The 288358-nt window shown below is 38.8% G+C and overlaps 4 protein-coding genes across 9 annotated transcripts; 1 reads left to right on the forward strand and 3 right to left on the reverse strand.

The window, feature by feature from the left end:
- Positions 1-11511: 11511 nt before the first annotated feature.
- Positions 11512-34162, reverse strand: ZNF131 (zinc finger protein 131). Of its 3 annotated transcripts, XM_058827776.1 has the most exons (8): positions 33919-34161; positions 30217-30355; positions 27342-27443; positions 26209-26353; positions 18789-19152; positions 18464-18686; positions 15535-15665; positions 11512-13190 (listed from the first exon to the last, which is right to left on the reverse strand). In XM_058827776.1, exons 2-8 carry the CDS (start codon positions 30338-30340, stop codon positions 12528-12530), a joined length of 1752 nt encoding a protein of 583 aa, XP_058683759.1. In that variant the 5' UTR covers positions 30341-30355; positions 33919-34161; the 3' UTR covers positions 11512-12527. The 3 variants fall into 3 exon arrangements, with proteins under 3 accessions (XP_058683759.1, XP_058683758.1, XP_058683760.1); XM_058827775.1 differs by having other exon boundaries at positions 18464-19152; positions 33919-34162; XM_058827777.1 differs by lacking the exons at positions 26209-26353; positions 27342-27443; positions 30217-30355; positions 33919-34161 and having other exon boundaries at positions 18782-18875.
- Positions 34163-44920: 10758 nt separating this feature from the next.
- SELENOP (selenoprotein P) lies at positions 44921-52498 on the forward strand. The gene is made up of 5 exons (XM_058827782.1): positions 44921-45072; positions 46568-46771; positions 47954-48166; positions 49733-49850; positions 50721-52498. The coding sequence occupies exons 2-5, from the start codon at positions 46581-46583 to the stop codon at positions 51381-51383; spliced, it is 1185 nt and encodes a 394-aa protein (XP_058683765.1). The 5' UTR covers positions 44921-45072; positions 46568-46580; the 3' UTR covers positions 51384-52498.
- Positions 52023-65158, reverse strand: CCDC152 (coiled-coil domain containing 152). Its single transcript, XM_058827783.1, has 8 exons — positions 65072-65158; positions 63913-64018; positions 57705-57773; positions 56633-56697; positions 55070-55172; positions 54249-54376; positions 53242-53328; positions 52023-52681 (listed from the first exon to the last, which is right to left on the reverse strand). Exons 1-8 carry the CDS (start codon positions 65156-65158, stop codon positions 52559-52561), a joined length of 768 nt encoding a protein of 255 aa, XP_058683766.1. The 3' UTR covers positions 52023-52558.
- Positions 65159-77362: 12204 nt separating this feature from the next.
- GHR (growth hormone receptor) lies at positions 77363-229234 on the reverse strand. Of its 4 annotated transcripts, none has more exons than XM_058827780.1 (10): positions 229113-229234; positions 155075-155159; positions 141951-142030; positions 91838-91967; positions 90635-90795; positions 89471-89649; positions 85795-85966; positions 83245-83335; positions 80430-80499; positions 77363-80171 (listed from the first exon to the last, which is right to left on the reverse strand). In XM_058827780.1, the coding sequence occupies exons 3-10, from the start codon at positions 142018-142020 to the stop codon at positions 79209-79211; spliced, it is 1836 nt and encodes a 611-aa protein (XP_058683763.1). In that variant the 5' UTR covers positions 142021-142030; positions 155075-155159; positions 229113-229234; the 3' UTR covers positions 77363-79208. The 4 variants fall into 4 exon arrangements, with proteins under 4 accessions (XP_058683763.1, XP_058683764.1, XP_058683761.1 ...); XM_058827781.1 differs by lacking the exon at positions 229113-229234 and adding an exon at positions 196902-197107 and having other exon boundaries at positions 89573-89649; XM_058827778.1 differs by lacking the exon at positions 229113-229234 and adding an exon at positions 196902-197106.
- Positions 229235-288358: the final 59124 nt, after the last annotated feature.

Genomic DNA, 288358 nt, shown 5'->3' on the forward strand with positions numbered 1-288358 from the left:
AGAAATGGAAATGAAGACTAAGTCCATGGTATTACATGTAACTCTAATATTACATATAACTCTATGGTATTACACAGATGCTAATTACATTCCATGATTTCAGGGAGCACAGGTTCACTAAGGAAGCAGAAAGCAAATATATGCAGAAGTACAGCATATACAAATTCTAGAACATGTTTAAGCTGTAATCTTTCCTGCAAGCATCCACTCCCATGATACAGTTCTGTGGACAGCCACCACACACGTAACACAATCCAAAATCCCAAGTTTATTTAAAAGTCTATAGATAAGAGACTTCAGTTCCTCACCTTGCCTCTATCTTTTCCTTAAAGAAATCTGCAGGAAAACTTCAGATTAGAATCCAGAAATACATCTGAGACTAGAGGTATGCAGACAACCTTACAAGCTCTTCCTATTAGACTGAAGTTCTGAAATAGCAATCTATTTTTAAACAGACAACAATTTAATGCTGCTAGAATTTCATTCACTTACTAATCTATCCTGGATTTGCTTAATGCTGCACCCCTTTCCAGCAGCCTTCTTTCAGCTCCAGGAAAAGCAGCTGCCTGAGTGCAGCAGAACTCAATGAAAAGGGAAAACCTCTAGTTTCATTTTACTTTGTAAACGGGGGATGGGGAGGAGGGAAGACAATGGGAAAACAATCAGTGGAATTAGTTCATAACTTGTGTTTAAGACAAAAAAGAAAGAAAAGAGAAAGAAAATGGATAGAGTCAAAATATTAGAAGAGTCTATACTACCTTAATGGTGCGAGTTGCTTGAGCATAACTTTTTTTTCCATTTATCACTGTAATTAAGCTATAAAACCTATTGAGTGGGAGATTGTTTAGACACTTAAGAATGAAACTGCTGTTTAAGTAGAATGTACATGAAATTATTTGCCAGTAGGAAAACATACTGAGAAAAGAAAAAGGCTTTAAAACCATAATGCTTTTGTTTACTACAAAAGACAGCACACAGTGTCACTAGTGGTTCATGTGATTGTGCATCTAAAAACATAAAGTTATAAGACCTGCTAAGGTTTCTAGGACAGTTTTTGTGAATAGAGGAAAATGGGAACAAGAGACAGAGAGGAACAGTCTGTTCAGTTTTCCCAAACCCAGCGGGTTAACGCCAGGAGGCCAGCAAGATAAAACAAGAAATGCTTATGTAGCTCTGAAATCTGAACAAAGCAATCCAGACAGTCACATTCTCTCAGGACCAACTCTGACTTGTCAGGTGCTGGCCAGGTTAACAGCCTGGACAGGATGTCACCTGCTGTCAGGCAGACAGTCAAAGCCTCTGGCAGTAAAAGGCCAAGCTCTCATGTGCTGGGTGCATCACCCCAAGCTCAAAGGCATGATAGCAATACTTCTTGAGAAAGTGCACTCTTCCATCTTCCTGAAAACTAAAAAAATGCATCACAAGGAACTGCAACATCAAGACCAGAATCTTTTTACTCTTCACAGTACTTTACAAATGACATTATATCATTTTAGCACTATAGTGTAACAACAGGAAACGGGTCAGGAAATGATATGCAGAGTTGCATGTTGTAACGGCTGTATTTTCAGGTAAAAGGTGATTGATTTGTTTGATCTCCTATATCCTCAATCTAGTAAATCAGTTCCATTAAGAGTCTGCTCAGGAAGCAGACTCATGATAACTCTGAAGAGGTGTATTTGAAGAAATTCTCCAGCAAACAGAGTAGACACAACACTCTCCTAGTATATTACCTGGTGATGTACCAGAGCTAGAATTGCTTTGCTGGCATGAAGATTTTAAGCCTGCAGCTTAAAGATTATCTGATTTTTCTGGTTCCTCCAAAGTCTCTGAGTGAACCTTCACTGACAATATTTACTCTGATGTCTCTCCACAGGAGCAGCATTTCTCAGTGCCACAGCACTAGCTGTGTGAGAAAAATAAAGAAAATGCACATCTCTTGGATCCTCTTCATATAATTAGTACTTAACCCAGTTAATCACACCATTTAATCTGATGACTTCATGCAGAGCTCAACAGGACTGGAAAGAGATTATTCTCATAGCCTCTAAAGCACAGGGCTGGCATAATTTGGTTAACAGGGCTAAAGTACTTCATACATTCCTCTCATTTTTAAACCTAGGGACACCCCTAACCACTCTAAAGGCAAAGATACAGTTATTTACCATTTTACTATTTAACACTGTGGAGTTATTTATTTAACATAAAAAACCAGAAAACCATTAATTTGAAAGCTCCCAAGTCAGAGCCAGCATCAAGCCTATGTCCTGCACCTCTTGCACTCTCAATATAGAATTCCACAATTTTTCATACGTGATACAGAACTGAATATACACACCATTTGTGTACATTGCTGGATTCAAAGCCAAGCAAAAAGACAGCCACTCTTTGCCTTGCTCTGTTCTTCTTCATGAAGAGTAAATTAGATGTGAATATAGATTTATTGTTCACTCTAGACAGTGTGACAGTTCCTGCTTTTAACTCCTGATAATGAAACTCCTAATATTCCTTTAAGATGTTTCATGTATTTTTCCTTTGTAACAAAAAAAAACAAAAAATGCACAAAAATAACTTTTTTTGTACATTGCTTTTATGTACAATTCACTGTACAGAAGTAAAGGACTTAAGCCAACAGCTTTAGTGAATTCTTACTGTATACCCAAGACAATCACACACAGATGATCACAAAGTTGAAACTGAGCCTTAAAGATTGCTAGAACACAACTGCTAGCCTGAAGGATGCAATGGAAACAATGGAGTATCATTTCTGATGAGGAAGGGATCTGTTCACCTTTTCTATCTGAGTATCAACAATGGAATTTCTCATCATGCAAAGGAGTCTTAACAATATATTTACTAATTTTGGAAGTTCTTATTACAGCACTGTCCTGGGGTGACTTTATGATACTGGTATCCCCAATCGTCTGGTTTATGTTATATATTAAGTTCTGCACCTTTAAGACTGGCTCTGAGAGCAAGAGAGGGGGAAGAAGAAGCCGCAGTTTGTGTTAAAGAAAAACATCACTCCCACACATTTCACTCCTGCACTGTGTTGTCTGCAGCACAGACAGACAGCGGGACAGAGCTTCTCTCCGGCTTTTAGTTAGTTTTAGCTAGCTGAGGCAGAGGAGTTCCCTGAACCTTTATTTTTTTCCTTTTTTTCCTGGATCTGTGCAAGCCTGCTCTGGACTGAACACCCAGCCAAACCCCGGGAGCTCACGCCTGTGGCCCACCGGGGCCTGGGCCTCGGCACTTTCCAGCGCCAGAGGGACTGATAAGAACCTGAGTGAGCTGAGCTACACCACATGAAAAGGACTTTTCTTCCTAGACTTGCCATCCCATCGAACAGCGAGAGGTTTTATTATTTAATATTATTCAATTTCTCTTAAATAAACAGCTTTTTCCACTTCTCTCCAAAGAATTTTTTTTTTTTCCTGGACCAGTTGTTGGGGAGGGGGCATTTCCCTGGGGAAATCCCCATTTGGAGTTTTCCTCCCTAATTTGCCCTAAACTAGGACAAGCACTAAATGTAAGACAGAGTTCTGAGCTTTAAAAAGTTTTGCAATACTACTGAATCAGACAAAAAAGAATTTATACAGGGACTTCTCATATGTCTTGATGAAGCTGAGTTGCCTTCCTTCAGCCCAGATGGGAATTCCAATGCTTAACAGAGTTTTCATGCAATTATTATTTCAAAGTAATTTAGACTGTCTTTTAATTCTGGTTTCTAACTTAGTAATTAAAAAAAATACTGCTAATAGAAGCATTTTTCATCCTTCCTCAGTGGTTTTACTAGGTGACCTAATGTTTGCACTCCAAGAATCAGCCAAAACACAGACATCGTTTGAGCATGTCTGCATCACTTCTGTACTGAAATGCATTTGTCAATCCTTCTATTGGCAGAATGTCTTACAAAGATGAAAAGTATAACAGCAGATGCAGACCTTGACTGTACAAATTGTAGAAACAGAACATGAGTGCAAATAATCTTTAAAACTCCAAAGGCCTTGGCAGACATGTCCTGTTCAAAGCCCTGAAATCCTTTATTAAAAATGCTGTATTTTCTGTTGGGAGGATTAGTGGAGACCAAAATTAAAAGTGAACCCTTCATGCTAAAGCTGCCAAACTTCACAAAGCACTTCTGAACAATAAAATTTCTGGGGAACTGTATTGCAACTAATTGTCATTTCAGTGTCTGAAGCAGGTACATCTGGATAAAAACAAGTTCTGTATGCTTTTAAGCAAAACAAAAGCAACAGAACCCAGGTCAAAAGAGCTTCTGAAAAACAGCCTCATGACTGGAGCACTTATGCAGACCTTAACAGTGTAACTGAATCCCCGTCCTGAACCCAGAAGGAATTCAGATGCAGTCTTTCAATGTAATGTCATTGCTCAACTATCCTATAAGCACTGAAAACCATTGAAGCAGATTTATAGAACACTGAGGAGAGGGCAATTCTGTGATGCAGATCCATGTAGCAATTTACATATAAAAGTACCACACCCTCATGTGAAGGAAAGTTAAGAAGTAATTTCTCAACATCAGGCTTATAGGCACAGATCTATGTAAGACACTTGAATACAGTAATGTGATACTTAGCAAGAATTAAGCCTCAGTTTCAATGTGTTTGTTAAGTACACAAGTTTCAGCAACTCCAATATATATTCCCATAAATATACATAAATATACATTGCTTAATGTCTATATTTTCATTATGCTTAGGGATACAGGTATTTCTTAATGTCAGTCTTTCATTTTTCTACCAAACACGCTCTCGTGTTTGTCATGTAGGTCATTGGATCCTGGGTCACCAAAGATCAGCAAAGAGGATGATACAATCCACATCTGTAAAAAAGGCCAAACGCAGCTCTTACTGATGCTCCTGCTTTTTTATTCTTAAGGGAAACCTGCATTTTATTTTTTTCTACTTAACAATCAGTTATCTTAGATAATTAGTTATCAGCTGTTTCAAGTGATATCAAGCAGCCCAAAAGGGGGTTGTGAGAGAAAAGCATGAGGGATTAAAAAAAAAAAAAGCCAAAACCCCAAAGAAGAACAAGAACAATGACACTGAAATAAAATACTTCTGAAAATCATTACTTCTGCAAAAAGTTGTCAGTCTTAATTACAAATGAACTGCTGTCAAGAGAAATCGCCAAACGGAGCTGATTACACTTCAAATTAAGATAAAAACTAGCCATTCATATTCTACAGAAGAGCTGACACTTTGCACTTGCACTACTTCTGAACTACTTTCCTCTGATGTTTTTTCAAAATCTGATCCCTGCAGAATGTGAGCATTTTCAAGCTGTCATGGATGTTCCCAATCTCCAGGTGCAGCCCCAGCCTCTGGGTAACACCTGCAGAAATGCAGTTCCAGTTACAAACACAAGCCCTTAATGATGAGAGTTCAGCTGCCCTCTGCCCTTGCTGCAGCAGCACAGGTAAAGGAAGCCCAGGCTGAAGATGCTCCCTTCCAAGCAGAGGGATACAACACGTACAGCCACAGAGGTCTGCAGTGTCTGCACTCAGCATGGTGCTGCAGCTGTGCAATGCTGAACATCCCTGGAAAACTGAAATCCCTGTGCTCCTTGTATGCCTTTTGGAATCTTAAACAACCCTGCACACTGCTGAGAGTAAGTAAAGCAAGACTTTCCTATTACATGCTTATGGAAATGTGCCACTGGGAATTAAACACTGACTACTCAGTGATCAGCTCTCCTTCAGTGCCGTTATGCCATTCTTGGGCACAGAAGTGGAACTTTTAGGCGCAGAGCCTCAGGCTCAGTCCTACACTATTATTTTTGGACTTGGGCACAAGCTGAAACAACTCTTCAACCTGAGTTCTGGAAAACAAAGCCCCTAAATGAGGATTCTGTGGAACCTGTAACCAATGAGAAAACCCCAAACTTACATTACTCTGTTGTGTGTAAAAATTAATCTGAATATGAGAAGCACTGTTACATTCTCCTTCTGTAATTATGAGCCTAGTTTCATGCTGTTCCTTTCAGCCCACAATTAGCTCAATGGCCTGGCAGGGCAAAGAAGACAACTGGCAGTACAACCAATCCCTGTGGGACAAAGAAAAATGGATTTTTTCAACTGTGCTATCCAAAAAAAAATGCCCTATCTGCAGGCCTGGTTTAGAGGACAGTCCTTTCATTTTACACAAACATAGCCTCTCAAAAGAGGCCACCTTGCACATATTGAACTGAGACTTCTCACCTTGACTTTGTGAGACCTTTCTCAAACACTGACGTTCATAAGCACATTTCAGCAAGCTACAGGAAATGCAGTGGAAGTAATAATATAATAATAGCAAAATAATAAAATGTAGTAATTGCAAAATAACAAAAGAGGGATCAAGTCACATCAGCAGCAGTTGTCCTAATTGTTCAAAGACAGATGAGTTTTCAAGCACACTGTAATTGCCTTGCAGATAATATGTTTTCTAAGTTGCTTCCAGATGAAACACATCGTTATTTTGCAATTAGAGCTTTAAAAGTCATGATAGTAATCAGCATGCATTGCTGTACAGTGTAATAACCAGATTATCTTAATGAAGAACTAAAGAGTCCTTATACTTCTGATACAATCTCTAAAACATAAATGACATAATAATTCAGACTGAGAGTGATTATTTATTATAAGCACCTGAAAAACATGGGGCTGGGACACTGAGGCAAGTCATACACTGCCCCTACAACATGAAATTGCTCCATGGTATAACACTATGTTTTTTTGAGAAGATCAGAGGTGTATTGGCTGGACTCCAGGCATTATTTCCAGTGAAGTGAATGGGGATCATTTAATCCAGCTGTTATCAATCTGCTCAGAATTGACGACCTAATTTGGAAACTGGATTACACTGCACGCACAGATTAATGCACTGCTGTACAGCTGCATGGATTTATGATTTCCATGACAACCAGCAGAAAATGTATCCCAGTAATCCTCCCTGCATGAAGCAGACCTATCTCCATGCTGCATTAACAAGATTTATCCTAGAACACACTTTCAATGATTTCATTGCAGATATCTAGATGGATATAATCTCTATCTCTCTCTACATCTTAAAATACCAATTCACAACCAGAAGAGATGCTCATATGATGCACTATTGCTGAAAGCAATGGAAAATCCTTGGACACTATCTGAAATAAGTAATTTCTTAGAAAATATTAGTGGTTTCTAAATAATTTTCCAGGGTACTGAGTAAGTTTGTGTTTATTTTACTAACACAAGAAAGTGAGTATTACCCTATACTTTCCACACTAGGCATCGTCATATTTCAAGTGATACACTGATTTCTAATTTGGAGATACTGTCCTTGGTAACTTCTTTTCCTTGCAATGAGAAGAGTCTTTGGTTTCATGCTTCCGGAGAGAAAGTCAGAAAATTGGACTGTATTTTCAGTTCCATTTCTACTTGCTTGCAGAATTATTTAGTCTGTGTAACCACAGAAAACACTGGGAAAAAAAATTTAAAAGCGGGAAAATATAAGCCATTTAGGTACTTCGCGGGAAAAGCTAGAGGTTGAGCTAAATAAGATTTGCCAAGTGTTGTAAGAGAGAGCTGTCTATGCATGAAGGACTACTTTTTTCCAAACACACAGAAGAGCCATGCTGGAGATTTTCTCAGTGTTAGCCAAGAATTTCAAAGGTTGAAAGTTTATTTCCCAACTCAATGTAAACCTCAGGAAGAGAAGCAAACATGCCCAGTTTCTAAGGCTGTGGAACAACAGTGGAAGCTAAAAGTGGCCATGAACAAACTGTGTGATGTTCCAGCTCTAAGGAGCTAATCCCATTACTTGGTTCAAAATCATGTGCTGTCTTTTATTGTGTTCTTCCACCCCAGCATAACTTGGCCTCTAAAAAAGAACAACTCCAAATTCTCCCAAAAGGAGCAACTTCTGAATGTATGTCTTACAAGCATCTCTGCCACATGTACAGATAAAGTACTACAGCTGCCACAATGCTGCATTTCCTTGGGTCAGTACCTTGTGGAATGAGAACTTGCAGTGGTCCCACTCCAGAACATTTTCTCCGTGAAGTCCAGAAAATCTTGCCATGAAGTTCTCTCCAGGAACCAAAGAAAAATCCTTTTTAGCAAAGGGCCAACAGATCAGTTTATTGCAATGTGGCTGCAGTATTGTCCTGGGGTGACTTTATGATACTGGTATCCCCAATCGTCTGGTTTATGTTATATATTAAGTTCTGCACCTTTAAGACTGGCTCTGAGAGCAAGAGAGGGGGAAAGAAGAAGCCGCAGTTTGTGTTAAAGAAAAACATCACTCCCACACATCTCGCTCCTGGACTGTGGTGTCTGCAGCACGGACAGACAGCGGGACAGAGCTTCTCTCTGGTTTTTAGTTAGTTTTAGCTAGCTGAGGCAGAGGAGTTCCCTGGACCTTTGTTTTTTTCCTTTTTTCTTGGATCTGTGCAAGCCTGCTCTGGACTGAACACCCAGCCAAACCCCGGGAGCTCACGCCTGTGGCCCACCGGGGCCTGGGCCTCGGCACTTTCCAGCGCCAGAGGGACTGATAAGAACCTGAGCGAGCCGAGCTACACCACATGAAAAGGACTTTTCTTCCTAGACTTGCCATCCCATCAAACAGCAAGAGGTTTTATTATTTAATATTATTCAATTTCTGTTAAATAAACAGCTTTTTCCACTTCTCTCCAAGGAATTTTTTTTTCCATTTCCCGGACCAGTTGGTGGGGAGGGGGCATTTCCCTGGGGAAATCCCCATTTAGAGTTTTCCTTCCTAATTTGCCCTAAACTAGGACAAGTATGAAAAACCCAATTATCTTCCAGTGCAATTCAAAACAAAATGCCTTCAAACATAATCAGTATATTTGAATGTGTTATAATGAATTATTTGTATTTGCAATAATGTAGATCCTGTGTTAGTTCACAAAACAGCTGTTTTTCCATCTGGCAAAGCTAAGGACTCCACAACTGGTCATTTTTTTAAACACCCCAGAGCCGCAATTTTTAAAACAACACTCTGAAAAGATGCCTTATAGGCAACTGCAAGAACAGGTGAACTGGCATGTTCAGGTATTTTACTTCCTAATTCCCAAATAGACTGACTATCTAAGAGCAACTGAAATCCTCAAGTTCTCACCTCTATTTGTTGGATAAGGTACTATTTAGAAAACAACCATCACTTAATGAAAGGCACTAGATTATAAAATTTAAATGTTCAGGAAAAATAAATAAACTCAACGAAATTATTTGCTCTTTCCATTCATGAGATTCCTCAGGCCCTGTGACTGCTGTAGATCTGACAAAATATTTCAAAATTAATTACTTAGTGCAAGAAAAAACATATGTAATTTTAGGACCCTTTTTGATAGAATTATATTTCTTAAATTCAGGTGGGGTTTTTTTATATACACATGAGCAAATACTCTTCTGTCTCTTGATAACAAGCACCAGTTTTTAATTTTCCTGAACTGGGACCACCTAAACAGGCTGTAACACCTGTGCACCCATGATGTCAACAAATCTTGGTGTACATGAACTGAGCAGCCAGACTACATCCTTAAAGGAGCAGGCCCCGAAAAGACAGGTTTGCTGTGGCGGGGCCTGTTCCTCTTGCTATGAACTTCAAACACCGACTGCACTGTCCAAGAAATTAACAACCCAACACAGAAAACACTGCATCATGTTCCTGTTCCTCCCACGGAGTTTGCCGTGTATTTTTTTAAGTCAAACACGGGATGAGATTTCTTGGTATCAAAACGTTTTTTGCCTTAGGCTCCAGTTAGCCCCAGGTTTGAGAGGGTCTCAGAGAAAACACGCGTATGCCTGAAGCAATCGGCATTTAAGTAACAACTGGAACCCGGGGGGCTCAAACCGAAGTACTGCCTCATGTTGCTCCGAGGGGTTTGAAGACGTCTGGGCATTATGAGGATGAGGGATGCTGCATCAGTCATCTCTTCGGGAAAAACCGCAGCTTCTCCAGGGTTGGAGGGGACCTCTGGAGATCATCCAGCCCAAGCCCCTGCCAAGGCAAGATCACCTGGAGCAGGTGACACAGCAAGGCGTCCAGGTGGGTTTGGAGTGCCTCCGCCATTCCCCTTCGCCAGACTTCGTCTCTAGGCAACAAAGGGTAGAACAGCATCTACGGGCTATTACTGAAACTACCAAAACACATCCGGCGGCATTTCGGCAGACGCCGGCGGGGAGGCTCATCGGTCGGCCCGCAGCCCCCAGCCCTTGGCTGAGCTCCCTACCCGGCCCCGGCGGGCCGGCCCTCCCTGGGATCCAGCGGCTCCGCGGGTCCTGCCCAGCGCCGCCATTTGCTGCTAGCGGCGGCCGCGCCATTTCCCCGCCTGCCGGCCGGGAGCTCCCAGTGCCCCGCAACCTTCCCTCTGCCTGCAGGGTCCGCTGCTGCGGGAACGGGTACGAAGGACGCAACTGGCAAGAATTTGGACTGCAGTAATTTGGATCGGAAGTTACAAGGGACGGGGAACGGCCCACTGTAGCAGAATGATTTCTTGAGGCGAGCATTCCTCCTTGTCCCTCAGGGTGAGGAGGGGACACCATGCTCCGTCCCAGCCTCACTGGGAATTAGCATAGACTCCGCTGGGCACGACTGCAGAGCATCGTTCCATTCCTACAAATCCATATGAACTACAGTTGAAAAGGGGAGATCAAACACAGACCCAAGAAACAGCCCAGCACTGCTAACCAACCACAGCCTTCCTGCCGATACCATGGAATTACTCAATTTACATTCGACTTAAAATCTACACAAAAGCTAGTTTTGTTGGTCGGATGCACAGTCAGATTGTTCGTTTAATTCTACCGAGACAAACGTGGTCCATATGCGTTTATACATAAAAAAATTTAGAGCTTGGCAGCTAAAAAAACAGGCCTGTCCTCTACACATTATCAGAAGACAAGCTGCTTATCAAAAATCAGATATAAATAGCTAAAATTTACTCTCATGATTAACATTGGGCCACATCCTTTCCCTTGCACAGAGTCTCGTCCGATTACTTGCATCTCAGAAAACACAAAACATAATTAAAAAGAATGCAAGTTACATTAATCAAATTCAATTTTAATTGAGATCCATATTTCTTTTGCAACAGTATCTCATAGGCTATGGTGAAATAATTTTGAATATTTTAAAAAAGCACATATCCCAAGAAACAGTTCTGCATTTGAATATTGAATAGAAAAGTCTGATTTTAACAAAGATCTATAGTATTACCAAGAGCAGTAGGGACTGTCCTTGTAAAAATTCTTCCCTTCATTTAAGGCTTGGAAAATAGTTTCTTCAGGAGTTTGGAGCACCTCTAACCTCCAGCAGTAATTAAGACATCCTTAACATCCTTGACCGTAGACAAGCATTTTCAAGACTAATCTAACTTTACAGTAAAAAGCTATTACTCATATTAAGAGTGAGATTGATCCTTAACACTGGAACTTGGCACTTAATTGCCAGTCACTCAGTTGTTCCTAATATATTGGATGAAACAAATAATGCAACATTTAATGGTTGGTATAGTTTTATTTTCTAATATTGATTAAAGTATTTACACTTCTACTTTTCAATCCACAGTTTAGCACTCATACCTATGGCTTTTACTTTTATGTTTAGCACAGCTTTTTGCCAAGTGTCAGAATTTCATTAAAAAAACCCCCAAGAACCTGATATCATATAGACAAGTCTCTATGTTTATGTTTAAACATATTCATTTTCAGAAATGATTATTTATAAAAGAAAAGCCTGTTTGTAGCTTTCTTCCAAATCATGTTTATCACAGACTCTACCAAGCTTTTCCTATTTTTAAGTGTCCCTTTTAGGGTGTCCTGCTGCCTCCAAGTGAAGTCTTTTCCCTCCCTCAGCCCCCCACCTCTAACTTTAATGCAAAAAGAAAATCAGTAACCGGCAATTTCAAGCGAAAATATAAAGCACTATAACATTACCTACATTGCCTTTTACAGAACTAAGCTCTCAAAAACTCTATAAACTTTGTGGAAATTTAACCACTCAGTGTTGAAAAGGCACAGGACTTTTGTGCTCAGAGACCTCCAGCAACAGTGCTTTTAGCCCAGCCTGAAAGTTAAGATCTGGAAATTCACAGGTATGCAATTGCCACTTACAGCAGAACCCCTCAGGTTTTACTGATTCTCCTGCCACAGACATCCTGCAAATTTATACAAGACTTTGCTTCTACTGCAAGAGGAAAAGAGGTGAAATTAATTTTACATACGCCCAGGAATGCTTTAACAATGATACAAGCTATTCATTGCTAAAAATCTCACAAAGTTGTCCATGTCTGTGGTAGTTTGTAGTTTCCATGGCACTACATGAATGGGGAAGTATTTTTCACATATGAGAGAAGTTTAATTGTACATGAAGAAAGCTAATTTTGGTCCACTTGTCCAGCTTCCTATGAACAGCATATTGGAAATGTGACCAGTGACAGTTCAAAAACCAATGTAAAAGTTAACAAAAATAATTTGGTATTTCATTCTTAAAACTGCAGTGTCATTATTTGTCCTAGTCATCTACTTTTGCATTTTGTGTGTCCATTAATTGTTGTGTTTTTAAGTCTTCAGCTTGCTCATGATGTTCCTTATCTGCATCATCTGCTTGATTAGGATCCTTTTCTTCTGTTTCTCCTTGATCAACACTTTGGTATTCTACTTGTTCAAGAGCTGTTCCATCTATAAGTTCTGCCTGTACTTCTTCCATCTGTATTTGATTTACATGCTCAACATGTAACTGCTCCACATGAACTTCAGCACCTTGTTCAGTCTGAATGTGTTCAACTTCCAAGTAACTAATCTGCACCTGTTCCTGTAGTTCCTCCATCTGTGTGCCTTTCACTTGATTGTCCTGTATGAGATCCTGGTGCATCTGTTCCACAGTTACCTGTGCAGGATCCACTTGTACCTGAATTACCGGTAGGACATGCACTTGCTCAACTTGTTCTATTATTGTCATTGATGTTACTGGTTCAGCTTCCATAGCTTCCACTGGAAGAACCTCTTCTGTCACTAACAGTTCTGAAATATTGTGCATTTCTTTGAGATGCCTTCTCAGCTCACTGCCTTGCATAAACCACAAATCACATAAGGTACAGTGGTTGGGTTTGTCACCAGTGTGTATTACCAAGTGGTCTTTGAACTGATCCCAGCTGTTAAACACGCTGTTACAAACCTGAAACAAAAGATACAGCATGTTAAACAGTGCCAACAGAAATGTGACAAAATACACTGCCTATCTGAGATTATGGCTTCACACTGCAAAGCTTCTTGCTACTTGGATTCAAAAAACATACATGTTAGAGATAAAAGCTGAGATGAAAGCTTCAAATGAACAGCAGACTTGATATTTATTTATTCTTTTTTTAAGAATGATGAGCTATTTTGAGTTGTGCGTACATAAGATACCTACAAAAACCGCAAGTCAGTAGAGCATTGAAAGTTTTCTTATCTGAAATTCATGTACAGTATCGTACCCCAATCAATACATGTCTGGCACTAGTGTTTTGGGTGGAAAGGTATTTACGCATTAATAAGGTGCAATGAAAGTGTAATACAAACTGTTGTTTTACTGACATTCTAGATGCAGTACTACTGCATCTAGAAAAAGTACAACTTTTTCTTATCAGCTTTCACTTGCTCATGACATTGTGAGGCTTAACAGGCTAGGTTGAACACTTCCATTTTGTGATTTTAAAAATACCCACTTGAGTGATTTCAGGACATAAAACTTTAAAAACTCCATCCCTCTCATTCTTTTCCAGCCAAAAGTACTGCCTCAACAGCAGACATGCTGTTTTCACAAAGCACAGAGCTCACTTCAGTTGGCAGTGTAGGTAAATAGCTGGGAAACAACACACAGAGACTGCAGAAATATATGAGGTGCAGGCAGAAGAGACATAAGCGTGGGGCAGAATCAGGCTTGGAGTAAAAAAACACACAGGCTCAGGAGTCTTTTGTCCATGCAAATGTGTTTGGCTGTAGAAAGCAACAAGAACACACATTTCAACACCCCTTCATTGTTGGCCAACAGTTTTGAAACAGGACGTTCTGTCTCTTCATTATTTTAAGCAACAGCACAGAAAGATGATGCAGGGAGTATCTGACAGAATTAACTCAAGAGCAGGTCTGTCTAATTGAGACAAACATATCCATTTTGCTGCTGAAGTCTGCTAAAATGGATTGTAATACTATTGCCACATTCCTCCCCCCCCCCGAGACTCACACTTCAGAAAGAGATTGCACACACAGTTTTAAAAATACTAATATTTTAAGTAAGTACTCAAAATTACTTAGTCATACATAAAGATAATGACTATCAGCAATGGCCAGGCACGTAATTACTTCTTGCCACACAGAATGTAATTCAGTAATCAAGGCATACACTTTAGAGCACCAAAAGGACTAATCAAAAAAGGACATTTTTTTCTCCTCTTTGTTCAGTGAACAAAGATTTATTTGTTCAAATTCAATTCCAAAGAGAAAACCTAAAAATTTATCAAACAATAACTGCATTTTCTGCAGGCTGAAGGGACACAAATCCACATTCAAAACATCTCTGACAGTATAAGGAAGTTTAGAAAACGAGTTATGACTTGAATCAGCTCTTTAAAATTGAAGTGAGATTTATCTCAATAGCTTTTCAAATGTCAGTTACATATATTGACCAAGTACCTTAGCAATCTCTACAGCATTTATTTGGCTTAAAAAAATACTACAGATTGCCACCATAAATTTGAATTACTCTGCTGACAAAACCCATATGCTTGGTATCAAATAGAAAAGAATAAAACAAGAAATTAAATAGTAATTTTTATTTTGGATTTTAATTTGGGCTTCACTTTTAATGAAGCGTGCTTAGGAGTGGGAAAGACCTAGGTGAGTATATCAAGAACCTCGAAAGGAAGCAGAAAGACCAGTAAAATGCAGCCTACCCAGAAGAATCTCTATGACTGTAAGTAAGCATAAGGCTCCACATCAGTAATTCCATATTTTAAATTGAGATACTTAAATGTAAAAATTTATCTGCACATTGTGGTTGAATGTGATCCAAAGACCTCACTACCGTCTACAACTTCCTTATTAGAAGAGGAAGAGCAGGCATTGACCTCTTCTTTGTGGTGAAGATGACAGGACCAGTGATAGGATGCGAGGGAATGGCCTGAAGTTGTGTCAGGGGAGATTTAGGCTGGATATCAAAAAAGGTATTTTTCACCCATAGGGTGTTTGGGCACTGGAACAGCTCCCCAGGGCTGTGGTCACAGCAGCAGCCTGAGAGAGCTCAAGAAGCGTTTGGACAATGCTCTCAGGGATATGGCGTGACTCTTGGGGTGTCCTGGAGTTGGACTCAATCCTTGTGGGTCCCTTCCAACTCTGTATATTCTGTGATTCAGTATTATTTTACTGAAATAGCTCTCAGAGACGTAAGCCCACTCTCATTGCCTCTCCTATTCAGTACTCCCATGCTCCTTGAAGGAGGGAGGTACCTAAACTCAGACTCACCTACTTCCATTACCCACCTGACATTCATAAAGCTTCTTTCTTCCCTTTTTAGCGCCAGCTCCTGACTGACAGGCTGTCAGATGACATTTGAGCGTGCTATTCCGAGCAAAACGTTCATGGCAGTTGGGACATTCAAAGGGTTTTTCACCTGTTAAAACAGATACAAAGATTTAAGTGTACAAAACCACCCAGTCTTCTTTCAGGTCTCTCTTCTTCCCCTCTTTCTCTTATCTAGGTTGATAAACTGGCTGTAAAGATGTGGCCAACTGGATTATTCTGCAGAAAAAGAAAAGAGAATTCAGCATAAAAGGGCAGAAAACTGATGCAGTCATAACTCTCATTCAGAAGAAAACCAATGTAACAATTACCAGGAGCTTTTAAGGCATTTGTGGAAATTATATTACTATTCTGGGAAAATATTTTAAAGAAATAGAAGCTATTTCACACTTTTTTCACACTTAATTAGCTTTTCAAAAGAAATTCACAAGTAGCTTAAGTGTCACACACTCAAAAGCCATAGAAAGATGTTAAATGGTGCGAACTTTCCCCCAGTGGTTACAAAATACATTTTCAGAGTGTTGTCCAGGAAAGGCAGAGGATGCTAAACTGCCTTCAGTCTTGCAGGTCAGAAATACATGGACTTCACCCAAGCAACCAGTGGGTTTGGAACTAGATGATCTTCAATGTCCCTACCAATGCAAACCATTCTGTGATTCTACAGAGTGTGCATGGATGATGAAAGAGGTCCTGGACAAACTCAAACACAAAAAGGAAGTCCATGGGATCTGATGAGATTTATCTGCTGGTCCTGAGAGAGCTGGTGAAGGAAATTGTTAAGCAACTGTACATAAAATTTGAGGTGAGGCAGTCTGGTGAAGTTCAAGATGACTTGAAAAGGAGAAGCATAACCCTTTCAAAACAAGAACATAAGGAAGACCTTGGGAACCACAGGCAAGTCAGTCTCATCTCAATGCCCTAAAAATCACAGAGCAGATCCTCCTGGTAGCTATGCTTTGAAGACAGGCTGAGACCATTGGGGTTTTTCAGCCTGGAGAAGAAAAGGCTTCGGGAAGGTCTAAGAGCACCCTCCAGTGCTTAAAGGTGGTCTACAGGAAGGCCGGAGAGGGACTTTTTACAAGGGAATGTAGTGATAATGACAATGAATGGCCTTAAGTTGAAACTGAGTATGTTTAGGTTAGATATTAGGAAGAAAATATTTTCTCAAAGGGTAATGATGCACTAGAACAAGTTTCTCAGAGAAGCTGTGGTTGTCCCATCTTTGACAAGTGTACACGCCCAGGCTGGATGTGGCTTGCAGCAACCTGGTCTAGTGGAAGGTACCCTGCCCATGGTCCCAGAAGGTCAAACTAAATTATGTTTAAGGTCTCTTCCAACCCAAGCCATTTTATCATCCTATTACTGCACTACTGCTATTTGAATGTACTTGCTGGTATAGAGATTGAACAACAGGATCAAATATTTTAGCACATTTTCTCACATGGCTTTCAAGTTCAGTTTAGCATTCAATCAGCGGTATACAGAGCTCAGAATTTAGAAAGCCTATAAGAGAACGGGAGCTTTTTCATTCTTTTAGGAGACCACAGTTAAATGATTATGTCTGTTCTAACTTTAAGCTTATATCAGAATTGTAATTTTAACATTGAAAATGCTAAACTGAAAGTAATTAGATTTCATATGTTATACTCACTAGATCAATATATATTTAGTATTTTGTACCTCTTGTGGCATGCTAGCTTTCTTTTAATTGAAAATCCTATTTTGCAAGATTTTGGATTACTCTGGTTATCTCCCACAATTTTTTTCTGAATAGATTTTTGTTAACTAGCATTTATTTGAATTGCTTATAATGGAGAAACACTCCTTGCTTTACAAGGGATAAGGACTTCCCAAAGCTTGTTTATAAAAGGAGCTTTTAAGTGGCTATTGGGAATAGACTGGACACTGCCATATATCAATACTCAGCAGTCCCATACACAGATACATTCTAATTAAATTAAGAAATTCTAATTAAAATCTTTAACAATGATAAGCTGCAAAAGAAATAGAGCTGCTACCCTCCATTAAACTTTTACTTGTGACTCATGACTGGCATATTAATCAAAAACATCTGGAAGATCAAGACCACATATATTTTACATTCAGTTATCTGTGGCATTCTCAGTGTCTGTTCAGTCAGCAGACTTTTCAGCAAGATGAAGAAGTAATCTCCCATACTAAAAAGAAGGAGAAGCACAAATCACTTTGTACTCAAAAGATGTTACCCACATTTCAAAGAGGCAGATTTCACAGTTAAAAAAGTGTACTATAATGACTAGAGATGTTTTGCCAGTTTTAGTAGTTTTGCTTAATTAACCAAGAAAATTCAAATCATAGATGAGATGAGACAAGAGCAAGGGTAAAACCTTCCAAACAAGATGGTACAAGACATAAATCTTTGAGGGTATTTTATGTCTAATAGGCACTTGCTCAGAAGTTCTCTTACATAAAGAAACTCTCTAGACTGTATTCCACGAAGAAGATTGTGATTCAAATAATATTTCAACAGAAATATTTACTAGAAAACTTTGAAAATAGAAGTAGTTCCTCAGTTATTTCTGAAGAAGGGGACATGCCTTAAGGAAACAGTTTGAAAAAAAAATCTCTAAGATTTAATAGACTTGACAGAGAAGTTTCCTTACTACTTTCTGGTTTTAGGTGACTATTTTTAATTGACTCAATCCCCCAAAGGTTTATATCAATGGAAAAGAAAAAAACATGAACAAACAAAAAGACATACCACCATTTTAGTTATAACTAGAAGCCAAGTATTTATAGCACTCAGGACTCATTTATTTTCTTCAGCATATGATCTACTTCCCCAAAACATGCAAAAGCCCAAAATACTAGAATGAAGGCCACGAGCACAGGATGGTAGCGTGTTCTTACCTGTGTGCTTCCGAAGGTGCTCTTTAAAATGCCCAAAGTGATCAAACTGCTTGTCACAGTACTGGCATACATGTATTTTCTTGCCAGGTCTTTGCTTCTTGCTGGCACCACCTTCATCAAGGTGGTAACAGGTGAGGTGCTGTTTCAAAGCACTCTCTCGTAGGTATCTTTTATTGCATATGTCACATTTGTAATTCTCAGTAGAGTGTGTTTTCATGTGTTCCTTAAAATGGTAAAACAATTTAAATGAACGGTTACATTTCTCACAGTGGAATAAATTGTTCATGTGTGACAGCTGAAGTTCCACAATTTCAATACCTTCTACCTGTTTGCATGAGGAGTCAGTTGCACTATCAACTTCTTCTTGGATCTGGCATTTTCTCTCTCCCTGACGATACTTGCTGGTGATATCTGCCAAAAGAGCCAAAGCAGATTCATCTGATGTACCTGTTGTCTGTATGTACTTTATGGATTGCTCTGCAGAAGCTACTTCTTCAAGAGTTTCAATGCTGTCATCTTCCACTTTCATCGTCCCTTCAGCAATCTCGACCTCAATTTCAACAGGCTCTGATTCTACAGATGGCAATGTTTCTGTGATAACATTAGAGGTTTCAGCAATCTTCCTCTTTTTTGGTTTATTTTTACCTTGTGCTTCATTTGATTCTAAGGGTGAGGAATTTTCTTTGTTCCTGAAAAGCATTTGCATAAATATGGTTAAGATCAATTAACAATGACATAACAGCTCCTGCCTAGTAATGAGGTTCTGCATCCAACACTCCCCTAGCTGTTTCTCAAAGCTGAATGACGACCACATTATCTGTGTGCACATCAGAAGCTAATTTGTCCTTAACCTACACTCCTTAGTGCAGTAAAATAACACTGTTAAAGCTGATAAAATATTTTTAAATATTTACAATAAAGAGCTCTGCTTGAATAATACAAAGCATCTATCAAGAAGAAAAGCAAGTTAACTTACTGACTTATCTAAAAATTTGAAAAATTCTTTACTTGGAAGGAAAACTCTTCTAAAATAATTAATTCTTTGGCCTGCCTACTCAGAAATAAGGTTCAAGTCCCTCCTATGCCATTTACCTCTTAAGCTCTGGAGTGTGTGCAACTGCAAGCAGGACTTTGAGCTTGTCAGAAAACACTTTAGCTGTGACTTCACATGATGGTTATACACACAAGGGTTACCATATCCCATAATTCAGGCAGGCACATTGCTAACAGCTGACATAAAAAAGCCACCAGGATATTGTTGTAGTCTAGGGCATTGCGCTGCGGAAGAATTCGGGATGTAACGAGAAGCTGCTAGACCCCCTCTCTGTTAGGATAGCAAAACCTGCAATTAGCCAATAGCACTTAGGTGTGACGTATGTAGATGGGAGTAACACAATGACCCTAGGTTATAAATTGTCAAATTCCCCTGCAATAAATGCCATTGCTTCGCCATCCATCATATTGATGTCTTGTGGGTAGATTGGCCAGGGTGGCCCGGGAGAGAGGCCACGGGCTGGCTCCTGGAATAAGGGTGTTAGCCTTGCTTGGAAAACCCACAATTGGTGCCCAAAACCCGGGAGGAAAAGTGGGAAAAAATCCAGAAAGCGAGGAATCCCTGAAAAAACAGGAGCAGCGGTCAGGACAGGCTGGACCTTTCCCTGGACGAGGGAGACGTCCCTGTATCTTGAACGACGATGGACCCAAGGATAAAGGTCGTATCTGAACTATATAAACAGTGGGGTGTAGACTGTAAATCTAAGGATTTTATGCTTGCTGTTACACAGCTTTTACAAATCGGTATTATAGAACAGCCAGTGGACATTCTTCACCCTGAGGTGTGGGAGAAATGTACCAGAGCTCTGGCTAATGAAACTGTAGATTCTGTTAATATGAAACATTTTAAGTTGTGGGGGAAGGTCGTTAAGGCCTTGAAAAAAGCTAGACTGAAACAGGAAACCTGGACAGCAGCAAAAAGCTGTCTGTTGGTCACCCCAAAACTAGGGGTGAGTGCTACAACACAAACTTTAGAATCCCCAGATGAGAGTAGCTCAGCTGAGAAGAAAGGGACACAGGAGGATGATATGCCCCCTAAAACCCCAAACCCTGAGCTTCTCTCAGAAGGGCAACAGAAAACAAGAGATTTTGGGGAAAATTTAACAGAAGAAGCCAGCAATGTAGCAAAGAAAGTAAGGGGAGACACATCCCCCCCTTGGACTTAAAGATGGCGCTGAGAAAAATGTTATAGAGCGGGAAAAGTATGTCTTTAACAAAGAACAAAAGCTGGCCTTGGAAGATGGGCACAGTTGGGGAGTTGAGAGAGATAAGAAATGTAGAGAAGAAAGTGGATGTGTGCAGAATTCTTGGAATGTGAAGGCGGTGGAAACGAGGGGTGGCAAAGGGCGGGTTAGAGCCTGGAGTGAGGGGCGAAGGGAAAGGTGGGATGGAGGCGGAGTGGAGCCAGGGGGGAGAGAACGGCCTGCCCACAGGGGTGGTAGTCGGGGCCCAAGGAAAAGGCACGGCAAGCAGGAAGTAGCTGACCGGTTGAGTTCTAACTGTAACCGAGACACGAGCGGTTCAGCATCCCCCCTCCCGCCCGGGAAGAAGCGCTGGGATAATAGCGAGTTTGCTACAAAGTCATGATTTCTTGAGTTTTTAAAAGGTGTTTATGTACCCTCTTGGAGTTAATTTTGTGTTTTAAGTAATTATGAGTTTATGCAGTTGGAGTTTTCAGAGTTTTTCTTAGATTTAAAAAGTAGCCCGGCACGGCTGAGTTCAGGAAAACACACGGCAGAATGCTGTTGCCATGGCAACCGCCGGTGAAACAAGTAACAGCGACTTCAATGGAACCGCGGAAAGTAAAGCAATAAAACAACAAAAAACAACAGAAACCTGGACATTTTTGAGAGGGATAAAAAAAGAGAGAGTTTTAATGAGACAATTTAAAAAATTAGAAGTTTTGTAAATTGTACTGTTTATAAATTAGCAAATTGTTATAATTAAAATTGGGTTTAAAAATAATTTTTTATTAAATGAAGTGCCTTTAAAAATAGATTAAAAATTTTAAATGTTGTATTTTTGTATCCCAAAAAACTTAAAAGATTTTTGTTTTGTTTCAGTAATTTTAAAGTTATGTTAATTATATATTACCCATTTGCTGAGTTTTTGACCATTTTAATAAGGAAATTTTAATGTGAATTTTTTTGTTATATAAAACACATATAACAGCATATATATCAATTCGGATTTTAGATTTTAATTTAAAAATTAGACTTGATGTTCCTGAAAAGTGCTACAAAAGCTAAATGACAACTTGCCCAATCCTGTGTTGTGGCTTTTTTTTAGAGAGGCTGCACTTTGGAATCTTAGCTAATTTGAGCATATACTAGGCAAATTTTTGTTGTGAATGAGTGTTTTTAGTAACATTTGTAGTTATTGTGGGTTATTTTCAAAGCTAGATAACATAGAATTGTGATGTATTTGTTAAATTTTTATAATTTTATAGTGAATCCATGTTATTGTTGACTTTAATGTTTTTAAGTTAAGCTGTATAACTTGGATATTTTTTTAAAGTTAGGTTTTGTTATTTCCTTTTGTTATAAATAATTATTGTTAAGTTTAAATTTTGTTTAATTTGAATTGTTTTATGTTTTATTAGAAACACTTGTTTAAATTGCAAAGTATAGTTATTTTCCTAGAAATATGAAAACAGCTACAACTGAAGCAACTGTGATAAACCACTGATGAACACCTGCTTGTGGACAGAAATGAATGCAGACTGTGACACCCTAGACTTCATTGGGAGTTCTATTTAGTTGTTGCAATTTTTGCAGTTTCGTTTGCTGTAACTTTTTTATTTTTCAGTGTTTTCAGAATTTTAAGATGTACCATTGCTGAAGATCAGCTGCCATTGAATAAGCCTCAGATTAAACCAACTGCTGAATGATTTAATTAGTCTGGTACCTAAAGTTTTTAATCATTTGCTTTGTATAAATGCATTTTAACAGTTTGCAGTGCTGTAAGTGTCTCATAGCTGTTGTTATTGAAAACCTTGTTTTAAAAATATGTTAAGAGGCATCTTTCCAGTTTAAAGTCTAAGGCCCTGGCCAAGCCTTAACTTTACCTGGACAGAATGTTTGCCAGCAGATCCAGATGTTTTCTGTCCCAAATCAGTATTTGAGTCACTTTTTGACTTTGCAATTTGACCCTATTAATATGACAGCTGGATCAATTTTGAAGTGGGCTTGGAGAATCATTTCCAGAGGTGATGATCCAATCCTTCACTGATGATTTTTGTCTCTATTTGTTTGTTAACTATGAGATGCTGGTGCAGTGTTTTAATAATTAACAGTACTTTTATATTAATTGATTTTCAACTGCTATAGGTTTTTATTAATTGTGTATAAGGTTTGTGTTAATGTTGAACAGAAATACATCTCATTTTTATTTTTTAGAAAATGGGGGAAATTGATACCCTAAAAGCAATTTAATTAGTGTAATTCATTAACTTTAAGGAGAGAAGTGCCTGTGTTTTGTTGGCAGGTTGAGAAAAGTCACCTGTCCATTTGACCAGACTGTGTGCCTATGAACACACGAGATCCAGTGAACAGAGAAGTCATCACACAGCCGTGGTACTCCAGACTTGGATCAGAAGTGGACCTGTCAGGACACAGTTGTGTCTGAACACTATACAGACAGCTGCCAACAGAAATTTTATACTGTTATTATGATGTGGTGTTTCTATTAATTTTTCAGTTATCCTTTGTTTTAAGATTTAGAAGGGTTTGAAGAACAACTTGAACATCAAAGCCCTCAGTCACCGATCAGCTGCCAGCTGACATCACGGGAGCAGTGAACATTCCAGGACTGTGTTAGAGAAATTCTGTAGAAGATCTAAGAAGTGTAGAGACTCCATCTAACTATATATAAAGCAAATTGTAATTGTGTGTTTATCCTTTTAGCAAATTGCTTTCACGCTTAGACTACATATATATAGAGCACGTGTGTTAAAAGTAGTTAGATAATAGTTTAAGATAAAGTGTTTAGCCTGTGTAATAATTGTTATGTTAGTATAAAATATAAGTATTTTCCTTTAAGAGGTAGTGTAAGCATCTTTAAAGGTTCATTTACGTTAAAGTTTTAGCTGTAAGTTTGTAAGCATGGTGTCATTTACATGGTAAACTGCTTATAGTAATTGCGCTGTTTATAGTTACAACACCTGAAGCAGTGAGCCCCAATTTTGTGGTACAAACTGAAAACCCATGATCTAATAGTCAAGCCCTTGCATTTATACCCAAAGTTTAACTCCTCTGCTGACTTTTGTGTATTAGCTGTTATCATCCCCAGGGTCCTATACCACTCCAAAGAAGAAGTGAACCAGTACCTTGAGCGAGCAGGCCGCCTTCAGAAAAGAGAGCTGTTGACAGGATTGTCAATAGCAATGCTGCTCGGCTTGGGAGCAACTGGAGCAGCCACGGGAGTCTCCGCTCTGATAACCCAGAGTCAGAGTCTCTCTCAGCTACAAATGACTGTAGATGAAGATCTACAGAGAATTGAGAAATCCATATCCTTTCTAGAAAAATCAGTCTCCTCACTCTCTGAAGTTGTTTTACAGAACAGGCGAGGTCTCGACCTTCTATTCATGCAGCAAGGAGGCCTCTGCATTGCCCTGAATGAAGAATGCTGCTTCTACGCTGACCACACCGGAGTAGTGAGAGACACCATGGCAGAGCTACGAGACAGGCTGTCTCAACGAAAAGCAAAGAGAGAAGCCCAGCAAAACTAGTTCCAGTCCTGGTTTGACCAATCTCCGTGGCTAACCACCCTGGTGTCTACCCTGATCGGACCAGTTGTGATGATTTTACTCGTGCTAATCTTTCGACCGTGTGTTTTAAATAAGCTTGTATCCTTTGTTAAAAGCCGACTAGAAAAAGTTAACATTTTGTTTATAGAAAGGCAACAGATGCTTTAAAAATATACTTAGTCACCGCTTGTGCCTCATATTTACTAATGAAAACTGTAGTATCCATTTTATAAGCTTTTAGCCTTTTAGTTAACTATTTTATATTTTATTCAATTTTATATTATCCATTTTTAAAACTTTATAATATAGGTAAGTTAGACAAAGTGTTTAGAAATACGTATAAAAAATAACATTAGAATTTTTAAGACTAATATACCTTATATTTTAGCAAATTAATTATTCATAGTGAGGGGGGAATATGTTGTAGTCTAGGGCATTGCGCTGCGGAAGAATTCGGGATGTAACGAGAAGCTGCTAGACCCCCTCTCTGTTAGGATAGCAAAACCTGCAATTAGCCAATAGCACTTAGGTGTGACGTATGTAGATGGGAGTAACACAATGACCCTAGGTTATAAATTGTCAAATTCCCCTGCAATAAACGCCATTGCTTCGCCATCCATCATATTGATGTCTTGTGGGTAGATTGGCCAGGGTGGCCCTGGAGAGAGGCCACGGGCTGGCTCCTGGACTAGGGTGTTAGCCTTGCTTGGAAAACCCACAGGATATGAAAGGAGTATTCTAGTTTAATTTTCTAGGCTTAAACACTAGCCTCAGCTCTGTGCTGTTCTCCTTGAATAACACACACACAACCCCACCTCCTCCAAAATGTCAGGGCTCGCACATCATCTCAAACACAGATACAGCTGAGTGGTTCAATGCTTTCAAGTCATCCACATCACTACTGTGCTGCAGGTTTTACTACTCATCACCAGTTTCAAAAATAAGTGGGTATCTTCCCATCAAAAAGACTGACTGGAGTAAGCTGTGCTTTTAACCCTCCTCTGCACCATGATGCATCCTTTCATGTAATGCACTCCCTATCACTTCCAGGCCTTCTAGTAACAAGAGAGAAGACCTCCAGTGTCTCTAAGGCATATTGCCAGATGCGTTACTAATGATGTAATGCAGGCCACAGCTTATAAATGGCACCTTGGTCTGTTCACACACAGGAAAACAGTGTATCTAAACCCAGTTTCATATAGCTGGGATTTCTGATGTCTACAAGATGACAGGTACATTGCAAGGAGCTCCTGGATCATGTACCAAATGCAACCAGTGTAGCATGCAGAAGGAATGAAAACATGAGAGCATTTTATGGAAGTGAAATGGAAGAAAGGGGATAAAAAACAGCATGATGGGACTGACACCCATTTTTTTCAAGTTAGACTTTGGCAATGGATTACAGATCCTGGTAGTGGATGACAGCTGCTGCAGCAACATTTGATTGAGTATTGAACCCATATAAAACTGACTTTAATAGCTACATTCATTCAAGAAGTTTGAGAGGTTAATTTTGCAGTAAGAGGTTTTAAGATCACTGATTATTCTCTCAGAAACAGCAGAAAGCTGTACGAAATCAAAACACCAGCACAAACTTGCTAATGTTGTGTGATTACCAGAGACACTGTCACTGTACAGCCAGCTGTCAGTCAGGTGTGGGCCATCAGACAGCACAGAGACTAACTATCAGTTAACACACAGTACTACAACATCAGCAACATTTACAAGCCATGTCACTTGTCATTGAGTTGAATGTGACATTCTTGTTTTACCCTGTGTAATTCTAACATGTATGTTATAGTAGAAGAATATATGGTTCTATACAAGTTAAGGAGGTTTCGGCATAAGGAACAGCACTGAAGAATACTGGCAGCCACCTCTTGCAAAAGCCTTATTCAGACTCTCACCTTCAGTGTTGTGAAGAAAAAGAGGCTTATGTGCTTACCTGATTTCAAGGGCTTTGATTGCTTCTAGCATCTGTAGATACTCTGCAGCTTTCCAAACATCATTTGCTTCTTCCTCACCTTGTACCATTAGCTTTGCTGTATAGGTGAACTCAATTAGGTGACGAAATGCCATGTTACTTACACCTGCATACAGGCAAGAGAAACAAGTCACCTCCAACAGTTCCACAGCCTCATCTTCCCAGTGAATCTTGCATGCTTGCACACACTTCATTTTGATCACAGTACTGTAGCCGCCAGTTTCATACAATCACACCCTTAAATGGCTCCACTGAATGGTTTGGGTTGGAAGAGACCTTTATAATCACCTAGTTCCAACCTCACTCATGTTGGAATAAAAAAAATCTGCTGGAGAAACATGTGAGTCTGGAACAACTGTGGAGTTTTGCCATGACAAAGATAAAAGGAATTATAAGACGGACAAAAAGCTGTTCCAAAAATATATACATTTGAACAAAAAAATGCTATTCCTGGAGGCTGAAATGCTGCTCCAAGAATTTAATTTCCTCCCTTCCTATCACATAAGTATTGCTCCATGTCTGCCTTGCTTTTACATCTCAGCCAAGGCATCTGCCATTGGCCATCACTGACAGCCTTTTTAGCTGACCAGAATGGTCAGCTTTTCTCTGGGAAAGCTTTTGTCCAGTACTGCTAGTCCTAAAAACATATACAGGGTCTGCCTGACCTTCACTAGCCATATATTAGGGGAAAGAAGGGGAAAAAAAATAATGAAAAAGCACCGCATAATCTCACATTTTCCCTTCCAATATATTTAATACTGTTCTAATTTTGATTTTTCTTCAGGGAGGTTTTCTTTCCCGTGATGGTAGCCATCTCAGAACAACTCATAAATAAAGATCTACCAAGTTAACTGCAATGACCAAGCATGTTCAAGTGTTCAAGGCCAGGCCGGATATGGTCTTGACCAACCTGATCTAGTGGGAGGCGTCATTTCCCATGGCAGGTGAGATTTGGCCTAGATGATCTTAATATTCTATTACTCCAACCCTAAACAGTCTATGATTCTATGCACTGGCCTGTACTAAGGATGCTACAATAATATCCAGCTTGACAACACAACTCTGAATGCTTTTATTTGCACAAGTCAGATTACCTTCAATCTCCACCAAAGGCTCCTGAGTGAAATCTTGGAAGAATTTGTGGAAGAACTGGCTACAGGCAGCAAGAACTGCCTTATGAGCTTTGAAATGGTGACCTGCAAAGGAAGACAAAAAGGTTGGTTTAGGGTGGTACCTTCCCCCCTCCATAGTGCAGAATAAATGCAGATGCGAAAAAAAAGACCACCCAGCGCAAACACAAACATCTATTCCAGCAGCATATACTCACTGCTGCTTCTTGTAACACAGGACTCTACTGCAGCTGGCTCGTCCCTTCCCACACAGAACCTTGCTGACAGTGCTGACTTTGCTAAAGCCTCATTCACATGTTTCTCTTTTCAGATGATTAAGCAATGAATTATGGGAAATTTCTATGCTAACATTTTTCTGTATGTCTTGGGCTTAGCTCTGTATGTTTCAAGTTTTTGTTGCTCCTACAGACTGATGTATATTACCACCACTGCCAGCATAAACACCAAGTATTTCTGCTCTATTCTTTCTTCTATTGTTATAGAACATCTATGTGGAATTAAGCTTGGCCAGGGACCTGAGCTAGCCGACTTTTGCCTCTGAAGAGCCACCTATCTACCTGAAGTCATGGGAATCTTTCATTTACGTTAACAGCAATCTAAAAGTCTTTCCCAAGATATCCCTCTGTTGTTATGTTAAGTAAGTTATGTGTCAGTTACAGACTGGGTAATGTTGCTCCCTATGTGGCTAGGCTACTAGAATGTTCGTCCCCTAAGGTTATATATTGTTGTGCCTTCCTCTGTTCTTTTCTTTGGTTGATCACCCCCATGGAGCTCTCTCTCCCTGGTTATTTTTGTTCGGCCTTTTGGGCAAACACTATTTTCTTTTATTCCTCATTAAAGTGTTCCTGGTGCCAACCATCGCTCCTGCTCCTATTTATTTTCTCTCCACCCTCTGCTCTGAAATCAGGGGACCTAAAGGTTTGTCGCAGCCACCCTCACAGCTACATATCTATATTCTATTTTTTTCCAGAGTGTTTTAGGTTGCAATGCAAGATGTAACTGAAAGTACCATCTGTTAAAACCAGGTGGGTTCTTTATCTCTTCCATCCTCCCTCCAGGGAGATATCTTCTGTTATGGGCCATTGAGTCTCACTGCATGACTGATAAAATTCCATCATCCCATTGTCAGATGCTCCACCCAGGGGGAGGAGCCAAGCATTCCTACCTGGATGTAATCTGAAACCTGGAACAACACAGGCAGTCTTTCTCCACTGGCTTCCCAGAGGAAACACCATCTACACCACCACTGGATCTTCAGAGGAAAACTACAGCATTTCTACAGGATCATTGCTTCAACAGAACCACATCTGTCACACCAGGAGGACTGCAGCCACCACATAATCAGACTGCTGCCAACACCCTGACCAACAGGGTGTCAGGTTGTATTCTGATTCTGTCAGTGGTTTTTTTGTGGTACTGCATTTTTATATTAATTTTCCTAGTAAAGAACTGTCATTCCTATTCCCATATATCAAGGCGCCTGAGAGCCCCTTAATTTCAAAATTATAATAATTTGGAGGCAGGAGGTTTATATTTTCTATTTCAAGCGAGGCTCCTGCCTTCCTTAGCAGACACCTGTCTTTCAAACCAATACACAGAATCTGTATTTCTTCTCCCCATTGGAGGCATGAACATTCATAAGGCTTAATGGTATAGGGATAAAGGAAGCAACATGGATTAGAACTACTCAGCTGCACACAAAACCAGCCCTGAGCCCAACACATGGATTTGGTAATGACAAGAGCACGAGAAAATATTTCAAGCGCTGTCAGTGAAACTGTGGCTGTGCCTGAAGAATATATTTTTAATTCATTTGCTTACCTCCTTCTAATCTAGACTCTCTAGTATCCTTTTTCTTCAAGTGAGTTGCTGCTATCTGTTTAATGATCAGGCGGTACAAATTTAGCTAAGTCTGTCCTAGTGGACACCGCCCATATTCTGTATACCTGTAGTGTTGATCCATTCTAAGAAGTGTTTGGAATATGAAGGAGACTTAACTGATCTATCACATACCACCTTTTCTAAGGAGATAATAAGCACTTGTATGTTCATTATCCTTTTTAAACAGTTCTTATGCCCTTAGAACACATATAAAAAATGTGTGCTGCTACCCTCTTTAAAGTATGCTTTAAAATAGTAGACAGATACCAGAGAAGCTACTGTGAGAAGTAAATATTATTTTAAGGTGTGGGTTTTTGTATTTAAATACAAAGTATTTGTGAAAGTTCTCTGCATGCAGTCAAATAGCTCAAGTCAGAGAAAAATATTTTAACAATGTTTTGGGTATCCTTAGCACATTAAATATACCACAGCAGTTTGGAAGAGGGCTTCTATCTGAATGTTGCTATATTTTATATATTAGTAAAGGCCTGTATGCACAAACCAGCCTTTGAAATAAGTCGTGATATTAAGGGCTAAAGTCCTTGAAACCTTCATGCAGAAGAGAGAGTAAAGTAAAACAATATCCCTGTGTGTAAGAGAAAAAATGTAAACCGTGTGTGTTAGCCAATAGTAGCTTGTTCTGCCTGCAGACCCTGTAGAACCCTATAAAAGTATGCTAAAGATAGAAATAAAGTGGCATTCACGATTACTTCTGTGAAGAGTGGTGAACAGCTCGGGGGTCTTTCAATATCTGAAAATATTTTAGTCTCTTGGTTTGGGAAGCAGAAGCAAAATTATTAATCACTACAATGAAACTTTGCGAGTAACTTGCACACAGGTACAGAACCAGGGATTTGTTCACAGCCCAATTTGACACCTGACCATGAGAAATCTGACAGCATCCCAGCACAGCTTTCAGAATTCTCTGAATATCAACTGATTGCACGCCTGTACATACCATCGACGATCAGAGTGATATCTGTAAACTGGTCCTGCTCACGTTGTTCATTCAGTCTATCCAAAATAACTTTATAGTGTTCAGGAAATTCCTGGATACATTCCATCGTTTCCTCAGCTTCCATGGCAGAAACACTGGTCTGCAAAACAAATGGGATATGACAGTAAGAATACTGTGCCACTCAGTAAATACTGTGCTCAGTCAGGAAATGATACAAATGTGAACTAACAAGCACTTTGCCAGACTATAAAACCAATGGAAAAACTGTCTTGCTAACAGATTTTTTACCCAATGTTAGCTGACAGGTAGGAAATGGCACCATTAATGATGTGGAATATTGTCTTATTTGGACACATGAAGAAACACCAAAGTGGGTTTCCTTATGCTCCAGATTCAGGAAGGACCCCCCACCCTCAAAGTAAATACTGTAGGGAAGCAACATCTCCACAGCTATTTATTCAACACTGCAGCAGAATAATCTCAGAATCTTCTACAGTTACTTCTTGCAATCCCATCAATCCACTTGGTTAACAGACAGTTCTTAAAACGTTTATATTTAAGTGACATTTTGGAGCTCACGAACACAAGATGTTTACTTCCTTTAAATATGGATCTAATAGAGCAGCAGTTCTCAGCTTCTGAGTGCATCACAATTGCCATTTACTGTCAAGCTTATTCATCCATCCTACTTACAGTTCTTCCTCTGTAAAGTGAAATATTCTCTGCCAGCCTTCTGAGGAAGGCATATAGTGCTTGTAATCTGATATCCCTTCCTCCCTTACTAACACAATAAACATAGCTGGCTGGGGGTGGAATATGCAGAGGATCTCGGACCTGGAGAGGTTTAGCACAACTTGGTACCTGTGGATGAGATGCAGACAGTAGTCTGCTGCTTATGCAGAAGAACCTCAAGAGAGCATCCAAGTGCTTCAATTAAAGCACTTCACAAATTACCTCCCGGAAAAATTACTTTAGATCCATGCAGCAATGCTCATCTTCAACTCCCACACTAACATGGCTTACACTTAAACACATGGAGTTCCTGTTTACACCACAAAACACACTCCCTTCTTGTCTCTCAGAAAAAAGTCACTCATGAAGAAGTCATTTTGCCAAGAGAATGAAATACGTAGAGCAGAAGAAACTACGTAGGGAAATCCAGCCCTGCCTGCTATTGCTACGCTGCCAACCACAAAAATGTTGTCCACAAAAGTTTGATTCGTTACCTAGTGTGCAACGAGCCAGTAACTACACACTCCAGGTGACACTGATTATTTATTTCAGAGTTGTGCAAGCCTGGGTGCCCAGTGGAATTCCACAAATCAAGTACCCAACTATAAAAATTTTTTACTAATTATACATTTTTAGCAAGCAAAAGGATTAGTATTCATTGGTTATAAGTAACATAGTTCTCTTATCAATTATTATTCTCTCTTCTACTGGTTCATTATTTACTTGCTTCCCATGCTAATTAGTTCACATTCAGTCTCTCTTATTTTGGATCAGCGGGTTTCTTGGGTTGGTTGTTGCAATCTTCCTCAGCCAGAATTACCTGTTACCCAGCTAGAGCTGATTCCAGCACAATTGCTGAGTTTGCTTGATTTGTTTCTTCCTTATGTGGAGTTTCTGCTACATGTCCCTGTGGCCTCTAAATTCTGCATTCTCTTTGTCCACTGTCAGTGGTACACCCCTTTTCCCAGGCTTTGTTAGCCTGCCATTAGTTCTGAGATCACTTAAGTATGCCTTCATAAGCTTAAGAAGGCAATTCTACCAACAAGAAATTTGTTTTTCTAACACCTGGACATTACTTAGAGCTTGCTGGCTGCTGCCTGTTTCATGGATTAAATCCTCCCTGTTTGAAGAGGCTTGACAGTACAAAAAGATCAAGCATCAAAGCAAATTATTCCGTAAGAAAATTCTACATATTCCGCATTTTGCACCAGAAACAACTGTCAGGGTCTTCAAGTGGGCAGAGGAGCCCAGCCTGCAGGGGAAGATGAGGTGGAAGGGAGCGGATGCTGCTGCTGTATTCTCTTCACCTGATCTGTAATGGTGGGTCTAAGACAGACCAGAAGTTCCCACCTCTCTTTCATCATCTGGTATTTCACATAAAGTCTCACATGGGAAGGTGTCAGCTACCTACTTCACAGTTTAATTCTTCTTGCACATTTTTAACACAATTATAAAAGTCATCTTATAAAATTATAGTCATCTTATAAAGTCATCTTATAAAACGGCAGATGACTTGCAATGAAAAGCATAATTCCTTAAAAAAAAAAAAATTGACCTCCAACTCTCGTGATTTTCCCCTCCCATGACTTCTGCTTTACTTCCAAACTGACTGTAAGGATATCTTAAAAGAAATACCCCAAAACTCAAAATAATAGAGCAATCTTAGCTCAGCAAACACAAGATACTTTAAAAAGCTTTTTCCTTAGAACTCTTAAAAAACATTGTAAGAAACATACAACTTATGTTAGGCAGGTCATTAATTTACAGAGAACTAGTAAAAATGTGAATTTACTGTCAATCTAAATGCAGTTGCAGTTTCACTGAGTATTCTCATTTTAAAAACCCCAGTCTTACTGCACAAAACCAGCACATGTTTAATAAGAGCGTGACTGTTTTGGCGGAAGAGTGAAAAGTACATTTGGGAAAACAAAGCAGCTGAGCAAGAAAGACAGAAGTGATCCAAATTCCCACAGATGAGGGACAGACTGCTTCAGCTGTCTGTGCAATTTCCTTGAAAGACTCATCGAAATACTGCCTTAGCCTTATAAACTTGTAACCCTAGACGCATTTCACGTGATGTTTGTATGATTCTAGCCGAGCTTTTTTTATAAATCTACCTCAATGAAACCATGTTATTATTACTATTCTCCTGGGCTACATCTGGAACTCCTTGGACTTCAGGCAGCAGATGTTTGTTTCACATGGATCCCACAGTCGCAGACGGGGCAGTGCTGGGGCAGGTCGGGTGACCCGGAGGAGCTGATGCGGAGTGCCCACAACACCGCCATCTTGGGAAAGGGGGAGCCGCGGGCTGTGCAGTGCAGAAGCAGGAATTCCTCAAGCGCACTGCCGCATGTTTTCCTCAAAACCAACGCTCAGGCACGGCGCAGGCCTCGATCCCGCCCCGCCCCTTGGCCCCGCAGCGCGGGCGCAGGGTCGGTGCCGCTCCCCCCGGGACTGCGGGCACAGCGGCCGCCAGGCGGCGCCCCCGCCACCTCCGCCCCACCCGGGGCTCCCGCCACCCGCGCGCGCTTCCCTCGGGCTGCAGCCCGCGCGCCCCGCGGCCACCCGCGGCCTCATTGGCGGCCGCCGGTGTCAGTCAGCGCGACCCCCGCCAATCGCGAGGCACGGGCAGCGCTCGCCCCGGGCGCAGAAGCCAATGAGAGGCCGCCGAGTGCCCGGAGCGGGCGAAGGCGGAAGGCCTGGCCCGCGCCCAGGGTTGGCTGCACACGGGGGATCGGAGCGCAGTGCGGGAGGCGCCGGCAGGCGCAGGGGTCCCGCGAGGCGCTCCGAGAGGGGACCTGACCGCTGCCGGCTCGAGCCTGGCGCTCGGCAGCGCCGCCGCCTCGTTAGTCCTTATTACGTCATCAAAGCGCGCATTAAATCGATCCCTTTTCAATTCCCGGCCGGGTCGCGGCCCGACGACGCGGCGTTCCAAGGGGTGGGGAGGCGGTTCCGCCGGGGACTCACCGGGAGCAGCTCCTCGCCGCGCCGCTTGCCGCTCCACCGCCGCCGCTTCCTGCTGCCCGGCACGCTGGAAAGCGGGGCGCACGCGGGCCAATCCCGACTCGCATTCCCGGCCTGCCCCGCGCTCACCTTCCACGCGACAGGGCGCGCGCGCGGCGGGGGCGGGGCCTGGCGGCCCGGGGCATGCTGGGAGTTGTAGTCTTTTTGTGCAGCGTGACGAGTTCAGTGTGACAGAATGGGTCACGCTGGAGGTGACCACAGCGTGTCATCTGGTCCAGTCCCCCTGCTCAAACAGGATCATCCAGACCACATGGCACAGGATTGTCTCCAAACAGTTCTTCAGTATCTGTGAAGTTAGACTCCACAGCCCCTCTGGGTCATCTGTTCCAGTACTTGGTCACCCATACTGTAAAGGTCTTCCCCATGTTGAGAGGAATTTCCTGTGCATCAGTTTCTGCCCTTTACCTCTTGTCCTATCACTCAGCACCACCGAGCAGAGCCTGGTCCCTCCTCTGGCCCCTCCCTGCAGGCACTGACAGACACTGCTGAGGTCCCCTCTCAGCTGCCTCCAGGCTGAACAGGCCCAGCTTCCACAGCCTTTTCTCAAAACAGAGATACTCCAGTCCCTTGATCATCTTTGTTCAACTCTGTTCCTCTTGCATACAAGGAATGCCTGTGTCTCCCCTTCTAGATGCATTCTGCAGTTGCATTGCACGCCAGAACATTTTGGAAGGCAAATGATGTTAGGGCCATATACACCTCCATAGGCAGGACTCATACCCACAGGATTCCCTTCATCCCATGCCCCTCGACTGTGTAACACAGCCGTTCTTCCAAGCAGTTCCATAACACTGTGTTACTGTGTAATTCAGACTGAGCTGAGCCCAAAATGGGTATCATGAAGTGGTGTGAATAGCTGAAAAGTCAAAAGTGGAACACTGCCCAGCAAGGTCACTCTGAGGTGCCCAGCTGTGCCCCTCCAGCTCCAGGTCCCCACAGCTGCAGAAGGACAGGCAGAGGCATCACCTTGCAGCCCTAACAGAGCTCCTGGACTGTTTGGCTGAGGCACCTTAAGATGAGACGACAAAATCATGGCACTGGCTGCAATCAGCCCCTCTGCCATCCTGTCTGAGTGCTGACAGCATGAAACGGGTTTCTTTTCTACACTGGAGTCTTCAGGGGTCCTTTAGTCACTAGGTTTCATGTCCTTCCACCAGATGAAAATGTATTCATCCAAATAAACCAGTATAATAATTTAACTTGTCAGACAGCATGATCATCCCTTTGACAGCCTCTGTGTTGAAGCTGACAAGAGAAGAGCAGCATCATGCAGTGGCTTTAATGAGTTTACCCATGTTAAGTCCTGAAAATCGATTTGTTTATGACCTCTGTTCATTCTCCATGGTGCTTATTGCTCAATGGCTTTGTTAACATAACAATACTATTGTTCTTGTCAGTAGGTCTGCTCAGACAGTTATTTGCAACCTAGGAGTTGCCTGCCACACCCATTCTTGTTTTCTGGTTCACAGCAATACATAAGTAATGTTGATGCCTCCTGCATTTAAAAATATATGAAGTTTTGTTTTAAAGTAGCAGAGATATTTTCCTGTAAATATGTAAACAGAAATACTTTCCACTGTATTTCTGTTTCCCTATGGCTTCCTCCATCTAGTTTTGCTGTCAGGTTAGGCTGAAGATTTTAAATGAGCAGTTTGTACTTGGTCCTAATAGCTTTTCAAATAAAAAATTACACTGACTATGCTGTAACTCATGTTCTCCATTCTTCTCTCAGAGATGGCTGTGTTGTTTCCCAGTACTATCTCTAAGATTTCCAAGGGTTATGTTACAAATCTCTAAGATTTCCAAGGGTTATGTTACAAAACAATGCAATTTAGTTTTAGTAAGTCTAAAAACTACCTGGTTTACAGTGCATTTTATTTACATAAGGAAGAATATGTTATGCAAACATCTAAAGGATCTTTATCAATAGGTCTAGTTCAACTTGTATTAGCCATTTATATGTCTAAAAATTACCTATGCTTTTCTCCTTTTAGAGAATCACCTCAATGACACTGGAGAATCCTGTATTAATTAAAATAACATTCCTCTGGACATGACATTTGTCTGAATTTGGGAAAGTCACTGAAGTGTAGATGTTCTCTTCTAGCTCCGGCCTCAGCAGCATTGAATAGGGTTGAAAGCATCTCTCCAGGCTGAGCATTGTGAGCCTCTCCCAGGGGGAACTGTGAAGCAGCAAACAGACAAATATGAGTACTAAACTAATAGTAGAACATTTTGAATCCTATATTTCCCTTCTTTAATAAAGGAATCACTTCTTTGTCTGAGGAAACACAGAAATTAGTAAACTGGAAATGTGAAATCAATAATTCAGAAGGCCTGTTTTTGTGCAGCATTGACTAACTATTGCCCAAAAGCAGGTGATTCAGATAATGAATGAAGGCCAAAAGGGACCATTAGCTCATCTAGTGTGAGGCCATCCACCTGGCAGCCTCTGACCTATATCCAGCTTGCTGGAAAGTTCTGACTGGCTCCCAAAACGGTTTTGATAGCGGCTTAGTTCACTCATAGCACACCCAGATCTCCCACATCAAAACCAAATTATTCATCAGGCAGGTACAGAATACAGGCAGCTGCAATGTGGCCTTTACTGGTCTCTTCTATTAGAAAAATTCTTACAAAATCAACTGGTCATTCCTGTAGTGTTATCAATCATTTGCAAGAAATCTTCTCTGTATCAGATGAGTCAGTACATCTCCCTTGCACAGTGACTTGTTCTGTGCCTGAGAAGACTTTACCATCATGCCTAGAGCAAGCCAGATGTGTGCTGTTATGCAAGAGGAAAACATTTCTGTGGAGCCCCTTTGATAGGTATGCCGAGGGCAATAATACTAGTGTCTGTTTAAAAGGTTTTAAAGGAAAATAAACATGGATTGTGCTTCTGATGGAGAGCTGTTCTGTTAATCCTCCTTATTTCCTTATTATTTCCAGAGCAAAGGGAAGATACAAGGAGTTAAAGGTAATCAAAATGGTAGTCGAACTATAAAATGCGATGCTTGAAAGCTGTAATGTGTAGAATTGCGGATTGATGTAAAAAAGTATTTAAATGTTACTCCTGTGACACAAATGTATCAGCCTGTTTCTTCGTTATCTTTCTATTTTCAGAGGAAATGTCCAGCTAGGACAGGATGTGCATTTATATCTATTCAGTATTATCTGCTGACGTATGAGCTGCATGCCAAGTCTTATCTACTGTTTACAAGTTCCATATTTTTGTGACCCCAGAAAGATCAGCTGACTAGGGAAATCAGGGAGATCAGTGTCTGCTGAACACTGCAAGCAATGGTAGTTGAATTCTAGTTCTTATCTAAATATTTTCTTTTATATAATTTTAAATATCTGGAGGAAGAAGCAAGTCCAGCAACTTACTGCTTCTCAGTTTCATACACCATAGTGATTTGGATTCTTCAGGATTACAAGAAGCATGCCTAAATAAATTAGATGTTAACTACTTAGTTATTTTTTTCTTTAAATTCCATAATATAGAATCATATATAAAAATATAAAATGGGTTGTGTTGGAAGATCATTTCCTAGTACAAAATCAGCAGGCTTTGTCTGGAAAACCTCTTACAGAAAACTTCTGTTAAATATTTATCTGTGTTTATTAAAATACATATACACTGTGCAATTTTTGTATGAGTATGCATTGTGCATCATGAGTAGAAATAACACACAGAGACATTATTATTACAGAGTTCATATATTTAGTTGGTACCTCTTCTGGACATGTGAAACCAAATGTTTCACAGCCAAATCTTTAACCTCATTTGGAAAAGTATTTTTGTTTTGTGAGGTTTTTTTGATAAGCAACAGTGGACACAGTGCATTAGGACTTGAAATATGATGTCTTTTCTCATTCTCTTTCACAATCTATGAAAATCTACAGAGTCTGGAAGGGGTTAAACCTAAATTGTAAGAAAAAGTTTTGACCCAGCCCACAACTGTACTTCCATGTATTATACATGTAGAAACATTAACAGATAATTTTAGATCACTCCTCTTTCAGGTCAGATAATCTTCCTAATAAAATGTAGTTCTATGAATCATCCTATTGCTGTGAAATTATGTATGGCTGATAGGAGCATAAAATGTTCACTATAAACTTTACTTCAGAACCTGGAGACAATTAAGGAGTCATTCCACATGCAATTAAGATAAGATTAAGAGCAATAAAAAGTTGGAAAGCTGGGCAACCTAGAATTCTTCCTGTTATCTAGAGGAATATTATTTTCCCTTTAAGATTTTTTTTTTTTTCTTTCTGGCATCAAATGCTTCTTTCCTTCCATCAAATGCATCTTCTATCTGTGCAAGACGATGTGTGTTCTGTGTCACATTGCCTGGGACTGTGCTGATTATAATGTGAGCACTCTGCAGACTCACAGGTGGAGCAGCTACCAAAGCACACATGCTACTGGAAGACCACCCAGCTTCTGTCTATGGTGTCACTTCAGTTCTTAAGGCCAACCTCACACATGATCCATGCTGTAAGCCTCAAACAGTGCCTGAGCTGCTGATTGCATAATGATTTGCCTGAACAGCAGAGACCGAAGTCCTGTGTTGGCTTCAGGACAACTGAAATTCCTCACTGTCCTTTAGTTTTGTATTTTGTAACTAACGTATGCAAGCACCTGTGTTAAAGAATTAACAGAAGTTAATAACAACATTTACAAGCAAGAAGCCTCTGCAAAAAGTGGAACACAATTAAAGCGGATTTATTGTTAATTATTAGTGCAGTCATGGGATCACTTTTGCATTTGGTTTTCTGGTCTGTCTGTCCTGAATGCCTGTTAACTGAAGAGAATGTTCAGCAACTTTACTGCCATGATTCTTAAATCATTACAAATTTTTTTCACTTTGCAATCATATTTTGTTTCCTTTTTTTGAGCTTTTACAGGAAATCTGGCAAGGATTATGACGCAGGGTCAGCAGAAAGAAACCCTACTTTACTGTTTTTTTTCCCATTTTCTGACAAAAAAAGGTCTGAAAATATCAGCTTGCAGTTTAACAGGCTGGATAAAATGCTGATGGTCAAAGATGGGTGTGGGATGCAGACTCTGGGCTCTTTGGAGGATACTACACCTCCTTAAATACAATCCTTACGACTGTCATATGCCTGATATGTAAATAATAATTAGTAAATAATACAAGGCATACATGAATAATATTATGAACATCCTCCTGCTAAGAGGCAGACATTAAAAAATTAAACAGAAGTCAGGTAAAGATGAAGACTTAGCAAAGTAAAATGCCAACATGGGACTCATCTCTGCTGTAGTTCTATGTGAGTCCTTACAAATGACTCACAAAGAACTACATCCATGGAAACCCCCACTGGCTGGAGAGCTATTGAGGCATTATGATGACTATTTCTTGATGGGACCAGGACTTACTCACCTTTCAAGTTCCACAGGTTTAACCAATGCTTTTGAAATGGGATAAGGAGACATAAAAGTGGGGGTTGCTATTGCTGCCTTTAATTAGACATCATGATAAGAAGCCTGTCCAGTGTGAATTCTCAGATGAGCCAAGAAGCCCCTCTAAATTCATGTGAACTTAAGAAATTATGGTAATTTTGGAAAAACAACCAATAGTGGCTGCTTGACTGTTGCAGGACAGATTTTCCCATGTCTTTGGTATTTGTAGTGATATGTAGTAGTGTGATGGCTTGTGCAGGTGACTTCCAAATGTGTCCTCAGACAAAATGTCATCAAATCTTCTCTCACTTCTCTTTCTTTCAAATACATAGTTATTTCCTCTGCATTGCATTCTGCATCCTTTTTTCTGGAATACAGCTGCAGTTCTGCTACTCTAATTTTGCCTTTTCCAGAGATGGAATCCAAAACTGTAAGGAGAACAGGAAGACTACCAATGTCAAAGTACAGCTAATATGTTTGTCAGATATAATGTCTCTGGTCTTTGCTGACCCATTATCTATGTTATCCGAAAACTATATTTTGTATTCAAAATTTTACTTCACCTTCATTGTTATTTTCAACAACTGCATCTGTGGAAAGTGAAATATAGGACTAATATCAGAAGATTGAGGACTTCTGTTATACATATTTCATCCAAAATACATAAAAATAACTTTACAATAAATAATTAATAAGTTAATAATTATAATTTTCAGCAAAAATGCAAACTTTTCATGACATAGGGAAAGTTTGGAAATCTTCTGGAAGTGCTAAATACACTAAAAGAGTATATAATAGAGTCACAGAATCGTGGAAGGGTTTGGGTTGGAAGGGACCATAAAGATCATCTAGTCCACTTTCATTAAGTCAGGCTACCATCTAATTTAAACCTTCCCTCTTTCAGTTTAAAACCATTGCCCCTTTCCCTGTCACTACTTGCCTATGTAAAAAGTCCCCTTCTCTCTTTTTTCAGCCCCCTTTAGGTACTGAAAGACCTCAGTAAGCTGCCCCTGAGCCTTCTCTTCTTCACCCCAACTCTTTCAGCCTGTCTTTGCTGCTGAGGGGCTCCAGCCTTCTCAGTATCTTTGTGGCCTCCTCTGACCCTGCTATTTGAAAAGAATTATTATCAATCAGCAATTTACTGTCAATATCATGTATTTGAAGCCATCAGTATTTCAGTTTGTCAGACTCCATTCCATGTAAGACAACCTCTATCTTACAGTTGATTATCTGAATCTGCCCATAAACGCTCCTAACATCTCTTGCAGACCATAATGTTCACAGCCACTTCTGTATTAAGAGGAAAAGAGAGCAACACAGAATCGCAAAAAGAAATTTAACCAAAAACACATAATCCTTTTTTTTTTATCACAGTTCAAAAGTTCTTGAAAGAGAGGTTTTTTTTATGCACAAATATCTCTTTTCATTAGCTGGGACCAGTTTTCACTTCAGTTTTAATGTATTTCACAACAGATAAGCAAAGGACAGACTTGAACTTCTCGTCAGGTTCACTGTATATGGTCACTGAATCCCATGTACTGGGCTGTCTTCCATTCTGCAGGGTTCAGTGCAGTGAACTGTGCCTGCATAACCTGTTGTAAATCATTAGCAACAGCTTGCTTGTACAGGTATTTCTGGTGAGAAGCGTTTAAATATAGTCACCTAGAATGAACAACTGTGAATTTAGCTGATGAATCATTTTCCTCCACATCTCCTAAGGAGGTTTATTGTGTATAAAGAGTTTAATAGGAATTTTATGTATTGCTGATGGTACTTCTGAGGTTTTGATTAGTTACACTCTCTTGGAGGCCTGATCTTTTAATGTAAAGAGAAATGTCTGAATGCAGTGTAATAGAGAGGCTTGTTTACCTTTCTGTGTGTTCATTGGTCTAGATCCATTACCATTTTATATTTATAAAAACAGTGAACTGCATTGGAGAGCCTAAAGCTGCCTGCTGAATTCCTGGTGCAACTGCATCATTCCCATAGAAGGAGGATCATTGTCTGGGACATGAGATCTGTACAGATACCCTGCTTTGGGCACTGCATGACTACATTTGCTTCTGTGTTTAGTATGCCAAGCACCAGGAGCCTCAGCAGAGTCACACCAAACTGAAGGAATTTTCAGTTTTCCTCTATGGATCACAGTATTATTATATTTTCCTCTATGGACACAGACAAGTATTATTTAATATACCAGTAAAAATACAAAAATGTGGAAGATTTCCTACAGCTGTGATCTTCTGAACCACTTCTTGGGTATCATCAGCAAATTTTTTCTTCCTTCAAATGATAAGAGAACTGGTTTTAAGCTCACTGCAGTGACTTGGAGAATTTGTGGACTGATAGAATTATTGCAGGATAAATGCAGAAAGTAAACAAAGCCTGTAAGGAGCTCAGAATAGATGTAGGTGTTCAGCAACTAGGGTTTGATTGCATTTGTAATCTGTGTAGTGATTGGGTCTGAGGACACATCTGAAAATATTTCCCTTCCTAATTACTGTGTGCTACACATAAGTTCAAGCAGAGAAAGGTACTTCATTTTTGTAATGGAATTTCCAAGCAAAAAACCCAATCATTTTGCAACTAGATCAGGGCTCCTTTAAGTCACATTTTGTTTATAAGTGGACAATTGCATGTATCAGCTATTTCTTTGTTCACTGAAAAAATCTTTAGGCCTGCATCAGAGGATGTCAGTTTTAGCTCCTTCCTTTGAATTCTGAGAAGTAAGCATTTAGTAACCTTACGCTGCAATTTACTTTACTTCAGTGTATCTTTTTGCTCTTCACTTAAGCGACCCATTTTTTTTTTTCCACAGCATTTACTCAAGTTTAAGGCCTCATAAACTAATGGAAATTTCTTTATATAAGCATTAAGTAACTCTAACAGCCTACTGCTGTTGCAATGTTTTCCACTATAAAGTATGAGTAACTACCCTGAGTTGACACAGTGTCAGAGAAGACAGAGAAGAGCCAGTAGAGAATTAAGATTTGCAAGTGGACTTTGTATTCTGTGTTTATGACATCCTTCAGTCACAAGGGCAAAACAGGCACTGAAGTCCTAAGGCCTCACAATAGGGTTCATGCTGAATCTGTGTTCTGCCCCCATCCTCATGTTATTTGCACATTACAAATCTCCTCAGCAGGTGTTACCAGAATTAATTTCTGACAGCCATGACTCCTTCTCCTTTGGGACTGTGGCATTGTGTTGGGGTTTTGAATATATTTTTGATTTATTTTTTTTCTCCAAGAAAAAGTTATATTACTAATCTAGATAACAGCAACAACAAATGATACTTCTATGCTGTCATGCTTTGAAAAGTTTGGAACATGTCAGAAAAGCTTATGTTCAATAAGAAAGGGGGCTGTTACTTCCACCACAGCTATTATCCTCCCCCAAAGAAGAAAGAAAGTGAACAGAAACAAGATGATCATTAAAAAAATTATTCTTTGAAACTGAGGGCTTGTCCAAATTAGAGTTCATAACTTGCCTCCTGCTGTGAGATTGGACCAAACTCAATAACTAAGAAAATATTTGCCGTGGAAAGCAAAAATTAATACTTAAGGTGATTGTTTCTTTACAAGCTATAAACAAAGGGCTACAGAAGCCTATGAACAGAAAGGGGATTTATGTACAGAAATGGAACAGTCAGACTCCTAGACTGTTAATTTGACAATTTTTAACAGCTTTATCCATGTTCATAAAAAAATCCTGTGGAAGTGGATTCTTTTTTTCCACTCTGAAACAGTAATGCTTCAGATTGAAGTTTAAGCATATTTAGTTTATACATTTCTAAACCAAATTAATTAGATCTATCTTAATCCACAACCAAGATTATAATATTTCCTACCACTTGCTTTAAGACAGAGGAACTTTTTTCCTCCATAAATATTAAGGCAGAACAATGATCTTAGGTAGGGTGACTTTTCCATAGTCACCACTGTCCATTTCCATCCTCAGTGTGTGCTTTCCACAGCAAGGAACTTATTTTATATGATACTGCTTCAGCTCAATTTACTGTCTGAGTTCTTCAGTACTTGTGCGCTGCATGTCTCAGCAGCACTCAGTGGTATTACATATAGTTTATAGGTTCAGCACTTGTTAATCAAACCTTGTCCACATCCTCTCTACAAAGAAAAGGAAAAAGAGTATTGGTCTTCCTTTGAGAGTGTCTCCACCTGTGTTGCTATAATTGGCAGAAGAACAATTTCAGAGAGCAGCAGTCACCAGTGAGCTGCATTACTTTTATTAGCCCTATTAATAGAGCTGTATGTGCTTAATTTTTGTTGGCTGCTTCTGTGCTCATGCAAGAATTGGTGGATGTGGTGCACACCAAATACTTCCAGCCAAACTTACAGGATTTTATCAGTATTGAGAATCAACCCCCAACAACTGCAACAGGCGGTGAGCAAATTGTCGATGAATTGGAACAGTAAAGGTTTATTGCAGATAGGAGAGTTTGGTACCAACCCAGCAAAGAATACAAGATGTGTTTCCCCTAACATTATAAGGAATACGAGCACACTCCACTTCTTAAAAAAACTTCAGGTCTAGTATGAACTCTGTCTGTTTTTTGCATTGTGTCTTCCAAGACCACTGACTAGTAGAGAAGAAGTGCATAGGACTTCTACAGCATAAATCCCCAAGGTCAGCAGTTCCCTTTCTCGAATCCAGCCTAAAGCAAAATGCTTATCTGTGCAGAAGATGGCCTCAGGCCATAGATCTAAGAAGTATCAATCTCACCACCTTGAAATATGAGGGCACACCCTCGTATTTTAAAACTTTTTAAACATTTATTTCCCCATACACATGTAACATGTACATTGAAGGAAATCAAAGCAAAGCAAGCTGCTGTTGAAGTAAAATGCATGGATAAACAATTCTCTCATCAAGGAAAGAGAATAGGGAAACAGTTTAACATGGATGTCCACAGATACATTGGTGATCCTGGGGTTAAGAAAACGTAACAGTGAAATACAGAGGCTCAGGTACCTACTGCCAGCAGCTAGAGCTTCATAGCTTTCATGTAGCTACATTGATTTAAATGGCTGAAGTTCTGGGCTTTAACTTTCAAAAAAGTTGAAGAACTGGAAGGTTCTACTGAGAAAACTTTGAAAGCAGAGTGATATAATCAAGAGCAGCTGGGCCAAAGGAGCTCAGTATGCACATGCCCTCAGACACAGCACAACATTCTCTAAGGCAAATATCAGATAAAGCGTATGAGACAAAACCTGCTAGCTCAGCATTTTTGTAAATAGGGAAGTACCTTCCCCCCCTCACTGTGGTTACCACTGTGTTCAGAAAATAATGACTCCTTGGCCCATCCCCCTCCTCTGACTGTACCACTACCATCAGCTGACTGGGGTGACTGATAAACTGCATAAAAAGATATTTGAAGTCATGACAGTAAAAATACTTTGCTGTTATGCACAATAAATGGTTTCCACTTGGGATTAGTTAATGGAGAAATATTTTGGGTAGTTTTGCTCAAGAGGTTTCGTTTGCTTGCAGGGACGTTCAGAAAAAGTTCCCTGAACTTTGAACCGTATCTGCAAAGTGAGATAAACAAGAGCCATATAAATACCACAGCCCTTTTCCCCACACTGTTTCCTTCTGCGGCAGATCCAGGCACAGCTGCCAAGAAGGGGGAGGAGGAGGAGAGGGTAAGTGTGCTGGGTTTGCTGTGAAAGAGCTTCATGACTTAAGATTTGGCAGAGTGTTTGCTTGTTTCTTTGGCTGAAAATTCTGACTGTGGAAATTTCCATTGGAAACTAAGTGGAAAGTTGAAATATGAAGAGAAGTATGAGGCAGGCTCTCCTGCAACTCACAGGGTGGACATCTGTTGCTGGGTGCTGCATACTGGTGCTGCAGAAGGCTGCTGTAAAGGCAAGGAAGGAGATCAAAATGTCATGAGAGTGTCATGTGTTTATAAAGGATATAAAGGCAGGAAAGAGTGGAAAAAGGCTGTGTTGGTATATACTGGACCACAGTTCAGTCTTCATAGTACTTTACCTAGAATGTCAGGAAAGAAATGTCAGGGACAGCTGGCTTTCACAAATGCAGCAACAAATGACTCTTGTTTTAAAAGGTCAATTATTATTAATCTTTTAGGCTATGACAAGGTGGCTGAAACATTATTAACTGTCATAAATCAGAATTTATTATTTCCAAACTATTATTATATGGTCACTGTCAGACTTTGATGTAAGTGGTGAAGTTATATAATCCCACAACCTAGGAAATGTTGGGGAGCAGCTTTATAATTTTTTACATTTATAATTTTAAATATTTCTTTATAATGGGTGTTTAAGCCAAAATTGAGATGTTAATGGAATAAAATGAAAATGTAACTATGGAATTTCTTATATGCTTTGATTTTCATAAACAGTAACTGGACTAAGAATGGATATGAGATTTCATAAGATCTGAGGAATCCTGAATGAAATTCAGTTTTCATTTCTGGTTTTTGTAAAATTGTTTCTAGTGCCTGACTTCTTCATAGATTTTTTTTTTCATTGGGATCCAGATACTCCAGACTGACTTGCAAAAATTTTTAATTATTTTTCTTTATTTTCTACTATGTTCTGTAAGACTTTCTGGGTACTGAAATCCACTATTGGCGCATGTACTTTTAAGATAGTGGAATTATTTTGGAATCTGGGGTGAACTGGTCTAGATTCTTCCTGACATAAATAGGCTTACCACAGTTGATTTCAAAACACAAGAAAAAAGCCACTTTAAAATCACTGAAGTGTTAAAAATGGTCAAAAAAAAATTACAAAGAGAAAAAAAAAACTTAGTCTGATTAGCAATGCTAAAAAAATTTCCAGCTATTCTGAATGTTTACTTTGTAGCTGTTCAAACACAATAACAAAAAAACCCAAGAAACCTTCAAGCAGTACAAAGGAAAATACACCTACCTCTATTATAGAGGAACTCCACTGGATAACTAAAGAAATTGAGCAGAAGACAAGGTGCTCAAAATTTATTCTTACAGGGATTTGTGTTTTTTTGGCTTTTTTTTTTTTTTTTTGTTGTTTTCTTTTATTTATTTTTAAACTGAATGGAGTCAATATGCTGCTGTGTTTTCTTACGGGAATTTCAGTCTGAACTTTGTTTAGGCATTGGCCTTACTTCGTTTATTTTCTCTCTTCTCAGGTAAAGCCCAGCCATGTGGGCAGGTCTGGGGCTAGTTCTGGCCCTCTGTGTCCTCCCAGGAGGAGGGACAGAGATCCAGAACTGCCAGGAGCCCCCAGAATGGCGTATTGGGGAGGAGGACCCAATGTGGAACTCCAGAGGCTCGGTGACAGTGGTGGCTCTCCTCCAGGCTAGCTGATCATTGTGCCTGCGGCAGGCTTCCAGGTAAGTGTGTCTCATCGCAGTTTTTGCTGTCCAGCTGAGAATACTACGTGTGCCCTGCCACAGATGCACTCCATCAACTCTAGCTGCCCCAAATGCCACCATCACAGCTGGCATGTGTGACCCAGTGACCAGGCTCACTATCAGCAGAAGGGTTCTGTGCCAGTGGGTAAGATTCTTTATCTCTTAATAATTGACCTATTCCTGACTGACAGATCATCTTCTCCAAATTATGTTTACAATGTAATAGTATGATCCACTTGACATTAATGAAACCCAAACCACAAGAACAGCAACAGAACCAACAGCAACAGATGATTAATGTAGCAAAAATAGTGAAGCCAAGAAACATCATGATTCTTTAACATGGTCACCCTAAATAGAGAGAGATGTGATCACTGGTTTCTTATGTAAGATCTGTGGGGGAAGAAATTAATCAAAACTTGTGCTTTTAATGTGGCCTTTCAGCCTGTGTCCAGAGATCCTACATATATTTAAAAAATCCAGAAGTTAAGGTAAATACTGTCCTTTCAAAAAAATTGATGAAGCATTCAAGGAAGTCATTAGTGTTAGGTTCTCATCCAAGACCTGGGACAGTGATGCTCTATTTTCTAGAACTTAATCCTTGCAAATAAGTAGCTAGCATGACAGTAACAATAGTAATAAAATCATTTTAAGCTGACCCAAATAGGAACTTAATAAAGGTTTTATTTTTGATTCATTTAGGGACTGCAAAATTATTTTGGTTTAAAAGTTCATAGTACCAGTTTTAGATTTGGATTTTAGTCGCAGTGAGCACACCTAAGTTTTCCTCTCTAGGCTGCATGACTTATCATAATAAGCTTTGCAAGTTTATTAAGAATTGGATTTAAAAACATAGAGGTAAATCTGTGGCCCTGTCAAAGTTAAAAGTGGGCTTTGTGTTTGGCTTTCAAGGTCGTTGGTTTCGGTTCTTACATTTTACAGAAAAATAAAAAGAATCTTCCACATTCTAAACTATTTCCTGTAACTGAAAAATAGTTTTCTAGAGCAATTCCATAGGAAAGATACAAATGAAAAGGAAGAAACTCCACATCATAGATCTATAATAAGAGCACGATGGAGCATATTAACTCTTACGTCAAATCTGTCAAATCTCATGATTCTCTAATGGTTTATGGTCTTGCTTCTTTACATTGCCATTAGTTTGGAGGACCTGCGGGTAAAGTTGGAGAATGAAGGACTGGTCAACATCTCGTATGTGGTTGTCAACCATCAGGGACCTCAATCCCAGAGGGAATTTCACCTACTAAAAGAACGTGTTTCAGACTACATTACTGTCTACCAGCAAGATGAGCAGCAAGAGGATGTCTGGACTACTTTAAATGGAAACAAGGATGACTTTCTCATCTATGACAGGTGTGTGCTTACAGACAAACATGGGAAAACATTCACATGTACTTTGAGTAATGATTTGTAAATCTCTGTATTATTTCATTGATGTGCAAATAACAAAGACATCGTGCTCAGCTTTTAAGTTGAACTAGGTAAAGTACTAGTATTTACTGGAAAAACAAAGTTACAAAAGCAAAGCTTGCATTTGCATAAGTAATTTTTGAATATTTTTTTTTCTTTATAATTAACATGGATTTAGATGATCATTAAATGAGTGTAAAATTTGGTAATGTTCATGGTTTTATAGTGTTTTTATTTTCAGATAACTTTATTACATTCATGCATGTCAAAGTTTTATCTTTTATTTCATGGAAACTTTTTGATGAGAGTTGTTGAAAATGCCATGTAGACATAAAGAAATTTAGTCTTCCAGTCAAATTTAAAACTTCAGAAGAAAATTGCTTTTCAATATAAGATTTTGCCCCAGGTATATTTTGGAAGCACCAGTAGGTAATTAAAATCCCAGTTTTTCAATTTTGATGTCATGGTAGTTACTGAGTAGTAACTCAGATAGTTACTACTACTTGAAAAATTCTGCACTTCAAACATGTCTATCCTTGTTACTTTATATTACTGTTATGAACATTCCAAGTTTATTCTAAACCATAAATAAGCTTAATGAAGAGTTAGAAAGTTATTCTTTTTCTCTAATGTGATGAATTTAAATTAGCTAGATTAAGTCTGTGGGATGAAACTAACACTGGAATGAATGATCTTGCATGTTACAGCAGCAAGTATGCCCAAGTAAGGAAGGCTGGTGTCATACAACAGGCAAACAGAACAAGGCTGTATTCTGTCTGGGAGCATTTGGAAAGTTGACCAGTTCTGTGCTGTCAACACACAGGACATGTGTACATTATGAACTGGTTTAATGACCATGATCTATTATGGTTCTAGGAGTCTGTGTTGTTATTGTGCCTTAGCTGTGAAAGCTTTGTCTGCTGCTGGTTTTAAACATGCAGTCCACAGTGGGGAGCTAAGGCCAGGGGACTGTGTGTTGGCACTGAACTGCCACTGTGTACAGGTTCTGCATTTACTCCAGCTCCTTTGAGCAGATCAGTTGTGTAGTTAAGTGTGTATCAGAACACTCAAGTGCAGACATGGGGCAAGCAGGCGCCATAACAATCCTCTCATGTACAATAAATCAGTAATGCATGTGCACCACAGTGCCCATCCCAGTCAAAATACCTTAGTATTTTAAATAAAAACACGTGGTAAGGATGCAGCAATCACTATGCAAACAACCCATCTCATTGTCCCAATGGGTCTGCAAAGACTGCACCTCTGCCAGCCTTAAGTGCCACTAAGGGAGAGGCAGTGAAGTTACCACATCAGCTGGAAATCATGCTTCACATACTGGCCAGTGCAGGTGAGCAGGCAAGAATTTGTAAGGAAGACACTGGATTTGCCTGTGACTGGAACAGAAACACTCCCCATGGAACTGGTACAATGTGGGTGGATTGGTGCAAGTAAAATGAGATATCATAAGAAGAGAGGTTTAATTGTAGGTATTTGTATTTCTCTCCTTAGATGCGGCCGTCTAGTGTACCATCTCGGTCTGCCCTACTCCTTCCTGCATTTTCAGTATGTGGAAGAATCCATTAAGATTGCATACTGCGAGAACAAGTGTGGAAACTGCTCCTACACGGTATTTTCTTGTCTCATTCTGTGTATGGTAGAAAAGAAAACTGGATATGATTGGTATTTAAAAAATGATTTCAGTGATTAATCCAAAAAAATTTCTAATTTACACATTTCATGTATCTCAGCAGATAGCTTTTAAACATTTTTCTAAGTGAATTAGATTTGGTTTCTAATAGACTGATTGATTATCTGAATTCCTGTCCTCGATAGAAATGCAACTAACTGTCAGAAATGTAAATTCAGTCTTGGAGGGTAATTCAATTTGTAGAGCTATATAGAGGTAGTGAGCAATTAACTACTCTAGTTTTGTAGGATGGGTAAGTACATAAAAACCAGTATTTTTTTAAAACTTGGGAATCAAACTCAAACTGGTTTGCATTACTATTCATTGTAGTTGGCATTTGAACACAGTTTACAAAAGTTATTTTAAAAAAGGTGATACAGTACAAGACAAACTATTGTTACTGCTGTAAAAGAAGCTTTTTTCTAATGCATCATTGAAGATCAGAAATGCTTTTAAGGATTATAATGAAATGTAAATACACAGTCATAGAAGTTCAATGAGAATAATAATTTTGATCCCATTGTGCAGTGCTCTGGCTAAATGTAGACCACATACAGGTCAGATGTAGGATCTAGGATAAGAGTACTTGTTATTGGCAATTACTGAAATTTTAATTGCTAAAAAGCCCTGTCTAGTTGACAGTAGTGTGACAACAGAAGGCTATTTTTGATATGCTAATACATTCTTCAACAAAATAGAACAAATAATTTAGGAGTGCCTTTCATGCTCTGCAAAAATGTTAGTTAATATTTTACAACTAGTTTAATTGAATACAGTGCCCTGTATTTAATGCAAGTGTCTGTTTTGCAGGAACCTGATATTGATGGTGTATGTGAAAACATCACTAAAAAAGCAGGTGAAGAGCTGTCAGAGATAGAACCCAAGCCAACAGGTCAGCATTCCCATCCCAACCTGCACAGACATGGACACCACCATCGCCGCCACCACCACCACCACCATCACATGGGCAGTCGTGATCCCAAACACGAGGACCACCAGGCTGCTTCTCAAACTGAGAGACATCATCCTCACGGCGGCTGGCATCACAGGCTTTTTGGCCGTCACAGACATGATCAGATAGGTAGTCAGGAGCACGTAGACACTGCCCCTCCAGGAGAAATTTTGGAAATTGCACAAGATAGAAAACTACGAAAGAAAGGGAAAAACAGCTGCAAAAACCAGTTAACTTGAAATTGGGAGACAGGATCAGACTCAGCCTCTAGTAGCTGATCCTGTCATTGTCGACACCTTTTGTTTGAAGAGCTAGGGAATTCTGTCACTTGACAGTGTCGTGGTACACTACCAAATTCTTGCAGGTGACATGGGCAACTGGCAGCAGAGGACATCACTGAGTCTTGACAGTGACGTCTGCTCTCTGCTGCCTGACATTCACCACCAGCAGGAGCAAGTGAAACTAGTGACACCTGACAGTGACAGGAAAAAGCGAGAAACTGATCCTGAAAAACAAACTAAGCACCTTCCAGAAACAAGGGAGTCCCACTAACTCAGTTCTTATAGTTGCAAGAGCAGAAAACTGAACAAATTAAGTGTTTTCACTGCCCCAAATTCAAAATTATACTGACAGGTATGGGGATTTAAAATATTGCAAAGAAGTGTAATTTTAGAGCAGTGCTCTTAGAATAATAGAATATCTGTCAAATTCCATCAGAGAAAAGCTTCATGATTTAAAGGAATTTGGTTGACCCCTAGTTTGTTTTTCAGTTCCACTGGGAAGGTGTCTGCATTCTTGATTAATTTGTCTTTCTTGTTTCTCTTCTAACATTCTGCTTGCATTTGTGAGGACAGGAGCATAAACTATGACCTAGGGGCTCCTGTCGGATGTTTTGCAATCAAGAACAGAAGATAACCAAGACAGATATTTTAATCATTTTTTATTAAGATGATATATTCAGAAGTTGAGCTTTTTGGTTTTTTTCTAACCTGGGGATACAAATCATGTACAAGCAAAACTTACTCCTAAGCAATGTGACAGAATAATTCCACAACAAAAATGTAATATACAGACAGTAACTGCTTTATTTTCAAGTAATAGATAGATATGCTTAACTTTTGTGGCTCTTAGATACAGTAAGAGGGTCCATTAACACATACTGCTACTGCCTGTAAAATCCTACTCAATCAATAAGCAAGAAGTAGTGTTAACAACTCACAGGCAGAATCAAAAAGAGGGTGGGATGAAACAAGTTTAATCTTGGTGTACTGTTGATCTTTGTTTATAACAGTGCTGAATTTGATAAATCTGTTTCAATTAGTAACAATATATACCACTTAAACTTGTATAACTTCTCTGTTTGTAGCCTAGCATTTCTAATGTTTGATTAAATGAATGGAAGTAAATCCAGTTTGAAGGATTCCTGGATGAAGAAAAGAATATTCATGAAAAGAAAACTGCTATGAAAGCATACACCATAATTAATGATGGTTTAATAGGGAAATTACTACTCCTACAAAACCTGAATCTTTTTATTGTGAATGCTGATTAGCAAGAGAGTAGTTCTGAATGTACACAGAATACATGTCTTTGGAATATCTGACAGGACTGTTTTCAATAAAACATACTTTCTTCACATCTTGTTTTTATTTTGAGATGCACAGTTTGAAACACTGAAATACTTCATGTCATTTACTCAGAATCTCCTCCGTTTTAAGGACAGGTCTTGGCCTTTATTAAGACGTTGCTCCAAGTCTCTTATGGTGTTTCGGAGAATTTCAATTTCCTTGTTTTTCTCTTCCTGGAGATGCTGCAGTTTCTGTAGAAGTGCAGGCAAAGGCTTAATTCTTAAATATCACATAAAATTACATACTGGTACATTTTGCTACTGTGTAGAAGATATATTCTAATAAAAATATTTTCCATGGTATTTCATATCACAAAATTACAAAAACTATTTCCCCAGAATCCTCTTTTTCTGCCATCCCAAAGTCTTGTAAGCCTACAAAAAGAAAAACCAAACCAAAAAAACATCCCCAAAACAAACAAAAAAGCCAACCAAAAAAAGCAGCATATGCAGAGTTTATATCAGTGTCACTGATGGCAGCTCTAGTTTAAGTTTCCTGATTAACAATACTGTAGTAAGACCACCTCAAGTGTGGCTTTTTGTTGTTGCTTGCCCTCAGCAGTACCAATATGTCGAGAGCCATGACAGTTGGAGCTGATGATCTCAAAAGCCTTGTCCATCTTAATTAACAATTTTGTGAATCCAGTCGTGTGTACGTGGGAGGGGGGTATGGGAGAGAACAGAGAAACCCCAGGGAATTTGTGCTTCAAACACCCTGAAACAGTATCTGTGTGCTAAGTGAAAGCACCTACCCTTCGATAGATACTTTGTGGCAAGACTGAAGCATCTGAAAAGGACTTGGTGGTTTTATCCTGAGCTCTTGCCAATTTAGCGTTGAACTGAAAGGATCAGGCAAAGACAAACCGGTAAGAATGAACAGGGAAAAAAGTAAAAAGCTATTCTAAGTATGTCAAGGGTCATTTTCACTTTTTATTAGTTGCATTTTTTTACCTGAGAATTAGTAGCAGTAAGCCTTTCTACTAATTCTAGGAAAAGGAAGCTACTTATGCTTATTTTAAAAAGAATGCAGTTACAAGCTATTTTCTTCAAAAAAAGCCTCAAAGTTTTGGAAAAGTAGTAGAAATACGATAAACTAAAACCATATGGATAAAAAAAAGACACTCCTGAAAAAAGAATAAAATCGAAGGATTCCCAGCAACATATCTACAGCAGGAGAAAATACAGAGAGTGCTAAAAACCTCCAAAACCATCATTCTTCTCTTATGTTCCAAAGATAACTCAGCCTGAACACTCACATCTTAATTCTTTTTTGATGTGTGAACGATTTGAAGTACTTCCTTAATTCTTTCTGTTATGAGAGCAGTTTAAAACATGAGCAATGAAATACATGTTGAATGCTCTTAAATCTCTGCATGATTAGAAATTTTCGTTGGAATTTTATTTTAAAACATATATATTCTCCCCATTCAGAAATTAAAAACAAGAAAGTTAAGCAGAAAACATTGTTGAATTTTTTAGTATCTCAAAATCTAAAAAATTTTCTAAGTAATTTAATTTGGAACAAGAACAGAGCAACCTTCAGTCTCCCTATACCACAGATGGATCTTGACTCCTGAGCAGGAATGAGTTACCATTGTAGAAGGAAGCACCTGCCACTGATCCTCGTAAAGACAATAAATAATGAAGTTTTCTAGATTCCATCATATAACTTTGTTAAGTACTAATCAACAGTTTTTCACTACATAGGTTTTTCTACCCATTGCCTAGTTCATCTTTAAGTCAGTTTTGTAATGCATACCTCTATCTGCAGTTTAATTATTTCATTCTGCTTCTCTTCATTTTGAATTTTCAGCTGTCTAGTTAGCTCTAATATTTCCAGTTCTTTTTTCTCTCTCTGTTCTCTATACTCCATTTCTTTTACTTCAACTAGCAACAGAGTAACACCAAATAATATGATTATAGAAGATGTTTAGGTGAAAAATTAACATAGTTTTCCAAATATTAAAACTTTCTTGAATATCATTTCACTGGAAGACAATTCAAGCAAAAACCATACTGAAACTATATGAAAATCACACTGTCCTATCCCAGTCAGATGGTGTCTTTTTAAAAAGCATCACAATTTACAAAAACTCTATTTGTTGCTTTTACCTATGGATGACCAAAAAAATCCTGCTTTTTAAGTTTATGTCTCTAATGGAGAAAATGAGCACAGAAGTCAGTTTTTCCTCATTGCAGTATTATTTATTTGTGAATAACGTCCTTCTGTGCTGAACACAGATAGGACATTCTAACAGCAGTCTAACTTACAGTTCAAAGCAAAGTTCCAGTTGCCAATTAACCTAAAATTTCATTCCTTCAGATTTTTAGGCCCACATTCCTGGCATTTGTTCTAACTATTTGGGAATTTCCACTCATCCTGTGTTGCTGTACTCTTGCTTCATTACCACTTTCTGCTCTCTTCAGCAAAGATAAAATTCCTTTAAACACTGCCCACTTCTAGTGTTCACATGTTTCTGCTAAGAAGTGGAACTGATATTTATCCTAAACAAAATGTAGCATCTACAGATGACAGCCTGTTTTATCCATTGTAAAGTATTCTGTCTTCAGAGAACTTACATTTTTTCCTCATATCACAATTCAACTGTGTTATTTCTAATTTGTGGTCTTCCTCTTTGTTTTTAATTTCTATCATGAGTTTCTCAATTTGATCTTTATACTCCTGTGAATGTAAAATATTTTATTAAGATCTTGCAGTTTCTATGCTCCTAGCCTTCTGCAAAGCACAACCATCATGTAAAAATATACAGCACTCTATAATTCAGTACTTGTTTTATTCTCAATCTTGTAAATTTAAATGCCCATTTATTTCTTACACTGTCTGGCTGAAGTCCACAGATGAAAACGAGCAGATTTCATTGTATTAAAGCTATCTGTTAATATTAAATTAGAAACTGTACTCCTTAGGAGGACAGGCAAATGGAGAGGTAATATTACTTTCCTGAGAACAGATTCTGAAAAATGATGCAGTTAGTTAAGGGACTACAGTTTCACCTTTGTGGATTTTTGATCTAGGAGCGCATAATTCAAGTGTGAATTTTTTTAGTATTGCTTAAACGAGGGATTCCAGAACTTCATGTTGGCAGCAGTAGACACATCAGTGATACCAGCAATAGCGATGCTGGTGGCACTGACACTCAAAGTTTGAAGATGACAGTTATAAATTTACTCCAATAACTACTCCAGAATTATCACTAGCTGCCACTGTCGAGGTGCTCACTCTGAAGTTCTGGTTGCAGCCTTCTGACGAGGTTGCTACTCACCAGGGCAGTACCTGAGGGCACTCACAAAGGTGATCACTGACTGGGGATGAGTATATGGAGACATAGTCTGCACCTTCAGAACAACACCAGGAGGTCCCACCATGCTCACATGTGTTTAATGGGTGCAATAATAGTTTATCATATCCTTTGGAAGGCATTTCTTATTTTTCACTCCAACAATCAAGATAAAAGGTCTACTGGTATAAATATTAATAAATCTTAACTCATAGTACAAACACAGGCAAAGAAAATCAGCAGTGAGATTTCTGATCTTAAACAGATAACAGATCTGCACTCTTCACACAGAGAACTTTGAAAATAGAGGTTATGACTAGCGCTGCTAGTTTTACCTTCTTTCCAAAAATGAGTGCCATAGATAAAAAGTAAAGAGATAATGTATGGAACTTATTACGATGTACAGATAAGAAGTAGAGACCTATTATCTTTGGAGTGTTCCTGAATAAACTGGACAAAATTCAAACCACTCCTGATTCTCTGTCAGCATAACCAGGCATCTTCAATGTGACGACTGTATTTCCACACAAAAAATTATTTTAGTGCAAGGGATTAGAATGGTGAAGGTGAAGTTCAATTTAAGGCTAAATACAGTTAAAAAACCCCCAAGTGCACCTCAGATTGAGCCAAAACCCTCAGCACCAAGAAGTTTTAACTTCTCAGTTCTCCTAACACCCCACATGGATATTGTCATGAGAACAACCCTTTTCTTTTTACACAGGAAAAGCATTAAGAGAAGAGCAACAATAAGACTATCAATAGCAAACCCTAAACAAAAAGATATGCAACATAATAGAGATACAATATTATTCCTCTACCTAAAGAATGATAATTTGTGACATACCTCTTCACAGGTCTTTAATTTATCTTCCAAGATGTGAATGGTTCCCTTCAGTCTATCATTTTCATCTACATAAACAAAAACTATATGGTACACTAAGAAGTACATTTTGACAATTTCTTTAGGATGAAAGCACAATACGGAAATTGCTTGCATTTTTTGACTTGGCTGAACTTTGAGAAATTTTTTTTGTGGCATAATCATCATTACAGAACCACATACTGTCAGTCTCCATTTTTTAACAAGAAAAATAATAGTTTAATCATAATATTTGCCTGGTATAACTACTTAGAACTTTCTTTAGTCTTCTGATAACTGACACACTCAAGAAAACCTAGATGCAAAGTTCTTTGACTCAGAAAATAAAAGGCTATTATCATGGCCTTGAAACAAGTTTCAAATTGAAAGATGCAAGTTTTTAAGTACTTGTTTCCCAAAAACTAGAAAACAGTATGCAAACACAGAATTTAGAGAAAATAGATGGATTTTTTTATTATTAATATCAGTTTGAGTATTAAAAACATGCATATACTGCCAATGTTAGAATTGGATATGCTAATATGCCTGAATGCATAATGATTATAAAACTAATTTCATGGTGTACTGCTGAGCTGTAATATAAAGATATAGCAGATATTTATATACTTTATTTTCAAGTAAAAATTATTAGTTATCAAGTATATGTGGATAACAGCAGTAACATTTAATAACACTATACACAAAGGATTAAGACACTTTGGTTTAACAAAGTGATAAAAACTGTGCATAAATACTTGAATAGTCAACAGCTGAATGATACTTTCTCACCTTTTGTAAAATTGCCTGTGTTATACTAAAATTAATTTAAAGCTGAACTATTGATTAAAATAACCCTCCTGAGGCAGTTTCTAAGTAAGAAAATGGCAGTAGACATTTATTACTGCACAATTGATTTTAGATAATTTTTTTTTGTTTCTCTTTGCCTGCCAGTAAGTTTGTCTGAAAAAAATCAGTAAATATAAATGAAACAATCAAATGCCTGGTCATTCAAAATGACAGTACAGCATTTATATAAAATAACATTTTTTGCCTTTACCTTTCACATTACACTGGTTTTCAATGGTTTGTGTTAGACCCTTTATCACATTCTGTAGAGTACTGCATTCTGAAAGAAATGAAACATCCAGTATTTTTGAATAGTGTCTTCACAAATTTTCATTTTGTTTACAAAATTTTCTCAAATATTTTATAATAATTTTGGTTAAATATTACCCTAAATCTTTTTTCTGTCTGTAGAAATAAGTTATTACATGGTTACTGCTTAATACTAGCTTTTAGTTTGATGATTGACTAGAATCAATTTTATGAAGCAATACAAACAATTTCATAAAACTTATTACATGTTTGTTTCTAGTCAGAAAACAAGCACCTTTTTGTTTTCTGGGCAGTACTAGAATTTTCTCAATCAGCCTTCCAGCAGTTTGATGTATTTAATGAAACTGAAACTTACTTTCCTTACAGTATTTCTTTCTCAACAAGACCAAAAGTGTCCACTCATTGCAGCCTCTCACCCCTTTTGTACCCCTTTCTTGATGCATGTAACCTTCATCTTGTGGCTCAACAGAAGCTTTGAGAGATTCAGAATATGTGCTATGCCTCCACTATTTAATTTTATACAGGAGAATTACACATGCAAGTGCTTATCAGTTTGTGTACTTTCATAATTTTATTTCATCATTTTATTTCTTAAACGGTATTTTTAATATTCAAACACCGTATGAACTTCCTATAATACAGGATTTGGTTTTCATTAAATATGACTTTTATCCCTTACGTTCATTGTAAATTTATCAGTAAAGTCGCAAAACTGTCAAAGCTTGAGAATAGTGGGGGCTCTACAACTGATGTTGCTTAATTTTAAAACTTCTCTTTCTCTTTCCTGAGTACCACCGCGTTTCTTAGATGGCTTTTAATTTCCACAACACAGAAGTTCGCTAAATAACAGTTACTTGTCTCATCAGACTACAGCCCTTTTGAAAACTGTCTGTCGTGTAAAGATTACGTTACAAATAATGAAGTGAGGAAGATGAGCTAAGATCACAGCTAACAGGTTCAGTTTTCCGCTCAGTCTTTTTGACCGTCAGTCTAATCGTCCATCAAGTCTGCTTTTCACGCAGCCGTGTACGTTAGCCAGATACCTTCTCCCGTTCCGTGCTTCCAAAGAAAACAGTAGAGGGAGCACGAGCAGCGCAAATACATTGCCTGTCCTTCAGTTCCTGAGCCGGATCAAAAGCAACTGCGGAAAAATCCTGCTCAAAGTCGGAATGACGAGATCAGCACGCCCGCTTGTACCAACTAGTTCTACTACAGATTTCGTCCCACTTGAAAATGTACGGAAATAAACACAGATTCTTGTAATCCATGCAAAATTTGGAAAGACTTCTGAGTCAACACTAGCACAGCAGCTAGTTTTTAAAAAGAATCACAACTCTTTAAGTGTAAGCCACTCTTTTGTCCAGTCCCAAGAATATCTGCTCATCTTTCTTAGTTTTAAAGGACATATCTCAGCAAATCTCATTTGTACTTAAAGCTGTGACCGGAAAAAATTCCTGGGAACCCACAAGTTTTACTTGCCTACATTAAGGAAAAGAAGCAGAATTTTGCTTAATGTTTGCAGCCTTGTGGCCCCTGTCATAGCATCTGCTATAGATTCTGTGTAGTTCCTTCCCATAAGGAATACTGCCTACACACATAGAAGACTGAACAGCATAAGTGTTCATCTGCATTTATAACCGATTTTTTTATAGGGCAATTACATCAACCACTTCTTCCTTTTAAACCTTAGAAATGCTAAATAAACAAATACACAACCCTGAATATGTTAAATAGAACCTCCTTAAGCATTTCAAAATGCTTAAAACAAAAATGTGATTGCTTTCTTTCAGAAAACTATATTAGAATTTAATTCAGAACTGTAGCATCACAAGAGTCTATTTAGCTGCCATAGAAAAGGTTTAGGAGTAGAAAACAAAGATGTCAGACTTGTATCTGTCTAAAATGGATCTGCAATGATGTACACAAAACAAAAATTGTTGTTTAGAATCTCATCTTTTTTTAGCAAAGAATGTATCAAGAGAAAATAAAGTTAATTTATGACCTCTCAGAGAGTATATACATTGTCCAAACTATCCACCTTATCTTGGATATAAGTGTTTCACTACCTGCTACCTCAATATTTAGATGTTTTCTTTCTTTCTTTGCATTTCCTTCAGAATTTCCAATCTTTTAATACCTTAAACAATTCTAGGAAAGACTTTTGACCAGGATATCAAGGAGTTCTCAGGTTCTCACCTGGAAATTTTTTTGGGGTGTGAAATGCCTTTTTTTTTTTTTTTTCCCCTTAAAGCAAAATGTTCTTCAGTCAGGATAAAATTCTACATCCTCCACCCCACTACCACTAGTAGCCACAAACCCTTCAGGGTAGGTGGAACAACAGCGTTCCCTTCCACAGCACTCTTTCTTCCTGTTACTCTTCTGTAATTGGACCAACTCTTCAAAAGATACTTCAGGAATTGTGGCTGACTTGGGTTCTGGGGAACAGCTTGGGACATAAGGCTGGGAGAAAACTTTTTCCAAGCCACAATTGACATTATCACTCTATAAAAGCCAGTCTCACAACTACAGTCTGTTCAGATAACGACTGCCAGAGTAAAGATTGAATCAATCAGTCAATTGAAATCAATGCTGTATTTGGTCCCTTGTGCCTCTCCAGAGCTGCACAGGACCCCTCTATAAGCTCATCAATACTAAAGAGGGTCTAGCATCTCTTTTAATCCCAGAGTGCTTTGACCTTCCAAAAGGTTTTTGTAAAAGATTGAACTATTAGATGCGAAAGTTTTAGTACTCTGATTCTGAATACCACATATGCTATTGCTTCTTTTGAAGGGTCAGAGTGGAAGGTCAATTTAATAAAGGTGCAAAGACTATTTCTATCAATTGCAAAAAAAAAAAGAAAAATGGTTTAGAAATTATACAGACTTACTAATTTATAATCACTACATCAGCCTTTCACATCATTTTGAAATACTCCTAATGTCACCACCACTTTTCACAGGCTCTGCTCATCTCCAGTAACATGTTAACTGTTTACCTGAAGGTTCCTGTGACAGTTATGCCAATTTTCTGCCCAAGACGTTTTTTTCGAAGCTTTGACTTATGAGCATCAATAATGAATACAGTTCAAAACTATAAACTTAGAAGCATTTCATGCTCTGGTATTTGATAGGTTTACCTTATTGTTAAGCACATCAATTTAATAGTTTACCTACTGGTAAGTACAGAATCAGAGAATGGGTCCTTACTGGGTCATCTGGCCCAACCTCCCTGCTCTGGCAGGGCCATCCCAGAGCACACTGCACAGGATGGCAACTAGATGGCTCTTGAATGGTTCCAATGGGGGGGACTCCACAACCTCTCTGTGCTTAACATAACAGAGCAGCCATGATAATTGCCTTTATTTCTAAATACATTGTGTCCCCTTGGCATTTTATTCATATTTTACTTCATTATCATCAAATAGCTTTCAGAATCACCTCTTGGATGTCTTGCATTGTTCAAAGTTCCTGGTTTTCACTTGTTTTTGTCAATGTTACTAATATCTCTGCAATAACTCTTACTCATTGACCAGGAAGGACACTTGTCTTCCAGAAATTCTGCCTCCTATTTATATCTGCACTATCCCTATGACTTCAATATTGTTGAGATTTGTTTTTTCCTGACTATCCCTCTTGCTGAAACATTAGTTCATATTTCGGGCTGATTGCTCTGGTATTTTCACTTGGACTTCTTCCACCCACACTTCTTTCTCCATCCTGTGTTTCAAAAGAAGCTCCAGAGGCTATTCTCTTCAGTTATATCGGCATAACTATCTCATCAAATAATTTCTCTCTTATCTCATGAAAGTGAGGCAATACTGTTTACAAAGCTCAGATCTCTCTTCTGACTTTTGATCTGTTTTCAGTCTGTTCCTCTCACTTGCTGGAGTCATCCCAGATGCTCTGGTTTCCTGAGTTGTCTCTCTTACTTTCTCTGCTATCTTTTATACCACAGATTCTATGGTAAGAATTATTTCTTGGTTTTGCTCACCTTTTCCCTTCCTTTTTTACAAACTGTTTTATGTAAACCCACTCCTTTCTGGTTTCATCAATTAAGAAGCCTCTTCTGTTTCTGAGTGACTGTACTGCACTTTCTGACTTCTGTGCTTAATAAGGAAACAAGTGTTCTGACTCAAACCAAAGTTCCATCCAGCTCACTATGCCACCTTCACAATACACACTACAAAATAATTCAGGAAAGATGAAAAAAAGCTAGATAAATGCTATCATTAGCACATCCTCTCAACTTCCCAAACACAGAATGAGGGGGGACAGTGAGAAATACTGTCTTTGTGTTTCAAAAATTTGTTGTTTTCTATGATTTTTTTCCCAGTCTTGTTGGATTAATGTATACTTCTGTTATCCACAGGCTTCTGTGGAATTGATTTAACTTTATTTTGTAATGTGTGGAAAAGTTCCTCCTTTTGTTAGCTTTAAATCAATAAACATGCTTTGTCTCCATATGTTTTTTTATTACATTAGACAATGAATATTTTATTCTGTAATCACTTTCTCTATTCCATTCACAATTTTACAGCTTTGAGTCACATCATCTCTATTCTTTGTCTTGGCTGAAAAGTTCCCCGTCAACTGAAGTATTCCTTCCGTTGTTCTAAAATTGTGAGCAAACCTGTGAAAGCCCCATGTGCATCTTCCCCCATGCACCCTTCTGCAGGGGTTTGGCTGGGCACAAGGCCATCTTAGAAAGAGTGTAGATGATGTAATTGAAGAAAAGCTGGCAGCAGATTCAGAAATAGCTGTCCCTCCTTCTCATGGTAAGGGAGCTGCTTGCAAACTCAGGCTTTAGCCCTTGGCCTATGCAGCCACACACTAGACCCTGGTCATGACCTAGGGAGTGATTTTTCTGGCTTGGTATCAGACCTGCCTCATCACTTGCGACCAAGTAGAGATCCTTGGGCCATGTCTGGCCTTTGTTACCATTTCTGAACTCCATTCTGACTCAGCCTCCTGAGTCACTCCCATCAGTACAGACTTGTTTGGCAATGTAGACTTTTGGCTGACCGCGCCAGTTCTTGCTGGGCCAGCCCTGCATGGGCACAGTGGGAGTGAGCCTTGCATGGTTAAGCCCCCTACGTCCATAGTCTTTGTTACAGGAGTGGCTTCTGATTCCTTATACCTTGCTCCTTACTAGCAATACCAAGCCTTGCCTCCTTCTCTGTTACCTTTTCTAGCTCTTCTATGTCTGTTTTGAGATGTGTGGACCAGAACATCACACAAAAATCACAGACTTCACAGAGTCACAATGCTTATTTCTCTTTTTTTCTTTCGTAATCATGCCTACCACTGTGTTTGCTTCTTTGTCTACTAATATTTTAAGGGAATACAAATATTTTAAGAGAACTGTTTAGAGGACACCAAGACCTCTTTCCTGAAAAGCAGCCAACTAACATCAACCATTGTTTATACAAAACACCTCCCATTTACACTGCTACTGATCTTCATCACTCCTGTCATTCTGTACCATGAGTTTTTTGGTATATCTGAAGATACACCAAATGATTATCACCATAAGCAAACTTCACTCACTCAATAGCTCAATTTCAACACTTTCTGATTTTGCTAAATTATCCAAGTCTCAGTGGATATAAATGAAACCCCACTGGCAATCTCCCTCCTGTGTCCTACCCTGCTTCCCAACTTCCAGCAGGCTGACTTCCCAGAGATGAAAGTCCTACAAAAAGACACACCTTTCAGCTACTTTACAAACTACAAAAGAATAAGCAACCACAAATCCATGCTAAGCACTAGATATTGTTTCTCATTTCAAATACTCATCTACCATCAGTTCTAGAATAAAACAAATCTTAATTTTATAGTTGTCTCTGTATTTCCTCCTTTGTTTCATAACTTTTTAATTATGATTATAGACTTATAACTTTCATCTATAAATGGTAAATTAAATTTTATTAGCATCCATTGAACAGTCTAAATCCTCATAAAATTAATATGGATATGAATATGTACTATGAGATGGATTTCATTACATGACTCAAAATTAGGCATTACTGCTTCTCCCACAGTTTCTTAGATCCTTGATATGTTATTTTTTATGGTGGAAAATAATGGAAGTATCTCTCAGAACTTCTTGAATATATGCAAAAATCATACCTTTCTAACAAAATAACTTACCCTCTTTTACTGATTCTTCCTTTGATTGGCTTAATGTTAGCAATCTGTTACATTTTTCCAGCTGATGAATCAGTAGGTTATTCATGTCATTAATTTCTGATATTTTCTAGAAAATTGGAGAAAGACTAATATTATATTAACATGTTTTCAGTTTTGAGTTTTCAGTGAATAAAAAACTTAACAATTCCACAATACTGCAACTGCAGTCCAAGACTGTAGTATTTCCCATTCAGGAAATTCTTTTATAGAGAAGAATGAAGAAGACTTGAGATTCTTTGTATTCCAAGTTTACCCCACAGAACTAAGAATGCTGACTTACATCATGACTTATAAACTATTTTCCTCTCAGTTTTGTAGCCCAGAGTCTGGATCAATCATCTTTGACTGAGGTTCTTTCTACAGCTTTGCATATGAGACTGTCAGTGCTCTTGCAGAGCAACAACTTGAACAGTATATAGGGAAAGGAACTGGTATAATAAGTTTATTCCAAGAGAAATGCTAAATTTATTTCAGGTACTTCTTTTGTATTACCTCTAGTATGGATTTGCTGACCAGGAAATCAGCAGAAATCTGATCAACATCAATATCAATCTAAAAGGAAACACAGTACTGATTTTCCTCAGAGGGTCAATCTTTTAAGAAATGACACACATATAAGATAAAGGAAGGTCAATACATATGAAATGTAGGCACTCATGCTCCTGATAGGGCAATGACATTTTTCTAGAACAGGGAACAATTTCTGAGAGGATACCCCAGCACTAGACCACCTGGTCTAGTGAGAGGTGTCCCTTCCTGCAGAAGGAGGTTTGGAACTAGGTGGGCTTTGAGGTCCCTTCCAGCCCAAACAATTCTGTGATTCTATGAAAGCAGTGTAATACAGTTCATCTTCATCTTCCACACTCTTTCTGAGAAGCCAATTTGACCTCTGGATGATGGAAATTCTATCACAGAAACAAAGGCTTCTCAGACTTCACAGAATCCACTCCCATGACTCCAGGATACGGTCAGTACAAACAATTTTCCACATGAAGTTGGTATTACAAGGCATGACAGTAAGCTGAGACAACTTAAAGAAATTTTCACTCAAAAAGATTTTGAAAATGTCACAAAATAATTATAGATTGCAGTCTCAACATTTTTTACCTTCTTCACTTACCTCTTCTATCTCTGAGAAGTCATCTAAAAGTTTATCAAGGTTCACTACACTGGTTTTCTTCATAGTTTGTTCATCACTATGATTCATTTATTTCTGGACTATATAATCAAATGATCACTAGATATAAAAAATAGATCTATAAATGAATATATTTCTCATTCACACCATGTAAATTCTTAGGCAAAAATATAAGAAGAACGAAGAAGACTATTTTTTAAAATTAAAACTATTTTTGTATTGAAGCTAAACTTCAGGCTATTTAAGATCTTGCATTTCTAGGAAATACAATGAATGTCAGAAAGCCTAAACAATATCTTCCAAAGTGGTATATTGCGGTTGAATTTGGAAATTTTCTGCAATTAAAAAGTTAGCCTGGACCTAGTTCTATAGAGAGAATAATGCACCAGGCACATATTAAGGCAGCATCTTTTACCTGTGTAAATGCTCTAATACTTGACTACTGAGGTTTAAAGGCACTTACATATTTTCTTAAAAAGTGTTAAATCAGTAATAGGCACTGCAACACATCATAAACCTTGCTGCAGAATAAAAATACAGTATTTTGATAGGCACCCATATAGTTCCAGATTTTTAACACAACACCTAATTTTATAAATTCTACTTACAGAATCTTCAACATATATTTTCAAGATGGATCTGAAATACATGACATGAATGCGTCTAAAAATATTCAAATTATCTCTCAACATCAGGTTCTGTGAGACAAAAATTCCAATACCAGTAAACCATGTGATCCAAACAAAATCACCACTTCTATGTGGTAATGTGTGAACAGCTTTTTTTAAAAAACAGAAGAATTGTAACCAGGGAGATGAACCAGAAGTTAAAATGTGTTCACTACCCAGAAACCGAATGAGTTTCCAGACAGAAATACTGGCAGTACAGTTAGGTACAAATAGGTAAATGCACAACACTAAGCAGAAACCAAAATTACATAAATGAATAATTTATAGTAATTTAATATTGACAAGCTTTTATGTATAACTTCTTGAACAAAGCAGTAAGATATTGGTTCTGTGTGTTTAATACTCTTTTTCTTGTGCCCACTCTTTCCTCAGTGAGACTAAGACTAAATCATAAGCCAAAGCTCAGTTTTTAAAATTAACAGTTTTCAGAATATAGTAAACTTTGAAAAATTAATGCTTCTTAGTTAAATTAACGGGGGGGGTTGTTATTTTTCAATTAATTAGTAATCTCAATGGCTTGTAACTTACTACAATGCAATGATTTGTTAAATTGGGGTTTAAAATATGTATTCAGGACACTCAGATTTTTAAAACAATTACATATCTTAATATTCTGTTAGTTGATAATCTAAATGTACACTATGAATGTCAATCCTTTGACTTTTCCAGTCCTTATTATGGGCAGTATCTTATATTTTTCAATCACCATTTTTTTCATTATACTTTTAAAACTGTGTTGCACTCTCCACATTTTGACAGAGGATAGAATTCAGGGAGCTGCAGTGTTTTGCTGTTTTGTTTGCTTCCTTATTCTATGGCATCACTTTTTTTCTCAGAAGACAGGATGTTCTCAGCAGTTGGCAACAGTACCACTGGGTACAAAACTCCTGCTGAACTGGAACACTAAATTAAAAATAATTTTGTATTATTAATGCTGTATTTTTTTCCAGCAGGAAAACCCATCACTGTTATTTTTGTACATATTACTATTATATGTTATGTCTTCCAAAGGCATTTTTGTTAAACCTCCCACACCTGATTTGAATGATGATATTTATGTTACTGGGAGAAAAATTAAAGATTTAAATTGTGGGTTTGGCTGCTGTAAAAGTGACACCTTCCTTTAATGCCTCTTTGACCCCTTGCCATCCATGCTTTCCCAGTATCACTTTTACAACTATTGTAGCTGATGATCCGATTTTGAAAACTAAGTTTTCAATTTTTTGCTGCATATGGCAGTGAAACACATGTACAGAGAGAGAGAGAGAGAGATATTAACTGAATGTAGGAATTATTCAGTAGCAGGCACGCTAGGCCTTCCTGTCCTTTCCTGTCCTCTGCCGACCCTCACTTACGCCACTGCCCCTCAGGCACTTGAGGGGAACCCGCGCGCCCACCAAGGCGGGAAACCCAGCCCCGCCGGCGGAGCGTACCACTACCGGCCCTGAGGGGGGGGCGGCCCCTGCGGGGGGCGGGCCCCCCCTCCTCCGCTGGTGGGCTCGGCCGACCCCCACGTGCTTACAGCCTCCCCTCAGGTGCGATGAGAGTCCCTCCTGACACTTCACTGTGTCCTCATTAGACGGGGATACCCGTTAATATATTTTATGGACCTAGGGTTTTATTGTTTTGTTTTGTTTTGTTTCGTTTCGGAAACAGGCTATATAATTCCATTCCTGGAGCCCGATCTTCATTCTAGTATGTACATTTTCACCCTTCTGGGAAGGGATTAGCCAAGATTCACAAGTGCTTGTGGTTGAGCAAAACGACAAAAGTCAGGGGGTCTACAAAAATGTGAAGTGGTATGTCAGTTCCTGACGAAGGGAAGGTGCGGGAAGGTGCGGGAAGGTGCGGGAAGGGAAGGTGCGGGAAGGTGCGGGAAGGGAAGGTGCGGGAAGGGAAGGTGCGGGAAGGGAAGGTGCGGGAAGGTGCGGGAAGGTGCGGGAAGGGAAGGTGCGGGAAGGGAAGGTGCGGGAAGGTGCGGGAAGGTGCGGGAAGGGAAGGGAAGGGAAGGGAAGGGAAGGGAAGGGAAGGGAAGGGAAGGGAAGGGAAGGGAAGGGAAGGGGGTGTCCAGGGTCTTGGATGGTCTTGATATTCCCCATAGTCCATGCTCACTTCTTGGCTTCACTCCTGCACTTGCACTGTGCTGGGTTGTGCTCCAGAAACTGGAACAACAGTGTTTGTCCTGGAAAAGTGCTGTTCTATCACTGTATGGCCCCTTCTCCAGCCACATCTTATTCTTTCTTAGACTGTGTTAGAACTAACAATCCTTGGCTGTTACCAACATTTCTGTCTGTTATTACCAGCTTTCTTGGCTCCACATCCAGCTATCCGTGTTTGAGACATACACAGTGAGACATACACCCTTATCTTCTGAGATCCTGGAGTATAAATGGACTTCATGTCCAAAATGCTAAATACTCCATAGCTTTCTCAGATGACCTGGTTTTGTCTGTAATGGTGATGTTACATCTGGAATTCTTTTTGGTGCTGTCCGCAGGAGCAGAACTCTCTGCTGTGCAAATCAGAAGATGTGGGTGCATGCAGGACCCTTTTAACCTGCAAACACCCAGAGAAATAACAACCTACCAGTCTTGGTCACAAATGCTGTTTGGCAGGCTGCTCTTTCATCAAAACAGCTGTGGATTTGTTGTGTCCACTGGGTGGGAGATTGACTAGGCAAATCTATGAAAATAATTTTCATGGGTAGAAGGTCTGCAGCTGAGATACAAGTGGGGAAAGGACACAGTGCCAAGTGTGTCATGGACAGATATTAATAGAGAAAGAGGTACCCAGGGAACTCAGTACATGCTACTCATGTTTTCTTGCTCACTTTCCCTGCATCACATACCAATTTTTACAAAACCAGTTTCCCAGTTTCAGTTGTCCTTGTAAATTGCACAAATGTTTCAAAAGTTTTTGTACTTTCAAAATATTATAATGAAAATTTTGTAATTGAAGTTAATAAAATTGTTGATCACAGCAATTAATGTTTCTTTTAGATCTAGAAAAAAGTGCAGTCACTGTTGGTTACTGTAGAGAGAAAAACCCACCAAAATACTGAGTAGTGAGCATTTTACTGCACAGTAAATCACAACATATTGCACAGACTGTTTTTTGTGTTACTTAGCTGTAGTTTTATTGTATGGGTTACATTCATAGGAAGACAGGAAGTGAAGACTGACATCTAATTCTTATGATTAGACAAAAATGTTACCCAGTGTGCACATATATGTAATAATGCTATGCTAAATGACCCATATATAAATATGGGAATCACCTCATAGTGATTACTATGAACACACTGGGGGAAAATGCAGAAAATAAACATTGAGGGAAAATGTTTGAGATTTTGACACAGAAAGACATGGAATGAAGTCTATAAGCCAGGGATAGAACATTTAGCCTGTAAAAGGTTTAACAGTCAGTAAATATTCTTTTGTTTCAGCTTTTAAAATATTGCTGCTAAATTAAGCAGTTTAACATTGCAAATCACATCTCCAAAAGATGAGATTTTTATCTGTATTTCATTTAGAGTTCATTCTAATTTTTTTGTCCTTTTATAGGGTAGTAACTTCTCATGCAAGATGGTTCAAGAGTCTGGTGGTCACTGAAAAAATGTTTGACATCCACTGTATTAGGCAGGAAAGCAGCAGGTAGCTGATGATGCACACTGCAACCTTACAGAGAGTTTCTAACACAAAGGGAAAACACTGATCCCTTTTATTGCCATTGCAAGCATTCCTGTAAAATAAACTGCTGCACCAAAGACCTGTGATAAGACATTGTTTCATGTTCTGTTTCTCACAAACAGCATCATCTCTGTACATTTAAAATCTCATGGTTAGGCATGGGCTTAAGCAGAGTTTTAATGATCTTTCTGCCATTTTGATGGTCTTCAATAGCCTTCTGTACAACCCAAGCCATCTCAAATGTGTTAGATTCCTTCACAGGGTTAAGCTTTGCAAGATTCAGTGCAGTTTACAAAATTATTAGTTTTGTCTTTTTCTGAAGAGCACATGGAAGGAAGAGCATAGGTTTTAGCCTGCTCTAGACTGTCAGAACACTTATCCCAGTGTTTAGCAGAATATCACATTGACTTTAGTGTCAGATTGCAGTATAGCTTAATAAAATGGGAGTATAATTTGTACTCTCATGCATCTGGGACATCAGTGTACTGTTTGACTTTTTTTTTAACATCATCCTTTTGATGAAAGGATATGTTCTTCCAGTTTAGGAGATGAAAGCTGTCAGGTGTAGAAATACTCATTTCTGTTGCATTCTCCAAAATGTTTATATTTGTCCAAAGAATGAAAGCAGAAATATACAGAAAATACATACAAATACATGTTTATTTGTATTTGGTTTGCATGGCCAAGTTGTGGTAACAGGAAGAGTGGAGAGAGCTACCAGAGTGGCTTCTTTGAGATACTGCCAGAAGCTTTCCCCATGTATGGCGGAGCCAGTGCCAGCTGGTTCCAAGACAGACACACTGCTGGCCAAATCCCATCAGGGACACTAGAACCACCTCTGTGATAATGTATTTAAAAAGGAGAAAAAGTTACTGTGCAATTGTAATGGTGCTCAGGGAAGGGCGGAGTGAGAATAGGTGAGAGGAACAGCTCTGCAGAAATCAAGGTTAGTGAGAAGAGGGGGCAGGAGGTGCTTCAGGCACTGGAGCAGAGATTCCCCTGTAGCCCATGCTGAGATCCTGGTGAAGCAGCTGTGCCCCTGCAGCCCATGCAGGTCACTGCCAGAGCAGATGGATGCCCAAAGGGAGGCTGTGACCCAGTGGGAAATCCATGCTGGAGCACGCTTTTCTCATGGTGTGGCAGGTTTGCTAGTAGGATGAGTGACTCTGTGAGGGACCCACGCTGGAGCTGGCTGTTCTTGAAGGACTGCACCCCATGGGAAAAGACCCATGCTGGAACAGTTCATGAAGAACTGCATCTCATGAGAAGGACTGACACTGGAGAAGCTGATGGAGAGCTGTCTCCTGCAGGAGGGACCCCACACTGAAGCAGGGGAAGGACTCTTCTTCCTGAGCAGCAGCAGGAGCATGTGGTGAAGTGACCATAACCTCCATTCCTATCTCCTTGCACTGCTGGTGGGGAGGAAGTAGAGCTGGGAAGGGAGGGAGGTGTGGGTGGAAAGCATTTTTAAGATTTGTTTTTTTTCTCATTATCCAGCCCTGTTTCTGATTTGTAATAAATTCAGTCTATTTCCCCCAAGTCAAGTCTGTTTTGCCTGTGATTATTGATGAATGACCTCCCTCTGTTTTTATTTCAACTCATGAACCCTTTGTTATACTTTTTTTCTCCCCTGTCTAGCTGGAGAGGGGAGTGGTAGAGCAGCTTTGGTAGGTACCTGCCCATCAAGCCAGAGTCAACCCACCACATTATGAAAGTATGGTAATATAGTAGAACACATTTAAATAGATAAATAAATAAATAAATAAATAAATAAATATGTGTGTGTGTGTGTGTATGAGCAAATATACCTGCTAAAACAGTATCTGTAGCCATTAAAATCACATCAGGGAAAAAAGGTGTTCATGTTTGTTACCTAAATATTGGGGTGGGATTCTTAAGGAGAAAACAAAAAAGTTCACTTACTTTCAGCATGTGTTTGAGCTGTTATTCAGAAACAGAACAGAAATTTCTGTTCACAAAGTATTTTTTTCCTCTCTTCTTGTGTCTTTTGCTTGTCAAAGGATGACCTAATCTTTGCTTTATAGCTTCAGTAGTTGAAAAACAAAATTGTTTAGCATTTGTGATTATGGGATGTATCAAAAGAAATGTTTAATTTTTTTTGTAACAAGAGACTGGTAAAGAGTAAATTTCTAACGTTCCTCATACGAATCCCATACCTTGCAATTTTAACAGGAACGTTTTGTGTTGCAGTATGAATTAAAAAAACAAACAAAACAGTAAACACTAGGTAAATGGATGGCAAATATCTCCTAAAATGTTTATCATTCAATGAATCTGTGAAACCCCACACAATCTTCTGTGTGAGCTGTACTACATGCTCACTGTAAAATGGCTTTTTGTTTTGCTTTGAGAAATAACTTCCCAAGTGGAGCTAGTGGAAAACTAGCTGATTGTATCTTGCTGTCTGCAAGTCTTTGTCTGGAATAGCCTGCGTTCTTCTGCAGCATAGCTCATAATAAAATACTTAGCCATATGGAATTAAGGTAGCCTGTTCCACTGCTTTGTTGCGTAGACTGGTATGTACTGTTCACAAAATGAAAAAGCCCCTCATATGTTATTAGAGTCTGAGACCTTTGCAGTCATTTAGCAGGTCAAAACAACGCTTTTGTTTTAAAATTTTCAAGCAGGAGAGAAAGCTTTAATTTCTAGCATAGCTTGTTGTTCTTTTTCTGACACAGATGGTTTTTTCATAGATCACAGAATCATAGAATGGCCTGGGTTGGAAGGGGCCTTAAAGGTTGTGTAGTTCCAACCCCCTGGTGTGGGCAGGGATGCTTTTTGCTGGGTCAGGTTGCTCAGAACTCCATCCATCCTGGCCCTAAAGACTTGTAGGGGTGGGACATCCACAGCTTCTCTGTAAATGTATATATCTATGATATATATAGATATATATATATCATAGATATATATATATCTATATATCTATGGCAGAACAGAAATCAAATACCTAGACTAAATCATTTAACTACATTAAAACAAAAGTTTAATGTATGCTACAGGGAAGAGACTGTCTATCTGTATTCAGTTATTCTTGTGCTCTGAGTTCTTCAGTAGTCAAGTATTCTTCATTAGAGTGTATCAATGGCATCCATTTGGAACCACTTCCAGAAAGAATGTAATTATGCAAAACCAGATTCTTGATTTTGCTGAAAATCTTGAAGTCATTAGTACAATTTTATTTTCAGAAGATTTTCAGTTTTCAAATTACTGTTTACTGTTTATACTGCATGCATGTCAGCATTCCAATCATGTCAAAACTCTGTCCTGCAGGACATGGTGCAAGCTACAAAAACTCCCAGTCTTTTCTTGGAAGAATTTAACAGATATTCTGTTCACTTCAAACAGAATATGACAAAGCTGATGAATCTAGTCATCAGAGATCAAGAATAATAGAGAAAGGAGAATGAACTCAAGAGAAGTAATTGTGTTGCTTCCTGGCTTTCTAAGTAATCTCATATGTATTCCTGTGGTTTCCCATCTACATTGGATTTATCTTTCTGTTGAATGCTGATGGGTCAAGCCATTATAATTTCAATTTTAAGCACAAATATAACAATTATAATCTTACAATTTATGGATCTCTTGGAGTTTGAAAATAGTGCTGAACTTTTGACCTAGTTTCCTTGTACACCTAAAAAACCAGGGTGGTAGCGAATGTTTAAACCACGCAAATATCTGACAAGGAGCATCTTATCTGAAATACATTTCTCTGAAGTCATGGAATATTCTGAGCTGGAGGGGACCCAGAAGGATCACCAACTCTAAAGTGAATGCCTGATACAGGGATAAAACCTACGATCTCAGTGTTGTTAGCACTGTGCTCTAACAGTACACCATAGGATGTTTTGTTAGTGAATACATTTTCCAGTGATTATCAAATCTTGTCTTATTGATCCTATTGGAACCTGTCCATTTAGATGATATTTTCTTTGTTTTCTTACTTTTTTCTCCATTGGTTATTACTTCTTCTCCTATGGAAGTTAAACAGCTGCAGGCAGTCTTGTGAGAAAGGAATACTTGCGCCTTGTGGGTAATTTACTACATCATTCCCTGTGGAATCAGGAAAACTTGTAAAGACACTTGTCTGTTGTATTTCTATTTCTGACAGTGCTCAATTTCAGTGCCAAGCTGAAAGCATGCATTTTGCTTCTAAATAGTCATTTAATACCTTCCTCAATAAAGTAAATTCAGAAGGTTGTTGTAATTGATTGATTGGTGATTGGTGAAGATCAGCTAATTAATACTAACCACATTCAAAAGAAAGTGACACAACTTTGCCATTATTTATACTATAAAGGCAAGAGACCATGTGTCCCTGTAACTTTTCATAAAATAGGTCATTCTTTGGCTAGTCTGTTCTTGGTATTTGACTGTGACCACAACGTGCATGAACTCAACAGAGTAAAATTTTGCGTTTTCAAACACATTAGGTTTACAAATCTAATTGCAGTTAACACAGGAACTTGTCCAGAGTTGCACATTGTTCCAGCAATATTTTGGCTCAGAGGACATCACTCAAAATTTTCATGGCATTTCAGGGCACTAGAAAATCTTTCTTACTCCACCAGAAATATGCTGTGAGAGAGAAAGAATTCTACCACACAGCTAAAAACTTGGCTTAAGGAACCCCACACAACTACACCACAGGTGGAAGATAGGATGCTTATAATGATCTCTGGGTAACAACCCCAGTGTGCTCAGATGTCTGTTGAAGAAGGGTTGGAGCTACTCATTTGGTAGCACAGTTTTAGCTAGGAATCATGTTGTCTTTAGTAAATTTCCAAGCCTGAGCCTTACTATTCCAAGGAATGTACATTTAGCTGGCTTAAAGAATTAGTCCCTGAAGGAGTTTTTCATTCAGAAGGGCAAGGTTGGTATTTCTTCTGTAACCTGAGACTGTAGCACCGTACATGCTACACAGATAGCTGCTGGGAAATAGATCTGAAGAGTTTTATTATGAGGAAGTTAACTGACACTGTATTCTTGTTCTATAGTTTATGTCTTTCTAGTATAATATTGTAAAGGTTTCATATTCAAGGGAAATAATATATATATTAAAAAATCTTTTGAAGTTAGTACTTGAAAAAAAAAAAAAAAGGAAAAGTAACAAAAGACAAATCAGTTTCTTGGCATGTCTAAGTCTCAGCTGTCTGTTATGAGAAGATTTCACTTCCTTCAGTATGAGCTTATAAGCAGACCAGGGACAGTAGTGGAAGCTGTCATTTGTAGCATTGTGATGGGAAGCTATAGAAAGCTGTAAAGCATAAGCTCTTCATTTGCTCTTACTCCCACTTAGCCTTCTGCAGACTTTTATTTCATCCAGTGTTGAGAGGGGAGTTCACCTATTCTCTTACAAATTACCACATGATGTGTGATGATCTGCTTACTCAGACTAATCTCAGGAAGCTAATGTATCATTATTCAGCTAATTTTCATATATTAGGATAAAGAAGCTTATAGTATGCAAGAGAAATACCAAATAACTGTAGTGATAACAATTAAACCTTTCAAACAGCATGCCAGTTTACTAGATGCATCGATTTTAGTAACTGCATCTGCTTATCATGTGACTGCTGGCAGCTGTTCTGCTATGGTAGTTTCTCTTCTGCTTCTGAATGTTTCCTACTTTAATAGCCCTAATTAGAGAAGATAAGGAAGCACTTGCTCAATACAGTTATGCCATAGTGTTTAAGTAGTATACTAATAACAGAAATGGATTTGGATTACATCTTGCTTCTGTGTGGCCTGAGGGCATTGTTTCCATGGCAGTTAAAGCACTGACTGTGTATACAATTAATAATGATTAGTCAGAGAGAAGAATTTGTACTGCTAAATTACATTTAGACAGAGTCAGTTCCATGAGAGAACTATATCCACTCGTACCTCCTCAAAGTCAATTGATGATAAAAGATAGTTAAATTCTTACCAATTTCACCAACTTGATGAAATAGATATTCTGCGTTAAGCTGAAAAATTGCTATTGCAAAACTAAGACTCTGTAGTGCTTTCATATTTTCCCACCACACAAGTTTGCATTTATTCTTTAATAAAAATAGTATTTTATTATTTTATTATCCAAACATTTTCTCCCTTCTCCTCTCAGATCAGGTAGTGTGCATCAGGCACTCCTGTTTTGTGTCTGGTAATGGGCCCTACAGCTAGCAAATCTCAATGCAGGAAAGAAAGATGCCTGTGGTTAAAGTTCATATGGTTTGAAGTTTCTCTTTGAACCAGAGAATTACTTCTCATTCTTATAACTAAGATGATGCATATGTAATTATATATACTAAACTGTGTATGACAGTAAATTGTTCCCAGCAGAGATAATCATCATTAAATTGAAGCATTTCTAAAATCATGGCAGGTCTAAAGAGCACTCAACTGTTCTTTAATACTCCATTTTAAGATAGAAAATATACCTTTGATAATGTTAATTTTCATTCAGACTGAACAGCTCTCATAATCTGCTGATTTCACTTCCTGTATTGTAAATCAGAAGAAATATTTCACCCTAAGTAGTAAAGAATAGTAGTGTAAGTCATTATGTTTGACAAAATTATTTATCTTAGTGGAAACTGGTATAGATGCTTTTTTCAGTTTCTTGTAACACTGAGCCTTGGAAATTTACATTGTCTTTGATGGATAAAAAGAGGCTCAAATTCAAACTTTTCCAAACCAAGGTGGCTTCTTGCTGACACTAACAGACAGCCAGCAGAGTAACTTGAATCTATGTTTCTGAGAACTGACATGGTTTCTGAAAAGAGTTATTAGAACAGATTAAACTCTGCCAGGTAATCTATGAACAAAGTATCATTCTAAGGAAGGGAAGTGAACATGCAGGCAGTTCACATGCAGGCTGGCCAATGTGTTTGAGATGGGGTTTAAAGTGAAGGACTTTGGGGTGGGATTCAACATGGCAACGCTCACACCATTGCATTAGGAAATAGACCAGGCCAACCACAGCAGTGGTGAATGTTCCCTAGATGCCTTCAAAGGTAAGAACCAAAAGGTCAGTCACCTCAAGGCAGGTGCGTGGGTGTGTGTGTGTGTGTGTGTGATTGTGATAATTCTCCTCCAACCCTCCTGGGAGACTGCCATGCCCACTTACTCCCTGGAATGCTTGTAGGCCAATGCATGCAGCATAGCGAATAAAAAAACCTTCTATTATGTAATGCTTAGCTGGGTAGATGAGGGGAAAGCAGTGGATGTTGTCTGCCTGGATTCTGGCAAGGCTTTTTAACTCTGTCTCTAGTAACATCCTCACAGGAAGCTCAGGAAGCACAGGTTGATGAGTGGACAATGGTGGGTTGAGAATTGACTGGCAGAGCTCAGAGGGCTGTGATCAGCAGTGCAGAGTGCAGTTGGAGGCCTGTGGTGTTCCTCAGGGGTCAGTACTGGGTCCAGTCTTGTTCAGCTTATTGATCAGTGACCTGGATGAAGGAACAAGCTGGCAGATGGCACAGGACTGAGAGGAGTGGTTGATACACCAGGAGCCTGTGTGATACCTGGACAGGCTGGAGAGCTGAGCAGAGAAGAACCTAATGAAGTTCAACAAAGGCAAATGCAGGGTCCTGCAGCTGGGGAGGAAGAAACTCATGCACCAGCACAGGCTGCGGACTAGCCTGTCAATCACAGGATGTTCAGGCAGCACATAAATGGGCCAGCTAAACTGGTAATAACATGTCTTGGCCAGCTCTGGGTACAGTATGTCCTATCTCTCCACACACACGCATTAGTGAAAACACTGATCCATAAGGCATTGTTTCTGTTCTAAGGAAAGTGGCTTTATGCTTTATTCTACAAGAAATATTTGATTTCTCCTAATAAAATACCTATTTTCCATTAAAAAAATTAATTATCTGCAAAAAACCACATTGTGTCCAGACAAATGAAAGACAATACATTTATTAAACTTTGAGAAAGACAAACAAACACTAACATAGAGAAAGTTAAATAGAGACTGAAAGACACGTTTTCTGACCGGCATATCATGGCTTGTGTGACCAGTAAGTACCAAAATGACATTCTGAGTTTGACTGAGGTATTTAACTATTTTTGGCAATAGAAACAGAGTAAGAAACTTCTTTCAAACACACACATAGGCATTACTTGCATTAGTGTCTATCATCTAAGAAATTTTATATGAAACTAAATAATGTAGCTGTTAGAAAATTATAGCAGCAAATTAGCAGAATATCTAATGCACATTTACCATAAAGTAGGTGCTAAACTTAAAAATCCCACCCAGTAGTTGGGCCCAGTTGTGTAGCACTTGGTCACAAATAGAGCATCAGTTCTGTTGGAGACATAAGCAAGACCCGAATTTGCTGCATATCATACACTTCTGTTCAGGTCAGAGTAAAGAAATGAATGTTCCTATTTGCTTTCTGAAAAGAACCCTGCTGTGATGAAATCATGGTCTAGGAAGGTAACTCCTGAAACAGTTTATAATAACTGTTAATTGCAAAGCTCTATCAGGTTCTTATCATATGCAAGAAGAGAGAGCTTCCCCACCTTTCCTTCTGAAAATCCGCCTAACACAGTCAGAGGAGATGCTGTTAGGCTGCAAAAACGAAAACCACGTTTGAACGATACTGTACTTGATCCCCTTGTTCCACTGAAGTATTTTAATCCTGTTATATCTTTAAAAATTAACTGCTGGCTAACTTCTGAAGTCCTTAATTAATTTTTTTTATAAAGACTTTATGTGGCACAGACTAATAAATGTAGTGATACCTTTGGCTCTGGAAGGGCTTCAGAAGTTGGTCAAACATGAAGATACTATGCTGCGAAGTTATCAGAGCTTATTCACATGTTCTCAAAAATTTTCAGTGAAAGTTTAGTTGCACAGTGTTTAATACTGTGGTCAACAAGATTTTACATAAAAAAAGTGTATTATTATTATTATTAGCATTAACTAGAATCTGATGAAGAACATAATAATTTGCCCAAGTATGCTGGATATTTTAAAATTTTACACAGAACTTTAAATTGCATGTTTATTTCTATACTAGTTACCGCAAGAAAGTAATAGAATCAGTTACTTTTAAGTTCCTACAATATTTTTTATTTTTTCTACAGGTTTTTTTTTGAGGTATAAAATGGCTCTGTAAAAATCTATTTTTAGTTTTAGCTGTGAACAAAATTTTAAAAACCCGAAAACTCCTTTTTAGGACTGCAGCAATTACATCACTTAAATGGGTCACTATAATTGAACTGTATTTAACTGTATAGTATCTAGTATAATAGAAAACATTTATGGTTTTATGACCAAAGTATTAAAATATATTTTACCAATTTATATAAATCAAAATAGACTTAGTCAAGGTATTTTTGTGTTTTCACCTATATGATCAGTTCCCAATTATTGATATAAAGATCTCTGCCAACAGCAGTTTTTTCTAAATTCTTACACTTTAAACCACCTGATTTTTAACTTTATCAAAATGCACAATTTACTGTACATTAAACAGCAATTTCAAGGCTTAATTTCACAAAAATCAACACCCACAAGAACAAGACAAAACAGCCTTAAGACAAATTCATAGATAATATTTACAGAACACAATAGGAATATTTTGATGTATATTTTAGGCTGCAACATTTCAGATAAAATTATAGGAACCAGAAAAAACTTTTATACTTCATTTTGGTTTCAGCATACAAGCCCCAAATTGACTCTCTGCTGTGAAACACTACACACACCAAGTCAGTGAAGAGCTATGGCATGATTTTGTTCAGCTGGTCTGTGCTTACATAGCCACAAGACACGTTGAATTCCTTGTCTGGCACTGGCAGCGCGGTCGCATTGAGCACAAGGCCTTGTGGAGACTGAACGATGTGGATTGACGTATAGTCTGCGACAGGCAACTCTGAACTTGGGGGTGCTGCTGTTGAAGCTCCAAGATTGGCAACAGTAGTGGTAAGGCTCTCTGTGGTGAAGTAACCATCTTCATTATAGCCTTGTTCCGGAACACGTGGCTCATTCTCTTCATGGGAAGTCACAGCAATGCATTTTTTCACATCTGCCTCACAGAAATAGGTGTTGTCCATGGTGAAGTTTTGTTCTGTGCAGCCTTCGCGCTGTGCTCTCCCCAACTTGGATTTCTGCCCTGGTGATAGTACAACCCTGCCTGCTGGAGTGATATCACTCACTTGAGCATAAAAGTCCGTACTTGTCAGTGAATTCTGGTTGCTTATCTGGGTATGGACTGACGGACGGGGTGACTCAACGCTGTCTCCAAAGGGTGCCCACAGGTGGCTGTTTTCAGACTGAGTATTCCTGTGCTGGCGTTGTGGGTCTGTGTTGGCCAGGTTTGGAAGTGGCTCATCATTATCTTGTCTGTCAAGGCACAAGAGATCCTCTTCTTTTTCAGTAGCCTTTTTGAACTGATCGCTATCAGAGGTGGCATCACACGTGTCACTTGCACTGAAGTCTGTCTCTGGAATATCTGGTTCACAACAACTGGCCCGTCCAGAATCATCATCCTTTGCTCCCAAGCAACCGTGAGATTTCAGATGATCTTCACTCAGGAGCCTGTCAGTGTCTGAGGCTCTGTTCTTTTCATCAGGGTCTTCTATGTCCAGCTCAATAAACTCAACCCACAAGTCATCGCTGTATAGCTGTGTCTTGTAGTTGTCATGGCAGGCTAAGATGGAATTCACTTCATCTAGCTTTCCTTTCTACAAAGCAAATAAAAAAGGATTTTATGAAGGCATTAATACAAGTGCTTGTGCTTTTTATGATACTAACTTATGTAAAGATGACTGTAGTTATGTAATAATTACAAAGGGATTCAAAATTATTTAATGCAAACTAATTCTATGGCAATTCCCCAAATGTCAGAATTTTCTTCGACGAAATTTTTCTGCCTGGGACAACAGTTGTCATCTGCTACTACTGCAAAGATTCTCAGCATAGATTTTAGAGTTCAATATTACCTTCAAAAGATCTGGGTCAATCCCTTTAATCTTTGGAACTGGCACAGGAGGAAAAATAAGCATTTTTATCCTGGAAAAAAGAAAAGAGGCTTTTGATTGACAGTTGTCCTTTTTGAGGAATTTAAAAGACAGGCTTACATTGCATTTATGTTTAATTACTTCAAAACCTAAATGTTTGAAATTGACATTTCAAATAGTCCTAAGGAAAAGAAGTAACATTTTCTCTCATGGCAAATTAAGAAATAACTTTTCTGCAAGCTTCCTTTTTGAAATCACTTAAATTTATGTGGAAATCCATTTTGGAGCCTGGTCTTTGACAAGTCAATGCTGTATAGAAAGAGAATAGATTCCTAGAGCTCTGTCAATAGATTCCCTTTTTACATCCTTTTCAATGGAACCTGATACAAACCTTAGTATGTGGTGACTTTTCCAAAATTTTTTCAGGGACACATTAGCCTTGGATGTGCCCAATAAATTTAAATAGGGGAAGAAAGAATGGGAATTGGTGGAAAAAGTGAATTACTCTAGAACTATTAAATAAAAATTAAAAACATCTGCAAAAATTTAGGTTAGTATTTTGCCATCTCTATGACAGTTCTGCTTTTTGAATTATTGGTGCAGCAAGTAATATATAATTAAGGCAGGCATTTACACTTGTAGAGAAAGGTCTAGTAACTTGATTGGGCATTTGCAGGCTGTGGAAATACATATTATTCTAATCCTTCATAAAGTGCATTCCTAATTTTTTAGGGGACCAAAAAACCCTCCAAACCAAACCACCCCCTCTTCCCCTTCCAATTCTAACAGAAGGATGATTTTCCCTTGAAAATAATCCAACAGTAGCTGGTCATGCCTATCTCTTCCATTTTACCTCCCTGCTTCTTTTGCCAACAGATAAACCTAAGGAAAATTCAAATTTCTCTTTATACTAGGTTAACTGCAGAAATTAAGAAAACGGTAGATGGTAGATACAAATCCAAATATTAGTTTTTCTGCCTTTTTAGTTACCTTGGTGAGGTCCAGAGAGGGTCATAGAAGTCTTAAAGAGTGCTTAGAGAGAAATTTAGGCAGCTTTGGCTTAACCATGGCATATCAAAATTCCTCATATGTTTCTGGTTTTGAGCAGATCCTCAGTGTTCTGCCCAACAAGCCTAATGAGAGCCAGAAATCCAGTAATTTTCCACCTAATCCCTGGGGAGGCAGTGTGAACTGGTTGGGCTATCAGGGTTAGGACTTGTGCTTTACAGTTGAATCCACAAATCAGGTATTCTGACAGGACTGGGCATTGCTTCTAATGAAACAGACAAAGAATTTTACCACTCACTGCCTGGAGAAGACATTTGGGAGGGAGAACTATACTCTGCTCTTTTCTTAGCCTAGCATTATTCAAGCTTTCATCTCTCAACTCTAGTGACCTAAACCTATGGCATCTGTCCTAGAGAGACTCATTCAGAGCCTGTGAGATCAGAACTGAGGAAAATATGAATTGGTATCTTTCAGAATCAGGAGGAAACCGAGCCTGGATATTTTGCATTATGGAAAACCTACGCAGGCTGGTTCTCTGCAGAACACATTGCCATTCTGGACCACTAAATGGTCCAGTTTGAAGGAAAGGGCGCAAACCTACAGTCCAGAAAAACTTTCCACGTGGAGGTCCTCAGTGGAGGAAAGCTTCTTCCAGCATTCATGATTAGCATGGAAGGTATTTATAAACTCTGATCAGAAATATGATCCAGACCTCAGTATTTTCTGAGACTATGCCACCCCTTGTTTAGTGTGCTGACCTTAGCTCCTGGTGCCACATGCACATTGCTCCATTCTGACACATCAGGCTTTTGTCATGAATTTTATCAGGAGCCTTGCTTTTAAATCTGGGATTGGGATGCAATTGCAGAAAATGGCTTCCTGAATTTAAACCCTGTCAAACCATGGAGCTTGCTTAAATACAAGACTACTGCTTAATGAAAAAATATTTTTTTTAGATCTGCTCCAAATGCACCATATTGTTTTAATTGCAATATGTGAAATGAAATTTCACCATTTGCTGGTAGGTGCAAAACTACTCAGTGTTCATTTTCAAAGTGTATATACACCACTGACAACATCTGTGTGTGCACTGGGTCTTGACCTTGGTGTTGCTCCATAGTGTACAACAGTACTTATACAACATTGAAGTTGAATTCTGTCAAAACTTATTCCTGGAAACACATATTAGGAGATTAATTAATTTTAAGACCTGTCATTTTATGTATGTTTCATTCTTTCATTTTTGTATATGACATAATTTTGTAATTTTTACAAACAATGCAATTCAAAATTGTTTAATTTTATTCCTGTTGTATACAGGAGCAATTTATTCACAGAAACCAAATATTCCCCTATGACTCAAGCTCTTTCCTTGGCTTCAAAGAAAGTTTAGTGGAGCAGAGTTTAGTGGAATGGTCTAAGAACAAAATCAAATACATAGACACAGGTTGGTATGAAACTTTTGAACAGCATGTGAATAAAAAGTAGTATGTACAAAATTTGAGTGAACTAAAAAACAAGCCCCATTCAAAGCCTAAGTAGATCAGTCATGTAAATTCTGCAGAATAAAATGTACTGCAGTCAAAGAGGAAGATAAACATAATCAGATTTCCCGTGCTGAAGGCCCCATACATACTAATTCCAGTTATATGGAGTTTACAAGAATGGACAAAAATGTCCAGAATGGTTCCTAGTCCCCCAGATTTGAAATAATTGAAAAATATTTTTTATTTTTTTATTTTTTTTTAAGGTACAGGTACATAAAATCCAACAAATAAAAAGTCTCTACCTTGGTTGTTTAGACAGCATGATTGAGATCACTGTTACAGCCAGCCCACACACTCCAAAGACAACAACTAAGAACCATGGAAACTCAACTTCTGAAACAACAAAACATGAACATATAAGCAGGAATCTCCATCACTGTCACATCTTTAATTTCAACCTGGTCTTTTACCAGGAGGATTCCAAAGTGGTAAAAACTGATGAAAATTTTTGTTACTTAAATGTGAAAGTTCTGTGTTCAGCAGAAATAAAAATGTGCTTTTGTTCTAGTTCTGGACAGCACTTGGAGGTTCTCTGATACCACCTCATGTCACTGCCAGGGGAGGAGAAAGGGACTCCCTGGCTTCCAAGAAGGGTGTGACTTCTGGCTGAAAAAAGTGGTGGCATTGCTGCTTGTTGTCTCTGCAGTGAGCATCTCTCACTCAGAGGGTGTGAACCACCCTCTCTTTTGTATACTTTTGCTATTAATATTGTTGCTTTTACTGTTTGTTTTCTTATCTCACTGCCATTTCCAGTAAACCGTTTGTATCTCAACTTGTGATATTCACTTTTTGTGTCATCAGTTCTCAACTCCTTCCCACTGGAGCAGAAAGGGGAAGGGGGGACTGAGTGTGGTTTGGGTGTGAGTGGGGTGTGGTTTGGGAGAGTCTCAGTCGCAGCACTGAATTGGGAATCATCATTCCTAATCCATGGCAGCTTTTGGTCTCAGCAGTTTCCATGCATTTATGGGTCCACTGAGACTCCTTGCTAAATCAGACTGATTTCATAAATCTAAACAAGATCCTAATAAAGATAATGTCTATAGCAAAACCAGCCATGAGGAACATTCTGGCCGCTTGGAACATGGTATCAGTAGTCCTGAGGGCATAGAATGCCACAGACCATGCTACTACTTGTTCATCCAAGCTGAGAGAACGTTACTAATAGCACACAAAATCACAAGTAAACTATTTTTCTCTCACAAAGACTAAAATATGGCTGTGTCAAAAAACATAGTACTTCTCTTTCTAGAGACTGGACATTAATTATGTTATGTACCAACTGAATCAACTGAAGAAAAAGCCTCTTTTGTTTACCTTGCATGTGGCTACAAAGAATTTAGAAATTAATTGAGAAATGCAATTTAGTAGAAACAAAGAACCATGCTGATAAATGAGATGCTTTATCTCTTAAATACTAGCAATTACATTATTCTTAATACGACCTTTTAAATTACAAAGCAGAGAGAATTTTTGTCCTAGCTGTAGTCTTAGGTTTTTCTCTTTTTTTTTGATAATTTTAAATTTTCTACAAAGATTTCTCTCCTATATTTTTGGGCCAAGGAACACTGGAGAGAAAGCATTAGAACTCTATATATGATCATAAATGACTTTTCAGAGAAAAAACAAGAAGTTCAGGTACAAGTTTGAGCCCTGTGTTCCCAGCTCAGATTTTGACCAGACATGCTTTCAAGCATCAATAAAATCCTATATGGATATGTCTGTGTTAAACAGGTCTCTATTTTAGTAACTCATTGTCATGTCAGTGAGATCAACAAATGTCCAGCTCCTTCAAGAAGTTACAACATTGCATTAGAAGACTTTAAATTATTAATACATAAAATGTATCTAAAGTTTAATTCTGTGTTCCTGAAAGTGATATATGAAAGAAGCAAAAATAAATTCTCAATCAAATTAGCTCACTGCTTCTGTGTGAGGTGTGTGGATTTGGATCACCCTGGAGAATCTTGAGTTGCAGTGACCAAAGAAAACTGGCTGTAGGATGGCCTTAGATTTTCCTAGTATTTCAATTTCATTCGTATGAAAACCTTGACCACTTAATGTGAATGGGGTTAATAAAAAAATGCCACATGTACAGAACATTAACGGTTCCTATAAATTAGAAAGGAGAACTAATAACAGGAAGAGCTAAAAAGGAGAATCTAGCAAGATTTTGAAAGGTAAGAGTTACAGGTTGTTTTATGTAACACCTTCATTAATACCCAGGAAAATGATGTGAAGCAGCTTGTTAAAATTACTTTGAAGACTTCTGGAAAAGGCACTGTCTCATTCCTTCAAAAGAAAAAATGTGATTCTCAATGGCTGCTTCTTCTTCTGCTTTTAACAGCATTTTAAAATGAGTACCAGTCATAAACAAGAATGAGAAAAACACTGCCCTTGATAGTACACCAGTATGATCAGAAAAGCACAGAATTCTGGAAAAAAACTTAGCCAACAGTATTACAAGAAATCACAATTCTCTTTCCAACTGAAGTGCTCATTTTAGATGATGAGGTATGAGATTTAATTCTGGTTTAGATTCTATGAGATGTGCAACAGCAGTTATTTTTTTAAGCTATTTGTATTTTTGCTCTCTGATGATCTGTGAAACAGTTTTGCTGAGTTTACTTCTGAACTTGTGTATGGAAATTGAACATTCTCAATCTCCCCAAATGGTTCTCATGTAGTAGGCTGGATTACCTATGTATTCAATCATATAACATGGTTGAAACCTCCCTCCACCCCATCACCGAAAAGACAAGAATCACAGCTATAAAAACACTCTGCTTATTTACCTTCTGTACAGTGATCACATACAATGCCTATTTGAGAAAATGATACATAGAGGATTTCACTAAACTCTCCGAATTTTTCAGAAGTTCGTTGTCTTGATCGGATTCGTATCTCGTAATCTCTTGCCATCTTCAGAGAGTACAGTGGAACCACTGTTGAGAGCCTGGGTTTCAACTGTAAAGACAGAAGGACTGTGATTTATTGGTTTGAGTTGTACTGGAAACTTTACACTGCTGCTTGATTTCAGAAATAAAAACTTGAAGGCATTTTTACTCCTGGGAATTTTAAGGATACTACAAGAAGAGTTCAGAGAACATTCACACCATTTACTGTCGACTTAGTAGCCATCAGGCATTTCTGTGATACAGGGGACTAAAAGCAGAAAAGCCAAGCTCTGTAGATACAGTCAGTGAAGGCAGGTCCCTGCAGTTACATGCCATAAGTAGGTGGTGTGAACATCTTTCACTGATCTTTCAAGTTGTAAGTCCTTTTTACTGTTATAACACAACATTACTGACTGCAGAATGCCAAAAATTCTGTTGAAATAACACGGGGGAGTTCTAAAACTACTGCAATCTCCACTAAGGATTTAATGGTTATAACCAAACATATTGCATGTTACAAATGTTTTTATTTGGAGAACAATGTATAGGTCCCCAAATAATACTGTGTGAGATCTGGCATCAGATTGATGATCTTTGAAACTTCTGTGTTAGCTGAAACATATTTAGATACTGCTGAATATCAAACTGTTTAGGAAATCACACTGGAGGTCTTAATAGGTAAGTTTTCTGCCTTTTTCAATTACACCTCTAAGAATATGAATTTTAATTCCAACAGCCCTACAAAAGTATACAAAAATAAGGAAAATGTGCTCAAAATAGAAATCCATGTGGCAGGTATTATATACTACTTTTACTTCAGAATCAAGGATGATACCAGGAAAAAAACCCATCCTGGCTAGGACTTCAAATATCTGGAAAACCGAAGCCTTTGGAAATCTGAAGGAAGCTTCAACAATACAGTCCTATAAAGTCTATAGCTGCATAACCTTAACTTGAGACACTGTTTGCTGGTAACTATGATCTCTGGAGTTGTCTGATCCCTGGTGACTCTACACTCCAGTGTTTCTACAACCAACCACTGATTTTGGAGGAGGCAGACTGCTTTTTTCTGCTAGTAGTTGAGCATAAGATTATGGAGAACCATTGTTGTACATCACCAATGTTTCTAACATGTGAAGAATATCCATTTGGAAAGCATTGGGAAGGACATTCAATATATACCTATCTCATGCTATTAAGCCACAAAGAAACAGTTCACTTAAGTTTTATGGATAAGTTTACATGCATCCCAAATAATGGTGTGACTTAGAAAAAGCCTAGAAGACTAAATAAGAGCCTTTATGAAAGACTCCTGGATGCAGCAGGATGTAAGGAGCAGGGAATGTTCAGCATGAAGTGAATAGATGAACAGAATTTGTAAAAGCCATATTAAAGAGACATCATAAAAGGTAACTAATAATTTGTCTCTCTCTCATGAACACCCATTATGTCAGGGTGGATTTTATTGGGTTTAAAACATTTCTCAGAAAATAATTTTGGTCCTCTTATCACTATAACTTGCTGTTTTAACACTTTACTAATTAATGTTTAATCTTCTTTCACTTTAAAAGTTACTCATTTTCAACTAGTAAATATATTGAAAAGTAATAAAGGCTATGCATGAAAAAGCAATCCATCATCCCAAAATTTCAAAGAAAAACTACAAACAATCTCAGTAAGGGGCAACTTAGTACAATAATAAGTACAATGAATTAATTTTTTTGTTAGTTATATGTAGAAAACATTATGGTATATTTAAGCGGTCAAGCATTATCCTTTGTGTAAAAAACTAGTAAAAACTAGACATGTCTAACTTGACACCGTATAACCAAAAATTTGTATCTTAATGTGATTCAAGACTCATTAGACAAGGCATTTGTAGCAAGGAATCCAAAGAGTGAAAATGTCTTGTCCATGGCCAGACCATGATTTTGATCAGATTTTCTCTTTAGTGAATTATGCCATGTTTATGCTCCTAAGATTAAAGGCTTACAAAACCATACAATATACACAGCTTATGTCCAACATAATCTGTAATACTTTGCCTCTTGAGGCAAATATCGCAGTCAGGAATTCCTTATCTGTGTTCTGAAAGAACACTGATCTTCAGATATTTGCTCTCCTGAGAAGAACTATTCTCAAAGCATTCTGGGATTATTGATGGTACTCGAACAAGAACAAAGCTTTATTAGGGTATTTATACAACTGATACTGAAACTTTTATTAAAAAACCCATCAAAATGTGCATTTTCAGAGACATACCTGTATTCTTGCTTATGAAAATCTGCAGATTACCAGATTCTTAAAGATTATTGATTTACTGCCTAAATCTAACACATTTCATAGTCTTTAAAATAGAGGCTAATATATTAAGTATAGCTTAAACTAGTATAGATAGGAAGACAGAGAACTATTAGGAAAAAAACACTGCAGACATTATAGGCCTGTTTGGCTGTAGACTTATTAATAAGGACTGGGCTAAAGATAAAATGCTAACACTGAGAAAGACCAGAAGTGAGCAGGGAGACAAGGTCTTTCACAGGTGACGGCAAGCAAACCTTTGTTTGTACATTCCAATTGGCAAATTTGACTATGTTCAAATCATTTAAATTTTTCTTTTGTAGTTAAAGACAACTTCGTAACAGTATTATTACAAATTCTTAACAGTGTTATCTGGGTTTTTTTTCCTGCCAGTTAACTCAGTGCATATTAATAAGAAAGCAAAAGAAGTATTCTCTCTGACATCGTGCTCTTGCTGCATAGAAGAAGAGCTCTCCGTATGCAAATATGCCATGACACACTGGCATTTCCCCTATGCATTCAGGTAAGACAGGTAGAATATATTCTCTGTAACAGAAAAACTAACTACATGAGAAGCTAAGTGATTTTCAAAAAGAAAACTTTCGAAAAAGATTTTTTTGAAAAGAAAAAAAATATTTGTAATATATAATTTTATATTTTCACAGACTCCCCAAAAATTTCCCCTTGATGTCTGGTATGAAATACGTAAGTTTGCATTATTTAATATTGCATTATTTTTATTTGCTTATTGTATCAAAATTTACATTGTAACTCAAAGTCTCCTTCCTTCCTTCCATCCGCCCGCCTGCCTTCCTGCCTGCCTTCCCTCCCTGTCTCCCTCCCTGTCTCTCTCTCTCTTTCATTTTTACAGGTACTCTGAAGGATCTGGATTGACATGATATATACGAAACAAAATATTCCTCTTTTGACTGCTGTAACACCATGCACTTTTTAAATAGTTGAAGTTTAAGAAAACAATAGGTAAATATTTTATCCTTGGAAAAACTTGTATGTACCTGACTCTTCCTATACCTACTAATCTAACACAGGTGTTCTTGGGTTTCCATTATCCTGCTTGTCAACAATCTTGACACATAAAGTTACCGTGTTTGCTAGAAAATGTCAGAAAAAAAAGTAGGCATATTGTTTAAGAATTAAGGTATCATTTAATCAGCAATTACAAACATGCTTTTCATAGTGGTACAAAAGTGTTAGGGATAGAACAAGCCTGCACTGCACTATGTCTAATGTAGAATAAATATTTGTTTCATACCTCCTTCCATTTTGTCTCATTAACTTCTTTGTACTGCAATTCATACTCCAGAGTAATCCATCCCTTCCGAACATCTGCTGTTGGTGGTGGATCCCATCTTACCTGGATATCCCCATGGATCCCAGTCTGACTAGTATTTAGCAGAGTCCAGTTAAGGTGGACAGGGGGATCAGGTAGTACTGTTTAAACAGAGTATTTGAAATAAACAGACAGTTTTCAACGTGAAATGACCATTCTCACTATACACTGATACATTATTCCAGGACTTAAAAACTATATTAACCATGTAATTTCTGATTAAAATCTAATATATTGCAATGGAAAAGTTATTGCAAGTTTGGTAACAAGAAGGCACCCTGACAATTGGTAGTAGACGTGTTCTGCACAAAACTCACCCAAGCAACTAAGAAAGAAGATTAAGAATGTATTCCTTATTGAAGTATATTTCTAAATAGCAGATTAAAAAACACTAGATTAAACAAATTATCCATAAAAATGTAAATCTAGAGCTCTGACCAGAAATAAAAACAATAATTGGAGTAATGCAGATAGACAAGTATTTAGTTGCTGATATAGAAGTACACTGAAAAATTTTGGTATTTGAAAAATTAATCTAAATTTGCTCAGCTGAATAAAAAAGAGCATTGGGTATTCTAATCACTGGTAGGAATTCATTATCTGGATATGTAGTTAATGGTGGTACACTACCCCTATCAACAAGCAATAACATCTGTAAAGTCCTAGGAAGTCACAATTCATATTGCCATAAATAAAAATCCCATCCTTTAGATTACAGTTCAGATTCAGGAATGAAATAGTGTTTGGCTTCCACAGCTGTGCAAAATCAAAGTTTTAATGCCAACTCTGCTGTACAAGGAGATGTAGCATTCATCAGAAAGGACTCAAAGTGACAGCAAAGACAAGCTCACTTCAGCATGCACACATTTGAGAGACCACTGATATTTAGAAAAAGAAATTACATATTTGCTTTTATCTTTTAAGCTTTCTCTCAATCTGGACAATATTTTCTGGTGTGGATCACATTACAATGTTACAAAATCAAATCCCTTTCTATATATCATATATTTTAGGTAATAACTTTTAAAAGAGGCAATACAGCCTAAGTAATACAAAAGCTTATAGAGATACATTATGGAATCATACCTATTTCATCAACGCTGAAACATTTTTTATCATATACTTCATTTTTACTGGCAAGCTGAACACAGTATGGTGTCCACACAGAGGTGTAGGAGGCGTTGAAGTAACAGCTATTTTGTCCTGAAGTGATATAATCAGGGCATTCTTTCCAGTCTTCCTCATTACTAGAATGACAACAAAAATACAGTATTTGTGAGAGAGAGATTTATAGACCTAACAAAGTACAAATTACAGATGTTATGAGACACAGTGCTGATAAGTTGTAAAACTTATGAAAGGGATCAAAACATGTCAAAATTGATGGTGATTTACAATGAAACCACTATTGAAGAAACCTGCATTACTGAGTTTAGGTACTCATGTGCTCTTCGTGGCCTAGAAAATAGCTGAATTTTAAGGCACCTTCTAACCCAAACCATTTTAGGATTCTGTTATTCTATGATCCTATGATTTCAGAGATGTCTCAGAGTGACTAAGAATGCCAGCCTTTCCTTTAGGTTTAAGTCTGCTGTGCAAATATATCATTACCATCATCAAAAAGCATCTGTAGATCAAAAAGATCAAAACCCTGTTCATTAGAACAAGAAGTTCACATCCTCCTGTTCCTGTGAACAAAAAGCCTATTTCCTTAATAGCCATTACTGGTAATGTCTATGTCCTTTTTCAGGCTAATCATTGTAGCAACCTGAAAATTAAAAAAGCATAAAGTGCAGCTGAATCATAATTGAACAGGACTCAATGAAATATTATCCCAGTATCAGAGCAGCCTTTTCCCCTGGACCTATACATTCAGACTTTATCACAGCAATTGATCAATGGGGAGCTCATAAAACTTAAACAAAAATTTGAAAGAGGCTGTATCCAACCTCCACATCTGTGCACACACATAAGGAATATCAGTGTTGCAGGTTAGATGGATAAAGAATAAACTGAAGCTGCATACTAAAAAATCCTTACCCAAGCCATATAATGTTCAGTTTTGGATTCTGCAACCAGGACCCAAAATATCTATCAAATAATGCTCATTCCTGCAAATTACTTAATAATTACCAATAAATTCTGACATTGAAAAAAATGTACTTAAAAAATTGTTTCATTCCCTTGAAAACAGTATAGCTCATATCACAGCAAAAAATTAACAGTAACAACCTAACAAGCATGGCAAATTAAATCACTAGTCTCTTTTCCTGTTTCAGCTTTTATTACCTCTTTTTGTACAATAGCTGTAGTATTCTTGGAACAGTGAGGTTATAAAAATTTCCAGCAGTCCAAAAACATGAAAATGTCTCCATTTCAGGTGATCTGCATTTGCTGATTTGTGGCCACTGCAAAAGGTCTGTCAGAAAAAAAAAAAGCAGGGGACAGAAGGATACACATTAAACAAATCCAAACCCCAGGCTAACCTGTCGTTAAAATGAAACTCAGCACCTTAAATGAATAATTAAATTGTCTTCCAATCCCTTATGTACAAAGAGGCGAGATTTAAATTCTTATGTGCATACATGTAGATGACTAGAGAAGCCAAATTTGAAAGATGCATCATACTTTATTTTTTACCATGTAGAATTGACAGTATCACAGCCTGACACTCGGCATAGGAATTTGCCAGCCCCACAGCTGTAACTGAATAGAAAAGTCTGTTTCAGATGGAAGAGACCTAAAACAATCATCCACTCTGATTTCACTGCCTGACCACTTTGGGGCTAACCAAAGCTTAAAACCTGTTATTAAGGGCACTGTCCAAATATCTCTTAAACACTGGCAGACTTGGGGCGTCAAGCATCTCTCTGGGACACCTCTTCCAGAGTTTGACCACTTAAACTCATCCTAATGTCCAGACCAAACCCCCCCAGGTATAGTTTTGAACCATTCCCACGTGTCCTGTCACTAGCCTTCTTATCAGCTTTGTTTCCCTCAAGATGCAATCAAGGACATTGAAATCCTCTAAAACTGCAAGGCCCAGCACTGCACACAGGGAGGTTGCACCAAGGCTGAGCACAGAGGGCTCATTGCCTTTGGACCAGCTGGCTGTCCCCAGTTTGGTTAGTTCCGTACAGAAACACCTGAATTAGCACTTTACTTGCTTTAAAGAAGGTGTGGTACTGCAGAGCTTCTGTCAGACTCACCACAGCACATACCCAGCTGAGACATTTCACAACGCTTGCTTATGACAGAAGCCACCTTGAGCTGAGCTCAGGTTTGTGTGCACAATGCTGTGAGCCTATAACCTTGTTCTGAAGGACATAAGGGGACTTCTAAGCATGGCCATGTTATGCCACATGCCACTTCCACATCCATAATTTCTATTCTTTGTCAAAACCGAAACAATGAAAGGTCATAAAAAGACTACAATAAAGCAGCCACATCAACCCTTGTGAGAAACATAAAAGCAAAAGTTGCAGGTATTACTCACTGCTTCCCAAGTAAAGCCTTAACTTTTTCCTGATTTTGAAGGTTCTAATTGCCAGTGTTCCCTACTTGGCCTGGAAAGCTTTCAGAGGATGATCAAATACACATGGAGGTGTCTACTTCTCTTCACAGACTATCTGGGAAATATGACCATTTATTTAAGAAAATTTCTCCAAAATGCACTTAACATGTAGATGTTAGTCAGGTGTTTATAAGTGGTGAAATGATCCCTGAAAAGGGAATAACATGATGCAATTGGACCCTTTGTGCAAAGTTCTTTGCAAACGTTTTGGCAGTATCACAGCTGTGACTATCAGAATTTCAGACAAGATATAAGGAAGAATTGTCAGGGTGGTGAAACCCTGCCCAGAGGGGTGGTGGGTGCCCCACCCAGGAAACATCCAAGATGAGGCTGGACAGGGCTCTGAGCATCCTGGTCTAGTTGAAGCCATCCTGGGTGATTGCAGGAGGGTTGGATGAGAGGATCTTCACAAGTGCCTTCCCACCCAAACCATTCTGTGATTCTGTGATAATACTTGATACAAGACATTTACCTTCAAAGTCAGAGAAAGTATTAAGATACAGTCATTCACAAGCACTATGCACTTCCTGCTATGCAAGAGGATATTGTGGTATTCATGAACACTTACTCCTTTATTTATGGCTCAGACAGACACAGCCACTCCATGCCTGAGCAATTTGTATTTCTGGGGCTTAATGGTTTTAAATTGTATACTTTATATTACTGCCAAGCACCCACATCAGGCAGTAACTAATACATGATTATTATGAATTTCTGTTTTGCTCATCCCATGAAATTGTCTGATTTTATGCTTTGGACAATGAACAAGGCCTGAGCATATGTCAGCAAATAGATTTCACAAGCTGGTTAGATTAAACCTCTCTGCCCTGCCCTTCCCTCCCCTGCCTCCCCAAAGCATTGAGAATTCATCTTTCCACCCTAAAATAACTGAAGTGTGATTGGAAAGATTTAAAAAAGCTGCATTTTTTTCTTAGCTAGCAAGTTCTGTTTCACTCAACTTTGAGTAAGCTTCAGTTTAAAACTGAAACACATTTTGAAATTAACTGTTGCTGCAAATGGAAAAATATTGTAGTGTTCTTTTGCCAGAAAATATTTAAACAGAACATTTTTACTATTGTGTCTGGCTTTTTTGGTATGGTATTCAGCTTTGGTATAGTATGGTTTGACAGCTTTGGCAAAACTCCAAAATGCTCCTGGGATTGACCTTGATTTGTGTTTTTACACAGTTTTACATCATTTGCCAAACATTTTTCATGTTGTAGATGTCTTTGTTAGAAACAGCACATGATCACGAAACTGCAAATCATCATAACATAAATCCAAAATAAAACAGGATAAAAGATTCAAGAACAGTATTATATTCCTAACTTTTTAAAAGTGTGAGTGTTCCAGCTTTCAAATTTGAATTCTTATTTAACTGAAAATCAAATTATTATATAAAAGCAAAACAAAGAAAAATAACTGTTTAAAAACAGAACAAGAAAACTGAATCAAATCTTCTGCCTTTACTTCAAAGTCATGAATAAAATTGCCTCAATTGCATAATACCTATAATCAAGAAGACACGTGTCTCTCCCTTCTATAAACAGATAGTGTGCAAGGAAGTACAGGCTATGGCTTTTCCTGTTTCTAACCTCAGCTATATGCAAATAAAGTTATTTTTACTGCAACACATTAAGAATTTGAGAAAATAATATACTGGAAAACTCTCCTAAATTAGAGCATTTCTGTTGATGTATTTATAGCTGTATTTATAGCTAGAACATACAATATTTAAAGAACATGCAGAACATATTCTCATCTGTAGGGGCAAATAAAGTCTCAATGTCACATTTTAACATTATGAAATGAACTGAATTGAATCAAATGTCACTTAAATTTTGAGAGGTCCAACAGAATCTTAGATAGAGGGTCTACAATGTCTTAATAATCAACTCTCTGGAATTTACCAGCTTTATGCACACCTTCAGATGTACCAGCTCTTTTAGGAAAACAGATCATAACACAACCAGAATGGCATCATTTACAATGGAGAGGATTAGCAATGTAGAATACAGATTAAGACTTGGTCTCTTACATCCTAACTTCAGAGGAATGTGTCCTCAAGTGTCTCTTTTCCAGTTCATCATTACAGGGGTATTAATTCTTTCTCTCATTGATGTTCCTTCAACAGACTCAAGAGTTTTTGAATAGGGAGTATTTTTGTTTGGGATTCAGTATTCCTGGTTAATCAGTTTATATGAATACATATATTTTTACTTTGTGACTATTTGAAAGAAATAGTATCTTATGATAAACATTTCCAGTTTCTGTGTCAAGTTGCCAGCCTCTGAAACTGCAGATTTTGTGACTGAAGAAAACTTCAACATATTGACTTTTGTAGGGCTTGGCATTCCTGAGGTAGAGCTCATGAATTTCTTGTTTTCCACACAAGTCAATTATCAGCACTGTGCAGGATGCTGTGTGAGCTCCATCTGAACAAACTGTCCCAGAATGAGATAAATGTAAGCAGTAGCTCAGCTGAACACATTTAGGTGCATTTAGACAGCAGGGTACTGAAAATAAAGGCTGTCAAACCAAGATTTTAAACAGACTAGAAGAACAAAACAAACAAGAGCAAAACAAAGCATGGATGCACACTTGCTCATTTCCTATCTAATCCAGTAAGTTCCAGTCAAACTGTCATTAATAAAACCATTTGCTTTACTCAAGATAGTGGCTTGATGAAGTATGCCATTTCAACAGGAAAAAACACAGAAGAAAGTGTCAGAAGGCTAAATCTTTTAGGGACTGAATTTCCTTTTTTCTTCCCCCTTCTCCCCACTTCCTTAAATGCCCCTCTGATAAAATATAACTTTAAAAGGAGCTGTAAGTGTGAAAGAGTAAAGAACTGAAATGTGTAACTGGGGTGTTGAAAAACAGTTTGTCACCATCTTGGAGAAAGTCTTAACTGCCACCAGACCTCTAGCACTTCTGCAGGGACAACAGCAGAGGAATATACAAATTGTACAGAAACGTCCCACTTACTAGTGTGGGACTTTGGTAGGTGAAATAGTAATGAGCATATGACTGATTGATAAAAAATCAAGCTAATGAAATGGAAAATGATAAAAGGGGCTGTGCTTTTGCTGAACAAAAGGAGGTGTTTCTGGTTGTGAATTTTAGAAGGTTCATGTGGAATTATCCATTGTCAGAACTTCCTGTACCAATCAAACCTACAGCAAAGTTAAACTCACAGAAGAATAACATGTCCCATTATGCAAATCAGTGACAGATGAAACATTATGCAACAGCACATCTCTTCATATAATCCATTCTCAAAGCACATACAATGTGTCACTGCTAGAGTGCAGTAGAGAGAGGTGGAAATGGAAACACAAAGAAGGGAATTCATTACATTTAACACTGAAAACAGCTGTTAAGTGCTGGAGTGCTATTTCCTGTAGCTCAAATTTGTACATTGGCAGTAAATGCTCTGTCAATTAGGTCCTGCTCCTGAATCCACCAAGCTCATCAAAGGTTGGGTTATTTAATAATTGATTTCTATGCTACCAGCAAATTCTAATTTGTTTAAATTGGGCAGAAAAATGAACCACATTTGGTGTCAGTGGATGATACGTTAAATAGCTACAATTTAGTACTAATAAATTGTCAGACATCCTATACAGAGAGTGGGAGATGCAGTACAGGGAGACAACAATCAAGTCACTTCTTCATCAGGCTACTTGCTAACCTGACACAGTTTTTGCCCTAAGTAAAACCACCCATAAAGGAACAGCAAGTTCTGGAACAATTTTTTTGTGGAAAATAGTAAAATTTATTTCTTATCAGTGATAAATCAGATCCTTTTGTACAAAACACTTGACAGAAACAAAGCAAAGCTTAGTAACTCTGAATTGCTGTATCACAGTGAAAAAAGAATGGAAATCCTGTGTAAGAGAATATTATGTCCATGGAGTAAGTCTAAATATTTTGATATTTCATGATAAATTCAGGTGTTTTGCTTAGAAGCATGAAAGTGGGATGCTTACCTCTACATTGAAGATTAATTTGGTGACTGCTACCTCAAAATACGTTATGTAGGAATCCCTGCAAAACAGATAACTATTCTGGCTGTTCTTTCAGAAAAAAACATCTTCTATCTTTAGTCAGGTGAGGCTGATGTAGCTGAAAGCATAAAAGCCTGGAGAAGCTGGGCTTATTCCACAGCATAGAAGTCCAACAGCCATGCTGGTTTCCCACACTTTCTATGCTGTTAAGCATCCACAGAACAGAAAGCAGCGTGGCTCACACATGTGATCTATAAGGGTAGTACAGACAAACAAAGCTCAGGACTGAGGGAAAAAACAATCATACAGCAAACTCAGTACCATTGCCCATGAGACAGTACTGGGAGGAGAGAGGATGTGCACATGGGCCATGTTCCATGGTACTTGATACTTTCCAAATCATGCCCTCCCATGTGCAGTGGTGGAATCAAGTGATTCTGTTGCAGATAAGTCCTATCTACTGGCCTGCCTTCATACACAACAAATAAAGAGAAGCAAAGCCAAAGGTCATGGTATTTGTAAACAAAATAATCTGCAGTTAATGTAACAAACCCATTTCCAATTCTCTCTTAATTGCTTACATAGATGTAACTTAAATTGAAATGACCTTTTCAAGAATTTATGTACAAAAATAAAATAATGCATAGTGCTTTTATCTGTTACAGCCATTGCTGTAGATGTTCAGCATTGTCTAATATTATGTGGTAGGGCATATGAGGAAATATGGAAGCACAAATTAGGTCCTGTGGGCAAACAGAATGTGCAATTAGCAAACACCACAAAAAGTTTTCCATGCCCTTCTCAGCAAACAAAGTTTTCAGTAATGATAAAAATTTTCAATATCCTTCTATCTCCTGCATAGGTATGACCAGTTTCTAGTCTGAAGCCCAGTTGAGAGTTAGCAACTATCTAAAATGGATTGCTCCCCACCATGCAGTGATGAGGGGGTTATCCTTGCTGAGATGTGGCTCCTCCAAAACTATCTGAGATTGGTGCTCAGAACCAGCACCAGAAAGACAAGCTTTCCAGAAAGAGAAGCTAAAGTTAAACTTGGCATTCCCAATCCAGGCTCCAACATCTTCCCAAACTCTAAGAGGAAAGTACTTAGAGGACATGGGGAATATGACTGTCAGGTGTGAACCCAGGTTTAAGAACTGCATCATGACAAAACTTATTGAAAGTCACTCTAGGGCACATCTTAATGCTCCTGCCTAAACGTTGCAACTTACTTCCCTTGTTTTAACATTAGCTTCCCTCCAACAAACAAGAAGCTGTGTGGATTGGGGCACTTCGCACTGCAGTGGCTGCTGGCATTGTGCAAGGGTGGCCAGGTCCTGGTCTGACTAGGGAACAAGGAGGGTCCAAGCCTTGAGCCCCAGAATCTGGTGGAGGTGGCTGGGGCATCGAGCCCATGGTGGTCAGGGTACTGAGGCACACCTTGCAAAACCTGGAAGCAGCAAATGTCTGTGCAGTGGTGTTAGGAAAGCAAACAGCACAAGTGCCAACCTGAGAACAATACAGACAGCATTTTAACAAAGGAAAAGCTACAGCACAACTAACCCGCAGTGGGAGTAGACAAGTGGAGCCAAAACAGGGAGAAGAAAGTGGAGGCCAAAGACACAGGTGAAAAGAAGAATGAGAAAATGACATGTTTGGAAAGAAAAGCACAAGAGGACATAAGTGGTTATGACAGGAAGGCAGGGAAGGTCAGCAAAAGGCTTGAGGTAAGGCAGAACAAGCATAATATTGACAAACTACAAATTAAACTTGAGAGCTGATGGAAGCCTGCAGTCACTGTTACTCAGTTCAAACAGTGAAGACAACTTCTGGGTCTGGCACATGCATACCCTGACAGCGTGGAGCAGAAGCAGCATGTGCCTGGGATCACCCAAGAGAGATACTAAGGTAACAGACTGGAGAGAAAGCAGGCGGCTGCAAGGACAGTGTGAAAAGAGACAAGCAAGCACTGATGTAGCAAACCTTTTAATGGACAACTGTGGAATAATGACAGCACAACAGAAAGATTGAAGTCTTCCTCACAAATCTAACAAGTGTCAAACATCAGGTCTAACATAATCAGTGCTCCATGAAAGCAGGGCCATGAGTTTGCCAGGTTTCATTCACAGACAAGATGCATCTGTTCATTAACAGCGATATATCCCAAACCCTATGGGTAAGATGACAATGACACTATGTCCCAAATATCATCAAAACAGAGCTGGTTATGCAAAAATGTGCCCTGATGCTTCATGTTGCTTATTTCCCATCTACATCCTTGTTATATTTGAATGAAGTAACTCCCAGAAATACTGGCCTTCAATCTGGCCTTGTTCTTGACATTCAGTCCTTTTAATTCACACTGGTTTTGGGAGACCACAGTCAACCTCTAAATTCTTGTACTTTCCACTGTAACTTTCAAGTTATTTCTGACTTCTGCAGATTTTATCTGTTCTTTAAAACAACAGCTGCCTAGTATATGCTCAGTATCTCTTTCAGATAGGACAGAAAAATCCTACCTCGTACTCTACAGAGATTTCCAACAATCTCCATATGAAGATTGTAAAATTTGGTTTTTATTCAAGTGTAGTAAAAATTCCAATTCTATCCACAGAACAACTATCTGAATATCTTCGAAGGGCATTCTGAAAAGACAGCAACAATTTCTTCTTCAGTCCAGAGGGAAGTTCCATGTTACAGTCACCATACAGCAATTTAAAAACTATGGAGATAAAAACGATACAGAGGCTTTACTAGGAGGGCCATTTGTTACCTTAACCTGGAGTGAAACTCCACAGCATTTGACTGAGCCATTCCCTGAGAAGCACTATGACAAAAACCATCCTAGGCAAGCAAGGCCACAGGCACTCAACAGAAGTAGAGTCCTCAAAGCAGTCCAAGGATTCCTGTGGCAGTGATGACTGAAAACCCTTCGAAGACTGCAAGTCCTAGTGATTCTTCACAATTCTTCATCGTGACACCCAATTCATTTTTAGATAGACTGTGAGGTATACAGGAACTTACATGGTATTTTCACTCTTTTTGCACCTTCAGACCATAACACTTTCTTTTGGATCCCAAAGAAAACTGAATTGAGTATTTTAGAATATTCTGTCATGCCAGATTTCTCCTGTGCTTTTTATAAAATGTCTGTTTTATTACTGTAGCCAGGATGTTTACTCAGTCCATAATTCAGAGCTTTATTATTGCAGTGAATCACGAACTGAGTTTCCAACTTCAAAGTGAAATTTAAAAATCAAACCCAAGAAGAATAAAAGTATTGGTTTCTCCTCCTTTTATCCTCAAACCTAACAAGAACACGAGTCTTTGCAGTTTTGCAGTGCTTTTGTAAGAACATTCTTTTTAGTAGGTTTCAAAAGCAAAATCTCTGTGACACAGTTCTGTCTCCTCTTAAGCAAAGTTCTAGTAGTCCTACTAGGATTGTCCTTTTAATAGTATTTATAAAGCAACAATCTCCACCTCTAATGGTCAGAAATTAAGCCAATATTGTGACAGATCATTTAAAAGTCCTGTTAATTTACAAACAAGTTTTATTTGAAAAAACCCCAGCCAACAAATCAGAGCACCAAGCAGTTCTCACAGCCATGACTTGACCTATATGCTTTGGATCACAGCTGGATTCCTGCACATGAAAGGAAATGTATGTGACACAGTTGTAAATTACAAACAGGGAGTATCTGAAGTTCTTCCCAAAATGGGAAAGTTGCTGAACTAGATACATCTGTATCTGAAAGTCAGGATGACGTAAATACCAAACAAGAGGAAAGATCATGTCAATGATATTAGACTGATGGAATTAACTCAACAGTGAAAAAACACACCCCCACCCCCAGAAGTACTGGCAATTCAACACTAGGATGAACAAAACACCAGAGAACACACAAATGGGGGACACACATGACTCAGAAGTGAGTTGGACTCAAGGGAATAATACATGTTTTCCTTCAGCTTTTATTTCTGTCATCTGGCTGTGAACCCAAAAGACCATCTGATCATCTCTATGGCACTGGGTGGCCAGAAGTAAGCCTCCAGACTAATCCTTATTTTACTACTGCAGAGGAGATTTGGACAAAACAGTCATATTCAAAATCACATTGGACAGATTTATAGAGGAAATTTTTTTTTTTTTACAGACTGCCAAAAAATTATTTATTTACATTATGTATCCTCTGCTGAACTTGACTTTCTCTGACACCTGTTTTGTCTTTCTAACAATCCAGTGCTGTCAGCCATGAGCTTCAGAGCTTACATAGAGAAGGCTCACAGACAGAATACTTGAAGCACTTTACAGTACTTGAAATAAAAGCTCCCGAGTACTCTTGAAGTTTGATGGCTATTGAAGACTGAGCTTTTCCCATATGGCTTGTTTTCCATCTTCCTCCAATGACATTTCATAAATTAGTCTTTTCAAATGACTACAGGAGGTGTTTATAGGGAAGATGTGATTTTTGAAATTAGAAAATATAGTCATTTCCTGACAGGAAAAAACCAAGCCAAACCATTCAAGTTCACTGAAGACCACCTTAGGTCTCTTGAATTACTGTAGTCTTTAGCATGCCTAAGAAGACTTCATTTCTGACAAAAGCATAGATTTTTCACAATACCATGCCAAGGAGGGGTTCATTCTCCTGAGTGCCATTCATGCAGAATGAATACAGCTTTCATGCTTTATTTAGATTAACAAAAGAAAATAAGGTGCTAGCAATAAGGGAAGATCTAACGAGCCTTTAAAACAATCAAAGAAACAGAGGTCAGTCAGGAAACAGTCTTACATACCATTTATATTAACATACTTCCTTCTCCTCTAGGTGCTCTCCAACATGCAGTTAAAGTCAGGAGGTTAAGAACATTTTACACACAATACATGAAGAGTTTTGCAACTGCCCTCATTCAAATTATCATTAGACAATTACACTCATCTCCTGAAAATTACTGCTTTTTGCAGGGGAGAAATAGGAGCAGCAGAGAGGTTTGCCTTGTGAGCCTCAACTGAGTTCAGATGGTTTGAAGGAAGAACAGTTGCTAAATCCAAAATGATTGCTCAGAAAATCCTGCCATCAAAAACTTACTTCTGAGTGACAGACATATATTAAAGACACATTAAGTGCCAGTCAGTCAGAAAGCTCCATCTGCAATCAGTTTTCTAAATGCATGTGGTTAGTCATTGATATATGTGCTATTAATTGACACTAGGTATTACAATCAGACACACCATGCCTGCTTTAGAGACTCTGTACTTTTGGAAACCCAGAAGGCAGGTACTGCAGAACTCATCTCCTACTGTAACCATGCATCACCTCAATCCTTGCCCAATTTTCCTCGTGCTCTTGAGTTTTCTCTTAGTATCCCCTGCTACTTTGTAAATATCAACAAACACATCATTAAAGCCAGAAGTTGTGATTTTGCTCCAGTGCCTTAGTAAGAGCAAATTGATCTTAAAGCAAGTCACAGACCTCTTGTGTGCATTTAGCCAGATTTTCCCGACTACAGTCTCAAAACTGTGATGATTCCATCTACACCCCTGCACAGTAAGAGTTTGCTAATCAGACAGGTCTAAACAATAATGTTATAATCACACCATCCCCTCATCAACACCTGCAAGTTGTAATTACATAAAATGACCAAAACTATATTTTTGGCACACTGGGGAACATGAGATGAAGTGATTAATTCACTCCCTCTGCAGATAAGCAGAAAAACATGGTGAGCTCAAGTGGGTTAGACTTGTCTTTAAAACAATGGATAGAAGAAACTGTGAGGATGAGTCATGTGAGACCCTCCCTAACTGTAATATGAAGTTTTACTTCAAGAAACTGTTCTCTGTCAGTGAAAAAGTCCTCTCTAGTTAGTTCTGGTTGTACAACTCAACATCAGCAGGTAGAACGGAGTTACACAAGTCTAAGACAGAGACAAAAACAAAATCCAGTTTAGTTTTCAGTAGAAAGTTACTCTCTAATTTCCTGCTACAATTACTGTTGGCAGCCTTGTTTCATATCCCATGTGGTTTACCAGTCTTGCTCAAAATATTTAAATTTTTTCTAAGAAATTTTTCTCACAACATCTTTAAGGAAGTTTTATAGAGGTTACCATGTTATTGCTCGGTCACAGGTCATTTGCACTAGTCCCAGCTGGCCCAAATATAGTAAATCACAAAGAAGAACATTATGACTTTTTGTTTCAACAGGAAGACACTGAGAGCAATATTTTCCAAATTTTCGAGATGTAGAAATTTAGTAATCATCAATAAGCATATGTTTGTTCTTAACAGACCATTTCCAAAGGATCTTTGAATTTTCCTGCATTTTTGAGATCCAGGTTTTCAGCATCATGCTAAGAGTGGATCTTCCCATGGTACAAGCTGTTAGATCCCAATGCCTGTGGACAAATATAAACTGTGCATTTTTTTTAATGTTCAAAGAAGTTGGAGAGACTCTCACCAGTAGTATAAAGAAATTGGTTGTGAGATTTTGCTATTTGTGCTTTTTTTTTTAAACAATGCAATATGCTGTCTTATAGGTCTTCTAAATTAGATATGTTATGGATAGTATTTTCTTAAGTTTTTAAACTTAATATCTAAGCTATATACCTAAGAAATATCTAGGAGTATACTGATATAGCTTAAGAAAACAGAGACTAAATGACAAGACTAGAATCATAAAACATCAGGCCTGAAAGTAAATACAATAACCTATTTTAAAGCAAATAATGTGTGATGTTGTTACGTGAAGGAAAATGAAAGGAATACTAGCCAGCTTTGGTTAACTTTCAGTAATGTACTTAAATAAAACATAATCTGTTGAACTAAAAGATGAACTGTATGTTTGATTACATTTCAATGGTAAAGGAGTATGTGAAGAGGGAAAAATGAAGGTTTATGACAAACTGATGACTAAATTATATCCTAAAGCTGACACATTTCTTGAATGCAATTCAGATTGGCATCAGAAAGTCTTCATAATTATTCCCATATTTTTTCTGTAAAGATAGCTCCTTCTGTTGTGGCAACAAGAGTGACCTTGTCAAATGTTACCCTTTACTTAAGTACAATTCTTGATTTGATATCAAATCTTATTGTCTTAGTTTATTTAAATAATTGCTACGTCTTGATGGTCCTGCAGAGCCAGTGTAAGTTTGGAAGGGTGAGATGGATTATACAGTATGGCATGTGTGTCAACAGAATTTGTCAAGAGACAGTTGCAGAATCCTTACCTTGTGACTCACGCTGCTGAACCCCTCACACAACATTTCAATATTCCTGTACTTTCAGTTACTGCAGATGTTATTATGCTGAGCTAAAAGAAGCCCACAAAAAGTAGATAAAAAAGGACAGCAGTAAATAAAGGAATAAAAGCGTGCTGAAAAAAGACAAGAGCCCAAGTATTGAAGTATAAATCCTGTGACACCTATACCTGAAAGCAGCTTTTTAAATGCATGTTATAGAAAGAAGCTTAAACAGAAGCTACAAATGGACCTAAATGTTGTGATTCTTTCTGTTTCAAAGAGCTGTTTGGTTTTGCCTGAGGAGATGCTGGAGCTGCTCATCCCCACACAAAAAGGTTGTTTGATTGCCCCAACAGGCAGGGAGCTGCCCTGTCCCTGCACAGCTCTGGGAGGGGTTACTGCCATCCTGCACTACACAGAGAAGCCAAGCAGGGTGAAGGGACACTACCAAGCCAGGGGAATGGCTCATTGGTGCCAAGTTGATCTCAGGGGTGGGAGTTTCAAAGCTGTTTCCAGGTCTGGACAGTGAGAGACAGCCTCAAACAAATTTGACTGTGAGGGATGAGAGTGCTCCTTCCTGCCTTTCTTGGTGGAACAAACACCTGGCTGAGTGCTGCTTGAGGGATAGCAGGAGAGACCAAAAACCACAGCAGGATATTAACTGAATAATTCTACATAAGCAGGTAAGAAGCTAAGGTATCAGAGAAGTACACTTGCCTGAGAACAAAAAGCCAATGCAAAATGTTGCTATTCGACAGAATGAAGTAAGTGACACCAATTAGTCTGTATTACAGCCATAGGTGGATATTTATTCTGGTTTTCCAAAAAGTCAGAAGAGACTGCACAAATTGGCATCTGCCTTAAGAAGTCTAGGCTCATTCACAAGCTCTGAGTAACTGACAAAAACTCCCTAATTTTAAGCAAACACTGGTTCTTTCAGAATATTTGATCTTTGCTATTCAGGGTAGCTGCAAAATTATTTTTTAATGAAAACAGAAAAAAAAGAAGCAAAGTATTTCTGTGGAAAGTTGACATTCAAGAAACCCAGCGGAAAGGCAGAAGTTACAAAAGCTGAAAAAAGCTCAGGACAGAGGAAAAGGATTAGACAGCAAAAGTAAATGTACAGTCTGTTTGACATGTTGCAACATTTCAGACCTACTTGCACTTACTGGCATGTCTAAGAAGTGAACTCATCAATAAAAGCCCATAATGTTTGCTCTCTATCATTGATTTTGAGGCCAGAATGATCCTGAACAGTCAGACAGTTTTACATCAAACATTACAGTTGAACTTTGCAAACTGTGGAAACATGGATTTGTTTTTTAAAACACTGCAGCAAAGACTCTACCAAAAGAACAGCATGATTTCCATCAAAAAGCCCTTCCTTGGCAGATGTTCATTACTGTTTAACGCTGGTCACAGCTGGATTAAACTCAGGAAAGCTGAGCTCAGCACTTGAAGCTTGGAAGCTCATTTCCATCTCTACAGACAAATTCATCTTCAGCTTGCAATCTAGCTGAGTATAGCCAGACAAGTGTTACAGGTTTTCTCCCATGGCCTTCAAAGCTGAGTTGGAAGTCTCTGAGAAGGGGCTCCCCTGTGACTTTCATCACCTTCTTTTTATAACTGGGCTAAAAAGTAATGTTAAAACAGGGAATGCAGTTAGGCTTTGGAAAAAATAATAATGCCTAGAGAGGCTATCTTGATTGCTTCTAACTCTGCACTGCACCACATATAAAGATAGTCCCCAGAGGGAATATCTGAACTGCAGAGGGGACATTCAAAGCTCAAGTCAGCATCAAAATCTGTGGAGTTCTGAGGTTATGGAGAACTTCTGGGTTTCTGCCACCTTGTTTCAGTGGCCAAGACAACATTATACTGAATGATATCAGCCATCACGTTCTGATGGTTACCCCAGAAATAAAGTGCAAACAATTTCTGCTATATCTGCACAAGGTACAGTATTAGTACAGTATACAGTGTAACATGATTAGATTCTGCATGTAGGCCTAGCACAGAGACAGGCCTAAGACAATAAAAACACATATAAATCTACTACTACTACTACTACTACTACTACTACTACTACTACTACTACTACTACTACTAACTGTTTCCATTTCAAAATAGGAAAAAATGTCGGTAACTTAGGAAACGTGAAGATCATTCTTTCTGCAGATGCTCTCAGCTGTTTCTTTTGAAAAGGTAAGAAAAAAATACAGATCACATCAGACAGTGTTTAGGAACGACAGAGATTGCCTTAACAAATTAATCTTCCACAAAACAGTAGGAAGCTGAAATACATAACAGCTTAGTTTTAAAAAATAAAAATATGTCCAAGCAATTATAACTAGTCATGGACCTCTAAGTTTTAATATCAGGCTCACCCTTCTTCCCTGGGATAGAAGAGTAATACAACAAACAAGAGGGACTGACATGGAGACAGAGGCCTCACTGGTGACACAGAAAATTCCATCTGTATTTTACAATATATCTCTCTGTTCCTTTTCTCACCAGCCAGCCAAGATATTTAACTGCTTCAGGACTCAAAGAAAAAGAGATGTGCAGACATGATCTTCATGCATTTTGTCCTGATGAAAGTGTGAGATGTTACAGCAGAAAGAAAAGACAACTGTTCAGAGAAGAAAGGACAACTGTGACAGATTATATTCCCCATGACAGCACCACGTTCCCTCTGCTGCATCAAATGGGTCAGGATCAGCTCCACAAGGGATCCTGGAGTACACACTGCTGCTCTTGGGCAATGAAAACATAGAAGTAACAGCAGAGTTACAATCCACAGCTCAAAAGCCCTTCTTCACACTTACAGGACCAACAATGTGTTTTGATGCAACCATTTGACACAGTTTTGCCATTATGTCAGGCTTCCAGAACCTCACTTTGATCAGTGTCACAGCAAGTGAAGATAAGCTGAGACATTGCATGAACACATCACACCTCCCTTCTTCCTCCCTGTCCCTCCCGTATTTTTTTCCTTTTCCCTGATGTTCAACGTGGTTCCTCCTAAGACAGGAACACCAGGTGGGTACTGCAGGAGGAACTGTCTGTATGATTGCCCAATTAATGCATTCCAGAGATGGGGGAGCTGAGATGTTTGCACTGACTTTGGAGTACATCAGCCAGAAAAAGGGAATAAAATGCTGCTGGAGACAGGGACAACTGTGCAAACTGGCCTCCCAAGGTTGCAGGCAGCTTCTGGGTGGATGCCTTCTCTCTGCCAGGGATGCCTACAGGGTCCATCTAGCTCAAAGACGGAACACTCCCTTTTGGATATCTGAGTAAAAGTGAGTAAGATTCAACCAAATATGGAGGAAAAAAAATCCTAAAGCATGTCCATAGCTGCTTTGTTGCTTTGTAGTTGTGAAGTCTGCAAGGCTGAAGACTGTAAACCTGCACATTTCTAGCTGAACTTGCTTATATTATAACCCTTTAGATACTATAACTCATTGCAATAGAAGATAAAATTGTTATTTAGATACTGCACTGGCAATATTTAGATACTGTATTAGCCATCAATCCAATCATAATCATCCTCACAAACCCTGTGTCCTACTTCTCATGCCTAGCCAAGAACCCTTCCCTCTACATCTCTGCTACACAGTTTGGTCCCTCCATTGCCCATGAAGTATCCCATGCTATCAGAGATTTCCTTCAACATCTCAAGACACATATAAGAAACCTAAACAGTAAATCAAATCACATCCTAAACCAATGTATTTGCCTGAAGCAAGAGACACAGGATATTCAGTAAGCACAAGTTGGATAATCTCTCTGTGGGTTTCCTGCTATTATCAAAGCAAGGGAGCACAGGGAAATCTTTCCGTGCTGCAATCAGTTGTGTCTGATCTCGACAAACAAGCCTGGCATCACTTCTTTAATATCTGTAACACAGTGATGTCAAAACGGCCCCACCGAACATTTCCAGGATGCTATGGATACATGCCACTACTGTTGCCCTAAAGCTTTCCTTGTTCCGTGTGGGCTCTACCACTTTTCTTCTCCCTGGGCTTCTTGGCATGCTTTCTGGGTGCAACAACATAGAATCTTACCTTCTGACTTCAAAGGGCTTAATTCATGCCCCGAAGAAAGGAGCTGAGGTGCTTTGATCTGCCATATGAAGATATTGATCTGGAGATATGGATCTCTCCTCTGTGACTGCAGTTCCTTGCCAGCTCCCCCAGCAGCCACAGCTGGCTGTGCTACAGCAAGAAGGAGGCTCCAAGGCCACTTGCTCTCCCCTGGCCCAACAGCCGTGACCAGGTGCTATAATGGGCTGGGGAAGGGAAGCAGCTGGCTGCGACCACTGGAGGTGCTGGTGGGGTGAGCTGGGGGCACGGTGGGGAAAAGAGTATTTTCCAGCCAAATCAGTTTGTCAAACCAGCCTTCCATGTGACTGCAAAAAAATAAGCTTTTTCCAGACATGTGGGAGGCAGCCATGATTTGGAAACAAGCAGCCAGGCACAGATGAGCCCAGTTCTTTCACTGGCACTGAAAGCACTTTTTTTGGGGGAATAAAGAAAACAAGAAACCACCCTTGCTCTTCATGAGGTGCCTTAAGGCTGAGTGCAAGTGATTCTGCACAGCTTAAAAATGATTCAGGGGTACTTTGGGTGGAGTAAGAGACACAAGCAGAAGTACATTTGGTCCCTTGTCTTGGCCTGTGGTACGGCTCCAGCAGCAGGAATGTGCAAGAAAGACAAAAGAAATCAGCTTGTACTGTTTTCACTTGCCACACATGAACCTAATGAGAACAATTTATACTGATTACATGAACATGAAATTTGGAAGAACATTTCTGTGTTGACTGTGTAACCAGCTCCAGCAACTTAGGCTCCAGCAAATCTGAGAACCACACATATTAAAGACAAATAAGCAAGCTGGTTTAGGAAACAACAGCATCTAGTTTTAGAAATAGTTTACTGCCCAGCTTTGCTTTGTTTGAAATTTGAAAAACTGAAGGTATTTTTTCACAGTCTTTCAATTTCTCTTAATCTTTAACTATATGTTTTTTAGTTCTACCAGGAAGAATAAAATGAAGTCAAATTATCAGTAAAAACACAATTTCCAAGGTATAAATTATTCCAACAAAACCAGAAACCAAAGAAAATTGGAAATGCTACAGTATACCATGTAAAATTTCCAAGCTCATTTCTAGTTGATTAAGCTTGAGGAAAGCATCCAAATGAAATCACAACATTTCATTGAAGAGAAAAAGGAAAAAGGAAAACTATGGTATTCCAGAGACCCCAGTGATAACTGTAAAACAAAACTCAAAAACTTCAGTTAACTTAAGTTAGCATAAGAGAGAAAAATTGTTGGAAGACGGGAAGAGTAGTGAGAGTAGATTCAGGGTCCACATGACAAAACAGATACAAGATAACAGAAAAATGTTAAAATAAAATGTATCAGTGGCAGAGCTAACAATGCCATGTGCAAAGCCTTCCTTACACATCCCACTATAAAGTCTAGTATTTGAGTGTTTTAATCTCTGCTGTAACATATTGCAGGTGACAATCTCAGTGCCTGTTTTTTACGGAAATTTTCACCTGAAACAGTGTGGTGATTCCTTAGTGTTTATGTAACACTATCCATTTTGCTCAGGCTAAGTATTCTGGGTGTTCTTGATTTTAAAAATAGCTTTTGAACTAGGAACACCATATGATTTTGTGTAAATTTGCTCCAATTCCACTATGCACCACAGGCTTCACATTGTGCCTAAATCTGCACTGGTCCCTGGCACAGGGCACAGTTTTATCATGTAAGGCACAGATACACTTTTCTTAAGTGACTGCTTATATAATGCTATTATAGGTCAGTGTAGGTCTCAGTCTGTTGGTGAGATGTTTGTGCTGTTATCTGAGCTGGGAAACCAAACATAGGAGTGATCCCTTTTGAGTCCTAAGGGCATGGAACATGGTGGCACATGTTGGAAATTCCTACGACAGTGGCAAAATGCTGACAGATTAATCTACACCTGGCCCCCAAACATGCCTACGTATGTCTCACTGAACCATAAATCAAATATGTTTTTACAAGTTTTCTTCTTTTAGAAATCACTCAGCAGATATTTTGAGCTCAAAACAGGATCCTTTTTCCCATTAAAAGTGCCAAGCCCTTTTCAAACCATGTTAAGTGAGGAGCAGATTAAAGTATCAGTTGCTTAAGCATCCAGAGAAACAACATTACAAAGGAGTACCTCTAATGTTGCCTTGTAGAAGGTAAGTCAAAGAACCATCACCCATTATCACTGCAGAAAGCCTGTAAACTTCTTCCAAACAGCTGCTATTACATTCTACAGCAGCTGATTTGCACAATGGGCGTCTCTGTGCTCATCCAGCTGCAGTGTGCAAGTCCTACCACAGAGTTAAACTCTGAGGATGAAACAAGTGTGGAGCAGAGCAAAGAAGTTTGTGTTCATGAACACACAGGTACATCTCCTTCCCCAGCTTCATCAGAGTTGTAAAGGAAACATCCTACCCTCAATTCTTTTCAGACAAGCCTATCAAGAAAGCTAAAGAACAGGTTTTTAAAAACAAATATGCTAGGACTTTCCTGTCTGGAAAATAAATAGCTAAGAAGTGAAATTACAAAACTGTAAAGAAAGGATGACCTGACTGATTAGTCACTGTCTCTCGCAATACAAAAATTAAAAAAAAAAAAAAAAAGAAAAAAGAAAAAAAGAAAGAAAACCCAAACTAAAACCCAACCAACAAACCAAACACTCCCCAAAAAACAAACAAACAAACATACAAACCCCAACCCCTTCCTCCCCTCAAGAAAAATGAAACAAACAAAAAACCTAAACCAAAAAGAAAACTAATGCAACTAGGAAGTAGCAGATTCAAAGGAACAAATGGACACATTTCTCCACTCGGCTTGTAGTTGAGCTGTGAAGATCCTTACTAAATAGCAAGTAGGATCCTAAAATTTTCAACATCTGCATGTTCAAGGGGAAAATTGTCAACTTTAAGGGAAAAAGTATTCAAAGATAATAAATATCAAAGTACCTCTGGCTCCAAAACCTGTAAGACACACAACACCAGAGCAAGGCACATTATTCAGCGATTGCTCCACTCTGCTGTTCTTCGCTGTGCATTTGGCAAGCAACCACTGGAGATACAGGAGATAGGATACAAAGCTAAAGGAATTTTAGGTTTCCACTGGTGCAGCTATTACTATTTCACAATGCTTTTGGAAAGCCAGGCCTGCAAGGAAGACAGACATGAGTAGCAACTTGTGGTAGTTCATAATATATTTTCTACTACAAAGTAAATTACAATTCATTTAATTAGTCAACCTAGTTTTGTTATCCCTTGTCAGTACATCACAAACTTAATAACACTTGCTATATAATACAAACATGGTATGAGCTCTTTCCTCTACTTTTAGTACAGCAATACTGGGCAAGCTCATGTCGGTTCACAGCTTTGTGCCAACAATTGCTATTTTACTGCCAGAGGAAAACCCAATTTATGTACAATGTATACACAGAGAGCTCAGAAGGAGGCGTATGGCAGAGGTAGCATGAAATTCAGAGTTTTGAAAGGTGTAAAGCCCTCTACTCTTCTCTTGAACTCTACCCTGTCTTCTGTCTGTAAATGGCACCTCAGGCTCACTTACAAATTACTATATAAGCACCAGTGTGGGAGTGCAGCCAAGCATAGGGAAGTCTGAGCTGCATTCCCTCTTTAGTCCACAGGCAAAGTAGTTTCTTTAGTATCTTTTACAAAAACAGGCATTTTTTTGGAAGGAAATACATACCAAACAAAAGGAAAGATGGCTTAATAAAGTGCCTTAACAAGTAGTCATTTAGGACCAATAAGACTGGTAGGTATCCCCTTGCGAAAAAAATCCTCCTAATAATTTTTCCATTACCAGAATAAATACAGCACTCATGGTGGTTTTTTGACTGCTCTAAACCCACCACTTCCAATAGCCAGTAGCAACTGGAAGTTCCACAGCCAACCTTTCTGAATTCCAGGCAGAGCTGTGACAAGCACGAGTCATTTAATGAGCTAAAGGAACAGAGTATTTCCTAAGCTTTTGCCATAGGCTTATTCTGCTGCTGAGATTGTACCAGAGATAGATGGAAAAACATTTATTACAGGTTATGATTTGCCCCACTCCACACACCAGCATCTCCCTTGAAAATCTTGTGGAGCAGTTCCTGCAGCATTTACTTTCCCTGTGATTGCTGAATTACACCTGAAGATAAGACAGAGGATGCACAGGTGTGGGATCCAGTCACTGATAGACCATGATGAGTTTGAGAGATGAATAGGAGGGATGAAGAAAAGAGAAGGGGGCTATCATGACTTGTAAGTCTGTATACTCTCAGAAGAGCCAAAAATACTAATTTTCAATCCCTCAAGAATCAAGTCCGTGGCACCATTTCTGAACACTGTTTTAGAGTGTAGTAGGGCACAGGACACAACAGGAAGAAAACGTGACTAGTGGAATAATCTAATCCAAGTGTACAATTTCAGTGGAAACTGAACACACTTGGTGCCAGTCACTTAGGAAGGTGAGAGTCAAACGAAAGGTAATGCCAGGATTTTTAAGTCCAGTTTGTAAAAAGACAAGAGCTAACATTCTTGTGATGGGAAGATCAAAGAAAACATTCCCTTTCATGCTGTTTCAGGGCACTGAGTGTCTCAGGTTTTGTCACTTAACCTAGTGACACAAATCTTTTTGCACTTCTCATTTTCTCCTTTTCTCATCCTGTTCTTCCCTCCCTAAGGTCTTTGTTTCCACTGATGTATTCCTTGCATTTTTCCTCAAGGTGCTTTCACAGAATCACAGAATGGGTCAGGTTGGAAGAACTCACAGTGGGTCATTTGGTCCAACCGCACTGCCCAAGCAGGGCCACCCCAGAACACACAGCACAGGACTCTGTCCAGATCACTCTGGGATAGCTCTGTTACGGGAGACTCCATGGGCCATCCGTTCCATTTCTCCAGAATCTGTTCCAGTCACTGCACATTAAGGAAGTTCTTCCTCATGTTTCTGTGCATAAGTTTCTGCCCCTTGCTTCTTGTCCTATTGCTCAGCAGAGCCTCATCCATCCTCTTGACATCTTCTTCCCTCTACCCCTATTTTATTTTCTCTTTGATATGCCACACTGCTTGACTTCAACCAAGCATTGCCTCTGATGAGCACAGAGGGAATGAAATTTGTAATTTCTGAATGGCAGCAGACTGCTTGTTGAGGGACAGACCCTGGTGCAGTCCCAGGACACAGTTCTGTTTTCCATTTAGGACCAAGAGTTCCCAGCAAACCTCCTGAAGTGGGATAGTGGAAATGAACTAATTAAGCTGAATCCAGGGAGAGGAAAAAAAATAAAACCAAAAGATTTAAGAAAGGATCTATCTTCATATCTTCAATTAGGGTGCATCCAAACAGTTGTCCTGCCTGTTCCACAGGGAACACTGAGTTTTTGTTATAGAGACAATATAACTCACTACTAAAACTCAAATAATACATTTTGGCAAGCATTGAGGAAGAATATATGAAGAACCAGGAATAATTAACATTAGGAATAACATATTAGAAGGAAAATCTTCACCATGAGGGTAGTAAGGCACCAGAACAAGTTGCCCAGAGAAGTAGTGGAAGTTGTGGATGCCATGGATGATTCATGGAGGTGATCAAGGCCAGGCTGGATGGAACTCTGAGCAACCTGGTCTACTGAAAGATGTCCCTGTCCTGGCAGTGGGGTTGGAACTAGATGGTCTTTAATGTCCCTTCCAACCGAAGCCATTCTATGACTCTATGATTTGTGTGAATTCTGTTTTGTCACCTGAAGTCCAGAAGGGTCCACGAGAACCACAGCTCTGTGACTGTGAGAACTTACCTAAGCATGTTTAAAGACTGTAACAATAAACAAAAACAAAACATCAAACAAAACTCTCAAGTATTAGAAATGAAAAGGTATCAAGTCCTTAAAATATTGCAACGCTTTCTCCACACTGCTGCCACAGAATCCTTGTCATCCTTTCTAAGTTTCTTGCATAATGTGGGTGTTGCAGTATTTAGTCATTTGTTACAGACTATAAATGGATTTACTTCTTGTCACAGGTACTGGTGAGAAACCTCTTGTTGACACAATGGCAATTTCTTCTACGAAAACTATATTTTAAGTTCACATCGAAGATACACTCAATAACCATTAACATTTCAACAGTTTTTTAGAAAGCTGGGTTGTAAATTAGGCATGTCAAGATGATAGTGACTACTAAGCAGCTTAAGTCCTATCATTAAAAAGGACACAAATTAATTATGAAATGAACACAGGGTGCGGCCAGCTCTGCCATGCTTACTCATGCAGAACATGGTGTACCTAGACAATTCCCCCCTGGGACCCTTCTCCAAAATGTACTACAGGCCGGTTCAGATTAATTTGAGAAGAAAAATGTAATAAAATATTCCCTCTCTAACTTTTTAAAAAGCTAACATGTTACTTCTAAGGAGACCAAACTAGTGTGCTTCTGGTGCAGTGCCTAGGTTTATCTCAGTCACTAGCAGATTCATGTTTTCTTTTTCTTCAGCTCTAGTGCACAGTGAAAAAAACCCACTTATGTACATAGAAAGAAAATATGTTATAAATATGAGCCAACCTTCCTGAATTCCAACTGCAACAACACTGCCAGGATGGGAAATGCTTAATTGCTGGCACTCCATATGTCCTTTGCTTTGACATGTGCCTTGCCAGTGAGATTTACATCCCTTTGTCATGAAGCAGCAGACTGATGAAACAGAAATACAGTTCTAGTTCAGGCTCTGGATGAAAGCAGGCTGTAGGGATTATGCAGAGTTTCTGTGCATTTCTTTGCCAGTGTGATCTCAAGCCTGAGTATATCACAAACCTGTAATTTGCTTCCTGCCCTTATCACAGAATCCACTCTTCAAGTTGTGCTCAGCCCCTTTTCCATTCAGACCGTCTTTGTATTTTCTTTGTGTGTCTCCACAGGAAGCTGCTGTGCAGGTGCCTTCTCTTTCACTCTGTCTAAAACAGTCCAGCCTGGCTCTCTGGCTGTGTACCCAGCACTCCACGTCTCAGCCAACACGGACCCTCATCTGCCCTGAAGTTACGCAATGCAAGATCACCTCTAGGGAATATTTGCATGATGTTAACAGCAGCAGATAACAGGCACAGGGGGTACAAAGAGCTGGTTTCAACTGTGCTTCAGGTAAGCTTATTCTAAAGGACTACCTGAACAAAATTTCAAGAATATTCTCCTCAAATATGGAGACATCACTACAGGAAGGAACCACAAATGCATGGAAGTGCTTCAATAAAGCATCTACAGGGCCACCAAGATGCCCTCAGCTCACATCCACACAGCTGCATAAATACGGCTTGCCTGCATCCCTTCCTCCCAGTTTAGATTTTGTCCCCACTAAATTTGAACCTATTCCGTCCTCCACACTGCTTTGGCACCAAGAAAGGGGTCACCGAACGCACGCAAGAGACGGGCTTCCTGCTCTTGCTTCCCAGGCTTGGCCACATCCCAGCCCACAGCAGCTGGCTCTGGCTGCTGCAGAAACTCTGCTTCATCTCTGCAGCCCAGGGACACAGTGTGCTCTGACACCCTCCATCAGGAGCACACACAGGCTCGTCAGTGCTAATTGCTGGGAGAGCCTAAGAAAACTGTGATGTCAGGGTCTTTGGAGATTTTAGTTTTTAAGTGCAAGCAAGTTTCTACTGAGCACACACCTCCAGAACTTAGAGTTCTTGCAGGAGCACCAGAATTTGAGTATACACTCTCACATACAGAGTAAAAGAAAATTCCATAGTAAACTACAGGCAACTGTGAATTTTTCAGTAGGAAGACTGAGACAAATCGTAACTGCTTAACATGTTAACACCTGCCTACACTCATTCTGCCATCAGTGAGCTTAAAAGTGCAGAGGAGGACATAAAGTTGTGCTTATTTATGATGCATCTCCTTATGAGAATGACAACAGTTTAGATTAGGAGGGACATCTTGTTTAGCCTCACAGCCTAAGTAGGACCTTCTTTGAAATTAGATCAATATGCTGAGGGCATTCCACTATCCTGCTTCAAGTATTTCAAAGATGGAGATCCTATGTCCTGTCTGGCAAAACCTTTTCTGTCTGCAGAAGAATGTTTTTCTTATGCTCATGCAGGTCATCTTCTCTTGCAGTTTTGTGAACCACTTCCCACTTTTTATGTATACCTCTCGGAAGAAACTGGCTTGTCCATGAGAGCTTCTGTAGGTAACAGAAAACAAAGCCAGTTTTTTCCTCTTCCCTTGTTCATCATGTGTTCCCACCCTCTACCCATCCTACTGTCCCTCCACTGGACTGCCTCCAGCTTGTCAGCAATATTTGCAATTATTTATAAAGCTCTCCAGATTGCTCAATCCCACAAGAACACACTGACTTAACAACAGTAATATAAATATTATTAATTCATTTTACAGATTCTTCATGATTCATTAAAGAAAACGACTGCAAGCAAAGTAGTACATCTGGCCAGTAATTACCACACAGTACAGGACAGTTACTGTAGGTGTGTTGTACAGTAAGATTAAAACATAAAGCTTATGAAATAATAAAACTATTATCTTAGAAAATGTCACAAGGTACTTGGGTACTTACACCCAACGTGAAAGCATGCTGGGTGTAAGTACTGGGTGAAAAATTTTGAGTGGCTCCAACATTTCTTTTAGAATATTCCACATACAGCAAAGCCCCATATTTCTGTGAACTGAGGTGATATTGATGTGCTTCTGAAAAATATTTCTGAAAAACCTCATTAATCACTTTCTACACTTAAGAATTGGAAACCTTTCTTGTCACTGAACAACAGTCAGTTTGTTTGAAGTGGTCTACAGAGAAGGTCTCCAAATTATCCAACTCTTGGGAAACAAAAACTGATGAAAACTCCTCCAGCGTAGTAAGGGCAGTTACCTTATCCTGTGGCACTGTTCTGTAGCCCTCACACAGGATTTTATGGATTTGTCAGGTCACAGTGAGTTCTTGTTGTTATGAAGCCTAACTCCTGTCTTTTCATTGTACAGAGAAACGGTGAGGAAAGCTGGAACCACGTGGCACCAGTTCTGATATTCTGTCCCAAAGGAGAACAAAAATTATATATTTCTGAGAGTGCTTGCCGCTGCAAGCAGGGCTGCCTACCTCATTCCCATATACCAAAACCATTGTTAATGGCTTTGGGTAAATTCAAGTCCAGGTTTCCTGGAAGCATCTTTCCTCCACAGAGTATTCCAGAAGGGGCAGTGGACAGCTGAGATGGATCAATACCACCTGACACTCCTTATCCATGTGACACCAGAGGTGCCACTCTAGCCCTTTGGTCATGCATGGTTATGGGTCATTGCCTATCAAAGGCTCTGCACTTCAGTGCACATTCATGATCCTACCTCTCCAATTATATATAAAAATACATTTAAATCTCTTTCACTGAAAATAAATTTTAAAATTAAGTATTTTGGATTAGTCTACAAAGTCCATTATAAAAATGTACTGAAAACACCAGTATTTATAAATTACAGCCTATCTAGTACGTAAAGAACTGTAGCCATGGTGTTGAGTGAGAGTTGCAGAAACTTTGCAATGTAACTCCATATATTTATAAGTGTACTATTCTAACATAATAATAAAACCGCAACCACCATAAAAAAAACCCATAATATAACAAAAACAACTACAAAAGACCACTGAACCAAACCAAACCAAACCCCAAAAGTTTTCAAAATCAGCATTTGGAATTGAGTGCCTAAGTATGTTGAGATTGGTGCAAGTAAAGGCCTTTAAGTAAAGGCCCAATAACAATTTCTATCAAATATATACAGTCAATTACTGTATTCTTATCATCAGAAGTAACAGAACTACCAGCAATATAGTAACAGCATTGCTAAAAGGCAGGATAGAAAAATATTTTTTGTTTCATTTTGTGTGCTGCTATGTTCTTTATTTCTTCTATGTCTACTGGTACAATCATTAATATCTTTGCACCAGTCTGCCTCCCATACACAACAGTGTGATAGGAAAAGAAAAAGGAGAAAAGGAAATGTGGACATTAAACTGCTATTAAGCTTCTCCATTTGCGGACAGGAGGAAAATGCTTATATGTTTTAAGCATAATTTTGAAGACTAATTACAGAGGCACATCTTCTAATTCCTATGCATTTTTGACAAATCTAAATAACAGATAAAGACTGCCAGTGAAGAGAAGGGGGGTCATGTGCCTGATGTGAAACGTTACCTAAAAATCCATAACAGCTGCCCCATTTCCCTCCCTATCTTTACAAAACAACTGCTGAACTCCCCTAACAACTCCCTGCTTCAGCTTCACATACTCCTTTCCTATCTGGCACAGCACCTTCTGCTATGATTTCCAAATGTCCTCTTGACACAACGCTTGTGCACGTACTGCTGCATCTGTTACTAATTAAGGAGGGATATTTAGGCTGGTTGGAGAATGACGCTCTTTGGCAAGGAAAGGAAGCCTGCAAGTTAGAAACACCTTTTCACTCTATTCCTGTGAATTTTTATAAACAGCAAAACAGAAAGAAAAGAGCCTGTGAACCCTCTACAGAAGGCCAGTGTATCTGTGCAGATTCAGGTTTCTTCCCAAGATGCTGGAAAATGATTTTTTTTTTCTTTCCTTTGAACTCCCAGTCAGATTAGCATTTTTCCACATACCTGTCCATGACCAACCTTTTCTATCAACAGTTGTAAAAACTCTGTCTAGGCTTTCACAGACTGAACAAAGTGATACTACCTAACTCGGCCAAAAACTATAATATGGCACTGTAGAGCAGAAGCAGCAGAGAAAATTATCAACTTGTCAGGAGATGTGCTGAGCAGACAAGAAAGCATTTATAGCCTATATTAGTTAATTTTGCAAACATTTTGGAGCAAACTAGCAGGATATTTAGCACCAATAAAAGTGTTACAGTAAATTATTGTATGTTCTTGCCAGTGTTAAATGGTAAAGATGGTGCTGCTAATGCCACAACAACATCCCAATATAGGACAGGTTCTTTAGAGTACCACAACTATCGTATTCAGTAAGTTTGTACTTCATCTTGCAGGATTCCAATACCCACAAGTCATAGAGATGTGGTCATTCATGTCAGCAAAGGTGTAACTAATTGAATTCAATTTTAGATACCCATGATATATACAGCACAGTCATCAGCCTTTACAATCAGTGGAGAGAAAGAGGAGACAAGTAAAATCAGAAGGACATCTGCTTTATGATGAGTTCAATCATGGTTGAAGCATGCCTGTCATTCTTGTCTTACCGTCAATCTATCTCCAAAGCATCTCTAGGTACAGGTGTTGAAAATTTCCCTATTTACTTTTGGAACCCAGGTAAAGTAAGTCTATTGGCAACAATTTTTTAATTCAGACACTGGGAAGGACTGCTGAAAAAAATTCTTCGCAGAACCTACAGTTAAAGAAGAGCTGCCAGGGGATGTGAAGGTCTACAGCAGCTTCAGCTGTGGAGACCATGGAAGTTTTGGAATTGGTGAAGGCAATGAAGATGTTGCTCTAATGGAAATTCTGGTTAGACAAAAAAAATTTGGTTTTTTGCCCCACAGTCAGGGTGGTCAAGGACAGGAATAGGTTTGCCAGTTTGTGGAACATTCAAAACATGACAAAGCCCTGAGCAACCTGATCTAAGTTTGAACTCAGCCCTGCCTTCAGCAGGTGGGTGGACTAGAGACCTAAAGAGTTTTCTTCTGCTTTAAATTATTCCGTACCTGAAGGATTCTATGACTCGAAAGGGCCCATACAGAACAGATGAGTAACTGTTAACTAAGAAGGCTGTGGTTCTTCAGTTTAATAAAGTGAGCTTCAGAAGTTCAGCTTTGGATGAAAACAGTAATATCTGGAGTTGTGGTGAGAACTGCTAGGGCTTTACTGAATCAAGGCTTTCTTAAACATAATCGCTCCAGACACATTTGAAGACTCAAGATAATTTTTTCCCTGCTGCAAAGGAACCAAGAATGAGTAAACTCTGACAAAAAAAATCAAAACAATCTTAAATATTCTGCCAGACTCTGCACTTCTTGATGAGCCAGCATTTTGCAGCTTTCATTTATACAGTATTTTCAGAGTGTCCCTGATTTTCACTTTCCTCATATTGTTATTCTTACCCTTCCCCTCCCTTACTTCAGCTCTTTCACGCATTTTTAGTCCACTTCAGCCATACTCTGCTGTCCAGTTCATTCTTGACTTGAACTGCAATCCTAAAAATAACTTTATTTACTATCTCTCATATGAAGACAACAGATGAAAACATTCAGTTGAATACACAAAAAACCCCCCATGCACATACACACTTGCTGCTTCTGTTTCCACCTAGTGGACAAATGTTTAATTTGTCCTAACCTTCCGTATACTGGTCTGTTTGTTTTATCCCCAAGATCTTTACACAATTCACAACTGAGCTAGGAAATGGGTATTTGTAGAACAATGTATGAAATCTTACTGAAGACTTTTCATCATAATTACATCTAGAAATAGGCCTCTCAGACATCTGGCAGCAAGACGAGGAAAATGAGAGTTGCACATCTCTATAAATGCACCATAAGCATTTCCAACAGTAAATTTTACTGTTTCCTCAGAACCTCTTATTCCAAACAGAAGAAAACAAATCTGAAAACCACTTCTTTAAATACTTGTGCTTCTGTCAGTAAAAAATGGTGCCACTCATTAAGAAGGAAAAACCCTTTTTATGAGAACTGCAAGTCCTATTGACAAATGGAACAGCTTATCATGTCCAGGACAAATGTTTTAAATCAACAATTAGTGACAGCTGGCAGACATTCAGATGTTACTTGTCAGATGCTGACAAAGAAAAAAAACATCTCCAACTTCCATGACAATACTCCATGCAGAGTCCAGTTGTATCTGCTCATAAGACCAGGCCAAGCCATGATTTGTTTTGAGACTGGACTGCTATTTAAAGAATCACCTTAATAAGGATGCTTAATTCTTCTTAAAGCAAAAAAAGAATGTCCAGCTTGTGATGGCAGACAGAAGGGTCAAATCAGCATGATGAGAAATGTACTATTTCCTAACCCTGAATAGAATTTGTTTGCTTTTTTCTGGAGGCAGTCTAGCTCGAAGAATTAATGCATTTATGTTTTGTATCCCAGATTTCCAAAACATAGGAATGGGTTCTTATGCTGACTGTGGTATGTACAGAACTCATGTATAGAGCTCCAGATACTCATCAATAAAAATTTTGCCTTTTTGTCATATTGTTTTATGTTCAGAACACCTAGTTGCTACAAATTCCTATATTCTATTAGAAAATAAAAAGCCTAAAATGCTTTTTTACTTGAACATACTCTGCATTCAAATGCAGAAATCACATTTTAATAGCAGTATCAGCCTTCTTAATTTATCCCTCCTTTTACCAGAAAGTTTCATACTTAATTCACAGTTTTTAATTGCTCTGGTCTTCCAGTATTTTCTTTGGTTGCAGTTCCATGTTGTAGTCAATGAGTGCTCTATACCATGGATCTGGCAGAATTGGTATCCTTCAGCACAGATCACCATTTCCCATGTTTCCTGCTTTGAACCACTTAACAAAGTTGGTAAATTTCTCTCATGAAGTAAAAGAAATCCTGGAAGTGCCTTTAATTTTGAGTGCTGCTGGGTGCAAAGAGTTTTCAGTTCCTTGTAGAAGGAAATTAGTACCTACAGTCATACTCAATCATTTGAAATGTAAATGTTCTGTTGGAAATTAATGAATTACCTGCACAGGACTATAAACTGCAAAACAGAGCAAGAGTGAAGATCTGTTCCTACAAGTATGTAAATAGAAATGCAACTTAAAACCAGCAAACTCTGAATTTGCTGTTCTTTTAGAATACAATGTTGGTTCTACCTTTTAACTTAACACATATCAAATTATGTAATTATCATTACAATTACTACAAGAGTGTTGCTCTTGATAAGAGTGGTCCACTGTGCGGTTAGCTCTCTATCTCACCCATCACCATTCAACTCTTCTCCTTTTCTGTTTTTCTTCTCTCTTATGTGGCATGGAACAACCTTTCAAGAAGCACTCTGCAGTGAGCATCTGCAGAGAGCACACTCTCTTAAGTTCAGTATTACCAAACAGCACAATCCACCCATCCAATAACATTTTCTTCTTTGCACATTTTGCATATATTTTTTAAGTTTCAGGCAACATTTAAACCATTCTACCAGAAAAGTCATTCAGAAAAGTCAAAGTATTCTCCAAAAATACTTTTGGTAAATAAGTGAAACTGTCAATATCTGATAGGAATTTTTGATCTCAGCAGACTGAAAGCTAATAAAATATAAAGAGTGCTACCAGATTTACAAACAAAATCTCTCTACTTCATATATTCAGTGAGGGGAATAGCATCTGAAGTTAAGTAAAACACAAAATTGAAAGAAAGACAAAAAAAATTTTCTTCCACCCCTTCCCAAAACACCAGATTTGACTCCCATACACAATAATCTATTGATCTTCCCTTCCAGTAACTAAAATTCAGAACCAGATGTTCTCTGTATTACCAAATTATAATGTGTCAGTATAGCAAATGCTTTAAAAACGTCACTTTTATAACTTATATAATAGAAATATGCAAAAATCAGTAAAATGAGGAACTTGCCTCCATTAGGATGTTAGTTATTTCTCTGCCCAGCCTGCACATTCTCAATCATCACAGCTCTGGAAAATCCCTCTTCTTTATATTGCTGTTTCCCTCAACAGTTAAATGAAACTAATACTCATGAAACCTGTTGTCATTCTGTATTAAATTGCTATCAATTATTTTGATATTCTCAAATGTAAGAATTTGAAACCTCTTTAAGAAGTATATACAGCAGTTGTTTTTGCCTCTATATATGGTTCTGTTACTATGTCTGTGCTGTATATGAAGACACCAAGAGTTTTTGAAGGATCATTTATCACAACACACTGTACTACTAAAGTGGTCCACTTCTTTTGAATTGAGTTGTAGCACTAGCACAGTTTAGGGACTTGTTTTTAGACGGCACTGTGTCTTGCCTTAAATGGATGACCAGGTCATAATCCTCCCACAGTGGTGGCTGATGAGATTGCTTTAAATTAACATGCACTGCTAACAAGTACTTGACAACAGATAGTCCCGTTAGAAAAAAAGTGGTGATCCAAATTCCACAATTTTTTTTTTGTTTTGTTTTGTTTGGTTTTGTTTTTTTTTCTCAACAAAACTGCTAAGGTTTTATTGATCTATTTATCCAACACTATTGTTAGCTTTGCTATTAACATAAATGAGAAAACTGGAAAATAAGCCAACTATGCTTACAAAACAGTACAAAACAAAGATTGAACATTGATAGCAATGACTGAATTTTTTCCACATAACTCAAAACTACAGTGTGAAAATTTGGATTTCATATGCAGCAGCAGGTTTGATACAATTCACTATGTTCTGTTTTGTCTTTGTGGGTAAACTGCTCAGCTGCTTATTTTTGAGGAAAAAGAAAAAAAAAAACCAAACAGCACAACCTCCCACTCTTAGTCTCTAATTCACACAAAATAAATGCTCTAAAACCTAACAACCTTAGATAGCCATGCCGTAAGTTTCTCCCTTAGGAAAACTAATTTCAGTTCTCTTGCTACATCAGATGGGACCAGCTCGCCGCCAAGAGCATGTGTTCTTGGATGGGGCTGCAGTTCTTGAGGACGGATAAAGCTTCCTCAGCTGGAAAAAGCTGGCTGCAGAAGGAACTATGAGAAGAAACACTGAGTGCTGCCCATCCTTGTTCTGAAATTTTTCTTCTCCTGTTTTTTTCCTGTGTTTGTTTTTGTTTTGTTGTTTTTTACTCTAACTGGAATGGTACTCATTTCATACCAAGAGCAGAAGAGGAGCCAAGGACTCCCTCAAGCTGGCTACAGACTAGACAATTTCCAGTATTTTTTGTGGAAATAGCAGAAATACCAGAATGGAGGAAAACTTAACAAAACAGGAGCTGCCCTTATTCTCTACTACATTTTTATTACTCCTGCTCAATAACTGAATTTTCATCTGGGCACAATGTTTTTAAACTCTAGCTTAAGGTTGGCAAACAAATAAAACCACCATGGAAAAGACATCTGAGACCCTTACTCTTCTATGTCTTTCTTTTAAAAATTGGCTCTGTAGTATTTGTCTCAATCAACTATTTTTGACCATGTTCCTCCAGAAAGCTTGTGTCAGATGCAACAATTAGTATAAGAGGGACTAGACCCAATCAGAACTACTTTCACTATTTTGCACACACTGAGACAGAGTGTAAAATTAGCCATGCCAGTGGGCTTCTTCTCTCCAGGGTACGGCTTGATGCAACCTGTGTGCTGCCATCAGGTAGTGTCTGCACACAGCAACCCAGTGGGTCTCTGTGAGCACAAGTGAGACACCTTTGCCGCTGAGGCTCTTGATTCTTCATTTCAGGACATTGACTGTAGGAGCATCTGAGGAGTAACAGCTTGGGAAAACTGAAGGTGAAGGAAGACCTTCAAGGCATCTGTTCCAGAGCTTTGCTCATCCTTACTGGCCTTCTCTGCACTTTTCCAGCTCCGCCGCATGTCTTTGGTGAGGAACGGAGCTGTGACAAGCAGTGAGCTGACCGTCCTGGGGACAGCCTGTCTCAAGAGCAAAATCCCATCTCTGAGTTGTAACATTTGCAGTGCAAGAATTTATGTGCCATGTTAGGGCTGTATTTTGCCTACAAGCATCATTCGACATTTATCTACACCAAGTATCATTTGCTAATGATTTATTACCCAGGCATTTGCCTTGTAAGGACTTTCTGCAGCTCTTCAGCTGTTCCTTTGTAGTTTAGTGGGGCAACGACAAACTTCCTGCTTTGCAAACTCCAGCATTTGCCTCCTTTGCTGAATTGTTTATGAATACACAGAAAAGAACAGGTCCCAGCACAAATGTCATCTCACTGACTACTGCTCTCTCTTATCTATTCTGCCTGTCAATGCAAGTACTGCCTCCCCTGTACGCTTGAGGGATTAACTTCTCCCAGCACAGATGTGAATGGTGTCCCTCCTATTAATGGTTGCTTTACAAGCACCTACTGTTTTGTGTCTGTACACTAATGACAATTCAAGATGAAAAAAAAAAAAAATTCAATCAATTGCAATGAACCTATTAGACTTCCTACACTTTCCTGAACTGATGTATTCCCCCACTCAGCTTTGCTGTTTTGGCACACTGTGCCTACTGCTTTTAGGGAAGAGCTGTGTCCTGGTTTCAGCTGGAACAGAGCTAGCTTTCTTCCTAGCAGCTGGTACAGTGCTGTGTTTTGGATTCAGTATGAAAATCACACTGGTGACGCACTGATGTTTTAGTTGTCGCTCAGTAGTGCTTACCCTATGTCAAGGCCATTTCAGACAGGAGGCACTGTATCTGGCCCACAAAATGTAATTTCTGGGGCTAAGATTTTTGAGCATTTTTATTCATTCATTCTGCACGAAATGTTAAATTAAACTAGCAGTCTCAGAAAATAACAGAAAAAGGAAAAACACTAATTCAGCAGGAAGACTGAATCGTGACTTGGGCAATAGTTGTGATCCAACGCTGTCCTGAAAGCGTGCATTTTAAACTTTCCATACTACTTCATCTTTGAGGATAAAAGAAGGATTTCAGTTTCAACAGCTCTCAACACACACCACTTTAAATACACCAGAAGTAGTTAAAAAACAACAACAACAAAAAAACTCCATACAAATGGAAAATAGAGTCCCTTACAGTAAGAAACCTCCCACAACATTGAACTTAAGTGCTCTATATGTATTTCTGTCTCCTCCACAGAGATTTTGTTTGCTGTATTTTGCTGTGTTTTATGAACGACTATTTTAAGCTTCTAAATTGCTGTATGATTCACACTGATGATAAAAGCCAGCAGAATACATTTGAACTTTGCACACATCCATCTCTCCTTGTTTTTAATGGTTTAGAACAGCCCTAATGTATTTACACAGGTTAGGCAGCTTAAAAGCTGGAACACAGGAAAACCTTTGGGCTAAGCTCAATATGATTAAAGTTCACAGTAATGGATGAGAACAAAAATAAGAACACACTGCAACAACAAAAAATTCTAAACAACTGTTTTGCAATCACTCAAAATAGAAGAATTTTGTTGTTCAATAAACAACTAAGTACAGTTTTCTCACTTATTAAAAATACTTCTATTACAAAATTTTCTTGATTTTTCAAAAGACAGTCTGGCAAAAGGATTAAATATTACATCTGGAATACATCCTTATGTAGTAGATTTCATGCTTTAAAGTAACCCATACACCTAAGAATCCAGCCTCTCCAGTAAGGCACTTTACAAAATGAAAGAAAAATGAAGTCCGTTAGAAACTCTTGTGCTCATGGTTCTACAACTACAGCTATGATATGACAAGCATCTGTAATTGTATTTCAAAGAATTGAAAGCAGAGATTTAGCTACTTGGAGATCTATAAACATATTTTAAGTGGTCCAAGTAACACATACAAAATATTATGGTAACTCATAAAAAATACAGATAGCAGTTGGATAAGTTACCTTGAGGGTGGAAAAACAAAAGTCCTCTTCTTTTACAACTTCAATATTGATATTTCACTAAAAAAGGTCCTTTCCCAGATTATGAAGTATTTGTAGCTTGAACAGGTTTCTGTCTCATTTATGCAATTCAATTTAACTAATTCTTAAAATTCTTTAAGAGCATTTGAAAATAGTGAAACTTTTATAAAATATGTTTTAAATTCACATTCTTTTTGTAAGGTCTTTTCCTCATTAGTAAATTATCAAGACTAGGAAAAGGAGGTATTGAGCATCAGCTGGCATACATACAGAGGTGTTTTGTACTCTCACCTTCAATATTACAAAATTGATTAAGTTGGAAAAGACCTCTGAGATCATCAAGTCCAACCTGTGACTGAACCCCTCCTTGTCAACCAGACCATGGCACTGAGTGCCACTTCCAGTCTTTCCTTAAACACCTCCAGGTGACTCCACCACGTCCCTGGGCAGCCCATTCCAATGTTTAATTATGCCTTCTGTGAAAAAATTCATCCTAATGTCCAAGCTAAACCCACCCTGGCACAGTTTGAGGCCATGACCTCTTCCTGTCACAGGTTGCCTGGGAGAAGAGACCAACCCCACCTGTTCACAACCTCCAGCCAGGCATTTGTGGAGTGTGATAAGGTCACCCCTGAGCCTCCGGGCTGAACACCCCCAGCTCCCTCAGCTGGGGTCCCCACAGGACTTGTCCTCCCCAGCTGACCCTTCACCAGGTCTACTGCCCTTCTCTGGATTCACTCCAGCACCTCAATGTCCTATTGGAATTTATACTGTCAGTGTGTACATTCATTATAGGTAAAAGATTATAGTTTTTGTGAGCTCTCCCCGTTTAAAGCAAAATTGTCATTTAAAGAAAATGCAAGCATAGCAAGAGTGTGACAATTAGGTGCAAATCACCTCTCAAAATCCCACTAAGTACCTCTAGTCACCTTTAGTCATCTGTAGTACCATAACAAATCATAATCATATTAAAATTAAATTCATAGTATGTGTAGTCTCTATTCCTTCAAACTTAAAATAACTTTCAAAACAAAAAAAAGGAGGATAACAGGGGAACAGCCTAATGAATTATACAAAGTCACACAATTAGGGGATCATTAAGGCTCATCATGCTCCTGTGACAGCTGTGGCTTATCCTTAGGAAAGGACCTGCTGGTGGCTAAAGGTATTCATACACAAGACGAAAGTGCTAGACAGGAACAAGTGCTAGCTTGCTGTCTCAAATGATGCTATAATTAACATTTATATTAATCCAGCCAGTATTTGGGTATGCAGAAGAAATTGGCAGGTTAGACTGTTTTGAAGTCAGGGAGGGAGCCAAGCATTGCACTCTACTGCTGGTGTTTCTTTCGTCTCACTAAATGGTGCCAAATTCACAGTCCAAAGAAAATGTAGCTCAGCCAGTGACAATGCAGCCTTTTCCATAACATTTCATCAATATGTTTGAATGTGCTTCACACAGATCTCCTTTGAAAGGACAATGATACTGTGAGAGAAGTCTTTGTTTCTAGACCCTAGTGACTCTATAATGCTGCTTGCTAGCAAGTCGCTTGGCTTCAGTAGCAGACCTAAACAAGCTTTTAAAAACTAAGTAGCCTAAAAGTAAGTAGAATTTAACTTATCAAAAAGTATATCTAGAATTGGTTAGAGCACCTGCTTGTCCAAGTACCTTCCACAAGCAGTTGTTGATTAGCAGAAACCATGTGCCAGTGACATTGCTTTCTCCTGTCCAGCAGACACCTCGGTCACTACCTGCCACCTGGGATGGCTAGGTCACTTCCAGCTTCTCCAAACTTCAGTCATCTGAGCTGGGATTCTCCAAATCAAGTGCACATCTCACAGTGCAAGTATTTTAGAAAACTTCACACAGGAAAATACAGCCTTGTAGAGGAGTACAGGAAAAGGGGAAAATGGGTTTGGAATTCAAAACACAATACTTTCTTCTTTGAAAAGCTCCAGCATTTACATTTTTATGTTTGCATCATATTTTATTCTGTGGGGAGTAGGGCTGCAGGGTCACACTGGCAACAATTAAAAGCAAAAGTGAAAATTTCCTAGGACTGGCTATGCCTTCCTGACTACTCTGAGCACACCAATGAACTGAAGGAACACCATGGGGTACTCTGGGCATGTCAGCACTGGAGCAGCCCCATAAGACACAGTGTTCCAGGTGGGGTTGATGCTTCCAGAACTTTTAATATGAAAGGCAACCTTTCATAATTCAACTTGACCATGTTACACCAGGGAAGAAACATACATACACACTAATGTGTGTATGCTGACACACAGATGGAACAGTATATCTGAACACAAGCTCAATTCACATATAAAAGTGTGGGTGGCCATTTCGGAGTTTCCCATGGCAACTATTAGTTATGGGCCCATATTAGCACAAGTCCTTTCCTTTTGGAAGAAAAGCATAGTTTCTGCAAGAATGCAGATTTATGCACTAAACAAACATGCACTGGAGGACACATCAGTGCTTTCTCTGCTTGTGGGTGGTGTCTTTTACCTCCTGACAAGCACAGCTTTCCCTGACTTGGTGAAGGAGGCAGCCTGCCAGCTTCATGATCACTGGAAGAGGAGATACAATTTTCTGTCATTTTGTTCTGCATAATAAATGCAATGCTGTTGACAGAGGATATTGCACAACCTTTGCATTTTCATTCACCATAATAGCTGATAAACTCAAACAGATTAAGAAGTTTATCCTTAAAGTGCCTTCAACTTTTCAACTAGGGAGACAGGACACAGATATTAATCAAGTTTCAAGGACACAGAGGAGTTTCTATGCCACAGCCAGATGCTGAAAGCTTGTTTCACACCAGTGTCATTATTACAGAGCTATTATTCTTCCTGGCATCACAGGGATTTTGCCTTCTTTAGGACCAGTAAATGGCTCTGGAAGCTCACCCATTTCTGCCAACATGCCTCAGCCTTATCTGGACAGCTCAGATTATTGCCACCTCTTTACCTTTCTGTTGAAACCAGTGACAGGTATGTCTGTCAGTGACAATTCAGGTAAATGTTTCCCTCCAAGAAATAAAACAAAAAAAAATTTGATTTCACACCAATCAGTTGAGAACCACCCACATGAACAATAAAAAAACCCCAACTAACCCCCCATCTCACGCCTTAGCACTGATAGAAACACCTGAGAACTCAGGACAGCCTGAACCTCCTAGGGACATATCTACCCTAAAGCCATCTCAAATATGGAACAACTTTTAATCAACTTATTTTAGGTATTATTTCATTTAATACCTGAAAGTTGCCCTGATTAAAAGGAAGGAATATTCATTTTTATGCACTTTTGTAGAAAATCATAGCTTTCTAATATGCTGCATTTAAATGCTACAGTGCATTAACAACCAGGAAATGCTTTGAGACTTTCCCACATATACAAATCATGACAGTTTTACATCCAGTAGCAGTATGATGGATTCAGGGCTTTTCTAAAAGTAATTTATTTGTTAGAAGACTACAGCAGCTTTTCATGAACTACAACTGAATGCATGATGGGATTCCCACAGCAATTACAACAACGTACAGAGGCCACTTCTCTTTAGATCAGCGACTGCTACCAATGTAAACCATATATTATTTTAATCAGTTCCCACTTGCATTCTTACAGGGTTAAGAGCCAGATACTAAGGCTAATACTCTGTTTCCTTTAGGAATAGCTATGACCTTGGGAAAAACAATGTTGTTTCTAGAAAGCCAGTGCTTATATATAGGTAGCCTGGGATTACTGGAACGGTTAATTGTATTTCACACATCTTTGCAAGTTGCTGAGATGGGAAACCCATGAACTGCAAAGCATTGACATGGTCATAACTCATGTTTCTTGAGAAATTTCCAGGGGGTATAATGAAATTAAATAGCAAGGCCTTAACTGTTGACACTTCTCTAAAACAGAAGAAAACACAGCCTTATTCTCTTAAGAAAAAATGCCCTTTTTTGGCTTAAAAAATAGGAAAAAAACCCCGTTGAATTCCAGTGCTAATAACATGCTCTCATAACTGAAAAACAGCATTTAAAAACAATTTACAATCAAGTCTTCTGTTATAATGCTGGACAACACAGACCAAACACTAACTCTGATAGATGTAATCCTTTCAGTCCTTCCTGTAACTAAAACTGCTTCTTGAGACAATTATCTAGAAAAACTGGTGTAGTAGAGTATCAGCACCACAGTATTGAAGGGCTAAGATAACATGTCAGATTGGGAGCTCTGCAAGGAGAATATAGTTATTTTGAGATGGCCAGGACTTCTAGAAAGAAACCCTCACCTCCTGCAGAACACCAACTGGAAGCTGTCATTCACTTATCTCAACTAAACACTCACAAGCTTGTACCACATGCAAACGTGCCAGATTCTGTAATGCATGTTCCTCCTGGCAAAAAAAACAAATGTTTCTTGACTCAGAAGAAGGAAAAAAAGGACAAACCAGAGAAAAATCTACTTTAAACTGTGAACAGTGTTCCCAGCCTTGGAAAAGTACATAATATCAGCTGCATGTTTTGGGCCACCACATGAAATTCTGACAGCTTTGTCTCTGTCACTTGTCTTAACATGAAGTCTCTGTCAGGAGGGTTCTTGTAATATTATTACAAATATTTTTGTAGACAAGGATTTAACTCAATTGGCTTGGTCAAGAATGGGAGGTCAAACAGAGTCAACTGTGACAGCAGGATAGCCTGAAGAGCTCCCAATGCATCCTTTCAAGAGCAAAGTCTTCCCTTCTGCATCTCTAAAGTATGGCATGATCCAGCCAGGACTTTAATTGAGTTCTGAAGGTCCCTAGGTGTGTTGAAAGGCACGTGACAAGAATACAAGGAGATACCTTGGGTTTTTCTGATAAACTTCTACAGCTTCCTATTGTGCAATAGCTAAGAAATCAGAAAGGAAAGATAATAAATTATTGATCTCACAACTACTTCACTACTTGTGGAGCTGCCCTAGATGCTTCTCTTTTTACTGCGAAGTGGCTTAACAGATCTTCACAGCATGAAGGCTGAGCTCTGGAGCCAGGTGGAGATATCCTTGGGTAACAGGTCAATTTTAGGCAGGACTATTACAGTACAAGCTAAGACAAAAAGTTAGCAAGACCAAACATCCTCTACAAATCCATTGAAGAATACACTGGAGAACGATACAGTTTACTTGAAAGTAAATTACATTGTTTATGTATACACACCAGCATTTCTGACATTTTTCCCCCAGGTTTTATACCTCTCTCCCTTCTAATAAACCACTCATATTTCCTTGGCCCTGTGAAATAAATGGGCTTAATTAAGTGGTGGAGAATAATCAGACCAGTGATTTACACTTCCTGACCCCTCACTGGGACAAACCCCAAATATCACATAGACTATGACAAAAAATTCTCTGTGTTATACTCCACCCTCAACCATTTCTGGTACAGGAGCTCTCTAAAACAGACACCAAAAACTTGAGAAGGCATTTATTTTCCTTGCCAAACCACAAACTACTAATAATTTCCATTCCTTTAATAATTACTTTTAACTTCCAGAAAAACACTTCACTGCAAACAAAGATCAACCCAGGATATATACAAGGATTAAAACAGATGGTTTGAATTAAAACCTATACAACAGTAAGTATAGTTGACATCAGCATTTTTACCAAAGTAGTTACATTGACTATTAACTATTTGATAACTCACAGCAAATACTAAATAGATCACATTAATATTTATAGTTATTACCTACATTTGTTTCTTAACACTTGAAGTTTTCCTGTTAAAAGTAAATTATCACATTATTCTTTGTTCTGAACAAACAGACCAGAGAGTAACACAGAATTTTTTGTCATAGTCTATGTGGTATTTGGGTTTCAAACAGACCAGACACAAATTCAAAGAGCATAATGACATTATTTTACTTGTACAAGTTTTTTGTTGAAGATTTACTGTTTATTAAATACTGTGTTTTTCCTGTTATACAGTAGGCATTAGGTAACAAACACAGAGTGTATTTTAAAAGCAACATGATGCACATACTGTTTGTCTGCTGGGCACCTAATTGATCTTGTTTTGTCTTTACAAAGTGAAAAACAGAGGAGAGTTGTAGTAGATACAGATTCAATGGTAAATTCTTGATCCAAGTCAGTTTTCAAATTTGCTTCTGAAGTTTCTGTGTCAGCCCTAAAGCCAAGACTACACATCTCTAGGGGAGTAATAAACAAACACAATCCCAGACCAAGTAAAAAATAAACATGTTTCCTTTCAGCGTGTTTCTTTGAATATGCTCAGGGTACAGTGTGGGATAGCCCAAAGAAGACACATTTCTTGGTCTGGGTGAATCTGGCGTTTCCCTGGGCAGCTCCACTCTCCCATTCCAGCAGTGCTGTGCCAAGTGTTTGTGCACACAGCTGGAGGGCTGCAGCAGCCCCTGCTCCATCCTTCTCCATCACTCCCTTGGCGCCTTGCAGAACTGCATTGCTTTCCATCCCGACCTGCCACACAGCTCTACCAGCAGAACACATCTCTATTTAATCCCTGCACAATCCATAGACAGGAGATACCCCTGGGTAAGGGAGCTCATTTGCTCCCTTTTTTCCCCTTTTGATGAATTCTTGAGTCCATACAAGTCCTTCCATTTTATCCCTGGTGTTTTTGAAGGAACTTTTGCTCACAGTGCTGTTATCAGGGGCTCTCACAAAATCCACATGGCAGGGAGTGAACAACTGTCTGTCTCCCTGACCAAATTAATGAGAATGAAACACAGGACTGAACTGGCATTATGTATGGCTCTTTAGACAATACACCAACTTTATCAGCCTACATTATGGCTTTTTGATACCCCTTTGCACCAAATGACTTAGTAGAAGACATTTTATTATCTGTGAAAAAACACCCCTGTACTTCTAAACAATAAAGTCTTCACTGCATTATGCAGGAAGAATACAAAATCCCTAGCAGAGTGACAATCTGTTACATGTTGTGAAGAAAACTCACCATTGCTGTTACTACTTGATTATGCTTCTACAAAAGGTGAGAATAGCAAGTCAAGTAGAGAAACCTCTATCTTGTTAAGTAGCAGGACTTGTTCCAGGTTCAGAAGCTAGAGAGTCATACTTTGCAGCTCTGCCTCTTACCTACTGCATCATTCTTCCATAGTTCATTTTGGGCACCTCTCCAGTGGTACAGAAGGGAATCAGATTATGCCAGGTACTTTTATTCTTCAAGGGGAACCTTGCCAGAAACTTGTTGTAGAGGGTCACACCACACCAAAGCTCCCCAATGGTATCTCATTCCCATTCCCCTTTCCATCCTCAGAAGCTGAGAATCACCTGGGTATCAGTTTAGTGTGCCAGAATGTAACAAGAAGGACTGGGCCAGCTGCCAGGGTTAGAAACAGGGAAGACTCTGGAGCCAAAGTGACCAAAAATTCCTCAAGGGTGGAATTAAGTTCCCTTCATATGGTGGCTCCAGTTCCAAAACTACCCAACTGTACTTACTGCAACCCTGAGAATCATCTGGTTCTGCTGCAGGTGGTGTCAGCGCAAAGCTTTCAGAGTCACTTTGTGTGACTCAAGAATGGCATCTTGTGAATTCCTGCTCTAGAATTGTTTCTTGTTCACTTCTGATCCCTTGGAACAGTTGAGGGGAACACCCAGTTGTGCCAAAATATTGCTGAGGTGCATACAATACTCCTTCATTTATACTGATAGAAACCAGGCCTGTTCAATTACACCTCTCCAAATTCCAGTCACACTTTTACTTAGTTTCCAGTACAATTGCCACTGTCGCGGCATGGGAACGGAATGTGCAACACTGGTCTCTTGTGTTTTAAATCATGCAATGTGAATTACTGTGCAATAACTGCATCACTGTTAAAATTAATGAAAAAGTCATCCTTTTCCATGAGCATTTCATTACATACTATGAATATACAGCAACTAGAGGTTCTTTTTCCTGTTAGAGATGGATGCTATTGAAATAAATTTCCTCTGTGTGTACTTTACTGTATGGAATGATTCATTATAACTGATGTAGTCTGCTTTTATAATATATACTAGTGTTTATTTGCTAGAGTTACTTTTCCTTCCCTTGGTGCAGTTAGTTTATTAGCTGCATTAATTTGGCTAGTGCAGTACACACTGTTTCTTTAATTCACATTAAATACAAAATTAAATTTAAAATACAAAGTGGAGTTAAAGTAACGACTGTAACTAAGAATTTTCTCACTTGTTAGCTTCTTAGATAGTGGTAACAAACTGCTGTGCAAGGTTTTGCATAATTTCCATCATCAGATCCTCCTCCATAAATACATAGGCTTCACTGGATGTGTGGGCAAAATTTTGTGTTTCAAACTGGCCTCACTCCTCTGAAAGCAAGCCACAAGTGGCAACCATCAGTCAGTGGCTCTGGGTGCAGCTCTGTCCTAGTAGAGGAGGAGCAGTTCTAGTTCACAGGAGGACCAGTGTGTGTGCTGGTGGCTAGGCTGCAGCCTGTAAGCCTGCTGGGGAGAGCAAAGACCTGCTGGGTTCACAAGCCTTGCCTTGGGAAGAAGAAAGACTGACTTCTCCTTCTGACTACACCAGGCACTAACCACTGATGAGCTGCTAATTCTTGCAAATTGCCTCAAAACACAGCAATCAGAGGACAGCAGATTGGCAAGTCTGTGTTTAACACAGAAGAAAATATGATAGCAACAAAAGAGCAATGAAGGAAATACACACAATAGCAGGAATACTAAGGATTATAGTGATAACTGGATAGGAAAACTTTGGCATTTATGTTATTTCTTTACAGGGTGCCTGATTGAAGCTGATTGTCCATGAAGTGTTTTTGTCAGGCTTGCAGGTGAAGATATTCAAGGGCTTGAAAATCTTGTAAATGCTGGAGTCGCAGATGTGGTTTGGAGGACACGACAAAGGAGACAAGTTTCTGCATCCCAGGTTAGCATTTACCACATTGGATCTACTCACATACAATCCTAAAAACAGACATTTAGGGACACAATTTCAGGCTTCAAATACCTTAAAATGCTTTTTATTTTCTGAGTTTTCTTATAAAATATAGTCCTGTCTGAAATTAATTTTCAGCATGTGTTTTCCACATTTAGAAATCCCAAATCGATTTCTGTTAAAGACAGGCAAAGTGAAATACTTTCTTCTCCATGAGATACTGTCACAGGCCCAGACAAATAAATGGTTTACCTGAAATATATACTACTGGGTAGGAAGTAAGAGCGGTAAAAGTAACTCAGAAGTGCATTTCCTTGGCCTTCCCTCAGATTTTTCTGCTAGTCTTCAAAGTCATCTTTAATCCCAATGGAAAGTGATGATGGAAATACTATTTTTCTCTGTGCCAAAATTAATCTTCTCTTCAGCCAAAATGGCTTAACCAGATCACAGAGGTATAACTTATGCTTCTCTGAGCCAAGGTTTCTGTTTCTGGCTCTTGGAATGTGTCTGTAGCAATTTCTTCTACATAATGGAACACATTTCTTGCTCAGAAACACTTAAAATAGGCAAATAGGGCAACTATTCTAAAGGGTTTGTTTTCAGGTGGAAGTTTTAAACCTGCCTGCTCAACAGTACTGCCCCCATCCACCAGGATGCACCACACTTGATCACGGTTTTCAGCTTCTCAGATTTTACTGCCAGCTCTGCTTGGACTCATGTTCTAGATGCATTTAACTGAGAAAACAGGCAAAATAGAGAAAGGCTGTAACAAAGATGAACCAAACTAAAAGAACTAAGAAGAGAAAATGACCACTATGAATGAATGATTGCCAACTGTAATATGGCACTACTCTTTACCAAAAGAAGGCAAGAATTTTTACAGCTTAAGCTAAGGAAGATGCTGTCCTTTTGTCCCCTCCTAACAAGATTAGGATTGTAATATATGCAAATATGTCTACTCTTCATGATTATGAAAGAAGTTATTAAAAAAAAAAACAAAACAAATACCTGAGAAATGGTTTGTCACTGACTGCACCTTTAAAATTTGAATTCACCTAAATCACAAAACATGTCTACAGACAAGACCATTTTTCTGAATGGTTCAGGCCAGGTACCTCCTGACTCCATGAACTGATGGATGAACTTCCCTGTCCCAGAAGATAATACATTGCCATTCAAAGGCACTTTTCTGCTTATTCTAATTCTAATAATTCCTTCATGTGTCACGAAAGTCTTTAGACAACATGTGCCTGCTACTAAACTTCATGGTGACAGCAAGACCCCAAGTACTTTCCAGTTAATCCAGTGAGAAGACCCCTCATCTTGGCAGTAGCAGAAAACCTACAGTGTGTGGCTGAGCAGCTATGACACCATCCAGAAGAAAGAAAGCAGAATTATGCACAGTGAAACAAGGCAGCTGGAAAGGTGAGGCTCAGTTCAAAATAAAGACCTAAATTTAGCTCCCTTTATGCCACATAGGGCAAAATCTAGTTGCCTAAACATCTGTAGCTATCTCAGACTGCCCACGATACTCTGCCTGCCTTCCAGCTTCTGCTTAAAAGGCACAGGTGTGCTATCTACAAATTCTATGCAGACTTTCTGAGTACCTAGAGGATACCCCCACGATATATCTTATCCTTAGGTGTCCAAGCTCCCAAGAGTCAATAGCTAGCCAAAAAAGGCCATGGAACAACAGTAGCCGATAGAGTTGCTTTAATTGCCTGAAAAGAGATGGTAATTATGTATCAGATACCTGGCTTTAAGGTGTTTAATAGACCTCTGTTAGTTTCTGACCATCCCAGAAAGATACAATTGTCCTGCAGGTCCCCTGGTATAACTGGGAGCACTGCACAAAGCCTTGGCTGCTCAGGCACACCTTTACTGACACTAAAGTCCTGTGCATGGGTCATGGATTCAATCACCAGCTCTGCAACTGGAGCACTGATACCCCATGCACACAGATAGTTAGATGGTGTATCACCAATATGTAATGCAGACAACGCATCAAAGTACAACAACAGACGCCAGTAAAACAAAAGGACATCCTGATGGAAATAAAAATTGGATTGGATTTGTTTCAGGAAGGAAAATAACTAAGTCTATTTCTTAAATAAAAGTTATGCAAATAGAATATTTGAGCTTAGCAGATTCATAAAATGATTTTAAAAGTCGTGATGAAAAAAGATAAATGCATTTTTCAAATCCAATTAGATAAAATGAACAATAATTTAAGGCTTGTTGCTCTTAAACTTGTAATTGTAAAAAACCAGTTCACTCAAAATTATTTTTCTTGTGCTATCATTAAATATGAATGCCTTTCTAAACCTGTTTCAGAGAATGAATTAACATAACTGTAACAGTCTGGAAGGAACTTTGATCTAGCATAAAAATATGGTGAAAGACATTTCCCACTTTTTTCACTGGGAAGAAATTAATTTTCAAGCTGCTTGAGCTTATGTATTGTTTTATTAACTGGGACTAATTCCCAGTTTATTTCCCTATGTCCTTACTCGACTTACACTCATCATCGTAGAGAAGGAACAAGCAAACGATATCAGAACTTTCATTTTGCTTCTAAAACATATTTCAGGATTCTATGTCTGGAGCAATTCCCCTCAACTGCTTCTGATGTCAGCAGGTACAGTAAACCAAAGTACCTTTGTGAATTCTGGATACGGTTTTGAAACACCACAGTTACATTAATGTAAAATCTCAAATACAAACTGTGTATTTGTACAGTTTTTTTTCTGAATTACAATTAATGTTGCACAGATGTACATCTGCTTATGAGGCAGTACTCTTTCTTGTTTATGTACCTAATTAAATAAACTAAAATGTCAAAATCATACAATTCTCCATCTTCAAAGCAACCTAGAGGCCTAATTCTGCTGACAAAAATGTCTTAATCGGCTGTGAAAATGAGCCATGTGCTTTCCAATCCTGAAGGCACAAAACCCAGTTACCTATGGTAATTATGCACCTATTAGAAATTACTTTCCTGTTATTGTGGCCTTTCTTTCTGCCACTGCCTCTGTTATGCCCTTGCCATTGTGCATCAGGCAGCTCAAGGGCATGGACAGCACATGGGTCAGCAACCCTGGCGAGAGGCTGCAAGTCCCAGACCTGCTCGGCCCTGAATTACAGTCAAAGACTGGGGGCAGTGGACATGCTTCGTTACTCTGAGCATCACCCTCTCAGAGACAGTGGGCACCCCTCTCACTTCACGCTAGCTGCAGTCTCAGTTTAGGGAGCTGGAAGCCAGATTCTTTGCAAGAGGAAAGCATTAAAAAGGAGCTAAACCAATAGAAAGCCTCCAGCAGAACTGGACACCACCCTGGAGACAGCAAATAGGTGACTAAATGTCCAATATCTGGTCTCAAATGTTGTGCAGTTTCCTGGCCAACTGCTGGCCTCACACCCTTGATCCTGCCAGAAGGAAACTTGTATGGGATTTCAGTCTGTCTAGGGTAGATCTGACCCCATGGCACAAAGCCAGCCCCAAGCTGGCCCCAAGCACTCTTTTAAGCCTGAGCTTAAACTTTGTTTATTTTCAAGACATAAAAGCATCACATGTACAAGTCTGTATTACACTGGTTCAGTACTGGGCTGTGGTACAAGACTACCAAGCATATGCAATTTTTATTTCTTCTGCTGCCAGAAGAAATAGAACTACTGAAGTGAATTTTTTAGGGAACCATGACACCATAGATCCCGTTCCCAGGCAACATATCAGCTATGGTACAAGTATAGAGCACATTTAAATAAGTTTATAGGAAGATCTCAGCAAGACTGTGCTGGGCAGAGCACTGTAAGATTGTCAGGATTCATGATCTGAGTGGGGCTGGATCCTCATGAGAACTTTTGTAGATATGAGCACATTGACATGGGAGAAAAACAAACAAACAAACATGTAATAAACAGATCTTGTCTAATACTCTGTCCTAAATCACTAAAGAACAGCAATTCCCCTGTTCAATTTATACTTCCTTCTCTGACATTCTCAACTGAGCAGGTGCCCAACACAGAATGAATCTGTCAAAGAATTAGAAGCAATTTAGTCATTAGCAATCACTAAACAAACTGATTCCCTTCACACACACAATCTTTAACAGTACAACAAATCAGGACATAAATATTTAGTACTGTGTCTTGTATTTAAGCGCAGAACAAAAATATTCTTTTTTTTTTTTGTTCTGAAGGTCATCAGATGGAAGTTACTATTTCATCAACAAAATCACACAAAGATGATGCTGTGGTCAAGTTTTATTTATAAGACAGATTTTTACTGCAGTTAGGACATCTGGACCACAGCTCATCTGCCAAGGATCATATAATCCTCATGTGCTCTTAAAACTCAAGAGAGAAATCAGTTGGTCCAGTAGACTGCCCTGGGGATTATTTCTGACTGTTGAATGAGTCTACTGTAAAATGCAGACATGGCAGGGGAAAGGATCAAGTCAGGCCACATTAATTTTTGCTCTACTGGCCATTCTGTGGTGGCAATGAATAGAAGTTGGTATATATATATATTTGGTAAATGTTACAGAAAAAGCCTTAACTAGCAGTCTTACAGATTCTCTTTCTGATAACACAGAGGACAAGCATTTGAGCCACACACAGAAGTAAATAAACGGAAAACCAGAAACTCATGTTTTCTCTATCCAACCCTGTTTGTTAATAATCAGAATGAACTTTATAGAAAAATTGTCTAAGAACTGATCATCTGAGTTTTCATTTCTTATTTCAGCTTAATGTCTCCATTAACATCAAAGTAACACCCTGCATGCCTCTTAAGTGCTTTAGCATATACAAGATACCTAGAAATTCGAAGTATGCAACTCCAAGAAAATACAGAACTGTATCAGGACAAAGAGCTATGGTTATATCTTTAAAATGTAAGCCAGTTGTGACTACAGGCAAGTCTGTCATAGCCTTCTGGCTTACTACCATAGTCTAAAACTAGCACTAGGCTAGTGAAGGCTGATGAAACATGCTTGCAAGTTTATAGATGTTTAATTTTCACTCACTAAAATTAAAGTATGGACCTAAAGAAAAAAACATAAATTGAGAGATGTCAGATATTTTCATTGAAAATTGTACTGTTTTATTTAGAGTTTGCTGTGGAAGCTGTTTTGATCCCATTTTTAATAAAATTTCTTGACAAACTGCCCTTTCTGACTTGCTCTGCTAACACAAATTTTGATTAGGAAGTCAAGAGGGGCACCTGTTTACAGAGCTGCAGCTGCTCTGTAGCTTTGGAAGAAGCAGTGACACGTCTGCATAAAATTAGTTATTATGGAAAACTGTTACTGCTGTCTGTTCTGAAGATCAGAACAGCACAGAGCTGACCAGGTTGAGCTGCACTTCTTCACATAATTAGATCACAGCAAGCATAAGCAGATCAATCTGATACAACCTGCAAGTCCCACTGGAGTTCATGTGTTCTGTAAAATGAGTTAAAGCCAGTCCCAGCTGGCTGGTTGGGTACATGTTCCTCTGAAATCCCATAATCTCTACCCAAGAATTACTAAATTTATTTCTTATGAAACTTGTTCATATTTGCCTGAGATTCAAAGCATATGGTCTTTAAACGCTTACTCTGTATGTCCAAACAGTCCTATACTTAAGATATTAATATATTAAACTTAAAATATGAATATACTAGAAGACTTGTTTAGGAAAAAAGCACTAGTTCACATAAATAAAAAAAAAAAAATGAATCCCATACAATTCTTTTATAACTTCAATACCCACGCAAATAAAATCCAGATGTGTAACACCAACGTTGATACATCTTGCTTACACATCAAAAACTGTCAATGAAATTCACCTTCATTGTGCAACATGTCCCAACCTCATCCACTATATTTACAAAAAGATTAACTGATGCATTTGTCACATTAAGTATCTGGGTTACTGCAATCATGAAAGTTACACAGTCATCAAAAATTCAATATAAAAGTACTGTTTATATAAAGCTATATATATATGTATCTACACACACAAAGGCATGGAAAGGTATAAGACTTACCATCACTTGCAGAAAGTGAGTCATTTGCACAGATCAGTGCCAAAACAAACAGCAGATGCTGAAGATCCATACTTCTAACTCTGTAATAACAAAAGACAGTAAGAGAGTTTCTTTACAAGAAAATATTTCTAATACAATACAACATTGAAACTATTATCTAGTTTTATTGAATTTTTGATTGAATTCTTAAACCAGAAGTACATTTAGTTTATTGTTTATTGCCTCATAAACTAATACATCATCTTGCAGTCTTGGACAGATAGTAAACACTGTATTTACAAGAGAAGTAGCTTATGCATCTCTAGTCCAGTAAATACAGAGGGAGGAAAAATCTAGTATTTTTAATTGCTAGACTGCATCTGCAAATGACTTTAGAACCTCCATGAATGCAAACACAATCCTAGCGTAAACCAGAACGCCTTTAAAACTTGCCCAAAAAACACACTCCTTGTTTTCCTTAATTCACTTGTGCCACACACACACACACACAGAGAACACACACACACAAAACACACACACCCCCTCACACAATCCTGTTTGGAGGCACTACTTTGCCCCTGCCATTATCACCAGCATCTGTTAACAATGGTGAAGGGCAGCAGCTGCTCTGTGCTAGACTTGCAGACTGTGCAGGCTTCTGCACAAAATGGTACCTTGCTCCCAAAAACCCCATCAGGTGTCCACAGGAAGTATGGGGAAAGCATCATACATTATGACCTGACCATTTATTGCTATGAAGGTTCAAAACCGTCAAAACTAAAGCTACAACATACAAGCCAAAATAAGCATGGATGTGGAAACAAGTCAGGCAGCACTTTTTTGTTCTGTGGCACAAACTAGCACAATATGCTGACACCTTACTCAGAGAGGCAGCAGAGAGAGTTCCACTTCCACACCTGACTGTAGATTGGCAGGACAGACCTTGATTCTACACTGGACTGTTTCATTTAGAGATCTTCTTCCTTTATCTAACAGGAGATTAAATCACAAGTGTCCAAACAACCAAGCTAACTAATGAGCAAAAATCTCTAAGTAGGTGTTATCAAGTAACAATTTATGCTATCATATCTGGGTGTCAAAAACTAGTCCGTTTCTTAGTACAGTTATCAAAGTTTGAATTAGGTTAAAGACCATAAAACACAAGAATGCCGAATATGTAAAGCTATAGTAATGCTAAATTTAACAGGTACTTTCCCCTCAGTTTTCTTACACTAAAAGAACAGAATGAATCACACTACAAAAAAAACCCAAAACTATCACCAACTCCAAATTTCTCATCCATGCTGCTCAGTACAAAACTTGAAAATCAGAAGGTATTTCCTCACATCCTCCTGAAACTGCTCAATAATTCTCAGGTTTCAGGCTCAATGTAAGTGGCATTTACTGCTCTAGACTAGCAGAACCTAAGCCAGACCTGCAAAGGCAAGCCAGGAAATGCCCCCCACCACATACACATCAGGACAAGGATGCCCAGCAGCACCACCCAGACAAGCTTGGGCCAGCCTGACTGGACATGGGACTGCTACATGGAGAGAATAGCTGTAGGGGCACCCTGGACCGGCCAGGCACCATCAGGACTTTTCTCTGGCCAAGCAGACATGGGGCACTCCAAAGAGTGGGACAGAGGGAGGGACAGAGGGAGAGAGGGAGGAAGAAAGAAATAAAGGAAGAAAAGTGCTTTAGTGAGGATTTGGGGCAGTGTGGAAGCAAGACAACTTGGGGAGCAGGACCAGGAGAAGTGACAACTGCAGCCATTGGAATGCACAGACCTGGGACAAACCCAATAATGCAAATCGCAGGCCAATAATCCTCCTAACTCTAAGAAGAGGAGCTACACTGCCACAGTACAAGGTTCATCCAAGATCAGGTACATTTTCAGGTAGCTCAGTCGGTGCCCCTGCTTCATCTGTACTCTTGTTTAAAGGATTCTTATTACCTGTTATTAATAGATCTACTACAAAAATGTGCCTCTGTGTTTGTAAAATCCTCTGCTGTTACACAACTTCTACCCCATCAGTATCTTCTCCCCCTCAGCTCTTCCACTTTCTCCCTAAAGTTTTATTTTCTCTTTCACAGGCCTGAGCACAATGCCACTTTATTTACAATTCTTCTTCCCCAGTTTGCAGGCACCCCGTGCTGCCTTCCTATTCACGCTTTCCTGTTCTCCCAAATCCACTAGCCTCTGCTAATCTTCCAACAACTCTTTTCCAAGACTTTCTACTTCTTCCTGCCACAAGAGAAGGCCAAACCCTCACAGAGTTTTTTTTTCTTTCTGTGACAACAAATGTGATCAGAATTCATCATTCAGAGCACACTGTTTCATTTTTCATAACCACACCAAACAACTGTGATGGGACCAGGGTTGGTCCCCATGTGCAGCTGTCACAGCAGGACCATCCCCTCCATCCCTGCACACCTGACTGGTGGGCATCTCAGCTTCCTTCTAAGAAGAGTGGTTAGACAGCTGAAGCACCAACCCAGGAGCTTGGAAACACATCACAAGGTCAACAACCACACTGCACTTCAGTAAGGTGTTGTTACTGCAGAGGAGAACAATCCTCTTCCAGCACTGCTGTCCCCTCTTGCAATGGCAGACTTGTTTACATACCTGCAACACAGTCAACTCCATTAGGAGATTGTTCCAGTTAAAATTAATCCATAAACATTTATTCTGTTTGCAGACTGGTTTTATCAGGACTCCCCAAAGATACAGCTCAGGAGCGTAGCTGGGACAGCACAGGCACGGGAATGAGCAGTCAGGGTGGAGGGGAGGGCACAGCCACCCTCCAGCAGCAGCTATTACTTGTTTAAGAGCAATTCTACAAGTATTGGGAAATTTCCTGCTCAGCCAGAGACACTGACTAAAACCACCAGCTTGCCGATACGGGCACAGGATTAAATTGTGTTCCTAAACCTCGGAGACGAACAAAATTTTTGCTTCATCCCTTGCCCTTTTGCTAGTAAAATGCAGTATAGAAACAAATGATGCTTCTTCACTGGACTCTCACAAATCCAGAATCTCAGCAAGACAAAACACTGTCTTGGCACTGCCTAAAACCACATGGGATATCCACAGAGTTATCCATTTAGACAAGCTGTGAAAAATATCCAACCGGTATACTCTGAACATCCCCAATATGGACAAGACTGAGCTCAAAAACAGGAACTGCTCTCATTGGAAAATATGGATGCATCACACTCCACTCTGTGCAAGAGCCTCTGTAAAAGGCCAAGTTGTGCTATTTCCTTGGAGCTGCAACCCAGAGCTTTTGGGATAGGGCTTGTACTCAAGGCCTCACCCAGGCACATGGAGCTCTGCATGGGAGGTGAAGCACGAGGGACGTGACCTCTGCATGCAGCACAAACACTTGCCTGGGCTTCAGTCATGATGGCCAGTTCTAGTACTATTTGAGATCAAGTGAGAGCTACACTGCCATGGCTCCAGTCTCATTGGAGAAAATCTAGTGGAAACCAGGAGTTTCCACTTTGCGATACCACTTTTAGTGTTACAGAATAAAAATTCCGAGAGAAGGGTCCCCAGAATGCCACCTGCATCACCATCAGACAACTACTGCCTTGCAGAAAGTTCTCAAAGACCTGTTCCATAATGACCCACTGCCCTTCCTCTAAGACACCCTTGCATGCTTGCTGTCAATAGGAACAGTATTGTCCAGAGGCTGCAGTGTTAACCTAGCAAGAGACAGCTCCTGTGTAGGCATTAGGACAAAACTGACCTTTTACAATCCAGTAGGTATCTACCTCCCAACACCTACCCTATGTGTCTATGAAAGACAAATTGCACTAATAAAGTGCCTCTTATTCAACAGAAGACAAACCCCTTCAAGTGTCTGTAACATACACTATTCTAAAGAATAATATTCTATGTCTTACTCAACTCCAGAAGTTTGTAAGAATGAACAGAGTTAAAATCAGGAAAAAAAAAAAAAAAATACAGCAGCTGACTGTCCTCAAGCCAGCTGAAACTTGACCACAGAAACATTTGGCTAGAGGTCAGCTCAGGCTAATTACTTCAGTACAGAAAGGGAGCCAGGAGTTATAAAAAGGATAAAAAAATATCTTGGCCCTTTTCTATAGCAATGTTGGAGTAAGGTCAATCATAAGTGAATTTAAACACAACATCTCTACAGTGGGATGTGAACAGTCAGCATAAACAGGCAAAACTGGGCTAAGAAGCTCCCTGAGAAAAGAAAGTCTAGTCACAGCAGACTGAGTTGTTTGCACCTACTTTGATCAGGTAAAAAATTTAACTCTCAAAAAATGCTAACGGTCAAAAAAAAACCCCAGGAGTCTTGCTTATAAACAAAATTTGTTTGAAGTGGGATCTTGACCTTTACATTGTTTCTGAACCTGAAAGGACCAGAAGGAAGGAGAAGGACAAAGACACTCAACTGCACCTATTATGGCACTTCTCCTTTTGCCATCACCATTAACTCAGGATACTCCATACATGAGAGTTTTTCCACAGTAACCTCCTTCAGTTCAGCATTGTTTGCCACAGCAGCATCTCCGCAGCTAGTACAAAACAAAGGGTAGCTTCTCTGCTGCAAATCAAACCACAAAATTACTGAGTGAAGGATTAATCTGAAGAGTATTCTGTACACTGCTGTTTCGTCACTCTATTAGATCACAAAGAGGCAAGAGCACAAGAGCATGCCATGCATGCGAACACACACCAGCAGATCCACCACCAAATGAGAACAAGTGCTGAGAAAGGAATATAACTCCAGGCTCTCCAGGTCGGTCCTGAATCCTCTTTATTGCAACTACCAAAAATGTGTGCAGGAATTTTCTGGGTGAAAGGCTTTTATTTTTCACAGTGTAGACATTTCTTAAAAGTTATTTCAGGGCATGACCAGTGACACCAAGGCGTAATCTTTCTGTGCTTGCCTAAAAACATTCACATCACTTTGGCTGATCATGCATAGCTGAAATCACTTTGCCTGTGTACCCTCATTCCCGAGTGCCAACAGGATGGAGTCATGCTGCAACTGAAATTAGTTTTAGCCCTTCCGATCAACACAATCTAAAACTGCAATGGACTTACTGCCTTCTTCCCTTGCTTGCTGATATTACGGCTTGATTAAGTCATCAGCAGCCCTTGGACGAGTGCCTGTTTTCATAGAGCCCTAGTCAGGGCTCTGTACTCAGACACAGTAAGAAACAGAAATAACAAATTGTCTGAGCCGATATGAGTAACACACCATTCACCTATTGTGTACTGTTATCCTGCATATAAAGAGAAAAGGAATGATACCAAAAAAGCAGAAGTTACATACTCCAAATTAAAAAAAACAACCAATTAAAAACCTCATAAAGGGCACATTTCACTTTAAAAAAAAAAAGTCAAAACCTAAATAACAAAAGCAACATAAAGTTGCACTTTCTATGCATGAGGACTTTGAGGACTATGAAAAAGTATACTATAAATACTAACTAAACCTATGGAACAGAGGCAACTTTATATTATTAATGAGGTCTTTATGTCAACTAAAAAATGAATACTGATTTCAAGTGCTAAAATGTTAAAATTGCAAATGTAATCTATTGAATTCATTGTTCACTTCGGGTTGAAGAACATTTTTTTTCCTACATCACTTTTAATTTTGAAATAGAGAGTATATGAAATTTCAAGACCCAGTTTATCTCTCTCTCTATTGTAAGAGATACCTTTAGTGCTTTTAGTTGGTTTCTTTTTCCTATGGATTAATGTGTCTGTTAGTTACTCTGATCTAAACTGGTAATAGGCCAAATGATTTTCAGTTCTGTGATGTGATCAAGGAGCCCTTCAGTGAATCCACTTCTGGACATTGCTCTGGGCTTGTACTGAAAGCTCTTAAAAGTCGTTCTCGAAAAATGTGGCTAAGAAGTCGAAGGATGGCTGTGGCACATGATGTGTCACTTCTTTATTTACAGGAAAATGTGCTGTACTTCGACAGCAGTAACCTAATGGACTAGGTACACAGAAGGAGGATTTCAGCTCTAAGACTAGTAAATCTCTCCATCAGAAAACAATTCCTAAAAGAGGGTTGCAGTTATAGTCTTAAGTTTCTGTCTACTACACAGATAGAAAAATTTGAACTTGGAAAAGATTTAATTGCTCTGTTTGCCTTTCAGCCCCCAAAACAGATCAAAGCAGTGAAACAGATGCATCTCAGATGAAAGTGCAAACATTTAGCTGCATAACATGTATATGAGAATTGCTGAGCAGATACTCAGCTGCACATATAATAGTATCACTAAAGAAGATTCAGGCCTATTTATGAGAATAATTATTTCAGGCTAGAAACACTTTCTCAGCTATAGTACTAATTCTTCCAAGGCTTCTCTGTGGTTTTGCTTGGGTTTTTTTGTTTGTTTGTTTTTATTTTTTTATTTTTAGTTATTATTAGTATTTAGGTAGCAGTCATCCAAAAGACAAAGTTCTGCTCTTTGCTTTGTTATTTGTACAATGAATTGCAAATAAAAGTGCTAGAATTTATTTATATAAGCAAATGTATATCCCAGTCTGTTTGAAAAAATATAATCCATCCATCCATTTAATGTCCAGTATCATGTCAAGAAAGCAAAGAGAGATATCTAAGTCTGTATCTAGAACTAACACCCTAGTAATCTGTACTAAAAAAATGTTGTTTTACTCAAAAAGACTTCACTGAGATAATTACTCACACTTTACATAAAGAGATTAAATTCTATTTCCAGCTCTGTATAAAAATTTTGTGCAAGTGTGAATAAAACCCCAAAGCACAAGGCAAAGGCTCTTCAGTGGCTTGCCAGCACTGACGTTTAAATCCTGTTGGGACTACAGCCGTGTGGATCCAATGCAGCAAAGCAGTAAAAAACATCTGATTTCAAGCAGGCAAGATTATATATTTAACACGAGAACGTGGCTAAGTAATTCTCCTAGCACTGTGAGAGCTTAGCACCTCACAGAAATTAGGAAAAAATAATGAAGCACAGGAATCACAGTGCAGAGCAACCAGTGTGACACCACTGGGAGCTTAGGCTGGAACATGAGGGGAAACAAACAGGATTAATTGTATGCTTGGTAATAAATAACCATTTTATATGTGCAGGATCATCACTATGCAGTGGGTCAGTTCCACTGTTCAGTCATCATTGTCTCTGCAAGCTTTCTCCTGTGTACCAGTACCTGCATTATCGAATTAAAAAACATATTACCTGCTACTTGGGCAAAATATAGTCAGTTAGGCTGCAGCACACATCATAAATAAATCCACATCTGATCTCTTGGAGCTTTTCTGAAACATAAAAACTCTGCTCCCTCTGATTTTCCTAAATTGCTCTTTGAAGTCTGTAAGGCAGGTTTGAGCAAAATGTGATTGGAAGAAATTGAAGACGGTTTGTTCAAAAATGCTTGGCTATAACCCAATTCTATTTCACTGGAGAGCACCAGGAGTTTCATAATTTGGAACAGTTTGGTAATAGCCAGTCATTTTGCTCAAAGAGCAATTTCAGGAAATCAGATGAAGCAGGTTTTAATTTTAAACAGTATTTACATAAAAAAACCCCATTTCTTCCAGGAAAAAACCATCTTCAAGAAGTTGTAAAATTTAAGTTCAAGGCCTGGTATTTACCCGAGACTAATGAAATTACTTAACAGTTCATTACCATTGGAGAAATTAATTCTATGGTTTAATCGCACGCTAAATCATTTGTGTGCTCCTAATCAGATTAAAGACTACATAACAGAGCCTGTATGGCATTTAGGAAGTCATTAACTTAAATAGCACGGTAAGTGAAAGCTAATAAATGACAGACAAAGCATTTCTGAGTGCATTTCTGGATGGCCACTCAGGACTCCAAGCGTATTTACTATCAGCTGGTCTGCAGGAAAAGAACAATCTTCTTGACAGAAGGCTTAACAGTAATCAGTGCATTTTAGTTTAGTGAAGTTTTGCATGTCCTGTAGCTCATGTAAGTTTAAGATATGGCATATATTAATTTATCTTGAATCTGTAATATGCAGACTGAAGCCAACTTTGAATTTCAGTTGAACTGACAGAGTTAGCACATGGGCACACCTATTCAGTGCAACTGTTTTTCACAATAACTGCAAGCAAAATTATCTGTTTAAGAAGTTCTTTGTTAATAAGAAGCTGTACGATTTGCTTTCCATGTGTCCTAAGATCATACCAGCATTGTTACCTCCCCTATTTGCTGTTGTCTTGGTGCTTTAAGTCCACACAAATCTGAATATATAAATGGTGGGCACCTACCAAAAACTAGCTTTCTGTATTTAACAACTGATTAAACTACTTCATAGAGACATATAGAGAGATTTTGAGCTACATCTTTAATTGTGAAAATCAGCACAAAGTTAAAAGAAGTACTGAATGAAACCAGCAAGTGGAGATCACTCTGTATTTTTAAATGCAGTGCTGCCAAAATAAGTCTTCATGAGGAAAGAAATAACTTCTGAAGAAAAGCTGATCTCTGTTCAAACCTCTCATAAAATTCTTTAAAAATCTCTTAACTTCTGCCCCCACTTGCACTGGTAAGACGTGGAATACAAAATACCTGACTTTTAAATTTAAAGTATGTTTTGATGAAGCATCTCATATACAGAGAAAGACTATTTACATTTACCAAAGTGGCTTAAAAACATGTGAGCATTTTTAGATACCATCCAAACAGGATCACTAAAATCTTTATACTGAAACAATCACTTCTGATAAACATTTTTATGATACAGCTGTTGATGACACCTTTTAGGCCAAGAGCTGTAGGACGAATGCTGCGAATTTTTAATCGGAGATTTTTTCAACGCTAGAGTGTCTAGTACTTCCAAACATAGGGAGACTAAGTTATTTTCCTGACAGAATTTACTGAAACCCAATCTAATGTACAAATGGTTTTTCATGGGCTTCAAGTAACTTCTTCCAGTTCATGTCCTGTAACATACCATGGTATTATTTTAGCTGTTTCAGTTACCACAGAAAGAGCTAAACTGGGAATTCTTCCCAAGGAATCACCGGAAGTGGGGCCTTGTGTCCACGTGTTTGCATGCACTTTACACACATATGCACACAGGTATACTGGTGTTTTGATGAGACCTGAAGGTGTACCTCTCTCTCTGTCTCTCTCTCTATATATATCCTGAATATTTATATATGAGACGGGGAGATTCCATCCTGTGAGGCAGATGACCATGGGTTAGAAGACAAAGGACCTGATGAGGAAGAAGTGTGGGAAGGCTAATAGCATATTTTCCTGTCTGGAGAGGTAGAAGGGTATGAGAAGGGTATGTGACATGGGATCCAGAACAGCTTTGAAATGTGACAGATTATTAAGGAAGTGGAGACAAATTTGGATTGCTCATTGAGCGATGAAGCCAGCCTGCCTTTTAAGGGGAATAATCCAAACAGACGTGCCTGGTCATCTCTAGAGTTAATGACCGACTGAACAGTTACTAGTTTAGAGAGTTTACCTCCTAGTAAAACTGAGTGGGCACCTGCAGCTATCATAGCACTACAATGATGACTTTGTCTGCAACAGAGATAAAGAGAAATGCCAGGTTGTAGTTAGAAATGTGAATTGGAAATTGACAGAGCTTTGTCCTGATGCCCATCATTTCCCATAAGAAAACTTTACTAATGAAGAAATTAAGAAGTACCTGTAAAATAAGCCATAGAAACAACCATATAAAAGGTAATTTGACAGATCTATTTCTAAAGAGGTATTTTAATGATTCCAGATAATATTTTCCATCAGCAAATTCTGTAGCAGTCTGCAGCAGGAGACAGGGGCATTACCCATTTAACAGACAGAGAAAGGGATATACTGGGAAGAGGAACAGCTTGCCTGCACTTACACTGCAGCAGAGTAAAGCATGGACTGCAACCCCCCCTTATTTAACACAGAATATTACAGTCTGTGGATACACTGCCCACCATCACAACACCACAAAATAAAGCTGCAGCCGATTAAAAACATCCCAAACCCAAAACTAAACCCAAACTCAACAAACTGACAGTTTGCATTAAGACAGGAAGGACTGCAATTAAGAGAATGAGAAGCTCATCTGAAACACTCAAGAAACTAGGAAAACCTTCTTAATAAGTATACTTCTTAATAAGTACATAGCTCTTCCACAAATAGGAATGAACTGTGCTCTTTACCTGTGGAAACACCACTGTAGTGGATGTAAGCCTATCATACCACATATACCACTTTTCAAATATAAGAGATAAAAGCAATCATAATTCAGCATTGCAACACTTGATTTTAGACATCACACACAAAGCACATGAACTTTGTACTGATCAGCTTAAAACGGGATACTATTCAACAAACAGGTGCTACAAACAACAGAGCTGTCCAGTGCAAAGCTGGCTGGCTGATGGAGTGATTTTATGACTTCCTTCTCTGCAGGAACTCCATCACAATACCAACTCATTAAAAAAGTGAAACTTGGAGCACATTCAACTGTTCATTAAAACCGAGTAGCGCATACGCATTTTTTCATTGCTGTTATTTTACACAGGACCATGAGGAAATAGATATTTACAGATAAAATTCACAAGGTACCAGAGGCTCGGGCCTTGACCCACAACCACTCTAAATATTCCTCAGACACAAACCCACTCTGTGCTGTCTATCACAAATATAAATCCCATACCAAGCTAGATCTCAGACATATGATTCAAAAAAAGGAGCAGACCAAAGGGTAGGGCACTGGGGCACTGGAGAGAGTTTTGGAAATCACTGCTGGGGGTTCTTCTCATCTAGCACATTACCCATCTCCTCTGAAGTCTGACCAGCAGCCTTGCCTCAGTATGTATTTTTATACTGAAGCAGGGATCAAGGCTGCTTGCACAGATGCCTGTCAGCAAAAAGCATTAGGAATTGGCTCTCTCCCTTTAATCAGGACACCACTAACCACCCTCACATCACTCGGCCCTGGGCTGTGAATGGCAGTCTCACCCACACTGCCATGTGGAAACTGTCAGCATGGAAGGGAAGAGCTGGACTGTTCCTTTATGTAGTTCTTAGGTTATTAGATTAGATTATTAGAATAAATTTAATATCACAGAAAGCTGTATTTCTCGAGAGATCAAATGCTTCCGTCTTAAGAAAAACTTTTAAAAAATGTAATATAAAAAAATACATATACATTGTATACATAAAAATATTTTATCTTTTTTTTTAGGAAGTCATTAGCATTGATACCATCTACTCCTAAAATATGTATGACACCAATCACACCAATCTTGTGAAAGCAGCCTTGTTCACATAAGCTCTCAGGTTCAACACAAATTGTACAGAAATATTCAATAAACCACTTCCTCATAGCATATATTTTTCCCAATTATTATTAAAACTTTGGAATATCACAGCAGACAGAGTTTTGAATTGCCCTGATGCATAAATCAGTACTTATTTTCAGTTCCCTTGTTGCATACAAGTTTTTCTTCAGTAATCACACTTTATAGCAGGTGACTAGATTCATATACTTAAAAGAAAAAAAACAAAACAGTCACACTTAGATACATAAGGTTTAAATTCTCCTCTGGTAACACCATGTCAACATCACATCAAGTAAGACAAGCACTGTGCAAGCAACAGCATTTCCTAAGGATTGGGATCTTTTGCTCCCTTCTGAAAGTTTGTAATTATTGGCCTTTATTTACAAACAGGAAACAGAAACACAGCAAAGTTATAGAGGGTGACAGAATCTGAGTGAGTCTGTGGTGGAGCTCAGAAGCAAGGCCAGACCCAATGTCCAAGCTGTGTCCCTCCAGTGCTAGGCTGCTCGGAGAGGAATCAGGAATGGGCAGTTTAGCTATGGATCAAATGGCTCCCTGGGCACGGAAAGCCAGAAAAACAGAGCAGAAAAAAAGAAGTTTTCTGTATGGTTGTTTGGCCATGTTTCATCTATAAAATATGAGAAGTGATTCATAAACTGTTTTCCAGGTGTGCTGGACTCTGTATGAAAAGGCATGGTAACCACAGGTTAGGACAGCTTTGATTAAGGGCTTCACTAATGACTAATTTATGCATACTTTACAAGCATTTTTACAAGTAACTTTTCACTATTCTCACCTTCTAATTTTTTTAGTGAAATTGGTACAGACAAATATCCCAAGCAGAGATCCATGGCACAGTGAATGAATCTGGAGTTCTACCATCTGGTTTCAGGAACATTAAGAACACAGATGGAGGATTGCAAGTTTTACCTACTGCTATTGTAACCAAAGCTAGAAGTATATAGAATTTCTCTTCTATTTAATGACAGTACAACTGTGTACACTAAGACAGGAATAGCCAGTTCAAGTCTCATAAAACTGCTACAGAACATGGATAGCAGCTGTAAAGTCTCATGTAGCAATTTAACACCAGGTAACAGCTTTTCAGCTTCACACCACGAGTAATCACAGGTCTGAATCCCTTACACAATAGCATATTTCTGTGATGTTCAATTCAAATTCACCCCACTGTATTCTGATTAGGCTTTCATTAATACATGAAAGAACTAATGAATTAGATATGAATTAGACATGAATTAGAACCAACATGTACATTCAAACTCAATGACACTTGTGTCATTTAAACCATGATTTGTTATCCACAATATTCTGATAGGCATTTTCACATTCTCCCTGACTCACAAAATACAGACTTTTTTTTTTTCTCTCTATTTGTTTCAATAGCATGCATTTAAAGTCAGGCAATTAATATCCTAAATAACACTCTGTGTGGGAAATGGCTCGGTAAAATGCAGTATAATTTTTCTCTGACAAGGAAAAATGGCTTTTAACCACTTTTAAGAGTCACCCATTCCTCTGTCTGAAATGTTGGCTACTAGAGACTGACAAGAGGGCTTGAAGTCATCAATTTAATCAGGACTGAATCTGTCAGCCTCAATTCATATATATCTCTATTGTTTTGGGTATTGAAAAAAGATAATTAGATCCCAATCAGAATTTTGTATAAAGTATAATTATCACCTCCTGCAGGAATGAATCCTAGAGTCTGTATGGAAAATAACATTTGTGGGGCGTTATGGGATACTGTTTATCAATCTGCTTAGCCAACTCCAGTAATAAAGTCACTTGCAGGTAAGATAAAAATGATCACACTACCTCAAATTTCAGCAGGGGATGGACGATGCTTCACGCCTCCCTCAGCTCGACTGCAAATCACGACCTTCTCCAGCCATCCCAGCACCTACATGAAAACAGAAGAAACAGACAAGAGATGAGTTCTGGGACAGCAAAGGTCACCTGCAGTGGGAGGGCAACATGACAAAATCCAGATATGTGTCCTGGTCCTGCTGTCTGTCAGGGAAGGCCACCAGCAGGGCAGTCTGCTTGGCGGCCCTGAGAGCAGCACCTGGGCTTCTCACTCAAGCTTCAGCAGTGGCCTGAAACCCCGTGTCACTGAGGGCCTGCCAAGCCACAGCACCCCGTGCTAACCTTGGCATTAAAATGAACACACATTTAAAAGGCAAAGAGAGGTCAAGGTGACTGATTCTTAACGCACATTCCTGGTGAAAATCAGCTGCCCTGGTTGGAATCTCTGGACCATCAAGAGGATGAGTAGTATCTCAGTACCACTACAACAACAACAACAACAACAACAACAACAAATACAACTACTACTACTACTACTACTATTACCACTTAAGACAATAAGTTACAGCACAGTAACTTATAAACTGGTGAAATTAAGAAAATAACATTTCATTTTCCTCTAAAAGGACAGTGTCTAAGTCTCAGGAAGATGGCATGCTGATAAAAAAAAGTAGTATGTTATGTTCTGAATTCCTAAGCACATTTTTGCTGCCACGGTATTTTGGCACAGCAGCAGCATCCAAAACAGCTCTGAACTACTAGCATTTCTACGTTAAAGAAAAATAACAGAAATATAACATGGAAAGTTCCTTCTTCCTAAGGATGCAAGTCAGCTTTTAAAAGCATTTTAAGAAGTCAGACATGAAGCTCACATTATTTAAATAATTCATAATAATCTAGTTTCTAGTGGGTGGGACTACAAAAAGAAGACCACATTTCACAGTATCAAGGTCTTTAAAAAACAGGGGAAAAAAATATCAGTCTACAAGTAACATCTAAAGAACTACTGTGTTCATGCAAACTGAATGCTTAAGGTCACACTGCCCTAGCCTTAACAAGTAAAAAAATTTGAATTTTTAAACATTCTGAAAGAGAATTTTCCTTTACTGAGTTAGCACTAGCTAAAAAAAGAGCAGCAAGAATCTTTTTTGTACCCCCAGAATTTTCTCCCTGTTATGTGTATAATTTTAACATACAGACAGATCACTAAGCAGTGGAAAGAAAAATTTGCTTGTGAATGAAAGTTTCATCAATACTTCTCTGGAATCCTTCTACAGTGCAATGTGTAAAAGGCTGTTACCTCTGTATTTATACTAAAAACCCCCAAAACAATACCCTCCCCAATTGCCAAATGAAAAAATCTTTCAACATTTTCAACAGAGAAAAATTAAACAGACATTTGAAATAAACAGAAAACCCCCTGCATACAAAAGCATGACTAATATGTAGTATTACTAAAAAATAATCGTCCTATGTGTGGTTATCCAAAGTAAAGCCTATAAGCAGAGCTCCCTCCTGGCTCACATCATGAAACAAGTGGATTAGACAAGTCCCTACATAGTTAGTCTTTAGGTTACTCTACCTCATAATATGCACAGCCAAATTCTATTATCACACTTTTTAGAAAACACCTGCTCACATTTCAGCAGGCTGAGAATGTAACTGATTGCGTCCCCCATTCATATGTAATTCTACAAGAAGTCTTGTGTTAATTTCTTTTCTGACTTTTGAAAGAACTCTAAATTCTGAGAATAACTGAGCAGTGAGCCTCCTGCTCTCTTTTCCAAAAATAAAACGACAGCTTAGTGTGGAACAAAGTTATAAAGTCTGAGCCAGCTGTTGACTGAAGTGAGCTACTAAGGACTACTGACAAATTCTTTTTCAAAACACTCTCTATGGCATTAACAAGGGGAAATGACCTTTATATGACAAAGTCAGAATCCTATTACAATAGGACAGAAAAAATTATTCCAGTAGTCCTTCCAAAATATTTTGAAATCCTGCTCAGCAGCAGAAAAGATCTCTCAGCTACTTTATGGGCAACAAAGGGAAATGTCCTAACTTCTGATTACCTGATTGTACTCAGAACATTTTGTTTCACTCTTGGCAGCTGTGGTGATGTGCTCCAACCCCTGCTGTTTTCTGCCTGTGCAACAGCCACCCGGGGTGGTTGTGACGGCTACATCTGGCTCACAGATATCAACACAATAGTTAAGGGCCATAAATCTTGCTTGACACCTAAGGGCCGTGAGTCTTGTTCAACAGCTAGGGCTAGTTGAGCATGCGCCAAATGAAATACGGCCGCTGTGCAAATACAACCATAAGTCAATCAACTTACTCCATAAACAGGGGACAGCCTGAGGCTTGTTCAGATCTCCTGCACAGAAGGGGCTGTGTGCCAGGAGCTCCCCTTCACCACGGAGACCTCTCTACATTACTCCTTGGGACTGAGAGATTCCTTGTCTTAGAAGATTCTTGGTAAGTGATTAGTAACATGCTAAACTTTGAAATCTTACCTAAGTGAGATAAAATATTGATTGTGCATATACAACCCTTTAGCCATAAAGTGTTGACCAAGCCTGGGACTAAGTCTGGATCCAGCCACAACTAAACTCCGATCAGAAAATTTAGAACACAAGGGAGTCCTTTCTGATGTTCTTATTACTCAACAGGATGGTCTCCTAGACAGTTTTGTCTGACCACATCCTCTGTGCTGTAAATAATCAAGTATACCATGCCATCGAATATTGTTAAACTGCTGACGCATTTACCACCAAACTTTGTTAAATCACTGTTTTACATCAATAAAGATATTGCTACTTCTCTCTTGCAGGTGAAATGCGTCATTGTCTATGGCAGTAGCAAGGGGTGATAGCACAAAAAATGCCAGCAGCAACAGTTTAGAACAGCCATACAAGCACATCAGCTATATTTGCACTTGGCTCTGGCAGTTCCTTATGTGTGAAAAACAGGCATTACTGTACATAAGGAAATAAGCTAGATGTTAAAATGATTAGCAGTCCTCTTTTAAAATGATTCTTGGAAAAACTTCAGCTTCACAAAAGGGTAACATAGATTCACATGATTAAGTGATACAGGTCAAGCTCTTTTTTTTCAAAGACAACTATTTTGTCAGAAGCACATTTATTTACTGTAATCCACAAGGCAAACAAAAGAATTATGGCACTGAGTTGATAGGGCCCATCCAAACTAGTTTGTTTCCCAAAATAAGAAACAGACTCAGACTCATCCCTACCTTGACTGCGATGTGAGGATCTTTGCCCATTATTATCTCCTCATCATGTCCTAAGCTAACCTACCAAAAAATAATCTGGGCAAGATGAAATGGAGTCAAATGTACCAAAAGTTATTTTGGTCTCCAAAAAAGCAAGGAAAGGTCCAGTGCTGAAAAAAAGCTGGAAACGCTTTTGAACATGTCCCATGTAAAATCCTAATGACGAAGTACAAACTTATGAAATGTACTGAACACTGGCTGAAATGCCTGGCTCAAAGGATTTCAACCAGTGGCAAAAAGTCCAGCTGAGAAACAGCCACTAAAGAAGCAGCCCAAGTGTAAATGCTGTTTAAATCTTTATTAATGACCTTTTTCATTGAAGAGGGGACAAAACAGTGGAAGAGACTGCTTAGAGGTTGTGGAGTCTGGGGGTACTCAAAACTCCAGTGGACTCAAAGCACAGTTGCATTAATGAAAGCTCACTCTGAGCACAAGGGTTGGAATAGATGATATCCAGGCATCCTTTCCAACCTCAGTAATTCCATGATTCCACAATTCTCTGTATTTACATATCTAACTGAAAAGTTGCAGGCAGCAGACAAAAGCTTTGGAAGAAAGATTGCAAACCTGTGATTGCATGGAACATTGAAAAGGAGTGGACTATTTCTAAGCAGACACATGATATGGATTCACAAATCCTACAAGATTGTCTAGGAGTTCCTGCTTCTCCATTACACTGGACGACCAACAGATGCATCAGACGATTTTTGGCACCTGTGAAATCTGGCACCTATTTCCAGAGCATTTCTGCTTCGAAGATTTGACCTAAGGAATCCTAATTGTCTCTTTATTCTATTTCTCCTGTATTTTATTTCTTTCCATTTCCATTTAAACCACTACTCTACATCTTCACTCAAAGGAAAACAAAGCCATTTTTCTGAGATGTATCCTAATTTTATCTGAAAAGCACTTTATTTCCCCAGATTGCATCAAACGTGATGTGTGACACTTGCTGAGAGTCTTGAACGGCTTTTTCCTAAACCTTTTGAAAGTATTTATCTCAAACAGAAGGAAAAATGGACTCTTCACATACATTTTTAAGCCATTCCAACCATTTCATTGCAAGGTGAATATGAGCCAGCAGTGCCCTGGCAGTCAGGAGGGCCAACCCTGTCCTGGGGGCATCAGAGACAGCATTGCCAGCCAGGTAAGGATTGTCCCATTCTGCTCTGCTCTGCTCTGGGGCAGCCTCACCTCCAGTCCTGGGGACAGTTTGGGTGCCATAATATAAGAATGACATCAGATTGTTTAAGTGTGTCGAGAGAAGGGTGACCCAAATGGTGAAACCCCTTGAGGGCGAGACTTATGAGGACCTTTTGAGGTCAGCTGGCTTGCTCAGCTTGGAGAAGAGAAGACTGAGGAGGGACCTGGCAGCAAGGTATACTTTCCTCTGGGAGGTAGAGAAGGGGAGGTGCTGATCTCCTCTCCCTGGTGACCAGGAGCAGGACACAGGTGGAATGAAGCACTGGGGAAATTCAGGTTTGACATCAAGATAAGGTTCCTCACTGAGAGGGTGGTTGGTCTCTCCAACAGGTTCCCCTTGTCATGACACCAAACCTGTAAGGGGTCCAAGGATAGTCTGGACAATGCTCTTGGTTATATGGCTTAGTTCTATATGGTCCTGAGAGGGGCAGAGTTGGACTTGATGATCCTTATAGCTGCCTTTAAACTTGAGATATACTGTGATTCCATCTTCCCTCTTAGTTCAAATTTTGTACCTTCAAACTTGCAATGGGGTTTCACATCCTCAGCTGAAATAATGTTCTGCAATTGTGAACTCACTCCTTAAATTCTTTCATCAACTTTCTCCTCTGCATAGAAATTCCCTAAATTCCTTCAAGGAAACACTAAGAAAACACATCAGAACCTCCCATCATTTTTCTTCTATTCAGATAGCAAAAACTTGGAATCTGTTTAACCTTTACACTTGTCTCACCAATCTAATCTGGACAAGGGATCACATTCTAGTTCCAATTCAGAGTATTTTTTTCCCCCATCTCAATCTATTCATATCCTTAGGAGTCTAACAATAATTCTTGCCCTTCATGCTTTAAATACTTCACTGAACCACATTTATGTTCTTACAGACTTGGCAGTCTTTGCCTCTTTGACATAACAATAACTGGAACATTTTCTTAGCAGCACTAAGCTGAGTAACAACTGATTATTTTTTGGCACTCATGGTAGGATAAAAGATGAATTTATGTTTTCCATTGCATTATGGTTACAAGTGTGTATGTAGACAGGGTAGTTCAGGTCGACCCTGCATTGCACAGCCAAATTTAGGAATTAATACACTTCTTGGGCCTTTAAAAAAAACCTATTAGTATTGTAAAGGATGCAAACAGAAATCCAAGAAATTTCACTTGACAAACAAGATAGCTCTTGTGGTATCCAGAAATTCAGACTGCCTTCCTTAAGTGAAATATGTCATATTCCCAGCTACAGTTACTTATCTTCTTGTGCTGTAGGAATGTTGTGAAGAATAGTTTAGTCAATGTTTATAGAAAGTATTTTGAGATCTGGGCAGCTGGAAATCCAGAACTCTATTAGCTGAAACTGTTGCTGACATATCAGTAACTTAAAAGGAAATGTCTTTTGATAAATAATGAAGAGGAAAATGCCAAGGAAAAGATTAGAAGAAAGATCTATTACTGGATTGTTGTAGACAGTTCTTATGTCCACACTTAAGCGACTAACAAATTTTAGAAGAACATGGACATAAAAATGTTTTTTGAAGTCTGGAGCACCTTTTTATAATCAAGGTAATAACCAGTTAATTGAGAAAAACACACAATGGGTATCTATACCTGACCATAATCCATATGTGGAGGAAACAATAAGCACTAGATTGATCTTTAATGAAACGTAAGAGATACTGAGGAATCAAAAACAGAAATAAGGAACAAAAAATCTTTTACAAAGCTGAAACAAAATGAAAACTGGAATTTACTAAAAGATTAATAATATTAATTTTAAAAAATCTCCATCCATCACTTCAACTTGCTTTTCAAGTAAACACATTACTAGGTACAAGTAACTGGTAACCTGTGTAACAGAAATTGAGAAAATCAGGCTGTGCAACACTGTCAGACATTATCTGGTCCAATCCCATTCTTCACAGCCAGATCAATTAATGCAAATAATACAATTCAATTAATCTCCTTTTTGATTAAATATTTCTCAGTAGGGACATAAAATGTCAGTTGATATGGAAAAGCATATCTATTAATACTAACTAAAGCAAGAATAAAAATTGTGGTTCACAGAACTAAGACTGTAAAAATGGAGAAGAAAGAAAATACAGAATTTTTGAGAAGCAAATACAGCATATTAAGAAAATCACCTGATAAATGTATGTTGCCAAAATTGTCACTGCTTGAAGGAAAGGCATAGTGTATAGAATGACTTGGCAAACTGTTAATACAGAAACATACACACAGTATTTATTGGATCAAAAAAGCTCATGACTAACCAGCACAGTGGGTAAACAATTTAGGCTTGTACAGGGTTTATAATTCAGAAATACAAATGTTATTTTAGGCTTACTGGTGCCTTAGTATGTAACTCAGGCAAAGATGAAACCTCCATGGCTCCCACTTCCCCTCTACTTTTTGAAATGGTGCAACCTTAGCACACTGTTCTTGAGAACAAAGGAGGGAGATTTAGGGGACAGCAGCAAATTTACCTTATCCCAGTCACTGCTAAGTTTGAGTTCAGTTTGGTTGTTAAGCCTTGCAGCTGTTACCTTAAACATTCCTAATTTTTAAATGACTGGTTTTACAAGTTTTACAAATCGGTAACATTTAAACAAAGCATTACCTATGAGCCATCAATTTCTTCAACCTTCAGTCAGCAGCAAATACAAAAAGCCTACTTTGTTGTCATATCGCAAAACAGCTACTCCATTTCCTGCCTCACTGTCACTTCTTTTTCCTCAAAAAAGCTAACATTTTCCATTTCAGTTTAGCAGAGTTCAGATTTCACTGACACGAGAAATGTAACTCTTCATGAGTTACCAAGTATTTTCAGTTTCACTCAAAATTATGTAGCATAATGGGCTGATCTTTCTACACTTCTTGAAGTATGTTCTCAGCTTTTCAGTCCTGAACTGCACTTCCTCAGTTTCTGCAGAGCCAGGGGAATCTGGACATCACTTGGCTATGCAGAGCAATGCCTAAAACCTACACCACTGAGCATACACCTCCATGCTGGTTTTCACGTTCATGCAAGGACTGTGTGACTGGTGCTATCAAGAAGGAGCCCTGTAAAGGGATTAAGCATTAATGAAAGGGGTTTACAGAATTTTGCTATAAAAGGTGTTGAAGTCAGCCAGGGGTAAAAAGTGTGGCTGGGAAGCGCGCAGGCATGTAGGGCTGAAGGGCTAAAATGCAGCCCTACCATCAACTCCAGATCCTCAGCCACGGGCTGAGCTAGACATCCAGATCTCACCAGCTGTTCCTGCAATATGCTGAGATACTTGCGGCTTCAAATACTGCTGGAATATGAGTGAATGTACTAATCATGTTCAAAATAAATATTTTGCTAATATGAAATACTGGTCTTAATTTTGTTCATCAACCATCACCACTGAGGTATAATATAATGGGCAAAAAGAGTCACTAAGAATTACATCTTAGTTGTGGCTTTTCTATTGCCCTCTGTTCCAGGCTATGTATGTACTACATTCTAAATATATTTCTATTGTGGTAATCCTCCACAATTTTGGAAAACAAATATTCTTAATGCTAGAGAGATGTCCATTTAATGAAGCCATAGGAGCCATATATGCTATGGCTTTTAATAGCTGCTTTCCAAATGCCAAAAATTACTGAAGAATAAACATTTTTTGTTGGTTTTGATCTTCTCTTTCTTCATACTTTCAAAATTTTTAGTTTCTAAAATCTAATTCTGAAGAATGATCCTACAACAAAGAAGCTAATAGATCAGGGGAAAAAAAATCTTTTAAAAGTCTCAAGCAAGACACTCAATGTTTTATTTCAGAGCCAAATGTTTCATCTAGGGAGATCTCCAATCCAGCTCCTTAACTGATCTTTAAGATTACACATGGCATTACTGGCCTGTATCACCATGGAAAGAGAGACCCAGAAGAGATATTCTATGTCACAAATTCTGAAGTCTATACAGCAAGGACACTTTAGAGTAGATTTTGTATTTTAATTCCATTCTATTTTAAATATTCTATTATTCTGTTATTTTATTACTCAGATCAATAGGAGAAAGAACACAGCACCAGAATTCCTCCCTGGAAGTCAGTCATAATGAGGCACCTGGGAAATCTGACCATTTAATTCATACCCTTCCATTCATCTTTCCTAAGTCTCTATATATATATGTATATACATATATATATGTGTGTGTATATATATATATACATTTAAATGAAAAGATTTATGCATACAATATGAGTTTCTGTTTCATGTCACAAATTCTTGTCATAGCCATCACTAATTTTCTCTTAAATTCTGCTTCTAATTTTCATGTACATTTGCATCCACACTGCCTCTATAGCTTGAAGTCTTTTTGATACATCTCAGAAAAAGCCCAAGACATCACATTACCAGCCAATGAAAAACAGTTCAACTAAAAGACCATCAGTATCAAAAATCAATATTTCTTTATCTGTGGCTAACTAAGGAGCAGAAAGTACCTCTGGCAGGAATTTTTTTTTGGGATGGAGTCAGAATTTACATAGAAATGGGACGGAGACTTCATCCAGAGTCTGTTTTACCTGAAGTGTCAAGTGAGAACGCATATCTTGTGCGATTCACATCTCCAGCCAAGCACTTCTCCATTGATTTAGACTTGTTTTTCCTTCTAAAAATATTGAATCAACAATCTTAAATCAGACTCAGGAATTCAAAGAGGCCTATTTTCAGGGGCTGGCAGGAACACCACTGATGGCAGGACTCAGCTTCCAGCCTCTGGCCAATATTAGACTGAGTTAGGAACATAAATTTACTTATGTGTTCACATAACTATACTTATTTCATATATTTACTAGCAATTCTGTCATGTTTGTTAATACAGTACACAACAGAAATACTGAGTAATTGCAAAACACAATCAAGTGAAGTCACTTAACACTTTCAATTAAAAGCAATGGAGAGGGCTTCCCCTTCCCATTTCAGTATATAGACATCAAAGAGGTTTACTGAAGAGATTCCTATATGCCTAATTGGATAATCTCTAATAGCTTCCTTATGAAACACCTACACCTTGATGGTAAATGATGTCATTAAAAACAAAGGGATTTGCAGTTGTCTTGCATTTCTAAGGTATGTTTACTAATGTGTTTGTAAATTTAATTGCCTTAGTATAGAAGTGACTTGAAAGTTTTCAAGGACTCCCAAATATTTAAAACAGAAAAAGAACCTAAAGCAAAGAGATGTACGTCTTTTAGTTCTCCTCAATCTCAGATTATTTAAGGAGATTCATCATAGTGAACTAATTGATCCTGACAGCAACTGAGTAGATGTTACAAAGAATGCTTCTGGGTCTAACAACTACTGATTCCTACAGTGCATGTGCATTTATACAGATGCAAATTATGTTTCCTTGTTCTTTCACTTAATGGTAGATTTAACACAGAGTTCAATTGCACTTCACCCATTATTATAAACCTGAATCCTCATTTTCCATTACTGAATCATTAATTTAATGGAGCTCTAATTTATCTTGTCAGTTTTTAAGAACCTAGACCAAGGGATTAAGGGTTTAATTTTTCACAATGTGAGTCTTTGAAAAGATTATTTACAAGCAGCTATTTCTGTAAGCAGTTGTGTACTGGGCACAAAGTAAAATGAAGTCAACTTTCTGGAAATAAAACTTGAACGTGACTTAAGAAAAATAATATACCAAACTCAGAATGAAAAAAGTGACCTATACAGATAAACAAATAAGTTTTATTGAAAAGAAACCCTGGGTTTAAAAAAATAAATAAAAGACAGCATATTTCAAACAACTTTCAATTCAACTTGTTCCTCATAACTCTAGTGCATGCTGGACAGCAGTTAGATAACCAGGGCAGCATGAATTACAGACTAATCACTGTCAGACAGAAAACGCACAATAATGGTTATAAACATAAAAGTAGCATTTCAGAATTTGGTCACAGATCTGAAAAAAAATGTGTAGATATGGTAAATATGTTATAGGGTTATAATGGATACAATTTTTAGAGTGCTTTGTTTCCTTCTAAAGTAGCACTAAGTCCTCAGACCACATGCTGATATCAGAACATTTCAGTAATTTTATGACTTAGAACTTTGGATCAATAAATGATTAAAGTTTTTTATGAAATAAAGCTTACTTGGTAGCTGATTATTCAAAGACCTACAAAAGAAAGCAATTGCTTCCAGCAATTCGAGTTGCAACAGCAGTGTGAGAAACTGAAAGTGCTTCTCACCACAGTGACTACTCTTCTCCAAACTCATGAATCTTTTATAAAAATTATCACATAAAATCACATGCAAAAAGCAAGATGCAGTTACCATGCATCTGTTGTTTCTGAGTATCAGCCTGCTAGAGATCCCAGCAGGCAGAATCAGCTATATTCATTCACCTGTGAAAGCTAGTGCACAGAATACAGAAGCAGGAAGAGATTTATCCTGTGAGAGCATTTCTTACCAGCAGCAATCCATTCCTGTAACCAGAGCTGAAGTGAGGTCCATCAAGAGAAATCACCCCAACAAGTCATTGATTTACTTAAATAATTTACACAGGAAAGCCAGTTTCAGGCTAACAGTACATCCTTTTTTTTCCATAAGCATACCAAGACCCACTCCTTCGGAATGTCTCAGCGGCCAGCAAGTGACTACAACAAGTATCAAGACTGGCAGGCAGAATACATGTCATGCCCCTCAGACCCATCCTTCAAAGGGAGCTCATACTCTTGATTAATTACTCCTTTCAGCTTTTTGGTTACGGTGGGTCACATCACATCTCTGAGAACTAGGCTTGTCTATAGGGATGTGTGAATAAGGACATATCTGAATGAGCACAGATAAATTCAACTATGACAAGGCAAGAAAGAGCTCAAATGACACTCCCTATGCATTAGAAAAAATAAGTGAGAAGAATTAAGAGTGTGAAAAAGCCGTAGAAGAGGCTGGAATTAAACCTGTAGAGAAATTAACAGAGTAATAAAATATTCACAATTTACACTTAGTCCAAAGGGACAAGGATGACTGCACAGGCTGGGCAAAACAGACGACAAGAAAAGCCTGGTAGGATAGATATGCTAGTGAGGTGGCTGGATGCCAAGTACCAAAATTCGGATTTCTCATTCACCAGAAGCCAAAAGCCAGTCTATGGCAAAATTTTCCAAGTAACCAAGAAAGATTCAAAACAGAACAACAAAACTCATAGTTTTGTACAGCACAGTCTGTACTGATCAACAGCCCATCTCCAGGCTGGCCCACAGATCAGCTCTTCCCACATGGGCAATGACTCAAGGATAGCATCATTCAGACAGCATGGGTGGTGTCGCTCTGCTACAGAGGCCCAGCTTCTTTTCTACGTATCCAAAAAGTGCTTCTGAGGCATTATGGAGAACACGGAACAAACTTTGTGTTCCCTTTATAAATCAACATTCAAGCAATTCTAAGGCAGAGCCCAGGAACGAGATGGTAACTACAGGTCACATCAATGTCCTGGTTACTGAAAGATCTCTGAACAGTACAGGTAAAATACACCAGGGAGCAGCCACACAGCTACTCCAGATGGGACATTGTTCCAGTGCTGCCACAAGGTCACCAGCCAGCACAACTCACCTACAACTTTTCCCCTCTGGTACCTTTCCTTTTGGAGGAAAGAGGAAAGGCGTCGATTAGCGCTGAAACAGTCTGAAGATTTCTCTCAAGCATTAAGTAGATTAAATTATTTTTTTGTCTACTCTAAGTCCTTCATCTCCCTCCTCTTGCTCTCTCTGCCCTATTACTCCTCTCTTCTTCTCCCTCATGGTGTCTTCTGACTATTCACTCTAGGGCTCTACTTTTCCATTATAAATGTGTTCAGTATTTCTCACCTTACAAAATTCTCTGTTCTACTAGCTCAGAACTGTCATAAATCTTTCTACAATTCTCATCTCAAACTCAACAAACCAAATGCATCCACTCACTGAAGGTCTAACTATCCAGTTTGTGGGCCTGGCTTTAAAATATAGATCTTTTGCACCTCAAGAAAGTTCCTGAAGATCTGTTTTTGGAAAACAAATCAGAATCTTAATTCTACTCTCAGTCTCCTTTGCTGACTATTCTATTTGAACTCCACAAATCTGTGTTTTTTGTGATGGCTTCCATTTGGGCTCTTCACTTTCACACCCACAGTGCTCCCTCCTTCCCTCTTATCTTTTAGAAGTCTCACCCAGAAATACCAGTTTTGCATATATGTAAAATCCCTTGACTGAGCAGACTCCTCCTTCCTTTTATTCCAAATCAATTTCTCTTGTCACACCGAAAATACTGTTGGGAATAAGCTGAAAATTACTTTTAATAACTTAATAACTTAAGTTGAATTTCAGAGAAGTGAGATACAATAAAAGTATGCAAAAATTTTATTTTCTTCCACCTGAACTTAGTACCCACTGCAGTATTATACAATAAAGTAATGATTTGTTTGAAGACATGACTTAAAATTTTACCTAAATCTTTAAAAGGTTAAAGGGCAGCTGAAATGAAACATAATATTTAAAGGCCAAAGCAAATTTGAATTAATTACCCCCTCAAGTAATTAAAAAAAAAGTAAAGGAAATTCTTGTTAGAAAATAAATTACTTGGACAGCTTTAAGCTGAAGAACAAAATCTTCATATTAAGAATTCATAAGCCACTGATCTCATTTTTAGCAAAAGATTGCATGCAGCTGAAGGACAGGTTTTGGTTTTTTTGCCATGTCAAAACAAAAGCACATAAATGGAAACTTGAAGTATCTATCTGATACAACTAGTTCTTCACTGAAGATTACTTTGTTTCTTTTATTTGATGCCAAAATAATAGTAAATCAAGGCAATCAGAAGGCATTTCACTACCATTGCTGATACTTTGGTAAGCACAAACAGCTAATGCTTTTAAATGATAGTAGCCTTCTCCACACTAATAACAAAATCACACTAGCTTCTGATTAATCAAAACATATCAGTTACTCTACTGTTAACCAAATTGAGATATAGATGGCTTCTATCTATATTACTTCATAAATATGCATTTATTAAAATAAGATGGCAATTGCCTACCTTTCATAATAATTTGTGCTTGTTATTAGAATGACTTGTATTTTCTCCTCTGAGATGAACATGTTTCCATGCCATGCGTACTAATGCAGATAGAAACTTCTGCAGAGAAACCTTTTAATATGGACTTTATTTTAAAAATATGTTTTGTTTTGTTTTAAGAGAAAAAGAGTAAGTATAAAAGAACGTAGAATCAGTGAAATGTGGTAGGTAGAAACAATACTGGGAATCCCAGAACACCTGATATACTTGTGACAGATGTAGGCACTAGCATCCTGGAAATCCCAGCTCCCACACGTACACATTGTGGCCATATGATGAGCTCAAGTGGTACAATTGTCACAGGAAGGATTAGGGCAGAGTAAAGCATTAGGAATGCCTCATAATGGCAAGAGACACTAACCCAAATACTACTTCAACTGAAGAATAGCGATTTTGCCATTACACATACAGCTTCCTTCATTTTTAGACAGCAAAAACAAAACTAGTAGGGCTATATATACATTGAACCAGCAGTTCAGTCGCTAACCAACTAAACTCGCCCATTGTCCTAACTCAGAATTCATTAAACAAAATCTAATTATCTTTAAGTGCCATTTTGTTAAACACCCCAGAAAGAAACAAGCCGCCCACAAGCAGTGTGAACTACTTTCCCCTCTCCACCACAGGGCAAATACAGATTATCCACAACAGGAGTAGGTCTTCCTGGGAATAGCCTGCATGTCAGTCCAATGTCAACAATATGAATATGTAAAATAAAAAGTTTGAAAATGGGAGATATTAGGACTTCATTTTAAAATTGACACTTATTTCCCCCTACACACTACCTGAAATCTTTAGAGTGTGGCATTTTCCTCTCTGATTCTCCAGAATGTTTCTACAGGTTGCTCCCAGGTGCTCTGATACATTAGTGAAATGACACAACAGCAGAGAATGTATTAGTTCAGGTATGCTGGACTTGGATTTTATTTTCTAAAGGCAAAAAGGAGAAGCATCTCTTATACAGCAAAGAAGAGGACATATAAAACACTCTTCGTTTTCAGTGCTAACAAGCTAATTATGCATACATGCAACATATGCGTAGTTCCTAACAGTGTAAAACTGCCAGTGCCTGCATCATTTACATTGAGGAGTGAACCCAGTTCTTAGCCAAAAACGTGTGTTGTTAAGATTTAAAGACACTGCAATACTCAGGAATGTTCCCTCACCGCACTGTTACTGCCATGGGTTGCTGAGGGAATGGTCTGTGAAGCACCACTGCCGTCTATTAGACAGATGGCTGAGTGATCCTGGGCAGAAAATGGGGCATTTTAATGAAAAGCTGAAAGTTCTGTTTCCCACAATTCCTTTGCATGATTTACAACCATTGTGGTAATTTAAAACTGGCAACCGCAGACCAGAATGCTTGACTCCTATTGTTTCAGTAGCACAATCAAATTACCCCTTTTGGGCTTTTACAATTAACTTGTTACATGCATATGTTATCACTTCCTAAACAGTAATATTATCAGATGAAGAAATTCAGCAGGGAATAGCAACAGGAAAAATATTGTGAATATAATTCCTAATCTGAACCCCGGTGAGAAATCCTTTATCATAATATGCAATTTTTTTCATAAATATAATTTTAGAAACTTTTACGGTAATCTGTTCTTTTCCATTCCAGTCCTAGAAAAGGAATGAAGGAAGGTCTTTTAAAATAAACATATAAAATTCCTGAACACTAAGATAATTGCATGTATGTTTAAGTAATCCCTTGGGCTCTCAGAGGTTTAATTAAGACTCTGAGCTACAAAGAAACCAACTGCCAAAGCTAACACCGGCCAGATACCTGCTTCTCTGACATGTTAGGATTCTGAATTATGGCAAGATCCTTCTGTAAGCATGCATGATGAAACAGCCAGAAGTGTAAAAGGTCATTCTTTTCTTATACTCACTTTTTGGATGAGATTTCTAGTCAACATTAATAAGCTAATTTCACATGACTGACATGAAGCTGCAAAACACTCTGAACATTACAATATACATCACTGTACTCTTGCCATTGTGGCATTACATGGAGCAAGAGGGATGCAAATAAAGCCTTCTTTATGCATTCCCTTGAGGAAAAAATTATGAATCACACCAGGTAAGCAGCCTTGCAGTACTTGCTCTGTAAAGTAACTGTACAGGAAAAAATCTGGGGTCACTTGGCACTTCTACTAAGGAATCTAGATGTTTAATAAACCACAGATCTAAGAATTGCAGTGAAGGAAGTTGATGGCTCATACTAATCAGATCCTTTTCTATCCAAGCAAGAGCATAGCATGGCAACACTGGCAGACACCAGTTCGTGTTAACACACTGTCCTGCCCAGCTGTGGGTGAAAAATGACCTGAATGTTGTGTGCAGCTCATCTGTTGCTGCTCAAATCCTCTCTTCACAATCAGGTTTGTTTTACTGTGGTTCTGACCCTGGAGAGACAGCAATCCCTCAGAGGTATATTTCCTGCCTGTTTACTCTATGTTTGGGATTTCATCCAGCAATCTTGCGGCTTGCTCCTGTTAAGCCCAAGTTACATCTGCCTAAAGCGTTAAGGCAACCGCCCAGAACACCAAACCTTCCACAACTGTAGTTGCAGAAATCGCTTGTAGTAAAACAAAGATTTTGCAAACAGTGCCACTGTTAGCTACCCTTAAATGCAGCAACAACTTGAAAATCTGCCTTCAATTAAATAGATATGATGACTCAAGAAAAATTACTGTACTGCTGTGAGAAGAGGTGAGCAGTACCAGTCTCTTCAAAAACCTCCCTGGTGCTGGCAGCTGTGTGGGCATGAGGGTCTGCTGCACTCTAAGAATCAAATAGGTGCTTCAAACCACCAAATGAGTGAACAGTGCTCATCTAAAGAGCATTGCTATATTTGGAAGCACCAAGAGTTACTGATTTGGCTTTAACTGCAAAAGAAAACTGAAACAGTTAGGTTTATACCAGAGAGCAAACATGTTGTGACCAGATCCCTACTCAGTTGAAATTATGGAGATATAAAACATCAGAGAAACTCAGCTGGCTTTGTTGGAGCAGTCTTCAAATGAAGAATGAAGAACTCAAGTGAATTTCCCTTATTTTCTCTGAAGTTCAAATGCTTAAATGCTTAAGATGTTTACATGAATGTCAAGTTTAAATAAACCAAGTCAACATGGGAAAAGAATATTTTCACCTTTCAGAAAAAGTTGTAAGGGTGATGAGAAGTCTTTGTCTTTTCTTAATAAAAGATGAACAGAGCCCTTACACTTTTACTTCAGGGTCTTCTCCTACTTTTCTCTACCTGTCATATACTTATTTTATTCTTAACTGAGAACATCAGGGATTAATGATCTCCTTAACAGTGTTTAGCAAAAATATAAGTGCCTGTAATATTAAAAAGGAGAACATCTCACAATGGTACGCATTATACAGCTTAGACATAGCTCAAGAGCCTGACAAATAATAGACAAATATTCTTAGGCTTCTGAAGATAAAGGTTTCATGCTCAAAGAACTATCAATGTTTTACAGAGTAACACTTGCAATTCTTGGGCTTGTTATTTCTAGCTCAAATCTTGAAGAATATCATGTGTTTGTTCTTTGTGGAGAACATGTATTTAAGGTATTTCAAAAGCATATGAAAAACGTGCCACAGAGGTACAAATTACTACCCTTTTGTTTAATATTAGCCACAGATATTTTCAGGTATATTCTCTTAGCACCCAAAAAATCCTGGTATTTCAATGCTGTATTCATACAAGTCAGTTTCTTTTACTTATATTCCTTTCTATTTAGACCCTGCTTTGAAAGCAAATTACTTTTCAGCTGCCAGGTTTAGAAAGAAAACACAGAAAGATGCAAATTAATTCAGCAGAGCCAAGATGAATTGCTCATTAACTATGGGTCAACAACAGGAATACACTCAAAAACCTCCACAACCCATATTTACCTTCTGTGCAACACAAACTTTCTTACTGAAAGGCAGAGATCCATCACTGTCTACAGAGACTGGGTTTGTGACAAACCAAATAGCTCCAACAAGAACTACATGATTTCTTCATTATTGTTCCACCCTCTAAATTATTTACAAGCAACAGTCAGTAGTTGCACCACCTGCACTGGGGCCCTGTCCTCTCTCTGGACTGCACAGGGGGACAGGAGCTGGCAGCCCTGACAGCATGGGAAGATGGCACTTGCATCAGGTACTAGAGGAGGCATCAAGAGCCACTCAGCTTCCATAGAAGCTGCCTACACACAGTACATAAGAATTTGGCATATTATTCTGGGGGGTTTTGATAGATATTCTGGGAAAAAATGGATGGTAAAATGATAAAAATGGTATGTTCACACTGCAAACTCATGCAGAATACACCTCACACTTAATGCAGCCATTGTGTTTTAAGAAGCACCTAGTAAGCTCCATACACATAATAGCATTTGTGGGTTTTGTTTTGGTTTTTGTTTTTAGATGTTACTTATGCATATTCTAGTGGTAGTGGTAATTGATACATATACATAGGAGCAGTTAGACCTGAAAGCTCACTTTCTTAAAACCTGGACCATTAGAGCCAAGCCTTAATGTTTTTTGTTTGGCTGCTATGTTATTCTGAATACAAGATGGAACCCCACGACACTTTTGAGGAAGTTGCTTTGTATTTATAAGCTTTTGAATCCCATTAACTCCAGGCATTACTAGACACAACTGCCCAGTGACACAGTGGTGGCCATCAAAAGCTGAGGTGATGCAAGCACTACGTATTATGATTTGAATAGTGCACTGACTGCCAAAACTACGGGACAACACCAGAACATGCACATACAATTCAAAGTGTCTTGCTGTAAAATATGAGGTTCTGGGAAAACAGACCTTGCTAAGACTAAATTGTTACATTTAGAGATTAATTATGTTACTGAGAGAGATTTCCTAGTGTTTTGATAATACCAGGAACCAATTATACAATATAATAAGCACAAGAAAAACCTTGTGTGATGTCTCTGTTGGAAAGCCATTAAAAACAATTTTATGTGATTATGAAATTGAAACTAAAATGTCATTCTCTCCTTTTAAATTAGATCTTCACCAAACCAAGGTTTTCCTCCTGTTAAAAATCCTTGGTCAATCTGGCTTTAGCATCCATCAGGACATTCCTTCCTCCATCACAGAAATTGACCGTGGTTGCTGCTTTTTACTCAAAAATATCAGAAGTGTCCAGGTCTTCACCACCAGATTGCTGAAGCCATAATGATTTCAGTATGGAATGGCAGAAGAGGAGCAAAAGGACTAGTATCACATGACCCCACTCGGGCTGGGTGTCAACTAAACATGGGAATGTTCCCAAGCACATTGCTCCTGAAAGAACGATGATCCCTTTCCCATGAAACCTGGTTATCTCACCATGGTCCTTAGAAGATCCCTGGCTTGGGTAAAGTCCCACAGTTGAAAACAATTCTTGAACATGTTTCAAGAACAAACACTTTAACAGTAAAGAGGTGGACATTCTGCAGGTCCCGGTTCCAGGTACACTTAAAGTATCAATCCACAGCTCCCAGGCAGCCATTTCCACTTGCTGCAGACACCAATCTCAGAGGGATGCCGCAAGGCCATTTTTACATGTGTGATACCACACCAGGAACTCTACAGCCATGCCTTGTCACTCCCTGACCTTAGTCCAAATATCCCTGTGGTTCCCCCAAAATATGCCATCCAAGGTGTCTCTCCTGCAGAAGGGACAGAAGGATGAAAGAACTTCAGCACACAGGTGCTGGTGTTCAGCAAAAGCACTTGTTCAGAGTATTCCTGGTATGGCAGGATGCACAACTGGACAGTACTGGCTGGGCCTTTTTCACACCAGCACAATCCCATGGTGCTGTCAGGAGCGTATCACAGTGAAGTGATGGGCAACTGCCATGTGAAAGAGCCAAAAATAATTTTTAACATCCTGAAATGAAATGCAAATATCTCTACTAGTTTTAAATACTACCAATCACACCAGTTGTCAAGCCACTTTCAGCAGAGGGACAGTCTTCTTAATAAACAGAAGCTATTAACAAAGACCAAAACCGTGGAGGTTCATAAGAGGACATGCTGGGAATGATGAACAACAGAATAGGCAGAATGCAAAATTCTGAGAAAATTAAAAAACAAACCAACAAAAAACACACCCAAAAACCCCCACCAAAAACAAACCCCACAAACAAACAAAAAAATTAAACCAACCAACCAACCAAAAGAAAAAAACAAAAAAAACCAAAAAAAACCCCAAAATGAAAAACCCAACAAAAAAAACAGGTCTTTTAACAGTCCACAATATCCCTCAGCTCAAAACTATGTTTGCCTTGCTGTTGGATGTTCAAAAGAGCTACAAACCGCTTAAAATTTTCTATTCTATTTGAAGTATTTTTCTGTAAAGGAAGGGATTTTTAACTAACTACATTTCTCATTAATTACAAATATATTAAACACCAATATGTTTAGCTGTAATAAGCTGGGGGAAAAAATGCTTAGTAATGGTTATTATTTGTACAGAGTAATGGTAAAATAAAAGTGTATTGTTAATTTGTTTTGCTGCTTTTATGACTACATATGTCAGAACAAGACACCTATACTATACTGATGTTTAATTATTAATGGCCTGGTTATGCCTTGAACTATTTTGTTGCACTTCTTGTGCCTTAGAACATTCACAACTGCACCATCTCTCCACTGGTTGGAGTAGCCACTTGTAAAACACCCACTGACCTGCAAATTATCAATCACTATGATCCCATGTCCATTCTGCCAGAGGACTGACAGATTATACCAAATGGCTTGATAAACTTGTAACAAAAGATTCAGGGTACAACTGCCCAGCCAAAATACCCCTGAGATGCACAGAGTGAATAAGGGTATAAATCAGACTCCAAGAAGCCATGGACTCTTAAAGGGACACATCAAAATCAGAACCTAGTTCTCAACAAAATGCCACTTGAATTTAAGTTACCCTAAAAAAAATAAGCTGCTAGATTTTATAGATTTTTTTCTAATTTTACATAGTGTATTTGTCTTCTGTGTTGGTGGAGTGCTGGATAAAACTGTGACCTGTGACATACATACTAAAAGTCAGTCTAAAATGCAATGAAAAGCTGGGAGCAAAACCACCCAGAAATAAAGACAGAATAATTATTATTTTTTAATTAAACCGTTACTAAAAATCAGCAATTAATTCTTTTTCATGCATTATTTTACGGACTACTTTTTTTCAGGTCATTTGAAGCAAATCTTGCCTCCCACTAGGCATTTCTACATCAGTTAGTGCAAGTCATAAAAAATGGTAACTGAATCGCTTTTGAAGTAAAAATACATAAAGGGAAAACAAATACACCTATCCCTTCATAAACTGATGACTTTGCAACCATTAAATAATTCAGCACTAAGAATTTAGCCACTAAAATGTACACAAAGGGAGACTGGGAAGAGGAAAACATGACGTGAATGTCACCGCTGGATGATTTATGTCAAGCATTATCCAGTTCTCTGATAATGGTAATAAAATCAAAAGCTGTAAGGAAACAGTAAAGATGAGAAGGGTGAAAGCACACCTTCACCAGATGAAAGCACAATTCCCATCCCTTTTGCAGACAGCCGCAGTGCTGGCCATAGTCTGTACTGTGGGACAAGGGTTCAAAACTTGATGTCTGTACAGTGTGTGCAAATATAAAGCAGTAGCAACCCTGACGACAGGGAGGAGAATGTCATCTCGGCCATGTGACTAAACCTCACTTTCTGCAGAGGTAAATAAATAATAATTAGTTTATAAAAACCTCGGGATACAGAGAGTAGGCAAATTTGGGGTAGCCTTTTGTGAACTGGACAGAAAATTATATTTATTCAATATCCACTCCTGAGATCATAATCAAAACCATAAAATGCTTTACAAGTAAAAAGGCAGACAAGGGTTTTGAAACTTTAATATCACTAGCTCTATCAAGTAAAAAAAACAATTATCAGAAAACTGAGACCAAATTAATGTCTGGGGGTTTTTTGGTACTTTTTTTTCCCCCTTGTTTTCTTAAACTAAACTGATTGCAGCAATCAATAAATAAGTTTCAAAGAGCTCTTTCAGTAAAGACCAGACCTAGCCAGCAGGTATTACATTAACAGTCATTATCAATTAGGGCTCACTGGGCACATTATTTACAAAGCAAGCGTTCTGGGAATCCACTCATGTGTTAAAAGAACTTCTGTACTGCTCCAGAGTGATGTTAGCAAAGCTAAGTGCTGCTTCATTAAGTGCAGTACACACACTTCTTAATGGAGAGTAACTTTAATTGTCAGAGGGAGTCCATCTTTACCATCTAGTGTGGGATAAACACACTCACGTTAATAATTTCAGGAACAAGGGAAAACACTGTCCATTTTTTTTCCATTTTTCTCCCCACAGAAAAAGATTTCATAAGTAAATTAGACAAACATTCTGCAGAGTTATTAAACTCTTTCAGCCTTTAGCACATATAAACATACTGAAGGAAGGTTGAAAATTACAAAATATTTCATCTTCTGAGAGCTATCTCTTCAATTCCATTCAGGCAGACATTGATCACTCCAATTTATAATGGCAATAGCCATGCACGGTAAAGAAGACAAGTATTTCTAGTGAGTCATTTTGTTATTTCTCAATAAATCCTTCTCCTCCCTTCTCTAAATGCCTCTTATAGTAGATACAAACATCAGTACACATCTATTAAGTCATATGTACTTTTGAAAAGGCTGCTCTTTTCATATTTTGATGATTACAAAGCATGCAAGTTATACAAACACAGAAATACCACTGTAGTTATATTTGACTTGAAGACACAAAAGGAATTATTAGCTAACAATGCTGATGGTCAGCACAGAAACAAAACAAACTTCTGTTCTGGGTAATCAAGATTTGAAGATTCACGTTTGGGTGCAACAGTATGAGCCATAGATGACAAGGAGATTAACAGCAACATTCCCTTCAAGAGGAGAAGGCTATGGAGTGCTGTTAGTATTTGCAATAAGACAATGAAACAAATATACAGATGAACATATCAGTTTATTTTGAGAAGAAAACATCTTATGTAGTACAATTAAAAAGAGTTTTAAAATCTCCATTGCAATCAATGAAACATAATTGTCTCTCCTTTAATTAAAGGCCACTTGTCACCGCCCTGAAGTGACAACTAAATTGCAAAGGGCTAAACTGTTTCCCAGTTCAGCACTCATCTCCCAGTGATAAGTGGCATTGAGTGTCATTGAGATGGTTTAACTGTTGCTTAAAGAAAAAGCGTGGAGAGGGCAGGATGTGTCTTCACTCCTAAAAGCAGCTTTTTTTGTGAAACATGCTGAAATTCCTATACTTTGGTAAAGTTTGGGTAACATCCTACTAACTGGGAGCACACGCTCTTGAGATAACAATTTAACTACATTAATTCCAGCAAGCAAACACCACTGCTGGTGATTTGACAATAAAAAAAATTGTAAAGTAAATTTTCATGTTTTTTAAAGAAGTATGACCCATTCCTATACAGTACTTTTACTCCTGTCCTTCCTTGCACTTGAAACAGTCTATCCAACATTTCTGTGATAAAATGTGCCTTGTTCCTCTCCCTCAACACTGTCCAGACATGAAATGAGCCCTTTTCACAGAGATGCATGTGTTCTCATCCTGCACCAATGATTTCTACAGTAGCTTATGCTTAGAAATTGCACTGCAGAATCAGGACCTTCATTCCGTCATTCCATCAAGATGGAATTTCTCCACCTTGAGAAAGCAACTAATACACAACATATACACCTGTATATCAGTTTGGTCACAGGCTGAGAAAGAAGATCTAGAAAAAGATGCTGTTTCTACTCTTTTTGTTTTAAATAGCTGAGGAATTCATACAGCAAAGACACTGAATGGGATTGCTTGAAGAACTTACTTGACTTGCCAAGCTTACCACAGGCATTCAACATTCAAGACACTACCTTAAAGTTGTGCTTAAAAATGAACTTCCTTATTTCTTTGGGGGCTTCAGCCTTCAGGATTTACATTTGCAAAATCCTCTAGGTGACACTGAAGGCTGTAAAATTTCATTAAAAGCAGGAGAAAGCCATATTGCATCTCTTTAAAAATTAAATGCTTTTGGGCATTTTATAGCACTATGTGTAAGATCAAATCTCAAGCAAGGTGCTAAATGGACATGGAGGTAAATAGGGAGTAAACCAAATAGAATGAACCTTGTTACATGTATTCACATCTTTTCAGCACCCAAACCCCTCCAAACATGACAGTATCAATAAATAAACAGGACTAATGACAAGACAGGCTGTACCAAGGCATTTAACATTACTGACTGTCACAGTATTGAAGTGGATGGTGTCCTTTAAAAAAAAAAAAAATTTTTACAGTCAATTTGCTTTAGCAGAAGCTCATATCCATAACCTCTCAAAAAACCACCAGCCTCCCTCAAGCAGTTAAGCATAAATGGTAACATGATACACAAAAACACTCTTCCCTCCTGCCTCATTTGCAAATTTTTATTTAAATATAAATACTATAAACTTTCTTCATGTGATTAATTTAGCAGGTTAAAAGGTTCACAGGAATATACAGTACTCATTTAAGTGGCCCATGGTGAGCAGTAATTACATCTCAGCTGTCATAGTGGAAATGGAATGCAAAGTGATTAATGCTGTACAGGGAAAAAAAAATTATTCTTCCATATGGAACATCTTCAAAGCCTCTGTAAACCAGTCCTTATAACCCAGCACTGCCTTTTATCCTCCTTACCCCCTAAATGCATGAAAATAACAATTAAAAAATAAAATAATTCAGCATCTGGATTAAGATGAACATTAAGATGAACAAATGGGTTGCTAAATGGGAGCTCAGCTTTTGACACAAGTGCAGCCATAGTCAACCTCAAAAGCAAAAAGAAGCTGTGATGTCCAAGAGAAGGAGATAAGCTGGAGAACAAGGGAGCAATCTGTGCTTGAGGCAAGTGGATGAAGGTCAATCAATAGATGGCCCTTAGCAAGTCTTACCTGCTGCAGCCTCTCCCAGATATCACCCCTTCCCACTTGCCCAACAGTCAGAACTCCCAGCTAAACACCACACCAATCACACCTGCCCATCTCCATCTCTAGACATGCACCCCATCCATTCATTGTCTCTGGTAATCTGCATATTCCCATCCATGGCGCTAAAAACATCACTAACGTGGAAAATGTTCACTATTCATCCCACCAAGTGCTTTCACAGCAAGAGAGAACAATCACCCTCAGCACAATTTGGAAACTGTGTTCATATTAAGTTTTCCAGGAATAAGGCTTCTGGCAGAATAAACAAGAAAATGTGCAAAGGGATGAGATGAAATTTTAAAGGCAAAACTATTCTGTGTGAGAGCAACAGCCCCATGTACCCAAAAATCAACAACCAAATCCCAAGTATTTTGGAATATGAACTTAGTATTTCTTTTGTTATCAAAGTTTACAAACCTGAGTTGATGCCAAAGAGAAAGGGAACATTATCATTTTGCAATAGACCTCAGGGAGAGCAAATGCCTTTATGAAGGCTCTCCCTGTAGTTGAAGACAAGCAGCTTGCCAGCTTAGGAGCTGTGTTTGCAAAGTTTTGTAAGCAGCAGTTAGGATCCAAAGGGATGCTGTACTGTCAGATGCTTAGCTTGGCCACTGTGGTTACCACCTCAGACCATGAAGAAAGGAGAACCAAGACCTTTACATACCAAAAACCAAACAGGACTTTGGTGTTGGCTCTGACAAAGGACAGCAGCAGGGCATCAATGTCATGCTAATACAGCATGGGACTTGTCCAAGATCCACAGCAAATCCTGTCATGCCCACACCTAACCCGGAAATAAAGATAGATGTTGTGTGTTTCACTAAAGCAATTTTCAGTCTGAACCTTCCTCTAGCACATATTTCTTCTGGGGCAGCATCTGAAGAAAAAAAAAAAGGAACAGAAAAGAACAAATGAAAAACTGATCACATCTAGGAATTTTTCATGTTTCAATACACTTTTCTCATTGCTGTGAGAAAATTTCTCTTGCTATTACAAGATCAAATGTGTCATATTGTACCACTGACCAGTGCAGTGTAAAGAGCTACAGGCTAGGCAGCAGTTTTGCAAAGAGAAGAGGGGGAAAAAGCCAAACCAATTGAAATTGAAAGGGGAAAAAAGTTGATGAGAAAATGCCATTGTCTCACAGGCACCTGGAATTCTGTAGCACATTAATGGGAGCAGCACATGTTACAGGGTTTCTCCTCTCCAATACTGCTGCCAGATGAAAGACTGCACCAAAGAGGGCAATGAAGATAAAATGTTCAGAAAACCTCATCTGTGGAGAAAGCTTTAGAGAGTGATAGTTTGTTTAGAGAGGAGATGCAAGACTTGTGAGGGAGCAAGGAAAAGGGAGGCGAGCCCAAAGCATTGCAGCCTGGAAACCATGCTGTTGGTGGTGAAGTAGCTCTTTTCCAGCTAGGTAATAAAAGCAAAATGACTGTGTAGCAGACCCTGTGGAGCTCACTGGAAGGTGCTGAGGGGCTCTGCTGACCCACCCACACGAGAAGAGACAGCCTCCCATGGACACTTTCTGAAGGACAGAGGTCACCTTGAGCAGCTGAGCGCTAACCTCAGCACCAGCACCAGCAAGATGTCTACTACAATCCTTGCCCTAGAGGAGTATCTTGCTTGATCAATACCTTGCATCAGTAACCAATAATTTTAAAAAATTCTGCCTTTTTCAAGGCACTTCAATATGTTCATGAACATTGTAAGAACACTTGCTTCTCTATTAAAACAACCTGACAGCAGTTAGTCAGGCAGCAAAAAACAGTTCAGTAACAGACCCTTCTGGTGACATGAAAGAAATTCAGTTGGCTTCATTCATGTTGATGTACAATTCTATAGAAAGGCTGAAAATTTTACTAATGGTGAATTTGTATCATTTTATATACTACAAAATATTTTTTATATTTGTATGAATGCACTTGAAATTATTTGAACTTTTTTGGATTTATTTTATATTACCTTTGTTTAGCTGGTTTTTAACTCACAAAAATAATTCTTCAGACTAAAAAAGCTTTTATTTTAAATGCATTTATCCAGTCCAACATTTATGAGTTATACAGTCATAGCTACTTCTGAGAGATGAAACTATTACTCTAATTCAAGCCAAAAGTTGGAACTGGCTTGGTCTCTTGAAAAATTTTGTTTTTCCAGAAAATTACTATTTATTTCATCCAGTCAGAGGCAAGCTTATAGAGAAAAGTTTATACACATCATTGCACAGAAAGGACTAATTATCTTCTCTGTAAGTTAAAAATTTCAGGATTCCTGTGCTGTCATATTTCTTCAGGCTATATTGAAAATTCCTTTAAAACCTCAGATTTCAGAAAATATTTTCCTACAGCTATTTCAGCAAGGTACAAAGAAGCAACTAATATCAGGAATCGTTAGATTAGGAATACAGTCTACAAAAGCACAAGTATTCATCATGCAGCACAGCGACTGTATTTGTTTTGCTCAGCACCATAAATTATCCTGCTATTCCTGAATGCTGCCAGTTCTCCAGGGCAGGTATCTTTGTATTTGTTTAGCATAGCTGACTGAATTGCAAACTATGGCTGTGGCACTGCATAAGTAATAAATGACTGTCACCTGAGGCAAGAGTCTTTGCTCCTGTTTATCACAGCAGACAGCACATTACCATCAAAATTCAGCAGGTAACACTAAAAAGCAGGCACTAAACTGAGGTGGTCTTCTCATAGTCTGTTGAGTCTTTATGTAAGGCAAATAAGCAAATAACAATTCAGGTATCTTGTGGAGACAATACTACATCAAGTGAGTACTCTTCTGCAACTTTAACAAAGTTTTGAGACCACCCACACAGAAAAGATACCATTAGGTCACATTTCCCATGTGCTGGCTGGTACATAGGGCTGGCAAAAAGCAGCTTTGTGCGTGGCCAAAACCAACCTTGCTGTGGGCTGCTGCCAAAAGGACTAGACTAGCCTTCTTGGTGACAAGGCAGGCTCCTGACACAGGCTCCCAGTCTCTCCTGGTACCAGGCAGCTGTAGGACAAGCTGCACAAGTTCAGTGAAAACCGAGCTTCCAGCCAGGGGTGCAGCTCATGTAGCCTACACTACAGCCCCCACGGCAGAGAGATGAGAGCCACCCCAAATAATCAGTCTGGGCTTTAATTTGTGGCCATAGCCTTTGAATGTAATTTCAAATCTGAATCTATTCTATGCAGCCTGTGTATTTACACACACCCCACAAAACTGCATGCCTTAATTTCAGTGACTGAAGATTTACATTCTGTCTGAGGGACAACAGGTATTTTAGGAGACAGACAGACTTCTGATATTTCAGCACATTTCTAGGGGAGTCAAGCTGTCAAGTGACTGTCAAGAAAGAACAAAATCTAAAGAAGCAAAAGATATGCTGTCTGGGAAACTCTTTTATTCATTGGTGCAGTTTCTATTTACCACTAGCCTCAGGTGAGTTTTTGTGGCTCACTTGGTAGCCTATCAGAAGGGTGGGAACTGCAATCTGCTTCTCTGGACACATTTACAAATTTGTACATATAAAAGCTCATATGCAAACACAATGACACAGTTTCAGATTAAATGCAGGGAAAAAACACATACTTAACATGCTTTGAAAATAATGATATGCTTGATGATTTATTTCTAGTTATGAAATGCAATAGTCTTACTCCTTCAAGACAAAATGCTTACTTAAGAAATGAAGTAAGATACTCTTTCAGAAAGGAAGAAGTTATTATTTCCACACATATCTTTCTCCCAATAGTTTTCTACCTCATAGAATGACAGAATGGTTTAGGCTGCAAGGAACCTTAAAGGTCATCTAGTTCCAACCCCACTGCCATGGGGAAGGACACTTTTCACTAGACCAGGTTTCTCAAAGCCCTATCCAACCCTGTCTTGAATATCTTCAGAGACAGGACATCTACCATCTCTTTGGGCAACCTACTTCAGTGCCTCACCACCTTCACAGTAAAGAATTTCTTCCAAATATCTAATTTAAATACGTTCTCTTTCATTTCAAAGACGTTCTCCTATCTCTGCCTGCCCTTGTAAAAAGTCCCTCTCTTCTGGCTTTTGGCTTTCTTGTAGAAGACTTTTCTCTTTTCTTTTTGCTAACCTAGCTTAAAAAAAATAATCAAATGCATTTTCCTGTCTACAAAACACCCAGGAACATGCCAGAAAGTAATTAGGAATGACAAGCATATAATTACATACAAGCTGCAAGTATTCAGTTTTTAGTCTGGAAAATAAAACACTTAACGGATATGGAATGCTTTTGCTCCAGCTCTTTTATGCATAGCTGGCATGACTGATCTGAAAAATAAGAGAACATGTGCCAGTCTACTTTTCAGGCAGAGTTCAAACAACAGAGAAATTTAAACAGAGGAAAGAAAAAATCAGACTAACCATACCAGGTGACTCTATTAACTTTGCAGAGCAAAAAACGAGTGTATCTGAGGACCTGCAGTAAATCTCCACAAAGAGACTGATTTTTACTTGAAGCTTGCCAGATTCCTATTTTTGCTAAAAAGCAAGTTTTTAGCCATTCTGAGACTGGTGAAGAAGTTTCCTGCAGATCAGTCATCATGTGGAAGAAACAAAGAGTTGCAAAATAAGAGTAACTTAAAGGATACCTACTAGTGGTGTTTAAGTTTTTCTGAATATATGAAGATAACTTTTTTAAAAGTTTGACAGCCCAATGTGAATTTTTTGAAACTATGCTGAATTTTGAGCAAATGCTTAGAGATCTAGTACAGTATGAAGAAGATTTGCTAGTGAGCAACAGGACGGACTGAAACCTTGTCTAGAAACTTTCCCTTAAATCTCAACAGAAGCAGAACTCCTCGGGCTCAGATTGCTGATGAACAATGGATGGAGACGGAAAAAAAGTTGGTTTTTTTATTGTGCAACTTGGCAGCAACATGTTATCAAAGATGTATCTGTCCCAAATAACGCTGGCACTATATTTCTTAGCAACTACTTTGCAAAATAGCTGTGCAGCATATTATTATCCTGTGCCTCATAGGACAGGCTTGCTGCCAACTGGGTCATACAATAATCAACAAACCAGACTCCAGAAAGGATGCTAGATTCCTCCCAGCAGCACCTACCACTGAAGCAATCAATTATACTTAGTGAGTATAGTGCTGGATTGTCCCTTTATTAACAAATTGCACAAAGGGGTCTGATCAGCAGATAACTTCATACTCAGCTGTGAATCTTTAATTTATGAAAACTTTTCAACTCATGCTACTGCCAAAAAGAATGGCTGAAAGAAGAGGAATAGCCTGTTTGTAGGCTCCCTGGACTCTTGGGTTGGATACACTATCCATGAAACACAAGCAACACCTGGGTTATTACTAATTCCAAGACTGCATAAAAACTAAGAGCACAATACATTCAAAACAACACCAAAATACACAAGTATTCCCCTCTTCCAAGAGGAAGGGAAAAAAAAGTATGAGGTTCTGCTATGGTTTGGAAAGCAGTGATGTGAGCAGAGGCTTCGAAGGCTCACATCTGGCTGAGGTCTTTCCGAATTCACTGCAGAGCCTCCCATGCAGTCACGGACAGGGTTATGGCTCCATTCCTAGCCACAAGCTCCGTATCGCTTCCAGGAGCTACTGCTTGGGAAATACAGACCAAATCTTTCACTCTGATCCCACAGTCTGTGCTACAATATCTTTTTCAGCTTCTATTTGAGATGTCAGCTACACTGACATCTCAAATAGAAGATGCTGCATGCATTCCCACAGCTAACAGAATAAAGGTGAGAAACATATATCTCATAAATATAAATTCTACCCGCTCTTCTGTCATTCAAACTGTAGAACAGTCCACAGAGTATTAATAATCCCCTAAAACAACTGGACTGATAATTGGCTTTGAGCAATTTCAGAAAACTAATTCCCACCACAGTGGTTGCTGTTCTCTTTCATTCAGTATGAGCATCTGGCAGCAAGTGATTCCACTGACTAATCTTGGCAAAACTTCGACACGCTGCTCTAAATTTCCTTCACAACTTCTTAATGCCCAGCTGTATTAAAAGCTGAAGAGAAGCTACTCTTCTGAATCTTCCTGACCCCATGATAAATATTTCTAGTGGTCGTGTGGCTCTTTTCTACCATTTCAACATTTGCTTACATTTATGACAATTAAGTGATCAGGCTCTACACAGTGATTTGCTGGTAATCCAGGGAAGAGCAGCCAGTAGTTAACACCCATAAATACGTCTTTTGAGCCAAACAATATCAAGAAGTACTAACACTACATAAACTACACCTAAAATCTGTAATATTATCTTCAGGTAGCTCCCTAGGTAGGGCCGTATGTCATTTCTCAGAAAGGAGTTACAATAACAGTTTTGAAAGCATCATTCCACACCCACCCCACACACCATGAGCCTGAAAAGCAAACATCAAAGGAATATGAGCATTTGTTTTGACTTTTTCAAATGACAAAACAATATAATGAATGGCATTGTTTCTTTCCTGTAGTAACTGAAGTGCTCTGCCAAGACAAAGACATAGAAATGAATGGTAAGAGCAGGAGGGATTAAAAGTCAATGCAAAAAGCCAGAGCTGCCGATAAGCAACTATTTATAATGTAGAACACACAAAAGGTCAGTGCTGTTGCAGCAGAAGTATGTACCCTCCATCCTTGATCTACATTGATAGAATTACTTGATATTTCAGTCTGTTCATGCATCCCAGAAAACTTACACAACGTAAAGTATCAATACTAGCCTGTTAAATGTCCTTTTGGTACTACTTCTTGCTATCTTTCTAACACCCAAATTCCTTCAGTATTGTTTCTCTGACTATAGCACCCATAAATGACTACCAGTCACTTGGGTATGCACCAATGGAACAAAACACAGATTGACATCCATCTTTCCCCAGAAAACGCCTCATTTCTGTCCAGTAATTGCCTCAATGAACATAGTTGTTTGTTCAGCCTTCCTGCTTTTGTCTATTAGTAAGTTTCCACCTCCACTGGTGCCACATTTCTGGCTTCTGCAGCTCTGCCCCGTTCTTAGGAATGGATACACAATGAGCTAGATCATCGTCTGCTTCTCTGGTATTAGAGGCCACCAATTGCTGAGTTCATATACATTAGTCCAGACTCAGAGAGACTTCAATTTCTGCTCAGCAGAAGCAAAGGGAGAGGGGCTGGTGAGGAACAGGGGATGGCAGCTGTGTTCACAGGCTGCTGGATGCTCAGCCAAAGCTGCAGCTGCCATCTCTGGCTGAGTATATGCAGCACTTTCCCCAAGCTGGTTTCAGCCTGTGTTGACTGAAAGGCTCCACAAGACACAGCTTGTAAACAAGTACACTGCTTCTGATCAGGTATTTTAATAACATTTTGTAAGAGTACCTATCTCTATTCTTAGGACAGTGAGTGATCAGAGCATCTGGAAAACACCAATCTACTGGGGTATGAAGCAACAATAAAAAGCCTCAAGAAGACAGAGCTGCATGACCTGCAGGCCCCGAAGCCACAGCTGAGGATGTTGCTCTGTAGTACTGCTCAATCTTAATGGGAATGAATGTACTTCTCTAATTTTCAAGGTATTTGGTCAGAGCAGGTGTCCAAGATGTAGAAAATAGAAGGGATAATTCTTCTTTTGCCCAGAAAGCCACAGTTCTGCTTCTTATAAATGGGACTATATATATATGAACAGTTCACACAAACAAACAGTCGCAGTCTCATGTAAGAAAAGGTTCCTGATGCTGAAGGACACAAAGTATTGTGAGTGTTCCCCAGATAATCATCCGCACTGCAGTTACTTTTTGTGAGGCAAAAGCCTCTATTTTGGGGTTTTCTAAACCCCTTTTATAAGGTGTTTCAATCTAGGTTACATGATTGGACAATAACACCCCTTTGGTCCCATTGGTGGGACCAGAGAAAACACACCAAGAACATCTGTTCAGTATTGTTCTGAGAAATACATTTAAAATAAAACAATCTTTGACAGAAAACTGTTCCCAGGAACTTTCCCCCTGGGAAACAGACGAGCTCCTCACAGGCTGAAACTCACTCAGGCTCCTAAAATCATGCTCACAGGTTCCCCGGCAGGAACTTTTATAAGTTTACAAACTCCAGACAAAAAAATAACTAGTAAGAGATAGCTCTTTTATTTCAGCCCTAACAACAAATGGTGCCAGTCCTTTTTTATTGACAGCTTATATTTTGTTTTCACAGTCCAGCATTAGTAAATAAAACACAAGCTGCAATACAAACAGAATGTGTACCAACTGCTCACATATAAAATGAGTAGGTGAATGACATCAGCTGTTTGATACAAAAATACCATCTTTCTGTTCCCTCTATTTTTACATGCTGTTGCACTGACAGGCTGCTAAAAAATACTGCAACCAGTATGCAGTAAGCATAGCAAGCCACTGACAAAATCAGTCCTACACTACCAAAAATATTTCTACTCCTAGCATAGCTCTATCCATGAGACACTATAATCTTTACAACAAAAAATTTAAAAAAATTTAAATCAGTATGAAAATGTACTTCTGGGTGCAATTCAAATTACATTAGAATTTTTTAATCATCTTGAGAAAGCTAGGTTTTTTACTGTAGTTTAGTTCAGCCACCTCGAACATCCTTAAACAAATCATTACTCTTGGTCTTAAACATGTTCTTTTGATTACTGGCCACCTAATGTCCAGTTATGTATTCACATAAATTTCCACTTAAGACAATGGAACCAAATGCTTCAGAGACTGTAACTTCAGTCTTTCCAACAACCATTAGCTCCCCAGGTTTTCACGTCCTGGTCTTCCTACTTGCACATATTCCATTTTGTTTCATCTGTATGCAGTCCCTGCCTCTTGATCCTTCAGCCTCTTCTCCTTTTCTGCATGATTTAGTAAACTGAAACACTGCACACATTCTGACATTGTGAAAAACTTCTTCCCTCTTCTAATTGAAGATCTCCTGTGATTAACTTGGCTTCCCATTTCCTTGGGTTTGAAAAAATTGGCCAAAATTATTTTAAAATGTATTTTAAAAAATCTGCAAAATTTGCACCTCAGCAAAGAAAACAGGAGCACAACTATAGTAGGTTCTGCGTGAAGATTCCCATTATATCATTCAGTCTGATCATGAACATCTAGTCATGGGAAGTCTCTCTTTCTAAATCCTATGTTCTTTCCTTTCAGTGGATGGATTTTTTTATTCACGCTGGCTCCACAAAGCTCCCTTGGGCTCTTATGGAGAGAGCTCTTCACCTTCACCTGCAGTAGTAGAACAGGAGAGGAAAAGGGACCTGAAACAATTTTCACAATAGAGTTGATTACCTTAATAAAAGGTTAAATTTTTATATTTGAAAAAAAAGCAATAGAGGAGACCACAACAAACACATGGGTACAACACTACACAACATTACTTTTTCCATCATAGCATTAAGTGCACTCATCTATGCCTCAAGCTGGATAAAAGATACAAGAACCAAATGTATTGCTTAATTCCCTTGTATGCTGGATACAGGTTTTAAATCATTATACACCATAAGCCTGAAAAATCACGTAATCATAGAAATATTAAGGGTTGGAATGCACTGTAATGATCATCCAGCCCCAGTCTCCCCTGTCATGCACAGGTACACCTCCCACTAGACCAAGCTGCTCAAGGTTTATCCAACCTCGCCCTGAACACCGCCGGGGCTGGGGCATCTACAGCTACCCTGGGCAAACTGCTACAGCACACTCAAAGCAAAGAATTTATTCCTTATATCTAACCTAAATTTCCCCACTTTCAGTTTGTACCCATTACTCCTTGCTTTGTCTCTACAGTCCCTGACAGAGTCCCTCTCCAGCTTCCCTGTAGTTCCCCTTCACATACTGGCAGGTTGCCACGAGGTCTCCACACAACCTTCTCTGCTCCAGGCTGAACAGACCCAACCTTCTCAGCCCATCTTCACAGGGGAGGTGTTCCATTCCTCTTACCAGCTTTGTGGCCTCCTCTGGACTTGCACCAGCAGTTCCATGTCCCTTTTAAGGACACCAGGGCTGGACACAGTCCTCCTGGTGGGTTTCACAGGAGCAGAACAAAAGGTGGAATCCCCTCCCTCGACCTGTTGGCCCCTCTCCTTTGGATGCAGCCCAGGATTTCCTTGGCTTTCTGGGCTGTGATCACTCACTGTGGGCTCATGGTGAGTTTTTCATCAGCCACCACCCCCAGGTCCCTCCCCACAGGGCTGCTCTCAATCACTTCTCTGCCCAGCCTGTGGGTGTGGCTGGGATTGTTGCAATGCAGGTGTAGGACCTTGCACTCAGCCTTGCTGAACTCCCTGAGGTTTGCATGGTCCCACCTCTCAATCCAGTCCAGGTCCCTGGGGATGCCATCCCTTCCCTCCTGTGTCGACTGCCCCACCCAGCTCAGTGTCATCAGCAAACTTGCTGAGGGTGCCCTCGACCCCACTGTCCACATCACCGACAAAGGTGTGGAACAGTATCAGCCCCAGGACTGACCCCTGAGGGACACCACTCATCACTGATCTCCATGTGGACAATGAGCTGCTGACCACAACTCTGAGTGTGGCCATCCAGATAGATCTTAATCCACTGAGTGGCGGATCCAACAGTCTGTGTTTCTCTAATTTACAGACAAGGATGGTCTGCAGGACAGTGTCAAACTGTGTAAGCCCACGTAGACAGTATCAGTTGCTCTGCCCCTGTCCACCAAACCGGTAGCTCCATCACAGAAGGTCACCAAACTTGTGAGACAAGACTTCCCCTTCGTATAAAGCCATGCTAACTTTACAATGATGTATAAACCAAATATTCTTGTTCCTCTTGCTTCAATGCAAGTTAGGCAGGCCCCTCACACCACTTAAGGTGATGAACGCCATGCTTCCCTAATGTCTCTGTGGTCAGCTAGAGCCCTGAAAACCATCAAGTAGAATCCACCATAGTTAACTCACTTGCGTGTGCCTTTTGGTGGATGAAACAACACGCCACTGAAAAAATCTGGACCTAGTACAACCAACAAAATTAATTTTCTCAAAGATAGCCAGTATTTCAAGGAAATTAGCTATTCAAACAAAATACTTACCTAAGAACCAGCCATAATGAGGCACAGGCTTCTTTACTGCCCGTGACTTCTTTTTTTCTGAAATGTTTTCTCAACTGATATGGCCATCCTAATTAAAGCACCTCAGAGCTGAAAGATACCAGAGCTCATCACACAGTTCCACAAAAATAGCCTTTCTCACAGGGAAGTGGAGGGCTGTTTCTCCCCCTCTCAGGCTGCAGTCTCTCTGTGCTGTACACACTGTCCTGCAGCAGCAGAACTGGCTGGTGTACAGCCAGCCAGCAGTGACTGTATCACGTAACAAGCACCTCTCCCGTGCAGTGTTTGTTAGCAACACCCAGCACGAGCAGACCCAGAGGCTCACTGCCACTCTCCAAAGGTCAGAAATCACAGCTGAAAAGTGTAAAGCACTGTCTCACACGCTCCTTCTGATCCTACCGCAAAAACTCTGCAGCTGTAAGATAAGTTCATTCACACATGCTGGACAAGTAGGCTGGCACTACTTGGAACAAGCACCAGGCCGTAACATTTCAGCTGCATGTGATGCAGTTATATGTATGCCTCAGCCAAAACCGGCAAACACATTATAAAAAAAGAGCAGGATTTCCCACTGCACCCTGCAAATCATTCCTTCAGGTGGCTCAACTCACCTGTTTTATGCCCTAAACCAGCCAGGACTCAACCTACAAGACTAAAGCCCCAGCGTAAGCACAGCTCACCGCACTTGATCTATGTGTCCTGTGAAAGATGGCCTAGCAGAGTCCTGACCATGCTGTATTCTACCCTGTTTACTTAACATCTTAGTACTTAGAGCTACTCTGTCTGACTGCAAACTATCACATCACTTACGAAATTTATGGTTTTCTTAGAGGTTTCTTTTTAAATAAAAGTTCCACAGTGCTCCCCTGATATACTGTAACAGGCTCAGCCATAAAATGCAATCAAAACCCAAAGATACAGCAGCTTTTAATTTCTCTTCTCTCAGTCTTCCTATCAGATCTTCCTTATTCTTGGCAGAACAGGTAAAGTTTGGTCCCAAAGTAACCACAGCCAGTCTTCTTCAACGCATGCAAAGCAAGGGACAAGAACCGCCATCTACAAGGAATCCTACTTCGTTTTCACTCACTTTTTATAGCATCACATAAAGCCATTAGCAATGCCACAAACCATTGAAACACCAAACAGTTCAAGCTCTTCTGGATGAAAACAGTAAACAAGGCATTGCTCAGAACAATTATAAAGTAGGGTCATAACATGGCTCTTGAGTAAACACAGTATAATAAGCATTCCATAACAAATTCAAACAGTATTTTCAGTCATGCAATGAAGGAGAGCCCAACTCATTCTCAAGGTAGCACTAACTTGAATGAAAAAGGCAAGCAAAAAAAAAAAAAAAGAAACAAAATATAGTGGACTGCTTGCTGCAGCTGGGAAACAGGCATGTAAGGCAGAAACCGACTGCATGCTCATTTAACTGAGACAGCTGAAATAAAATGTCATGGTTCTTTCAGTCTGTTTCTTCTGTCCTACATGCTGTACTTCATGGTCAGACTACCCCCAAACACCAACAGGCACAAAGGAAGTTGTTTGGCTATACCAGTAAGATTGTAGAGACAGACTGTGTGTAGATTAAAACCCCAAACTTTTGCATAGTGGTCAGGCAAAAAGATACCTGTTCACAGAACTAACACAGACACAGTTTCTACCAACCACCAATGCATCCTAGAGATTTCCTACAATATGGAGTTTTACTGATACTGTTTTCTCTTGAGGCAGTAAAATCTCAAATTTTATTTAAATGCTATTGAATGTTGTAACATTATAATTGTTACTAATAACCCCTTTCCAACTGCCACTTAGAGCTGTTGTCTGTTAACTACTGGCTTTTTTTTTTGTATAAAATTACTCTTGTGCATCCAAAAGAATATTTCATGTTTGGACTGATCACTTATAAACGAAGTTTGAAGACCATAATGGATTTGTGACAGTATTTAAACAGCTTTCAAAGTTCTAAGTACTAATTATCTCCATCTCTGCTAATGTCCTATTTAAATACAACTGATTATTTGTATTTATGTTTTCATAAATCACCTTTGTTCTAGGATTACAAGCAATAAGCTTATTAAGTGATCAGAGGCAGCAATTTGCTGCCTTAATGAGCAAAAAGCCAGCAAAGCATCTTTGCTTTGCACATTCTGAGCTGTTTTACACATTATGAACCCATCCTCAGCAGTCACTCTGTGCCTGATGTGGAGGACAAGCAGGTCTAGCACCGTGATACACAAATGCTCTCTCTGAGTCTTGCTAAATGGCTAAAGAAAAGGAGAAACTGGGGAGCATAAATCATTCCACACCAACAAAATGGGTGTTGTGTTTATTCTCCTAATGCAGAGAGGTTAAAATTTTGTACTACATTTACCAGAGTTTCATATCCTCTCACCAGCTGTCACTGTGCAGTTTGTCTCCACCACATCTCCTGTGCTCTCCATGCAGCCCTGTATCACCTTTCCCCACAGCACCGTGATCTCACACAGTGGATCCCTTCCACAAAACCTAACCAATAGCACAGGCACAGCAGGACAAAAGACAATGTTGCAGACTGTGTCACTACGAACAGGAGTACTTTTGTAAATATAATTTATAAAGCTGAACATGATTTAGTAGGTATGGGTGCTGGCTTTGCAGTCTGGATCTCTTGGCAAGTCAAAAGACAAACATAAATGGTTTAAATTAGCAAGGTAAGTATGAATAGCATAGCAGATGGAGTTCTAAAACTCAGAAATGCTTGATTACTCATGTAGTCCTTCAGCTATTCAGTATATGCTACCAAAGTCACGCAATACTACATCTGAAAAGTTACTCCAACCCAAGCATCTGTGCACATGCATCCACCACCAATTGCATTTTTCAGCAGCTATTCCTTCAGGAAGAGTAATATTAGAGTAATTATCTTTTACATCCTCACAACATAGTACAAATGAAATGCTCAGCAAATAGCAAGGCACATTTTATTGTTCAAGTGAGACAGTAAGTTCCACACTGTTGCAAGCTCCCCTGCTACTGTGAAGCATTTCTGAAGATTGTATTACCTTATTAATAATGAAGAACTAATCTCAGTGATCAAGGCATTTTCAACAGAACACATGCTTTCTAAAGGTCAATAAAATATGTGCTTAAATATATCTTCAATTCATAATCTGCAGTACACATGATATGGACAACATTCATCTTTGTCAGAAAACAGAAGCCTTTACAATTTTTACCACAAAATTGTTTTTCACACACTGAAAACCAGCTCTTTGGTAAGAGGATGTTTGTTCCATCTCTCATAAACTACAATGATGTATAAATAAACACCCACCTCATACAAAGATTTAAACTAGGATTCATATATGGTAAAGGAAGATTTCCCTTGTGATAAACAATTTGAGCACAAAGTGTTCCTTCAAGTCCTGACATAAATCTGTTCCTGCCAAGCTAGTATCTCGTTGCATCAGCCTTTCACCTTCACCACACCAAACTAGCAGCCCTACTACCTCTCTCCCTGTTTTCCTCATACTGCCCTCTCCCCAGAATTACTACCTCAACTCCACTGCACCAAAGAATTGTCTTTCCATCAGACAAATATGTGGTAACAAGGAAAACCCTTTATTTAAAATAAACATGACCTTCTACCCAACCTATCATTGAAGGACTCCCATGTGGAGTGAGTAGGCTCGTTATTACACTGCTGGTAACTTTGCCCTTTCTTACCCCACCAGCTTTGTTATTTCTATAATTTTTATTCATTTGTAATGCTTTTGAAACATTTTGACACATACCTTAAGACTGCAAGATCTTCAACTGGGTTGAGTTCAACTGGATTGAACTGGGTTGAACTGGGTTGACAGCAAGTTCTGTAGCATCTGATAAAGCACTTATTTTTCAGCAAGAGAAAAAAAAAAAGATCAAAGCATTCTGCCTACACTGCTTTCTCAATAACAAATATTCGCAGCTTCTATTTTATTCGTGGAAATCTGGTATTTCAAGTAAGATACATGGTGTTATATTTATTCAGTTCAACACTCCTTTCGATAGCTCAAGATAAAACACAATTTCTGCAGCCAAAGTTTAATTTAACAGGAGCAAGGCCTAGCTCCAGTTAATATAAGCAATTAGACATGTACATACAGTCAGGTAAAAGAAACCCTCTAAGTGGAAGTTATACCCTAAAAGGACCATTATATACTCATACTTCCTCAGTCTCCAGTTCATGAAAAGGAGTAGTACCAATCTGTAAACAGGAGATTTGCCTTCAGAGGTTTTGATCATTCCTTACTGGAAGAGGATACAAGAGATCATATACAGTATTACATGCTACTTCCGTTTGTAAAGATGCTTAAAACAGAGCTCTACAGATTTCTTAGAACTGAGCTCTTTAGATTTCTCCAACACAGCCAATGTGGCACACACACCCACGTACTCTCTGGGAATAGTGCTGTGGGCTGACTCTACAGAGCCCTTGATTTTTTACACTTGAATGGTGCTACACTGTGCTGTGCAAACACATCTAGACCAGGAGAGGAAACAGCCCATGGTAATGAAAACTGTGATTACCATACTCAGAGAATTTCAAAATATTTGGTGGGTGTCTATAACTTCTCTAGGTATTAGTGTAAGTTTCAGCAGTTATAGTCATATATTTGATAAAAGTACCACTACCACTTATTGGCAATGTTAAAAATTACTCCTCAGAAGGATTGCAAACTGTCTTTTTTGTCAATCCTTTATAACTATTAGAACATGCTAACGTCATGACTTAACACGGCAAATAGCAATTCTAGTAATGCGAGACTGAGATGTGGTGGAGATGAAAGACACCACATTCCCATTCAAACAGCTCAAGCTGTCTGAATAACTTTCAGTAATACAAACATTTATCACTCAGAGCCACAAGACATCTCAATTGCAACGTACTTTAATTTCAATATTTAAAATAGCATATTTTAAATAAACACCAGCATTTAAATACATCTTACTAAATCTCCTTAAAATGATTCTATGCCCAACTATATTTTCATTGCTGATGTGAGCAACCAAGTCTGTGCAATAGTTAAGAGTCTTATGGATTTAAGCTAAAAATAACAATTTGTCAATTTAGCCTGACAGATAAGTTCAATTTTTGTATTGGTAAATACTTGCTTAAAGCATTAATAAAACAGGATCCAACTCAAGTGGTAGCCTACAGTTTTTTAATGACTTAGTCAAGACCAGAAAGATGACCAGGTGTGGGTCTTCTGTAGCTGCTACACAAAAAGAAAAGTTAAACTGTGACTAAACACCCTGAAGTTAATATTACACTATAAACAAAATATACTGTACTGAGAAGATTAGTAACTTATCCACTCACTTGATCACTAGCATTAGTCCTGTGAGAGTTTGCAACAAGTTTTACTGAAGACCTTACTAAGATAAAGCACTAGTTAACTCTTCTGCTGTATAACCCCTCTGTTTGCACACTTCTGCTCAGAAGTTTGCAGTATTTGTTTTTCAAAACATTCTCTGCTTTTTTATCCTATGCAATACTTAAAGCATGCCACACAATAAGAAACAAATTTATGGACAATTGGCATTTAAAAAAAAAAAAAAAAAAAGGGCGGAATTGCAGAGATCGTATAAACCGGAATAAACCATAAAGAAGAAAATTCTGATTAGGTCTTTTACAGCGGGGAAGACTGCGACGCTGGCAGCTAAACGACCATTCTTGCTCTGCTTTTTAAATCCAAGTCCACAAAGAAAAGAGGATTTCTCTGAAGAAAACTCTTTCTACAGATCTCTGAGGCCAGGCTTGTCTTCTCCGGCACTCCCTCCATCACCCACAGCACAGGACGTGACAGGAATTCTCGCCCCCCGCCCGCCGTCCCAGCCCCGGCCAGAGCTGACGCCGCGGTGCCGGCCCGGCTCCGGCGCCGCGCTGCCCACAGCAGCGGGACACGGGCGGCCCCGCGCCCGGAGCGGCTCCGACGCCGGCCGGGACCGAGGGGCAAGTTCGCAGACCGTCCGCAAACCCCGGGCGAGGGGAGGTGAAGCCGGACAGGAGCCGGACCCCGGCCCGTCGTCCCCGGGGGCGGGAAAGCCGCTGCGCGGCCGCGCCAGGCGGGCGGCGGGGAGCGGCGCGGAGCCGCCGCCCGGTACTCACCGACTCGCTCTGAAACTTCCCCCAAGTTTCGGCGGCGCGGCGGGCGGCAGCGGGCGTGCCCCCCCCCCGGCGGGCACCGGCACCATGAGAGCGCCTCAGCGAGCGGCCGCCGCGGCCGGCCCCAACTTCTGGGGCGGCAGCGACCGGCAGAAAACGCGAACGAGAGCTGCGGGGCGGCGGGCTGAGCCCGCACTCCTCCCGCGGGGCGGGGCGGGGCAGGCGGAGAGCGGAGCGGAGTGGAGGGAGGGAGGGGAGGTCAGCACGGGGCGGGGGGCGGCGGGCACCGCTCCCCAACACCCCTCCCCACACACCGTCCCTCGGCGGCAGTAGCGGCGGCGTTGGCGCTCGCTTCGTTTGCCGCAGCCGGCTCCGCGCTTGTCCTGCCCTGCCGGGGCGCGGGGCACTCAGCGGCCATCGCCGCGTACTTCTCCTCCTCCTTCCCCCCGGCAGCTGCCGGCCCTGCCGCCGCGGGGAGGGGGTCAGAGCGGCTAGGGGGAGCCTGTCTGGTGGGGCGGCTCGGCTCGTCCCGGGGATCGCCGCCGCCCGGCCCCAGCCCCGGCCGGTGCCGGCCCTTGGGCTGCGCCGCGGGGCTCCGTCTGCAGGGGGACGGCGGCTACTGCAGCGCACACCCCGGCCGGCCGGACGGGCGGGAGCACGGCCTCGGCCTCGGCGCCGGCTCCGCGCTGGCAGCGCAGTCCCACCGGCGATGGCTATCGGGGGCGAGCCGCGGGCTCCTGGCCTGGCCTGAAGCAGGAGCTCAGCAGGGATAGCAGTCGCGTTTGTGTTTAGGAGAGCGACGAACACGATCTTAGGGTGGAGGGGGTGCCGGCGTGCCGCGGCCGCGGCTGCCCGGTGGAAGAAAAGGGGTCTTGGACGGCTGAAAGGATGATGGCACCTTCCGCGACCAGGTGTGTGGCAGTGCACGCACAGGGCTGAGTAGTGTGAGTGTAGAAGGGGAGCTGTAGCAAAACGGAGGGCGTCTGCTAGGGATTGTCCTAATATAATAAAAGGTTTATCTTCTGAAAAACAGTTTAGGAAAGAAAACATTAAAAAGGAGCATAGTGTCATCAGTTTATTTAGGTATAATTTTCATTGACAGAGTACCAGAGGCAGACCCACAAGGGGTCATCAAAGGTGACCTCAGCAGTGACACATTGACCTTTAGGGCCCTTGCGGGCCCCCTGTCATGTGTGTGTCCTCCACTTTCAAAATGGCTTAGCATCTGGCCTCCTTGTAGAACAAAGGTGGGACAAGAGCCTCGCAGATGAGTGTTGTAAGAGTTTCACAATCATTCAGTAAGTCACAAAGCCCCCTCTGAAATTAACTGGGAATAGAATTGTATCTCACCCAAGCTTGCTTTGTTTGGCGTACAGAAATAGCAGTGCCAGCATATGGAAGTTGTTTGACAATAATGACTGGGAACAGTGCAGTTCCTGGCACTTCAGACCGCCCTTCCCTTGCTCCCAGACTGGGAGCAGCTTGTCTCAGGAAGCTGGTGTTCCTCAAAGACTGACCTGCAAGCAGCAAGTGATCTGTCTTCAACTGGGCTGTTGATCCAGGCTTGCTCTGCCCAGAATAAACAGAGTGATTCCAGGGGGCTGAACACATGTACCAGGGGTGAGATGGACCATGAGATTTGACCTCACCAATTTCCAATTGATTTAAGGGAATTAAAATCTGACATGTTGATAAGTACATGACAAAAGTATTGCTGAGGTTTTAAACTAAGGGCACACAGATTCATATTACTTATTCTTCCACCTGAACCATCTTTTCATTCAAAATCACATTTTACTTATTCAAAATCACAGGAACAGATTTTTTTTTAGCAGTATCAGTCAATACCATAGTCTTTGCATTAATATATGTGCAAAGGACATTATGTCTAGTTTCTCACCACTGGTCTGGGAATTCATAGCCACATCTCCCAGGAGATGCCTGTTCTGCCAAACTGGTGGTTTTTAGTCAGGCCTTTCATTCTCACCTCTTGAGCTGAAGCTATAGCAAAGCATGATTAATAACTCATTGTATTAGAAATTGCAACCACAGATCTGATCCTGGCACTACAGCTTTGTGGTTGAAGCACTGTGATAGAAAGGGGCAGATTCCAGGTCCAGAGATGTTTTTGGGGTTTGTTTAATACAACTTTCTTATAACATAGTAACGTCTGGGACTATGACAAACTGGTTTTCATTAACCAAGTGGGAGTGAGAGCTGAATATGTGAAATACTGCATGGATAAACCAGAGAAAATAATTTATTTCTCCCTCATTATATGTACAAATAAACTTGGATAACAATAAATCCATAGATTTATTATATATTCCAGGTTTACAACTGCCTGGACTTTCTCTATCCTAGATAAAGTTTTTAATTCTTCACATGATAGGTGTTTTAGTTTCCTGAGGGACTAATGTCAAACATAGTACACACCAACAAGACCAAAAGCAGCCAAAGTAATTCTTAATCAGAAATCTTGTGAGAGTGTGGGGGAACAGGAAAAAGACAGGAGACAGGTAAGGTGGAGTTTCCACATTGTCTACAGCTGGTCTTGGATCTGTGGAAGTAGAAGGCTGTGTGTCACTTGTGTGTAGGATAAATAGTTTGAATTTTCTCAATCACCCCAATACAAATAAATAGCATAATAAATGGTCAGTGGTCTTTTGGCTTGTCTCTTATTAAAATAAAAAAAAAAAAGGTCTGTCTTTCAATAACTTATTCTCAGTTTCTTTGGAGGATTTCAGGGGATATTAAACACTTTTAGTAATAGATGCTAAATTCTGGTAGTAGTTTAATCACCCAAAGAAATTAACAGTAAAGTACCCAAGATCAGTATCTTAGGAAGCATGAATCTTAGCTTGGCAACAATATACAGATCGGTTGTATTTTTTTACAGATCTGTTAGGAAACATCTACTTTTAAGACTATGTATAATTTCATCCATGCCCATGTCCTTCACCTTTTGGTTTATGCTGTATTATCACTCTTCCAGATTCCATCCAATCTTCTTAAAAAGCCTGGAAAAGCAAGTCTGGCTTGAGGATATTCAGTAAAGATACCTGAATTCTGACCATTTGTTCTGATATAATATCCAGGGATGCCTACACCTACCCTTTTCTCCGTACATGCAGTTGCTGCGTCACTCCTTCCGAAACAGTGTATGGAAAGTTCAATCCTTTCTGTGCATGATGATCTGGAACCAAGTGCAGAAGACAAAGTGATGTCTGAATCTGGTTTTGCTCTCTGTCTACAATAGTGTATAATGCAGTGTTTATCAACAGAGTGTCAAATAGGATTCCAACAGCTCAGTTCATGATAATTCATCTCAAAGAGGTTCCTTCACTGTAAAGTGTCTAAAGCAAGCGCTGCTTGTAATTTCTGCCAGACTTGCTTGCCGGTGAGTGCCTACTGTAAGCACTGGCTAAAATCTGAACTTTTACAATGTGAAGGCAGCTGTATTGGTTAAGTCTGTCAGCCAGACTCCTGTGGCTTGATTTAGCAGGAAGTAGCTGCCTATAGTCAGCAAAAGCAATGCTAATTTTATTAAAATAGTGCAAAATGCACTCTTAATTGATGCTGCTTTTCCTGCAGAGCTTTTACATGAGGTCTGAAAAAAGGTAGTTTAGTCTGAGTAGTTTAAAATTCTCTATGGTTTGAGGTTAAAGTGAGCATGGATATGTTTCTCTTGAGTGAAAAACTACTTATACTAATTACAAAAAGAGATTTTATTTTTCAAAACTGAATGAAAAAAATGCAGAAGACAGATTAAATCAAGATATTGTTTATATTCTGCATTCATAACTGCAGTTTAAATCTATCATCTTATTTTCTTGGCTTCTTGTTTAACACAGGTATAACCACAGAAACTGCAGAGCTAGAAAGAGGTCTCACTAGCTCCCCACTCCAACCTCCAGCTCAATGCAGGATCAGTGAAGAGGGCAAATCTTGCTGGGCTTTACTCTGTTGGGTGTCAAAAACTTTCATGTCTGGAGGCTGCACAGCATCTTGGGGCAACCTGTTCCGCTGCTGCACTGTCCTCTGGAGAAAGAGGTTTCCTTTATTCTCTCTGAACTTCTCAGTTCTCATTATGCCCACTGTCTCTCCTTTGTCCACCATGCACTGCTGTGGAGAGCCTGGCTCTGTCTTCTCAATGTCCTACTTGTAGCAAGGGAAGGCTGCTTTGAGGTGCTGCAAAGCCTTCCCTTCTCATTGCTGAATGATTGCTTCTCATTGCTGAGCCCTGTCCCTCAACATTCTTTTGAGGGGCTGATGCTCCAGCATCCTGGTAGCACTTCACTGGGTCACTCTCTGTACCACTCTGAAACACTTCATGGGCTTCTTTCCCTTCAGGGCAAGATTTTGCATTTGTCCTGGCAGAATTTTTCACAATTCCCATCAGCCCACTCATCCAGCTTGTCTAGGTCCTGCTGTGAGACAGCTCTGCCCTTGAGCATATTGACCAATCCCTCCAGGTTGATGTTATCTGCAAACTTGTCAAGCATACACAATACCTCCTCCAGGACATTGATGCAAATATTAAACAGTACAGGTATGAGTTACTGTCCCCAAGCACAGGGACTATGAATCCATAGCTTTTAGTAATACAACACACCTTTCCCCAATTAATCTCCGCTGATCTTATCTAGATAGTAATAAAAAATGGGGCATGTAAAAGGAACATGTTGGTCTTTTGGAAATGAGCTAGAGAATGATTCAGATGAATATGTGTTTCCCCCTTTATGTCATGCTTTTAGAAAACTTAAGGGGAAAGAAAATTCACTGGCAGTGTGTGAAACTTAGGTGATAACCTGTATAGGGAGTAAATCAGTCTTTTAGACATTTACTGTGTTTTCCATCAAAATATTTGTTTTTAGGATAACAGCAAGTCAAAATTCTGTGCAGGGGGAAGTTAATTCTTATTCTTTCCTTCCTTCACCTTCTTAGTGTTCTTTATTCATGTAAGGAATAAGGAATAGCTGAAAGAAGAGAAGCTGTCTTTTAATCTAAATTTCCATCATAAGTAGAATTGCAGAAAAAAGTACCATGACACACGATTGCTTGCCACAAAAAGAAACCACACTAATAAAATGCATATTCCAACCATGATCAGACTTGTACCAAGAGCTGGGAATGCACAGTGCTTGCTGTATGTAAAAGTAAAAACAATATTTAATAGCAGCTCTGTTCTCAGCCTATGAATATGTGGAAAAATTTAGTTTGTGGGTTGTCTGGGTTACTTCCTTTAAAGCTACAGAGCAAAACTCCCCCAAATACTTTATATGAAAGCAGAATAATTACCTAACCAATAAATATCTGTGGAAACAGAGAATTTTCTCTAAGGAACTAATCTCCAAGGAATCAATGTGAACATGCATGCAGGATAAGAAGGCAAAGCAAGAAGGGAAAAAATTAATGTGGCTCTGCCACAGCCTGAGGTCTCTTCCTCTCTCTTTCTGTTGTTTCCAAGACATCCATCGTGTCATTACCTACAGTAAACATAATAAAACAAAGACCTATCTGGCCATGTAATGTATACACTGACTTTTTGGTTCTCTGGGAAAAGTGTATATTGTGGTATTTTGCTCAATTTTTTTCTGAAGAAGGGCATCGGAGGAGTGTAGAAATGAAGGTTTTAGTTCAACTGATATATTCACTGCTCTTTTTTTTAATGCCAGAAATATCAAAGCTGGTGTCCTGGCCTGTTTCCTGCAATACACAGGTTGTTCTACATCCTAGATGTTACATTACCCAGAAGAACTTCTTCAAATGAACAGTGAAAAACATCAATCAATTTAATAGTATGTATATGTATATGTAGATGTAGATGTAGATGTAGATGTAGATGTACATGTACATGTACATGTACATGTACATGTATATGTATGTATATATTATTTTGTGTATGTGCTATTGTTGCTCTCTGGATCTTAACTGAATCCCATCCTTAGTGTGTCAAGTGTTTATTGAAGGCTGTGCCTAGGCACATATTGCAAAGCTCAACTCCAGAGCCTGAGATCACTTCCTACACCTATTGTCCTTCCACCACATTGTCCTTCATTTCCCTCTGCCAATGAACAAGTTTAGAGGTCTGGTAAAGCTTCTGCCCAAAGTGCTTTCGTCTCAGTGTCCCAAAGGTTGAGACACTTCAAATGAGTGCTTTCTTTGTTGCTTTCCTGTGTTTGAATTCCTAAATTCTAACACGTTAGAGACCTAAACGGTTCACTCCTCCAAGTATTTTACATTTTATTGCTCAGAGCATGTATTCATTGTCTACCTGTGTTTCATGAGCAACTTTTTATCTGCAACATTTGCTACATGTTCCTGCTCTCCACCTTGTTCTTTTGTCTCTCAGATTAAGGTGAAAAGGAGAACACAGAAGCTGAAGCAAACACCATGCTTGATTATATGTGTACTTAAATTAACTTTACACTAAAACAGTAGTGCTACCATGTAAAAGACAACAGACAATAATTTGGTCAAGGTGATTCTTAAATTTCTTGGGCTAGTCGAAGAATGTGAACAAAGCCAGACAGTAACTTTGTTGTTTTCATAAGTCCAGCAGCTCCAGGAACAGCAGCATCCTTTAATTTATGATTCATCTTAAGGTGTCTAGTTGACAGATCTTAAGCGTTTGTGACAATAAGGAATTTGAGATGGACAGACTGATCAAATATGTGCTGTTGCCATCTCTACATAATGGGTATTCTTCTGTTCAGGACAATATTAACCATTATCTGCAGAGCTTGGGTTTTTACAACAAGTTACAAGTTATCTTGAGAAAATTGTAATATCAGTACAGAAAAATCCTGACTTGCATTATTTTGTCATTCAAATGCTCACAGGACAGTTTCTCACAAAGCAGAATATTTTTATGTATGTGGAAGTTCCTAAGATGACGGAAGGTAGCATTTTGACTCTTCAGAAAGACTGTGTTTGTTCCTATGTTTCTCCATTCTACTCTGTATCATCCATCTAATCAGGTGTAAAAATCAGATCCACAAGTCTGTAGTTCCCTGGTTTCCCTATTTTAGAGCCTTTTTTGCAGATGCAGTTACACTGATATTTCTCCTGTCAGTAACCTTAATGGAGCTATAACAACCTTACAGTCAAAATACAGATCTCTGGACACTTTTGCTCTCACATGACAAGTTCTTTTCCTCTGTGAGGTCCTCCCATGGACTTTCCGTTCCGTTTACAGAATGTTTTGGCTGTCCATCCACACAATCTGTGGTCCTTTAGGTCTCAGTCACTGTCTGGGTGAAATTTCTGCCTGTGATTATTTCAAACGCTTCATCCTGCATGCTTGTATTTTGATGATTCTTAGTGCTCATAACTACTGATGGCAGTGGGGACTCAAGTCAGCTGACACAGAAATGGCCTCAAGAGTCATCCAGTTTAGGGAGTCTCCAGCCTTCCTGGTTAAGTCACATAACAATATTTTACCTCGGCTGAAAGCCGTATGATGGGTACCATATATCTTGGAGAGGCCAAAGAGCAGGGGTCCTGTGAACAAGAGTGTTCTTACACAACTCCTGAGCTCCATCATGGGATCTGGGACAAGCCAAATATAAAGCTGGGTTCCAGAAAAATAGGTGACTTCACTCTAAACAGGATCTGATGATTACTACTTTTCATCAGTGGAGACTCAAGAGCAGCCCACCTGCTCATCATGGGCTTGACATACTTGACATGTAATTTTTTTAACAATAATTTTTATATTTTTATTTAATTTATTTTTAAAATATTTTATTTATTTCTTTTATTTATTAGATTTAATTATATATTTATATTTATATTTATTTATTATATATTTATATTTATTTATATAAATTTTTATAATTTTTATAATTACTGAGAAGCCAAATTCGGCTGAAAGCTATGAGTTAGCTACTCATGGTGTGGTTCATTCATGTATCTCAAAGCAGGATTTACTTTCCTTTCCTAGTTCTTGATATTTTCTTGACTAACTTTCTAAATATCCCAGTGGAAAAGACCCCCTTATCTAAAGCTACCTATCTCAGATATTCACAAGTTTATTGTTAGAATGCTTTCCATAATGTCTAACTCTTACTTATTTGCTAAAATTTAAAGTTAAGAATTCTTCTATCCACATTGAAAATGGCGATCAGATTATTCTCTTCTGTGTTTGAAAATAATTACCATGTACTCTAAAGTTTTTCCTTTGTCCTAGGCCAAAGGGTCTCTATTTTTAAAATCTTTCATCATGGATCACATTCTCTTTGCTGCTAATCGCATGCACTGTTTTGGGCTTTCTCCAGTTGCCCCATGTTTCTTCCGAAGCATAATGCCCCAAAGGGACCAAGTTCTCGACATGACGTTCTAATAGTGCTCAGAAGAGAAAGGCATGAAGGCTATACTGCTATTTATAAATCAGAGCATTAAATTTAATCATTTCCACCTAAGTGCAGTACATCATGTAGAATTTAATCCATTCTTCATTCCACCACTGCAATTTCTCAAGATAATTCTGAATTTGAATTGTGTCTTTCAATACATTCATGTTTGCACTTCTTTTCAACTTTGTCTCCTCTGCAAACTTAGAAAGGCTGTTATCCAGATTGTTAATAAGAGGTTGAATAAAGTCAACCTTTACAACTCTTTACAACCTGAACAAAGAAAGGTCCTGTAATTTTGTTATATAACAGTATAAAAATAAAGAAAATGGGTTTAAAATTATATCCATTAGCAAATTAGTTTTTATGATATTACTTTTCATTTAAAGCATTTGCAGAGTTTACTTAATTCTAGACATGCTATGTATTTGTTTCTGGGTTTTTTTTTTTCTGTGAGTTAAAGTAAGATTGATTAGTTTAATATTTCTACCCTCCTCTTCCTCTGCTTTCTCTCTTTTCATTGTACAAGGCAGCTGTTATTTTTTGTCCTTTCCCTGACTTATATCTTTTAGCCATTTTTGACAGATTCTCAAGTAATTGCTAATCTGAATAATTCACTCCATTCTTAATATGTTCCAGGCCAAAGTCCATCTGGTCTGGCTGACTTGAGAACCTTCCATAATGCTCTCCTGACCTATTTCTTCCCTGTTTTACATTGGGTGCTTAACATTTTTTCATTAATGTTAATTATGCTAGTGAGGTGTCTGCAGCTTTTTTTTTTTTGGTCACGTGCAAAAAGGGATTTTAAATATTCCAGTCTTCTTGGGATCATCAGTTATGTCATTTCCTTGCCCCTAGTCTCAGAGGCAGGAAAAGCAATCATAATTTTATTTTCACCTTGTTATTTTTAGTGCTTGTCTCCTTTTCAAGTGTTTCCTAGCTTTCCTAGTTCTGTGTTTGATTTATGCCATAGTCTTCTGATTGGACCATACACATGCCACTATTTTTTTTTTTTTATTTTAGAATTTGATCTGATGTTCACTTTTCAGATGAAACTTCGTGGGTTTAAGATCAAGTAAAAGTTTCTGGCTTACCTAAACTAATCTCTCTTTCGATACTTTTCCCTTCTGATAAGGTTATGCTTATGTTTTCTGCAACAACTTAATTACTTTTCCTTTGACTTTTTTATTGACTTGAATTGGTGAATGTTGCCTACTTCGAGTCCATGACTGTGCCTTTTTTCTCTATTATTTTCCCAAAGACTATATACTCTATAATTTCAGTCACTGTCTCCAAGTCACCTTTCATCATTCTTTTCCCAAACAGCTACTTTTCTCTGGTACAGAAACACATCCAGAAGAGCCTCTCTTCTCTCTGTTTTTAACACAGAAATAGAAGTGGCCACCAGTGCTTTCAGTATAGAGCTTGTTAATTGATCTGTGTCCTGATGTTTCCTTTCCTACCCATTCTTGGGATAGTTAACTTTCTTGTGACTCTGCTTCTGTGCATTGGGTGCTAAATGATTTGTCATTTATTCATAATAAAGGCTCCCACTACATAGCCTCTGTTCATGTTGTTTGGTTTACTGACAGCAGCATCTGAGTCCTCCTTTCACCATCATCCACAGAGTTTTGATAAGCCTAACTTTCTCCTTTGTCTGGAGTTCAGCACCAGTGCAGGGCTGTGGCCTTTAATGTTAGATTGTCCTAGTACGTAGTCATCTTACTCATAACTCTATTTACCAACAATGTCTGTTTTGTGGTCATGTTTTAGGTATCCTTACTCTTCTTGTTGATTTCTTGTATCTCCTCATGATTTCAACTTGGCTTGTCCTATTCCTCCACAATGCACACAATTATTTTATTTGTTTGAAATTTTGAAAATTTGTTCAAAATGGATTTATGTATCTAAAATGTTCACATACAAGCAGCCATACAGAGTGAACACATGGTATTTAAAACTAAATCTAAGCATGTAGCTTTTCCCCTGTTGTTTTTTTTTTTTGGAAGACTTTTTACAGTATTTTTACATTACTGATTAACAGAAAGAACAAACAGACAAACAGGGAAAAGAGGTCTTTTATCAAAATTCTAAGTTATATTGTGCTTTTATTTTTCATTGTTTTCTAGAGTCTAGTGGAGTTTAGATAGCAGCCTTGAAGTAATTTGCAATTTCAATATTTAAATGGCAGTAACAGTTACCTAATGTTGTTTTGTTATTTTATTTTTAATCACAGTTGTAGCCCTGAAGTGGAGCACCAACAGATGTGTCAGTTCCAGTTGCTTTTGACTGTACATGATAACATTCCATCCATCCTGATGCTTGTAAACAGATACTTGGATATCCAGCCAGCCTAAATCTCTGACAGAGCCCACAGAAATAGCCTATGCAGAAGTAATCCCAAAAAATAGTTGACCCAGCCAAGAGGAGGTCCCAGTTGTGAGTTGTGCTACTTGCTGTTTAACAGGGACAGTAATGACTTTGATCCCAGAAGTTGTGCTCTAGTAAGAAACTGTCACTAAACTGCTGTTTCCCATTTTCATAAATTCAATCTTCCACTTTTATAATTTTGAATTAGTAGTTTTTAGCTATAATTCCTAGTGCAGACATTGCCTGACATGATGAGGAGGTGAGCAGCCAGGGCTGTGGACTCAGGGTTGAAGGTCTGTTTGCCTCTGGCCTCACTCTCAGATCAATCCATGCCTGGTCAAAGCCTCTCCATAAGAGAGGCACTGGAGTATTCCTGTTGCATCCTAGAAATTTAATTTAATATATGAAACGAGTCATTAACTTACCCAAGGATCGGGAAATATGAGGGAAGTTTGTAACTCTGGAGACATATCTGATAAGAAAGTATAGCTGCTCTTACTTGTGCAGCACAGACACTGTTTATATTACCCTGCAGAAGAAGTGGCAGCTCATAGCTGCCTACAGGATTGAAGCCATCAAGACCCATCCATTTACCTGCAATGGAGAAATAGATGGAAAGGATAGGCTGGGTCAGGCAGGCAAGGATTACAATAGTAAGATTATTGTCTTTGGTATGTACATATTTCAGTGGTTTCAAAAAAAAATATTTTCATGACTGTTTATCTACTCATATGCTGGGACTGCCTCTTCTATTTTTCCTCACACCTGATGATTTCAATGAAGTTTAGAGACAGGAAAACCAGAACAGTGTGGGAAGTTTTGAATATATGCTGAAAAGTGTAAGAGAGACTCCAACTCCTAGTATTATGTAAAGAGCCTACATACATCCTGACATCTAGGAATCATGAGATACAGGTGCACTCCAAACTTCTTAATCATATGGGAAGAGAGGGAAGATAGATGTTCTTCAACATATCCCCTGCAGTTTATGTACAGAGGTTCACAATTTCCAGCTCTTGTATCATCTAAACATCTGAAATTCTCTCAGAGCCCATTTTAAGCAATGCATCTTGAAATAGGAGCATCAAAACTCAGCTTCCTTGTTGTTATCAGTATTCATTGTATTTCATGCTTAAATACATTCATGGCCAGCAAAAATCCTTTTCTTCATGAGTTAGAATTGTCCTTCACCTGAAATTACTTCCTTCCCAATTCTTTCCCTAGGTATATTGATAGTTACATTATTGACTCTTTGTTTTGACTTTGATTTTAGCAAGCTGCTTTAGTTGCCACTTAGGTCAGAGACTGATAAAATCAAGAGTCAAGTCTAATAGGAATGGAGATTCATCTGGTGATTTGCACTTTATTTTCCTAATAATCCTGCTGCCGAGTTGTCCTAAAAGGAGAATTTCCAATTCAATGCAAATATTTTTTTTGCTCCTTTTTTGTTTTGATTTGGACCAAAACATGAACATTTCAAAATTTCCTGTGAAATGTGAACTTCTAAGAATGTAATTCAAAAGCTGCCCACTTGAAGATCAGTTGTCACATTATTCCTGTTACCCAAGGTCCTAAGTCTCTGACTTCAGTTGGAGCAGTGAAATACAGGTAATTGGCTGCCATATATTAGATCTGGCTGCTCTGGAGTCACAAAATCTGAATCAGTGTCAGTCCTGGCATGGTCCTTTTGCTGAACCTAGTGTAAGCAAAGTGCTTGGTTTCTGGGAAGCCCCCAGAAATCCAGCCACACCTTGGGTTCTGCTGAGGTTTCTCAGAGACTTCGAGGTCCAGATCACATGTTTTAGTGGGTGAAACACACTGTTCTGTCAGTGTCATTAATACTGCCTGATCTTAAAGTCCCTCGCCTCATCCATCTTTCTGCCTGTGGTCCCTTCTTTAGAGCAAGCCACTGTCACAGTGCTGCTGGAGCTGGTGATTGCTGTCGGAAGAGAGTCTGCTGCTACAGGGGAGGATGAGAAGCCTTGCTACCCTGAGAGGTAGGACAGGCAGGGCCAGGAGGAGTACATGTACATATGTACCTTAAGTCCCTAAGCATTGCTGACAAAAGTCATCCCTTGTACTCCTCTTGTAGTAAATCCCATCTTCTCTCTGTAGTGAAAGTAATTTCAGTGTAACAAAAAAAAGCCAAAACAGGACCTGGCAATGAGATTTCTCACAGGGCCATGTATCACCCCATCATGTAACACACTCTTTGGCATAGTTTTGACCTGAGTCAGCAAGTCCTGAATAATGCCAGGGGGATAGCACTGTCTGGGAACTGTTTCTGGTAGAAAGTACAGAGATGACTAAACCACTGGAGCTGGCTCCTTGCTCTTAGACTATCTCAGCACTGTCCCAGCAGTGTCTGAATCCCTGGGTATGCAACATGGTACATGTCAGGGCTGTGCAGTACATTCATGAAGTTTCACGCTATAGAAGCACTGCTCTGGCAGATTGAAACCTAAGCCTTCACACAATTTTAGCCACATAAATAATAATTATACTATACAAGTGCTGGATGGGGGCCCAGAGGAAACCACGGCCAAGAAGTGTGGGCATTGCCCATCAGTGACTGCTTCTGTTTCACTTAGTAGTACAGATGCAGACATGGTCATCTGCCTACTTGAGCTGTCTCTAATTAATTTCCATAACTTAAAACCTAATAGTGTGAAAACAAAGGGGTTTTGTCATACTCCATCCAAACATCTACCAGTTTTCTGTCTGTATAACCCAGCAAAAACCTCTCTTTGAGTCAATGCACTTAGCTTTTAAATGGTGCTTTGTATAAACTCCTGGGAGTTTCCTCCCAGCTAGTGATCTGCAACCACAACCTCCCCTCCCCCCACCCAGACACAGCTGTTGGAGATCACAGTTCAGGAACACAGAGCTGGAATAAAAATTACTAAAGCAGCAATGCTCATTGTCTCAATTCCTCCTTTCAGGTGCTGCTTCATAAATCAAGACTTTCTGTAGTTTCGTCTATGTAAAAGAAAAAACATTAATATCAATATCAATATCAATATCAATATCAATATTAATATTCTTTCCAAATTTTTGCCAACCTTTTCAGATCCCACCTTTCTCCTTTCCTGCTTTCAGCTGCACAGCTCTGCTTCAGTTCAGGTTAATGTTTTCAGAGGCCGAGGCTCCTTATGATCATTCCCAGCACACTTTTGTAACTAAGCTATAAATTTCAAAGATTTTCTGGAGGAAGGCTGTTATCTTGTAACTGATCCTGTTATTTGCCTCTGCATCCATGATTGCAGTTCCTTGGACTTGCAGGTTTTTCTGTTATAGGAAATCAGTTAACTCTTCCCTTCTTCTCCCTTAGGATTTATTTATTGTCTTGAAAGTTTTTTTTTTTGTATATATAGAATACACCTGATTGAAAGATCCATCTGAATACGTATGTTAGAGGAAAGGAGACAGGGAAGATACTTGTTACAAACAAAAGTTTAATGCTATTCTGAATTGACTTGTTCTTTTACATCATTAAAATAAATCTGTAAATCCTTAATGCTAGAAGATGGTTACTGTACTGAACTTTGCAGCTTAAAATATTGTCTGTTCCTTATCTGCCAAGTTCAAGTAAGGGCCAGGCCCTTCGTGTACTCATGAGAGCTTTGCTGCAGCAACAAATACAGCACCTGAACTGAGCAAATGCAGCACCTGAATTCAGGCAGAACAGCCACTACAAAGAGGTTTTACACTGCGCAATGAGACATTTACTTAATGAGATAAATAATTAGATGGGTTCTTGCTTGCCAACATTTGAACTCCCTTTCCACAAACTACAGGGTCTGGTCTGAGAGAACCAGCTCCAAGAATGTGCCTGGTGTATGATAATCAAAGCAGGGCTGAGAGCTGCGGTGAGCTCTGAAATCACAGGGCTGTGGAACTAGATGGAGAACAAACAAAACTGTTGTGTCAGTCTCATTTGCATAATATCTATCAAGTCTTCAAGTCAATTTGTTAATGAATTTTTCAAACAAAAGGACTAAATTTACAAATACACACAATATTTTGTATAGCAGTCTAATACCCATCTGTCCCCATTGGGTGGTAATCATCACACATTTTTTCCCAGCAAAATGAAGACCATGATTATTACCATGATAATTGTTACAAAAGTAAAATTTGAGTCCAGTGAGAAAATTTGTCATTAAACTAGACAAAAAAGCAACATTGGTGTTAAACTCTGCTTTCATTAATAGCAGAACAAGCTAATGAATTCTATTAGCTACAGTTCAGTTACTTATTTTCTTTTGCCATTTTAGTCCTAGACCTTGTGGTTTTGTTAAAATAGGAACGATAAACATCTGTAGTGTCCTGGGTCACAGAAATGGCCTCTTTCAGAGCATGTAAAGCCAATAAAACTGCAAAAACAGGTCTAAAACAAAATCCAGTACTGACAGAATAAGCCTGAAGTGTGCTCACTTACTAATTTTTTACCTAATTACAATTGATTACAACAAATGAGAATGACTTGGTTTTTACTGATAGCAGTAGAGTAGATGCACTGAATCTCTTAATCCTTTCTTCCTGCTATAATGGCATGGATATCTCCTGTTGTCTCAAAATGGAGAAAAGGATCAGTTTTCCCCTCAGTAGTAAGAGAGAGATCACTTTTCCTTCATATTTCCTAGACTCTGTGCAGCATTCCAGACCACTTTATCCTGTGAGTGTTGCATCACTATACTCCAAAGTTCAAATTTGATATGATCATTGTCTTTCGTACTATTTTTAATATTTAAGCTCTCCTTTTTCTTCTCTCAGTCTTTTGTTGTTTCTCCCTCAGAAGGCTGCCAGCTTAGTCCATGGTTACTACCGCTTCATGCCTTCTCTAGAGATAATGGAAGTTCCTCAGGATGTTAGACATGGAAATTTCCTTTGCTGGTAAGTGTCTCACTGTTTTTTAATTCCCTTTTAGAATACTCAGCCAACCTTCTCCCCATCTCAAAATTGCCTCTTATATTTCCTTATAATTAAAAAAAATTCCTCCAGGTTCCCATAATGTAGCCTAACAACCCATTTGGTAGTGCCTTGAGCTCTTAAGAGTAATGTTTCTATTATTTGTGCACTCTAACTATTTATTTATCAGTGTCCTGGCCATTTATAGACACCAGAACAGCTGACTTCCATCTATTACAGTTGGGGTTTCATTCATTTTTTAAATCAAACTGTCATCCTTGAGATGGATGAGGCTCCCCTCTTTTCTTTCAAAGGCAGAATCCATGAAATTTTTATTGAATGTGGAATGCAGCTTGGAAGACCAGAAACAAATTGCTGCTGTTATCATCACAATACTCATTCTTCAACTCACTGTTTCATAAGCATCAAAAATTGGCCCTAAAGGTAGGACTCAAGCAAATCAGGGACTCAAAACTAGTTAAACAAGGCAATTAGGGCAGATATATACCTATACATGTTGGACGCAGCAAGACTTACTAAAGGTATGCCTTTACCTGGTAATCCTGCCTGCAGGGACAAAGGGGATGTTGGTCCTGTGTATCCTCTGCTGATCTTCTGTGCTATTCCATAATTCTGCTGATTTCACAATAAGTTAATGAGCCTACTGTGTTGCAACTCCACCCCAGAGCTACTTAATTCATTGGGCTGGCAAGTGTACTGTTTGCTGGGATGATAAATACCAGCAGAGCTTGCAGGTCACCAGGGTTTGTGACATGACCCATGATTCTAGTCTGGGCAGAGTCTGGGACTAGCATGAGTGCATCCCTGCCAGACTCACCTCAAGGGCATTTAAATAAAGGCCTTGTCCCTCCAGCTAGTCACCTGTTGATCCCTCTTTTTCCCTACCAGAAGCTGTTCCACATGATGATCCTGTAGCATCTCTGCCACTAACTGTGACAAAATAGTTAATACAGTGTTTTCCCCTGGAAAAGGAAAAGGCCTCAGAAGATGCATGTGTTTATGTTGTCTGTTTAACCCTGACAATGATCATCTTTGGATTTGACTCTTCTAGGCTGAGTGATTCAGTTCACCATTCCTCCTTTCCCAAGGGTTGGGTAGCCTGGGAAGTCAGTCCTATCACACTCATGCCCTGCACCACCAGGAACAGAATTTTTTTCTGGACATCAGCATCTGAGGTCTAGGAGATCAGAAGATTTTACTAAAAGATGCTCTATGCAGAGTGTCATTGCTCTGCCAGTGCGAGAGAACTTTTCATCCTCCCTGACCAAACTGGTCAAGATTCAGGAAGTAAAGTGGAATGGGTAGCAGAAATTAACATGGTAGTCCATAGCACACATCCCATCCTCAGCTAGAAGACGGCCAAAACAAACAAATCACAGAACCCACCAAAAAAACCAACACTAGCATAAAAGTGAGAAAAATGGCTTTCTGATGGTAGTTTTCTTATAAAATCTCTCATCACTAACAAAATCATAGGAAAAAAGCCTCCTTTTCTGTGTGCAGAAAGGAGATACAAAGCACTTGGGATGTGAAGGAGGTCTTAATGGATGACTTGCTTTGATTAAGTCAGCCTGTGAACTTTGAGCATTTATTTCTTAGGCAATCTTCAAAGACTACATTCCCTCCAGATTCCTCAGAGTCAGGCCTTTACAAGAAATGTGCTTGTCTTTGTATTGAAGAGTTGTTTGCACTACAGTAATTCTTGCTTTCTCAGCTTACTGAAACCCTCATTACTGCCTGTAATCAGTTGGTACCACCATTCATTTTCCATTTTTTGGGTTCTGCTTGATTTCATGTGGCTTTCAGAGCTACGTTCATCTCTGCTCACAAATAGGCTCTCAGTTCTTCCCTATCTGAAAGAATTACTGTGCTCACAGCTCCTCAGCCATCACTAATGCCTAAGGAAATTTCAGAAGCATGGGCCAAGACAAACTCTATTCCCTATCACACAGTTACCCCAACACAGTTCAGTTTCTGACGTTTTGGTTGCAAAGCCTCCGTAACGTGGTCCGGCACTGACACAGCTGTAGTGTCAAAGTGCAAATGCCTAACATTCTTCAGTGCACTTATCCTCGTGAGGAATACATTTCCGATGCAGTGAAGTCCCTTCTCCCTGCTTGTAGATAGGAAGTGAGGTCTCCAGCGGGTGAGATTTAAGAACTTTCATCCCCATACACATTTATCTATCCCTCCTGCATGCAGAGAGACCCTTAATAACTTCAGGAACTATAACATCTAAACATGAGTTAGATCCCATCCTAAATTTCCTACTGAAAGCTGCAGAGGAAGTAGTTTATGTTTCAGGGGACTGGGCATGAATGTTTTGCCATCCAAAATATTACTGAAGGTGGTTCATATTTCCACCTTATACTTGGTTTCAGGAGGCAGCTGATATATTGTGTACTCAGAAGAAAGATTTCATTTCCCTTGCATTCATTGATAAAAGACCAAGAAGATACATCTGATTCCAAAAAGAAGTTAGAAAGACAATCAGTCCATCATTTGAGAAATGACCAAAAATAATAATTGTGATTTTTTTGGGTTGTTTCCTCTTATGATTGGTTTGGCTTCAGGTCCAAAGATGATACACTTGGCAGTGAGGGACAGCTACTCCCACTGTACTGTCATAATTATAAGTCAATGATTAACTGAAAATGCATAAACAAATATACAGACAAGACTGGTAAAGACAAGCTGACCCTAAAGAAGCAGCTGAAGACTGTACATTAAAGTTACAGGCAGACTTTAGCACACCTTGAAAACTGATCCCTGAACATTTATAATATTTGCATTCAAATTGAACCACACTGTAACCTGAAACTATGCCATAAACCTGTTTTGGCTACAACAGTAATTTTTAAGATTAAACCACTTAGCTACTTTGTCCCCTTTAGAGGTAGATTTTAGGAGCAGAAGCAAGGCAGACATTTCTGGGCTCCAGCATGAGTACTTCCACAGGACACCAACCTCAAGGTGCAGTAACAGTATTGAAATCTAGGACTGTAGTAATTTACAAGGTATAAATAGCATCAGTTTCATGACTGTACTTCCTGACTAAAGAGAGATGGAGAAACTGATTTATCACTAATAAGATCAAGGTTGGGCAAACTGGGGTTTTTTTGAGAGTTATCAGAGATTCTAGGCATTTTCTATTATAAATGTTATTCATCAAAAATACAGCATCATGGTAACACTTCTCCTTTACAGGTGCCCATGCTAAATATGGCTTTTCATGTGAACAGTAAAGTTCAGACCACAAAATGAAAATATCTTTAATTTAATAAATTCAGTAAATAAACCTGTAAGTTCTCAGCTGGAAGGACAGAAAGTTGTATGAAAAAAAAAGCACTTGACTGGCTGTTGAATGTGGGCTGTTGCATTAGGGATTTTGTTGGATGTCACATATGTGAGATGTCTTTAAATTGGTTAAAATAATAATGTTTAGCATATTTTAAGACATGACTCAAAACAGCCTTTGACAGAAAAGAAAAATTTCAAACAAAAATCCCTAAGTCCAAAACACTCCAGAGAAATTAGTTCTTTCCAGATAAAGCTCAGATGTCATACATATGTCAGCTGCAGGGAAAAAAACAATTAGGCAGAACCAGTGAATTGAGGCTTCTGTAGTTCTGAGTGCCTAGTCTTGCAAGTCAATGAAATTAATTTTCAGAAATCAACTACTGGATTAATATAGCAATAATCTTATATAGCTTTCTGAGGGATGACCTTCAAATGAAGTGTAAAAACACTATGTTAAGAAATTGGCTTGCAACCCATTGCTAGAGAGATCCTCTTGAAACTGATTCTTCATACAGATTTAAGAGGTACAGTTTTATGTGGGTGGTTTTTTTTCTGAGGAAGGGTGGTGAGAATATCAGCCTTGATGTCTTGCTAGTGAAAGAAAAACAAACAAGAAAAAAATCCCTCTTGTTTGTATTCCTTGGCAGTAAAAGGCATGGAAAGAGAAAAACCCTTATTCCTCTGCTATTCTTTTCACTGATACCCTCCTAGTCTCAATTTGTCCGTGCATTCCCCTCCTGTTTCTTATTCAGAATATGCATGCTCTCACTAGCCTACAACTTAATTATAAATTGTCACTGTTCATTTCTTTTCTCAGTGCTCTTACCCATCTACATTTCTTAAAATCTAGATAAAATCTAGATTTCCCTTTTTTTTTTCACAATTCCCATAATCTTGAATTCTCCCACATTCATGCAGCCTCATAATTCCCTGGAATCTCTAGATCCATTCTTTTGGGTTCTGGGTTCTTGGTATTCCTAGGTCAAATTTTACAATTTTATTGTAATTTTACAATAAGCCTTCTTCCCCAGAAGAAAAACACAGCTTTGCAAGAACAGAATCTTCTCTTCCCTTAGGAATAACAGGCAGCGAGCCTTTTTTGTTAGTTTCATATGCATATCTAAATCTGTCTGCTTCAGAACCTAGAAGTCAGCACAAAAGAAGGCAATTAAAAATCCTACATGTGAGATTTGAAATGCACTTACAAATGTCCATGTTCAGTGACTTATCTCCCCTTTTACTGATGCTTCTTAGGATACTTCAGTGAAAGTCAGATGCTAGAAGAGCATGTACAGACGAATCTATTAATTTCCACAAGATTAATATGCTCTCTTACCTTAACCTGAGCTAAAGCAGGTTTTATCCTGGCGAATTTTCATAGCCTCTGTCAATACTATTGAGAGGAGATGGGTAAGCTACACCCTGTAATGATGTGAATAGCAGAGACTTAATCTGAAATGAAAAGATGAACAGTTCTTCTTGATGCTGTCTTTTGGTATCATCATGTGCATTCTTTGAATCAAGTTAAACATGTTCACTACATTTGTATTAATTTTAATCAATTTCAATCCTGGCCAACAATATTACTTCCCCTATATTATTTCTTTATTTCAGCACTATATTTCCTCCATTTATTACTGTTTCTGTTTGGTTGCATATTCAAATGTGGCATGTTTTCCTTTAACCACATCCATGGTAGAGGTTCAGTGTATGTAAATGGCGATTAAGTGTGCCAGGGAAACTTGTATAGGTGTGATACAAAGCATCACCATAAAAAGCCATGAAGTAGTATTGCAAAAGGATTACTTAACCCTTTCATTAGAAAGAAATCTTTCTTATGTCAGATTAATTCATTTTAATTTAGTAGGCATTATGCAGGGACTTCAAAACACTTCTGTGATTTTTCATGTATATTTGACTAACTGGTTTCCAGCCTGAAAGATCCAGATCCCATCAGTCATAAAACCTTTATACTGATTTCAGTGGGTTTGGATACAGCCACAAACTCACATAGCCAGGAAAGCAGTTACAAATGCAGGGGAAAGTACTACAATGACAAATACAGCTCAGACGGACACTACATGCTGCAACTGCACAGTTCTTCTCTGAGAAGTGCAAAGTCTGTGCAGTAAGAGTTTCTAAAAGCATAAAGAAATAATTCAGCAAGCATGGAAGGTATTGAACTCAACTCCAGGTCTTTTCATGGAAGATAAAGATGAATTGGCTGGATAGGCAGTGTGAATCATAAACTGTCTGTGCTCATTAACACTTACAAGAAGCCAGTACAAGCTCTCTCAGTTCCTTCTGAAAGCTTAAGAAACTATGCTTTAAGATTCTCTCTGAGAAACCTGAGAAATAAGGCACAAAAGAGTAAGGAGTACCTGTACCAGTCAAACTGATTTGAATAAACATAACTTTAATAAAGGATAAAGAAGCACAATAAAACAATAAACTAGTCAGAGATAAAAAATTAATCTACAAAATAAGTTACATCAATAATAATAACCTTCTCACATGTCCACGGCAGTAGTCCAAACGTAGACTAACATCCTTATCCAAGCTAAGAAGTATCTGAAATAGCCAGTCTCTGCAGTATGTGGAACTGCAGGGCATATATTGCCGGGTAAAAGGCAGCTTTTGTTATTTGTGCTCAACTCTACCACCACTCCTGCTGCCTTCCTACCCACATCTGTCATCATTGCCAGAGAACTTTCCCAGCTGCTGTTGGTCTTTAGCCTGTGAGTTCTCCTGGGCCTTCAGGGAGACTACTTCAGTGCCTCGCTCGTACAAGAAATATAAATTTATCCTTCAAAAATTGACAGTATTGGCCATGATTTTTACTTGTCTCAAGATCTTTACCTTCCCATTTTTTGCTGCAGCCACTGTCAGAGCAGCATTTCTCTATGGGAATATTTGTCAAAGATATCACTGCTGGAAGTTTCCAGGTGTGGCTTGCAGTCCTACAATCACTTCAACTTCATAATTTTTTTTTTCCTCTAATACAAGTATTCTAAGGTATTGCTCATATTTTGCATGTAAATGATGTCTGTTTCAGCTGTTCATTTTCCCTCCTTCTCAACAGGTGCCAAGAGAGGACTCTTCTTTCAGACAAGTCCCTGCCCACACTGAGTACTTTGGTAGCTATAAAGTATTTCTTATATTCTTTTATAAGAAAAGAATACTTTTCTTATATAATAAGAATATAGATAAGTTATCTATATATATATATATATATATATAAGAATAAGTATATAAGAATATACTTCCATTTACTTTGAACTAAAAAACATCTTCAGTAAGGAGAACAGTGAGCTGAAATTTCCTTTCAACACTTAATTTTTTTTTCTAGTAAGTTTCAGATAATTATTTCTGAAGTGATGTTCTGGGTGATAGAATACAAGGGAATAGTGTGATTTGAACCCCATTCTGCTAAACACATAGACCATCTACTTTCAATTACTTTGATTGCTTGATACCCAACACCTAAATTCAGGAGCCTAAATTCTCTATAGCAGCCTGTGGAGGAATATAGGTACCTCTGAATGGTGATTCTTAGCATGTAAATTCGATACATAAATTCAAAATACGTGGCCACACCTTCCATAATTACAGACCAAAGATCTGCCGGAGTGCACTGCATGAAGGATGTATAGCTCAGAGAGAATGTGGTTCAAAACACCACCAGTGTCTCCACCAGGCAACAAATACTCTTTATTAGCTCTAGTTGAATGAGTTTTGACCTCATTGCCTTGCACAGAACAACTACCACGCACTTCTGTGCTACCCTTGGTGCTTTGGATGCATGTTTTGCCTCTAGCATAGCACAGCACAGTGCAAATGCAAAGCTTAGCATATACCCTGGTGCTGCATTCTAGGCAGCACTTCCTCCTAGAAGCCAGAAAGTGATGAGACTCGTGTACAATAAACAGAAGCACAGACTGCGTCTTCAGAGGGAAAAAACACGTGGTAGATAATGTTTTCTTTAGGGGCCAGACTTGTCCCTTGGCATCAGCATTGCTCTTCCAGCTCGTTGCCAGACTCAGCACAGTCCTGGACCCCAGCCAGGTCCAGGTGTTCACACGGGTTTGCACTGAACCCAACAAGCTTCTGGGACTCGGAGATCTGTAGGGTGAAGTGTATTTGTACTCCCCAGCAGCCCTGGTCTTCAAAATGAGATCAGGAGCTACCTGACCTGGATAGGCTTGCTGGAAATAAGGTCACATCTGCCAGGGTGGGGTTTTTTTGTGTTTTGCTGCAGAACAAGAGCAATAGTGGCAACACTGGTCCCAGAGGTATACTGGTGTGAGAAACAGTGGAACTGTGCTTGTGCCAAACCTCAACAGTCTTTCCATAACTCACATAAATAATCTGAAATCCAGATAACTGATATTTGACTCTTGTAAGAAATACAGATTCTAGAAATTTTCAGGACAATAGACAAAAAACAAACTGTGAGGGTAGACAGAGTATTAATTTTTAAAAATTACTTTTGTAAAAACAAAAGCAAAAACCAGGAAAGAAAACCTTAAAATACTGCCATTATCAAAGGTGAGAGACTAAAAGGATTAATTAATGAATCTTCAAATAAAAGAGTATATGAAACAAAGTTCTGACAGACCTATTCTGTGAAAAAACATTTTCTTTCTAATCAAGCATTTATAATCTTTTTTAAGCAAGTGCAATTTTTATGGAAGTGAAAAGTACCGAAACCTAGATGCAACCATGATTTCTCCAATGAAAATGAAAATATTTTGATTCTTTGCATTAGTTTAATGCAAAAAAAATTTAAACAAATTATGTTTGTTGACCTCTGCTTGTATAATAAGTAAATAGCAACTCCCTTAAGTTTTCTGAATGTCTTTTGGTGTTATACATGAGAAGACTGACATACTGACATTTGTAGGGCACATAAGTAAAGAATTCAACTTGACTGGCACGCCCTGTCCCTTGGAAGGAATTGCACTACTATTTTCTCATGAAGCTTGTGTACATATAAAGGAAAGAACTGCATGCATTATTTCAAGGAATGAAGTTTACAATAGGAATTTAAAGAGATAGCTATAAACTTAGTAAAGTGAGGATTAGTACAGACTGTGGTGCACATTGATTCCAGACTGCAGATTTGTGGATTTTCATTTTATACTAGGTAAACAACCACAATGCACCACTAATGATATGCTGCCTGCTTTCTGGGTCCCCCATCCCAAGTCAGCCACAGTCTGCATTTCGTAGATGCTGACAAGTCAGTGCAGCTGAAGCCAGCAGACGCCATGAGTGACTGGTGGCCATCAGACAAGTTACAGTCATCTCCAGCGAAGAATGCAGGTAATGAAACACTTCGTTTGGAGGCTGCTTCTGTAAATTCTGGGATAAATATTCATGGATTTTACAAAACACAATATCTGGGAGCTGAGATGGCCAACTCATTTGTGTTTGTAGGCTGCCCTGATCCTATGGTAACAAGCATAAAAGAGAATAACTCTTAAGTGTTGACATAAGGTTCGGATTACATACAATAAACAAGATAAAGTTACACAATGACTGAGAGGAACCAAAACAAACATTATAACATTATGTTACCTATTCAGCACTTTGCATTTACAACACAGAAGTATCTTCTCTGGGGGACTAAGGAAGAGATCCAAGTGGCTTCCTCTGAGCATCTAAGTGATTTTTTCAGCTGAATAACACTGCTTGTGTTTTGCCAAACCACATTCTGTATCACTATAATACACTGGATGACATAAAGTTTAAACAGACTTAATTTTGGCATTTCTGCTGTTTCTTAACTTTTAGAGTAAGTAACCAGTATTATATAGACAAAAGAGCTACACCCTTACATATAATCTCTTACCTGAAATGCTATGCAGTTAACAGCAACTGCCTAATTAATGTACCTTTATGTCATATAGCCATTTAAATTAATTGTCATTTTATTGCTATGTAGTTAATAAACAGCATGAAATATATATATATAATATGCAATATTAATACACGGAACATTTAATGTTATTTTAGTCTTTATAGAAACACATTATATAATTTATAGTTATAACTCAATATAAAACATTATTTTGTATGTTGCACTTTCCTTAAAAACCACTTTCCAACTGGAATACACACTTTACAGCACTGGAGACATTTATGTTTTTTTAACTTTATTGTTCTGCTTACACCAATGACCATTTGAGGGCATTAAAGGGATCTTAATTTAAAGACAGAAAGAACATCCAGAGAACTATTAGGGATAATAGTTAAAAGGACTTGTGACAAAAGGACTTATCCTCTGAGATTCAAAAATTGCACAGAATTGGGTGCAACCAGCTAGAGAAAAATAATAGTGTTACGGAGACCAAAGAATACATAGTCCAAGCCTATCAGACTATCCTGAGTCCATTCAGACATAAAGTTGATATACTAAAATCAGTTCATCTTGTCTACATGACTACTGCTTCAGTGAGAGTATAGTGCACTGAGATGGGGGACAAAGTAGATTTTTATTCTGAACAAACTAGGTGAAGATCCTAAACTGGGGGGTGATTTACCACTGAACATTTGGAAAATGTTCCCTATACACACATTCACAGCATGTGCAAGCCTATTTACAGCTTTTTGATCTAGAACAGTCTTAGCCTTGCCAGGACTCAGAAACTGCCTGTCCAGGCCTTTCCTTGCTCTCTAACCTCCTCTTTGAACACAATCTGCATAACTCTTAATTTCATCTCATGCAAGGTTCAACTGACAAGGCTTTCAAAATGAAGTCTATTCAAATGAATAGTTCTTAACATGTCTATATATGTCAGTTTCATACTATGAACCAGTACTGCCCATTCAAACCTAAACCTCAAATACTGCCCAAACTTTGCAATCATTATGATGAAGCCAAATTCTTGTCTTGTAATGTCCAGATGAGGTTGTACATAAATATTCAGTAACAGTATGCCTATAACCACACAAAATATTAGTCCCTGGTGAAACCAGAAGAGGGAAATTTAAGATAGTTAATTTTTTTAAAAAAGTACTTCAGTTTCAAAGACTATATTTAAAACTTTTTTTCCAATTTTCCAAGATTCAGAAGAAAAGCTAGTCTATGTATGCCAATTATACTACTGTTATAATTATTAAAGTAACATTATTGATTTTGTTGTACCATAAAAAATACTCATTGGTGGTTTTTTTTTCCCAAGCATGTGTAACAGAAAGGACTTGTATTTCTTTTCCAGAAATCATTTTGAGACAACTTCAAAGTCAACATACTGGCATATACGTGGCACCAAACTGCACTCTTCAGATGACTGAGATTTTTTACATATGAGCACATTCTTTCTTACAAGAGTTTGCAAATGCTTGAGTGATACTTGTATTAATGTAATAAAAGAAGTGCAAGACCAACCAAGACATGAGTATTTCTCTGCTAATGCTCTCTAGTCAACTGCAGCCAGAACTATTGTCATAACAATTCTCAAAGCACTGGAACAACTGCAGCACCAATTAGAAAAGGAATCCTAAAGGGTTCTTGCAGTCAATAGAGATGATTGCCATAGTCTGTTATTTAAACTCACATTTGTCAATCCTTTGACATTACACCTGCTGCATGGCAAAACACTCGAATTCTGACAAATTATTATTTTTATGTGGTGTTTGAAAAAGGAACTTTTCAGGCTGATAGCAGGACAAAAGATTTTGTGTGCTTATAATCAAGAGTATCACTAGGATTTTATGAATAAATTAGAATGCACACCTTGTCATCTCCCTTTCTATCATTCTGAGAATATTGCAGAAAAATCTTCTTGTCTAGGAGGTTAAATGACCATAAGCTGTAAAACAAGCCATGGAGAAAGAGATGAGGGCTGCTATCACTGTCTTGTCTGCATAACCTACACCGTGCATAGCATAGCTCTGTAAATAATTCACCAGTAAATACCTGGTGAAATATATGCAACAGGCATCAGCAAAGTAATTTTTTTTTTTTTTCACACATAAGTATTTATAAGCCAAGATTATTTCCATACAATGTTTAAAGACAGATTTTTTTGTAAGGTGTGCTATGGTGACTTGGTGACTCTTTTGGTGATACGTGTGTTTCATTCTCTTGCCAAGTGTGCCATGGTCAGTGCTGTGCAATGCATGTAAGGGCCTGACTCTTCACAGGTGCAGCAGGAGAGCTGAGCTGCCCAAAGGACAATAACTGCTGACAGTGCGAGTAAACAAAGAGTGTTGCTTTCCTCCTGGCTGGAAATTTATCAGTACAGAAAATACAAAAGTCAAACTGTGGTTAGCACCATGATAGTACTCACTAGAAACAAATACTAGCAGTAAGTCAGAATAAAGCCTAGGGCTTAGGTTCCTGCCTATGCAGGCATGCCTAATGCATTCATACCTGCAGATTCCCCAAGTTCACAGGCACTCCTTTGGCTCTCAGTGAAGAAATGAGGATGTCAGCTTTGGCTGAAAGAGTGCAGATCTCCAAAGAGGCAGAGGCTTCATGAAGAGTTAAGCAGAACAATCCATCACTGCTATGAAACCCTAACATACCTTATGTTTTTTTAAGTACTAAGGTATTGCCTGGACGTGTTTTGGAGCTGTCTTATACTGTCACACAACACAAAGAGCTTCAGATTGTATACTTGATATTTCAAAAAGTTTTAAAAATTAATGTTTGCGTTTCTGCAATATTCATGTTCATATTTGTGTGTGTTAGAATAAGTCCAAGGAAACTTGCAAATTATTTTAAGTGGCATGATTTTCTTTTACTGTGCATATTGCTTGAAATATTCATGTTATTTTGTGCCATGAATTGGATACAGAGAAGAGGCATTCTTGATCCTCTTATATATATATTTTTTTTTGTGCGACCCTTCTCAAATATGCAGCCACACTGGAGCAAATTACTCCAATTATCTGAGATTACAAGATTAAATTTTGCATATTCATAGTCTTGGGAAGAAGAGGAAGTCATCAGAAGGATACCAAATGTTGCTTATTATGAGAACAGGTAACATTTAACCTCATGACAGTACAAATACAAATAAACAATTCTGCAGAAATACAAAGTAACTAAGCCATAGTTCTAAGTGAAAGCTTCAGCTGCAGGTGGAGACACTTTTGAATTAGATAAAGTAAGCAAAAAACACAGTGTTTTGAAGATGAGGCAGGGGTTAGTATAACATGATTTCCTGAAAATTCAGGCAAAATTAAAATATTATTTCCTCTAAAATTAGGAAATGATAATATATTTAAATTTGACTAATACATGTTATTTCTATGCAAAGCTAACAGAAAAGGCATTGTAGGTACCTTTGTCTAGCCTAAAAATGAACCTAAAAAATTAAACTTGCAATTATACACTTTAATTTATGCATCCTTCATCTTTGTAATATTCTGCCACAATTGCATTGCTTTCTTGATCACTGCCAGCAGTTAGAAATGTTCTTGTCCAGAAATGGCATGGACATCTATTTCTCTCTTCAGTCTCTTCCATTCTTTTCTCTGGTTCTCCTATTACATTGTTCCTGGATTACTTCTTATCTCCTGATTCACTGCAAATAGAGTCACAGACTTTGAGATCCTTGGGGTCCACCTCATCAGGGGTTTTTCTAAGTCATTTTGTTCTTAGCAAGGCAATAAATGGCTAGTTTATATTAGCAGATGATAGAACTCCATGGACAGCAACAGCTACATAGTACAGAAAAATCATCTGCATGAATTTGTTCTGGCATTGCATATATAGAGAGAAGAAATTGGCATCAGATACTGAAATATCACGGATGAGATTTAGGCAGAAAAATGGCTTAGTAATCAGTGACTACTTCTGCCTCACTGGAAGCTAATATGTAATATTTCTCTACTGTCTCTACTAACTTCCTGTTCCAAAATGGAAGCAAATATTCGATTTTAGTTTAGACTGAAGAGTTTGTTGTTCTTTGCTAAATTTTCTGCAACCCACTTGTCTCACTGCATTTCATTGCATACATTCATTTAAAAATTATATCTCAATTTTAGTATTTAACAAGTAAAATAGGAATAAAAACCTTAACAAAGTACTTAAGAGAAGTCTAAGAACTGTCGTTTTCCATTTGACTGGTGCTCCTGTTTCAGGACAGGAATGACTTTTAATAGCAAAAATAGAGGAGGATATTGAGGAAAAAAAGTAGTTAATATGGCAAATAGGAAACTCGTGATTTTTCCATTAGTTGTTTATGTGACTTTGGATCAATCACTGCTCACTGTGCACCCCTTCCTCTGCTTATTACACAAGATCTGTGGGGCAGGTGCTGCTTTCTGCTCCCTGGTTTTATGGCTGCAATCCTTCTGTGCCACCTTGGATGCAGGTGGTCACTAATGATGGATTTTACAGCTTGGAATGAATGAGTTTTCTAAGCCCAAGCACCACAGAGCAGTCAGAACCAAGGATTTACAGGATACCAGGTTTTCTGACTTGCTAAGGTAACTGAAGAAGCCCATACAAGGACATTCAAGGCACTAGCTATTTTAGTCATGAGATAAAATAATGTCACCACTTACCAACAAATGCCATATAAGCTTGCTGAACACTGCAAATGTATTTCTAATAGTGCATTCTGTAGACTCGTAGTTAAAATAAACTGGGATTTTCAATTTTGAAGCAAATTATTTTGCTCTGGAAAAATTAACATTATTTCTGTTATGAGGCAATAGCCAAAATATCATAGGTGTTTAAGCTCTTATTTTAGGCACTAAGTACCTGATTTTTGATTCACAAAGTAACTGAATATCATAATCTGATACAACTATGTTGTTGTTCAAGTAGTTAGTAAGCTCTGGGCTAATTCTCAGTATCCTTTCCAAACCTCAGCTAAAGAAAACTGTGTTGTAATGGAAGGATACATAGCTGAGTCTCTCAGATTCTGGCTTACACAAAGCATATTCCATTTGCTATGATTTGTGACAAAATTTTCAGGTCATGTGCCTAGAGCCTCGGGACATGCAGGGTTTTCTGGAATTCCATTAGGAGATATACAGATACAGTACTGGGTCTACAGAAGCTACACAGATTTTTTTTTTCATCAGTTTAGCCTCACCATAGACAAGAATATAAATAAGGTCAGCATACACCACTGAAGTCAGAAATAACTAGAACAGAGCTTATGGAGTTTTCAAAGGGTTTTGTGATTAGAAAACCATGACAGTGCTCCTCCATAATTTTTAGCATACTTGTGCAATGTGTAAAATCTCCCAAGGAGTTCATATTTGTTTTTAAAACAAATGCCATAGAAAAATATTTTATAGTATAATGAGAGAAACTATAAATAAAGCTACAATTAGTGCTCTGGTAGAATATAGCTCTTCAGGAATGAGGATTCCCAAATATTTCAGACTTTTTGACTCTTGTAAAAATTAACAATACTGTGTTAAAGTGACTTAAACTACATGTCACCAAAACCAGTGGATCAGTTTCAATTTATGCAGAGAATGTCAGTTGTTTGTAACTATACATAAATAATTTTAATGTTTTAGCAGCAAATTATTTAAATATAGGTTTGAAATATTAATTAAAATAGGATTATTTCAATAAACAATTTTAATTAGAAAAAGAAACATGCAAGAAATTTTGAAATTCAAATCAAATATATAATTTTAACATGCCTAAACCAAACTTTTTTTTTTTAAATTTGAAATGATGTACATTTATGAGACGATTCTCATTTCTTAAAAAGAAGAAAACTGCCCCAGGATATTTTAAAAAAAGGACTTAGTTCAGAGGAGAGAAAACAAAATTACTAAGTTTGTGGATACAGATTTTGAAACATTTGGTGTTGATTCAAAATGAAATGTTTGTGTTTTATTTTGTAAGATATCAGAAAATCTTTTATAATTCTACACAAGTAACATCTCCCATTCTACCCATTCCTCAAAAATTTCTTTCTTATATGGAAAGAAACATTAACAGATTAAACAAGTTGAAATCTAAGTGTCAAAGAAATCCATTGTCAAGCCTGTCAAGACCTCAAGATTAGGTCTGAAAAGACTTAAAAGACACACTTTAAATATTGGATTCAACAGACACACTACAAGACCTTCATGAAGCCCAGGTACTCCTGCTTTCATTGTGCAGGGAAACTACATTTCTGTATACTTCAGATGACCTCTAAATACTCTACCAATGTTTAAAAATATATGGATGTGCAGGAGAGGAATCAGGGGTTTTGCACAGAGCCAAGAAAATCATAGCATTCCCGCACGTATGTTTCAACAGTGAGCACTCCTGGAAGAATGGGATTTACCTTATGACAAGTGTGCCACATCTGTTAAGCCCCACTGTGGACCTTAGCACAGGACATGAGATCCCCAGTGGATTACTGCATTAGCTCAAGATTAGTTAAGTCTTGGAACTAACACTGACAGGATCCCCAGAAACTGATTTAGAGAAAATAATTTTAAGATTATGTGATTAGCAGGCAAGTTGCTAAATCTATTTCAAATGCAACATCATCACACCATCTATTTAACTGCTGTTGTCTCTGTGTAAACTGGAATGCAATTATGAGATAACTAAGAGATTGCTTGTGCTTGTTCATAACATTGTGAAATGTTATTTCAAATGATATACATTTCATTTAGTTTTCTTCTCAAAGTTATGCCACACATCACATTTATATCTTCATTTTTTTGCTGCTGATCCTATAGTAAATTGTTGTGCAGAAACATAAAACTGAAATTATTTTCCCAAAAGAAAACTTGAAAAAAGAGGAAAAAGAAATTGTAAAAATTAAATTTCAAATTTCAGGGCATGTCACAGAACTGTCATGAGAAAAATGGAGTTCAAAGGCCTGTTTTTTAAGCTTCCTGTTTTGCTCTGAAAACTGAAAGTATATTTTGATCCGCAGAGATCCTTTGCATCTTGTAAAATTGTTAAAAGCTCCTCCCCCAGCCATATTTTCTCTTCTCACCATGCTCAGAGTAGATGAGAAGAGAAAAAGAGCATGTGAGAAGAGAGAAACAGATACAGGCAGTCAAAACCTGAGTGCTAACCTCAGCCCAGTCAGCAGCTCAGACTAGACACCGTGGTTTATCTGAATAAACTGTGGGAACAGAGTCTCTCCTGTCTCACTGGACAAGCCATGGAGGCAAGGCAGAGCTTTTCTGACAGGTCCTTTGCTTTAGACATGCTGCTTCCATATTTCCCATGCTTTCTCCTGCAGCCTCCAGTGAACAGCACCTGGATTAGGTAGAGGTTTGGTCACCTGAGGCCCTGTAGAAATCCCCATGCTCCTACCTGGACTGCACAGCACCGTGCCAGGCTGACAGCGTGTGTCCTGTGTGTCGGTCCCGCCGCCTGTTCAGAGCCTGCACAGCAACGCTGCAGTGTGGCTGGGCCTAAAATAAAAGTATTCAGAGGGGTAAAGTATGGGCTCGTGGTGTGTTTACATGAGTTCAAGGGTTCCTGGCCAAAGCTGGTTTGCACCTGCCTGGCCAGAGCAGGAGTGAGAGAGATATGCCCTATCTGCATCCGCCTATGTCAACATGTCCCCTGCATGGCCTTGGAGTAGGGATTGATTACACAGTGTGACACGAAGCAATTATTTCATCTAAGAGGCCCTTTCTTTGCTTGCTTCTATTTTGTTATAAGGACTTAGGAAAATAAATTATTTTTCTCCCAAGATTTATGAATGTCATCGTCTTTGCAATCTGTGCTTGTATACTCTCTGAATGAGATGACGATTTTATCTCTCACAAGCAGAGGTGTTGTCAGTCTGCTTTGTTGCTTTGAAACAAAATGTGTCTTTTTCAGAAGCTCAACTCTTCTGATGGACCTTATATGCCGCTTAACTGACTGGAAAAGTAATTTTGAAGTAAATGGTATACACATATATTAAGCACTTGTTCTGACAAGAGAAGGCTCATTCTTTGATTGAAGTCCAATCATTTTGTACCTGTGCTCCTCCATCACAAAAAATTGCTATTTTGAAAGACCTAGGACTGTGTATCTCCCTAATGCTTGGATCAGAAAGGAAAAAGAAAAGCCAAATTGATCCTCTGCAGGTGCAAAGTACATTGGGCATGAAAATTTCCAGGTGTTTTCTTGAGTTCTGACTATATATGGACCAGAGGTGCAGGTAATGCAAACCTCCATGAAGCCACATCTGTGAGTGGCAGAGGAGAATTTGATCCTGATCCAAGTTGCTGTCAGAACAGTGTTAATTCACACAGGGTTTTTTGTCTTCTGGGTAATGACAAATGGCCTGTATCAGGAATAGTGTGGTCAGCAGGAGCAGGGAAGTCACTCTTCCGCTGTATTCAGCACTGGTGAGGCTGCACCTTGAGTGCTGTGCCCAGTTCTGGCCCCTCAGTTCAGAAGAATGTTGAGACGCTTGAGTGGGTCCAGAGGAGGAAACAAGGCTGGTGAGGGGCTGGGAACACAAACCCTGTGAGGAACAACTGAGGGAGCTGGGGGTGTTTAGCCTGGAGAAAAGGAGACTCAGAGATGACCTTATCACTCTCTACAACTCCTGAAAGGTGGGTGTAGGCAGGAGGGGGTTGGTCTCTTTCTCCAGGCACAGCCAACAGAACAAGAGGACACAGTCTCAAGCTGTGCCAAGGAAAATATAGGTCAGATATTAGGAAAAAGTTTTTTACAGGAAGAGTGATAAAGTACTAGAACAGTCTGCCTGGGGAGGTGGTGGACTCACCATCCTTAGATGTGTTTAAAAAAAGAGTGGATGTGGCACTTGGTGCCATGGTTTAGTTGAGGTGTTAGGGCTGGGTTGGACTCAATGGTCTTGAAGGTCTCTTCCAACCTAATAATTCTGTGATTCTGTGACTACAGAGTCATAGGATTATAAAAATATTAAAATAGGATATCAAAGTATTTGTAGTAATCTCTAATATTCTGTGTTCCTTGTCTTTTTTCTGGTCTTATTATTTGATTAAATTCTTTCCCCTCTAGTTGCTGAAATTTTAAAAAATTAAAAATTCATGACTTGAACTTTAAGAGAGATGAGGTTAGGGCATATCTTAGATGATGTATCTTGAACATGGGGAAAAGAACTCCCACTTTTTTCTTCCTTCAAGTGTTGCTTTACACATATACACATTCAACACTCAAGGGTTCATCTCAAGACTGTTACTCCAGAGAGATCTCATGAGCTGAAAGACAGCCTTCCTGATAGAACAGAGAAGTATTTTGAAGTGGGTTTTAGTTTTGGTTTACTGAACACTGTCACAGCTGAGATATATGCAGAGTTTTAAAAACAAAACAACCCAGTGATTCATGTTTTCAACCTAGAGCAGCAAGGTTCTTATAACATCCACAGTTTTTCAGAGAAAAACCTGAAGCATAAACATTCATTGAAAATATTCTCCACTGATGCAATATTACTTCATTTGAGCATGGCCTCCACTGAATGTTACTGGGTTGTTGCTAAGAAACACTGATATATGACACCAAATTATATTACTGACATTGAATTTTACTCCTTTTCATGTTATAGCTTGCTTGAAAACAGCTGCAATTTTACCATAAATGGAAGGAAAGCTACCAACAGTCTATTCAGTGCCTTTTGTATTTTAGTTACAGGCTGAAGTTCTTATCTTTTACTATATGCCTATAATGGTTCTACGGTATTTCAGTTAAAAATAATACCAACATTATTGATGGTCTGCATCTGCATCTCCTACACAGTCATCTCAACAATAAAACAAATGTTCTCTTTGATTTTTGCTCAATATATGTCAAATTGCAGAAAGCTTGGTCTTAGGGTTTCTCTATTTTCTGTGTTAATGTGACAATCCATTTTGTCCTGCAGGTAATAAGAAACATTCAAACTCATAGCTAATGTTTTCAGGGCACTTCACTTTTCACTTGTTTTGATCTTTGCAATTGACCAGTTGAAAGCTGAAAATGAATGGATGTTTTTAAATATGTATTTTAAACCCCTTTTCTTTTGTATAGCATATGGATGTTTTTCTTCTTAAAGAGCCACTCATCCAATCATTGATGTATGGCAAGCATACACAGCTTGTACTAGGGAAAGTGTATCTTCATTTATACAAACAAAGCTGTTTGATCATTTTTTAAATATAAAAACAGAGCTCAGAACACCCATATTTGAAACTGGGATCTCAGCACAGCCAGCACTGCAGAAACACACAAATGGAGAGGGAAGTTCTTCCTGCAGTGCTTAAACCCCAAAGAGTCAAAATGGACAAACTCTGAGAAAAGTGTTGCTAGAGTCATAAAGATTTTGCGAAAGGACTAATGATTTAAACCACATATATTTGCATGTATAACCTATAAGTAGCGTGTCCATCATTTCTGTTCCAGGCTGGTGGGGGTCCATCTTTTTGAGAATTAGAACAGCATCTTCAGTCTCAGGCTTGATAAACTGATCAAGAGGGTTTTCAACTATAGTCGTAAGGGGAGGGAACAGTCAATTTGTTCCACTCTTACCACTCTCCATTTTGATATCAGGATCAACAAGGGAAGCCCAGAGCCTGGAGAAGGATCACAGGTCAGCAGGAGAACAGCACAAAGTAATTCCAGCACTCCAGACAGCAAGCTGTCTTCACCGAAGGCAGCTTCTGTAGGAATGCACTCAGCATCGGAAATAAACAAGAGTGAGAAACAGCTCATGTCTGCTAGATCTGTGATCTTACCAGATGATCTTATCAGGGCTATGATCTTTTCAGCTTAATGGAGATGTGATGGAATAGCTCCTATGACTGACTACAGACTCTTTAGGAAGGACAGGAGGCGAAGACGAGGAGGATGTGTCACTCTCCATGTCAGTGACCAGCAGGAGGACACTGGATCGCCGCCTGGGGGTGGGTGACAAGCTCACCTATGTCGTACCTCACTTTAGTAACTACTAAACCACATGGAGGATAGAAAATGTAATCACATCTCTCTACCAGGAAAGAAACTTGTAATTTGCAGGACAGAAAAACCACAGAAATGTGTACACATGTAAGGATAAAAAACAATCAGTGCATCAGAAATCAGTACATGGAACTACATGTTTGTTCACAAAAAATAAGAAAAAAATACAGAAGGATGGTTGGCATCTGAAGAAAAATGCAAGAAGTGCAGAGGACTGTCTCACATTTCAGGAAAGTGGTCAGAACTTTCTGTGGGCTACAAAGACCAAAACAATGATGCAGATCAACCTACTCATTCAATCTGGGGGAGGAAAAGGGACACCTTGCACCAGTGGATGATCAGGATGAAAGCTATCAGTTGATTAATAAAAGAAGGAATCTATAAACATGCCTGAGGAAAGGCTGTGGAAGTTGTAAAAGAAAAAGGGAAAACTCACTTTACAGTGACAAACTGAACCTTTCTTAAAAGTACAGCTAAACAACAAAAAGGAAAAAAGGAACAGTAAAGGCTGAAAATCTATACTTCTCGAGCCTTATGAATACCAAATAGAAGAGTTTCAGGATATCTTCTGAAGACTAGGGAAACATCCAGCAGAGCAGAGAATAAAACTAAAGGAATTTAATTCTTCCACCATGACTTCTGGGAAATTTTCTAGAAGTCTGACTGTAGCAGATAAATTCATTGTGTTTGCAATCATAAAGCACTAAACCCAAAATATGCTAATGAAATAAAAGACTGGGCCACTATAAGAGCCAAGTATCAGATTATCAGACCACATACCATGCTATGTGATACATCCATTCAGTTTTTAGACAATAAGGTATCACTGTATTTTCAATCTGATGTTTACTTATCTTCTCTTTCTTGAAATCTTCTTCCCCTTCCTTCTTCTACTTCTATTGCAAAGATTTCTGCATACCACCTTGGTTCCTATCTCCCCATTTCTTTGTCTGAGTACTGAAAGGCAACATAAACTCTGAAGCCTTTGTCATAGCCTGAAATATGCCATATTCTCCTGAGATATATGTCTTAGAGAATATTCCTATCTCCTGGTTTGCAACATCATTGTTGGGTCCATGTGTGCCTTCTGGCAAGGAATTGATTGTATTATGACTGCCAGCTGCACAGTGGGGAGGTAACAGCCTTTGGAAGTTTATTGTGTCTGTTTTGACTAGAAAATTACAAAAGAAAGGTATTAAGACAATCTACACAGGTATATGTCATTTGTTTTTTTGTCACATTTCATTACTGCTTCCCTGACTTTGATTACTCATTCCCAAAAATTTCTTCTAATTGTGTGCATTGTATGTATTTTTATTTTTCTTCCCAGACATAAGCACTACATTATTCAAACAACCTTGGGTTTAAATTATTTATTACCCACTGGGACTAGGGGTTTCACTTGATATGTTAGTTCTAGTAACTTGAAATATGCATAATAGCACAGAGTAATAGAGCTACAGAAGGATTTTAACATCCTCCCACACAGGGAAGGTATTACAGACTGGCAGTCCTTAAATAGACCTGCTATTTGTCCAGAGCTTGGACAGGAAAATTCTTATCCCATTCACACCTAGCCTGAGACATCCTGATTTGGAGTGTGTCCTTCATTTCAGTCAACTTGCTTTTAATATGCACTAAACAATATTTCTTCCATCTGAGAAAAAAGGGACTTATGGTTTTGGTCCAAAAATACAACTGTGGTAAAAGAACCAAGTTATATTTACTTGCAGCTCCTCTTCCACATCTGTGTGTTAATCCTTGTATTTTCTAATGAAATAAAAAGAGGGTATGTCTGTAGCTTATCGCAGAAAAATCTGCAACAGTTACCTTGTGTTGTAGCATGTTTATTCAGTTCTGTTAAAATTGTTAGTGTTTTGTCTGATTGGTATGTTCCTGGTTCTCCCCCATTTACTGTTTTGGTTGATTCCATTTGTCTGTTATGTAAACCCCTCCCAGTTTACCTGAATGTTCCCCATCAATCACCTTTACCCTGCCCCATCTCCCCATCCATCACTGTAAACCCCACCTCTTCTTCCAGCTCCTTCCATGTATATCATCCCTTCCTCAAAACACTATTGGTTGTTATGTTATGTTCCTGCCTTCTTTACATCCCCATTGGTCCCTGACATTGTAACCTCCTCCCCTTACCCCTCCCTCAGTGAGCTCCCATTGGATCCTGGACTGTGCCTGCCCCTGAGATAAAACCCAGTGCACAGAGTTGCTCTGGGCTCTCTTCGGTCCTGATTTCTCCCAGCCCAGACCCTTGTGCTCATCCCCTCTCCTGAATAAACCTGTTCCTGGGAAGTACAGCCGAGTGAGTCTCCTCCTTCCTTTTGCCATCACCCACAACACCTGATTTGGCAGAGCCCGGCAGGATTCGGTGCTCTGAAGGTTCTGCAGTGGGATCGCCTTTCCCCTGCAGTTCCCCACTCCTGGCGACTGCCCGTGCTGGAGTGGCACCGTAGAGCTAGCCTGGAGCTCCGGTGCGGCCAAGAGCAGTGTCAGCCTTGTATATTGAAAGATCTGTTGTTTCTTATATAACTGTAAAGAAATGCTGCACTATAACATTGCAAGGACACTGCAATAATAAACTGAAGGGAGGCAGTATTTTCTCTGTAACAACATTTCTCATGAATAATATTTTTTGTTTTCCTCCTTGCCTGCAAAAAATGTTTACTGATTGTTTCACTCTCAGTAATGGGAATATCACAATTTGTTTTAATATTCACTAGCACAGCAGATACTAGAAGCTCTGATTGGTTTTCTTAATAGTCTGGATGTTTTTCTAATTCTTATTAAAACATTTATATGGATTTAACTGTTAATCTTTCTTGGGATGAAATCCAGAAACCTTGTAAGTCAATGGCAAAACTCTGATCAACTGAAATAAATTTCAGCCTTGTTCTTCACAGCTTTGAAATGTGTAGGCAGCTGTTACACTGTCAGTTGTTCCTGCTTGATTACAAGGAGAGGGAAAAAAGTCTCAGAACTGGTTACATTCTTCTGTTCATTCTGGATTTCTTTTGAAGGATCTGCACTTGCTTAGTATTTAAGAAACTTGGGTTGCCTATAGACAGCTTCAATATTGTTTTGTGATTTCATGTTTTGATACTACTGAATGTTTATATAAGGAATACATTCTTAGTGCTTCCTGAGTTCATAAGAAACAAAAGGAAAAAAACAATCATGAAAAGCAAACACAAAAAAGAAACATACACACACATACAAATGCCCCACTCCAGAGCCAGTATTTGTGTTCTATTAGCCTCAGATTTCTCAAATCCACACAAATGAATAAACACCATGATATAAACATGAAGAAAAATCTTGAGACATCAGAAATTAGGAAAACTTAGCCTTAAGCATGAAGTATTTCTCAATATAACACAAACACAACCACAAAAAGAGGATAAAAAAAAGACAACTGGCAGTAAATTATATAAATCTTGTTTCAGTAAAAACAGTGTAGATGGAAATAATGGCAAGACACTTTTTATTCTCAGAGTGGAACTGATGGTAGGAGTCTACTGCAGAGATTTCAACAAGGTCTGCATTAATTCAGAAAAATTTGATCTATAAAAACATTTTTATCTTGATTCTCTTAGTCCTGATATTAGACATCTATCATTGATGCAAGTATCATCTTGCAGTTTGCAAGGACACTACAGAAATAAATCCAAGGAACAGCAGGAACTATTCAATTTATTTCCTATTATTTAAGTTTTCTGTTTAGAGGCTAGTGAAACCACTGTCCTTGCAATTTCTACAGAACACAGTTTAAGTGGCAGCTCATTCAGAAAACACTACTCCTCTCAGCCAATGTCTTGTCTGAACATTAAGCATCCTAAAGTTTTATTCAGAACATGTCTGGATGTGTTTTGTTTTCCACTCATTGTCTGCAAACTTTCCCTGCAATTAGTCCTATGATTCTTGAGAATGTTGGTGTTTTCCCAGGTTTCAATAATGTGTGTCTCTTAGACTAAGTTCCAAGTAAAAAGCGGCTTGTTTGCCCTTTTCACTTGTCTCAAAGATTGGATCAACATTGAGAAGCAGGAGCTAGAGATTTAGCTCCTTGTCTTCCAGGATGGATCTAAACACACATGTTTTCCTGAAAGAAAAACACGTATTTTTTCTGGAACGTAAGTGCTGGAATGGAAGTCTGTTCTGTTCTCCCAGTGCTTTTCACTTTGTGTGGAGGTGCTGAATATTCATGGAAACTGATAATGCTTTTTATGCCTTCATGCTGTAGCAACTATAGCAGTTTCCTAGGAGAAGGGAGAGTTGGTGTTCTATTCTTGTTCTAATTAATATTTCATTATCACTATTAAATGGGGAAAAAAAAAAAAAAAAAGAGAAAACTCTCTCACTCCTGATCCACTCAGCTCCAGGACAGCTCAAAGTCCAAAAGCACAAAAGTCAATGTGGTCTGCTTGTAGTCAAGAAAAAGTCATCATCATCCATTTCTGGAGTAAAAGACTATTTCTTTCTCACTTAGCAGAAGTGTGGGTCTATGACCCTTCCCTTCCCTTCCCTTCCCTTCCCTTCCCTTCCCTTCCCTTCCCTTCCCTTCCCTTCCCTTCCCTTCCCTTCCCTTCCCTTCCCTTCCCTTCCCTTCCCTTCCCTTCCCTTCCCTTCCCTTCCCTTCCCTTCCCTTCCCTTCCCTTCCCTTCCCTTCCCTTCCCTTCCCTTCCCTTCCCTTCCCTTCCCTTCCCTTCCCTTCCCTTCCCTTCCCTTCCCTTCCCTTCCCTTCCCTTCCTTTCCCTTCCCGCACCTTCCCGCACCTTCCCGCACCTTCCCGCACCTTCCCGCACCTTCCCTTCCCGCACCTTCCCGCACCTCCCCTCCCCTCCCCTCCCCTCCCCTCCCCTCCCCTCCCCTCCCCTCCCCTCCCCTCCCCTCCCCTCCCCTCCCCTCCCCTCCCCTCCCCTCCCCTCCCCTCCCCTCCCCTCCCCTCCCCTCCCCTCCCCTCCCCTCCCCTCCCCTCCCCTCCCCTTACCTGTCCTTTTTCTCTCTCTTTCTTGTCTTCCTTGTCTGTCTGTGTGTCTTTCCTCATTTCTCATTTCCTCATTCCTTTTCATCATTTGGATGCCTGCTGTAAGCATCTCTTCACACATTGTTTACTCAGTCTAAACGCCACACACAGAAACATGGAGTATATTTTGAGACCAGATATCTTGCTGTGCCCTGTACTGGGGTGACTGGATTTCTTTTAATGATAGATCTTTAAAAAGTCACAGATAATTGAAAAATGAGCATTTAGGTTAAAAAAAAAAAAAAAAATTTAACATAGTATCTCAAGAAATTTGGTTTGCTCTTCAGTTGAGGGTTACAATTGGGAAGGGAAAAAGTCATCTTAGGAAAACCTTAAAAAATATTTTTTGAAGAGATCTTGGAGGCAGAATGAGAAAAGAAGACATCATTTCTCCAAAATGCTGAGGTAAGAATGAGAAATTAAGAAATCAAAGCCCAAATTCTTATATTACTTTTCGTGTTAATTTGTTGTCATTTGGACTACCATTCCTGCCCTGACAAAATGCCAGGAATCTGCCCTATAACTCTGATTTTCCACTTTATTTGATACTTTACTTGATAGGTAATTTTCTGTGCTAAATAAGGCAGAAATGAAGCATGAAAGAGAATACTTTAAAAAGAATTCTTCATTCTGAGTTCTGACTTGTGGAGTATCAAAGTTAGTCTGCCACACAAGGTGGAACTTTAAAGCAAAGAGCCCAAATATTGACACAGAGAAGCAAGCAAACAAATCAGGCTAAATAAAGTATAAACAAACCTTTAAAATTTTGGCTAGGATGTATGTGATTCTTGAAAAAATGCATGGTAAGAGCCCTGAAAAAATAGTGTGTGGATGTTCATGCAAAAGGAAAAAGCTGAAATATTTCTGATATGTATGTTTTGCATATGAAAATAACACTTGACATAGCAGGTGTCAGACCAGCTAAGATAGCACAATACACCCAGAAATTTACATAGGCTTGCTAGGATAAGGTGAAACACTTAATTGGTTTTGTGGAGGTGTTAACCTCATCACTCATTCCATTTATGCTTAGTTTGAAACAACATGAATTTATCATCCCCAGTTAATATCTTGATGTCATCCATTGATTTGTACGACCAGTTTCAGTGCCTCATTACTATTATTATTTTTATTTCCCTCTCCTAGTCATCTAATATAAAAGTTGTGGTTTCCCCCCAACCTTTCAGCAAAGCTATTGAGTTGTTGTTTCAAAATCAAAAGCTGGTTTGCAGATCTCTAGTAATGATGATCCTGTGTTCACAGGTATAATATAATGTAGTTACAGACCAAGTGATCTCTCTTGAATGATAAAGAATAATTTAAATCTTTGACCCTCTCTGTATTTCATGTCATTCAACAACTTAGATAAAGTTTTTGGGATCATACGTCTATTTATCAACAGTGCTGTCCACCAGGTCCTATGATGTGTTGTGTTGTCAAACATTTTTCTTCTGGATCTTGTGACAATAAGAACAAGGGCACACCTTCTTTTGTGATCTTACAGCTATCAGACAAAGGCAGTGACTGTGTTTCTTCTTAGGCATCAAGGCAATTTCCACCAAGCCACCAATTTTCAAGGAACAGGGCAGGTGATGGAATTTTCCATGGACTACAAGTAGTTATGGCTGCCATGCCTGGTACTCAAGCACAATGCAGTCCTGTTCAATATGCATTCTCTAGCATAAGAACACATCAGCTTATTAGAAGCCCATCTAGAACACTGTATTGACAATATACTCAACCTAATCTTTTCCTAGGAGAAAAGGAGAACTTGGCACTGGTTATAAGCCCTTAAAAGACTCATCTTTAACACCTCATAGTCACAATGGACTAAGAACAGCAAATAAAGAAGAGGTTTCTTCAGTGTTGCTGTTAAGCTGGATATATTGAACAGTTTCTAAAATGTGTCATAGCAGAAAAGTACTGAGGGTAAGTCCAAAGGACTTACGTGTTCCTAGCTGAGCTGGGGAATGTGCATATTTCTCTGTGTCACATGCAGTTGGAAAGACAATTGCATTTGACCTTAGGGTGGTCAGTATGGAACTGGTTTCTGGAAGTTCCAGCTCCTTGGGAACCACCAGCTCCCTGGCTACCTGTACCAAATTTGACACATGAGATTTCCTACGAGCCCGGGTTATACTTCTGCAACAGTTATTAAAAGAGGAACATAATGTAGAGTACTTAGCTTTTAATGGAGTGTTTTTGCAAGACACTTGGTTTTCAACAGCAAGTAGGTCTAATTAAGACCAAAACAAAACAAAAATACCTCAAACCAACCAACCAACCAACCAACCAACCAACCAACCAACCAACCAACCAACCAAAGAATAGAATAAAAAAATAAAGGGAAAAAAGTAAGGAAAAAAAAAGGGAAAAAGCAAAGGAAAATAACTCACTCTCCCTGAGCTGACCTGTGATCTTTAAGCTGGTTTAGTCCCTGTTGGGGGAGCACCTGTTGACATGTTCTAAAAATCTGTATATTTCTGATGTTTTGTCCCATGACAGGAAAATTAATTCCAGAGAGACAAGCTGGGAGATTACTGCTTTCGTCTCAAGCAGCCTACTGTCTTTATGAGTTGATAACAAGGTAGATACAAAAATAGAGAATGGTTCAGCGAAAGAACAAAGTAATGAGCCAGACATTACAATACCCTGAAACTCACATTTTCAACTATTGTTTCAAACCAGGCCTGATTTCTAAGGGAACTATATCTTTTCAGGTAACTCCATAAAGTGAAAGTTGCAAGAAAGCTTAGCACTGTGGGTGTCACCAAGGAAATAAAATACTCCTGTGTTTGTGGGTGGTAAACTCTTGTGCAAAGCTGTGCCACAAAGCCACAAAGTCAAAATCAGCACTTCTGAAGTTTAAAATGAAAGCAACAATGAAGTGGTCTATTCACAATCTTTTAAAATATCAGTGCATTGACTGTGTACACTGAAAATACTCATTGTTGTGGTTAAAAAGACATAGAAGAACAAGTTCTCTCTTACTCTACTCTTACAGATTTGGAGAAGTCACCAAATTGTATGATGATGTCTCCAACATTTTAAAATATTTTAAGTGAATTTAAATCTTTTAGAATATTAAAACGCCACATGAAAATACAATAGTGCTCATTACTGGTCTGAGGCATGTACAGCATCATAGCACTCATGCAGAAATCACAAATAATAGCTGAAATTGAAAGACTTAAACTTCCCTTTATCTTCTCATTGGAGGGTGAAAATTTATCATGAATATTTAGGCATGAGAACATCTGAGATTTGTAAAATATCATCAGACTCTCACTCTCCTGCTACTGAATCATAGAAGTGCCTAAAATATTCAGCTACGAAGCACTGACATTCAAGATCCCACGTGTCTAAGCTATACTGCTAGACATCTCCAAATTCTTTCTTAACTGGAAAAGCATGAGTAGATATTAACTATTGCATCCTGCTGGAACCCACAGACAAGTGGGGTGTAGGCCAGCCTTTGTGTCTGGACTCAGCCCAGATCCCTGCTTGAAGCTCTGTTATGGCTTTTATTCAGCCATTTTCCATGTAAATTATAGATGGTTTCAGTGGGAAATGGAGACCCCTTCATGCCTCTGCCACCTGAAAAATATATAATTGGACAAGCAAGTCACATTGATATACTATCTACCATTCAGTTTCATCTGCCAATTGTTTTAGACCTCTTCAGGAAAAGACAAATAATTTTAACAGGAAGAATGTGCAACCCTCTCCTGCTCAGGGGCTGGAGCAATTTCTAGAGCTGTTGAGTGTGTGTTTCTTCAGGTTGAAGTGGTCATGGAGAAGAGTCATATTTTCACTGAGCAGTGTTTGACTGTATTCAGTGTATTATGGTACAATTATGCCTGGGGCAGGGAGTTTGTGTGCCTTATAGCTCATGGTACTTTGAGCTAATTCTTTTGAAGTTACAATTAGTTCAAGGTATTTGCTTAGGGACCTATTTATCACCTTGTGGACTTTGAAGTTCCTTTTCCTACTGTTCACTAGTGAATTCACTTTCAGTTTTGACCTTTCTTAATATAATGTTGAATAGTCTCATTATTATATGTTTGTTGTTTTTTTTTTTTAATGTCCATACAGGTATATTGAGGATATATAATTATTTTGATGAAATACTACATTCCCAGCTTGAAGGGCATGTATTAATTCCAACATCATAGGTTTGATGAAATTCCAAATGCCTGTTTCATAAGTCTATCAATTTTCAAAAACTATTTTAATGAATGAAGGCATTTCAAATTTACATAGTCAATTACATTGCAGGTAAAATACAGAACAAAATATTTAATTGTTCTTATAATAACAGCCTGTGCACATTTTTCTTTTAAAAACTACAATTTAGTGCCTTACCGATAAGAAAAATATGCAGTTTTTCAACAACTTCATATATAATTTTTTTTTTAAATCAACTACTGACAATTGTAAGTGATATGATGTTGAAATTTACGGTAAAGTCAGAAATGCTGTGGTTTGGCAAATCATGCCTTCTTCTGTAAACAAAAGAATACTGGGATTTAGCTTTCTTTCAAGCACCAATTTCAATGATTCTTTCATCATATTTTTCTTCTCTATTTTGACTAAAGGTCTTGGGAGCAGGAACCCTCTCAACATAGGTTTGAACAGCAGCCACCAAAATGAAGCACACAATTCATATTATATGCCTAGATACGTCTAGAACTAATACAGTTAGAAAGGCAGCATTATTTTTTAATACTATTAAATAACTGATATCTTACTCACTTATTCAACCAAGTGTTCTCTGGACCAGAATTCTGTTATCTGGTCATGTCTTAAAACAGGAAATATTTTTTTCAGATAAGCTCTCCCACACAAGCCAGCAGAAGCCAGCATAAGAAGGCAGCTGTAGTCTCACAGAAGTCATGTAGAACACAAGCAGCTTGGAAAATCCTAGCTATGTAAACTTAGAGGTTGGGGTCAGACAGCATCTGTAAATATATCCAAGTGTTCCAAATTAAATCACTCCTTTAGATGTCAGAGTACTTCACTAATTTACAGAATTATTGTTTTTTGGTAGGCTCTGCTTGGGCTTCTGGGGAGAGAATCTTAATAATATTTCCACTCTGTGGTGTTTAGATCCTTACAGTAAACATGCATTCCTTCCAAAGCAAAACTCTAAACAGCCACAACTACCTAAAAATGTCTTTAAAATATAGAGAGATGAGGTTTTTTTCTGTCATTCTTTAAACAATCTCCACAGTAATAGCAATATTCTTCCATGACAAATATGGCCAGCCAATGGAACAATATGATATCCATATCATAGGTTGAAAAATGAAACTCACAGATGACATACTGAATCTATTCCACTTTATTTGCCTCTAAAATTCTTAGTGTCAGGGCTTTACCAAGACAAAAATATTTAGATGTGGTTATACAACCATCACTGGCTGACAGGATAGACATCTTAGCAATCATAGAATATTATTCACACTTGGCAATTAAATAATTTATTATTATATTTATCTGATGCATAACATAAGCATAAAATGCTGTACCGCCTACTTCCCAATGTAAAAAGTGCAGGTCAAACAAAATGTAACAAAACAAAGAGCAGAGGCCTCCTCAGAAGAGTGAGGCATGGAAAACATATTATATATTGCATATTACATTTAGTATTTTGGTTTGCTTGTCATATTTAAACTTCTCTGGAATATGTTTTTTACTCTCTATTTTTCTCTGTCTCAAACAAATCAGTAACTACATTAAAGCATAATAATATCCTTAGATATGAATTCTCAGTATTTTCTACTCTGCTTTGGTGACACCCCACCAGGAGGACTGTGTCCAGCCCTGGTGCCCACAACTTAAGAGGGACATGGAATTGATGGAGCAAGTCCAGAGGAGGCCACAAAGCTGGTAAGAGGACTGCAGCTCCTCACCTACAAGGCTGAGAAGGTTGGGTCTGTTCAGCCTGGAGAAGAGAAGGTTGTGTGGAGACCTCGTGGCAACCTGCCAGTATCTGAAGGGGAACTACAGGGAAGCTGGAGAGGGACTCTTTGTCAGGGACTGTAGTGACAGGACAAGGAGTAATGAATACAAGCTAAAAATGGGGGGAAATTAGGTTAGATATAAGGAATCAATTCTTCACTGTCAGGATGCTGAGACATTGGAACAGTTTGCCCAGGGAGATTGTGGATAACCTGGCCCTGGCAGTGTTCAAAGCCAGGTTAGATAAGGCCTTGACCCACCTGGTCAAGTGGAAGGTGCCCCTGTGCATGCCAGGGGGATTGTGACTAGATGATCTTTAAGGTTCCTTCTGATCCTTAACATTCTATGATTCTATGACTGCTAAGAATATTGTGAAAATTAATATGTTATTCAAGCCATTTGGAGGATGCTTCTTTTCCTTCTCACCTTTTTTCTCCAGTGATCCTTATTATTAATTCTCCCTGCCAAGCTCCAAATCAGCTCTATCCTGGAGTCTTCTCACCAGATCAAATCCTGTACACACTGTGGTCTGCTGTAGTTGTCCCCACTCCAGTAAACCTCTGTTGATTTTGCTCCTGGACTAGGTCTGACCTTCAGGTCTCTTGTGGTTCACCTGCAGCCCCTGGACTCCTGCTCCATTCTCCCCTGATCCTGCAATGAGCACAGAGCAATAAGGACAAGAGCAGTCTTCTTGATCTCAAATTACATACGAGTATTACCAGCATGTTACACAGATTATCACAAAATCAAAACACATTTTGACCTCTGCTCAGTCATGGTGATGCCTCATGTGGAGTCTGTGTCCAGTTCTGGGCTCCTCAGCACAGCAGAGACATGGAACTCCTGGAGCAGGTCCAGTGGAGGGATACAAAGATGATCAAGGGACTGGAGTGTCTCTGTTTTGAGAAAAGGCTGTGGAAGCTGGGCCTGTTCAGCCTGGAGGCAGCTGAGAGGGGACCTCAGCAGTGTCTGTCAGTGCCTGCAGGGAGGGGCCAGAGGAGGGACCAGGCTCTGCTCAGTGGTGCTGAGCAATAGGACAAGAGGCAAGGGGCAGAAACTGATGCACAGGAAATTCTACCTGATTATGAGGAAGAAATTTACTGTGTAGGTGACCACACACTGGAACAGGTTGCCCAGAAAGGTTGTGGAGTCCCCCTCAGCAGAGATAATTCAAGAACCATTGAGATGCAATCTCATGCTGTGTTCTCTGCGATGGCCCTGCTTGAGCAGGGAGGTTGGATCAGATGACCCACTGTGGGTCCTTCCAACCTGACCCATTCTGTGATTCTGTAAATATTATGTTTCATAATATAAGAATCTTATTGTTTGCTTTTGTGCTAATAAGTATTCTTTCGATAACAGAATAATCTGAACCACATGCACCAGAAAGAAAATTAATCCCAGACGTAATAAATTTCTAAAGATCTTCTGTGGGTCAACATATGATTTTTTTAAGCTCGTAATCTTCAGAGGTTCAACATAGGCGTTTTTAAACTCCTAGTTTTGGAAATACTGGATGCATACAGCTGATAAGAAACAATTTAATTTTGGTGCAACATGTTTCCATTGGAAATATTCATTCATCTAAAACAAAATATTTTGTGGAAAAAGGTGATATTCAAAAAGCTTCTTGAACATTATTGAACATTTTGTGTTGACACTTTCAAACTCAAGCATTTCTGAATTTCAGAACACTGCTAGAAGTTCACAAATAGATGCATAGTCACACAGACAAGCACTCATTTCATGTGGGAGAACCATGACAGATTTACCAAAACTACATTTTCCAACAGCATTCCATTAGAAAAGGTAACTTTACAGGTCTTCCTTATGAAGTACGAATCCACTTGGGAGGAAAACAGAAAAAAGTTGTCAGTTTACTGGTCATTTCATAATGTATGTATAATACTGGTGTAGGGAAAAAGAAATAAGCAGACCCCTGAATTTCTCAGAGTTTCACACAGAACATGCAATTTTGGAAGGCACCACAGTGGGTCACCTGATCCAACCTCCCTGCTCAAGCAGGGCCATCCTAGAGCTCATGGCACAGGATTGTGTCCAAGTGGTTCTGGAGTATTTCCAGTGAGGGAGACTCCACAATCTCTCTGGGGAACCTGTTCCAGTATAGGGCCACCTACACAGTAATGAAGTTCTTCCTAATGTTAAGGTGAAACTTTCTGTGCATCAATTTCTGCCCTTATTTATAATTCTAAAGTCAGAAGAAAATGGGTTATGAGTATTTTCTAATAGTCAAGTGGAAACCTATGATTCTTCCTCCCTGCAGCCTTTATTAAGATATGCTTAAAGAATAAGTACCAGGCACTAAAAGTAAAACATTAACAGGGGCAGGTGGGTGAAGTGGATGAACAGAGTTTCATATCCTGGAAATACCTGGATTTGGAATACATATTTTCAGTAATGGAACTTCTTACTCAATCAAAGATATAAGAGCTTGTGTTTTTTGGGGTTATTTTAATAGGGAAAAAACACAGGGACTGAAAATATCACATTATGAGCACAGTAATGAACCAGATCTGCAGTTAAGAATGAGAAAATAAGAAATTTGGAGGAAAAGCAGAGCAGTAAAATGAATTTGGAACTTCCTGTTTAGTAGATAGCTTTCAAACTGGGAAATTTTGTCTTGAAAATTTTCCTCAGATTCCAAATACAGGTTTCTTTTATCTGAAGATTGAGGTGATACTTTGTGACTGTATTTTTAAAACTCTAGAAGCAGTTTTTTAAAAGGGGGCATAACTCATTCTCTGCTGTCAGTTCCATTTCTCTTTCCACATCTTAAGCTCTGTATCTTTGTCCTGAAAAACCACCATCATTAATGTACATTCTGATGTTACTTTAATTCAGGTGATGCTAAAGTGACCTTATGGAGAGACATCTCTATGTTCTAGCCAAGTATTAGAATGAATCATAGCATTCTTTCTAATGCACATATCTATTTGTTACAACACATGGAATCAAAACAGCCTCAAACACATAAATTAGCTGAGATTTATGTTAGCAAATATGGCTTATGCAATCATCTGACATTTTCTACGGCAGGAATATGTTAACTCTGCCATTCTTGTAAGTGCAGCAGTGAGAGCCAAGACTACATGGAAAAGGAGGGCAACCAATCTTTTCCAAAGTCTGACCCTTGAATGTTAGGCAGCAGCTTAACTTTCTGAAGTTTTTGGGGTTTTTTGGTTTGGTTGGGTTTTTTTTGGGGTTTGTTTTTTTGGTTTTTTTGGTTTTTTTTTTTTTGGTTAGGTAAAGTGATTCAGCTGTCCAGCTGGACAAGAACAAGAAATAACAATGACAGAATTCAAGAGACAGTAGGAATTTAATGTTTGGGAATCATGCTGCAAGTATTTCTTCTATACTTGCAGACATGCACAGTAGCATGTGGATAAAAAAGATATCTCAGTGAAAGGAAGAAAGATGACATTTCAACCAAGAGCAGCTATGGTGTTTTTTCATGGGGAACTCTTCAAGCCAGTGCAGTTTCACCCCCAGTTCCCATTCCTGGAAGCACAGGCTCATATTGGAATACTGAAAAATTACTGAAGGTGGCTTTCTCTGTGACCCAGATTTTGCTGTTACCTAGTTGCTAGATTTCCCAACAAAGAAGCAAGCAAGCTGGAAATGAGGCTCCAAAGATCTGTGGAATGAAAAAGGGCAATGATGAAGAGCTGTCTTAAATAGATGTATGGGAACAGAGTGTGACATGAAGTTCTATTCAGGTTCATCTCAACATTCCTAAGTTTAATGAGTATATCAGGTAGGAAAGTTGGGCAGGAGGAAAGAGAGCAAGGGCAAGAGAAAAACTTCACAGCTGTGACTGAACATACCCAGGCTAGTTGTGAATGAGGCATCTGCTACTGTAGCAGTGAATCCATGGCAAGGTGAAGTTTAGCACACTCCAATTTGCTTCATTCTTGGGTAAATGTTCAGTTACAACAGCTTTCCAACTCTGCTGCCTCAGCTGCATTGCTGGCAGTGTCTCCCCTGGGAATTTTAAAGATAGTTCAAATAAACAAAAAAAAAATATCTGGAATATGAGGAAAAAATATCAGGATTTATTTGTCTCCACTGTGGTTTCTTCCATGACCAACTTCAGTCTCTGACTAGCTTTTTGAAACTCCTTTAAGGCTATATCTCAGATGGCAGGGGTGACTATGTGAGGAGTAGAAAGGACAGCACTAATACTTTCATAATATGATCTTGCTTTTATGTTTTGATCTAAAAGATCACAGGTGATAGCAGCTGATCCTCTTCTGCTCTATCCCATTCAAATATTCATCTTCAGACAGCATGACAATCTCTGTCCAGATTTATCTGTGTTCATCTGCTACCATCAGTCGTAATTCTGTAAAGGTATTCATAGACAAATTGGACTTTCAGAACTTTTATTGTACTTGGTATTCCCCAGCTCTACTTTTCGGACATAAATATTTTTTTTTAATAGTGTGATACTATGGTTTTTTCCTCCTTTTTTCTACTTAAATGTTTTTGTCTTGGAGTTATACACTAGATTTAAAACTGTCTTTCATTTACTAGAACATCCTGTTAACTTGCATTCCTATCAGGATGTTTCATCTTTAAAGCAGATTGCTTCATCAAAACTATTTATCAGTAAAATTTTCAAAGACACTTAAATTAAATCAGGGTGACAACTTAGAATTCCTTAAGCCCCACAGAAAGCATAATAATGTTGCTATCCTTTCTAATTTTGTGTTCAAAACTTTTTTTCTACTTAATAGAGCAGCTATTAATAGAGCAGAAGAGAAGCAATCAGAAAAACATAGCTCCTATAGCAGAGCCAAAAAGAATGAAACAAGCTGTTCTTAAGTCTGAAAACAGTAATTACAGCCAGGGTGGATTTTCAACACATGTATGTCAACCCTTGTACAGAAAAGGGAAAAAACAAATTGGTGTGTCTAGATCAATAGCAACATTGCTTACATGTTAAGCTGGGGGGTGATACATGTAAGAACTAGTAGTGCAGATCTGTGGCAAAGATCAACAATTTAAAAGCTCAAAGTTTCTGAAATAAGCACTACCATGTATGCATCTCTAAACAATAAAATCCACCCATGCTTAACTGATATACAGTGTGAGCATAACAAATACAAACCACATCTTCATATTAGTTGGGATGGAAGAAATGCTTATCCAGATTTTGGAGGCAAAGTCTTCCAGAATCTAGAGTATTGTACTTCTAATTGTGTAATAGTGATTTTATTCCATGTGTTTTTGGCTCTATTTGATACTCAGGTTTTCAAGGGGTTAATTAAAACATTAACAGTGACAAGAATGCCACACTTTGATGTATAGTTTAATGGCTTTTTAGAACTTCAAGTAGAACTTTAAATTCTGGTATCTTGATGTATGACTCAGTATGTCCCGGCCATGGCACTCACAGCCCAGAGAGCCAAACGTGTCCTGGGCTGCATCCAGAGCCCCGTGGGCAGCAGGGGAGGGAGGGGATTCTGCCCCTCTGCTCTGCTCTGCTGAGACCCACCTGGAGCACCCAGAGCTGGGGTCCCTGCACAGGAGGGACAGGGACCTGCTGGAGCCAGTCCAGAGGAGGCCATGATCAGAGACAGCTGGAGCACACCTTTCCAACAAGAACAGGCTGAGAGAGTGGAGGCTGTTCAGCCTGGAGAAAAGAAAGCTCCATGGAGATTTTATAATACCTTCCAGCACCCAAAGGGATCTTCAGAAAAAATGGGAAGGACTCTATCAGGAAGTACAGTGATGCGATGAGAAGGAGCCGTTTTAGACAGAAAGACAGTAGATTTAGATTTGATTTTAGAAAGAAATTATATATTGTGAGGGTGGTGAGGCATGGGAACAAGTTGCTTGGAGAATCTGTGGATGCCTCACCCCTGCAAGTGTTCAAGGCCAGGCTGAATGTGGCACAGAGCAGCCTGATCTAGTGGAAGGTGTCCCTGCCCATGGAAGGAAGTTTGGAAGATGATCTTTAAGGCCACTTCCAACCCAAACCAGTCTATGATTCTGTGATAAATGAGTAAATGATAAATGAGTAAATGGGTAAATGAGACTAAAGTTTTGTTTAGCAACTTTGTTTGTGTGAAAACTGCAAATGACTTATTTACTCTACACTGTGTTGTAGAAGATGGAAATACCTTATTGTGAATCCATTGTACCAGAAGAAAAAAGTGATATACTTTACAGCTTCAAGTCAGCTTCTTTATGTTTTTATGTCTTTATTTTTTTTTATGGCTATGATTCTGGCTATAACTCCCATTTACATTTTGTATTTTAAGAAGAATTGATTTTAACTTTTCATGCAGTCTTGAGGAATGCAGTAATTATAAAGGAGGCACTGCATTTATAAAAGAAGAAATAAAATAGAAAATATGTATCATAATATGCCATTATTACATTACCACAAAAAAAAAAAAAAAAAAAAAAAAGCACAAATAGTTTTTGGGAAATATCAGCTCAAGTTTGTGTAACAGGATATTGGAAAAAATTAAAAAAGATAAGCCCATCTTTCTTCTGAACTTTTGGTTTATTGCAATTAAAGTAATTCTGAATTTGCTGTGCACATCTGATATGCCTCTCCATTTCATGAATGAATTTGTATTCATTCAGGAGATGCTTTTTCATGGAGGATTATCCTTGTCTCCCAATATGATACTGAAAGAAATGCCTTGAGATGTTGCACATAAAGTTTCAACAAACAGTCATGCTACCTGTGATAAATTGTTTTATTGTATGATAAAAATCATTAGGTAATTTGATGTTGCCTACCCTTTAGTGAAAAAAGTTGACAAGAAACTGAGGAACATACCAGCATGTGGTTTGTAACACACGTCAGAGGGTAATTTATCATGCTGGTACTTGTTCAAGATTCTAAGCCCTGACACTTCCAGAGGGGATAATGGGTTCTCATATCTTTTGGACTGTGTCAGAGGAAAGTGGGCTGGGTGAGATGGTGCAACAGAGTGTTCCAACAGCTTTTTACAGCCCTTGTCATGCCACTATCCCTTGATCTGAATGCTGCTAAAATTAATCTCTATTCATAATTCACTGTCATTGGCAGTCCTGCCTTTCTTAATTCTATAAAACAAGGCAAATGAAATTAAGAAATACAGAGTAAAACTACCTCAGGGAGCAGACATAACTTTATGAGCCTGAGAATTGATATCCAGCAGTAAAACTTCCAGTTACCACCAGAAAGTAAAAATAAAAAATTCTGCAAAAGCTATGTCAGGTAATAGAAGTCAATGTTTGGTGCATTATTGAAAAGAGTTTTATTTTTGCCTAGGAAACTCCCTCATATTTATTCTCCCTGAAATTTAACTTCTTTCAGTTAAGGAAAAGCTTAAATCTCACAGTATTTTCTACAACAAACGAAGTTTGTCAATATGTCAAGCTTTGAAAGTGAAAAAATATTAGTATTTAGTGTTTCCTGAAACTACTAAGAAGATTTTTCCCGGTCTGTAGATTTTGTTTTTGTCTGAAACATTACAGGTCTGTCTGCAACTCAGACATTCCTATTTATTGGTACAGTATGTTCTCTGCTTCTACTACTGTGTCAGAGGTATAGGGCATTGACTTGGTGCCTTAAGCAAACAAAAGAGTAAAAGAATAATCAGATAGTCGATAAAAAGATTTTCAGTTAGAGTAGACTTTGACTTTTGTAATTCTTTGCAAATACCAGTTCATTTAAGGTTACCTTATTTGTACAAAGTGAGAATTTCTTGTGATGAGGCTTCAGACCCCACCTGTTCGTTGACAGGGTGGATCTCATTAGCAATCTAATGTGACTGAAATGATAAGAACCTTCAATGCTACAATGCTTTTCAGTATTACATGTCTTAACCAGCTTACCTCTTGGTATTCAAAGGAGTCCAAACAGTGCTAAAGACTCACTTTTATCATGGTTGCTGTAACAGCACATCCCCATTAAAATAAATATGAAAATAAACTCATGGAGATATGCAGATGCAAAGACATCCTTTTCATATCAGTTGACCTTTATGTGCTTGAGGCATATACAAGTTTCCTGTAATCAGTTACAGATCCTATTCTTGTTTCAGAATCATTACTAGTCTGAGATATCTTTATCCTGAAACATCATGAAAGAACTTTGGGTGACCTACCTCAAGTAATCAATACTACTTCACTAGTAGTATTCAGTCGGCCTGACAAAAGCAATTTTCTTGGTAAAAGAACAGCTTAATCAAAGCTTTTGTCCTCCAGGTGGAGTCAGTCAAGGAATCAGAACTGACATATCTTTCTCTTCTCAAATACTGAGAGAAATACAGATTCATGTGAACATTTAAAAAAAAGCAGTGATAAAATATATCATTTGGAGGGTTCCTCATTCTCACCAGTGGAGACAGGGAACAGGTATTTTCATCAGGCAGAAGAGGAATCAGAAAAGCTCCAAGAGACGCTTTAGACAACATGGCTAGCCAAACCAAGATCAAGAGGAAGACATGCCCAAAGACAAACACCTGGACAGGTACAAGGGGCAGGAGGGTATCCAACAGGACTATGAAACAAACAGATTTTAGCAAGCAGGTGACAGGAACAGAGTGAACAACTGAGTACAACAGCAAAGAGGGGAAATGGGTCAGGCACCAGGAATGAGGAAACCAAGGGAGCAGCAGGGTCACGACTGAAGTGGAGGTGGTCAAAGGAGTAACACACAGACAAGTGGACATCAGGCACCCCAGGACATGAGACTTGCCTACACCCAAGGTCACCCTGAGCAGGAACAAACAAGTTGTACAATCCCAGCATATACCTGTATTTGCAACAAACCTTCAGATAGCCTCCTGGGACCACCTGCAGCTGCAGCAACATTACACAACTGTTGCAGTAACAGATCGTGGACAAATGCAGGTCTCACATCCTTGGCAAACATAGGAGAGGCTTCCAAGAATCAGAGGACTGGCTGAAAACCACACTGTACTCTTATAACATGCACAGGAGTTCAGATTGTCCCCATTCACTTCCCCATGACCATTAATGGACAAAGAGATCCAGCATTTAAAGCACATGCTATGAAAAACCTGGGCCTCCAAGGATAGCTTTATTCCAATCACGGATTTAACCATGGTGATCATGAGAAGGGTTAACAGTCACAAATTAAATAATACTATTTAATTAAAGAAAACCAAAACCACAAACAAACAAACACCCCCCTCACTCTCCCAAAACAAAACCGAAACCAAAACAAACAAAAAAACACCCACAAAAAACCCCCAAAACACCCCCTAAAAAACAAAACCCAAGAAAACCCCCAACCAAACAAACAAAAAAGCACACTAAAAATCTGTAAGTCAAACTGGACATTTTAAAATGCTATATATTGTACCCAGAACTGCACAGGGTTCCAGAAGGTTGTCCAACTAATTTTATAGAACTCTCTATCACTAGTGTCTGTTTTGCAGATCTTTCTATCACAAGACACTATTGATACATTCCAATATTAGAGATTTTTTCATTTAACTCTGCTGTATTCAAAATCTCTTATGGTTCAGGGTTGCATAAATTCATGTGATGAAAACTAAGGAAAACAGAAAATATAAGATGCAACAGAATAATTCTTGATGATGTCCTTAGTGTAGTGAAATTCTGATGGAATTAATTAGGAATGAGGGGGTGAAAGACTTCATTCTCTGAAGAAATACCTGGGCTTACTCATTTACAGACACCAATTAAAATTTTGGATGTCAGCTCCTTGTGCTGCTGCTAAATGTTGAACTGTAAGTGAACGGACAAACAGATATACATTTTTTAGGTGCAAATTCTATTCTTGGATAGATTTTGAAAATTATGTTAAAGTATACCACCTTGATACTTAGTTATGGAGGCAATATTTCTTAATAATTAGGGTTTATTATTTAAAAATCAAAGAATACACAGTATTTCAGAAGTTCACACAGTCCCCTGTTCAACTGACGGTTCAGAGTGTTTCTGAAGTTTCTCACTAAGTGTTTATGTACTCTGCTGTGTTTGTACAATCCAATTCTCCAAAGGACATGGCCTACATATGCTTATTTTACATCTTCGTCCCTGTTCATGTGAAAAACATCCTGCCTGGTATTACTGACATGCACAAAATTATCTCCATATTATGATAGTCTAAAAATAGACCGTATTTCAACATTCCAATTCTTAAAGCACGCTTTAACAGCAAGGTAGATACAGACCTTTTAAAAGGCCTGCAGTGACAGGACAATGGGTAAATGTTTTAAACTAAAAGAGGACAGTTTCAGGCTAGGTAAAAGGAAGAATTTTTTTGACAGTCAGGATGGTAAAAGAGTGGAAGAGGCTACCCAGAGATGTGGTGAATGACTCATTCCTGAAAACATTCAAGGCCAGTTTGGACAGGGCTCTGAGCAACCTGGTCTAGTTGAACATGTCTGGGCTGATTGCCAGGGGGGTTGGACTAGAGGATCTTTTCATGTCCTTTTCAACCCATACTATATAATTCTGTGATTCTATAACTCATTAACAACTGGTTTTTATTAAAAAATAAAGATAAGAACAATGTTTTTGCACAACACAGAAATACCTGAGTTATCTGAATGAGATTAAAATAGCCTAAGAAAATTAACAGAGCTTTGTTCCTAAGCATATTTATTGCCCACAGTACATGGCACTGCATTGTGAGATGAAGATATACCTGAACACTTTTAGATTCAGGCATTTTAAATGACTGTATGAGGGAATTCCAATTTTATCCCAAATATGTACCTGTGGAGCCATCTAATACTAAAGTAAACAAATCTACGTACATTTTTATACACCAAGTAGAGGTGTTATGTAGAAGTAACCTGGGGGTTCTGGTCAATGACAAGTTGAACATGAGCCAGCAGTGCCCTGGCAGCCAGGAGGGCCAACCCTGTCCTGGGGGCATCAGGGACAGCATCACCAGCCAGGAAAGGGAGGGGATTGTCCTGCTCTGCTCTGCACTGGGGTGGCCTCAGCTCGAGTGCTGGGGGCAGTTCTGGGTGCCAGAAAAAAGACATTTAACTATTAGAGTGTCCAAAAACATCAGTGAAAATTGCCAGCTTGAGAATAATACAGATTTTGCTCTTCCCATTTGAAAGCATGGCTATCATCAGAGCAATATTCCATATTTTTATGAAGTCAATTCAGAATGTTTTTCTATAGGAACCAAACATGCTTAGAAATAAAAATATTTGGATCACTTGAAGGCAGCAAGGCTCACAAAAACAATGGAAAACCAGAAAGAATCATTCTCCCAGGAACTACAGGAGTATAAATGTTCATTTTAAAAGGTTAAGTCTAATTTGCCTCTCAGTTTCAGACTGTTGAGCTGGCACTCTGAAAACAACTAACCTTCCAAGAATACTAAAACACACATCTAGAAGTGCTCAGAAGGGCAAAAAATTTGCCATTCTAGGAAAAAGGCCTCGAAACTCAGTTTTGTGCATCTTGATTCATCCACTTCATGGCACTGAGTTCTGTGCAGCTGAAGTGATAGACGAAATGACAACAGAGCTGAGGAGTCAAGAAGATAATCTCAAATCACCATTCATTTGTACCTGTGATATAATTACATGACAGGACCTTTGTTAGTCCCTTGCTCAAGAACTTCAAAGATTATGTTACTATACAGACCTCCTGTTCCTTTTAGAAGTGGATTTCTCAGTGACCTTTCAGAAAGATGGGACTGTAGTATGGAGATTCTTCATAAATTTATCCTGAGTGACAGTAACTGGTGAAAAAGAAATAGTTCACTGACTTTACATAAAGCAAGACCCGTCATATTTATTCATTTGATGTACTTAATTAAATCTTTGTGCCAAAAAAACTCCCTGGAGAAATAAAATAGTTAACTCCTGGTATTTGCTGGTATATCCTTTTAATTTAAATGGCATTTCTTTCTTCTTGTCTTGTGAATATTTTCAATTTATTCATCCGTAATTTATGCCAATACTTTTGTCTTATAATTTGTATTCCCTTTGTTCTCTTGTAGATAATCAGAGATTTCCAACAGACTGAGGCAGTAGGTGACCCAAGAAAAATAGCAGTTTATTTATAGGAATGGTATGAACTGCTTTTTATGAAAACTTTCCTGTTACTTGACATATCTACTTATTTGCAAAGGAAAGAGAGCAATGTAGAACAGCCAGGGAATGCAAGTGACTCCTACTGGCATGAAATGGGGCACTTAGACAGCAACACTTTTCTCTCTGATTCTCCAGCAAAAACAACACATTTTTGTATGTGAACCAAAAGGTTTTCTATGCATTTTGGGAAGAAATATCTCATCTTCGCATTCCTGCCACTATCCTTCATGAAACAGTTAGCTACTGTAAGCAGCTACTTCTTAAATGCCCTTTAAACTTTTACTACACCATTAGTAGTAAACTTCACAAATAGTCTACACCATTTGTTTTGAAGCACACATGCTCTAAAACTTCACTTGTAAACATCAAGCTATTGAAGTGTAGCTGCTAACAGCAAAATTTAATTATCATCACCAAAACTTGGCTTCACTATTAAACTGTCCCTTTATAAAATGTGTCCCTCTACAAAGACTTCTGATACTGAAGTCTAGGGAACCTGTTTCACTTTGACAGCTAATGTTTTCCCAAAAAGTAAGTTACAGTTACAGCTAAAATCATGGTATTGATTTTCCTCTCTGGTATCATGGTACAGCTAAAATCACGGTATTGACAATCATTTTCCTCTCTGTTAATATACTTTGCAGTGAAATCCTGGAAATAATAGATACGTGCTTCACACAAATCTCTTAACTACACTTCTTTTTCCTAGGAAACTAGTTAGAAGGATTTTAGGATCTTTTTTAGAAGTTATACCATATAATACATATTACAACCATTTGAATAAAATAGGCGAAAAACAGCAACAAACCCCCACAATGAAACACTTCAAACAGATCTGTATAAAGCAATCCATGGAAAAATAAATAATCAGGAGAACTATTCAAATATCTAATGTAATGGAATAATTTATAAACTGAACAAATGAAAAAAGAGTAGAGGAAGAAATGTGTTATTTAAGTGCTGAGGAATTGAAATCTAGAGATAGCACAATGCCATCATCCTGGAGCTAGAGTGGTAATCACATAATGAATTGCAGGAAGCTCCTTGAAAGCTGGTCAACATAAATTATAATAGCAATACACATATTAAGCTAAATTTCTAAACTGTCTGCTGCAGTACTAACTATGTATTCTCAGGGCTTAAAACTAGAGGTTCACACAAATATCCTTAGAGGCAAATATCTGAATTAATTTAGATTCGGTAAATCTTGCTTGAATTGACAGGATGGCCATTCCTGTCTCAGCAGAGACTTTATCTTACTTGAAGAAAGGAAAAGTGATTCATTAACTTCATCATGCTTTGTATAAGGCGACATGAAAACAATGACTCCCTGAAGGCAAATCTGTTTTATTTTCCTGATCTAGAAAGGGCAATAGCTGGGAAGCTCAATAACTGGTATGCAGCATGGGATACTAGGCAAAAGTGCTACTGATACAATTTACCTATCTGATGTGGGCAAGTGAAAAATAACTTTAAAAGTGGCATTCCAGAAATAAACAACAAATCTTGTCCTCAAGCAAGTGGGCAGAAATTTATTTCCATGATATTCTAGAAGGCAACAGCACAATGCCCACACCTTATTTCTGTTTATTATGACCAGTCTATCATTGATGGTATTATATTTATGGTATGAATCACTTCTGCTGTTGCTTTGTTGGTGGCACTGGCAGAAATCCAAATTAGCACTGTTGAGCCTGAACAGATTTAATACATACTAATATTTGGAATGTTTCAACCAGCAACAGAGAAAAGGAAAAAAGATTCTTAGAGAAAAGTGATCTTACAAAGTACTGTATTACTTCCTTTCTATGTCTGTTCTCTTTATTTCTGTACACCCCCGGAACAAAACTTGAAAAGAAAAACAGGTAGGCACCCCTGATATCCCAGTGCCAGGGAGGCCTCCTCCTTTTTGACCTTTTGCACAGCCTGCTCGGACATTGCTCCCAGATGGGATGGTTTCAGTGTCTGAGTCTCGGCACACTTGGAAGCGTCTCTGTGACTGTGTTCTCTATGCTCTGTGTAAGCTCCACCCGGGAACAGAACTCTTGATGTTGTTGATCTCTCTGGTGAGCTCAGACTAGCAAACAAAACAGGATTTCAGGGTCTTTTTTGTTTCTTCCTCATTAAGCCTCCGAGTTTGTTTCATTTCAGATATATACCCTATGGCAGAAAACCAAGCAAATCAGATTTCAGCAGGAGGAAGCACACAACACAACTGTGACAATTTACAATTGAGTGGGTTAGGATTTGTTGCTAGTGTATGGCTTAATTAAATAGAACCCAATTTGAAAAGGTTACCCTGTGTGCAGCTGTTAATATGTAAGCACTCAGTACTGAAGGTGGAGAAAAGCTTCAAGGCAATTTATTCATTTAAACAACATCAAAAAAAGCACCTAAAGAGAAAATTGGAATTGATTTTTTTTTTTTTAATTCTAGTTTTATTAGTTAGAACCAGGTCCTTAGGTAGCAGACTTAAAATCTGTAGGCAGAAAAGTGCACTGTGGAGTCGACAAACTCTTAGACCCATATTCAACAGCAGAAGGAAACAGAATAGGACAGAAAATATTTTTACACAACAAGTAAAAGCTGAGCCTGCCAAAGATGACTACAGTTGCAGCTATGTTACTGCCAACAGTGCATATGTTTCATATGGGCAGCTGAATGCTTTCTATTCAGTGTGTAAGAATCCTGTTCTCCTGACCTATATTAACTGGAAATCCTCTAAAATTTTCTGAAACAGAAACTTCTCAAATAAAATTACTCCCTGCTCTATAAAACTTCTGAAGGTTTCTTTACACGTGTAAATACAAGCTATTGTTCTTAGTATTCCAGTTAAAAGATAGTTGCCTTCACTTCACTTTCAAAGAAAACAGCCAAACCCCAGTAATTCCAAATATGACTAGATTGCATCCTAAGCAGGCTTCTTGGCAAGCCCAGAGAGCCCAGATGAGATATATTGTGAGAATATGTTAAGTCTCTCTGCTGGTCTTCATGCCCAGATTTAATCCTTAGAAACAGTGTCAGTATATGTGCGTGTGTGAACGGAAAACAGCACAGATTTTGTCCTACAGGGAATCAACGTGCTCAGGGAAAGTGTCCAGGTCTGGAAACTGGGAAAGTTTCCCAGATCCCAAAGTACAGACTTAGACACTGAGAGACAGGGTCTGGCTCCTCAGTTCTCTGGTTTTCATAATCCAGTTGTCCAAAAGGGTCTGAAAACTGGCCTAAAAATCTTCACTGTCCTCTGGTTTTTGATAAATGCTGTCTTCAGGAAAGAAAGAATTGTGAATTCTGATGTGAAAAGCTCTAGATCCCAGCTCTCAGGTCCTTCTGACTCAGTTTGTTCAGAAATCAAAAGGACCCAAATAAGGTGATTGATTGAGACAGAGGAGAAAACATCCACCAACAAAGCAAAGCACATAAGAAAATGTAATTCTGAGGAAATTGGTACAGCTGTTGAACAGCATCCTTTAAGCAGAACAAACAATGTAATCCCCATAGCCATCCCTTCTGTAGGCTTAGGAGAGAGCATTCAAAAATAAATATACATGGAAGAGAGATAGCTACACACAAATATGCCACCAAGACTATGGAAAATCTGTGTATTTGCTGGAAATCTATAGCCAGTACAGTATTTCCTCCTGTCCAATGGATTTGTGACCTATGTAGTCTATGGAAAAATTATTAGTCTTACAGATCATAATTTCTGAATTTCAGAGGTTTTTCCAGACACTTCTCACAACAAATATCAAATCACGCCAAAACTCAAATGCAGCAGTTTTACATCAAATACTCAAAAGGGTGTACTAGTTATATATAAAAAATAGACCCTTTCACATCTTACTGAAACTCTAGCTAGCATTATTTTTCTTAAGAGGTTTTTCACACAAAAAACTGACTAAACTACTTTGCTTGCTGTCTGGATCAGTCAACAAAACAATAAATGAAACTGATGTAGTAATGTAACAAAATATTCACCCATTTCCTCCTCAGAAAATATTCAAATAAATAATTAGGTCAGAGTAGCTACATTTGGAGTGATAGTGATCTAATCCCTCCACTAAAGTTGCACTTTTCTCTCCATACTTCTGACCATCACAAGAGAGTCAATGTGGAAATCTTGTATGTTGATCTCCTTCAGGCTACTACTAACTTCATCTACTTCAGTGTCAGTTGCCAAGGGAACCAACAAATTGGTCTGTGATAAACAGGGTAATCAATTTCAGTTATTTCTTCTGCCCTTCTCTACTAAGCCAAAATGTCCTTCTATCTCATTAAGCTGATCAAGCACGGGTTTGGTCTCTTCTTCACTTAATACAGCTCTTAGGAAAAACAATCCTGCTGCATCACAACAGTAGAGCTTGACAGCTGGGTGAACTGAAAACTAGCCATATTCACAAGTTGCAAACCAAAGCTTGTAAAATTGGCACAGCTCTTAGTAACTGGCTTAAGAAATGCCCAGTCCTTGAAAGGCAGATGGACAGCGTGAAACATATTTGCTGGAATTAATTTGTTCTTAGGTTGTTTTTTTTTCATTTACAGCTAGATAGAACTAGCTGAACTGAAATGAAATAAACCAGAAGGAAGCAACTTGTGGGCTCATACTTCAGAAACACATTAAAAAAAGACACCTAAGAAAAGCTTGATGGAGTAGAATAACAATGAGATGAAAATCTAGAAAAACATTTTGGAGCAAATTTTTAGTGGAGGAAGTGTAGCTATTACAATCTCAGCATAGAAAGCTAATGTGGTTACCATTTAAAGTCCCTAAATCATTGTCTGAATATCTTTGAATGTTTTCATCCCCCTCTTCTGCTGGTAAAGTCTGTCTGAAAGGACTGTTTGGAAACTGCTGCCAATGAAAAAGGTTGGTTTCTAAGGTTTTGTTCCTAAGTCACTAGTTTTAAAGCTAGCACTGAAGAGGTAAATACAGCCCTTCCTTGGCTTTGATATCTTCCCAGAAGATTAGCTTTTGAATCAGATTTCAATTTCATTGGAAATTTCCTGGAGATATGCATAACCAGTATTTGGATTGACTAATTTGAGAAAGAATAAGAATCCTTCCCAAGGTACTAACTCAGGCCTGTGTCTAAACACTGATACCCATTAATTCTATTTTTATAATGCTATCAGATATTTATTTTTATGGCACACACAGAAATATTCCAGATAAAGAGACAATAAACTTTTGGAAAGGTTCATTCAAAAGTTGCCTGGGATAAATATGTAGTTAGAAGGTTTAGAATTGGCAGACCCTACCCTACTAGTTCTGGCTTCTTAAACTGTTATTCTTGCCAAGATGTTACCATAGGGTTTGGCTTTGAACAGTCCTAAAACCTGATCTCTCTGCAGTAGCTCTGCCAACCATCATCAGGCTGGGATATCACACCAATGAAACCAAAGACCTGGAGAGTGTTTGACAATTTGCTTGGAATCCAAATCACTCGATGAAAAAAGTATCTCCTCACTGTTTAGAATGTAGACAGTTCAGAGATTTGCTTTAGCAGACTATCCTCATATTCAATGGTCAAAAGGTCTGCTGAGATGTTCCATTACTAGATCACCTTTTGAGACATTTCACCTGGCTCTTACCTGAGAACACAAATTATTACCAGAAGCCCTGCACACTCCCTGTTGACAACAATTCTACAAGTTCTGTAAATATTCCAACCAACAATAAGACATTCTACTTGTTATTTGCAATAATAATATATGACTTTTATTGTATTTTGTGATAAATCATGAAACAAGTGATTATCTTCTGTGAAAACCATAGGACATCTTTACTCTTTTTATGCTGATATTTTTGTGCAGTTTTTTTCAGATCTACTGTTTAAGAGAGAGGGAAATAATTTGTCATGCTGCAGTTTACTTACAGGACTATTATTAAAGCATCATAACGTTTATGAAGCATGCCTAGCATTTAACACTGCCCTCGGTTGCTTTGTTAATATTTCTTAAATGGCAACATAACTAACACAAATTAAAGCCATTAAAAAGCAACAGATGTTTAAATGTAAAGCATTGCTTTAGCACTCTATCTAATCTCTTCTTTTGTAGATGGCAGAAAAGGAATTGACATATGATTGACATATATGCTTTGATTTAGCAATTCAGGTTGAACAGATAAAGGAGAGCTCTGAAGAATAGATAATTAAAAGCTGTAATAATTGGTGGGTTTGGAGGACAGCCTCAGTAGATGACCCAACTTTTTAGTACTCATCAGGTTTGGTTAAACCATAGCAGTATGAGAAATGTGCAAAATAAATTTAAATATATGACAGATGTTAATATGTGAAGCTGTTAACACCTTCAAATGCCGTAGCATCTCCTGGATTTATTTTATTCTGATTCTCTGGTAGCACTGAAAGACTGTTGCTACTACTTTATTTTCTTTTCTGCATGGCAAATTGTGTGCACTGTAGAGCAATCAACTGTGATTCTAAGGACTGAAGAGGGTTTTTCATTCTCCATGGCCTTTGAGAAGCTTTAGCTGTCTGAAGTCCTGGTGATGGTGATGGAGTGATAGAAATTCAAGACTCCTCAGTGATTTTTAAGTGGTACATCACAGAATGTGTTGACCACAAGCAACACATGGCTATGAGAAATACTGTACTTTGGTTCCAGAGAGCGCTTTTAACTGTCACAATTTACTCTGCCTTAGCTCAACATGTGGGGAGAACTGAGAGCATCCAATCTTGTTTCATTTCAGACAATGTCAGTCTGAAAGAGCTTTTCTTTTCCCTGTGCAAATTTCTCTCACAGGCACTGCCACTGGCAGAATCTCTTTAAAGCTTGTTCTTCCTCCCCAGGCAGAACTGGTTCCAGAACTGGGGACCTGACCACCAAATGCAGGAAGATTCATGTTCAGAACAAGATTTATCTGTTGTTTTGGGCTATAACCTCTCTGTATGCACGCTTCACAGGTAAGAGGGGTAGGGAGGGCTGTGAAAGACAATCTGATGAGCATACAGAGGAGCAAGGTCCTGTACAAAAGAGGTGGCAGTAGCAAACACATGAATGGGAAGAAATGTGACTCATAATCATGGCTTTTGTTTCAGTCAACTGCAGTTTGATTTCACTCTTTCTTCTGGGTGGGTATAATCATTCTTCTTGTCCCTCTCCGTATCTCCTTCTCTCTTTCTATTCGTATTTGCTTATTCATGAGGAGGAATTGTTCCTTACAGAAACTCTTATCTCATCTGCTCTGTAGTTCAGCTAAGGCATATCTAACTAAAGGACAATGCAACAAAGGAAGCTGTAGTTATGTGCTTAAAAGCTTGCAAAGTCCAATCCACAGTGGGAGAAATGAGTGGCCTCAGGACTGTTTTAGAAAAGATTTGCACCAAAATAAATCTGGATCCACACAAGACTCTTTTTTGGAAATAATTTTGATGCTGACAAGTCAGTTTATTTGCTTCATCTCCAATGGAGCCAAAATTAACTGATGTATTACATTTTCTAATATCTTCACCATAATATCTTTTTCTATCTTTATGCCATTATCCTTATATCTTATTATATCTTTATTTTATATCTTCACCATTACTCTCCTTCCCCACCCCCAACTTCCTCTCTTAAATGGCTACTGATAAGTAGTTAGACTGAAATACAGTAGTAAAACATTTATCTGTAAATAACAGCAGATCATTAAAGGCCCCAGACATGCTTGTCCCTTCTTTACTGTGGATTAGATTGAAAATAAATTTGTGATAATGACCCTAGTCTTTGTGAATTCTGGTTAGACTTTAAATTACTGATTTTATCTTTCAATCATAAGTAAGAAATTGAAGGTATTCCCTTAATCATTTATGTTGCTGTGACTTTAATATTTTCCAGTTGATATAAATTAAAATACAGTTCACATCATCAATTTTAACACAATATTTTAGAGAATTCCACTTCTTATCCCTATACAAATAATTTTGAATTTTCAATTTTGAATTTAATATATGTTGTATAATTATTTGATCTGTCAGACTTACCTATATTGCTTGTAACAGAAATACCAGATGCCACAACAGAAATCTCCACCACAAAAACTTTATAATTAATTGAGAAACTGAGTGTTTATTTCCTACCTGCTTGTAGAGTCCACAAAGACCAGAGTTTGCCCTGTGCTAAACAAACTGTGCTCCCTTTAATGATGTCCATTTAATTATGAATGAAACTATGATATCATAGGCCAACAGATATAAAGTATTTTTTTACAGAAAACCTAAATGAATGCCACCAAAAAAATCAGGTCTGCCATATTTCTTTCCAATTGCTACTGGCCCTCAAATGTACAGGGTGCAGACATGATTTTTCAGACTTGTTCACTAGATTCTAAGTTTTCCTTAAGCTCCACATTTTCTTATGCTGTCTTGATCTGGTTTTTTTTGTAATATATATAGGTTTATGAGATGCAATTTGAAATCTGCCTTGGGTAGAGGACCATGTCTATCTGGGGGGGATCAGTATTTGCATCCTGATTTACACTTGTCTGGGAAATATCCGCTACAGAATACAGAATATCCATGAAACGCTGACATCTCATCCCAGACCAACGAAACTTATAAAATATCGAGGACTTAAAAAAATCACACTAGCTGTGATAGCATTAATTATGTGCTAAAATGTGTGTCAGGGTAAGACCTGACATCAGCAGAAGGCCTAATAACAGATTTATCTATGAAAAGAACACAGATAATTCTCACAACCATCAAAGAAGTTATTCATAAAGCAATAATACTCATCATGTGGAATCTAGCCTCATCTAACTACTATTTTTCTCAGATTTGAAAGCACCGAAAACTATTAAATGGCCACTTATTCCTTAGTCCATTTTGTGCCAATGTACACTATGAGACATTCTATTATGTGATGGGAAAGAAAATTTAATGACTTCTTACAGCATTCATTGGGGGTTAGGGTGCGTGGCTGGTAAAGGGGGAAGCAGAAGAAGAAAGAGCAGGCAATTTTTGTGGTCTTAGCTTGGACGTCTATTTAATCTCAAATATCCAGTGTAATAGGTTGAAATAAAACAGTGAAGACTGTTTTTATCTCCTTTTCAGGATTAGTCAGTATACCCTGTTGTTAGCTGCCTGGTTTAGGATTCAAGTTAATATTTCAAAGTAACTCCTGCAGGCAAATTGTTTTCACTATCTGATGAGAGACAGTGAGCTCGTTTGCATGGTGATATTTAGCTTGTGATACTTTTACAGCACTCTGACAGTTTGCAAAATAGAGTGGGCTCTGCAGCTTTTTGAGAATGATAATTACATAGCTCCATTTCATTTATCTAGGATGCAGAGTTATCTTTAAATGGCTGAAATTGCCTCATGCTGAAAAATAATTCCATCCTGCTTTACTTGTAATTGATCTAGCTGGAATAATCCTGTATTTCATACCTGTATCATCCTTTCATGTAAGTAATCAGTCTGAATGATGCAAACTAATACAATACAATAAAAGAGAAATAAAATCTAAATGTTTCCACCATAGGAAGCATTGTTCTTTGTGTTCAGTTTGACAGATCTTTCTCATTGAAGTGACAATCAAATGGCAAACAGAGGTTGGTGCTGACAGGCAACTGTTAAACTACACAGTGTGAGAGCTGTCAGCTTCCCCATGGCATGGTCAAAGATAAACCTTCCTGCCTCTTCACAGTAATGCCCAGATCTTATCTGAGAAGCACATCCTGATAATGATTTCCATTAGGCAAACATGCACTTCCAGCCACTTGGAAGTGTTGTCAAGTTACCACTTTCATTCTTTAATTGTCGGTTAATGATCCAGCGATTAATTCTCCTCTGGATCTGTCTGAAGGATGAAGATCCACTGCCAATGCTGCCTCTCAAAGCACTTAGTTGAAGAACACCAGAGGCCAAGGAAATTCAGCTTGGTCTTGGCAGATATTTCTGAAAGAGCAAAAGAGCTCAGAGCATCTGCTATTTCTAAAACAAAACAAAACAAAAAAAAAAAAAAAGGAAAACATTAGGAAAGTATAAAATTCAGATAATTTAAGGATAACTTGATCTTCACTGTTATTCTTGTTTCTCCAGACCATTGACAAAAACATGGAATAAAACCTGTCCCTCACGGGCACTGTAGTCTTGGTTTCTATTATGAAAAGCCCTCCACTTCACTTCCTACACCTTATCCAGTTTTCAGTCCTCAAAAGGACCTGCCCCCCAAACCCATGGAAATTTACAAAAGAGAAAACACTCAGAAATTCAACCCAATTATGATCAAGAATTGGACCCTTTCAAAATTGTACATGTTATGTTCACACATGCAGACACAGAACTCAGAATTAGTAAGGTATGTCAGTCGGAAACGGGGAAAGAGAGAGAAGGAAAGAACCTCTACATTTATTTATTGCCTCTTTTTTTTTTGGTCAGGGAGTGCTAGAGAAACTCTACTTGTGATCAAGAATATTAAATAGTGCAAGAACTGTACAGATGGTCCAGTGCTGTAAAGAACACACACATAGAGACACCCTTGAATTAATAAACTATACTGTAAATGGAGTGCCATAAGTAGCCTAAGAATTTTATTTTTTTTTTTTTTTTGCAGCATTCTTGACCATAAAAAATGCCAGAAAGACAGCTATAATGAAAGAGCTCAAAAAGTAAAAAAATTAAGATGCTATAGAAAATGTGATGTTGGGAAAATGAATGGTTAGCACAAATTAGTGGTATCTAAGAAACTTGAAAAAAGTGAAGTGACAAGGTAAAGTATTTATTTTCTCAAGTTGTAGTAATAAATCAGGGAAGCTTCAGGTAAATACAAGTGAGTAAGCCCTACTAATATGCAAAATATGATTGAGAAAACCACAGTTACATCAGAGGGGAAAAAACCTCCCTAGCAGAAGTACCCAAATGACAGGCATAGCTTTGTTTCCCCAAAGGCTATTCCAAAACAGGTAGGGGTAATGACACTCATAAAATATCTGCATAAATAGAACATGAAAGCACACCGCAAGGATCCCTCAGAGAACAATCATCTGTCTCTGGTCAACTGATTTTTTAAGCATGACCACAAAATGGTGGATTATAGAATTAGTCAGTATGTTATTTGGCTTCCAAAAAAAGGGATAAAATGGTTGCAACATATATTAGAACGTAGCCATCAGAAAACAACAACAAAAAATAAAAGAACAAAACCAAAACAGAACAACCAAAAGCAAAGTCCCAAAGAGTGAGAAAAAGGGACTACGAGACTGGAAATTCATGTTGAAAGATGGCATTTGATGGGCCACAGACATAGAGGACATGAGGAAGCCTATGTTTTTTTCTCAGAAACATGACTTCAAAATTTTATTGTCACTTCAAGAGTATTTTATTCTTTTGTGCCATGCACAAATGCTGCAGGTCAGTTGACTACAGCAGTTTTAGCTGTTATGCAAGACTGGCTGAGACTAAATATTTCTTCATATTGAGTGGGCCACTGTAACAAAGAGCATAAGATCAGCACACTTGGAAAGTTACACGATCTTTAAAGTGTATATATACTTACAACAGGAATCTTTGACTGGAATGTATTATAAGAGGACTTGAGAGTAAGTATTATAAATAAAGACCATTTGCTTTTAGCCATCTGTCATGTTGAGCTCATGTCATGTTCTAGTCTTGTTCAAGGTATCTAAGACCCACAGATCTAGTAAAAATATTTCAAAGAAAAATGTTTGGAAAAAGTTAAGACTACAACTTGGTGCTGCAGAGATTAATTGAACTACCATGTTCCAAGGTAGTCTGTAATGAAATTACTAAAAGCTGCCCTGGAGTTTTCATTAGCACTAATACATTTGTGTTTAAGACAGAAATTATTGTGTTTCTCCTAATACAGGATAATTTGGTTAGGAAGCAAATTTGATTATTCTTATAATCTTTCTGCACACTAATGATTTGAAAGCAGTATCCAATATATTCAACATACCTCACTGAGCAGCATAGCAAGGTTGGCATGGCATTGCCTGAGAGAAATAAGGGTATGTTTTGAGTAGCGAGCTCTCACCCTTCCTTGTTTATCATATTTCAGCATGGAGGTTCTGTGGGCCATGCAAATGGCCTGGCAACACTGTTTATTCTTGCCAGTGAATACACATGCCAGTCACCCTTGCAGAACCCGTGGAGCAAGTGCAGCAGTGCTGTGGTTTATCCCCAGCTGGCAGCTCAGCCCGCTAAGCCGCTTGCTAACTCCCCGGGGCTACTCTGAGGAAAATCAGCTCCACCCCAGCCAAAACCTTCACAGTTGTACCTCTGCAGGTCTGTTAGCCAGCTACGAACAGCTTCAATAATAGGTCTGCTCCTGGAAGAGGAAAGTGAAAAAAGACATGAAGACCTGGAAATTATTCAGAAAAGAAGTCTAAGAATGATCCTCAAAATCCATTCCTTAACCCCACCTAGACAAGATGAATGGTCTGTAACTGCATACAAGAGGAAATCTCTAATACCAGACAGTTTCTTTATCAACCCCAAAAGGCATAACAGAATCAGCAATTACAAACTGACACTAAAAGATGTTATGGTTTTCAGGTGCTACAACAATTGGTGTGTATACACTGTTAGCAGAACAATGTAGTTTAAATCATTGATTATTCTGGTACAATAAGTATTGTCTTATGAACACTTGTTTTTCAGCATGTCAGGATGATGTATTGCAAGTTTGGCTTCTGCTCTTAAAATCCATGGGTACACCCATTTCATGGAAGGGTATAATTTATTATGAAGACCATCTTCTGGCATCCCAGGGGACTTTGAATATACTTTTTCCCCCCGGTCATTCTTACTGAAAAAGTTTGACACTATAAGTGGATTCCCAGAGACAGTGATGTCAGAAAGTCAATAAATAAGTGAAATGAGAATAAAAAATGAGTGAGACAGCATCTTGAGAATTCTACCTACCATTTATATGGTGTTTTTGCCTCAAAGATTTACTACATGATTTACTTTTCAAAGATTTATTACATGATTATTATAATAATTTGAAGACTGGAGAGATTTAGAAACAAACAAATAAAAAGCTGTGCAAGAAAACTTTAAAATGGAGCCCAGCTGTTTTTCCTGTCCCCAACTGTGAGCAAAGGCAGCAACAGTGCCTCCTTAAGAAACATTAGATAAATTTTAACCATCGACTAAGATCCTGATCTTACAGAGGAATTAATAGATCATTTGCTCAAAAACATTATTTGTGCATTTTCAGAATGACGAGCTTTAAAGTGCTAAGCACAGGACAAACCCAGACTGGAAAATAAATACTAAACAGGAAATTTTAAAAAGGCATTAAATGGAGGTAGCACCCATACATCAGAATTTTTCTTCATACTATTCGAACTAGACAAACAAGAAGGAAACTACCACATTTGCTCTAAACCCTCATCAAAATGAAAGTAATTTAGATCAACTGAACTGTGAAACTGTTTTCAAATGAGTTCTCACTGTGTGGGGTTTTTGTTCTTGTTTTTTTTTAACAAAACGTTTTAAGGCTGGAATGAGTAAAATATACCTGAGCAGTAATGTCGCACAAGGAAGACGGACAAAACTCAGCCATGACACACAGCTTGGTAAGCCACTGCACATGGGGAATGGGATCCCCAAAGTGCAGCATACTGGTGAGCCCACTAAGTGACAAAAGTCAGTGACACAAGGCTTAATATCCCTGTTTCATATCCAGTCCAAAGGGGCCACAGGAGCAAGTAGGCCATGTGCAGCTCCTACGGAAGCAATCACTGGCAATCTCCACACATCCAGCAATGCATGTCCTGGCATTGCTTCTGGGGACTGGCTTTAAACACTGGGGATGTGTCTATCACAAAAAACCCCAACTGCCGTGGGGTTGGCGCACAACTACAGGTGTGCCTCTTGAACTGTGACTTCATTACTTAACTTACTTCAATACTTGAATAAGTATAATATTTAAGTATAATATTTAATATTTAATATAAATTTAATATTTAATTACTTAAGTATAATAAACAATATATTTACTGAATCTGGTCCAGTGACTAGATATAATACAAAATGGCAGTGTTGATTGTTATAACTGGGAGTGGGTGGCAGGAGTGTCTGGAAAGAGAATATGTTATATTTGAATTGGCATAAATTAGAAAAAAGAAACAAAGAACTAATGGTTGGATTAACAAAAGCATTAAAAGACATTGTCATCACTGTAGGTATCTAAATTACAAAAAAAAATCCTGTTCTACTGCCATCTAGACATAAACATGTGTACTTGTCTTTGGTGATCAAAATTCCAAGATTAATGTTTATTAGGATATGACGGATATTACCATGGTACAAGTTTTTGGAGAGTTTTGAAAATATGAGACAGCTTATTGTCTTCCTCATACTTTGAAAATACCACACAGGTACTTTATTTCTCTTCCATGCTTGGATCTACATTTGCGCAAGTTTTTGAAGGCACACCTAAGAGATATCTAAGTAGAAAAATGATGGTCTCATTTGTCTAGAAGCTGTGTGTGATGAAATGTATTTAAATGAACTAGTGCCTAATAAAACTTCAAAACCCACCTTTGTCTCTCATAAACATAAACTAATTAACAGGTGATTAAATGCTCTCTGAACCCTTCACATGGAAAGATGTTAGCACAAAATTGCATTTTCAGATATGTGGACAAAACTACTGTTGCTCCTTGCTCATAGCAGTTTCTCTAAGTACATTAACCCAATTCTTAAGTAGTTACTCACCTTTTACAGTTTTTACCTGAGGTTTTTACCTGAGGTTTTTAGACTTCAACTTAAATATGAAGCATATTTGTGCATTTTTTTTGTAAATGGTTAACTGAAAACACTCCCCCACTGAGAAAACCAGAAAAGCCAGACCTGATGCTGAGTACACTGTTCATGTGAGGTTTACATTACTAAATTGAAGTGTTGAACTGTGATAAGAGAAGAATTTTCTTCATGATGTCTGAAGGTAAATAATTGCATTCACATGGTTTACCTCCAGCACCTGGCAATCTAAATGCACCCTGATACACTTGCTTCCACTCCTTCCCCATCAGAGAAGCAGAAGCAAATTGCAAGGGCACTGAATATAAATCAGACACAAAGGATAAGGCTCTTGAGTGTTTATTCAGAGTAGATTAAAGCTGTTGCCCTGGAGTGTGTAGCATTCTCACTCTTATGCACTTGGTGTGCAGCATGTTGAAAAATTAGATACTGCAGATTTCACCTAATGCCAATAGGAAGCTTTCCTTTTATCTTTCATCAATGCTAAGACAATGTCTTCAGCCATTTTGTCTAAATCTTTTACTTGTTATAGTACAAAACTACAAGCAGCATGGTAACAGTCTTTAAACTTAGTTCTATCACATTATTCACTGTTTGTTACTGCTAGTAAGAAAATAGGTGGCAATCATCCCCTCAATGTCATCAGCATGAGGAAAAGCTCTGATATTCTTCACTGAAGTAGCACAGTTCCTTTTTCTTTTTTTTTTTCTTCAAAGCTAAGCCACCAATGTCTGTGTCTGGTTTCTCTTACCTGTCTGCTCATTCATCCAAAGAAAAATTAACTTTCCTTAAAAAAATATTGTCTTTGTTTTCAACAGTGATGACATTCTACACATGGACACCCTAGCTCTATTTGTTGGTTATGTGAAAGATTTTAACAGCTTCTTACTGTTTCAGTGAGCCAAAAGAAGTGTTTACATTTTTCCAGGATATTACATGTCATGTTAATGCTGAATTCCCCATTTGAATGCATTTTAGCTTTTACAGAGAAGACACTCTTCATGTCTAATAACTATCACACAGTCTGAAGAACTTATATGGATGAAAGACTACCTTACTAGGTGTACAGACATACAGTCCTTATTGACCAGGTATTTAACTTTCGAAGAGCAGATCAGAATTTATTGAGTAATTGTGAAATTATTTTTTCTCTTTATGGCATTCCCTCATGGTGTATTTTTGGTTATTGGTTAGTATCTTCCCACTGAGAAGAACAGGACAAATGGTTTTGACTTTCCATTTATTCAAAGTTTTTAACCAGAGATATACTAGTACCTACTTGGATGAAAACATAAATTAGGTTAATCAATGTTCTGAAAAATATGTATTTATCAAAGAACCTATTCTGCAAATTAAATACAGTATCTCACTCCTACAAATAGAAGTGGACAGTAAGACCTGTGGTAGCATACAATAATTTCTGTAATACCTATATTATCAAAATAGAAAACATCAGAAATTTTCCCTCTTTTTAACAGAACTGTTGCCTTCACACTAATCTGTGAAAGAAAACTTAAATGGAAAATCTAAATCAAGACCAACCTCCCTTTTTTTTGTATATTAATTTCAGTTAACTTCTTGGAAACACTGCAGTTCACAGTCTGAAGAAAGAATGCAGGGGGAATTAGCTTTTCAAAATTAAACATCTAAGATTCCAGGATTTTTGTGCTTTCTGTCTGCACACACAAAGTGCACTAATCTTTTTTATTGAAGCAGGTGCTACCCACACAAAAAAAAGTTAGTTATATGAAGCAAGTAACTTGAAAGTAAAGAGACATGAGTGAAGCTCTGAAGATGACAATCTGTTAAAGAAACTTCCCAGCCTGACCGTTCCCAAGGCCCCTGGCAGCCTCACTCCCAGGGTCAGAGACTTTCACTGCTGGGACTGAAGCCCCTCCGCCGTGGGCTCATTGCCCCGAGGGGTCCCTGCACGCCCCACTCAGTCAGACCAGATTTCCTCACCCAACATTTTCTGTGGCAGAGTCTCAGATGTCTCATTCCATACAGACATTTATTCACAGCTCAGTAACACAGAAACAGCTTAATTTCTGGTGCTGCCTAGAAGGACCCCAGAGGAACCCCTGGGTTTTTGTACCCTCCCTATCTACTCAAGTGCAAGTCTTGCTCTTCCTCTTGAAGCTTTGACTCATGTCTGCCTCTCCATGTCCATCCTCCTTGCTGGCAGCACCCATCTTCATCTCCTTGGTTATCCATCAGGTCAGCGGCTCCCATCTCCTGCTGTGTCTCAGTGTCCACTCACCTGGCTGGCCTCATCCATTTTCATGTCCTTTGTTATCCCAGTGGCTGTCAATTCACAGCCTCTTGTCTTGGGCTCCCACCCAGACTTCAGTCTGGATTTCAATCTTGATCTCAACCTCCAGCTTTTGAGTCCTGCTACCCGGATCAGATGTATTCCTCCACCAGTTTAACAGAATGATCAGATTTTTATAGGCCGAGATTCAAAAGGAAATTTCTTAATGATTTCTTATTAATTTTGTCAATTTCTTTAGTAAGTCAGCCTCAGATCTCCTCAAATGCATTGCCCTTGAAAGGCAAGAGGTTCCTGTCTTCATTAGCTCAAGTCACTCCTAAGGGAACAAAAAGCTGTTGCCATTAGCTTGCAGAGATGTGATCAGACCAACTTACAGATTTTATATGTTATATTATTTATGCGGCAGTGATATCACTTGTTCAAATTCCAGTTTCAGTTACACTGACAAGTACTAAGAGATTTTGTATAGATTAAAAGGTTTCTTATGATTTACAAGTACAAAAATGAGAAAAATCTCTGCCCGGACAGAGAACTACAGGTGAGTAAAGAATGCTGATAAACGCCTAAAGACAAAAGGATATTAAAAAGACCTTAAAACATCTCAAATTCATTTCAGAGCATGGTTGAGGAGTGGTGTCCTAATTACAGTCTAATTTAAACATTAGTGGTCATTCAGTCTTCTGACCAGCTTTCAAACAAAGCTGAACAGCAACATGGTATAACAACATTTTCCCACAGCTGGCAACACAAGAGCTATAAAGACTGAAGAGCAATTGAAGGAACTTTGGAAAGAGAATTTCTCTGCCTGGAGAAAGGGAGATGTATAACATATAACACATAATTATTAATGCCAGTTAGGCAGCAAACATAATCAATACTATTTTTAAAATTATTTTTTAAATTTAGCTTTAGATTCTAAAAAAAGCTGCCCAGCCCTTCTTCCACAGTGGAAAAAATAAACCTTTCACCTATAAACACCCCTGTTGCATCCTAATTTAGGTAACAGTGGAAAGGACATAAACATTATAATCCCTGCAGGAAGATCTAAACTTCAAAGGAAAAATAAATTTATCCCAGTTGTATTTCTGTGAGGTTTTTTTCACATTTCTGAAAAAAACACACTGAAAGAAGCATCTTCTGTGGGGAGCTAGGGCCCGGCAGTCGGAAGATATTGCGATGTACGGAAAGACAGGATCACCCCCCCTCAATAGTTTATGGTAATTACCCATGTAATTAGCCAATGGCACCTAGCTGTGATGAAAGCAGATGGGAGTGACATTGTAAACTTAGGTTATAAAGTGTCAAATTCTTCACCAATAAACGCCATTTTGCCGTCTACCACATTGGTGTCAGCGTGCAGATGGACCGAGTGACCTGGAGTTAGTCACCGTGCTGTCCCTGAACCAGGCCGCCACACCTTTTGAAGGCAACAATCTTCCTTCCTTATGAAAATGCAGATTTCTTCAGCAATCTTGACTTTGGCAATAAACAGTCATTCTTCAGGTGGGGTTTTCTAGAGGACAGATATTAGCAGTAACATCTGCTGCCTGTCTGTTCTAGCTGGAAAGTCAGTTTATATACCCAATTCTATTCCCAACAGATTTTTTTTTTTTTTTTAACGGCACATTAATTTGAGTGTTTGAAAAAGCTAAATTTCATATGACTCATACCTCTTCCTGTCAGAAGAGATTAATAGTCATGTTTATCCACATAGTGCATGCAGCCTCATTAGTAGGAGATGGGCTTTCCCGGACTCAAATATTTAATACTAGACTGCCATCAGCCTTTTTGATTTATCCTTTCAGTAGGAAAACACAAGAATGAGCAACCTGGAAGATGCAGGTCTTCTGGCCCACCACTTCTGCAGCCCTCAACTAGCTCACTCTGTTTATCTCAGATCCAGATAAGGTCAGATGATTCAAATCATATAATCATAGAATCACAGAATTATTTGGGTTGGAAGGCACCCTAAAGAACATCTAGCTCCAGGGACCTTCCACTAGACCAGGTTCCTCAGAGCCCCATCCAGCCTGGCCTTGAACACTTTCAGGGATGGGGCATTCACAGCTTCTCTGGGCAACCTGTGCCACTGCCTTACCACCCTCACAGTAAAGAATTTCCCCCTAATATCTAATCTGAACCTAGTCTCTGTCAGTTGGAAGCTGTTTCTTCTTGTCCTGTCACTCCATGATCCTGTAAAGAGAGTTCTTCTCTATCTTTCTTGTAGGCTGTCTTCAAGCACTGGATGGCCACAATCAGGTCACCCTGGAGCCGTCTCTTCTGCATGCTGAACAATCCCAATAATCTCAGCCTTTCCTCACAGGAGAGGTTCTCCAAACCTCTGATCATGTTGGCGGTCTCCTCTGGACTGGCTCCAACAGTCCCATGTCCTTTTTGTGCTGGGACCCCAGCTCTGGATGCAGTGCTCCAGGTGGGTCTCAGCAGAGCAGAGCAGAGGGGCAGAATCCCCTCCCTCCCCTGCTCCCCACGGGGCTCTGGATGCAGCCCAGGACACGTTTGGCTCTCTGGGCTGTGAGTGCCATGGCCGGGGCATGTCCAGCCTCTCACCCACAGCACCCCCAGCTCCTTCTGGGCAGGGCTGCTCTGGGTCTGTTCATGCCCAGCCTGTGCTGACACCAGGGGTGTCCCAAGGAGCAGCACCAGCACTTGGCCTTGTAAAACTTCATGAGATTCCCAAAATGATGAATACTGACCTGATAGCAAATGATGAATATTTCCTCTGATAGCAAATAAAACAGCATATTAGAGTTGAAATAAGACATTTCTTTAGCTTGATTCTGTCACCTTTAGTTGAACTACAGGTAATATTTCATACATACAGTTCAACTAAAGGTGACAGGACATACTTCTCAAGTTTGTCTAGGTCCCTCTGGATGGCATTCCATCCTTCAGGAGTGTCAACAGCACCACCCAGCTTGGTGTTATCTGCTAATTTGCTGAGGGTACACTCGACTCCTTCGTTGATGTCACTAATGAATATATCAAATAACACTGGTCCCAGTACAGACCCCTGAGGGACACCACTTGTCACTGATGTCCACTGGGACACTGAGCCATTGACCATTAACCTCTGGATGTCCAACTGCTTTCTCATCCATCTAACAGCCCACCCATCAAATCTATGTATCCCCTGTTTAGACAAAAGAATGTTGTGGGGGACACTGTCAAAGACTTTACAGAAGTGCAGATGAATCTGTAGCCCTTCCTTGCCCACTGATGTAGTCAGGCCATCATGGATGGCCTCTGGGTTGGTCAAACAGGACTTGGTGACACTATGCTGGCTGTCTCAGATCCCCTATCTGTCCTCCAAAGGATAGCACAACTTCTAGGAGGATCTGTAATATGGTTTTCCCAGGCACAAACAAGAGGCTGGAAGGTCAGTCATTCCCAGGGTCGCATTTCAAGGCTTTATAAAGATAGGTCCAATGTCTGGGACTTCACCTGACTGCCCTGACTTCACCAGTATCATGGTAAGTGGCTTGGCAACTACATCAGCCAACTCTCTCAAGACATCAGGTGCCTGGGACTTACGGATATTCAGGATATTCAGGTGGTCACAAACCTGATCTTTATTGATGTTGTGGTTACAAGCCCAACTAGAAATTAAGCAATATGTAGTCACTAATTCAAACCCTCTCTCTCCCTTGCCTACCTGATGGAATATGGAGAAGAATCAAAGTAAAACTTGTGGGTCAAGTTAAGAATATTTTAAGAATTGAAAATAAAGTGAAAAATACATTAATAGTGAAAATAATAATTATCATGACAAGGAAATAACAAGTGATGCCCAATGTAATTGCTCACCACCCACTGACAGACGCCAGATCCTCCTCCCTAAGACTTGTCCCTCTTCAGGGTAATTGGCCCCAGTTAGTACAGGCATGAAATTCTGTAGTGTGGAATATCCTTTTGGTCAGTTCAGATCACCAATCCCAGCTATGCTTCCTCCCAGTTTCTTTTGTGCGCCTCCTCACTGGCAGAGAAAAAAGTCCTTGACTTAGCATAAACACAATTAGCAAAATCCCAAAACATCAGTGTGTTATCAGCACCATTCTCATTCCAAATCCAAAACATAGCACTGGAGCAGCTACTGAGAATAAGTTAACTCTATCCTAGCCTGAAACCAAGATAAGTGGGAAGCACTTTGCTTGCCCCACCCCCATAAGGGTCAGCAGCCCTCTAAAAGACAACTGGCAAAGTTTGATCTATGCAACAGGTCCTGGCCACATGCAGGCATACAAGGGAAAAGCAGTTCAGTTCATGAAGCTTGTTCTTACCTTTGGGAAAAGGAGTTTGAATCTGGGCATTTCTCCAAGAAGCCTTTGGAGGGTCTTAAATCTCTGGTGGATGGGAAAACAGAGCATTTGAAAAGAGCAATCCCTGTCCCACTGGGAGAAGAGGGGTTTTAAACTTCTGCTTTTAGAATAATACTCTGAATTTCACATCTTAAATAGAGATGGTAGAGTAATACCTGTCTAACTATACCACACAAAAATTTTTGAACAGAGATGTATGCACAAAATTAGCACAGATCTTCATTATATTGGACTCTGGATTCAAGTTAACTGTATAAAAAACACATACTACAACACTTAAGCTTCTTTTTTGGAAATCTAGCCCCATATTTATCCATTTAATTGTTTTTAATATGTTTTATTGTGTTTACAAAATAAATTGCCCCACAGAAATTTCTTCAGCACATTTTAGATGCGGTTAGCCCTCTCGGGACAGAAGTAGCCAGCAGCTAAAGCACTTAATTGTCCTTGTCCTTATTAAGCAGAAAGACTCAACATTTAAATACATACACAACACTAAAATATTGCATAACTGTTAGGTAGCTATGACTAGAGCCTGGAATTTTCAGGCTGTTTCTGTTTCCAGTAACATGGACCTCTACCTCCCCAGGCAGAAAGAACTCTCCCTTGCAGTTGTAACCCACATTCTCCCTTAACAGAACCTGCTGCACTGGCACAGTGTATACATTAGAAAAGAGATGGAAAACAGCATCCTAACACAGTCTGAGGATGGGACACAAATGCCCCAACTCCTGATTATTAAAAGTCATGGGAACCTTGACACAGAATTTATCCCATGTACTAGACTGCAATCCAAACCCCAAGACAGCCATGACTGAGACCTGAAGGAGTCTCCTTACAGGATCAGTGGTGCTTAGAATGTACACATCTACCAGTTCTGCAGAAAATGCTCTTATTTTTGGTAACATGTGGGCACTATTTAGCAAAGTATCTTTGTTTCTTAATATGTATGCTCTGGAAAGAGAGTGCTGAAGGGGCTTAGGCAAGTATATAGAAAGAAATGGAAATAAACATAAGGAACAACAAAACTTGTTGGTTGTCATAGAATGACGGAATTGTTTGAGTTGGAAGGCACCTCAAAGATCCAACTACCCTGCCATGCACAAAGACACTTCCCACGACACAAGGCTGCTCAAAGATGGTCATGACCCTGATCTTCACTTACTGTTACAGCAGCTTTGAGATGTGATGCAACTGTTTTTGATTTAATTCTTGAGTTTGTAGTAGTTGTATCTGCCAAAGTGGTACAGTTCATACCTACAGCCCACTCACTGATTTCCCAGATAGACCTCTGGATGTGTGAATGCTCAAGGTTCGTTAGTTATTAAAACCAGTCACAGGTACCACATGATTGAGAGCAGAAATTTTCTGGATAAGTTTTGAATATTCTTGGTGTTGCCACTACTCTCGCAATTCTGTATTTTACCTGTTTTCCTTCTGTGGTACAATTTGGCCTACATTCACATCTTTAACTGCATAATTTTTTTATGCTCAGCATTTTCTTTATTTATCCCATACTTCTGAATACATGCCAGTTAATAGGAACCATGCACTGAACTTCCAGAATTATTCTGGGAGATGCATCTATTTCCATTTCCTGTATGCATCATAAAAAAACAGTCTGCAGACATGTGCAAAACCCAAAAAAATCCCTCCAAACAACCACTACAATCACACACACACACCCCATCCCCTCCCATAAAATTTATACACATAAAAACAGAGAGATCAAACCAGATTGGTTTTAGGCAAGTTTTCACAATACCCCAATACCACAAAACCCAATACAAGACAACAAGGAAAAAAATAACTTAATGTTCACAAAGAACTCTTTTCAACATATTTGTGAAATGGAGAATTTTGCAGCACTGAGAGCAAGAAAATGTTCCACTTGAACACATCAGTTAAGAGACACCCAACTGAGAAAGGCTGAAAAATGGAAGAAATAGAGAGACTGATGAATGGTCTGCACAGTAGCCGCACAAAGGGGGTGGGATTTGCATAGACTCTTGAAGACAGTAGACCACCAGAGTTAGAGGTGGTAGAACACAGAACACAGAACACAGAAGCAGAGGCAGAGTGGCCTTGAAACAGTCACTTGTCCTGGGAAATGCAAAACAACACCTGAGACACAGAAACAAAGTGATGGTCTAAAAGAAATTTTGATTTTTGATCAAATCAAAAATTTGCTTTGGAATGAGAAGCTGTTCTGAGAATGAAAATGTATGCACAGCTAATGTATTTGTAGCAACTAAGATAATAGCTATGGATGTGCATTATTCCTCTGCAAAACCATAGCCAGTGGTGATATCAAATGATTATGCTATAGATGAAATATCATGAACAAAAACTGAGCTGCAAAACAAATACATTAATTAATACCTTAACTCAAATCTTAGCCACACTATGGTGGATAAGCCTCAGCTACATGGATAAGCCTCAGCTACATGCTCCCCTCACAAAAGCTTTGAAAATTCTTTGTGGGGACACAGCAGAGGTCAATTAAAACAGTGTGTGTGAATGGGGAACTGCTATTGAATATTTCTTAAAATAGAAGAAATAAATAATGATTTTCTCTGAAGTTTCACTTCAGGATGTTTGATACAGGCTACAGAAATACATTCTAATTACACTGAATCAGCACATAGAAGTAACCCTTCCAGCTCATCAAAGAAGGCCAAAGGGTTCAGAAAAATTGAAGGAATACAGACTATCTACCCCTGCTAGCCTCCTGTTTGGTGTGTCCCTAAGCCACTGACTGCATAAAGCCAGGGAACATGATAGGGGAAAGACCATGTTTGCTCTTATGCTCTCTAATAACTTGCTACTAATGGAGACCAGGATACTTTGATCTGATACAATACAATTGCTCCTTCCATATCAAAATGAGACGATATAGTAATGAAAACTTCAAACTGGAACAACACATAAAATCCAGAAATCCAGTACAGAGCAAACTATCTGCCTGCTAACATTCCATTAGCAGAACAGCTTTCTTGAAATTTTACTTTCAAGGTTTACTGACATTTCCCAATTCATAGACTTGGACTGAGAAAACAAAATGAGCACAAGTCTTTCTACAGACTGAAACTGCCTGTTTGCTTTCAGTGTTCAGGATTTAAAATTGTAAAGCAGAAACTTAACCACTACACATGAAAATTAGAATACATTATGTTCATTAAATGTCAATGGAAAAAAAATACTGCAGCCTTTTTGCACTTTGCTTAGCTTGAGTTAACATCTTATAAATCCTTCGAGCCTCTCCAATTGAGACTGAACCAAGGTCCAACGTAATTTTGCAATGACCACAGGTTGGCTGAAGAAGCACATTCCAATACAGCTATTCAAAGATGGTATTTTTATTTTTTCAGAGTTTAACTACAGGAAGTGTGCAGTGGCTTCCACACTTTTAGCCACATAGAGCTCATCTTGGTTGCAGTAGTAAGGAGTATATCCCATCTGACTGTCACTCGCTAAAAAGACAAAGTGATGTGACGACTATTAAGTTCTCAGTGTAAAAAGATATTGTTTAATTACTTATGGAAAGGAAGTTGAGCCAAATAGTCTTGAAATTAGTTACTTTTAGTATATGTGATTTTGCTATAGAAATATCTGGGAATATTCCCTCTGAAATTAAGAACCAGAAATATACAACACTTTATAAGCGTTCCAAATAGACAGTGAACTAACAGCTCTGCAAAGAGTAGAGTTCAGAGATGTCAAGCAATTGGTAATATCTTTTTTCTATTATCCAATCAAGGAGTAGAAAAATCCTCCTCTTCACAGTATTGAATACCATGCTCATTTTAAAGCTGCACATTATGCTGCAAACAAAACATCATTTCCCTTGCCCTCAGCTTCCTGCCTGCTCAAAACACAAAACTAGAGCAACCAGATAACCCAAACTGTATGTAATATGAAAGAAAAGGGCAGTTACTGAGATGCTTTTGCCTTTGTCACCACCAGCTTGATTCAGATGCCCCGGTCTGATGAAGTTCCAAACTGCAAAGAGATCCTTAGAAATTAACATAGCCTACAAGTTGCAACACCCAGGTTTTCAGAATTTTTTCTTCACGTCTCATTCATATGTTTAGCACTGGTCATTTCACAATACTATAAGATTTTTAAAAAATTATTAATTATTGACTTCAAGGTATGTTTAATATTACAAACTTCAGGAAAACTCAGAGACTTGGGCCACACACTTCCTATGCTTCATATGCAGAATAATAACTGGTACATCTGAAAAAAAGACAGCTAAGGGTCTAAGAAGCAACTACAGAGCAGCTGGGACTAGCTTAGGAAGCCCACAGAAATCTGTGCATAACTGAAATGTAGTTTTGAACTTTAATCTTTTCCACATGGAATTCCAAAAGCCTATTAATATTTTATTTTGAAAGTATGACTTATGTTTGCTCAGAACATGAATAAGCTCAATTACAAAAGCCACAAAAAATGCAGCAGAAATCGTATATTCATGATATGCTACAAACCTTGTTTAACTGGATCTGAGTAGGTTTCTGCCAAACAGGCACATTTCTTTTCCAGGAAGAATTTCTTCACTGAAAGGGTTGTTAAGTATTTGAACCAGCTCCCAGGTAGGCAGTAGAGTCTCCATCCCTGTAAGTGTTCAAGAAATGACTGGATGTCGTGTTTAGTGCTATAGATTAGTTGACCATGTGATGTTTGGTAAAAGGCTGGACTTGATGACCTTGGAGGTCTTCTCCAACCTTAATTCTGTGATTATTTTCTATTGTTATATATATTCACTTGGACTGGAAACAGTGCACAGGTGGCTCCACAGTCAGCTGCTAAAAAAGCTTAATTTTAAATTAATTCTGAAACTGTACCCCTACAAGCATTTATTCAAGAACAGATTCAAAATGCCAATTTTTTTAATCAACAAAAATGGACATAATTTTACTTTTGAAAGTGTAAATATAAAAATGGTTCCCACTTAGCATAATGCATTTTACTGGAAACAGGAATCTACAGAAAGTGATTAATGTGTGTCCTGGGTGCAGTTAGGATAGACTTGATTTCTTCTCAGTAGCTGTTACAATGCTGTGTTATGGATTTGGAATGAGAATGGTGTTGATAGCACACTGATGTTTTGATTTTTTCTAACTCATATTTACCCTAAGTCAAGGGTAAATATGAGTTAGAAAAATAAGGGTAAATATGAGTTTTCTCTTGTCTCATGCTCTGCCACTGAGGAGGTACACAAAAGAAATTGGAAGAGAGCTTTAAACTATCTAAATTCTGAATTTAGTATAGTGTTCCATAGTGATTCAATACCATGACAATGATTTGATATACATGAGGTTGACAATAAACATTGCATACTGTCAGAAAAAAATCCTTTGGCTTTAGTGACAGTAGGTTCACTGGCAAATTTCACTAAATTTCACAATCTACCAAGATTGGAATTCCCTTTCAAATTTAGTTTCACTACCCCAGGAAACTGTTCAAATTTCAGTAGGCAAAGTGCCCTCATCACCTATCCTTCTAATTACTAGGGCAGTCAACTGTATCTACAACTGAGAGCATAAGAGATGCTGGTTTGTGCTGCACCTAGAGCACTCACCACTATTGTCAGGTAATTCATCAGTCTTTCCCCACTGAGCTAATATATCTTTTAACTGCCACTGACTGGTTCCTAATGCTGATAAGGAAGATCTAAATGGATGTTCCAATTGGTGTAAATCACCTGTTAGTGAATTTATTTTGTTTTCTAGGAGTTCAGCATTCATCTTATTTAATACTCCTAATCCTTCCCCAGGGTGCCTGTCACATCTCTCCTTGGTAAGTTTTGGAGAGGTGAAGCTCAATCCATGCAACTGTGCTGGCCATCCTGTGTAAGATGTACTCAGGAGTGGTGAGGAGGCAGGTTCAATTGCAGATATTGATCTGCACTGATATTGAGAGACCATAAAGGATTAAATAGCACTTGTTGCTGGCCCGTATAGTTGATGGCATAGGGTCCAATTTTAGAAATTTGTGGAAATAAAGTTTCAATACTCTCACTGGGGGTCTTAGAGGTAGTGAAAGGCATTGTGTAGACTATGTTAGTCTCTGTTGTGTTGATATATATTATGTCAATATACATTTAATCCAGTAACAGTTCTGAGTATATCTTCATGCGTATACTACTTGCTCTCTTACATTTTGTTTTAATGCAACACTTATTAAACAGCAGCTAGGCCTACAAGTCTTTGGGATATTTTCCCTCTAATTGCTACCCTCATTTCTCTGAACTGGGGGGTCCTCTCAGAATCATTACTTACAAACATTAATTCGATCCTTGGTAGTGCTGCTAGACTGTCTCTGAATTACAGCTCTTGGAATGCCTAATGCTGAGACTTGATTACACAGATCTTTCTACCTCCAGGTCTTGGGTGGATGATCAGGGAGTTCTGGTTCCAGGGAATTTTTTGTCTGATCTTTTGACTTGCATTTTTGGTATCACTCGATGAATCATCCCTTCCCATCTTTCACCCATGACTTATGATAGCATGCTTTAACGTTGTCATTATAGGGATACCTCTGCATGATGTACAACAATCTCTGTTACAACCTACAGAGAGCACTGAAGTCAGTGTCTATCTCAATTTAGTCTTGTTTTACAATGAGATAACTTTTGAGGATGGCAGGGGCTCCCTTAATTAATGGGTTTAGTAGGTCATAGGTTCACATAGGTTCACGGGCTGAAATAGGAACATTAATAGGGTTATGCTTGTGCATGACCTGGATACAAGCAGCTTTTGTAATAGCTGTGGAGACCCCATTCAAGGATCTAATGGTTATTAACAGAGGCTCTTCTCTCTTAAATTCTCTCTTCAACCCCTCCACTCAGCCCAATATATCACTTTGCTTGTTATCAAGTGGGGAGCATCTGGGCATTTAGGCTCAGAATTTAGACACTATTACACCAAAATCCATTGGATTCATCACTATTCAGTAAAACTGTATTTCCTGTGGTTAGATACACTTGCCATAACTATTCAGTTTCATTTTTGCCTGGCTTGCAGCCACAGTGTTCTTACCACCTGAATAAAAATCAACAGGATAATTTTCCAGGTGTGATTTCCTGTTCTACCCAGTGGTCCAGTTGGTACTTCTGTTTTTATAATTGGTCTGCTTCGTATTCAGGGAGACCTGGAATAGCATGTATTCCATGCTATACCATCTGGGCTCTTGGAACAATCATCATCATAATCATTGTCATCATCATACAAACATTTAGTCTTTGAGACCCATATGGAAACAAAAGAACACGTGCCATAAAAAAATGATAGCAGGCCTTAGAAAGTGTGAGACACTTATGCTGACAAAGCTTAAATGCCACAGGATGAGTGGCACAGTACAACTGATAAGCACAAGCATATGTGTAAGAGATTACTCCTTACAAATCTAAGATTAGCCTTTACTGACAAATGAGAAGTAGATTGTTTCAAATGTTTGTACCATTTTTGACTTTTAGGGAAAGAACTCCGTTTTAGCCCCAGCAAACATTCTTGTAAATATGTTCTTAAATCTTTGTTACCTGCAAATTTTAGCTGGAAATTAAATCCTCTTAAATTTAAGTTTTTTAGTTAATAGTCTATACAGATTGCTTCATAGAAGTGCATCTGCCCATTGAAAATACATAGGAAACAAAGACTACTAAAGTCATACTACAAAAGCTGCACTGAAGTCAGATACTTAAAGAATGCAAAGTGAATACTCCTAATACTGCAGTATTTTTACTTATTTACTGTTGTGTCTTGAACCCTCTGGACTACTGCAATACTCAGCTGGGGTCTAGGCAGGGAGAGCAATTTTTAGTCAATTGTAGAGATACCAGGGAACCAGTACAGGCTTCTATTGCAGAGGCGACCTCTTAACACTGTGCTGCAGAGAGGTTTGTGTCAGGGAAGTCAGCAATTGCCAAACTCACACAAGTCTGACAGTGTACGGACAGGATATGACCAAAAGGGATCCATATTCTGACCCTGTCACAGGAGGTGTGTCCAGTCCCTACAGTTCTTTGAAGTCATATATGCTACCCTGAGATATTAGTATAATGTCATTTTCAATTCAAAGTGCCCAAAGGAATGAGGGCTGTATTGCAACTTGTCAGAGCAGTGCTTCCATAACAGGGAGCTGAAGTCAACAGTAAGTGCTGAGTTCACAGGGTAATAACATGAGAGCACATGAGCTTCTAAAGATTCAGTGACAGCGGTTAAAGGGCAATTTCCATACTGACTACAGCTTTGGTGCATGCTAGCCATTTAGCTGTACCTAGACCAGCTGCCATAGGTTAGTGGACAGACAGGACAGCCAAAGACTGGGTGGCACAGTCATAACTGTAACAGGTTGCTTTCTACTGATCAAGCAATGGGGACCATGAGTTGTAAAGTGTTTTGCTCCTTGATAGCTGTGTTTCATAATATACAGTCAATATCCATGCCAAAGCATCAAGTCTAGAAGAAAAACTAGAAGAAAATTCTTTTTGCCTGGTAAGAAAATGATTATTTCTCTAGTTATTACTTACTGCCAAGGAGGCATGCTGCTTCTGTAAAAAGGCCAGTGTCCCAGTTACTCTCTTGACAAACTGCAACTCCAAGGCTGGGAAACAGCTGCAACCATGTGCAAGGTCCACTATCCCAGCTTTTTGGAACCTTTGACTCCCACATTGGCAACTGCACAAAATTACACCCCTCACTACATATCAGAAGACTAATAATACTGCTTGTAATCTCTAAAGATCAAAGTTACAGTGGAGAGTTGGTAAAAGTTACATGGTGTTGGTAACATGCCAGATTGCACATGTGCACCTTAAACAAATTTATTTGTAGGACAGTTCTATCACTAAGGAAACTATTGTACTGAAATTAAGTTACTCACCTCAAGTTACCTTGGTTAGATCACCTGCATATCTATCAGCTTTTATTCTTTTTGAATACATTTCTTTAACTGTGATTAATGCCCATATTACATGAATTAGCTCATGTTATAGGACTCACCTAAAAGAAAACAGGTTCCTTTTGCATTTTTTTTTTTCTTTGTGGATAATAGTAATTAATTTTCCTTTTGTGAATGATTTAGCTTTACCTTTAATAGTGTTAAGGAGAAATATAAGATGGATTTACTATAAAACCAAAAATATTTTTTAGAAGTACACCTTTGGAAATTAAGATATTCTAGTCGTGATTTTTGCTCCCCCATGTTTGCTTGCTAGTATTTATGAATAAGATGACTAAAGCAAATTTTTAATTATTTTCCTCGTTTTCAAGCAATGAAGTTAAATTCAAATATATGTTTAGCAGAAAGGCCACAAGGTATACTCTGCTGCTAGGATAATGCTGACTGAATAACTTGAATTTTTTGTTCTTTCAAATCTTTTCACCATTTGGTTTTTGAATCCTATCACTTTTATAAAAAAATAAATTATTGCAACTGTAAGAATAATATATTAATCTATTTAACCATATTAAATAAGTTATTACACATCATAGGTTACTACGTTAGGAAGCTGAAGTGAGGCATATCTGAAAACAGCAACATCATTCTGCTCCAAAATTCAAGGAGTGGAGATTTGCAGTAATTTGGGGAGGACAAAACAAGTTTAGGGCTCCTAAAAGGGAAGTAATTGGAAAACTGTGATACTGCAGAGGCTTTTTAATAAGGCACTCTTATACAGAAATAAGGAATTTATCTTTCAAAAACCTTAAGCCTGCTCTTGCCTCCTTAACCTGCTAGTTACCTGCCTCTCTACCTATGGAAAGAAATGCCAAAGACAAATTCGTTCCTAGCTGAAACCTTGATGGGATGAAGACCTGGATAACAAAACTCAGTTACAGGAGTATGAACAGGTAATACATACTGACTGGATAATCCTATTTGGATTTGTGTTGTTTGGGGGATTTTTTGGGCTGGAATGGGGGCTGTTTGGTGAGTTTTGAGGTTTTTTTCTCTTTGTTTATTTGGTTTGGGGTTTTGGGGATTGGAGAGTTGGTTTGTTTTTTTTTTTTATTTGTTTGGGTTTTTTGTTTTGTTTAGGTTTAGTTTTTTCATTTGTTTTGGGTTTTGTTTGCTTAGGGTTTTTGTTTGTTGGTTTGGGGTTTTATTGGTTGGTTGGTTGACTTTTTTGCAACATAGCTGATAACCCAGAGAAAGTAATATTATTTTAAGAAGCAGATTTAAATTTCACAAAAATTCTTGAGGAAGACTTATTTTTTTCAATTTAAAGCACTAACAATCAGTTAGAAAGAAGTACTATTTATGGAATTGTGTCCAATATCAGGGAATAAAAGGCAGTCCTGTAAGGTTCATTCACCTAGGGACTGAAATTCTAGAGAACTGAGGTTGTGTATTTGTGCCCAATCTATTCACAGGCTCATAAAAGTGAGACTGAACAATAAGAACTCCAATCACTGCTTTTTTATGGGATACATCAGAAAAGTTTCAATATTAAGAGGTGGATTAGAGCAAAAACTGAACCCTTGACTGCTCTGAACTCCCCAGTATGTCACAGGATACGGACACCCAAGACTTATGATGACAAACAGAATTACCACAAATCCTTCAGTTTGTCAATGAGTATCTTTGGACCCATGAAGAAAAGACCCAATTGTCTTCCCCATGCAAATACCACCCTGCACTTAGAGGCCTTCACTCTGCAGCCACTGAAGTGGGAAAAGAAGCTCCAGTTGTGAGCGGTCTCCAACAGTCCCACACCAGTGCATGCTCCACAGCCAGTGTTAGTAAAAACCAGCATATTTACAGTGCTGGAATGTTCCTGTAAATACAAGCACCGGGGAAATTCCTTGTCAGACAAGGTAGGCAAGGAACAGCTCTGCTCATAGATAAGTGCTGTGCTCTCCTCAGTTGTACTGGCTCATTTGTCAGCCTTTACTGCACCCAGGAATTTCACTTTTTGACTTCTTGCTGTTTTTGAAGGCTTTTAGCACAGAGCTACAATTGCATGCCACAGAGTTTCATTCCATAAGCATGGCAGAAAATCCTACAGTTCTAGTTAAATACTGAACCAAGGGATGATCCAGAAATTTTCCCATGAAAGCTTGTGTGAAACAATCCTAGAATAAGCTCCTTTCGACTGCAAACATTTGTAGCATCTCTCACACTCCTTTTATCTGGAACAAACTGATTTCTCCTACCAGTTCTTTGGCCACTGATACAACAGAATACAATTCCTTTTGATACAAAAGA

The sequence above is a fragment of the Poecile atricapillus genome, chromosome Z (genome assembly GCF_030490865.1).
Source record: "Poecile atricapillus isolate bPoeAtr1 chromosome Z, bPoeAtr1.hap1, whole genome shotgun sequence".
Classification (NCBI taxonomy): domain Eukaryota; kingdom Metazoa; phylum Chordata; class Aves; order Passeriformes; family Paridae; genus Poecile; species Poecile atricapillus.

What these genes read in the sequence shown, in the direction of transcription:
- ZNF131 (XM_058827775.1), bottom strand. Translation starts at nt 30,340, where the DNA reads ATGGAAGCTGAGGAAACGATGGAATGTATCCAGGAATTTCCTGAACAC. An exon ending in GCCTTTGGTGGAGATTGAAG is followed by an intron (nt 26,354 to 27,341) that starts GTAATCTGACTT and finishes GCCTGTATGCAG; the next exon opens with GTGTAAGTAACATGGCATTT. An exon ending in AGAAGCTTTATGAATGTCAG is followed by an intron (nt 13,191 to 15,534) that starts GTGGGTAATGGA and finishes CTTTTGTTTCAG; the next exon opens with GTTTGTAACAGCGTGTTTAA.
- CCDC152 (XM_058827783.1), bottom strand. Translation starts at nt 65,158, where the DNA reads ATGAATCATAGTGATGAACAAACTATGAAGAAAACCAGTGTAGTGAAC. An exon ending in TTGTGATATGAGGAAAAAAT is followed by an intron (nt 54,377 to 55,069) that starts GTAAGTTCTCTG and finishes CTCTGTTGCTAG; the next exon opens with TTGAAGTAAAAGAAATGGAG. An exon ending in CACAAAGTATCTATCGAAGG is followed by an intron (nt 52,682 to 53,241) that starts GTAGGTGCTTTC and finishes GCACTTCTACAG; the next exon opens with AAACTGCAGCATCTCCAGGA.
- GHR (XM_058827780.1), bottom strand. Translation starts at nt 142,020, where the DNA reads ATGGATCTTCAGCATCTGCTGTTTGTTTTGGCACTGATCTGTGCAAAT. An exon ending in CTCACTTTCTGCAAGTGATG is followed by an intron (nt 91,968 to 141,950) that starts GTAAGTCTTATA and finishes TTTTTCTGACAG; the next exon opens with ACCTTTTGCAGTGGCCACAA. An exon ending in ATGCTGTCTAAACAACCAAG is followed by an intron (nt 80,500 to 83,244) that starts GTAGAGACTTTT and finishes TCTTTTTTCCAG; the next exon opens with GATAAAAATGCTTATTTTTC.